The 273,063-nt window shown below is 44.9% G+C and overlaps 2 protein-coding genes across 3 annotated transcripts; one reads left to right on the top strand and one right to left on the bottom strand.

Moving 5' to 3' along the window:
- Window positions 1-61,727: 61,727 nt before the first annotated feature.
- Window positions 61,728-169,655, bottom strand: PALB2 (partner and localizer of BRCA2). Of its 2 annotated transcripts, none has more exons than XM_078664800.1 (14): window positions 169,460-169,655; window positions 150,406-150,591; window positions 149,292-149,351; window positions 144,587-144,686; window positions 134,712-136,517; window positions 128,529-130,177; window positions 124,797-124,889; window positions 120,106-120,270; window positions 119,937-120,022; window positions 111,941-112,102; window positions 78,174-78,290; window positions 76,021-76,108; window positions 71,642-71,790; window positions 61,728-62,957 (listed from the first exon to the last, which is right to left on the bottom strand). In XM_078664800.1, exons 2-14 carry the CDS (start codon window positions 150,451-150,453, stop codon window positions 62,726-62,728), a joined length of 4,755 nt encoding a protein of 1,584 aa, XP_078520926.1. In that variant the 5' UTR covers window positions 150,454-150,591; window positions 169,460-169,655; the 3' UTR covers window positions 61,728-62,725. The 2 variants fall into 2 exon arrangements, with proteins under 2 accessions (XP_078520926.1, XP_078520925.1); XM_078664799.1 differs by lacking the exon at window positions 169,460-169,655 and adding an exon at window positions 130,342-130,374 and having other exon boundaries at window positions 150,406-150,585.
- Window positions 169,656-169,794: 139 nt separating this feature from the next.
- On the top strand, window positions 169,795-236,697 carry DCTN5 (dynactin subunit 5). The gene is made up of 7 exons (XM_078664801.1): window positions 169,795-169,970; window positions 181,379-181,447; window positions 191,519-191,637; window positions 217,183-217,294; window positions 234,017-234,119; window positions 235,382-235,824; window positions 235,915-236,697. Exons 1-6 carry the CDS (start codon window positions 169,923-169,925, stop codon window positions 235,477-235,479), a joined length of 549 nt encoding a protein of 182 aa, XP_078520927.1. The 5' UTR covers window positions 169,795-169,922; the 3' UTR covers window positions 235,480-235,824; window positions 235,915-236,697.
- Window positions 236,698-273,063: the final 36,366 nt, after the last annotated feature.

The following is a 273,063-nucleotide window of genomic DNA, read 5'->3' as shown; positions in this document are numbered from 1 at the left end:
GTCTGTAATTATGGTCATCCGACTCTCCGATGCGTCTTATAGGAGTGCCCCTGGATTCAGAGGGGGGACGCAGCATAGGACAGGATTCCCTGGCGAGGAACTGGCTGTTGAGATGGTCCGGTGTTATCACAAGGCCTTATGTCCTCCGCATGCGCCATTTTAGAGTCAGGCGGCGCCGATTTCAGAGTTTAGGCTCAGTTAGTATAAAACATTGTCCTGCATGTCTCGCCCGTTTCTGTGCCCGCGCTGCTGCGGGAGGCGGGATGTGCTGCAGTGTCCACGTCCCCAGCTGGGCACCTCGTCATCCCGGCAGTGCCCATCCTGGTGCTGCTATGGCAGCGGCGTTCTCCAGCTCCAGGCTGGGGGTGAGAGGAGAGCTGGAGCCGGGTACTTGGTGTTTTCGCGCTAATTTCCGCAGATTTCCACACATCCTGAACTCTTTTTCGAAGGCAAATGTCGGCAGATATTCACTGCCGTGGTAAAATGTCGGAGGTGCAGGGTTAACCCCAGGACAGGCCAGTGGTTTCTTCAGCTCAGCTGCAGCATAGGCAGAGGGGCAGCAGCTCGTGGTAACAGATGCAGTATATGTTGTGGGAGAGGCAGTAAGCGCTGGGCCCAGGTCATCAATTAGAGGCGCCGATCGGCATTTACGGGTCACCTCCGGGTGCCATTTTAAAGTCAGGCAGGCGCGGGAGAACCGATTGCGGCGGGGCCATCTCCAGTGTGAAGCCGTTATCGAGGCCCCCGAGGTAGTGTTCCACTAGTGGCAGTTGCTGTGTTCCTCGAAATGCGCACTTTAGATATACCTCCTGCAGAGGGATGCAGCCATCGGCGCTCTCGGCAGGGCTCCGGTCGCCATTTTGGCCGCCGCCGTCGTCTCTCCGCACCACAAACAGTTTACAGTTACTGTGAAGGTCTACACAGCAATGGACCTGATCGCTTTACGTTTTGCAACTTCCTAAAAAACGTAAAAACATTTCTGAAATTGGCAAAGCATCAGTTCTTCTCTTAAAGGGATGTAACTGTATTATTTCCGTAAAAGAAACAAAAAGTGCCTCGTTTTCGAAAACGGTTTGCAAATTAACGGAAACACCCGTTAATTAAAATTGGAAGAAATCTGCATATACATTACTCGCAATTATATTGAGAATGCTGAACGTTTAAATCGATGAGCTGTCAGTAGATGCTACGAAATCGCCCTAAAAACGCGACTTCGCGCACATTGTATTTACTCTGGCATTTTTAACCCAAATCTTCTCTGTCGAAAGTTACATTGCTATACTGGAAACCATTCAAAAAATAATTTCAGAGCACTTTTATCAGCAAAACACCGTTGGGAGCTGCAGAACACTTGCCAACCTTACTGGATACGGTGGTAGGGTTTTGTAACACCTACTGATTTGTATTTCAGATCTAAAGCTTTTAACAAAGCTGTGGTAGAGCTCCATAATTCGAGTTTTTCTGCAATTAAAAATAAATAATCAGCTGACTTGGATAGTGAGGGGTTAAATGAGGTAATCCTAGAAAGGCTTCTGAAGCCTCATTCAAATAAAATTCAAGCAGACAGGAAAAGCCTAAGTAAAACAAGCATTTGCAATGCAATACGTCTCGCATTTACGAGTTTGAGCTATTGACATTGCAACTGACAATGCCTTTTATTTTTATTTTTAAAACATAACTAAAAGGCATTGTCATTTACAATGTCAATAGCTTAAACTCGTGTAAATGCGAGATATATTGCATTGCAAATGCTTGTTTCACTCAGCGAAAGGAAGTACAGCCCAACTGAAAGTCCTGCTCCATCCCTTAGACAAGGGCGCTAAGCATGACGGTACAAGCAGCTGAACTGCTTTTACACAGTCCGCAAGCAATATGAGGGGTCCTATTACAACTTATTGTGGTTATGATCGGATCAGAACTTGCTTTCACTTCAAGATAAACAAGAATACTGGCTTAAAACCTTGTTCTTTTTATAAACGCACATAAGTTGCTGTGAGGGTACAAAAGACGGGCCTTCAGGTTTCCTGCTAGGTTCCGACTTAGACTTCTCATCCCTTTGGAGCATGGATCTCTCTTTCACAAGCCCATACTATGAGAAATGGCAAGGGAGTGGCTGTGTATTCAGATGACTGAGGGTACCTCAATGCATTGCCAGGCCGGGCCACACCGGTCCAACTCAATAACTCACTGGTACTTCGCAAGTAGCAAATGAAAACTGTGGCAGCAAGTACCTTCGGCACAGAAATTTAGAAGTTCATAAACACAAAGGGTCTCTGCAAGGCAGAAAATCGATTTATGCGCAGCCTTCTCTGCCTGGGGCCAGGCACCCCAATGGATGTACTCGGGTTCAACTGGATATGAGGCCTATCAAACTACTTTTAGCTCTTGAACGTGTATTTATATTGGTTGCAGATATGGACAAAACCAGATCTGGCTATCAACCGAAAAGCCATATGTGAAATAGGGTTATGAAAATTAAGGTTTTCTACTTGTGTCAAGTGTGGCATTTGTTTCTCAGCGTGTTCACAACCTGTGCATATTGGCAGAGCGAGTTAATGGTCTGAGAGAGAAGAGTGTAGGCTGTAAAATAGTAAGCCCTTAACGCACCGGATGCCCAGGCTGCTGGCGCAGGACGCCTCTTAGTTCCCATCTTAAACAATTACCAAATAAAGAGACGGGCGCTGGAAGTAGGAAAACAAGAACAGAGTTTTATTTCTCATGAGGAGAGCCTGTCATTTCGGACACTCGCATAGTGTCTTCAGGAGGTGCTCTAACTAGCCTCTCTGAGGCCTGGTCTTTTATACACTGGTTTAAGACATGTGAACGCTCTTTATTACAATAAAGACATTGTGAAGTATGAAGATGACATCCCCGGCACCCCCCCAGTTCCGGCTCATTCCAACACGTGGCTACAGTAGAGGCCCTTACCCTCCATACAATAGGAGGGGGCTGTCACGCAGCTGAGTGTTCTGCTGATTCCTTTGGAATGTGTGCGCCTGATCGAATCCCAGGGGGTGGGAAGGTCATGATCAATAGTAGCTCCTTTGAAGAGGGGCGAGTGCATACAGTAGTGGGCAATAAACTGTATCCTCGGGCTAAGGGATGGCCAGCGGTCCGTGCAAACAATCAGGCTCAGAGGAAGGGGTCATCAAAGGAGAGATATTCATGAAAGGAAGGATCGGTGTGGACAATCGAGCGTAGAGGAAGGGTTTATCAAAAGAGGGGTATTCATGGAAGGAAAGGAGGTGTTGGTCAGGCGCGGGGTGTGATTCCCAGTGACAGCGTCATGCAGAAGGAGAAGGGTTCATGACTTGTGCATGTGAGAGTGGGGGCGGTCGGGGTGCATGGGGGAAGCTTGCAGGGTCAGGGAAGGGCGCTGATGATCGATCGCGAACAGGGAGACCATGGCACCTAAAATGGCTGTTGTATATATGTGTGCATGGGTCTATGCTGGCGGGATAACACAGTCAGTGTTTTGCAATATCCATTCTGCTTACGAAAAGAGGTACAGTGAACACAAACGAACGCCGCTTATGTGTATATACATTGCCAATTTCAACAGTCGCCGCTTTTTAACATACGCTAGTACATTTGTGTTTACCCCAACTGATGGAGTGTACATATAGTCATGTGTGGCCAATGAAATAACGTTCGTCAAATGCTAGCAAATTGCGTGTAACCATATGCAGTCGATACAATTTGGCGGAATGCGGTACATATGAATTTACATTTGTTGCGTTATTCATACAAATCTAGAGATCGGCATAATACTTAGTCGGGGTCAACCAAGGAATCAGGTTCTGACTTTTTCTCCGATGACATCAACATACAGTAAAAAGTGCTATATGAGACTTTTGGACTTGAGTGACCGATGAAACATTTTTGAAAGCAATAGAAAGTTCAGGAAGGGGGTCTTAGTGAAAATGTCTTTTCAACGATGAGCCACCACTGGTAGACTCTGGTAGTCCGTTTTCTTTTCGTTGGCGCTTTTGAGCACCGGCGGTGGAGCTATAAGTCCAGCTCGGAATCATCCTTACGCGTTGCAGGGTGCGATCAGTCCTCTGCTGTTAGATCACAGTCCTGTTCCCTAACTGATCTTCTTAGGGGTGCCTTATGCTGGGCACCTGCGTGTCTTTTCTTCTTCCGTGGCAAAACCTAATTCTATAGCCAAAAACTTATATGAAAGAGTTTGTTGAATAATCGAGGGAAGAGAGGGCGGAGTGGGGCCAGATCTTCGAACACACCAAGGGACCAAGGGAGCAAAGGACAACGAGCAGGCAGGCCCATCAGTCGGACTCAAAAGGGGACGGGGACTTCAGGCACGAGTGGGTCAGCAAGTCGAGGGCTTCAAGGCAGCCCTTCATTCCTTCATCTGCCGAGTTTGAGAGTTGTGCCTCGTCCCGCGTCTCGTTGCTCTGCGGCTCCACCTTTGGTTGCGGTCACATGTGCTTCATGATCTGTGGCCAGGCTGTGCGTCACGTCCAGCTCCTCTCCTCCGGTGATTGTATCTTTGAATGGGTACAAAACAAGTTTTTAGAAAAACTGGCAGGAGAAGACATTTATACATCTCAATTCCGTCCTCAACCCTAAGTAGGTAGGGAATAAGTTCATCGGTCACAGACAGAAGTCACCACTTATGGAGTATGTAGGAGGACATTTCTACTGAATTCGTACTTTCTATCTGGCGTTCATTCATGATGTACGCGGAGAGAAGTCGGATTCCCATCAACAGTGTATTCTATCAAACTCAAAATCGAGTCCTTAACCCAAGTACCAACGATCTTACATCTCCCTTCGGGGTCGGCTAACTCTCGCAAGCAGGAGGTGTTATCATCATGTGGGGGGGGGCAAAGACCAAACATGCTTTTCTTGGGGAGTGACGGTTAACCACTTGGCTGCTAAGGCACCTCTGGCCCCTCAATGTAATTTCCATTGAAATCAATGGAAACTCCATGACGAGTTACCCTTGTCATTAGCACTGAAGGGGTTAATCAAGGCTATTAATTGTGCTTCGGGGATAGCTGATATGGAGCCGGGGTCAATCGGGAGAAGCGAGGACGCTTTGGACATCCGCACTTAAGTGCAGAGGGGTGGGACAATCTGGGCATTGGGGATCACATTTCTGATGAACTGAAAAACAGAAGACCATTGACGTTATAGTCCCCCTATAAAAAGGCCAGATTAGGGGACATCAGTCGTCTGACCTGTCCTTTCCTTCATTACCAACTCGGGTTCTATCGTTTTGCAGAAAGGAGAGGTAGTAATATGGCAAGTTACAATCGTTTTAGTTCCTGTCAATTTTGCCGAACACCTTTGTGTTCGAAGAGACCCAATTAGGTTCGTGCCGGTGGGGCACAACGTTCTTGCACAAGGGGGGGGGGGACAGGGGGACCCTCAGAGAGAGAGAGAGAGTCGCCCACACTCTAAACGAACCATTTGGTACACGTATGACGTGGAGAGAGGGAGAGAGAGAGAGAGAGAGAGAGAGAGAGAGAGAGAGAGAGAGAGAAACGTGTACAATAATGGTCCATTCAGTGCGCACACAACACAGAACAGCAGGGGTTAAGTAATACGGAAACACAGGCAGAGGGATGACGTAGATCCATGCATCACGTATACACAAACTCAGACGGGGGAGACAGTACATGTATTATGTACAAAAATCCAAGACAAAACATAAAACAGTTATTGGCCAAAATTATCTTTTCCTGTATGCTGTGCATCCTTAGCATCCTAAGCTCTTTTTACCTTTTTCTTCTCTTTTAACCGTCGGCTGCCTTTACTGGTGGCTTTGATTGTACACACTTACGCCTTTGGCAATTGGTCATGAACTAACCTGGTCGGGCTAATGCTCACGGTGGTATTTCCGAGTCATTTTAGCAAATGTGTTTCCAGGCTGAGACAACAGTTGGTGTCAATTGGAGAATAATGGGGCAGCTTTGAGTTATATGTCTATGAGGATGCGAAAAAGGAGGTAGTAGGTTTTTAAATATTGGCAATATTCCTAGTCCTCCCGGCAGAGGATACTTGTGTAAACCTTACCTCGGAATATTCCTTAAACTTTCCCTATTTAGTTAGACGTAGGAATATATTCATTATTGTACGTCATTTTTGGTTGCATTATTCGGGGTACCAAGCGAAGTCATATTTTGTAGTTTCCGCTTCAGGCTGTCCTCCCAAGCGCTAAGTTCAGGGAGAAAAAATAGTCATGGTTTGCTTGTTGCGGTTAGGTACCATAATCAAACCCTCTTTCCCGTCTCTTCGTCCGCTAGATCACCATTTTCGTACATTAATCGACATTCCGATGTGACCTGCAGAGAGAGGAAAAAGAAGGGGGCAGGGGCTACATTGATAGACACATTAGCGCGCATAAACCCAGAAAGGCTTTTACTTACTGCATACTCGGCCTATCTCCACGGGATGCAGTCCCTGCCAACTGGGCGTTCAAGCCCAGGTGGACCGTTAGTGTGACTTTTCTTATACAGGTAGCATATAAAGTATAGGCTAAATACCAGGATCTTTAGCGGTTGCTTTTGGCTGTACAAAAGGGAAAAATACACAACTAAAACTTGGACCCTCCATATCTGCAATATCTCTATATATTATACCTTTTAACCCTTAACTAATCGAGCTGAGTCATTTCACCTGTATTTTAGTTATATCGGAAATAATGATCATTTATTTGAAACTTATCAATCTACGCGTGACAACTACGTTTGCTTTTTCCAAAAATCTTTAATAAGAATGTCGGTGCACAAATACGGCCCTACAACCCCGTGGGCCAGCCACGGAGCAGGCTGGAACTGTAGATGTGGGGATACTTTATTAGTGAAAAACCTAATGGAGTCGGGGGTTTTCTTATTTTATAATAAAAAGTACGACAAGTGCAATAAAAACATGTCGAGAATTCAGTGTGAGCGAGTATCATAAGTGTTGAAATTCGAACTTGCAATAATCATGAGGCGCCAAAACTTAACAACAATTCATTGTCCGAATGTTCAATCAGTACCCATCTGATGTCAATTCACTGTCTGAACACATAATCAGTACCCATCCTATATCAATTCATTGTCCGAACATATAACCAGTACCCATCCCATATCAATTCATTGTCCGAATTGACAGTACACATCCCATATCAATTTACTGTCCGAACATATAATCAGTACACGTCCTATATCAATCCATGTGTTTAAAAAAAAAAAAAAAAACTGCATACATATCTCATGACACCAGGGCTGAACAATCGGGGTACAACAAGGAGTTGAAAGTTTCATTTGCATCGGCGCCATTTTGGGTGCAGTCAGGCAGATCCAGGCATAGTCTAAACCTCCACTAACTCGTGGTTGGCCCAGAGCTTCTTTCGGCAGTCCAAAAGTTCCGTTAAAGGGCAAAAGAGAAAGGATCGGTGGTCTGAACCATCAGTCAAAGGGGGAGGGAGGCAACAATTTTCCTACCGGGTCATACTGGGTTTTCACCGGAACTGATCCGAACTGTAGTCTGCAGGATTCTAGTCATTCAAACTGAGGCTGGCGCCAGCATGGGAGCGCCAACGTCCCGCGGCTACAGTTTCATCGTTCCACGGGCAATCATGGCAGTCATTTCCCATCGGGGGTGTCTGCGGGGGTCGGGGACTCCCGCGGCTCCTCTAGAATCTCTTCGCCACAGCCCCAGGAACGGGTCCCTTGGTTCATCCTGGGGACAGACCTTGGCGCGTGGTGCCTCCTCCGGGCTATTCGCGTAGTGGCCTCTCCACGCCCAGGCCTCTTATGGAAGCTGGTCCAGACTGTCTGAGAGAGGGGGGTCGGGGGCATGGACATTCCCCCCTACAACTCTCCAGTGTTGTCGCAGCCGCCACCGCGGCCGGATCCCGTCGGCCTCGGCCTCTCCTCAGGCCCACCTCATGTGATGATCTCCGGCCGACGGCTGGCAGCAGGACCTGCCCTACATGCGTTGAAGATCTCGTCTTCCGGCTGGGCGTAGCCGCAAACCTGTTGCACTTTGGGAGTTTCCAGAATGGGGGCGGATGTCTGCTGACTTGTATCTTTCCCAGGTTGCCGTTATTGGGGCGTGGCAGGCGGTGGGACAGACACATTTGGAGCAGTGAGGGGCGATGAAGCCTCGTTGCCTCGTGGCCGTCGCAATGTCAAGCTTGGCTTCTCTTATCATTTTCATGTTTCTTATTACAGGCTTATTTCTAACGTTTCTTGTTTCTAGGACAATCATATGTTTTATCATTAAGTATTGTTATCGTTTCCTTATTCGTTATTTAATAAAAATTTCATCAGTGGCCTACTGATTTCGTTTTCCTATTCCTTTCTTTTTAGTTTGTTTCGTGTTAAAGTTTCTGTTAACAGGATATAGTGATCACTTTGTTATTATTGCATATGTCCTTTTCACTAGGGGTGCCCTCTGGTCTGGCCAGATGACCTACCTCTAGTAAATGGTCCGGGTGGAACTGGTTTATCAATCAGTGGGGAGTAGATAGGCATGACAGATTACAACGGGGGACAAAGGTCCGCATTACCTACCCTTCACTACTTGCAAAGACTAGACAGAGTATTTCTTTTCTATGTTATTTGCAAACAGAGAATACCTCCAAAAAGAACAAATTCCAAACAGTCAATGTTCGGACAACCAATCAAATCAATGAGGAACGAAATAGGCACGACGGGTTACAATGGGGGCAAAAGCCTGCGTTACCTACCCTTCACTATCTGCAAAGGGGGAGAGAATATTCCTATTCTTCCCCGTTTGTAGGCAGAGAAGATCCTTAAGAGAACCAACTTAGAACAATTCAATGCTCGATCAAACAATCAATCAATGGGGAGAAAAACAGGCATGACGGATTACAATAGGGGACAAATGTCTGCATTACCTATCCTTCACTATCTGCAAAGGGAGACAGAATATTCCTATTCTTCCCCGTTTGTAGACAGCGAATGTCTCAAAGAGCAACAGAGCAACCAATCAATCAGTGGGGAGAAAAATAGGCATGACGGATTACAATGGGGGACAAAAGTCCGCATTACCTATCCTTCACTATTTGCAAAGAGAGAGAGACGTTCCTATCTGTCGCTGTTTGCAAACAGAGAATGTCTCCAAGAGAACCAATACTTCAAGTAGCACTCAAGGCTAAATGAACCAATCAATGAACAATACCAGTATCTAAATACCATTTCCAATATCAACAATCAATCAATCAATCAGATGGATAAAGCCATCCTACCAATTAGACGTAAAGACGTCCTACTTAACCTTACCCGGACCGGACCGTGTGGACAGTTCTTCGTCTTCCTTTCTCCAGCGCCCGATCGTTCTCTTTTCTCCATGTTTTTACCGCAGCATTCCTGTGGGATTCCAGTCAGGACAGTAGGTCACTTGAGAGAGGTCCGTTCGGAATCGGTGAAGTTCATTCGATCGGCAGCCGGACGAGGGCCCTCTCAAGGCAGGTATACTCCAATCATTTAGATGTTCACCCCATCGTCTGGACCTCTCTTACCGGATCTTATGTCGCTGATGGGCCCCACGTTGGGCGCCAATTGTAAAATAGTAAGCCCTTAACGCACCGGATGCCCAGGCTGCTGGCGCAGGACGCCTCTTAGTTCCCATCTTAAACAATTACCAAATAAAGAGACGGGCGCTGGAAGTAGGAAAACAAGAACAGAGTTTTATTTCTCATGAGGAGAGCCTGTCATTTCGGACACTCGCATAGTGTCTTCAGGAGGTGCTCTAACTAGCCTCTCTGAGGCCTGGTCTTTTATACACTGGTTTAAGACATGTGAACGCTCTTTATTACAATAAAGACATTGTGAAGTATGAAGATGACATCCCCGGCACCCCCCCAGTTCCGGCTGATTCCAACACATGGCTACAGTAGAGGCCCTTACCCTCCATACAATAGGGGGGGGCTGTCACGCAGCTGAGTGTTCTGCTGATTCCTTTGGAATGTGTGCGCCTGATCGAATCCCAGGGGGTGGGAAGGTCATGATCAATAGTAGCTCCTTTGAAGAGGGGCGAGTGCATACAGTAGTGGGCAATAAACTGTATCCTCGGGCTAAGGGATGACCAGCGGTCCGTGCAAACAATCGGGCTCAGAGGAAGGGGTCATCAAAGGAGAGATATTCATGAAAGGAAGGATCGGTGTGGACAATCGAGCGTAGAGGAAGGGTTTATCAAAAGAGGGGTATTCATGGAAGGAAAGGAGGTGTTGGTCAGGCGCGGGGTGTGATTCCCAGTGACAGCGTCATGCAGAAGGAGAAGGGTTCATGACTTGTGCATGTGAGAGTAGGGGCGGTCGGGGTGCATGGGGGAAGCTTGCAGGGTCAGGGAAGGGCGCTGATGATCGATCGCGAACAGGGAGACCATGGCACCTAAAATGGCTGTTGTATATATGTGTGCATGGGTCTATGCTGGCGGGATAACACAGTCAGTGTTTTGCAATATCCATTCTGCTTACGAAAAGAGGTACAGTGAACACAAACGAACGCCGCTTATGTGTATATACATTGCCAATTTCAACAAGGCAACATATATTGTATCAGTATATCCGAGCACTTTGGGTGAAATGTGAGCTGGAGATCCGCCACAGCTTCCAGTCCTTTGCTCGGAAATGTCATGTCTTGGGAGGAAGATGAGAAGGAACAGAGCTCATAATAATGAGCCACTGCTCTGTGAGCAACTGCTTGCAGATCAAAAAGAAACTGGAACAAGCGCTGTGCGCGCACACTGCAAGGAATGTCAGGTATGCAGCTGGCACCCGCCGCGCTGCTGCTCGCTCCCTTGGCCAGGGGAGAGAGAAGGCGGGACATGCACCCGCCTTTGGCCAATTGAGTACTGTCTTTCTTAGAAAGAGGCAGGCAAAGGCCAATAGCATTAAGCAAAAAAAAAAAGCGCACGCACGAGCATGTGCTCAGAGTTAAAAGTCCTTACCTAGAAGCCTTGCGGAGCAGCGCATGCGCGCTGGCTCAGACGAGCCCTAAAAAAACCTCACCAGTGACATACAGGGCTGGGTGGACGGACATATTAATTTTACTAAAATCGTCACATTGGACAATAAGGATGCGTTTATCGGACATTCGATTTTTGGCCTTTCCTGCTCTTCATATGCATGAAAGTGATTTAGCAGATATTAATTTATTAAAGTGCTTGTCTAATAAGAACAATTTCACATTTAAACAAAAAACTGAATTTCCTGTTCTTGTTCTTCCTGTCTGTACTACTGTAGACCTATACATAGATTAAATGGAGTTACTGGCATTATATTTTTTATTTTTATTGATTTACTTTGGCAGTGGAGAGTTGTAAAGTACATTTTACAGAAAAAAATAAATGATAATAAAAAGAGGGTAGAACACAGTTTCTTAATGATGTTGCAAAAGAAAAAAAAAAGGGAAAAAAAGAAAAAAGACATTGCATTAAGTACAGCATAGCATTATACAGAAGAAAAGACAAATTCAGTTAGATCATAGTCATTTTTTTTATAAACTCTTTATTCACAGCTGTATCATCAGAACAATGACAGTGCAATAAACGTCTACATTACATCAGCTGGTATTTTTCATTCCCCCCCCCCCAACTACAACAACCCACTTTGTCTTGTGTATTCCCAAACGGGGAGCCATCAGCAATACAGTTGGTCTAATTACGGCGTGTGACACATCTCGTTCCCATGTCTGTATTCATTTGCTGTAATTTTGTGGGATCTAACAAGTGACCAACTCATCTTCCCTCCCCCTCCATCCCAACTCCCCCGTACATTCCCCTCCCTCCCCGTCTCCTGGTGATCCGTGCAACTCTCTATTCATCTGAACTCGGTTTGTACTGGCTTTCATGTAACATAATAAGTGTTGTATCCTGGCATGTCATACGACCCACGGGGGGCCATCAGATCCCACCTTTACAGTTCCCAACTCCCACCCCCTAACCCTGCGAGCCAAGTCCCGGTGCCGGGGCCAGGTCTACATCTTCGAGTGCTATGAGCATGACCTCCCAGTCTTGGGATATGGGGTATTTTCTGTGGCCCCGTATTTCCTCCTTCCTGAGGGCCGCCCCCTAAGCCCTGCCCCATTTCAATACCTCTGTTTGCCATATGTGTGTTCCCGGAGCCCTAGGGGATTTCCATCTCATTGTTAATGTCCGTATTGCCAGTAGTATAGCAAAGTCCAATAGTTTCAGTCGGGCTTTCTGCGGTTTAGGCCGTCTGCGCAGCTCCAGAAGACAGGGCAGTGCCTCGACTGGCACCGGTAGGTTTATGACCGTATGGAGCACCCGGCACACCTCTGACCAGTACTCCCGAAGTCTTGTGCAACTCCAGACCATATGGAGGAACCCAGCGTCATCCTCCCCACAGCGCGGGTATCTATGGTGTGCGTCCGGGAACATCAAGTGTAGTCTTTTAGGAGTTAGGTATGCCCTGTGCAAGATCATTACTTGTATGAACCTGAACCTAACGTTTCGCGATACCCTCCGGGGATGCTCCAGCACCATACACTACTCTTTCTCTGTCATTATCCTGTCCGTGTCCTGCTCCCAGGTGTGTTTTAGTGTTGTGGTCGGGATCGCGGCATGTGCCCTGATGCCAGTGTACAGCCAACGTACTAGGTGACCCCCTGTGCCCATGTAGTATAGCAGGTGAACTAGTTCATGTTGTGGGGGTTGGAGACGTTGCGGTGCCCATTTGGTGCGTATGAAATGTGCGACAGTGGCGTGAAGCAAATATAGCTGCGGGGGGGCACCAGTGGCCTGCCGGAAGGCGTCGTGATCCAACAAGTTGTCATCCCCGAAAAAATTACCCACCTCCACTACACCAGCCTCCTGCCAAGGGCGCATTGTTCTACCAGTGAGTTTACCCTGTGGCGTCGGGATTCCCAATAGAGGGATATTATCCACATACGCCACCGTTGGGGCTGTGTACGCCAGGGCCCTCCGCCAACATACTAAAACCGTGCGGAGGAGTGGATGGCAGTCCACGGGGATGCAGCTCCACGGGAGTAATAATGTGTGTAGTTCACCTCGGTTCAGCCTCTCAGGAGTGTAGCCTATTTCGTGTAGGTTCCGCCCTGCCGTCCAGTAGGAGAGCCATTGAAGTTGACTAGCCAGGTAATAACCTTTGAAATCTGGGGCCCCCAGCCCTCCGTCTTAGTCCCCAGCTGTAGTTTCCGGAGACCTATCCAGCGTCTTCCAGACCCCCATATTAAAGTGACTAGTAGCGTATTAAGGGTGTCAAAAATAGACTGAGGCAAGTTAACAGGGAGGTTAACAAAAAAAGTATAGTATTCGGGGAAGCATCACCATTTTGGAAATTGTGATCCGGCCTATTACCGATATTGGCAACGCAGTCCAGAACCCCACCGAGCTGCGGAGCCGTGTAATGGCCCGCTTGATGTTTCCGTCTATCTGGTCCTCAGGTGTCCTGTACACCGGTATCCCCAGGTACTTAAACGTAATTGGAGCTACTGGGATAAGATGGGCCCCAAAGGGAATGGGGCCAGGATTTGGGGTGTCCCAGAAGTAAAAGCCGTTAGACTTTTCCGGGTTAATGACCAGGCCTGAGACCCTGCAAAGTGCTCAAATATGTCATAAATGGCAGTGTGATCCGCCCCCAGGTCCCGTAGGTATAACAGAATATCATCAGCGTAGATCGATATTAGGTCGTATGTACCGTTATGCGGTATACCTCTTTGTCCTTCTTTCGTACGCAGGGCTATGGCCAGGGGTTCCAGAGCAAGAACAAATAGCATTGGGGACAGGGGGCATCCTTGTCTGGTGCCCCTGTGCACCGCATATGTGTCAGACACATGACGGCCGGTGCGTGCTCGTGCCGTAGGTGCCATGTAGAGTAGTCTGATCCACGCCAGGATGGAGTCTGGGACCCCAAACCTCTGCAAAGTTAGAAACATAAAGGCCCAGGACAAGGAATCAAAGGCCTGCCTAAGGTCCAGGGCTATGCAGCCTGCTCTAGGGAGGGTCTGTGGGGTTCTTGCCATGATAGCATGTAATCTTCTCGTGTTCATGGAGGTACTTCTACCTGGTAGAAAGCCGCACTGGTCTCTGTGGATTAAGGTAGGGAGGTGGGCCTGCAGCCTCTGGGCTATTGCTTTGCTAAGAATTTTGTACTCGATAGAGAGCATCGATAGGGGCCTGTAATTGGACATGTCGAGTTGATCCCTATCCGGCTTTGGCAATGAGACCACTAATGCTTGCATCGTGGAGTCAGGTAGGTGGCCTTTCTCCAACGCCGTCCGGTACACCTTTTCCAAGAGAGGCACCAGGGTGTCTGCGTAGGTCACGTAAAACTCCACAGGGAGCCCATCCATGCCCGGCGTTTTGCTACGGTTCAGGGACTTAATGGCAACACGCATCTCATGTTGTGTAATGGGTCCCTCAAGGTCCTTCTTAGCGTCTGCGGTCAGTGTCGGGAAAGGAAGGTCGGCCAGGAAGTCAGACATTTGGCCTGTGTCTTCCCGCTCAGGTTGTACATAAAGCGCTGTCAGATGAGCACAGAATGCCTGGTTGATATCATTCGGTGTGCTAACCAAGGCACCTTCTCGAGTTCAGATTTGAGTCACCACCGGGGTATCCGGGCGATCCCTTACCAAGCGAGCCTATAATGCCCCTGACCGATCCGCCTCTGTATGTTGTCGACGAAGGTATTCTTTGTGATCTATGACTAGATCATAGAGTCATAATAACCTGTTAAATCCAATTATAAATAGGTAACCATAATTTCTTACCAAACATCCTCTTCCGTCGGTCCTTAAGTTTATATACAGCACTTTCGAGCCGATAGACACTTAATAACTTTGACTGCCAATGATAGAAAGCTGGAGGATCCACATCAAGCCAACGAGAAGTTATGCAATATCTATACACTGACATGGCTATAAATAAGAAGCCTTCTTCTTCAACCGTTCTAATACCAATTTGGTCGGCTTGGATTCCCAATACCACTAATTCTGGTAATAATACCTGTGTTGACTCTACAATGCTATCTAAAAAACTTTGTACTTCTTGTATAAATTGATTCAGTTTTGGACATTGAACAAACATGTGGATTTAATCGGCAGCTGCAAACCCACAGCGACTACAATTCGTACCCCCTTTAGCTTTCCATAGTGCCAATTTCGATGGTGTATAGTATAAGTCGAAAATGGCCATAAAATGCTGGCTTTTACGTACCCATGTTGTAGGGTGCAGTACCATATGTGGCCAAAAGAGGTCCTGGGACCTTGTGATTAAAAATCTCCCTTGGGCATTTGTACTGAGAAAAGCCAACAGGGCAGCAGAATAGTTCCTCAGATATGAGCACTTACAAGGCACCATTTCCTTCCTCAGATTTGCTTATTCCAACCCCAAAGGACAAAGGATTCTCACAATTATCTGACAGCTACTTCAGGACCTAAACTGTGCTGGAAATTTGATGGCTGGGCCATTAGCAAGCAGCTGATAGGAAAGATGAACCTGATGGGTTAAATAAGCGGACCACTCACTGCGTCTCTTCAACATTCTCTGACTGGTGATTAGTCTCAATAGTTCTTCCAGGGAGAGGCCAAATTCTCCACTTGAGGCTTTTGCATTCTTGAATTAAATTTCTTTCCTCTAGCACAAATGTGAATCCACTTTAATTCATTCAGACTGGAAAATTAGCTAAATGTTTTCTAACATCTTGAGGGGATATCTAAAAATCTGTTTTGTCTTGCTTCAGTCTCCTTGTCAAATTTTAATTGGGGAGTGTCTGGACGGGGGGAGGTTACTCCCATGTGCTTTGTGCAGTTTCATGCCAGAGCGTGAGCCAACAGCTCCCAGAACTGGTTTGAACTGAACTATGCACAGGGATACCAAGTGTGCCCCTCATGCAGACTTTCTGGCGCTGACAAGCGCACCCACCCGGTCCCAAAACACTAAATCCTGTCTGGGAGGTGGTCACACCTCCCTGTGACAGGATGCCTATTGTTCCACCTTCTTCTGCTCAAGCTTGGCTCAGCAGCAGGAGGGCAGAAATGTGTCTCTGGTCGGCAGCAACCATTTTGTGCTGTCGGGTCTAGAAGGTAGGCACCGGGAACACAGAGCCTAACCGACTGCTCTTTCAGTGCTTGGAATCAACCAATTACCTTTCCAAAATGGCCATGTCGGCCAGTCATCGCTCCATTTATGCCATTTATAAACATGTGACCCACAGGTCTTTATTCTACTCTATTGTGTCGCCCCTGAGAGTGACCTAACACCGAGTACACTATCCTTTAACATTGCAACATTACCTTTCCAACATGGCCACGTCGTTTACACGTCCGTATCCCACCAGCTCTGTGCAATCCCATCATGCAAGGCGGGGGCTCCCGAGCAAAGCACTTCCGCCCCCACTCCCAGTACTCCCCCCCGCCAGCTGCACTACAGGACTATTTAAATGGAATAATGTGTCATTTCCATTTTTCCCTGCAGTCCACGAGCGGTCGGGGCAGGTAATAGGCTGCGTCGTGAAGCCATAACTGTGAGTATTTCTCTGCTGCTTTACACACAGTTTTGAGAGCATTTACAATGCTTCTCCCCCGACTATTTATTTATGAGACTAAGGAGTTAGGTCCTACAGGGAGTGGGCTGGACCCTTTTTAAACAGAAAAAATACACAAAATGCCCACACCACAATCGTTTTCCAATACTTGTTTTCAGAACAAAACCAAAAGAGTTAATTTTAGTTTGTCTGGGTATCTTTATTTATACCCCTATGATTTTTCAATTCTTTTTATGAACTCTTTTTATCAAATTTGTGAATGAAAAAGACCCATATATACATTCAATACTATTTACAACACATATACATATTACATGACATAACTATTAATGGAAAAATAAATACGACAAACATCCTACATACAAAACAAACAATACATCTCAATGTGTTGGTACTTAAATGAATTAATATACAACAATCAGTATTCAAAAGAATAGCTTTCAGAAAAAGTCAGAGAAGGAGACTATTTCACCAAAGGGTGACCAAATTTGTATATAACTAACAAAACGGTATCGGAGGGCTGAAGGGACATTTAAAGACCCGTCTAAGTTCTATCCCCTTGAAGGAACAACATGAACAACAAACAAACTTAAAGGTCTAAATCAGAAACCTGATCTGAATATCTTTCAGAATACCTTCATGTCTCAAAAGTTCATCAAGATAAAGAAGTGGCTAACAGTTATGAACAACAGACCAGATCGCCAAGAAAAGGGCCACCTGTAATTGCTAATCAAAACCCATTATGGATTCCCATCAATAACTTGTATGGATCAATGTTTTCATTTGGTAATCCTGCCAGGGTATTCTGTCTCTTGATCATTGAGACATACGGCATACCCCCATCTTTGGCATGGGGTAATGACCTACAATTACTAGATTAGACCAAATGATGATGATCTGATGGGAAAGTGCAGTGCAAAAAATATAAAGATGAATGTGATGGTTAAAACAGGATAGGGAGCTTTAACAAAAATTACTTTATTGGGCATAAGCCCCTTCCTTGTTAAAAACAAGAACAGTGCAACAACATAAACGCAGTTTAAACAAATAGTTGCGAGAGGACCAACATGTTTCAGCCTATTATGGGAAGAAACCCAAAGCTTTCGTCAGGGTCTCTGTTCTCAAAGAATGCTACTGCCAAATTAGTGAGAAACGTGTGAAAAAATTATAATAAAAAACACACAAGTGAATTAATAACAGTAAAGGATATATTTCTCCTACATCTGTTTCAATTCCTCCTTGGCACCTGGTGTGATCTATAACAACAAAAACATATGTGGACCCTTATTAGGTTCAAAGGTCTGTTAAAAACGGTAATCTATTCATTAGTGTTCAAGATTTTTCAAGTACTCACCCAGTGTGCCCGGGAAAAGGACCTCACCTCTTCCTGGACCTGGCTCAGGTTAATGAGAGACCCCGCTCTGTAAGGACAAGACAACCCCTACACTTAGTATAGATAGAGCGAGCCCTTTTTACCCTGCTCTGTCTATTAATAATGCTTGGGGTGCACCAATGTGTCTTGCACATAGAGCCTGACTTCCTGGTATAAACTTATCACCCAAGAGAGTCCTCCCACCCACTTACAACTCTCTAGCTAGACTTTACAAAAAATATTTTAGCATATGTAGTTTTAATAAACTCAAAAAATGATTGCCAATACAGCAAAAAGACCTTTTGTCCCCTATTCAAGGCTGACAGACAAAAGGGGCCAATCTTTTAAAGAGACAACCGTGAGGTAGTTGGCTTGTTTATCACTATTTAATGTTAACCAAGTCCTCATAAAACAAGTGGCAAAAAACAGCTCAGACTGATTCTAGATCCTACCTGTCCGTCGTTGTCCCAAACGATGACTGAGTCAGGGGGAGGCATTGGGCTGCTCGAAAGAGCCTCTATTTCATACGTTGAGCCCAGCTTAACTCGCGTACTCTCACGAGATTTGAACGGACTACAGAATGATGTCACCAGACCAGGAAGGAGTAGTTTTAACCAACCACAGCCGGATTGTATTTAAACATTGTGTTGGAAATAGCAAACAGAAAAGGGAAACATTTTGTAAGCTCTACAGGATGATGTCACCAAACCAGGAAGGAATAGTTCAAAGCAACCCCAGCTTAACTCGCGTACTCTCGCGAGATTTTGACGGACTACAAAATGATGTCACCAGACCAGGAAGGAGTAGTTTTAACCAACCACAGCCTGATTGTATTTAAACGTTGTGTTGGAAATAGCAAACAAAAAAGGGCAACATTTCATAAGCTCTACAGGAAGGATTTTGAGTACCAGGTCACGAAAAACTGATTGCGTATACCGAGATATAGTTGTTAAAGCAAACTGTGTTTACCGAGAACATCTTTAATCGGGTGCTCTCGCGAGATTTGAAACGGACTACAGGATGATGTCACCAAAACAGGAAGGAGTAGTTCTAAAGCAACCCCAGCTTAACTCGCGTACTCTCCCGGGATTTTGGACGGACTACAGGGTGATGTCACCAACCCAGGAAGGAGTAGTTCTAACCAACCACAGTATCAAGAATGGTACAAACCCCAGATCTTATGAAATAGGAACAAACTACAGAGTAATGTCCCTCAAATAACAGCTGTAGTTAAGCAGAAAATAAGCTCAGCTATATGCACTCAACAACTATCGTCTCTTGCATCTTCTGAAAGTTATAAAGACACTTAGTATGGTAGTCTTATAGGTATCATAGAATGCTGCAAACACGTTATAGTGATAAAATAACTCCAACTGTTAAGAACAACATGGAGTGGAATCACATCTTACTGACAGGGTGGTCATGATCATTGTAAATTGAGCCACGGAATATCATCGTTGAGCCCAATCCTGTCAGTATGTAATTTGAAGACCCATTTCTGTTCCTTATAAAATAGGAATTTTCATGTATCACTTATATGTGATGGAATAAACGGTTTCTCAAGAACAACCCACATAAAATCTGTTTCACTGTGGTTGTGTTGTAAAAAATGTTTAGTTAATCTTGAGACATCTTTTCTGCAACGAAACGTGCTTTTATGTTCTTGCATCCTCACTCGCACCTTCCTGGTGGTCATGCCTATATAGCGTAAATTACACGGGCATGTGATTTGGTAGATCAGGTTAGTGCTGTTACAGTTAGTGAAATGTCTCAACTGCCAAAGGTGGTCGGTGCCTATGTCGATGCTTGTTGTCTTGGTCGTTAAAGGACAGACCGAACATCCCCCACATGGATAGTGTCCCATTACGGGAGGTCTGGCTATAATAATCTGTCCAGAATGGAGAGACAAACTTTGAAAACATTAACTGAGGATTCCTCAGTAATTATCAAGCCTGCCGACAAAGGGGGATTGATTGTACTACAAGATGTGGAGACTTATAGGACTGAATGCCTTCGACAGCTGAGTAACACCAATGCATACCAGCCACTCACTATAGATCCTACCCCAAGACTAATGAATGAGATTAAATTCTTAACAGAGGAAGCCTTAACAGAAGGTTGGATAACTCCTTTAGAGTCCCAATTTTTACAGACACAACATCCCATTATGCCCTACTTCTACACCTTACCTAAGGTGCATAAACCTCAGAGACCACCACCAGGGAGGCCTATTATTTCTGGCCAAGGATCAGTTCTAGAGCCCCTTTCGGCTTTTGTAGATCACTTCCTCAGACCAATAGTGCACACTATGCCTACCTATCTGAAAGATACCACAGATGTCCTGAGGGTGATACCGGATATCCCTTTCAACCAGGAGACAGACTATCTAGTCTCCCTAGATGTCGAGTCCCTGTATACCTCGATCCCCCAGGATGAGACTTTGGAGACCATCAGATCCATCCTGGGTGACACTGAACTTGACTCTATCACCCCTGTACCTTTCATTATGTCTTTAGCCACCATAGCTATGAAAGAAATTTTTTTCAGGTACGAAGACACGGTATACCATCAAGTCTCAGGGACGAGCATGGGCAGCATTTTTGCTCCTTCGTTAGCAAACCTGTATGTCCATATGTTCGAACAGACAACAGTGTTATATCCAACTAACCCCTTTTTCTCGTCTATATTGTGGTGGAAACGCTATATAGATGATGTTCTAGTGGTGTGGAGAGGGGACATAGATTCAGTTACAAACTTCCATCGGTGGCTGAATAATCAGAACAATTTCTTGCGCTTTACCATCGAAACAAGCAAAGAGAAGGTTTCCTTTCTGGACCTCTCCATCTACACGACGGAGACAGGTCTCGAAAGATAATTGTATCGAAAACCAATGGCAAGAAATTCGCTACTTCTATACGAGAGTCAGCACCCCAAATCCCTACGCGATTATTTGCCTTTTGGGCAATTCCTCCGAGTTCGGCGGAATTGTTCAACTCCAGAAACCTTTGCACATCATGCAGAGGAATTATCGGAACAGCTAACCAGTAGACATTATCCTAGGAAACTCATCAAACAATCGTTGAAACGTGCAGCCAACAATCATCGTGAGGCACTCTTGAACCGAAAGGAGAGAAGACCAAACTGGATCGCCTGACTCTGGTTACTACCTATAATACAAAATCCAATTGTATCCAGAAAACCATTAGGCGTCGTTGGCGCATACTAAACAGTAGCAATGATAAGATTGAGTTTCCCCTTTTTGCATTTAAGAGGTCGGGCAATTTAAGGGACCGCCTGATACACACCCGTCCTCGAGAGACTTCTACCAGAGAGGTGGGCACCTTGTGGGACTTACCTCCCGTAATGGGACACCATCCATGTGGGGGATGTTCGGTCTGTCCTTTAACGACCAAGACAACAAGCATCGACATAGGCACCGACCACCCTTGGCAGTTGAGACATTTTACTAACTGTAACAGCACTAACCTGATCTACCAAATCACATGCCCGAGTAATTTACGCTATATAGGCATGACCACCAGGAAGGTGCAAGTGAGGATGCAAGAACATAAAAGCAAGTTTTGTTGCAGAAAAGATGTCTCAAGATTAACTAAACATTTTTTACAACACAACCACAGTGAAACAGATTTTATGTGGGTTGTTCTTGAGAAACAGTTTATTCCATCACATATAAGTGATATATCAAAATTCCTATTTTATAAGGAACAGAAATGGGTCTTCAAATTACACACTGACAGGATTGGGCTCAACGATGATATTCCGTGGTTCAATTTACAATGATCATGACCACCCTGTCAGTAAGATGTGTTCCACTCCATGTTGTTCTTAACAGTTGGAGTTATTTTATCACTATACCGTGTTTGCAGCATTCTATGATACCTATAAGACTACCATACTAAGTGTCTTTATAACTTTCAGAAGATGCAAGAGACGATAGTTGTTGAGTGCATATAGCTGAGCTTATTTTCTGCTTAACTACAGCTGTTATTTGCGGGACATTACTCTGTAGTTTGTTCCTATTTCATAGGATCTGGGGTTTGTACCATTCTTGATACTGTGGTTGGTTAGAACTACTCCTTCCTGGGTTGGTGACATCACCCTGTAGTCCGTCCAAAATCCCGCGAGAGTACGCGAGTTAAGCTGGGGTTGCTTTAGAACTACTCCTTCCTGTTTTGGTGACATCATCCTGTAGTCCGTTTCAAATCTCGCGAGAGCACGCGATTAAAGATGTTCTCGGTAAACACAGTTTGCTTTAACAACTATATCTCGGTATACGCCATCTGTTTTTCGTGACCTGGTACTCAAAATCCTTCCTGTAGAGCTTACGAAATGTTTCCCTTTTTTGTTTGCTATTTCCAACACAATGTTTAAATACAATCAGGCTGTGGTTGGTTAAAACTACTCCTTCCTGGTCTGGTGACATCATTTTGTAGTCCGTCAAAATCTCGCGAGAGTACGCGAGTTAAGCTGGGGTTGCTTTGAACTATTCCTTCCTGGTTTGGTGACATCATCCTGTAGAGCTTACAAAATGTTTCCCTTTTCTGTTTGCTATTTCCAACACAATGTTTAAATACAATCCGGCTGTGGTTGGTTAAAACTACTCCTTCCTGGTCTGGTGACATCATTCTGTAGTCCGTTCAAATCTCGTGAGAGTACGCGAGTTAAGCTGGGCTCAACGTATGAAATAGAGGCTCTTTCGAGCAGCCCAATGCCTCCCCCTGACTCAGTCATCGTTTGGGACAACGACGGACGGTATACAACCTTTACCACGCAACTTTTACAACGCAGGAACCTTGACCACGCATACCATTACAACGCTGGTATTTACAACGCAGGTACTTTTACAACGCATACCATTACAACGTAAGTATTGGTAAGTATATAATTTTATTTAAAATATTTTAGGTTTGGGTTTTGGGTAAATGGGTATTTTTAGGGTTCAGGGTCAGTTTTCAGTTTTTGGGTAAAGGGGTATTTTTAGGGTTCAGGGTCAGTTTTCAGTTTTTGGGTAAAGGGGTATTTTTAGGGTTCAGGGTCAGTTTTCAGTTTTTGGGTACAGGGGTATTTTTAGGGTTCGGGGTATTTTTAGGGTTCAGGGTCAGTTTTCAGTTTTTGGGGTACAGGGGTATTTTTAGGGTTCAGGGTCAGTTTTCAGTTTTTGGGGTACAGGGGTATTTTTAGGGTTCAGGGTCAGTTTTCAGTTTTTGGGGTGCAGGGGTATTTTTAGGGTTCAGGGTCAGTTTTCAGTTTTTGGGGTGCAGGGGTATTTTTAGGGTTCAGGGTCAGTTTTCAGTTTTTGGGGTACAGGGGTATTTTTAGGGTTCAGGGCTGGGTTTGGGTTTTGGGGTTCAGGGGTATTTTTAGGTTTTAGGGCTGGGTTTGGGTTTTGGGGTACAGGGGTATTTTTAACATATATATAAAAAAATTAATAATTAAATATTAATATAAATAATTAAAATATTAAATATTAAAATAATAATGTATTAATTAAAAAAAATATTATTAATAATTATTTTACCATATTATTTACTTACCTATACTTACGTTGTAATGGTATGCGTTGTAATAGTACCTGCGTTGTAAATACCAGCGTTGTAATGGTAAGCGTGGTAAAGGGTCCTGCGTTGTAAAAAATGCGTGGTAATGGTCTGCGTGGTAAAAGTCCGCGTTGTAACGTCATATATCCCGACGGACAGGTAGGATCTAGAATCAGTCTGAGCTGTTTTTTGCCACTTGTTTTATGAGGACTTGGTTAACATTAAATAGTGATAAACAAGCCAACTACCTCACGGTTGTCTCTTTAAAAGATTGGCCCCTTTTGTCTGTCAGCCTTGAATAGGGGACAAAAGGTCTTTTAACTGTATTGGCAATAATTTTTTGAGTTTATTAAAACTACATATGCTAAAATATTTTTTGTAAAGTCTAGCTAGAGAGTTGTAAGTGGGTGGGAGGACTCTCTTGGGTGATAAGTTTATACCAGGAAGTCAGGCTCTATGTGCAAGACACATTGGTGCACCCCAAGCATTATTAATAGACAGAGCAGGGTAAAAAGGGCTCGCTCTATCTATACTAAGTGTAGGGGTTGTCTTGTCCTTACAGAGCGGGGTCTCACATTTACCTGCACCAGGTCCAGGAAGAGGTGAGGTCCTTTCCCCGGGCACACTGGGTGAGTACTTGAAAAATCTTGAACACTAATGAATAGATTACCGTTTTTAACAGACCTTTGAACCTAATAAGGGTCCACATATGTTTTTGTTGTTATAGATCACACCAGGTGCCGAGGAGGAATTGAAACAGATGTAGGAGAAATATATCCTTTACTGTTTTTAATTCACTTGTGTGTTTTTTATTATAATTTTTTCACACGTTTCTCACTAATTTGGCAGTAGCATTCTTTGAGAACAGAGACCCTGACGAAAGCCTTGGGTTTCTTCCCATAATAGGCTGAAACATGTTGGTCCTCTCGCAGCTATTTGTTTAAACTGCGTTTATGTTGTTGCACTGTTCTTGTTTTTAACAAGGAAGGGGCTTATGCCCAATAAAGTAATTTTTAGGTCTCGCCTGTCGATGCGCATGCGCATCGAGCAAGTGAGACTATGGGGGCTTATCCACTCTTTGTCCAACTTGCAAGGAATCGTGGCGATTCCTTGCAGTGCCCGTGACTTTTAAGCTCAATGCGCATGCGCATTGAGCTTAAAAGCGCGTGCACATGCCCCCAGCCGCCTGCCTTGCCTACTCTCCCAGCTGGTGCCGCTCCACCCCCTGCGGCATCAAAGGCTTTCACGGCCGGCCGGCCATGCTTTCAGTTTCACGACCGGCCGGCCGTGTGAAGTGCATTTCAAAGCCCGCTCTCCCTGCTCCGCCCCCTGCTCCGGCCGAGACGCATTTCTCCTCCCTCCTCCCCCCTCCTGGGTCAGGTTACCCTGCTTTCTCTTTCGCTTTTTTTTCACTAGTGATTAACTTTTCATTCGCCTTGACGCCGGTGGATGCAGCGTTTACTCGCTCCTAGGTAGGTGTCTGGCTTTTGTGCAGTTGGAAGAGCTTCTCTGCAGCAGTTTTCTTTCGTTTCCTGTGTTTCTGTTGGCTCCTTTGAAGTTGGAATGTCATTGGAGTTGGGTGTTTGTGACTTTCTTCTCGGCTGGGCGGTGTTTTAATGCGGGAAAGGAATTGCGTGTTGTTTATTTTTATTTGTATAGCCCCATACTCTTTTCATGTTCGGTATGGTTACTTCTTGTTGGTCTCAAACTTACAGAAGTGTCTGTAAAGTGAAGTAGTTGTTCTAATGTAGCTGTTTGGATGGCATCGCGGTGCTAGGCGCAGGTGAATTCAAATCAAACCAAGTAATTAACCCAGTCGAAAAACATTTAGGGTACTTTGTATTTAAATGATTTATCAATGCGTTTTCTTTCAGATAACTGAAAGGTGCAACACAGCATTTTAATGATGTTTACATAATCAGAACTGCATGTATTACGAACAGTAAATGCTGTGTGTTGCAATTCAAGTTCCGCTAACAAAGGTGTGCTATATGCTTTAACAAGTACCGCGCTACATGAAAAGCTAACACAGCATGTGAAAATAACTTTACTTTTCAGGAGCACGTGAACAATAACAACGTGCTGATATCGAATTAGACATGCCTGTTGTTTGTCAAGAGAGTGGAAGTGAGAACTTGTTGTGAACACTGTTTTTAAGTTGTGGTGTTGTGTCTCACTGAGCAGCGCCACACATCACGCATTTGGCATGTGCCCGTTTCACAAAATATCAGCACATTTAGGGAATGTTCCTCAGAGCTCAGCGCGCGTGGTCGGTGCGATAAAAACTTCACTTGTTCATGCACACTAATTGCCTGCCAGCGCCGAGTTATTTGCAGACAGACTGTACACCGCACCGCAGCCGGGTGCTTCATGCCAAAGTGTGCTCTGCAGAGTTTAACATGCTCATTCTCGCGTGGTAGCATGTAGAGAAGGTGCTTCTTGTGTATGTTGTCATGTATTAACATTAATAATAAATCGTATTTCGGAGACTCCAGCATACCTGGTACACAGGTGATTTGCAAGACACGTTTTATTTCTCTCCCAAACACAAACGCATGCAGACAGACATGCTGTTGCTGCAGAGGTCGATGAAATCTCCATAAAATTATCGAAATTAAATATAATTCACTGTTCCTTTGGTTTATCAACTCCTTTACACTTTTGAGTTGCGAATGTGTACCATTAAAGAAAAGAAAATACATTTAAAAAAAGTTCAGAGTGCCTACTTTCTGAGAGGTGTGAGGGCTCCAACAAATAACTTGAAGTAGAAGCTGGTTTTCTGTGTGATCTTGTTTTTTCAAGTCGTTTTTAGGTCTCACCCTCACTCACCCTCACCCTCACTCACCCTTAACCCCTCACACTCACTCACCCTCACCCACCCTCAACCCCTCACCCTCACTTACCCTCACCCTCACTCACCCTCACCCTCACTCACCCTCACTCACCCTCAACCACTCACCCTCACTCACCCTCACTCTCACTCATCCTCACTCACCCTCAACCCCTCACCCTCTCACTCACTCTCAACACCTCACCCTAACTCACCCTCACCCTCACTCAACCCCTCACTCACCCTCACTCACCCTCAACTCCTCACCCTCACTCACCCTCAACACCTCACCCTCACCCTCACCACCCTCAACCCCTCACCCTCACCCTCACTCACCCTCACCCACCCTCACCCTCACTCAACCTCAACACCTCACTCACCCTCACCCTCACTCACCCTCAACCCCTCACCCTCACTCACCCTCAACCCCTCACCCATACCCATCCTCACCCTCACCCTCACTCACCCTCAACCCCTCACCCTCACACAGTGCAATAGGTCTCAGACCATTTCAGTTAGAGCTTTTAGAAAGGTTTATGGCTTTTTTTATTTGTAATTCTTTAGCATAGGCTACAGGAAACAAAAATGCTAAACATTTACAAAAAAAACCCATAAACAATTCTAAAAGCACTAACTCTAATGGTGCGAGACCTATTGCATTTCCAATGCTTGTTGTTAAAGCTCCCTATCCTGTTTTAACCATCACATTCATCTTTATATTTTTTGCACTGCACTTTCCCATCAGTTCATCATCATTCGGTCTAATCTAGTAATTGTAGGTCATTACCCCATGCCAAAGATGGGGGTATGCCGTATGTCTCAATGATCAAGAGACAGAATACCCTGGCAGGATTACCAAATGAAAACATTGATCCATACAAGTTATTGATGGGAATCCATAATGGGTTTTGATTAGCAATTACAGGTGGCCCTTTTCTTGGCGATCTGGTCTGTTGTTCATAACTGTTAGCCACTTCTTTATCTTGATGAACTTTTTAGACATGAAGGTATTCTGAAAGATATTCAGATCAGGTTTCTGATTTAGACCTCTAAGTTTGTTTGACCAAATTTGTACCCAGCCAGCGCTGGTTTACTCAATCAATGAGAGTTTTCGCTCCTTAGATTTTGCCGACGCGTTTCGAATCCAAGTGAACAAGTTCTTGGATTCTCATCAGGGCTCTGTCATTTATCTGCGTGATTTGGGATAACTGAGTAATCTTTGCAATCGAATCCGTCCAATGGCTGCTTGGTTGTATCAATTGTTCCTTATTTCTACGGAGAGTATCACAATGATTTCAAGGCAGATTGTATCATTCCTCACGTGCTCTATCTTAATTTCTTTTCCTTTATCTCAGCATCTCATGCCTCGGGCTGTTGATCGTGGCGAGCTCGCTGGTCGTGCTGTTCGACCGCTTCTCCTCCGAGACCCACTATGACCTCCGGTCACGTTTTTTAGCGGATTCCTCTTTCTCCCGCCAACAGCCGTCACTTTCCCGATTGTGTCCGCAGTGACACAATCCTTCGCCATCCGCCATTACCTAACCCTCTATATTGCGATTGTGCTTTTGTATCATAAGTATACAGTATATTATTCCACAGGAACCACTGTCTTTTCTATAGAACTATTACCCTGGTTCCTTAGTGAGTAGGGTTCCCCTGTTTCTTCTCGTAGGTTACTCAAGCAGCAATTCCATCACACAAGGGATCCCTCTTACAGACCCCTTTAGTTGATAGAGGAAGACAATCAGTTGTTACTTCTAAGAATTTAGGCGGATACACCCTTTTGCAGTAAAAGAATCCTGGTCCAGACCACACCATGTTAGATGTGGGTGAGGGCAACTCGCTTGAGAACCTTTCAGCAGTCGGATAAATGTATATATCAGGGAGAGTTAGATGGTGAGGTTTGGCTGTAGAGACTATTATGAAGGGAAGCGGTTTTGTTTCTTGCTTCAAGTGGCTCTCCCAGGCTTAGCATTACCGTAACAGGCCACCATGATTTTCAACACTCTGAAAGATCCTGCCTTGGAGACACTCTCTTTCATGCTCTTTTTTTCTACTATTTTCATTCGCCTTACCTCAATTGATGGACTTATCAAAGGGCACATTTGTCAGCAACTAGCCAGGTCATCTCCCACAAAGAACAGTAAGCCGTAAACCCATTTTCAGCGGCTGGGCAAATACAGACAGCTGCAGGCACGGGGAAGCATGATTACACTTAGAGATGACTTCCTTATCTGAGCCCCCTGGGTTCTCTGCTCTTCACAGTGACTCTGATGATGATAAACATACATTTACAGGCGTTGCCATGTTTGTCATTGCTATTGACATTCTAATCAACACCAAGAAGCCAATAAAAAGCCAGAACCATCTGCGTCTAAAACTGGACACAAACGTTTAATTTTCTAATTTAGGTCAAAACCTTTACTCCAAAAACCAGGTGAGTCCTTCATAAACCGGGACAGATAGTTACCCTAAGCCCCAGTAAGCAAACTTCGTGGGTTATTGCATCTACTGCAGAGACATGTTTGGAGCAGGCCAGTTATAGGTTCCAACTATAGTGAGGCAGATCACGGTTTTATTCTTTAGGTCACTGGTTTCAATCCATTGAATCTTATTATATCAGGCAGGATTTCTCGGACATGCACTGCATCTGCACACAGTTTTCTCCCATTTTCTCTCACCCGCTCCTTTTTTTGTTCTTTGCCCCACTCCTTTCCTAGTCTGTTTACATATGATGCTTCACCTCGCTGCCAGCTGAAAAGGACCAACTCAGTCAGAAGGCTCCTCCATTAATCCCTCTCCTCTGATACCAACTTTACTTCTGCCTGGTCCACCCTTTCCTCCACCTATCACATTACCCCCTCCCCCCAGCAGGTTTGAGTAGTTTTTCTGAAAAAAATTAACCAAGAGGAAATAGTCACAATTCAGTTCTAAGGCACACAATCCTTAGAGCCCTTAAACTGATGTGACACTACAGTTATGAAAGTGCTTTTGGACAGCACAAATCATGGTATTTTAAAATCAGAATCCCATGATCATGTAGGGCCTTCTTAGTGCACAGCTGTCCCCAAACTCGCCCTCGTCACCAGAACAGACTTGTTTCTTGTTACTGCAGGAGGTAAGATACAATTTGCACAGCGCTCAAAAGCCATCTTGGGTTATATGTGATTTCATAGAAAAACAATTTCATGGAATACCATTACTGAGAAACCATTTCACCTAAACTGTTTAATGGAAATTTTCAGAATGAATGGCATTACCATTTCTTAGAAACCAATTCATAGAATGTCTTTTTGTTCGAAATCAGCTTGTGCGTGCACATTTTATAAGGTAGAAATACCTGAACCCAAAAAGCTCTTTCTACCCCTACCCTTTAACCATTCCGAACCCTAAAACCACATTTGTTTATGCCGAATCCCCACCCGTCTCTGACTGCGTAAACCTTTTACCACACCCAAACCTCACCGTCCCTAAATCCAAAACAAAACCTCATCGCCATTAAACACCACCCATTCAGGACTCCTAAAACCCCTCATAACCCCTACACTCTACCCATTTCTTAACCCTAAAAACCCCTTTCTACATCTCAACTCCACCCATCACATAATATTTAAAATCCCTCACCACCCTACACCCACCAAATCCTACCCTAAACACTCTTCACAGCCTAACAGTTACCCATTACTAAACCTTAAAAACCCTCACCAGGCCTAAACTCCACCCATCCATAACCCTTAAACCTCTCAACACCCCTACACTCCACCCGACCCTGAGCCATGAAGACATCTCACACCCATAAACTCCACTCATACGTGAATAAAAGATCCCTCACCACCCTAACCACCACCCATTTCTGATACCTAAAAAAAAACGTCACCACCACTAAACTTCACCCATTGCTGAACCCAAAAAAGTCCCTTCTGTGCCTGAATGCCACCCATTCTTGACACCTAAAACCCCTGACCACCTCTAAACATTAGTCATCTCAGAACCCATACCCCCTCACTAGTACTAAACTCCATCCAAGTTTAATGTAATTTGGGCTTTTTCCTCAAAATTAGCTTTCGGTTAAAATATGTCCTTTAATTTTCGATTGATTTGTATTTCCTTTAAACTGTCTTTCCTTAAAATTATTTTTCCATGATATGCCTTCCCAGTTTTCCATTAATTCATATATCAGCCTGCTTCGTCTCTTAAATTGGAGCTCTATGCATTTGACTGTCAAGATTTCTTCTGTCTTTCGGATTTCTTGTTGACTCATGTTCCTGTTTATAGTCATATTTAAGGAATCTGGGCAAAGTGAATGAGACTTCAACAAGCTATTCTCATAATAATAGTATTGTTAATTTACTCCTAGTCTGCATCTTAGCCTTCTTCTTTGCAGTGAAAAGTCCACAAAATCGGCTCCAATGTTCTTCACAGAATATTTGTAACATCACTCCTGCTGCTGAGCTGCACCTAAAATCTAAAGGTTAACATACATGTCTGATGTGTCACAGTTTCCATCTATAATGAGATATTAAAAACAAATACAGTATTGGCAACTCAGTTTTCTCAACTTTTTAAGTTAAATCTGACACAATTCAAAGCAAGTGCGGGGTAACCCTGTAACAAGCATTAATCCTCAGAGACGTAAGTAAGAATTTATATTCTTATTTATTATAGATTGTAGTCCAAGCAACTGCTCTCTTGCTTTTCCCTTCACAACCGTCCTGTAATCCCTTGAACTAACCTTCCCTTTCCATCCTGGAACAGTCCTCCCTCCATCATGCTACATGACATCACAGTGCCACTTGCCACTACATTACATTAACACATTCCTCATTCCCCTCCCTCTCCCTCCCCCTTTTCTTTTCCTTTTCTTTTTTTAATAACAAACTATAGAACGATACAAGAGAGAATAGAAAGAAAGGCGAGAAAAGAAGAGAAAGGAAAATAATAGCAATGATCATATATCTTAGTTTAGCAATGTTCAATCAATCGATCAGGCTTTCTTGAAATTCTTTCTGATTTTCTGATCATTTGTTCGTCTCATTGAATGTTTTGCTGCATGTTTTCTCAACCATGGCATTACTTTAAGTTTTTGGAAAATCATTTTATTCCTTGTTATCACTCTGCTGTGATCTTTTGCAGTTAGTGCTGTTCCTTGAACATTAGTTATTTCCATAGGCACAGGATGAAATCTGCTTAGGGATTTCGGTATTTGTTATTGACGTACTAATACCAAATCACCTATTTGATATTCTTGATCTCGACGATTTCTACTTTCTGCATAATATTTCATTTTGTCCTTTGCTTCTTTATCTCTCTGCTTAATGTTTTCATGATCCTTTGACAGATCTGCTGGCAAATTTGGTAGACAAGTTTTTCTCGATTGCCCAAACATTAATACCGAAAGACATTTTCCAGTTGACACAGGAGGAGGAGCATTTCTGTAATCTCGCAAAACTTGACACAATGTTGGATTTATTGATATTTTTGAAAGTTTTCCCTTTGCACAGCTTTTTAAATTGTGGGCATTATTCTTTCAACAATTCCATTTGCCTGATGCCACATTGGAGTTATTCTTCTGAGAACTATTCCTAAATAGTTCATACAGTTTTAAAATTAATTTCCACTACATGGTAGTCCATTATCTGTTTTCAATGTATTAGGTATTCCCCATGTAGAAAAAAATCTCATCAAGAACAGGAAGTACCACTGATGTAGATGATGACAATACTACTTTCACAATAGGGAATCGAGAATATTAATCTATTATTGATAATAGATAATGTCCCGAGTCCAATGGTCCATAAAGATCTGATGCTACATTAGACCAAACAGCATTTGACAACTCAGACATATGCAATACTTCCATCCCTTTTTCCTTGGAAGTACATTAACAAAAATGACAAGATTGAACTACTACTTCCACTTGATTATCTAGTTTCAGAAACCATAGCTTTTCTCTCCAGAAATTTCTGGTAGCAGAAATACCACTATTACTCATGTGCCAAATCAATGACACGTTGTTGTAAACTTGCAGGAATAATTAACTTATTGTCGCCTAGAAGTAGCCCAGTAGAAGCTATAGATAGTTCAGATTGTATATTTTTAAACGCTAATATATCATGCTTTCTTATATTAGGTTGAAATCAAGTTGCACTGTTTATTAATCTCCAGTTATTTTTACGTATAATTCTTTTTACTTCTTGAATTGTTTGATCCTTTTGTGTTGCTTCAATTAGCTCTTTCCCCGCAACAATTCCTGGTATTGTAGATTTAATTATGAAATATATATATTCTTCGGCTTCCAACTGTTATTTTATCTCCTCTCTAAATGGATGTTGAGATAAGTAATCCGGCTGGTTTATGTTCTTTTCCTGGTTTGTGAACAATTTAAAAATTATAATCCATTAGTCTCATTCCCCACCTTTCAATCCTTGCGGGGCATTTTTGTTTTTGGGTTCCCAAAGATAGATGTGAGGGCTTGATGGTCTGTTATGATTACAAATGGTTTTCCATAAATAAAATCATTGTAGTGCTCACATGCCTAGACAATTGCCAAAAGTTCTTTTTCTGGCCTCAAGTATCTTTGTTCCACATCCAATAAACTTTTACTGGCATGAGAAATCGCATATCTAGGAATTTCCCTTCCAGGTATATGTTGTGCTAAGTATGCTCCCAGTCTCACAGGACTAGCATCCACCATTAACTCTGCACACAATTCCGAATCAAAGTACTTTAAATTGGCAGCAGTTGCTATCTCCTGCTTTATTCTTTAAATGCATGTTCACAGTCATTGTTCTAACAAATCTTCCGTCCTTTCTTCGTTAGTTCTTTGACTGGAGAACTTATGGTTACAACGTGTTTTACATAACACACACAATAACTAGCCATTCCTGGAAATGAGCGTAATTCTGACACATCTTTGGGTCCAAGTATTGCACTTAAAGCCACAAACTAAAATAGCATTGCTATAGTTCAAAATACTTTGTACTGGCATCATAATATTTTTTATAATGTCTTGAAAAATCTCAGCAGCTGAACATATTCCAAAATGTAACTTTTCATACCTAAATAATCCTAGATGTGTAAAGAATGTCGTAATATATCCTTTGCACAGGTCTAACTTTGGAAAAATGATCGCTCCATTAACATTACTAATCATGTAAATGAGAACCTGAATACCTCTTTCTTTCAATTATTGTATTGGAAACACTCATGTCAACACAAATTCTGATGCCCTCCATTTCTCTTTTTGGAATTGGTACAATGGGTAATACCCATGGCGTTGGACCTGTGACTTCTTCAATTATATCTTGTTAAAGCAATGATTTTATCAACTTATCTACTTTCTCTTGTAAATGTATTGGAATTATTCTGTGTGTCTACGCCACTGGCTTCAATGCTTCATTTATATGCAGGGTAATTGTTTTACCTTTTCATTTTCCTAAACCATTGAATACATCAGGGTATTTTCTTAGCACAGGATGATCTACTGTCAAATTATATGTTATTGCTAATAAACCCATGAGTTGAGCAGTGACATGTGCTTAATAAACATGGTCCAGGTACTTCACCTTTCAATATAAGTATTTCTTCTTTACTGGCTGTGTCTCCATATTGCAATGTTTCTTCAAATGTTCCTACACTCAACACAGGGCGTTTGGCTCCCCACTGAAAAATACTGACATTCAATGGACTTGAAATAGGTTGTTCTTGCATTTTAAAATATTCTGTTATGCACATTATATTGCATGTGACTCCACTATCTACAACAAATGGAACTTTCTGGAGGCCAACCATTAAATTCACAGATGTCGTTTTCTTTATATTTTCTCTATTTATCATATTGAGATCTTGAACTTCGTTTTCTTCACACATCATGTAAAGTCTTTCCGATTGATCAGATTCTTCTTCAGCGTCTTTTTCGACACCTTCCATCTGCCTAACACATTTACTATTTCCACTTTTCTTTTTAGTGTCCACAGTAGTGTTTATTCCAATTGTCATTTTTATTCCGTATTTCTTTTCTTTCTTTTTCAAACCTGCACACACTTGCAAACTGATTTTGCCTTCCACATTCTCTACATTGTTGTCCTATCACTGCACATGTTCTCTGATGTGGAAATTAAAATTCCCCCTTATAACATAGTCTTTTTCCTTTTATTTGTAATTGATTTTTTTCCGTATTACTATTTTTCTTTGACATCTGTCGTACTTGTTCTATGGTTTTCATTCTGCTTTCTTCCATATTTGTGGCCTTGCATTTCTGTTTTAGCCATACATAACATTTCTTCTAAATCATAAGTTTTCTCCAGAAGTTTTTTCCTAAATTTTAATGAGTTGCAACCCTGGATTATTCTTAACCTTATTGCTTCTTCATTGCTAAATATTTCCAATTCACAAAAAGTTACTAACCTTTTAAGCCTTGTGATATATTCATCAATTGTGTATGTAAACTAAAACTCCCAGGCATAAAATACAACAATAACGCAATAGAGTGAACAAACAAACTACTAGGGTATCAAAAAATATACATTTTTAATTCGAAATAAGATACAATTAATAACAATCAATACATTGGTAAAAGTTAATAAAAATGCTAAACTGATGTATAAGGATTCACAAAAAAATCAATTTAAAAATCAAATTTAGAGATCAAAGGAGGTAAGGTGGTATCCGGTCGACGCGTTTCAACATAAATTATGTCTTCATCAGGACATTTACCATCCAATTTCTAAAAACCGAATCATAAACTCTGTGTGCAGTTCCTCTGTGTTTCTAGCTGAGCCCTTTATCCACAGAGTCCAGAAGTCTTTAATATCAGTTATGTATCACAACTATAAAATCCTTTATTTCAATAAAAACCAAGCTCACAATAAGCCGATCATATCCGGTCGCTGTCTAACACCATAAACCCAGCGATAAATTATGATATTCTTCTGCTGTGTTCATACGTTCCTAATTATTTCCTTTTTCCGTACTTCTTCTTGTTCGCATTATTCCCAAATGCGTGCGTTTTGTCAGCCTTAAATCCGTCTGACTGTTCGTGTTAGATATCCTTATCGTATATTTTTTCAAAGCGAAAGTTTCGCTTTTGCATCGTGTAAACTCCAGGGTAGCGAGCGTGTTCTTAAGAAAAGTTCCCCGCCGCCGTACTCTTGAGACCGGATTAAGGCAGAGAAACGCATGCGTTTTACCGATCAGGGCTGCTTTCCGGTATATTCCTGACCAATTGGCAGGATTAAATGTCATTCCTTCTCTTCGGATAGATTGCAGGAGTGGCTTGTGCCTGCCATAAACAAAGAAAAAATATACGATAAGGATATCTAACACGAACAGTCAGACGGATTTAAGGCTGACAAAACGCACGCATTTGGGAATAATGCGAACAAGAAGAAGTACGGAAAAAGGAAATAATTAGGAACGTATGAACACAGCAGAAGAATATCATAATTTATCGCTGGGTTTATGGTGTTAGACAGCGACCGGATATGATCGGCTTATTGTGAGCTTGGTTTTTATTGAAATAAAGGATTTTATAGTTGTGATACATAACTGATATTAAAGACTTCTGGACTCTGTGGATAAAGGGCTCAGCTAGAAACACAGAGGAACTGCACACAGAGTTTATGATTCGGTTTTTAGAAATTGGATGGTAAATGTCCTGATGAAGACATAATTTATGTTGAAACGCGTCGACCGGATACCACCTTACCTCCTTTGATCTCTAAATTTGATTTTTAAATTGATTTTTTTGTGAATCCTTATACATCAGTTTAGCATTTTTATTAACTTTTACCAATGTATTGATTGTTATTAATTGTATCTTATTTCGAATTAAAAATGTATATTTTTTGATACCCTAGTAGTTTGTTTGTTCACTCTATTGCGTTATTGTTGTATTTTATGCCTGGGAGTTTTAGTTTACATACATTATTTACCCTGTCCCAGGATACGTATCTGTACCAGGGGGTCCTTGTTGCTCACATAATATTCATCAATTGTTCCATCTTCTTTTTGAAATGCAATTTTGAAATTATACCTTTCAAAATCTAAATTTATTTGAGGTTCAAACTTTTGATTTAAACATTTGATGAGACATTTAGATGTATATCGTTCTTGCTCAGGAAATGTAGTATATCAAGTCTTCCGCATCATCTCCCACTATTGATCCGTGTATCTTTTACATGTCGCTTTTAAAAAATGCACAAATCTTCTCCTCCATTTTCCCCATCTCTGTGCAATCTTCTTCTGATCTGATATGTCAACAGTAATGGTCTTCGAAAAATTGAACTTGAAACGCCTCCTATAGTCTGCTCCTCATTGTATATTTCTGAATCCATATTTACGATTGTTTCACTATTCCTTTCTTCACTCAACATTGCTTTATATTTTTATTTGGATGTATTATTGCAATTTATTGTTGAAATCAACAATAATTTGTCCCTTTTTACCTAATAATATGGTATTTTTTTCCCTGACTTTAAAATGGCATTGAAAAGTTTTCCATTATAATGTACCAATAATGCGCCTGGTTTCAAAATGGCCACCGAGATTTCGACAAACTCTCTTTCATTACTTTTAATAAATGCAGGTAAATAAATTGTTTTTATGTTCCGAGATTGTTTTTTGACCCAATTTAATGTCGATTTACTCTTTACTGAATTTTCACCAACCAAGCAGTTGGCAGAACTCGTGTTCCGATTTAAAGCATGGGAAGATACTTTTGAGACCATGACTTCTATAATTGAGTGGGCTTCAAACCTTTCAGAGCCTAACCCAGTCTCCGACATCACCCAATGCCCCAGCATAGGGGAGGAGAACATCAACACTGGTTTCCCAATACAAATTAGCAGTATTCAATCTTCTGACCGTCTCTTCTGGGTTACCTGGAAAAGTTGAATAAGATACAATATGCATGGTGGATTTTGTTTTCCTTTAGATGGTGAAAGATACCCGATCTGGGGTAACATCTTACCTGTCAAACCACTAAACTATCTTTTTCGCTCTCCTGCATAAAATGAAACACTGTAACATTAACAGCAACACAGAGATTTCTTTCCTTGATAAATCTCATTTAATGTCCAACTAGGGAACAGACAACACTTTGTTTTCAATTTAAAGCTAAACGTACCATAGTTTGGGATGAATGGTTAAAGTATACGCTTAAGCTATTTACAGATGACGAGGTGTACTGCCCATAGTGACCCATTAACAAATCTATGACTGCTGAAATGTCGCTCATGAAAAAAAGTGTCTAGTTGTTTATACCATGACCTCCCCTGGATCATCTGAAGGAGGCTTTATGATATTAATCATATACATTCCCATGGGATCAACAAGTCTCTCCAGACAGCAATTATGACATTGGTCCATAACGATAAATGCTATTTGTTGAAGCCCACCACCCATAATTTCTGTACTAAACAGGCAACCTTTCTCAAGAGGCCTTGGACCTGCCACTTTCAGGCAGAATCATCTGAAACTGGTTTAGAGAGAATGCAAATAATGTTCCATAGCCTAAAACTAAAAACATGTTATCTTCAAACTGGTGTCACAATTGTGATCTTCAAACTGGTGTCACAAATACTGTATTGTATTGCATTGTATTGTAATTGCATTTATATAGCTCTTACTACCCCTGATGAGGCGTCAAAGCGCTTTTTTGGCGAGAAGCACACTACTCCGTGACCCATAGAGGATTAGTGTTGAATTAGTATAGTGAAACATGCAAGTACATTTTAAGTGGTGGATAGGTTAGTCAGTTATTTGGATTCGGAAGGATAGAAGAGGAAAAAAAAGGTTTGTATTTATATAGCGCTTGTTACCCCTGATGGGGTGTTGAAGCACGCTACTTCGTCAACCCATAAAGGATTAGTGCTGAATTAGTATGGTGAAATATGAAAGTAATTTGAGTTGTGGATATTAGTCAGTTATTTGGAGTGAGAAGGGCAGTGGAGGGATTAAAGGGAAGTACGGTTTGCATTCATGTAGCACCTGTTACCCCTGATGGGTGTTGAAGCTCTTTTCTGGAGAGTAGGACGCTACTCCAGAACCCATAAAGGATTAGTGTTGAAAATTAGTATAGTGAAGTATGAAGTAATTTGAGTGGTGGATATGTTATTCAGTTATTTGGATAGAGAAGGGTAGGTTGCAGGATAGAAGAGGGAAAGAGGTTTGTATTTATAAAGCACTTGCTACCCCTTAATGGGGTTTTGAAGCCCTTTATTGGCGAGTAGCACCTTACTCTGGAAGCCATAAGGATTATCGTTGAATTAGTATGGCGAAAACATGAAAGTAATTGGAGTGGTGGATATGTTAGTTATTTGGATTGAGAAGGGCTGGGGACAGGTAGAAAAGGGAAATAGGTTTGCATTTATATAGCGCTGGTAACCCTGATGGGGTGTTGAAACGCTTCATTGGCGATTAGCACACTACTGTGGAACCCATAAAGGATTAGTGGTGAATTAGTTTAGTGGAATATGGAAATTGAGAAGTGAATATGTTAGTCTGTTATTTTGATTGAAAAGGATAGTAGGGGATGAAGAGTTTTTTTTTAAGTCATAGCAGTAGGAGGAAGCTTTTGGATGAGTAAAAGGGGGTTTTGAGGGGAAGAGTCAGAGGGGAGAGTTTATAAAGGTTTGTTTTGGTGGATCGGTATAGTAAAAAAAGAGGTGCCAGATGATGCAAGGAGAGGTAGAGTAGTAGAGAGTCTAGAAAGGGTTATTTTGGGGATCATAGTAGTGGTATGGGGTTTGGGATAAATGAGAGAGTGGATGTAGAGGATAATTGATCAATGTATATATAGGGTGAGAGATAGGGTAGTGCATTGGAAAGAGTAGTAGAAAGAAGTTTGAGATAAGTCAGAAGGTTGTGCCTGAGGCTATATTGAGAGAAGTATTTGCTGAGAAATAGGGTAGTGCATTTGAAATGCTAAATTAGAAGAAAGTGATAAATATATAGATCCATAAGTACATTGAAAGTATATAGAAGCATAAAGGAGGTAAGTATATATAGATTAAAGATATTGATAGAGGTTCTGGATGAGAAATATGGTAGTGCATTGGATATGCTTTTTCAGGAGAAAGGTAACAAACACACAGATCCAAGTCAATGGAAGGTACATAGATGCAAAATGAAAGTAAGTACATGTAGACCAAAGATGATGTTTAGTTATTTATTTATAGCAACAATTATTCTACATGTTTATACAAAGCAATACACAAAGATAGGTACATATCTATAGTGAAAATAAATGCTTATATACAGATGAATATGCTGTAAATTCCTGTTTGCGTGTGGTACTTATGTGGGGAAGAGCCAATTCTTGAGTAGTTTTCTGAAGATAAGGTTGTTTACAGTGGATCTTATGTTGGGGGGTAAAGAGTTCCATAGCTTGGCTGCTTGAACAGAGAAGGATGTGCCACCCATGGTTTCTTTCTTGTATCTTGGGATTTTGAGGCGAGATGCCCCTTTAGAGCGTAGGTTCCTTTGTTGAATGTGTTTGGTGATTTTATTCCTGATGAAGAGTGGTCCCATTCCATGTATTGCTTTGTGGGGGATACAAAGTAGCTTGAACGTGGATCTTCTGGCAACCGGTAACCAATGCAGGGCTTTCAAGGCAGGTGAGATGTGGTCTCGCGGTTTGATATGCAAGAGTAATCTGGCAGCCGAGTTCTGAATCCGTCGTAGTCTTTTCATGGTAGTTAAAGGTGATCCGTGGTAGAGGCTATTGGCGTAATCGAGCCTGGACAGAACAAGGGAGATGGTAGCTTGGACCTTGTGTGGAAATCCCAAATGAGGGAAAATTTGTCGCAGCGTTTTTTAGTGACAAAGCTTGATTTTGCTAGTTTGTCCACTTGGTCATTCATTGACAGCTTGGAGTCCATGGTCATTCCGAGGTTTCTTACTTCCTTCGATAATTTAGGTGGTGATCCCAGTTCATCAGGCCAGTCTGCAAGCGGGTCGTATGGTTTCCAATCGCCACACATGAGCATTTCCGGTTTTGAAGAATTCAATTTGAGATGGCGCCAAGTCATCCACTGATCCACGGCTCTGAGACAACTGAAAATTGGGGATTTTTCAATGTCTTTGGGCCATTCCAGTTGAAGGAGTATTTGCATGTCATCTGCATAGTTATAGCACGTGAGGTGAAATTGATTGATCAGTACCGGTAATGACTTCATGTAGATGTTGAAAAGCATGGACGAGATGATAGAACCTTGAGGGACCCCTGCTTTTGTGGAGTATGGTTTGGACGAGAAAGGTGGGGAATGGATGACATTAGTTCTGTTTCGAAGGCAACACGTGATCCAGTCTAGAAAAGTTCCCTTTATGCCGGCTTCTTAGAGTCTTTATTTCAGAGCTTCATGGTCAACTGTGTCAAAGGCAGCCGAGAGGTCCAAGAGGAGTAGCGCAGCAACATTTACACGAGTAATATGGTTTGGGCACATCCCTGTGTACACCGTACGTAAACCTATTATAATAAAGCATTTTTTTAACGTTGAGGTAGTAAAAATTCATACCGCCTTGCTTTTTTATGCAGATCACAAGGGTATGGTCAAACCACATTACAATCAACAGAGCTTAAGTGTGATCGAAAAGACTACTTTGCCAGTCGGACTTGAACACTTCTAGCACAAAGGTAGCATAGGTTATTTTCTATAAATCCCTCTGCAAGAAGGGACACCCAATTTGAAATTCCCAAAACTCCCCCGTAACAAGACTCACCAATGTGCCAACGTTCCTGTAGAAGGTCCTCCTAACATAGTACACAGCAACATGACCAAAAATGTCCATTCTTACCCAAATGGTTCAAACTGAAGCAGAGCGGCAGCCACCGGGCAAAGGTGTCCTTCAGCTCCTGCTCAGATTTCTCCATGATGGTGATCATGACTAGTGGAGAGAAGGCATAATTACCATCCTTTTCTCAATGTAGCAGGAAGGCATCCACCGCTGTGACCCCCCAGATCCGGACTCCAGCTGAAAAACGTTGAATGGTTCATGTTTAGGTTTAAGATGAACATATCAATGACATAAGGTCCCTGTCTGTGTATCAGGGCCGGAAAACATCTCTGTATCCAACTTCCAATTACTGTAATCATTCAAATACTGGGAGTTCTTCTCTGCTACCACACTGGTTTCCCCAGCAGGTACTCTGCCTAATAATAATAGTGGAGCTTGTAAGGCGCATAGCTATTTTAGAACCAAGTGTCTCAGCGCTGAGGCCCAAGATTCTGCGTGCTCCCCACTCGCAAAAACTAACAGATACATTCTATCTGAACAGCTATTTTTGTAAAAAAAAATTCTCTAAAAAGGAGTCCTGAAGGGGCCTGTTGGACAGCAAAAAGCAACAAATTCTACAGTTTTGAAGCTAGAAAGCTAAAAGAGCTGCCGCCAAGGTGCACTCTTTTTTTTTTTTTTTTAAAAGACGTTTATTAAATATTCAGTTATACACAGCGTCTTGCACACAACCCGGAGGCTGGCCGCTATTTACCATACGTACAGTATCACAACATTAATGCAATGTTAACGGCCATCCTCGCCAAGTCGTAAATCGTGTATTTATCAGCTGAATACATTCGAATAGTAGCGTTCACAGACCTAGTCCGTCTTATTTTATATTAAACAACCATAACTTGTCTCTATGAAAAGTAGGATTAAACCAGTCATTATCAACATCCTACAGGGTTACACATTACAAGCATTTTCAATTGGGTCCTAAGTACACTATCATACTATGGAAACAGTTCCCATCACAAGCCATACCACTAGTCTTGCCCGGCACTCTCTGCGCCTCCCCCCGTCTAGCACGACATACCTCGTAATTTGCAACTATGACCCCCCCTAGGCGCACTCCAAGTCCCACAGTACATATCGTTTTGTCTCAGACCACTTCTCAGCATATTTATTCCAAGGACATCCCCCTCCGTGCCCCAAAATATATAGAAGTCCATAATAGCGCGAAGACATTGTATTACTCCCTCTACGGGTCATCATCAGGTTCTAGCAGTTCCTCCGGGGGCTCACATAAATTCCCTCGATATTCGTTCCAATTATTCCATATTCTCGACCATTTCTTAGGGCACCCTCTATGCACATATACAGCCTTTTCTGCTACCATTGCTGAGTCCATATCATTACACCACCGAGTACATGAGGGTTTCACACCAGATCCCCATCTCCTAGCAATGTTACGCTTTGCAATGGCCATACCCAGTGTCGCCCAGAGTTGCAATCCCTTGTTCATATCAGTAGGCGACCAAATATTCAGTATACAACACTTAGGTTCATTCTGCAGCACAACCCCCGTCGCCTCCGAAATCTCAAACAAAACCTCCTCCCAATATGGTTGTATTTTGGGGCAATCCCATAATATATGATAGAAAGTCCCTGGGGATCCACAACCTCTGAGGCAAGTAGGTTCCGGGGTGCGCCCCAGCTTGTGCAGTAAAGTACGTGAATAGTACACTCTATGCAATATTTTTAATTGTACAAGTTTCAGTCGTGAAGGTATGGTGGTCTCTCTGGGCGATGCCAGTGCATGTAACCAGTCCTCATCAGCTATGTCTCCTAGATCCACCTCCCATCGACTGCGGAGGACTACCGTGGGGTCAGGGAGATTATTGACGAGCTTCCGATATGTAAGGGAGATCGCCTTCTTATCTAAGTGGTCAGTGAGGAGTCTATCCTCCAGGGGGGAGGATGCGGCAAGAATTGTACCAGATGGGATTGCCCCCTGCAAGGCATGTTTGATTTGTGCATATCGATAGTGTTCATTTTGTCCCATTCCATACTTCTCTTGTAGGGCTGGGAATGAAATAATCTCCCCCTTTATCCATAGGTCTCCGATTGTCGAGATGCCAATTAGATCCCATTGCCTGAAGCCTTTTGAATTCGACAGTGTGCCAAGTTTGGGGGTATCCCAGAGTGGTGTGGCTAGCGTAAGGACTCCCTCCCACCCTAGAGCTCTCTGTGCAGTGTGCCAGATCTTGATTGTGTGAGCCGTAGGGCCCGTGAGTGTGTGCCTGCGTTTGTCTGAGTATAGTGCCTTCATAAGTTTGTCTGGGGGGAGGACAGTCCTGTCAAGAGCGTAGGCCGGATCCTGTTGCGGGGCATGTAGCCATTGGTTCACCACCATAAGTTGTGCTGCCCAGTAGTATAGCTTGACGTTCGGCAAGGCAATGCCCCCATCATACCAACTACGTGACAATTTCGCCTGTGCAATACGGGCTGGTTTACCGTCCCATAAGAGCGCGGCGATCTCAGCATCAATCGACTTCAGATATGTGAGAGGGACCGGAAATGGGGTGTTTTGCAATGCATAGAGGAGTCTAGGAAGTGAGAGCATTTTAAAGAGGGCCGCCCTGCCCAGTAAAGTCAAAGGAAGGGAACGCCAGTGCTTCACATCCGACTTTAGCCTCTGTAGAGGTTTCAGTAGGTTTTCCTCCATAAAGACTGTATCCTGTGGGGTGACGTATATCCCGAGATATTTAAACCCTCTGGACACCGTTTGCAAGGTGCAGTCATGGGGTAGCACGGGCGTCTCACCGCGCAAGACATACAAGAGCGACTTGGCCCAGTTAATGGTATACCCCGAAACGTCTCCATAGGTCTTAAGTAAGGCCATTAGTGTCGCTAGGGACGGGGTTGGAGACATCAAATACAGCAGCACGTCATCAGCATAGAGGGAGATGCGGTCTTCCCAGCCCTCTCCCCACGAGATGCCTCGGATTTGTGGATCCATACGGATTTTCACCGCCAGCGGCTCCAGTATGAGGGCGAATAATAGCGGGGACAGGGGGCATCCCTGTCGGGTGCCGCGACCCAATGTGATCACGCGTGACGTGTGCCCATTCGCAATGATCTGTGCCAAGGGTGCTGTATAAAGGAGCCTAACCCAGCCACAAAATTTAGGGCCAAAGCCCATTTTCCTGAGCACCGCAAAAAGGAACGGCCACTCCACAAGATCGAACGCCATGGTTGCGTCTAATGAGAGAATTGCGGCATCCTCCCGGAGTGAGGGAATGCGGTGTAGTATTCCGTTTAGTCTCCGCAAATTAAGGGAGGTGTTTCGCCCAGGCATAAAGCCTGATTGGTCTGGGTGCACCAGTGTTGTGAGGTGAGGTTGTAGACGTAGAGCCAGGAGTTTCGCTAGCACTTTTGCATCTGCATTCATTAGCGAGATCGGCCGGTATGAGGATGTCAGGTCAGGTGGCTTACCAGGCTTGTGTATAGTGACAATAGTGGCTAACCTCTGATCTGGCGAGAGGGAGCCCCGTTCCAAGCAGTCAGCATACATGGGAAGCATATGTTGGGTAAGGGTCGGCGACATTGTCTTATATAGTTCGATTGGTAGGCTGTTGGGTCCCATTGCCTTTCCAGTGTGTAGGGCTGCCAGGGCCACCCCCAACTCCTCCCCCGTCAGGTCCTCCTCTAGTGACTGCGCATCTTCCTGCGAGAGTGTGGAGAGAGGAATGTCATGTAGGAATTGTGTGCAGTTGTCTTCCGACACTTCCGCACGTGCTGTATACACTGATTCATAGTAGGAAGCCAGTTCCTCCACTATTTCAGGGGGAGAGGTTGTGTGCGTACCGTCTGAGAGTGTTAATGCGGCTATCCATCTACTCGCCCTTTCTTTCCTTTCAATCCATGCAAGCATTTTCCCAGTGTTATCTCCTAATTCATAGACCCTGTGTAACGTATCAGTTAACCTTGTCTTTGTCATGGCCTCTGAGTATGCTCTGAATTCCTGAGAAGCTAACGTCAGCGTGTGTGCTGTGTCCTCCGTGGGGTCAGAGGCGTGTGCCAACTCCGCGGTCTGGACCGCTGTTTCGAGCGACTCTACGGTTGCCCTCTGTGCCTTTTTATGCCTAGTGATAGTGGAGATGGCTTGCCCCCTGATCACTGTTTTGTACGCCTCCCATAGTACCGACGGTGATTCGACCGAGCCCACATTGTCTTCGAAGTAATTCGTGGCAGCTGTTTTGAGCTCTTTAGCAATGGTACGATTTTTAAGATACCCAGGATAGACCGGATAAATCCGTTGTCGTCTGGTGGGGTGCACTGTGTAGGTGAGTAGCACTGGGGAATGGTCAGATATCCCCCGCGGTGTATGTTCTATGGATGCAATCTTTTCCGGGGGAACGGCTAGTGTCAGTAAGTAGTCTAACCGGGAAAGACTACCATGTACCCCCGAAAGAAATGTGTAATGTCGATCCCGGGGATGTTTGAGTCTCCATACCTCTAACAGTCCCAACGCATCTAAGAATTCTCGGAACAGGTGGTCTGCTCTGGTAGCCTCTCGAGGAGGCTGTCGATCCATGGCAGCGTCTGGCACCGCATTGAAGTCGCCTCCAATAATTAGTTCCCCCTCTGGGAGTCCAAGCAGTAAGTTACCTAGGTCTTGGAAGGCTCCTTGATGCAACGCAGGGGGGATGTATACTGTTAGTATATTATATGGCCGTCCCTCCCACTGGCAACTGATCGCTGCAAAGCGTCCCTGGTCGTCAGCCCATGTGTGCTTGATAAGTAGGGGTGCATTTTTGGAAACCAGGATACCAACCCCACGTGAACCAGAGGAGAATTCTGCATGTGTGACCATTTTAAACCCCCAACGGTTAAGGGCCTTACAGGCTGTTCCCACCAGATGTGTCTCCTGGAGCAATACTATTGTCGGTGCCTTTCTCTTAAGAAATTGGAGGACCAAACCCCGTTTAATTTTGTGGCCCAGCCCATTGACATTCCAGGAGATGATAGTAAGCGGGGCAGTAACCAGCGATTGTGAGTGGGGGTGGGACGTTAAAAGGTCTTGGTCAGCCATGACTGTAGGTGCTCTTGCGTGTCAGTGACTTTGAATATAGCATTCGGACCGGGGGCCAGCAACATGGAGTATGGGAAGCCTTGACTGTGGCGATGAAGAGTGCCTGGCCTTGTGTAGAGGCAATACAGAGAGTGTCCTGCGCCAGTGTGCAGAGTCAGCCTATACAGGAACCTGTGACTATTGGAACTTCGGGACCTAACTAAAGAGCAAACACTGTTTACTAAGTGCCGGGGCGTTAGTGTCCCCGAATAAGAAACTCGGACAGGGGTCCCGTACCATCTATCGTATCGAGTAGTGCCTAGAGCGGTTTCAAAACCCTCCCCCTGTCGAGCTAGGTGGCCTATAGAGAGTACTAGGCTTACCAGGAAGCCTCACCTGTGCTGGCGATGAAGATCCAGCAGTGTGTACTGGTTCCAGATTAAGTGTCCTGTGGTCGTGTGTACATATAACCCTAGGAAAAGCATGAGACCTAAAAGAGAACAATAGAACTTGGCAAACAATCCCCCCCGCCCATCCCCCCTCCCTGCCTCCCTGCTACACGGACATATAACCGCCCGCTTCCCCAACTTAGCAGAGTGCCTGCTCCCATTTCCCCCCAATGTACTTGCTTGCGGGGTAAGTGTTCCGTGGTACTAGTGACCCCATCAGTCACAGTCTGCTCTTCCCGTTTCTATTTCAGCGGCAGCCCTTGCATCTCTCGTGGCCACCCATGGATCTTACTGTGCCAGTAAGGGACTCATGTTTTAGGTCATTGTTCGTCGGTTTCCGGTCTCTCTTCCAGCTCCTTGTCAGGATTTTCCCCGGCCGATGCTGGTGTAGCTTCTGTATTCTCGAACCGTTGGTTTTGTTGGCCTCTGCCCGTGCGTCTAGTCTCTTCCACCCGTCGCCAACCGTCCAGCCAGTCCCACGCCGCCTCCGGGGTATCAAAAAACCAGGATTTATGATTATCCACGATCCTCAGTTTCGCCGGGAACAGCATCGAGTAGGGCAATTCCTTTGCTCTCAAGGCCTTTTTTACCTCCATGAAGGTTTTGCGGCGTCGGGCCACCTCGGCAGTATAGTCAGGGAAGAAGGCCAACGTAGAGTTTTGTATTTTGATGGGCGGGGCATTCCGGGCCGCTTGAAGTATGACATCCCTGTCCCGGAAATTAAATAGCCTGGCCAGTACAGGTCTTGGTGCTGCACCCGGTTTCGGAGTTCCACCTGGGACCCTGTGTGCTCTTTCCACTGAGAAGAAGTTCGATAGACCTTTTGGTCTCAGTTCGGTCTTGATAAGGTCTTCTATGTAAAGGTCCATCGCCCGTTTGCCTTCCGATTCTGGTATTCCTAGGATTCGGACATTGTTACGCCTAGCCCGCCCCTCCTGATCGTCCAGCTTGTCCTGCAGTTTCTTAGTGACCGCTTCCATCCGCTCCATGGCCAGCTGTAGTTCGGAGGTGTCCTCAACCAGGGATTTCGTGACCACCTCAACCTGTGCCACCCTCTCGGTCATCTTGTGAAGGTCCGCCCTCAGTAAGCCCACATCCGAGGAGATGGCCCCCACTGTAGTTTGGACATTAGTGAGCGTCCTCATTAAGTCCTCAAGTGTCACCTTCTTCCCTCCGTCACCTTCGGGGCTTTTGCCTGTGGACGTGCGCCCCTCCGGGTGTTGCGATGGGTTCTTCTCGAACGCGAATTTGTCCAGTCTTGACTGAGCAGCGTTGTGCCGCGTTCCTTTTCCCGCCATCCCGCCGTCCCTCCGTGGGCCGTTAGGCGTGTCAGCTCCGGCTAGAGCCCCGATAGCGTCTTGGCTCCCTGAGGTCCGGACGTGCAATTATGACGGGCCGTCGAGGAGGCAGGCCCGTTGAGGCGTCAGGGGTAGGCTCTGAGAATGGCGCAATGGGTGGGATCCCCCAATGCCGAGGCTGGCCAACGCAGTCAACAGAGACGATCAGGGGTGAGACGAGGCTCGGGCAGATGTGGATCCCAGTGCAGAGCGTCACGTGGTTTTTAGGCCTCTATGCGACAGCGTTCTCACTGTCACCCTGGGCGATCTATGTCCCTGGGGGATGAGGGTGTACGCAGTGGTCAGTACTTGAAGTCCACGTTGTGGGAAACCCTCACTGGTACAATGCACCCCTTCGAGGCTGCAGAGGGTCCGCAGTATGTGAAGGTGGCCGTGTCACAGACCCGACACGCCGGCGGCCCCTGTCCGGGGTTTATCGTCACCTGTCTGTCTCCGAGCACAAGCCCGGAAAGCCGTCACCTCACCAGCGCGGTCCCCAGTCGTGCAGCAGCGCAGGTGAGGTCGGCGATGAAGGAGGGGCGGTGCGTCTTGCAGCAAGTGTTCGGGTTCGCCCCGGCGCCGTGGTATTGGGTTTCTCCCCGCCCGCCGGTAGTATAGGTGACAGCAGGTGCGGCGGGGGGTGGATCAGGCGCAGCCTCCAAGCCACAGCGGCAGCCTCACCCGTCGCCACTGATGTCTCCGACCCCCCTGCCTCCGGGTGCCCCTCACCGGCTCCCTCGATATCAACCAGGCCAAGGGAGGGCGGGTGTGGGGGATCCACCGACCCACCTCAGAAGCGCGCCGCCACAGGTGTCCTTGGCCGTCGTCCGATGCAGGCTGTTTCTTCCGGGCGACGGTCAGAGGCGCGATGCGGGAACTTCCGGTTCGTTCTCCCGGCGGTCTTCCACTTCTGGCCGGATAGTGCTTCAGGCCAGGCCGGTGCGGCCACGATGTTAGTAGGCCGCAGGCAGGCACTCCACTGCGGGGCTGATGCCGGTGTCGGATCAACACCGGGGTTTCGGCGGGAGATGCCGCTTGGAGTCTCCTCGTAAAAGCAATCACCAGAGCAGCAGAGATAACGGATAAATGCGAGGATATAGAGATGGGGTCTCGTTCACCACGGAGCTCCTCTGCTAGGCAGCCATTCCAGTCGGCTGCTAGCCACGCCCCCCCCAAGGTGCACTCTTAACTTTCGGGATGCAGACACTCCTAGCCCTTGGTGATCTGACATTCCTCAGAGTGGTGTAGGGTTGAATAAAAGGCTGTACATACAGAGGGCCACTATTTGTCAAAGATTTATAGCAGTAGCACAAAACCTTGAATGAGATCCTCTGCTTCACAGGAAGCCAGTGTAGCATAACAAGTGAAGATTCCTTCATCATTAAGTAATCATCCAGGTAGTAATGCCAGCCACCGATGCCAGTTCTGACAAGAGCAAGAAACACGGACCTCATATGAACCTGATGATTGGAGTACATAACCACGGACATACTGTCCGTCTTCATCAGCTTGCAGCATCCTATGTTGTCCTTCAGGAGGCACCTAATTGAAGAAGAGCCTGCCAAGAGTTTTAAGCAAGTTCCACGTCTAAGTTCCGCCTGTTGTCAGCTGTAGACCTATTTGTGTCTGGTACCTGCATTTTCTGGCATCCTGCTCTAATATAATATCCAGCAACAATACGAAAATAGCCCCGCCAGTCCATACATGAATGTGATGTAACCACTACTAAATTTCTTGCCTGGATTCTTCTGACAAACTAACTATCTTAGTATAGCCCTAAGATTTGTGCAAATGTTGGAGCCTCAGCCACCGACCACTCTGTAATACAGAGAACCAGGAAAAATAGGCATGTTTAGAAGACGCTTATTGTCTCCCACACCTCACCAATTGATGGTAAAATATCAAATCTGCTTTCAAGACATTGCATAGTTCCTTTTTCCTGATCTTATTCTGAGGATGTTGGAGTCAGATATCAATTCCATCATAAACCCCACAAATGCCACTGTCTGCTTTGGGTCACCTTTGATTTGTCTCTACTCACAACAAGTCCAAGGCGTTGCAGGAGGTTGACTTCCGTCCTTGGATTAAGAAAGAAACTGTTAATCAATGACTTTAAAAATCTCATCATGAGTAAATTATTACCCGAGCCCACATCATCCCCCAGATGTTCCAAGGTCAGCTTCACTTGTAAATTTGCTCCTTTGAAACTAATTGCATGAACCGTCTGTGCTGCCAAAATCAATACCATCAGGTAGCTATCTTTCAAGGCCGTCCTTGCCAACCAGTCACCCTTTTAACAAAAGGATACCCTCATCATAAAGTGCCTATAAACCAGCCACACGTTTACCTATTTCAGCTTTTTCACTGTCCTTAACCATTTTCCCGTGTAATAGTAGACAAATATTGCTTAGAAAACTAGGTAGGTGTAAGACTGACTGCCAGGTAGCCCGTTTAGCTTTTGTTCTGCGCTATTTTGTTTTACATCAACAGACGCGTACCATAGTGGAAAAAAATACAATGGGCCTTGGCCTTGTACTCTGACCCAATCTTCCTAAAACTCACCATAGTGGAAAAAAATACAAAGGGCCTCGGCCTTGTACTCTGACCCAATCTTCCTAAAACTCTACCTGGAAATCTTAAACCATTTGTTAAGAGCCATGCAGTTTCTTACAGCCTCCGGCCATTCAATCCTCTTCTATCCTTGGAATTCAAGCATCTTACTCTGCTTGAGTTAGATTTAACCAATTCCTTTTGAATTTCCTGCCACTCCCCCTTTTAGGCCGAAGCCTACCAGACAGTGCAGCTGTCCGTTTTGCTTATTACTTCTTGGGGCATTCTGATAGCTTCCCTGGGAATGCATTTCACCTATTGTTTACTATTGGCTTTGTGGTTTGTAACTCACTTTTGCTTATTTTCTATTGGCTTTATTTACTTTAGTCTGTCCAGCTTGAGTGTGTCCCTCCTATGAGCATCCTTTGTTTACCTCTCAGAGTACTCGTTTTCTGTAAACAGGCCCTTAAATCTTGTTCTTATCTCGTCACATTTGCTGTGCATTCAAAGACGAAGGTCAAATGTCAGACTCTGTCTTGCAAGAGAGCTTGGTGTTTACTTTTCTTTCTCCGACTTAAAAGTAAAATACTTTATGTGACAGTCCTCCTGGGTACCGATGTGAGAGGAGAAAGTGCAGGATGTTATTTTATTTTCTAGCACACAACAAAAATGAATTGTGCTGATGTTTCAGAATATATTAGAATTAAGTTAAGTACAAATTAAGCACATTTAAATAAAATCCTAAGTGTGGTGAAAACAAATATTTGAATACGATCAAACATATCAATACACTAGGTGATAACATTTCCATATATTATCGTTTGTGCGCAGTAAAGCTGTATGTCAGTGCAAATGTATTGGTCATTTCAATTGAAAATATTTTGTCTGTGACTTGGAAGCAAAATGGCGGATTGAAGCCGCAGCAGCGAGGCTGCTCCACCGAGATCTCCCCTGAGATGTGAGGAGCGAACAAGAAAGATAACGACCTGTTAACCCGACTGCAGATTAATATAGAACAGGAGAAAGAAAGCGGTTAACTGCTAATGGTTTCTTGGCTTACGGCTAACGGCTGATGCAGAACCGGACGGAGACCCTTCGATTTACTTACCCGGACCGCTTGCTTGTTTGGTTCTCACAACTGCTTGACTCGGCTCGGCGTTGCTGAGCTCAGCTGGGCTCGGCTGGGCGGATTGCAGCGAGGGCAGTACCCAGGCGAGGCGAGGCGTGAGCGAGGAGCGGAGAGCAGCGGAGAACAAAGCCGCTCGGATTACTTCTGCTGCTCGGATTACTTTTGCTTCTGCTGCGGTTCCTTGCGGTCCCTGTGCGGGCTCGGGCATTTTCTTTTCTACAAAGTTTATTTCGACTTTTCACACAGTGCTGAATGCCCCCACAGTGAAAAGCTACTTCTACTCGGCTACTCAGCGAGAAATATAAATATAATAATAATAACTATATTAGGTCTACCGGGCCTTTCAATGATAATTGGTGGTGATGTAATACGAGGAGCACCGTCTTGCACCATTTGCATTTGCACCTACATTCTGCATTCTGCACTGACGAATCTTGCGGTACAGGCTTGGGCTGATCTACTGCCAACACATAGGATTAAACGGGCGTGAAGGACTATTCTTATGGCTCTTATGGCTCCCATGGCTCCCAAAAATACGAGGCATAATAAGGCTCTGCTGAAAGGCACCCCCTTGAAGGAAGGGCCAGAAGAGCAGAGGAGAGGAGCGGATGACGGGAAAATACAGCTGCTCAGACCTATCTCACCTGCAGTGGTCGCCCGAACGCCTCGCTTCAGCCAACCTGAGGATCAAGCCGGTAAGCCATAGCTTAATCTACCCCCTAATAATCAGTATGCAAAGGAGAAAGTACCTTTGTCGAAATTAAAAATTAAAATCAAATAAGATGACCTTTCTGCTGATAAGGTTGTTCATAAAAACAAGACCACTAACTCTACTAATAAAACTACTCTGCAAGGGGAACTAAATAATGATGTAACAACGAGTGGGGAGATAGACTTTAACTCACCCGCGGAGAACAATTCAAATAAAGGGGTGGACGCGGATGTGCGATCCACGCCGAACACTATAATTGAGCAGGCAGCTCCGAATAGAGGGGTTGAATCAGAGGTACAAACACAAGCTCAAGCCCAAGCTCTGGTGCCGCCATCGAATACAACTCTGGAAGAGATCGGTTCCGACATTGATATAGTGAACACTGAGGCTAACTTTGAGGCTAACTCATTACAGGAAGGAAACAACTTTAATGATGAGTACGAGGAATATGCGGAAGGAGTAGAGGAAGGGGAAGATAGATCTGAGATCGCCAGAGTTCAAACAAGAAGGGAGAAATCCTCTGCTGTCAAGAGAAGGGGGAAAGGAAAAGTTAGAGCTAAGAAGGGGAAGAGTAAAGACACAGTAACACTGCTTACAACTCTAATATCAACAGCTACAGGAGCTACAGGAGGGAACATAATAAGAGATCAAAGCCCCTTACTTAAGTGGATGCAGGTTAAGGGGGGTTCTCAAAAGCTGTCTATTGCTCTATCAAGAAACTACTCCCTAGAAGCTGACAATTTACAAGACTATACCTCAAAGACCTCTCCTAGCAAAGGGGGTGTACCAGGTTCAGATCTAACTCTGGGCCCAATATCCAACTCTGCTTCTATTACTGTGGTCTCACCGGATCTCACACCTGCTAGGCTCTACGTTGGATGAGACGGGTGTGCCACACCTAGCCAGAGAGACATTTTCTTTACATCTACTACCCCTTGTAAAGAGGCAATGGCACTACCGGACATATCATCGACAATGGCTACACCCGCTACATCTCTCATTTTCTCTCCTACCTCAACTGAAACTTCTTCTTCCTCTCTGGATCTAATCATGAAAACATTAATGGTACATCATGAAGAGTCTCAGCAACACTTCCGCCAACTAAAGGAAGACAACTGTAAGATACATAATTGTTTACAGGAAGTCACCAGTAAGTTAAGTGGAGTCACTAAAGATATTGAAGAGCTACAGAAAAGGGTAGTTGATGTTGAAGAAACATTGGCCACTACCACGGCCTCAACAGAAGAACATAAAGAAGATATAGAGACCTTGAAGAATAAAGTCGAGGATCTTGAAAACCGACAGCGGCGCCAGAATTTGAGAATTTTCGGAATCCCCGAAGGGTCTGAAGGCTCTGATGCAAGGGCCTATTTGGTCCGACTATTTCAAAAGGCTTTTCCGGACCTTGGGGATTGGGATTGGGACTGCCAGCTTCAACGGGTACAAAGACTACCGATCATTTCTAAAAATAGAGAGAGCAAATACCCACGACCTATTCTCGCTTATTTTGGCAACTACCTGCTAAGGCAGGCAATCTCAATTAAAGCTCGACCGAATACACCAGTGACCTGTGATAATGTAACTTTTTTTGCCAAATCAGATCTCAGTAAGGCTACCTTGAACAAAAGATGGGGGCTTCGGAAACTAATAGACTCTTTCAAGTCCAGGGGGGCCACAGTATATCTCCAAGAACCCGCCCGTCTCAAAGTTACAAATGCAGGACATACCTACTTTCTTAATAATGTTACCGAAGCAGAGCAACTTTTGGCGAAAATGGACTTTAAAACCTAGGTAGTTAACCCTATAGAAATCTAGAATTCGTATGTTATGAATAACTCTCCTTTTTCTTTTAGGCTAATTATAAAAGCTTATTATTTGGGTTGGGCCGGGTTGGGATCTTATATACAAGTTTAATACGGAGGGGGAGATCTCGGGGAGACCTCTCTGGCTAACTGCCCTTACAGCGGCATCAGAAGATAGAGGGAGGCTTCTGGGTAGGTACTTGGGGTGGGACCTCTAGAGCAGGGGGAGAAGCTCAAGGGGAAAGGTTGGGGTGGGAAGGGTAAGGGAAAATGAGGGAGAAACTGACAGCACAAGCATATGTACAGACTTACATAATGATTTTAAGAATAAACGTAATGAGTACTGTTTACAGAGTTTAAAATTGATTAAATGTATCAAATAAATTGCCTAAGGCTTAACAATAGAATCAAAAGACAACTAGTTTTCGAAGAGCTGAAAATGTATAACCCTCATTTTGCATTTTTAAATGAGACCCATATTAGTTTTCAGGACCGTAAAATGATGGAACAAAGGGGATTTGAACTAATTACTTGCACTGCCTTGAATGCACCAATTAGAGGGGTTGCTATTCTTAAGAGGAAAACTTTTAAGGTTGAGGTACTTAGAACTGCTGCAGACAGAGCCGGTAGATGGGCATTAGTACAAATTAATTTAACGAATTCAAAATATGTACTATGAGCCTTGTACGGATCAAACATCGACGATGCGGGGTTTTTTGACCGTCTTAATATTGAACTTTTGGATTGGGAAGGGGACATAATAATGATGGGTGACTTCAACTGTGTCATGAACTATGCCAAGGATACGACAAAGATGAGTCCTTTACAACGTATGCGTAAAACTAGGGCAGCTATTTTAGAGTTATCGCGCATTCATAACTTAAAAGATGTTTGGAGGAATCTATATCCGAAACTTGCAGGATATACATATTACTCTGCTCCCCACCAAATGTACTCCCGCATTGATATGGCATGGACAACAGATCGTGTCTTGGAGGGTAGCAAAATGGAGATTTGTCCAAAAATAACCTCGGACCACAATCCCATTATATTACGGTTTAATATTTTATCTACTAACCCGGCTGCTAGGTTATTTTCTTTTCCAAGATATTTGGTAACAGACACTTTATTTGTTTTTCAATTGAAGAAACATATCAAAGAATTCTTGGAATTTAACTTAGAATCAGCTCACCCCATTTATGTATGGGATGCATGCAAAGCTAGCATTAGAGGGTTCACACAGCAGTACATTATAAGACAAAACAAAGAACGAAAAAATTCGATTTTGGAAATGACTTCTAGAATACGGTCACTGGAGGAATATTTGGCTGAGGCTATGAGACAAGAAAACTTAGGGGGTGTATTTCAAAAAATAACCTTTACTGAAACTTAAATTGAACACCCTCCGATCCAAAACTAAAACATTTTTAAGAGAGAAAGTTAGTTTGAAATTACATAAATATAAACAGTCGCAATATGAAAGCGGCGACAGAGTTGGTAAGATTCTCGCTTATAAAGTTGCTGAAGATAAGGCCAATTCTTTGATTAAAAACATTACAGGAGCAGATGGGGTTAGCTATAACCAACCGGAACAGATATTACATCAATTTGTAACATACTATGGCAACCTTTATACACCCGAATCTACCCCTACCGAAGAAAACATGCAAAATTATATAATCAAGAATTGGACATTAGATAGGGAACCTGGTTTAATGGAACCACTTGAAAGACATTTTTCACTTTCCGAACTACAATTGGCTATATCTTCTCTCCCATCGGGGAAATCCGCTGGTGACGATACACTTCCAATTGAAATTTATAAATGTTGCAGTGAGGAACTATTACCTACACTTTGCTCAGTGATTAATCAAATTGGAGATACAGGCAAAACCCCCAACTCCTGGAAAACTGCCAAAATTATCTTTTTTCTAAAAAAGGATAAGTTACCTTCAGAGTGTGGGTCTTACAGGCCCATCTCATTGATAAACGCCGATGCCAAGGTTTACTCTAAGTTACTAGGCATGAGATTGGCCCCGCTAATGCCTAAATTAGTAAGTCAACACCAACACGGTTTTGTAACGGGCAGAGACACAACAGCACATGTTAATACTGCTATTACTGCATTTGACATCGCCACCACTAATTCCTCTCCACTCGGTATGGTGTTATTGGATGCAGAAAAAGCATTCGACCGAGTGGGGTGGGATTATCTTTGGGCTATATTAAGGAGGATGGGCTTTGGGAAACAGTTTTAAACCAGGATTCAAGCACTGTACGATTCCCCCAATGCAAAAATAGGATATGCCAACTTAATTTCTAACAATTTTCCGGCTTTAAGAGGTACACGCCAAGGGTGTCCCTTATCACCACTTTTGTTTGCTCTTTCAATGGAGCCTTTCATTAATGCGATACTGACTCAAGAATGTATTAAACCATTTATTTATGGCAATAACTCTCTTAAAATTACTGCGTACGCAGACGATCTGGCAATTTATTCAACTGACGTACCAGAAGCCATAGCTGGTATCATTAAGGAAGCTGATGAATTTGGCTCGGTTTCGGGATACAAACTAAATTTGAATAAAACGCAAATCATTGTTCACTACAAGTTGCCAGTCCCAGTCTCGGGGGTATGTCATACAGCAAACTACTTAGGTATTAAAATAACATCTAATTTAAAAGAAATGATGACTCTAAATTATGATACTTTATTGAAAGATACAAGAAGTCTTCTTAAAAAATGGCATAAGGTTCCTTTAAATCTGCTTGGCCGAATCAACCTTATAAAAATGAATATCCTGCCCAAATTTTTGTATTTATTTAGGTCCATCCCTCTTTTTTTATTAACAACTTATTCTTTAAAAAAACTGGATGGTATTCTAGGCAGCTATATTTGGGGCTATAAGAAAAACCGAAGAGCTCTTTCTTTTCTTAAATTAGCAGCAAGTAAGGGTGGCCTTGAATTCCCTTATTTAAAATTTTACTTTTACGCTTCTTTTTTGGGTCGGATACGTAGCCTTTTTTCTTCTAGCTATCCTTATTTTTTTCACCAATTTATGCTTGGGGCAAACTCCATACAATTTCTAGCTAGAAGCAACGACCCGAATTATTTCAAACAAGTCAAGTTCAAGACCGCTAAAGACGCGGTTCATATATGGAATACCATCATGGCTATCAACAAAACTACGTTCTTTCACCCTATGCTAAGCATGTGGAACAACCCGGGTTTACCTGAGATTTTTAGCGACCCAATAGTTAGAATATGGGCTAATCACGGTATAAATCATCTCCGTGACCTATACGGTGCATCAGGTTTTTTAACATTTGATACCCTAAGAATACTCATTAAACTCCCCGAAAATGCTCTATTTAAGTATATACAGATACGTGATTACTTCGTGAATAAAATGAAATTAAAGGAAATTTTAGATTCAGAAATATGGACCTGCATTTACGGGGAAACAAATAAAGATATAATTAGCTTAGGGTATAAATGTTTATGTCAACACAAACCTGATGACTGTATTAAACTTGCACAAAAATGGACTACTAATTTAGGTACGCTTATCTCTCCGCATAACATATCCACTTTTTTTCATAACAGTAATTATTTAACCCACTCTTCAAGCTTAACCCCTTCTACGCTCATGACGAGCTCAGCTCGTCATGGGCGTAACCTGCGCTACGCGGATGACGCGCTGACCTTGTCACGTAACGCGGGATTTTTAAAATCACAGCGCGCAGTGGGAAAACCGCTAGCGCGCATGCGGTTAAAACTCCAATCGTATAAAACAGTATGTCACTTATACTATACGCCACTTCACTTTTATAAATGGTCTGGGAATAACGCATCTTTTGAACGCACAAAATGCCCAAAATGTGACTTACTAGCTGCTGATTTAGTACATATAATTTTTTCATGCCTGGTGTTGCAAACATTTTGGGATGACGTAGAAAATGTGTTGAAATTGAAAAAAATGATCTTCGCTAAACTAACTAACGAGATGATATTTCTGGGAATACAACCAAATATCACCGCCCACAAAGACTTAATGTTTATTTTAATTTCCTGTGCTAGATTGATAACTGCTAGGGCTTGGATCTCAGATAAACCACCACTGGCAACTGAATGGTGGCTCTTGATAAATGAGATACACGATATGGAATTTTCCTCTGCAAAATTCCGTGGGAAACGATCCCTGAAGAAAGTGAACAAAATATGGGATATTTTGTTTCCTCCTACCGAATGAACGATTTTTCTTTGTTATACAAGATTTTGGAAAAGTTCCTATTTCTACATTTTATTATTTAAGGATTTGGACTTACATTCTTTTCGCGCAAGATTTTAATTGTCTGGCACTAAACTGATTATGTTGCTTAGTAAATCTGATGGATGATATCTGCCGACTAAGGTCTTTTCCCGGCTAGGAAAACAATGAACTTGGCTACTAATATTGGGGAACCCTTATTCAGCTGAATGACTTTTTGGTTTTGAAGCTAGCTGCGAGCACACTTGATGATTCTTTAAAATGAAAATGATGTATTTTTTTCTGACCTATTGTATATTCCTTGTCTATTGCTATTTGATTAAGTCTTTAAGGAATTGTATGTACTATAACTTTTTTGAAAGTGCTTTATTTCTGTAACAAATGATTGCTTGTGCTGTCAATAAAAATTTTTTTTTTAAAAAAGAAAATGTTTTGTCTGTAATGGAAGTGTGCTACCACACATGCATACTCCACAATACGACACTTCACTTTACAACACTTTACGTCATGCCACTCCATTCTACGACACTCCACTCCTCTCGACTCTACAACACGCCATGCCACTTTACTCCACTCACGCCATGGCACAACACCACTCTACGCCCCTCCACTCCACTTCCAATCTACCACAAACATTCCACTCCAATCTACCCCCTCCACTTCACAACAATCTACCCCACTCCATCCAACCTAATCCAATCTACCCCACCCCAATCTACCCCACCCCAATCCACTCCACCCCAGTCTACCCCACCACAATCTGCCCTACTCCATTCCACTCTACCCCAAACTAACCTGCTCCACTCCACTCCAATCCACTACGATCCAATCTACCCCTCTCCACACCACTACAATTTACTCCACTCCTCTACAATCTACCCAACTCAATTTAACCCAGTCTACACCACCCCACTCTACTGCACTCCACTCAAATCAACCTCACTCTGCTCCAATCTACCCAACTCCAATCCACACCAATCTACTCCACTCTAATCTACCTCAGTCTACTGCACTCCAATCAATCACAATCTACCTCACTCCAATCGACCACACTCTACTCCAATCTAACCATCTCCACTCCAATATACCCCACGCCACACTATCCTCATCTACCTCACTTCACTCTACCCCACTCCAGTCTACTCTGCTCCACCCCAATCTACAGCACTCCACTCCAATCTCACTCACTCCAGTCTACCACTCCATTCCAATCTAACCCACTCCAACCCAATCTACCCAACCCCAATCTGCCCCACTCCAAACTCCCACACCTCACCCCACTCTACCCCAATCTAACCTACTCGAATCTACCCCACCCCAATCTACCCCAATCCACTACACTACGATCCAATCTACCCCAATCTCCCCCGTCTCCACTCCAATCTTCCCACCGCACTCTACCCCAATCCACTCCCCACTCCACTCATATCTACCCCACTGAAATCAACCCCACTCATACCTATCCACCTCCAATCCGCCCGACACCCATATCTACCCCACTCCTCTCCTCCAATCCACCCACCTCCACTCTTCCCTAATCTACCCCACTCCGATCTACCCCACCCCAATTTACCACACTTCACCCTACCCCACTCTACCCCATTCCATTCCAATCCACACAATCTACCTCACTTCACTGCACCGTAATCTACTCCACCCCACTCCACTCTTCCCCAATCTACCCCACTCCAATTTACCCCAATCCACCATACTCCAATCTATCCCACCACACCTGACCCCAATCAATCTCACTCCACTCCAATCCACCCCAGTTTACTCCAGTCCAATCTACTACGCCAATATAACCCACTGTCTCACTCCAATCTACCCCAATCTGCCCTACTCAGCTTTAATCTACCCCATTCAACTCCACTCCACCACAATCTACCCCATTCCACTCTACCCATTCTACTCCACTACAATCTATCGCACATCACCCCACTGAACGCCACTAACTTTGACCAAGCTGAACGGCAACTACACTGGTGTACAACATGGCTAAAATACATTGCCAATAGCTCTTGGAAAGGCTAGACCCTTTAGCTTTGCCAGTGCTTGATTGAAATGGGCTATCTTATCCTTGTTCCTCTGGAGTAATGCTTCTCTACATCTTTTTTCTTTTGTTTCCTCAAAATTATTGAAACTCGGTGTGAGTAATACATGTTTGTCGTCAACCAGACACGTCTTAATTGTATCTAAATTCCTAATTTTATCCTCATTCTCTTTCAGTACACTATGTTACCCTTAGTCAGGCCAAGTATAATCTAAATCCTGATGATGATCCTTTACCCCTGAAGGATTGAAACCCTGTTGACTTTTTGGACTCACAAACCTTATTATTGTTATCTTGTTAGGGTTGTTTCTCACTGCGTGCCATGCACCAATTTCGCATCCCTTGTGTGTCACGTATGAGCAACAAACACATTTAAAAAAAAAATCTTACATACTGTTCAATATTGATTGTGGTTTGCTAATTATTCAGTAAATAAGCATTGACTGCTATTCTACTTCATTTTGGTTTTACTAATTTCAGATTAGGAGCAACTGTTGGGCTTCATAAAATGGCACATTGGAGCACAACTATGGGACTAGCCAGAGGACTGTGGACCAATGTGCACCAACCTTTGTGCAGCCCATCATAAACGATTGCACCTCTTTCCACCATAACTCAGTAAGACGATCAGTCAGGGTGCACAGCAGTCTCGGTCAAGCCTATAAATGACCAAAAGGTACCTTCTACAGGAACAAAAGCTTAACCCACAGCACCACAGTTTAGTCACACTATTAACTTGTCATTTCACTACCCCTGGCTTCTGGTGGTTTCACTAATCGTTGAGAACCATGTTGGGAATCAGAGGGGAAATGAAATGAAATGCCTTGAGAGCAAAGGACAAAGATACTCTAAACTCAAGCAAATACAGTTCTGAGTCCCCAAAAATAATATACTGATGAACAAATCATTTTTTAAATCTAGTTCTAGTGAATAAAAACTGCACTTATTTGGGTGGCTGAACAGCAAAGAAAGAAGCCTGGGGCGACTTGACGAGATTGAGGTTATGGAATTGGCTCATGGAAGTCCTGTTTGTACTTTCTAGCTCCCAAACATCACAGTACTGTACTGACTAATGTACATGTTTCATGGCTGCTAAAATGTTACAGTAGAGAAATTCAAGTATAATCCTCACCTCCTTTCCTGACAAAATCCACAGATCAACATCCTTAATAAAAGTATTGGTCCGATGTTTGTCTCCATGCAAATAAACGTCTCACACCTCAGTTACACAGTCATCAATGCTTTGTGAGATTGCCCAGTGAAAAACGAAGTATTTATATAATAGAAACCCAGGAATAATTTCCCCTTGAAAACACAAAAGTTCACTGCTTTTATAATATAAGAAACAAATCACTCAAAATGTATATACAAACATCTTTTATACATTATAACTTACTCCATAAACAACAATATACATGCAAATATTGCACATGGCAAGTGTGATGTAACTAGGCCATCACTCACATTATATAGTTCCGAAGGAACACTAAAGAGCTATTGGATTCACCAACAACATGAAGAAAGAAACTGTACACAAACATAGGAACAAGTGAATGCTGAAAGTGAGCCCATAATCCTATCAATTAATCTCTTCGTGCGATCTACAGAAAATAATATAGAAGGTTTCCTAAACAGATTATTATTAAAATTCCAATTTAAAGGTAGTAAGTTTAGAGTGTAGTGTAATAATTCTAGACATTCAAATAGTAGACAAAATGTTCATTAAAACCATGGAAAAGTGCTAAGAGGCACTTATTGGGTCTCAGTCTGGAGGATATAAACAGGGCTTGAAGAACATTTTATATCTAGCCAGACCCACTACTTTAAATTACAATAGCATATTGAACACTGTCATCTATCTGATTTGTACTCAGACCTATATTGGTGGCTTAGATGTGTTTATATGCAAGATACCCAGACTCCAGCCAGAAGACGTAGACATGAAACCCCCATACAAACAGGAAACTCTCCCTGCTGACATCTTGAAATTATGGGCTTATCAGGTTTCTTCAATGGCACTGGACACGTGTGGTGAAGACGGGCTGATTAAAACAAATATGATCACCAAGCACTACTTAAAATGACCACCTTTTACTCCACACCAAAACCACCTATATGTTCTGGAGTTGTTATGTGACAGTGAAAAAATGAGAGAGTAAGCTGCAGGATACTCTGTGTATGGTCTTGTGATAGAAGAAAGAACAGTAATCCCACTGCAACTGTGGAACTAAGGAAATATCGACCATGAAATCAACATTATTAACATAATGATTGTTCTACACCTTTGAATTTTTTCCCCAACAAGACTGTTCTTAGGTGGGATGAAATATAGAACTTTGGAGAGTGTGCCAGGGATCTGCTCACGTCTTCTCCTCACACGTTTCAGAGTACTTGTATACATACACGCTGCCATCTTTCTGTCCAGCGAACAGATGGGATTCCACCATGCACCACTTGACCAAAGACCACTTCCCCAGGGAGCTGGGCGGAAGCAGCACAGTGCAATGTCCCAGGTGTAGATCCCAGAGCGCAATACTTCCGGTCGTCAACACAGCGACTGCCATGTGGTCTTTCAGGTCTCCTTCTAGATATCTATAATCAATGCAAAACAATTTTAGAGAAGCCAGTGTTCTACAAAGAGGTCAGTTTTGTATGCACACATCCATAAAATATATATTTCAAGAAGCTGCAATTCAGCAGATAAATTTAACATGAAGAGGAACTGGAAAGATGGAAGATGCATTTTATAATAGCTACAAGTTGATAAAATTGAATGAATGAAAATGTTTTTATTCTGCGCATACTTTGCCCCATGGGCGTCAAGGCGCCTAACATCAAAACACAGCTTATCACTCCAGGGAACGTTCAGTTAGAGATAAGACTTCCTAAAGAACCATGTCTTTAGCTCCTTTTTGAACAACTCAATAGATGGCAACCTCTTAAGCTCAATGGGAATCGAATTCCAGAGCTGAGGGGCCACCACTGAAAAGGCCCTAGCTCCCCATCTTGCCAGCCTGACCCTAGGCACGACAAGTTGGAGCAATTCAGCGGATCGAAGGCCTCTAACTGGGACATAGCGAGCGAGCAAGGAACTAATCCCACTCATTGATCCCTCCGCCAATGCTCTGTAAGTCATGCAAAGAATTTTGAAAGAAATTCTGTGCTGCACTGGAAGCCTGCGAACAGTGCATCTTGCTACTTCTCAATATTTGAGAGTTTACTATTAGTTACTACTGCACAGCTGTTTCATAACACTTCAATTCATTCCTCATACATGCATCAAAGGGAATCAGGCACCACAGAAAAAGACTAAGGGCCGTATTTAGACCCCGATTAATGTTGAGAATGAGCCATTTGGGAGACCCAGATAAGGGGTTCTTTAACCGTGTCTTCAATGAGCAAGTCTGAAAAGCTATATTCAAAGGCGGTATTATGGCAACAGGTTTGGTCTATAGGTGCGTCATCAATGGGATATACAGGTCTTTCTAGTTAGCATCTGGATGCCTTAATGACTGGAGAATTCCAATACTCCCTTGGATAGAAAATGCTTCCTCCTAGGGTCTCTATTTGAGAAAAGTGTGATCAACAGGACTGAAGTCGTGAAAGTTCTGTGAGAAGCAGAGAGTATTAGTTCACCAACAGGTCGGCCTTACGAAAACCTAATTTGCCTGCCATAAAATGGTCGGAAAAATTTACCATTTTCAACATTTGATCCTCTGATCAGATTCTCTTTCTCGAAATTGAGTGAGATAATTTCTCGGTTAGTCTCTTCTTGCCCTGGCAGAATCATTAGGTGAAGTGAAGTATCTCCCCTTCCAGTCACTGAGGATGCAGTTACCATTATTCTGAAGCATTTCACATTTGGGGTTATGTTGAGGGAATCAAATGCATTATTTAACAGGGCGTCATCTACTAAGGCTTTCTTTCTCCCACAATGCCTTGCAACTTTCACAAGTGCTTTCTTAGGCTTCTCTGTTTTAGGAACAATATTACAATTATTTAAATGTAAAGATTATGCAGGATCTTCAACTCTCAAACAGGAGCACATAGCAGGCGGAATGGGTAGGGTGACATGTTTCAGCCTGTAGCCTGTGGAAATAACACATCCTCAGGCACCCTGTACAAACATAAGCTTTTTTATGTAATTAATATTTCCACATCCGAGCAACAGCCTAAGCTAATAGTCTAAAAAAGGTTGTAGTCTAAAGGGGATATGACCGACAGTCATTTGTCAGCTAATCTAAGAGACCTACTGGGTTGGTAGATACGGATTACATTGTCCAAATATTTCAGATAAATTTGCAATAAACACTTTTGAAGAAACTGGTGTGAACTTCCAAGACACTTCTGAACCAAGACAAAAGGACCTCCCATAGCTGCTACTTTGCCTAATTTGCTGTGCCTGGGATGGAATCTCGAATGGAGAATGATTCTGAAGTTAAGCAGTCAGAACTTTCTCCAATGCAGTACGTGCATGTTAGTTCGTGTCCTGGCTTTCTAAAGCGATGCTTTAATTTTGCCTCAATCAGAAGCTGCAATGAATATCACTCTCTGCTTAATGAAATACTGATGATGGCAAAGATCAGAGGTGAGTAGTGTAACATTTAACTTTAGTTCAGCCATGAGCAGTATCCTACATATGTTTGTTAGGTTTCACTGTTCGCAGCAATCCTGCAATTACTTCAATTGTTGCAATAGAGCATGAAAATATGGGCTGGGCGGTTGGTGATTGATACAAAAATATCTGCCGGATCTAGCTGCGTAATGAGTTTAAGGGGCTCAACATTAACCATCAACAGGCTTAGCAGGGCAATGGAGGTGGTCAAAGGATTATCAACTACGATCTCTTATTAATGAATCCATTGTGGTAAAAAAAAAAAAAATTATGCAATCCTCTCACAATCACCCTGAGAGAGTATATGCCACAGAGACATTTGCAGAACACATTAGCGTAGTAAGAATTTTGAATAATTCACCAAGACTCACCCACAGAGACAACTTTAATGTGTCAGGACAAGGTTTCAGCGGTCAAGATGGCTTCATGATCGATCAGTAAAATGGCCTACAAATTCTAAGTTTTTATTTCTAACACTACTTGGATTCTGGCGTTCACGTTTCTGTTTCAGCTTCTTCAGTTCTCAGGAACTGGATGGTTCATAGAGTCACAGGCTTGAATCATTCCCTGGTGTGAATCTGGGAGCAACTGTGGTGTTTAAAAGTAATAAGTGAATTCCCATAGAAAAATACAACAAAGTTTCCTTTTAATAACACAACTACCACAGTGATCGCCCATTCCGAGTCCCCATCGTCAGATTTCTACTACACATTGTATGGAAGTGTGTCCACATCTGAGATCTCCATTCTTGTGTTTTGTTTCTTCTGTTCCAAATTTCTACCATTTCTACAACACGCGTGAAAAGAGGACAAAAGGGTGAGTTATGCTGCAAAATAAGTTACTTTATTCCAGACATCCCAGCCACAGAAAATGTCCTTCTACTCTAACGAAACTTCGATTACGGATCTCCTTCACCACTTCAGTGAATTCTATTTTAAAACATGGAGCATAGCCTTTTAAATTAGAAGGGCTCATGGAAACTCTTTCTTGCTGAAGGGAAGCACATGCTAGACTTAGCATTTTTTCACCATTCCAGAGATTCTCACTATAAGCCTTCCCAAAACAATGATCAGTTCCCTCCTCCTACTTACTTTGGCATAGCAAAACCTGACCCATATTCAAATCTCAGCTGTCTTCAGTTTCTGCAGAATTCTTCTAAATCTTCACAACCCACAAGGGGTTTGGAATTTCAACCAGTTCACTGTCCTCACAGGGAGTCTTATTCTCATCCAAGTCTACCACACACACCACACATTTCACAGCATTTCTCTTCTTCTGTTAACCCAATTTCATTCTAAGTTCATCCTTCAAAGACAGTCCCTTTTTGCCATTCCATCCAACCTGGAACCAGCTCTGAATTAGGTTTACGTCCCCAGAACAACTCTAATTGTTTTTAACTCATCGTTGAACATTGTGACTAGCGGTAACCTATCAAATATTGAGGCCCTTCCACTTCCAAATCCGGCAACCAGAAATTCTACTCATCTCTTTTAGTTTTCACCATGCCCAAACGAATTTTCATAGGCTAGGCCAATCACGCATTTCCTAAGTGTAAGAAAGTAGATTATTATTTGGGGTGGCGGTCACCGACCCCAAGGAATATTAATAATAACTTGTCAGGGTAAACCCTAAAGTCACTAAATTAACCTGAGTTCAACCCCCGGGTGGTACAGTAGCTATGGCACAGAGAGGAGAGGCTTAACTTAGGGCAAAGTTAAAGTATTTATGCAGTGCCAAAATATTAATAGGGTCAAAACACCAAACAATAAAAAATATCAAACCGAATTAGAAAAAGGTATTACAATTTAACAAAATGACTTAAAACAACAAGAATCCAACAAGGGGAACATTAGATGTGAATTGTTAAAGTTCTGTGTAAAAAATGGCACTCCAGAATAACGACAGTCTAAGGAAGCGGTAGGCCGGGACCTAAGGGCGATTTCAGTCTGACCGCAATAGAGCATGGATCGGATACATCAAGCAGATTTGTCCCGGTCATACATTTTACCTAATAACTTATTCTTTTTATAGAGCTCGAAATTCTCCAGCGGGGCAAGCCTGAATCTATATCTAAGGAAGGTTCCCCTTTACTGCTCTGGAGGTCTCACAAGTCCAAATTTTTTCCACGTTCCCACTTTCCAGTGTTTCTGGAAAAAAGCCTCTAGGTCACTTCTAAGGCTCCCTTAAGCTCAGAGGCAGCTCTTGGGGGCCAGGAGTCACTCCAGCAGAGGGTACTGGCAAGGCACAGTCCGGGTTTAGATGGTACCGGTCCCTTCAGGAAATAAAAACGCCTCTTGCAGATTGTTGTATTCAGGTACTCACACAGGAGGCCTAACCAATTGACCCTTTGAGTCCACTTCTTTGTCCTGCGTACAAAGGGGAGCAGGTCCAGTCCTTCTGGGCTCCTCTCGGGTCACAGACAGCAGGTCCAGTCCTCTGAATGACAATTGTATACGCCTTAATGGCGATAAAACCGAGTTACTGGTGATTGGAAGAGCTCCCACAATCTGGTCATCAGCCTGGTGGCCATCTGAGTTGGGGCCCACACCCTCCCCCACAGAAACGGTGAAGAACCTCGGTGTCTTCTTGGACTCTAGCTTATCCTATGGACAGCACATTGGAAGGCTAGTGGGCAAATGCTATGGAGTCCTTAAAACCATACGTAAAGTACTCGACTATTTGCCCATTGACACCAGGAAATCTGTCATGCATGCACTAGTCACCCCCCACCTGGATTATGGGAACTCCCTGTTTATTGGCATGAGTAAGAAAGGGTTACAGCAGCTGCAATGCGTTCAAAACTCGGCTGCCAGATTGGTCCTGAAATTGTCCAGAAGAGCCTCAGGGAAACACGCTCTTAAGAACCTCCATTGGCTACCCATGCAGGAACGCATCCTATTCAAATCACTATGTATTACACATCGTGTAGCCCAGGGAAAAGGGCCAAGCTATCTTCAAAAGCTTCTTACGATCCATCGCCCAAAACGCAATTTGAGATCATCTGGGAGCATGCTGTTTCAGGTTCCTCGCATCTTAAAAAGCACGAATGGGAGGTCGCTCGTTCAGATACTTAGCTTGTAAGAGATGGAATGAGCTCCCTATGGAACCATCGGAAGGAAGATTCCGACTTAAATTGGAAACATACCTATTCCCTCAAACCTAAGCCCAGTATTTTTACCTCTTTCCCCCCTTGTGGTACCAAGTGCAGAAGGTCTTGCTTGCTGGACGGTTTTTTCTCCATAGCGCGGGGACACACTGTTATAGTGTAACCATGCGCTCTACAAATGGTTTTATTATTATTATTATTATTCTGATCATCCTAGGGGTTCAGAAAGAGTTCTGAGGCGGATTCCTTAGGATGCCACATTTATGGTTGAAACTAACCAGTGGGTTGGTTTAACTCCTAGTCGCACCGTAACTAATAGGGAAACCTTTCTCCCTTGTACAAAGCTTGTGTCCACCCAGAGGTATGGCCAGTGAAATCAGCAGTCCCTTCCTCAGTGTGCACTCCACAGTTCTGGGGGTAGGTCCACTCCCAATTGGTTTGGTACCAGCCTGGCTTGTGGGGGGTGGGTGACAAAGGTTTGCCTTCTACAGATCTCACCTTACATTTACAAGTTAATAAAGTTCCTGGGTCTAGCTTAACTGGCCTTCCTGCAAGGGAAAGAAAAACAGCTCCCTAGAACCAGGTCAGTTTTACTGCTGCAGTCAGGTTACAAAGGATAGGCCTGGAGCTTTGTTTACAGGCCCACTGTGGATAGCATAATTGGCGCTGCAGCCCACAGGTGGATTTAACTTCCAGTCCTTCACTACATAATAAGGACGTCTAGACACGCTAAATATGTCAGTCAGCTTTAAGCCAATTTACTCATGTTTAAAAGGGGATGTTGGCCCTGCATATTATAGTGGGCTCTTTTCTGCCTCTCTCGGACCCTCAAGGTCTTTGGGTGAACACTGAACAGGCGTCACAGTCCTCACTTCAGTGATCTACAGGCAGGCAGAGGTTGCAGACTGGACATTGATCCTTCTGAGCAAACTTGTGGTGGCAGTTTTTGCAAAACTGGAATGGTGTCTTCTCCATCCTCACGTGCATGTGCAATCTCTGGATCGGTCGATGAAAAACCTTTCACAAAAAACCCTCTCCGGTAGCTTCTTTAGGCGTGTCCTTCACTCCGGTCAATGTTCGGTGAACTTCTCATGATTTTTGGGAAATTTTCTTTCTTTCAATTGTTGGAGAGCCTTCAGCGTGCATCTAGACCCAACAGCGGAAATAAATCTGAAGATGGCGTAGGGTGTGTATGAGGGGCTGAACGTAATAGATGCAAGAGATTTTATTTTTTGGTGCTCCTTGAAAGAATTTGTAAAGACCTTATTTGTGAATTATTGAACATACCAAAGAACTTGACAGATGGCATACGTTTCTGATTTATGTTATGTTAGGCTTATTTGTAAAGCTCAACGTATACCCGGAGGTGTCTTGGCGCTGATCCTGTAAGCAACTGTGGGCAGAACAAAGGACCTACTGAATGAAAAGCCAGGTCTTCAAAAGTTTCCTGAACTGGGACAGGGAAGGAGCTAACATACGATTCAGTGGAAGGAGATTCCAGGATGTGGCTGCTCGAACCGTAAAGCTGCTACCCCCCCATTTAGATTTTTAAAATCTGATGGGATTTCTTCCGAAGGAGCCTGCAGATCTTAGGTTTCTTGTTGGAATGTACCATGATAGTGCTTTCTTTATAAAGGAAGGCCCTGAATTGTGGAGGGCTTTATAAGTAAGACAGAGGGCCTTAAACTTAATTCTGTTTTTGACTCTCGGCCAATGAAGATCTTTAAGAGCAGAGGAAACAGAATGGTGTCTAGGCAAATCCAGTAGGAGTCTGGCTGCAGAGTTTTGAAGGATTTGCACTTTGTTCAGATGTTGAGCTTGTAGGCAAACATGGAGGCTCTTGCAGTATTCGACATTGGACAATACCAAGGTGGAAATAACTTAATATTTTTTTAAGTATTCTCAATGTATTGTACGAGGAGGAGATCTCTGCATTGATTTGATTGCCTAGGAGTAGGTGATTGTCAATCATGATACCTGAACTCTTAGCTTTCCTGGTGGGAACAGGAATGGGGCCCAACTCACCTGGCCAGCAAGGAGCAGTCCAGACGAGGGGATTACTGCCAAATAAAATCACCTCGGTTTTTCCAGCATTGAGCTTAAGAGGGTGTTTGTTCATCCAGCCATACATAGATTTCATGCAATCGTGGATGCGAAGTCGCGTGTGGTTGACCTCATTGGAGGCTGCTAGTACAATTTGCGTATCATCCGCATAGGAGGTGAGAGAGAACCCGAAGGATTCAACCAATGAAGCCAGATCAGTGACGTATATAATAAAAAGTGTAGGGCTGAGAGAAGAACCCTGCGGAACCCCGCAGGGCAAGCGGAATGTGCTATAAGAGAAGGCATCAATGTTGATTGTGTTTTCTCTGTCAGATAGGAAGGATGAGACTAGTTTCAAGGCCAGATTTTTTATGCCTTTTGCTTCCAAACGGAGAATCAACGTAAAGTGATCTACCGGATCAAATGCAGCATGTGGGGGGTGGGTGACAAAGGATGAATTTAAGCTCATCAGTGGCCTTGATCAAGGTATTCTCTGTACTATGGTCAGATCTGAATCCGAATTGAGTGTGATCCAGGCAGTTAGAGTCTTTTAATGAAGTGATTTAGTTGAGTAGTCATCACCTTCTCAACTATTTTCGCAGGGAAGAGAAGTCTAGAGATGGGTCGATAATTGGTTGGGTCTTCGGGTCCAAATTAGTTTTTTTCAATAATGAAAGTATGGAGGCTCTTTTTCATTGGGATGGAAAGATGCCTGTTCTGAACATGTTATTGAACAGGTTTGAGAGATGGTCTGCAATGATGTCAGGAACCATCTTTATAATTGAGGGCGGCCAGGGATCGTCCGGGGAGCCAGACTTGGTGGTCAGGATAAGCTCTTTTATTTATTTCAAATCAAACTTGGAATAAAAGTGAAGTTTACCGAGATTATATTTTACCTTTTCAACAAACTACTTTGGATTGTTTTGCTGTACATTTTCTATCCTGAAAATGTATTTCTAATAGTAGTGGTACCTGATCAATTCTGCATAAAAGAAAAATTCTTATTTAACCCAATGTTATACATCTAAGAATCAAAACGTCTAGAATGTGTTGTAGTGAGCAGGCAAGTGGGAGACAGGCAGGTCCAGTCTTGCCAGAGTCTAAAGATCAGGATCCCTTCATTGGCAAGGAGATTTGTGCGACAATCCTCTAGTTTATCAGTAGAGTCGATCATAACCCAGTGGTCTAGAAGCTTTTTAAGGAAGGTTGCTTTTGATGTAATAACCATTGACAGAAAACAGGATCTGTAGAGAATAACTAAATGTTCCCAGCATGCAAGCTGTGGAATAGCAGAGACTGCTTATCTGAGTATTCACAACCCACATTTGCTACAGCATTATACAGACAGTGGGAAAGTGCTCCTTGATGCCAGGCACTGCTAAAACTTTCAGGGGACAGCTGGTTTTGTATAGAAGGGCTGTTTTGATGTTACAGACCTTCCCACAATAAGGAGGATACTGGTAAATGTTTTGCAAATAGGAAACACAATTTAGGAGCCATTGGAACACCTACCTTCCTGTGTACCCCTTGGGAAGTGCATACGACATCACATGAACACTCAGAGCTTGCTTGGGATTTGTAGCAATCAGACTCAACACGTGTCTCTGGGAGGATTCACTTTCGTGGGCATGAGGGTGACTTACAATCATAAATAGCAGGCCCTGGTTTAGAGAAGAGAAAAATGAACCATTTTAAACACATTAACAAAAATAAACACTTATTTCAATGCTTGAAGAGCAGGAAAAAAAGCCACTTCTTCAAGTCTACGGTTGCCAATAATGACCTTGTGATATAGGAGAAACCTTTCTGGTAATCAGCACATTGAACCATCATTAAAAGAACATAGATTAGGTGTGCAGCAAGAAGGACATACAGAGGTGATGGGATGACTCCAGATAAGACGGATGCCCACAACATAGCACCCATTCAATGGAAACATCCTTTTCCATAAATAGCTATATTTGTCGCTGCACAATCCAGGGATGTGACAGGATAGAGAGAAGACAGTGCAGACTTAGAGATCACCAAGCACTGTTCACGCCATCACGCATTGTTCACCATCTACCAACGAAAGGATAGAGCCTAGAATAGGAGTGGAGTGTTAAACAGTAGTGGGTACAGTGTTTGTGCCAGATACGAACCCAGTATAATGGAGATCCGCTAATGGAACATGGAAAATTTGATAAGAGGGAAGCAGCAAGAGGACCTATAAACGTAATGGAGTAGCGAAAGTAAAGCTGCAACCCTTAAAGCTAAATGGGTCTTAGTTTAAATAGCTTTGCAATTCACTGCACATTATATGGATGAAAAAGCATAGAAATAAATTGCAGACCTAAAGCTTTACAAGCAAGGCTCACCCTCCACCTGTGCTGGAGCCTGGTAAACGGTGTATAATGCTGGCAACATACATTCCTGGTATGATCTGACTGCCTTGCTGCTACTCTCTTTCAAAGGCATAACTGGACAACAGTAACCTCTAAACTAGACTTTAACAGCCTGTACTCCCCTCTACTAAACCAACTTCCTTGTAGCCCTGGCTTCTGCAGAGGGCAGACCCTCTTTATACCTCAATGTTTCAGAGCCACCTTCCTCTGAAGACCTTGCTTTTCTGGGGCCCTTCCCCTTTGTAGACTTGAAGCTTTCAAGTTCCTTCCCTCTGAAAACCTCACTGCACTTAAATGTCCCTTCTCTAAAGATCAATGTTATGTTATTTGAATTGGGTATTGTGGATTTGGGTGTTATGTTTTGGCATCGGCTCTGAATCTTTTCTTAATGTCTCCTCCAACAGTTCTGTGCCTAGAATGTTAGAATATGAAAGTTCCAAGAGTGGCTGTCGGAGTGGCGTGGGTAGAATCTCAGTGAACTAGGATGTTGATGAGCGCAGGCACTTTATTGTCAATTATTAAGCAACCTTACATGAGGGCTGAGTAAAGTGCCATGTTTACAACAGTAGAGACAAAGTTTATGTACTGAGAATTCACACCATTTCTGAAATTACTTTACATCTCTTCCCACCTCATAACAGGCTCATCTGAGGTGGTTAGTACAAGTGTGGTGAGGTGGACTGACCAGTGAATCTCACCCATCATCCTTCTTTGAGCCTTTATGCCACATCTCATTTTTTCCGACTGAAGCTTCAGGGGTGATTCGATGTTGTACATGCTACTTTTTCCTGACATCAAGCTTTAACTGCAACAGCAACACCATGTGTGGGCCTGCCTTTGGGCTGCTGTGCCACTGAGTGATCTTTCAATGCTGTCGGACATATTCTGACTGATCAAACTATGTGTTCTTCTCGAAAGAAACACGCCATACATGACACAAAGGAGAGCAGGACATGACTGGACATTTTCCTCAGCATTGTAACGTCCCACTCCATGCAGTATTCACCATTCACATGATTCTAGAATATGTACTGTTTTATTCAAAGTATGTGTATGTGTACAGTTCGGTACACAGAGATGAAACCATGGCTAATCACCAGGAGGCAAGCTGTGCTAGCATGCTTAACGCCTTAACCGCGGCGGTTTTTCCGGGAGGTAAATCCAGAAAAACACACAACTAAACTGCACATTGGTCAAATTCCTTATGATGGCTGAACAGAAAATGCCCAAGATTACAAAAATCTGAACCAGGCCTGGGCAGCACACGGATTAAAAGGGACATGTCCCTAATCAGTACATAAGAAGAACAAACTGTCAGAAGTAAAGGGATAACCCTCTAAACAAGTGGAGAAATCCTGACCAACATAACCACGATGACCTTTAAAAGAAACCCAGGGAACATGTGTCTGTAAAGTACAGCATCCAGCCATACAATGGACACATATTATGCCTATAACTAACTCTGTTTTTACGTTTGTAAAGATTCATCCAATATTCGGTTTTAAATTGGGTTTTAATCTGAACATTCCTGTGTATAAGCTAAAAAGAATAATATATGTAATTTTTTATTTTATGCAGCAATAATGTAAATGTAAATGTAAATGTAAATGTAACGTAAAATGTAAAAATATTGCAACGGTTTTAAGTAACTATGCAGGAAATAAAGAAACTGGATGGCTAATCAGGGACATGAGCTTGCTTAATTTCTTCTGCGATCACATGCATGCCAAACTCAGAGAACTTGCATTGCCATCAAAATCTAACTTGACCTATATCATGCACAAAGGTGTTGCAGAAGTGCTATTGGACAAGCTTAACCTTCCTTGCAGGAGATTAACTTGGAGTTTATTTTGATGATCTATTGTCTAATGCAGCCACAGCATTGTAGCCTATTATTAATGCAATCTATAAGTTCAGCATGGTAAGTGTCAAATAATAGGTGTGCAGATATCACTGAGATATTTCACTTAAGGTATTTGTGTTGCCTTACAACATTATACTTATTTGTTAACTCAGATCTTGCTCGCATGCAATTTGATCCATGGCAAACATTTTTTTTACAGTGCAAGGGTGATTATCCTATACCATTGAAAAGGTATAAAAGGGACTATCTTATATATATGGTGGTAACTGAAGAGTATAAAATGCTGGTTGATAGAAAAAAGCATTCTGTTCCATTGCTTGGGTTCTGAGGGTCAAGGCATTTTTTAGGACACTAGCTAAATGTATACTTGTGAAGGGTACTGGTAAAGTGACCTATTTTGATGAGGCTGTGGACAGACTTGAGAAATGTTTTAAACTTTAATGTAGTATAACATTAGATAGGCATAATTTCAGAAGCCATAGTGGGAGACCCAAAAAAACATTCGCGGAGTTTCTTACACCATTACGTCGTTTAGACAACTCCTATAATTTACAAGCAGCTGTGGATTAAATGATTAGGGCTGTCCCTCTATCCACACCATCCTTTATGTGTCATCTCGAGGTAGGACTGGATTTTACTGTGGATCGGATAAAACGAAGTCCCTTAGTTTGTGGACAAGATCATGGGGAATCCTGAGGCCCATTTTACAAAGGAAGTGCTGATGTATTGCCTGGCTTTAGACAATGCTACGGCAATTTCCTGGATTAGATACATTAAAAGTGATTTTTTTAGATCTGATTTAGTAGAGCTGTTTCACATCCGGGAGGTTATTGATGCAGGAACCAAGATGCAGGTGAAGGAAATATTCCTGGGAAGGCAAGCTAGACCTTACTATGAATGAGAAATCTGGCTAACTGCTTTCCAGCATTAACTACAGTCTAATTAAACAGTCTGTGTGCTGTGAGTTTTATCTGCTCAGTGTCCCAAATGTTAAGCATAGTTTGATCTTACGAGACTTCGTTTGAATGTTATCCATTTTTTTGTAGCATTTCCCAGACAGGGTGATTGGAATGCCCCATTGCCAAAGTGTCCTTGTGATAATGCGTCCCTTCAAAACAATATGCACTTTATGCTTTTTCGTCAGTTAAATTTCTCTCAATGCAAGTTTTATCTGATACCAATTTTGGCCACCACTAGCATCAGACATCACACTTGTTATCTTTATCTTGTCTTCCTTTGTTAAGGCGAGGGATCTGTTACATCAATGCAACTGGGTAGTGTGGATCTGGGGTTTTGCGTTTTATAAACTCTGAATCTTTTTCCTGTACCTTCTTCAGATGTCCTAATCCCCCCTGCCTTTCTGTAATCCCCATGGTAGCGCTTTCCTCTGATCTCGGTGCCTATGATTGGTTGGTCTGGATGATAGGTTGGTCTGAAAAAGTTCCAAGAGTGGCAGATGGTGTGCTATAGGTAGAATTTCAGTGAGATTGCCATTGATGTATGCAGACAGGTCTTCTTTTCAGGTATTAAATCTACTTTACACAAAGAATGAGTTAGGTTACATGTTTACAGCAATCACACTACAGTACGTCTGCTCCGCTTTGGCTTTTCCAATTTCCTCCTCAATAGTTCTATGGACTCACTAGTTCAGAATAGGCCTGGAGGCAAATAGAAGTCTCCTGAGGATGTCCAATGGGAATCTTTTTCAGAAGCTGCCCACTGCTAGCATTCCTGCGGGGAGGGAAAATGCACAATATTAGATATTTTTATTTCTAAATTTGTATTTTTACTTCAATCCTCCACTTCATTCTCTAGTGACAGATTCCTCTGCTCCTTCCAGGTTTTGCATGACCTGTGGCCTTTAGACAGAATTTGCATCTGAACAATTCTTCTGTCTCCAGAACACCCCAAACCACACCTCTAAAATCATAGTTTAGAACCCTAGCTTCTGCCTCGCAGGTAGACATCTAATACTTTTAAATAGGAAGGCTGAAAGAAATGCTGTCTTACGGATCTTCCTTGTAAACATCATTGTGGTCAAAGTGCTCATATCTTCAAGGCTGAACTATATTAACTTTTTCAAACTTACCAACCCATTATTTCCTGTGTATCTGCCTACAGTAAGACCTTGTAATGATCACATTACCCTGAAGCATGCCTCCTTCAACCGACTTCCCATTTCCAAGTGCATCCAGTTCAGGATGATCTGGTTACTATGCACTGTGCAGTAAGCTAGAATCAATAACCAACATCCCAATTTGGAAATTTAGGGAGTATTTATTAGTTACACCTGTGCAGTCTGTTCTATTAAAACCCTTAAAAATGCTCCACTACAGAAAGTGTTGGGCAGGTGGCATTGTCCATCCTTGCTTTTGTTCTCTGGATTAGTCCATATGCCATCAGTGACATCAAAGACAACCTGAGCTTCCTGGACCAGGATACTGTGATTCTATGCAATTGGCTTTCTATATTCCCACTCCCGATTCCTGTGTCCACCTTGTTTAATGCCAAAATACCACCACATGGTCTATGTTACACTTTATCAGTGTTTTCACTAAATTAATTTAACAGTGCTAGAGCACTGAGCAACCCAGCAAATCACGGCTGCATCAGCTGTAAACAAGGGGATGAAATGGCTTAACCACAGACATGATAGATTTGGAAATTCACTTATAATAGGTCCAAAAGTAATGCTTCAAGAGACGTACATTTGACTCATTGCACAAGGACTTATGAAGCAACAGTCTTCCACAAATTCATCTGAGAAAGGACAATTATGGCATATGGCAAAGTAACTATTTACATGAAAATGTACCTTGACAGAACCACTGACACATTGGCCTGATGAAAAATGGCAGAGGAAATACTACAGCATCCCATGCCGCCATATAATTACTTTCAATAGTGTAGGGTAAGGAAAGACTCTAGGGTGTGAAGAGCCCATAACTATTTGGAAAGTGATGTCTCATTTTCAGGATAATGATCTGTGGATTGGGGTGTTCGCCACTACATTGTGGAGCACAGCTTTGAAGGAACATCAGAGAAAACAAATTGCCGCACTGCTCTGAAATTTGTAAATATATACCAGCACCACTAAAGGTCCCTCCTAACCTGATGTTTCTATTATTTAGGAATCAACCATTTAAATAATTGAGTTTGCTGGAAAATCTTGGAAGATATTTGACATTTTTAAAGGCAATAGTAGTGCAGATGGTATTACATGGACACAAATAGTGAAAAGTGATATGCTGTTGTTGAACATCAAATTTCAGGTGACAACATAGTTTAATTTTCCATTTCTAATGGGACTGCCCTATGTGAGTATCAATAATCCCTTCTGGTTAGTCCAATTTAATTAAATCACAAATTGGTAATAATAAACCTGTGCAAACCAAGCAGTGGCAGAAAAAACTGCACAATGTCACCCTAAAGTAATAACCAATTGGCTTTTTAGATAGTCGTGAATGCACTGCTTGGAAGACCTTAGAATGGTTTCAGGAGGATACATGCTACAGTTTGGTAAAGCGAAGGTCCTCTTCGAGTAACTCTTTGTGGGAGTGATGGAGGCACATTCTCTAGAAAACATGATAGAAGCAGGCAAGGGTGAGGTTTCATCAGGGAACTCAGGGCAATGAGCATGGGAACAAGGAATCATGCGGTATCGCAGTACAGGCTGGCAGGGTGAAAATCTTCTCTCTTGACCAGGGGCCGGAAATGTCTCATGAGAGTGTACAACAAAATGGTGTCAAAGTGAACTACTAAGACCTGCAATCATAAATTGCAGCCTGCTTCTTACCAAATGACAGCATTGTTGGCTGCAGTTGTCCCAACTAAAGCATTTCTCTCTCCTTCCACCTCAGCAAAGGACAGGACAGTTTCCTCTGGAGAGCGCAGAACAAGAGTCTCTTGGCTCCTAGTTAGGAGGATGGGAGAGCGAGAGGTCAAAATAAAAGCAAAAATGACACAAGGTTTTCCATTACAAGGCTCTACTAACAATCAAGCAGGTCTGGGATAGTTTCCCGTCTGGCATCCAATAGAATGAGCACCAACAGAGGCAACCTTATTTATCAAGGCTTTGTCAAACCTTTACTATTCCTTGTACATTTCTTACAGACCACAATTTCTTACCTTTACTTCACTCAACAGGTTGGCTAGGTTCTTGTCAGATAGCCCTCAATTTGCTCGTGCTACACCCAAAACCATTTCTCCTCGGACATCTATAGAAGAGCTGGCTGCACTATCTCCACATTAACCCCACAAGGAGACCACCTAAGAGGTGTCAAACCACTCATGAGATGGTGATCATAGTACTGATAAATTAAACAAACTCCAATATATATAGTATAGAGTAACCTCTGCAAGTCATCGAGGAGTCTATGACTATATAGAGGAAAGAGGCCAAAGGCTGTCAAGATTCCTAAACTCAACTTTGAATAAAAAACTTTTTTGTCTAAAGAGTGAGTGTGGATGATATTTCAAAAGGCTTTAACATAATCACTGGCACTAATGTTAATCTGCTTAGTGTCCCCACTGATGGCTGAACTCAGCATGCTCCTGAGTCGTTTGATAAAAGAGGTAGCGTGATATGTCAGAAGCTTCATGCGGCCTTGAAACACTGCCCATATCCAGTGCCCTGAAAATGTTCCTACTTTTAGGAGTGCTTACAAAAAGGCAACAGCTAAATGTAAATATTTCACTGCTATTAGAAGCAGTGTCAGGGAGGTGTTCTTGAAGGTGGTGAATAGTCTGTGCAGTGGGCAGAACTCGTCCAAATATAGATCAGTAGCACATATCACAGCTAACTTGTGGGTTACGAATGTTCAATCCATTTATATTACTATTACTATCGATAGCTTCCTTCCTGATTATGCTTCTTTCTCCCCTGATAGATTTCAGAGCATGCAGAGGTTGTGTCTGGGCGTAGGTACAAACCCCCCCCCCATCAAGGCTCCTGGTCTAGACAGGCTGCCTGTGGATATTTTTTAACATAACATTTAACTGTGGTCACTGCTGATTATGAATGATCTAAAAACTGATGTTATATCTGCTATTACACCTGGTTGGTCACAATCAATTACGGTTCCAATTTAGAAAACGGGTGACAGAGGAAACCCTAGATGCTATCATTCTGTCTCTTTCAGAGATTCAATAGTGAAGGTGGTTGGAAGGATGTTAATGTGTAGACTTTAAGACTGGGCTTTTGGGCAGGCTTTGGTACAGTGGAACAATGTCTTAATCTGCATTTACTAATCAGCAAATATGTATCTTTCCTTGGTGGATCACCGTATCAGGAATTAATGGACCGTAGTTCAGCCTTTGACCAAGTCAATTAGTGAAAGTTTTTGTCCAGTCTTCCAGGTATGGGAGTGGATTCTAGTATCATTGACTCAGTGTGTTGTTTATTTTTTAATCTCACTGATGAGGTCAGATATGACAATGGGGCACGTGCTTGCAGAGCTTAAATCTGGCTCTTCCATTTACTACTTCTACAGAGAGATTTCAAGTAGAGCAGCAAGGACACCCATAGATTGGGCACCAAATGTCATTATATCGACTGCTGACGATGTAGTTATTAAGTCGAAGACTGCTAATGCTCTCAATTAATTGAGATCGGTCTAATCAACAAGCAGGAAAAAACAGATTTTGTAGGTGCTTGCTTAGTGTGCCTATGGGAACTTCTAATTGTATATGCCGCAAAGAACTTGGATTGAGTTACGTGACGGATATAGTCAAATTATCACCTAACCCATTGTGATCTCAGTGTAGTCTAGTGCAACGCCTGGCCTTTTTGTAAGAGATTATTTGTGCTTTTCTTAGCATAGATGCTCACCACAAGATAGCATGGTTAAATTACACCAGAGATGTCTGTTGTGACTTGGGTCACTCAGAGCTGCTTACCACACAGTGGAATGCTTCAAAGAAAGAAAAGACCAGAGTTAAATTGTTGTCGGGGGGCGCTGTCTAGGGAGGACATTGAATTAGATAAGCCATCAGTCAGTCAGATCTTTTATTGTTGAACAAAACTTCACCACGGCTGGAAGCTAAATTACGGCTTCTCAGTGGAGGGTAAGAACAGAATCTATTAACTAGATTTAGACTGAGCTTTGCACATCATCTTCTGTCCTGTCCAAAAGGCTGTCCATCATTGGGCATTTCTCAATACTGTACTGGATAGAATTTGTCAGCTCAAACTATAACACATTTTATGTTTTTTCTGAGAATTGTATTCAATGCTTAGAAAGATAGATCGTTTCCCCTTTTTGCAGCTGTTACTGCTGATGTAATTTCATTCGGTTTGTTGTATTGTGAGATGGTTTTTAGTGATGGCTCTAAAATCTACAGTTGATGATTAGGCATGATGAATTTGTTTTTTCAAATAACATGCTACTCAAGTTTCTTTCCTAGTACTATGCTAGATCATTTTAGGTTTCGACCTGGCGAGGGGCACGCAGTGCCCCTCCCAGATCGAAAACTATTGTCTACAGTAGGGATGTCGGCACCGCCTCTGCCTCTCATTGGCTAGCTCCATAAATGGAGGCTAGCCATTGGGAGACAGAGGCTGTCAATCGCGCTCTCTCTTGAAAACGCGATTCGGGGGCGTTTCTGGTGCTTTTTTTAAGCCCCGCCCCTTTGTCCCGGGCCGCGCTGCGATTGGCTGCCGGCCCGGGACACCCCCGTGACGTCATTGCCGGGCCGCGCTGTGATTGGCTGCCGGCCCGGGACACCCCCGTGACGTCAGCCAATCACAGCGCGGCCCGGGACCTGACTTGTTTCAGTTTCGTGTCATTTTTGCAGAGCCAGGTCTGGTGGCCACTGGCTTTTAGATGTTGCAGGATACGTGTATGTATGTCAGTGTTGTTCTGTTGCAGGGTTAACTGTCTATGATTGCAGAGCCCATCATGCTACATTTGCCCACTTCCCTCGAGGTTACTAGCTTAGGCTGTCCAATTTTAAGGGCGTATCGGTTTTTATAGAATGTGTACCTGTGAAACGAGACAGATCCCCGAATGCCTTGCCCCTGTCGGTTGGAGCAGTTGACGGCCGCGCAACAGATCACCATCTCCGTGAAGCTTGTGCAAGATTACCGGTGAGACACTAAAAAGGGACAACAGCTGGGTGGGAGCAGCAGCGTTGCTTTTCCGTACATCAAGGTAGAGCACCATTCATTTAAAACCTTTTCACGCCACCAAAATTGCGCCCTCAGCTGGCTTAATTTTGTCATCTCACGTAGCGCTCTACTTGACTCTGAAAAAAGAAGGGGGGAAAAAGCATTCTCTACAATACTACAACAAACAACTCGCCGTTATATAATTAGACTACAAATCCCATGAACAGACACTTGAGAAAGTGAGCGGAGCCTCATGGGAACTGTAGTCTTAAATCTGTTTTGAATTTCTTCCGGGACCTCGCGGCCTACTGTTGTTTCTGTGGTTACCTGATACCTGCTCAGCAGCGGAAGTGCGTTTCGGTGTCTAGCTTCCGGCGTGTGCGGCTGTCAGTTGAGCCGCGGCGGTAGAAACAGCGGCTGGTTTGAAATGCCCGGGAGTACCCGGAGCAATGAACTTCTCCGAGCTCTTCAAACTCTCTGGGCAGCTTGGAGCATTCTCCCCCAATGGGAAGTATCTGGTAAGCGGGGCGCACATCCTTCTATGGGTAGAAGGCAGTGTGCATACTTTACCATTAATAATGGAATGATTTCTGCGACCGCTGCCTCAATAGCAGTGCTTAGCAAAGAGGCAAGGGGAGGCAAACGACAAAGAGAGAAGAGTACCCCGACGAAGGAGCCGTACAAGGGCTAGTAAAAAAAAACCCAGCCTTCTAATGTCGCATATAGTTTACAAATCTTGAGGGCTCAATTAGTAGATGAAGATCATCATACCCGAGAATGGACTGGGGGATACCAGCAACGGATGGTGGGTTTTAGGGTGGCAGTGCAGGTGGCGTTTTTAGCTCGCCGAGGGAGAAGATGAAAAGGGGGAAGTAGTGCCCTGGAGAGAAAGGAACAGTGCCTGGTCTATTATGAGGATTTGGTGGCACAGGGGGGTTGGGGAGTACAGAAGAGGTGGAGCCTGCTTTATAGAAGTGTGTGTGTGTATCACGAGAGGAAACGAAGGTGAGAAAACCAAAAGCTCCGATTTACTGTCTGTGAACAGTGCGTCGACAGAAGTGGTCAGGACGTTTTGATAGCAAGTGACGTATTTGTACGCTAGGGCATAGCAATGTGCTACTTTCCCAACGGAGACTCCCAGATGTGGGACCGGGAAAAACCCAACTGCAATATTTACCGAGTGTAATCAAATGCGGCAGCATCGGTTCAGTCGTAGACTGCATTGTGCGTTGAGCTGCAATTACAATACAATAGGCAGCATTGGTCATGTAGTGTCATAGTCCATATCTTTGAGGAGACACTCGTATTTATGGAACAAATTATCTATATAACGTACTATTTGTATTCCTGCTTTATTTCAGACTTCACACTCTCAAAATAAATCATTAAAATCGTCCTTCTTGTTTCTAGTTTCGCCGTCAATATATTTTTTTCAATTCGGTATCGCACATACAATATCTTGAGCTAGCACGGGTTTATCTAAAGAAACTTTCGTTTTTAAGAGGCAGAATTCTGAGCCTAAACATATACAGTTTCCTAGAAACGAGAGCCTGGCTTTAATCCCGCAGCCACTGAAGCTCAAGGCACCTCTTCCAGGAGGAAACCACATGTTCACTACATCTGAAGAATGCATCGTGTGGGGCCCTCTTAGTGGATGTATCTGATGTTATAGGTACAGGGTTACCAAAGGAGGTTTACCAAGGATATTGCTGTTCTGCAGTAACTTACATATTTTTAAATTCCATTCATTGAGCAATAATATTTGACTACTGATAACCTCTTATGAATGCTTGACTAATTCCTGCAATGTTACCAGATATTTAGTTTATTTGTAAGTTAAGTATTTAAATAATTAAATAAATAAAAACATTAAACACACTAGGTAGGGCTTGTGTGTGTGTGTCAAGTTATAAGACCCCTTATTGGGCTGTTGTTGCAGATGACTGCCTACGAAGGTATAATTTTCTAGATAACCTTCCATTACAGAAATGTTATGCTTCTCTAGTTTTTCTTGGTGCCCTCCAGCAGAGCCTTCACAGAGTGACTAGGGAGTGCTAGGGAGTGCAGAGTGACTAGGGAGTGCAGAGTGACTAGGGAGTGCAGAGTGACTAGGGAGTGCAGAGTGACTAGGGAGTGCAGAGTGACTAGGGAGTGCAGAGTGACTAGGGAGTGCAGAGTGACTATGGAGTGCAGAGTGACTAGGGAGTGCTAGGGAGTGCAGAGTGACTAGGGAGTGCAGAGTGCTAGGGGGTGCGAGGGAGTGCAGAGTGACTAGGGAGTGCTAGGGAGTGCAGAGTGACTAGGGAGTGCTAGGGAGTGCAGAGTGACTAGGGAGTGCAAGGGAGTGCAGAGTGCTAGGGAGTGCAGAGTGCTAGGGAGTGCAGAGTGCTAGGGAGTGCAGAGTGCTAGGGAGTGCAGAGTGCTAGGGAGTGCAGAGTGCTAGGGAGTGCAGAGTGCTAGGGGGTGCGAGGGAGTGCAGAGTGACTAGGGAGTGCTAGGGAGTGCAGAGTGACTAGGGAGTGCTAGGGAGTGCAGAGTGCTAGGGAGTGCAGAGTGACTAGGGAGTGCTAGGGAGTGCAGAGTGACTGGGGAGTGCTAGGGAGTGCAGAGTGACTAGGGGGTGCAAGGGAGTGCAGAGTGACTAGGGAGTGCAGAGTGACTAGGGAGTGCAGAGTGACTCGGGAGTGCAGAGTGACTCGGGAGTGCAGAGTGACTCGGGAGTGCAGAGTGACTCGGGAGTGCAGAGTGACTCGGGAGTGCAGAGTGACTCGGGAGTGCAGAGTGACTCGGGAGTGCAGAGTGACTCGGGAGTGCAGAGTGACTCGGGAGTGCAGAGTGACTAGGGAGTGCAGAGTGACTAGGGAGTGCAGAGTGACTAGGGAGTGCAGAGTGACTAGGGAGTGCAGAGTGACTAGGGAGTGCTAGGGAGTGCAGAGTGACTAGGGAGTGCAGAGTGACTAGGGAGTGCAGAGTGCTGAGTGCTAGGGAGTGCAGAGTGCTGAGTACTAGGGAGTGCAGAATGACTAGGGAGGGCTAGGGAGTGCAGAGTGACTAGGGAGTGCAGAGTGACTAGGGAGTGCTGTGCAGTGCTAGGGACTGCAGAGTGACTGCAGAGATTAAGCTAATGGCAATGTAAATGACAATGCCATTTATTTATCTGTTTTCAAAACCAACACATAAATACAAATTTTGTCATTTACAATGCCAATAGCTCTAACTTTTCCAAAGGCGAAACCATTGCATTGTAAATGCTTGTTTAAGAGTTGTTTTTAACCGAAATGCATTTTCGACTGACTGACAAACTGGAGGCGTCATCAGGCATTGCAGAGAGCTGATTGAGTGTAAGCCTGTAACATACATTCTGAAGTTCAAGTCGGGAGGAAGGAAGAGGGAGTGGGGCATATGCGAGTGTTAATTAGTTACAGAAACCGGTCTGCTACTGTGGTTGATCTAACATTATTATGGGACTGGAAAGCTCTTCTTCTTGGGACGCTTTGTGCCACTAGTGTATGCACAAACTGATGAGACACTCAAAGACTGTACCAAAATAACCATACAACAGAATGGACCACATTACAAAAGAAACCAACATTTCACATTCTTCATAATTGTCCCAACTAAAATTACCTTACATTTTCCACAACACATTGGCAGTCGAACTGCTCAACTTTCTAAATACCACCATTTTGGAAACTGCAGACATTGATTCCCCTCTAGAAAGCACTCACTATCTAAGAAAAACATAGCTGTTCGACTCCTTCATGTCACCAAAGCTAGAACACTAAAGGGTTTATTCAACCTGGAGAACATCCTCGGACCATCTACCACTAAACACGACAAAATACTCCATAAGAAATAGATAGTGAGCTTTCACTTTATGAACCAACAAAGCAAATAGTTCCCCTATAACCTTGGATTACCACATCAAATGGAGATAAAACACTCATCTGTTTCAAATTCAACAATATTTCTAAAGTCAGTAAACAACTTTCAAAGTCACCACCATCTTTCACCATTAAGAACCAAAAGACAAGCTATAGCTTGCACCTCTTACAACGATCCCCTTCAACTCCAGTGAACTTACAGGTCTGTACAAATGGGCATGTTTTAATGGCACATTATGAACCTACAAAGGAAGCACTGTATCTACTATTCGAACAACTTTACCAATGTAAGTGATTACTTTACTAATCAATACCATTTCCTCCACATATTCTTTATTATTTATAAACTCCCCTGCAGTACACACAAAATGGGCAGAGTGCTGTAGGCAAGCAAGGATATAGGCTAAAGCTTGCTCTCCGGCACTTGGGTTCAGGCAATAAAGTTTCGCAAACATACAAAGTAAAGATCAAGTCATTGATTCTGAACTTTTCTCCCCATAGACGGATCATCTCGACACATTGCATGCCAAAACCTAGCTGACTGAGTAAGCAGACTGCAAAGTTTCATACAAACCCGTCCATCCGGTCAAAAGTTCTAGGCAACTCAAAAAATGACTTATCAATCGAAACATTGTCTTAACTAGAACTACAAAGTGACGACCACCAATGTGCAATATATTAATCAAAAAATCAAAGGGTTGCAGTGATATTATTGTTAAGTGTTGAAATGAGATAAGAACTAATGTTTAAAAACAGAATAACCACAGAAATTCGCTACTCAAAGTTTGGTGAACTATGTGAGGTCATGCACTGCTTATGACCGCACATAATATATCTATCATGACATGACTGATGGAAATTCAAATTACATCCTTGATGGCATCACTGATGAAATCATCCAGTCATTGTGACAGGCTCCCATAAGGGCTGTGAACTTGAAGAAATTCAAAGAACGGCACCTGTGCCCAATTTTATATAACCAATCAAGTGATAATGGACATAATCAATGACCACTTGTGGGGCACACATCATGAAGGTCAAATCACCAACAATTGGTAGGTGTTACTTACTGTATACCAGTTTTCACCCATCTAACAAAAAAATGCCTAAAAATGTATAGGGGGGTCACACCCTTGTTAAATAAAACCATGAAAACCCTTCAAAATTTAGTTTGTATTCACCTTGACAGGGTCACCCTATTAAACATTTCACATGACCTGTAATTTTAAGTTAAGAGGCTGCCGGGTGTGCATTTGCCTTCTGCAAGGTCTTATGGACAACCCTCAGTAGTTTGGTAAAATACACTACGTACATTCATGCCATGAGCCATGCTTATGACCCCAGTCTGGAGTTAAACCACCTCAAAAGGGGCTTCCTCTACATTATTTAATAAACTGCAATGCCTAAAAATCTTCAACAAAGTTCTGGAAATAAACATCTACAACTTATAAACTTCCTGGTTACATAGAATTTGTCTGTAGCACTGTTTACAACTATTTAACATAGGCAAGCATCAGGCATCTACTGGAGGATAATCTATTGTCAACAGTAGCTTAGGCTTTTTTCACAGATTTTTTGCAACAGACTTAGGCTTTAAGCCACAACCTACTTTGAAACATGCCTGTGCAATCCACATCAAGGGTGCTCAGCCTTTCCTTTGATTAACATCGAATACTCCGGCCACAATAAACAAAGTACCATATAACACTTTCACCATACACAACCACACTTGCCTCCAGGGCTTACGTAATTTCTATGCACCCACGCGTGCACACACAGTAACTACGCTGCACACAGCTATGGGCCCTTTATTACCAAGGTTCTTTCTTTGAATTATGTAATGGCGAAGGGTGTAATTTGAACAGCAGTATCAAAAATGATGTCATTTGAGATCCCATCAATAATGTCATTTAACATGTTAAGATTGATGTAATATGTATGTTTGTAAGCAGTGCATGATGGGGACGCAGGCTATCTTTATTTCACTAAACTATAACTGGTGAATTTCAGTTTTGTTTGGGTTTTAATCCTAAATTGTTAACACATTTCAGCACTTAACTATACCACTTAATCCTAGGTTTTTTCTGTGAATTTCAGTGAGGTTTTTACCATGAAGATCTCATTACAATACCCAACTATAACGTCACTTTTACATGAATTTCTGTAGGGTCTGGATCATATTCAGACCTAAGCATACACCCAGCCCTTTCTGGAATCCTGTAGCCAACTCTCCCCGTGGCCAGCGCAAAGGATGCCTGCAGGACTTGGCCTCCGCCCGGGTCCTGCACTCAACTTCAACTATTTTAGGAAAGTGGTTTATTAGTTGGGAAGGACGTGGGTCCTTCTCAAGCAATAAATCTGCATTCTTCAGTCTACTGGAAACCAAGAATCCTGTTGAAGCACTGGACTCTCTCAGCGTAGTGAGGCAGAGCAGTCCAAGGCATACTCAGGGTGGCGATGTGGGCTAGTACTCCAGTTTGAAGATAAGTAACAATACCCAATAAATCACTTACCAGTAAGTGCTTTTACTTATACAAAGGTCAAATACTTTAGTATATACACACACTACTTAATACTACACGTGAATATACAAGTATGTATAAGTAGGCAGGTGGAAATATCTACAGTGAGACCACCCTAACAGTCCTAATCCAAAGCAAGCCATGAACCCTAATACCATGAACATATCACATATACTGGACACAATATAGGGGTGTGTAAATATCAAAAGACAGTCCTACTCAATTTTGTCATGGTGTCACACACTCATAAAAGCAGAAATGTACCATGACAGACCAATGCAACACCATTAAAACATCTAGGGCAGGTAAAACCTTACTTGTGACATTCATGAGAACATTTAATGCCTCACTTTTAACATGATCATAATCAATAAAACATCCCTACAATTTTCACTAAGACATATAAAGTATCATTGACAATTATGGCATTGTTAATAACGCTATACAATTTCAATAATGAGTTAGCAGGAGTCTTTCTTCTACTTTCAAGATGCGGCAAGAGCAAACTCACAGCCCACTAACAGGGATTCCAAGCACTCCAGAGCTTCTGAGCAATAGAGTAAGCTCTTGTACTGTTTAAATCAGTCTGAAACTCTCCTGGGGGCACTAATTTAAGTGATAATGGATCATTTAAGTGATTAATAATATTAACCTTATAGGTAAGACAAGCTTACCTATAAAGTTGCTCTCAAATTGTTCTGGAAAAACAAACAAAAGCCTACCTGTTCGCAAAACAAACTGATGAAGCAGAAAACGCCCCACTAGAACAATTTTCAAAATTGTAAACTCCTTTCTGAATTCCATAGTAGTAAATTAATCCACCCAGTCATCACAGGAGTTTTTCAACATTCTGTTGGATTTTTTCAACGTTTTTAGTAATTAATCTAAATTTGAAAAAAAAACAACAAAAAAAGACAGCCCCATTTTGCTCCCACCTGAACCTCGGAGCAATATTCCACAACCAACTTCCTTTGAGAAGATTTCTCTGAAGAACTCTGAAACTTCTATTCTTAACCCCTTCGGGGCTGATGACGAGCTGGGCTTGTCATGGAGTAGGGCGCTCGCACGCTCATGACGAGCCCAGCTCGTCATGAGCCCCACCCTCGGGGGAAGCGCCAGCGCTCTCCCCGAGTCAGCCCGATTTCGTTCGTTTCTGCGGGGATGGCAGGGGAAGACCTTCCCCTGCCTCCCCCCGCCCGCGTCATCAATGACGTCAGCGCGCGAGGCGCGCTGACGTCACTGGGGGTTCCAGTTGTTTACCGACGCGCAGGGAAGCCATTTGCTTCCTGCGCGTCGGAGTACAAAGAGGTTCGTTTTGCGGCTGGGGCAGGGGGGAATTTTTTGAAAAGGAGATCGAGTGAAAGGAAAGGCTTTTCCTTTCACTCGTTGCAAGTTTGGAGCATTCTGCTGCACGATCGTGCGATCGTGCAGCTGGAATGGTAGGGGTTTTTTTTTCTTTTGCATTTGTGGACCATTTCGTTGTTCGGGGAGCGGCCCCTTGGGGAAGGGTCGCTCCCCTTTGTGGGGTAACATTACTTTGTACTTGTTTTCATGCCTCTGGTATGACAAAATGTTGATTTGTTGGAACAAAAAAAACAGATGGGGTCATTTCTAAAATGTGAATGTAGTGCTGATTTTATTGAAGGATGCAAGTGCCTCTGTCCTTCATCTCTTTTATTTTTTGTGTACCTGAAGTGGCTGAAAAACACACCTGTGCTGCCTAGGCAAAGCTCACTAGTGTTTTTGGGCTGATGAATGGTTTTTTTTGTGTGCTGCTTTTCAAACACATGCTTTGTCTCCAGTGACCATGTGTGTGTTACTATGCCATGTGCGAAGGGGTCCCTTGAGTGAGCTGTCCATCATAGTGGGAAGCTCACAAATGTTTTTGGGCTGTTGATTGTTTCCTGAATTTGTGCTGCAACTCTAGCGCCATCTTTGTCTCCATTGACCATGTGTGCGTTACTATGCAACTGCACAAATGTGCGCAGGGGTCCCTTGTGTGAGCTGTCCTTCATAGTGGAAAGGTCACAAATGTTTTTGGGCTGATGAATGATTTCCTGAATTTGTGCTGTAACTCGATCACCTGCTTTGTCTCCAGTGACCTTTGTGTGTGTTATTATGCCATTGCACCGATGTGCGAAGGGGTCCCTTGAGTGAGCTGTCCATCATAGTGGGAAGCTCACAAATGTTTTTGTGTTGATGATTGTTTTCCTGAGTTTGTGCCGCAACTCGAGCCATCTTTGTCTCCAGTGTCCATGTGTGCGTTACTATGCAATTGCACAGATGTGCGCAGGGGTCCCTTGTGTGAGCTGTCCATCATAGTGCTTGGGGTATGCACGAAACATGTCGACGATAGGAGTTGATAGGTACATCTGGACACATTACGTTTAGGGCAGCCTATCTTTCCACCCCGTTTTTAACATTACCACCTAGAGGCAAGAATAAAGTTTATTGCAAACCTACTGGGCAGGTATTTTTAACACACATCACATAGTCCACTCCTCAAATACACATGCACCACACATAGTCTAATAAAGTGCTCCTACGTAACTTTCGCAAGTCGCAGCACGCCCCAGCCCGTAGAGGACTGGGATGGCCCCAATGATGAAGCATGTCACCGTGGGGCAACCCTGGTGAGTGAGGGGACACCTAAAAGAGGAGCATTTCTCCCCTTTTTTGTACACAATACCATATTTTCACAATCGACCCCAGTGTGTGTTGGTTGTTATCTGAATAAACTAGCAAGGCTCTTAGGTATCTGGAAACAGAGACCATTTGTTGATCATAGTGGGAAGGTCACAAATGATTTTGGGCTGATGATTGCTTTCCTGAGTTTGTGCTGCAACTCAAGCGCCATCTTTGTCTCCAGTGTCCATGTGTGCGTTACTATGCAATCGCACAGATGTGCGCAGGGGTCCCTTGTGTGAGCTGTCCATCATAGTGGAAAGGTCACAAATGTTTTTGGGCTGATGAATGTTTTACTGAATTGGTGCTGCAACTCGATCACCTGCTTTGTCTCTAGTGACCTTTGTGTGTGTTATTATGCCATTGCACCGATGTGCGCAGGGGTCCCTTGAGTGAGCTGTCCATCATAGTGGGAAGTTCACAAATGTTTTTGGGCTGATGATTGCTTTCCTGAGTTTGTGCTGCAACTCGAGCCCCATCTTTGTCTCCAGTGTCCATGTGTGCGTTACTATGCAATTGCACAGATGTGCGCAGGGGTCCCTTGTGTGAGCTGTGAATCATAGTGGGAAGGTCACAAATGTTTTTGGGCTGATGAATGTTTTCCTGAATTTGTGCTGCAACTCGAGCGCTTGCTTTGTCTCCAGTGTCCGTGTGTGTTACTATGCCATCGCACCAATGTGTGCACAGGTCCCTTGAGTGAGTTGTCCATCATAGTGGGTAAATTTAGGACAGATGGTGCACTCCGCTAGTTGGTGGGCGTTGCCAAACGGGGATCTTCTGTGTGAGTTCACATGCCTCTTATGTGTATAAATGGTCAGAGACTGTTGAGAGCAGCAGATGGGGAGAAAGAAGCTCCTGGTCATAGGAACTGTTTTAGGATTGTGCTTGTGAAAATCAAGGATGCAAGTGCCTCTGTCCAGCATCGCAGTTAACCACAGTAATTCTGTTGTCCCCCTCCCCATAAGAATCCCTGATGACGTCAGCGCGCACAGCACGCGCCAACATCTTCAGGGATTCCCAGGCGGTCGGGAAGCCATTTGCTTCCTGCGCCTGGAGGTGTTAGGTTGGTTTTGAGATATTTGGGGGGGTTTGCAAAGAGGCATCAGGGGAGAGGTAAGTGATTTTCCTCTCTTCTGATGTCTCTTTGCAGGGCATTTCTGGCTCACGGTCGCGCACAGCATTGCGATTGTGCGGTGGAAATTCCCCCACTAGCACCAGGGATTTTATTTTAGATTGTAGGAAGTGACCCATTGGGCAAGGGTCGCTTTCAGGTGGGTCGGATTTTAAATTTAGATTTTCTGGCCTCCCCCCCCCGGTGGGCAAATCAACCCGTACTTTTGTCAGTTTTGCCCTTTTTGATGGCCCATCTGTGTGGATGTGATTTTGGGGGTAAATTTGTGTATTGTTTATTCATTTGTTATGTTGTTTGTGAAATGTAGTATTAAATTATTTTTTTTCTTCTTTGTTTTTGATCCAGGCTTTTGCTGTTTGTATTGGTGTAGGTTGTGGTTCGGTTAATGCTGGTTTTGCAGCTTGTGTAGTTGCATGTGCTTGGTAAGTAAATGTTTTTTGTACTATTTTTCCTAGATAAATGTGTTGTTATGAAAAGTGAAGTTATTGCTGTTTGTGTGGCTTTGTGTTTCTTGATTGTTAACTTTTTTTTTGTATTGCTGCTTGATGTGTACTTTGTCTAATCTATACTTTTTTTTTCTTTCCAGTGGGATTTCCTTTCTTTTTGCTGTGTTTCAGCAGAGTAGGTGCTGGTGAGTCTTCTTATATTTGGTTAGATTTGAATTGTTTTTGAGTGTATTGATTTTTGTGTGAAGACTCTACCTTGTTTACTTCTTCCTTTGCACAGTGTAGGTTGTTGTTCACTTGTGTGTGTAGTCTTCTTGATTTGTTAGGATAATGGCTGCTCGCAGGATTACTGCTAAGCAGGTTGTTAGTTTGCTTTTTGAGTCTTCCTCTGACCATGGTCCAGACACTGACTCCGATTCGGAGCATGAGGTAGGTGCAGAAGATTCAGGCAGTGAGCTTTCTCTTCGCATGGTATCATCGGATGATGATTCTTCTTCTAGTGCTGATGAAGTGCCTGTGGTAGAGAGGGACATTGATGTGCCGGTAGAGAGGCAAGAGCCATGTGAGCGGCAGCCTAGGTCCTCAAGGTTTCCCTTTTTTTCTCGTCGGGAACAGGCAAGTGTGGTAAAGGCTGCGCCCAAAAGGTTTCACATTGCTGTGGTGCGCCAAAGGTTATCTGGTGCTGCTAGTCTTCCTGTTGTAGAGCAGCATGAGGCATCTGGTGCTGCTAGTCTTTCTGTTGTTGTTGAGCAGCAAGTGGCATCTGGGGATGCGAGTTCTTCTGTTGATGTTGAGATGCAAGAGGCAGCTGGGGATGTGAGTTCTCCTGTTGGTGCAGAGATGCAAAATGTATCTGGGGATGCTAGTATTCCTGTTGGTGTAGTGATGCAAGAGGCACCTGGGGATGCTAGTGTTCCCGTTGATGTAGTGCAGCAAGAGGCATCTGGCCTGCAGGCTAGGGTGGCTTCTTCTCCTCATGTTAGTGATGACGTCTGGGTTGCCCCTGGCATGGTGCAGCCGGAATTGCCAGACTTCACTGGTGTTCCAGGGTGTAGAGTGAATACTGACAATTTTTTGCCAATTCAATTTTTTCAGTTGTTTTTTGACGATGAGTTTTTGCAGGAGATTGTGGAGCAAACTAATTTGTATGCAGAGCAGTATTTGAGGGACCACAGTGCCAGCCTTAAGCCCCATTCCAGAGCTACCCATTGGTCTCCCACATATGTTGAAGAGATGAAGAAGTTTTTGGGATTAACTTTTTTGATGGGCTTGCTAAGGAAGCCATCAATGTCTTCTTATTGGTCCACTAGTCCCTTGATGGCAACATCTATATTTCCAGCAGTTATGACTCGTGATCGATATATGCTTCTTCTTATGATGCATTTTGTTGATAATGATTTAGCGTTGCCACGCGATCACCCTGATTGTGACCGTCTTTTTAAGATTCGGCCTGTCCTTGATCACTTTGTTGATCGTTTTCCTGAGATGTTTGCACCTGGAAGAGAAATAGCTGTGGACGAGTCTTTGGTATTGTTCAAGGGCCGCTTGGTTTTTAGGCAATACATTCCTAGTAAGAGGGCACGCTATGGCATCAAACTGTATATGCTGTGTGACAGTGAGACTGGATATGTTTATAATTTCAGGGTGTACACCGGTAAGGATTCCAGCATTAACACTTCTGCTTGTCCGTCCACTTTTGGAGTGACTGAGAAAATTGTGTGGGAACTAGGTAGACGATTATTTAACAAAGGCCACCATTTATATGTAGATAACTTCTACACTAGTGTGCGTTTGTTCAAGGAGTTGGCCAAAGTGGGCACTGTTGCATGTGGCACGATGCGCAGTAACCGGAAAGGTTTCCCAATAGAACTTGTTTGCAAAAGGCTTGTGCGGGGACAGTCTACTGCATTGCGATGTGGGAAGCTTCTAGCTGTGAAGTTTTCAGACAGGAGAGATGTTTACATGCTGACTACTATCCATGACGAAAGCACTGAAGCTCTGCCAGTTCGGGGTGAGACTGCTGAAGTGCGTAAACCTGTGTGCATTTTAGACTATAATAGGCACATGGGTGGTGTTGACAGAGTAGATCAGAGGTTGGAACCTTATGCTGCTCTTCGAAAGGCTTACGTTTGGTACAAGAAGTTGGCTATCCATCTTTTCCACTTGGCATCCTTTAATGCTTTTGTTGTTTTCCAGAAATCTTGTCCTGAGTCAAAGATGCCTTTTGTTAAGTTTCAAGAGACTATAATAGGCAGCCTTGTACTAGTGGAACAGGCAAGTGTGCCAAGATTTGGAGTGGTGGATGAAGTGGCTAGACTGAAAGATCGCCACTTTCCAGAATACATTCCTCCCACAACTGCAAAAGACAATCCCACTAAAAGATGTAGAGTCTGTTGGCGAAGAGAAGTGCGGAGGGAGTCTCGTATGCACTGTCCTGACTGTCCTTCAAATCCTGGATTGTGTGTGCCAGCTTGTTTTAAATCGTACCACACACAAAAGAAGTTTTGGGAGTTTCATTGAGCTTGTAAGTGTACTGTCTGGTCTGTTTTCTGTAATATTTTTTAGTTTGCTTTTAGGTTTGCATTAGTGCAAAGCATTTAGTTTTTGAATTTGTGTTAGCAGATTTGTAGGTTTCTACATTTGATTTGTGGTATTTCTTTAAAAAATTCTAATTTCGATGTTGGTGTGTGCAGAATTGTGCTTGGATTGTTGGTGTGCGTGGACTGGCGCTTGGCTGGTGGTGTGCGTGGTCTGGTGCTTGGCTGGCATAGTGCATGGATTGGAGTTGTGCTGGGGGGGTGAGTGGATTTTTGCTTGGCTGGCGGAGTGCATGGTTAGGTGCTTGGCTGGTGGTGTGAGTGGATGGCGCTTGGCTGGTGGTGTGCGTGGTCTGGTGCTTGGCTGGCATAGTGCATGGATTGGAGTTGTGCTGGGGGGGTGAGTGGATTTTTGCTTGGCTGGCGGAGTGCATGGTTAGGTGCTTGGCTGGTGGTGTGAGTGGATGGCGCTTGGCTGGTGGTGTGCGTGGTCTGGTGCTTGGCTGGCATAGTGCATGGATTGGAGTTGTGCTGGGGGGGTGAGTGGATTTTTGCTTGGCTGGCGGAGTGCATGGTTAGGTGCTTGGCTGGTGGTGTGAGTGGATGGCGCTTGGCTGGTGGTGTGCGTGGTCTGGTGCTTGGCTGGCATAGTGCATGGATTGGAGTTGTGCTGGGGGGGTGAGTGGATTTTTGCTTGGCTGGCGGAGTGCATGGTTAGGTGCTTGGCTGGTGGTGTGAGTGGATGGCGCTTGGCTGGTGGTGTGCGTGGTCTGGTGCTTGGCTGGCATAGTGCATGGATTGGAGTTGTGCTGGGGGGGTGAGTGGATTTTTGCTTGGCTGGCGGAGTGCATGGTTAGATGCTTGGCTGGTGGTGTGAGTGGATGGCGCTTGGCTGGTGGTGTGCGTGGTCTGGTGCTTGGCTGGCATAGTGCATGGATTGGAGTTGTGCTGGGAGGGTGCGTGAATTTTTGCTTGGCTGGCGGAGTGTATGGTTAGGTGCTTGGCTGGCGGTGTGAGTGGAGTGGTGCTTGGCTGGCGGTGTATGTGGAGTGGAGCTTGGCTGGCGGCGTGTGTGGAGTGGTGCTTGGATGGTGGTGTGGGTGGACTGGCGCTCGGCAGGCGGTGTGTGAGTAGTTACTTTCTGTTGGTCAATACACACACTGCTAGTTGAGTGACATTCCACACAGTCCATCATTTTGTGTAGTTGCAGTGTCAGAAATGTGGGCGTGTGAAAGTGATGGGCCCTTGAATGGCGCTGTTTGCTGGTGTGAGTGTTGAAATGTGATGGGTCCGCGGCTGGCGGTGTGAATGTTTTGTATGTGTCACGCGTACGAAAGGTGTATGAATGGCCTGTAAAGAGGTTGGTGCCTTGACGTGGCTTTACAGCTCACGAGCTGTGAGTCAGTGGTTCAGTTTATCATACTTTCAATTATACGCAGTGTATTTCATTTTTGATGAAATTACTTGCGTATCCAATTGTATGTACTGAATCATCACTCACCCTCGTGCCAAATCCAACCAGTATGTGTGTGTGCTTGCGGATTAGATGGGTGTGCAGTAATAATTGTTTTTTTTCTCTTTCTGCAGTAGGGTGTACCTTGCCCCTTATTGTGATTGTTGTTATGTGTTGCTTTTCCATTCGGATGGTGTCAATGGTCTGGTTTGTATCAGGTATGAAAGGTGCGTGGATGGCCTGTAAAATGGTTGGTGCCTTGTCGTGGCTTTACAGCTCACGAGTTGCGAGTCACTGGTTCGGTTTTTATGCATTTATTTATTGACAGACCATTTCATTTTTTTGAAATATCTTGTTAATAAAATTTTATGTACTGAACCATCACTCGCCCTCGTGCCAAATCCAACCTGTATGTGTGTGTCTTTGAGGAACAATGGTGAAAATGTTAAGTTCACCAGCTTTTGCTAGAGGGGTTACCTGGGTTTTTGGCCCCGTGCGAGACAGCCATCTAGGGAAACCTACCAAACCCACACATTTCTGAAAAGGAGACACCCGGGGGCTTCCAAGGAGGTATGGCTTGCGTGGATCCTCCAACGTTCCTTTACCCAGAATCCCTTGCAAACCTCATTTTGTGCTTGGAAAAATCAGTTTTTTCACACGTTTTAGTGTGGGAAAGCGTGGCATCACTAGGCTCACACAAATTACCACCCACCCAGCGTTTCCCAAGGTCTCCCGATAAAAATGGTACCTCACTTGCCTGGGTAGGCATAGTGGCTGCTTTAGGAAAAGGCCCAATTCATACTGTGGCGACCAAAACATTACCTTTAGCCAAATAATCTTATTTTTTGAGGGGGTCACCTGAGCTTTTGGCCCGGGGCTTGGCGGGCATCTTTGGAAACTACCAAACCCAAACAGTTCTGAAAACTAGACACCCGGGGAAGTCCAGGGAGGTATGGCATGCGTGGGTCCCCCAATGTTTTCCTACCCAGAAACCCCTGCAAACCTGAAATTTTGGTCCAAAAACCCACTTTTCCATACTTTTTTGGGTGGGATCTCGCTGCCGGAACAAATGTCCTACCACCCAGCGTTTCCCTTGTTCTCCCGAGTAAAATGATACCTCACTTGTGTCGGTGGGCCAAAGGCATGTGACTCGGGCTGGGGTGCTTAATTTGTAAAACTTAAATATGACTAAAAACTACTTTTTTCAAAATTCATTTTTGGCGTGTTCTGCTTTGGGGCACCCACAAAAGTGAGGTATCCTTTTACTCGGGAGAACAAGGGGAACGCAGGGTGGTAGGACTTTTTTGCCGGCACGGCGATCCCACGCCAAAATGTTTGGAAAAGTGCTATTTTTACCTATTTTTAAGGTTTGCAAAGAGTTCTGGGTAGGAAAACATTGGGGGACCCACGCATGCCATACCTCCCTGGACTCCCCCGGGTGTCTAGTTTTCAGAACTGTTTGGGTTTGCTACTTTGCAAAGAATACCACCGAGCCCCGGGCCACAAACTCAGATGCCCCCCCCAAAATCAAGGTAGTTTTGCAATGAGGTAATGTAAATTCACCACCGTACGATTTGAACCGTTTCCTGTTGCAGCCACTATGTCTATCCACGCAAGTGAGGTACCATTTTTTTCGGGAGACCTGGGGGCACGCTGGGTGAGTGGAAATTTGTTGATCCGCGCAGATTCCAGAACTTTCCACCACAGAAATGTGAGGAAAATGTGTTTTTTTGGTCAAATTTTTATGTTTGCAAGGGATTCTGGGTAACAAAACCTGGGGGTAGGCAGACGAGTCACCCCATCCTGAATTGCCCTGGGTGTCTAGTTTTCAAAAATGTATAGGTTTGCTAGGTTTCCCTAGGTGCTGGCAGAGCTACGGCGCAAAAACAAAAGGTAGTCTTTTTGTCCGAATCGTGCTAAATTTCACTGGGAAATTGAGGTGCGACCATGCTGCGTTTTTCGCTGTTTCATGTCGCAGCCACTATGCCTACCCACGCAAGTGAGGTGCCATTTTTTTCGGGAGACCTGGGGGCACGCTGGGTGGGTGGAAATTTGTTGATCCACGCAGATTCCAGAACTTTCCACCACAGAAATGTGAGGAAAATGTGTTTTTTTGGTCAAATTTTTATGTTTGCAAGGGATTCTGGGTAACAAAACCTGGGGGTAGGCAGACGAGTCACCCCATCCTGAATTGCCCTGGGTGTCTAGTTTTCAAAAATGTATAGGTTTGCTAGGTTTCCCTAGGTGCTGGCAGAGCTACGGCGCAAAAACAAAAGGTAGTCCTTTTGTCCGAATCGTGCTAAATTTCACTGGGAAATTGAGGTGCGACCATGCTGCGTTTTTCGCTGTTTCATGTCGCAGCCACTATGCCTACCCACGCAAGTGAGGTACCATTTTTTCGGGAGACCTGGGGGCACGCTGGGTGGGTGGAAATTTTTTGATCCACGCAGATTCCAGAACTTTCCACCAAAGAAATGTGAGGAAAATGTGTTTTTTTGGTCAAATGTTTATGTTTGCAAGGGATTCTGGGTAACAAAACCTGGGGGTAGGCAGACGAGTCACCCCATCCTGAATTGCCCTGGGTGTCTAGTTTTCAAAAATGTATAGGTTTGCTAGGTTTCCCTAGGTGCTGGCAGAGCTACGGCGCAAAAACAAAAGGTAGTCTTTTTGTCCGAATCGTGCTAAATTTCACTGGGAAATTGAGGTGCGACCATGCTGCGTTTTTCGCTGTTTCATGTCGCAGCCACTATGCCTACCCACGCAAGTGAGGTACCATTTTTTTCGGGAGACCTGGGGGCACGCTGGGTGGGTGGAAATTTGTTGATCCACGCAGATTCCAGAACTTTCCACCACAGAAATGTGAGGAAAATGTGTTTTTTTTGTCAAATTTTTATGTTTGCAAGGGATTCTGGGTAACAAAACCTGGGGGTAGGCAGACGAGTCACCCCATCCTGAATTGCCCTGGGTGTCTAGTTTTCAAAAATGTATAGGTTTGCTAGGTTTCCCTAGGTGCTGGCAGAGCTACGGCGCAAAAACAAAAGGTAGTCTTTTTGTCCGAATCGTGCTAAATTTCACTGGGAAATTGAGGTGCGACCATGCTGCGTTTTTCGCTGTTTCATGTCGCAGCCACTATGCCTACCCACGCAAGTGAGGTACCATTTTTTTCGGGAGACCTGGGGGCACGCTGGGTGGGTGGAAATTTGTTGATCCACGCAGATTCCAGAACTTTCCACCACAGAAATGTGAGGAAAATGTGTTTTTTTGGTCAAATTTTTATGTTTGCAAGGGATTCTGGGTAACAAAACCTGGGGGTAGGCAGACGAGTCACCCCATCCTGAATTCCCCTGGGTGTCTAGTTTTCAAAAATGTATAGGTTTGCTAGGTTTCCCTAGGTGCTGGCAGAGCTACGGCTCAAAAACAAAAGGTAGTCTCTTTGTCCAAAGAACGTAAAATTTCACTGGGAAATTGAGGTGCGACCACGTTGCATTTTGTGCCGTTTCCTGTCATAGGCACAAGGCCGACCCACACAAGTGAGGTACTGTTTTTATCGGGAGACCTGGGGGAACGCTGGGTGGGTGAAAATTTGTTGATCCAGGCAGATTCCAGAACTTTCCACCACAGAAATGTGAGGAAAATGAGTTTATTTTGTCAAAATCTTAGCTTTGCAAGGGATTCTGGGTAACAACACCTGGTGGTAGGCAGTCGAGTCACCCCATCCTGAATTCCCCTGGGTGTCTACTTTTCAAAAATGTATAGGTTTACTAGGTTTCCCTAGGTGCCGGCAGAGCTAGGGTGCAAAAACTACAGGTAGGCACTTTGACAAAAAAGGGTCAATTTGTAACTGCTAAATTTAGGTGTGACCACGTTGCATTTTGCGCCGTTTCCTGTCGCAGGCACAAGGCCGACCCACACAAGTGAGGTACCGTTTTTATCGGGACACTTGGGGTAATTCAGATTTGTAAATCAACTGTTATTACCAATTGAGCTTTCATGCATTTCTCCCTTTGAATGAAAGACATTGTGTAAAAAAAAAATCTTTATGAAAAATGACCAATAATTCTCATGCTAGTATGAGTATTCCCAACTTTGAAAATGTGCAATTATATACTGTTTCTGAAGTCTATAATTTGTACCCAATTCAGAAATACATTGGTGTCTTTCATACAGATTATTCCATGTATACATTTTCCAAGACAAAGTGCACTATACCCAGTAAATGAAAAAATACCATTGCAAGTTGCTGCTCAGTTTTTGGATCTGGGTTCGTCGGGTTCTTGGTGAAACTACAAGTCCTATATATCCCCACAACCAGGAAGGTCTAACAAATGTAACGGTATATTGCTTTCCAAGAGCTGTCAAAATTAGAAAAAGTTATAGGTGAAAACGTTGAGACAAAAGGCTATTTTTTTCAACAAAATTTCAAATATTCCAATATCTAACTGTTAGTTTCTATAACGAAACCTTCATGGATTTAGACAAATGACCCCTTTCTGAATTCAGAATTTTGTCTACTTTTCGAAAATGTAAAGCTTTCCAGGATCCATTATTGCTTTCAAACTCATTTCTACCATTAACTGGAAGGAGGTGGAAAGCTCTAAAAATAGCAAAAATAGGCTATGTCCCAGAAAAATGCCAAAACTGAGTGAACAATTTCGGTTCTCTGACAAAAGTCTGTCATTCCCTGACAGCTGAGAAAATGGAGATTTCAGCCCCACAAACCCTTTTGTGATACCATTTTCAGGGAAAAACCCAGAGGCTTTCATTTGCAGCCCGTTTTACCCATTTTTCTGAAAAAAACAAAAAAATCACTATATTTTGGTTAATTTCTGGGACCCCTCCAAGGGAATCCACAAACCCTGGGCGCCTTTAGAATCCACATGATGTTGGAAGAAAAGGACGCAAATTTGGCGTGGATACCTTATGTGGTCAAAAAGTTACAAGGGCCTAAGCGCGCTCTACTCCAAAACGCCAAAAAAAGCCTCAGCACAGGAGGGGAAAAGGCCTAGCAGCGAAGGGGTTAAAGCATAATCTGGCTCCACACTGGACGCATGCCCGCTGCACATTCTCATGTGGGCAGTCCATTCCATAAACCAGCAGATCAATTCCCAATTCAACCTCTCTTTTTATTCTGGCTCGGTCTCCACATGTTGGAAAAAGGCATTAGTGCTTTCTCTCACAAAGAAACCCAACAATGATCCGTTCTTTATTCCCAGGCAACTACAAAACAATCTCTTTATACCCCGTTTAGGGAAGATGCTTTAATCTCTGGTCAACTGCCAGATTACCAGGTTTCTTGAGTAGACTAACGTTTTACATCTCTTGCAGTCCGGTTTCCATGCTGGTTTTAGCACTGAGTCAGCGCTCATAGAAGTGACTGATTAAATTAAAACTCGACTTGACTTAGGAACAAAATTGATAGTAATTTTTTTTTACTTCTTTGACGCAATGGATTAAATGTCTCATGGCATCTCATTATAGCAGCTGATAGTCTTGAAATGGCTGAAATCCTTCCTCCCCAACAGAAGGCAAGCAGTTCATTTATCCCCCTATACCTCAGGCTACCAAGAGGTCAAATGTAGAATGCCGCAGGGATCGGCTCTTAGCCCCATTTTAATTAACATATATATGCCCTTCCTTGCTTCCATTGTACATTCATGGGGTTTCAATGTGGTGTCCTCTGGAGATAACACTCAGCTGATGTAGGTTTTCTACCATTTGGACAATTCGGTCATAGAAAACTTCTTGGGCTGCCTATCGGCAGTAGATGAATGGATGCACAACAGTTGCCTCTGCCTTAAAAAAATCAATATTTCTAGTTTTTAGCACATCTTCTACAGGCGACTTGAACATAACGTGGCTTACAGAATTAGGTACATACAATGAGAGGGGCCCCACAGACCAAAGGGATAAGGCTCCATGAAAGACTATCAAGTCAAAAATAATTCCTATTGGAACTACTGGTCATTCACCAGCTCAACACACAGAAGCCCACACAGCAAACACTCCTAATCCAAATCCTGAATGAGCCAAATCCTACAAGGTTAACTAAATATTTATATCACAAACTTTTTAATAAAAATAATCCATACATCAAATATCATTATAGACTTTCAAAAGTTTAAAATCCATACAATAAAAAGGGCTACACAGTAATTCTTTAAAAATTACATAACAATGCACACAATCAACAATTTAGAAGATAGAAAACATACAAGAAAATTTCATGTGTTGTTGATTTGAGCTTGCTTGTAGGAAGCAATCAAAACAACACATGATGACAAACAATTCCTTTTCTAATGTGTTCATCTGTTCCTCAAACTCGGCCCAACATATGCGCCAGCGCGTTTCGGTGGAAAATATAATTTGTGATCACTTTCTTTAAGACAAAAAGTATATATTTCCCTCATATAAATGTAAATAAGATAAAAATCCTACATAAAAGACATCAAAACATACAAGTATATGAAAATAATACCATAGAACATCAATCGTCAATTAAATTACAAAATAGAGTCTGTGGTGTCGTCCAGGTGGAAGCTGAGGTCTCAGAGAAAGACGTGGTGCTTGGATTCAATGGCGAGTGGGACATTGAAGTCTGTGAGGCTCGTTTCAAGGTCCAGGTAGTCTGTAGGTGAGGGTGCCTTCGATGGTTGTTTTGTCGCCTGTGTGGAGTTGGAAATTCAAGTGTTCTAAGATCGGTGTGGTTTCCTCTTCTGTGGTGGTGCAGCGGATTTGATTCTATATGTATGATGGCAATGCCACCTCTGTGTTTGTTGGTGCGGTCACAGTGTTGCACCTGGTTGACACTGGAAGTTGCAGTGGCGATGTTGGGGACCGACATGGGGGTGATCCATGTCTCTGTGATGAAGGCCATGTCGGGGCGAGGGTGGAGATGGTGACCCAGACTTCGGTGGCATTGATCAGGAGGCATCGAAGTGGTTAGAAGGTGGTGTCGGCCGGCAGGGTGGGTGTGGCGGGGATTTCTACGAGGGCAGGAGCTCCTAGGTTGCAGATGAACTGTCATCGGTGGTAGGTGAACTGTCCTGCTGTGGAGCGAGGGGATGCTAGGCAGCAGTTGTTGTGGCATGCTGGGTCCAAGGCAGAGATCTGCAGTGGAGTACCTCTGGGTGTCCAGATGGCCAGGGTTCCTGGCGCGGTAAAGGTGCAGATTGGTTTGCCTTCGGTACACCCGCTGTGCGGTCTCCATTAAGTACGTCTGGAAGGGGCGATGGGGAGGTGGGAGCGAGAAAAGCAGGAAAACGGCATGGGAGAAAATAGCAAGAGGCACTGGTCCTGGAGCGGAGGGCACAGGAAACTCGGACACTGAGCCTAGGGTACAGGAACCTAGGCAGGCTGCCAAGGCAAGCTGGTGAGGCTGACTTTGGGCAGGAGCAGCCTGACAATAGTGGGAGACGATCATCGGCAAGAATAGCTGGTGAGGACCTGCTCAATGGGGCTGTGCTGTGGCCTCCATTAATTAGGTCCTGGGAAGGGGCACTGGGGAGGTGGGAGCGGGAAAACAGCATGGGAGAAAAAAATGAGAGGCACTGGTCCTGGAGTCTAGAGCACAAGAACTTAGGTGGGCTGCCAAGGCAGGCCGTCAATCCGACTTCAGGCAGGAGCAGCCTGGCAGCAGTGGGAGGAAGGAGAAGACTGGCGGCAAGGAGAACAGGTGAGTATCTGCACCAACTTATTAAACCTTGAAACTGTTCAATAAAAGTGTTTGGTCATTACCTTAATGAGATGTACCTGTTAAATACCTCATCTGACTTCGAATCTTAAGTGAATGGCTTCATATCTATATATTAGCCAGTGATAAGACGTGCACAAACAGGCCCTTTACGAAACCTTCTCTTGGATGTAAAAGTTCCCTACAGACATTCCTAAAATGAGCAGAGTAGTGTTTACTTGTTTCAGAAAGCTAACAATCTTACTGCAACTTCAATTGTCTGTAAGATTAAAGATTCTCAACAACAACGTATAATGGCTTCTACAAACCCATAAAATTTGAGGTGCAGTAGTACTCTATTTTAAACAAGGTAGAAGCTGAGCACACCTGACGTAAAGTAATAATTTACTGCCAGGCATAGCTAGCCCAACCCCTCCTGCCCACAGGCAGCCATCTCCTTGGGGGCAGCTTCCCCCACTATAGACAACCCTCAAGAGTGAGACAGCAGAATGTAAAAAAGCCCCCTCAGCCTATCAGATCACTCCATTACTTGAAGTTGAATGCCCATGGGAGTCTCCCTAGAGCAGTGAAGTCAACGATCCAGATATTGAATATGCTACTTACCAGTATGCATCTGTTCTTGGCATGTAGGGCTGCTGACATTCATATCTATAGCATAGATCGCCGCCTAGTGTTGGGTCCGGATGATTGCACATTGTTGTCCTGGAAGAGTCTTCGAAGTATCACGAGATAGGTGGCTCCTCCCCTGGACTACAGTGCGCATGGGCATCGACTCCATCCCCAGATTGTTTTTAGCCATTGTGGTGAAGATGGAGTGTAACAGTGTGAGCGATGACCATGCTAACAGTAAGTTTGAATTCGGCAGCTGCTACAGGCGCCGGGGAGGAGGGCGGGCGATATGAATGTCAGCAGCCCTACATGCCAAGAACAGATGCATACTGGTAAGTAGCATATTCAGTTTGAGGCATGTGGGCTGCTGAATTCATATCTATAGCATAGAATATATAGCAGTCCCTCCATTAACGGCGGCCGCCCGAGCCAGCTGCAGACGTTTAAAAAAGTGTCTTAAGAACAGCCTGCCCTACAGCTGCTTGGAGTGCACATCTACACAGTAGTGTTTAGTAAATGTGTGTGGTGTAGACCATGTGGCTGCTCTACAAATGTCTTCCAAAGGGATATTACCAAGGAAAGCCATGGAGGCCCCCAACTTGCGGATGGAGTGGGCTCTGGGGGGGACCGTTAAAGTGCGCTTAGCCTTGTGATAGCAAATTTGAATACACTTAACAATCCACCTGGCTATACCTGCTTTGGAAATGGGGTTGCCTTTGTGCTGGGCCGAAAAGGCAACAAAGAGTTGTTGTGTCTTCCTAAAATCCTTGGTCCTATCGATGTAGTACATCAAAGCTCGTTTGACGTCAAGAGTGTGGAGCATTCTTTCGGCTACGGTCTCTAGGTTTTGAAAGAACGCGGGCAGTTCAATGGTCTGATTGACATGGAACTGTGAAACCACCTTAGGAAGAAATTTAGGGTTAGTGCGCAGCACCACCCTGTTCGAGTGAATTTGTATGAATGGCTCTTGTACAGTGAGCGCCTGGAGCTCACTAACACGTCGCCGAGACGTAATGGCTATTAGAAAAGCCACTTTCCATGTTAAAAACTGAACCTCGCATGAATGCAGAGGCTCAAAAGGTGGGCCCATCAGCCTGGTGAGGACCACATTATGGTTCCATACAGGAGCTGGCGGGGTTCTGGGAGGGATGACCCGTTTCAGTCCTTCTAGGAAGGCTTTAATGGCAGGCACTCTGAAAACAGAGAGATGCTGCCTGTTTTGGAGATAAGCTGCTATGGCGGATAAGTGTATCCGAATGGAAGCATATGCCAGCTTGCATTTGTAAAGATCTAACAAATAACAGATGATGTTGTGAGTGGATGCATCTAGCGGGTTGATGTTGTGTTCTGTACAGTAAATGACAAACTGCTTCCATTTTGCTGCATAGCAAGCTCTGGTGGTGGGCTTTCTTGCCTCCCGTATGATATCCATGCAGTCGGGAGGCGAGTTAAGGTGGCCAAATTCTAAGACTTCAGGAGCCAGATCGCCAGGTTGAGCGGTTGCGGGTCTGGGTGCGGAATGTCGCCATGGCTCTGCGTCAAAAGCCTGGGTGTGAGGTGCAGCCTTTGAAGCGGTACCACGGAGAGTTCTAGAAACGTGGTGTACCATGGTTGGCGTGCCCACGTTGGAGCAACCAGGATGAGTGTCATCGAGTGTTGCTTTAGCTTTCGTGCCACCAGCGGTATGAGAGGTGCTGGGGGAAAAGCATACGCAAATCTGCCTGACCAGTTCATCCATATCGCACGCATTGCCCTGCGACTGTGGGTGAGGGAACCTGGCGGCAAAGTGTTGGCATTTTGCGTTTTCCCTTGTGGCAAACAGGTCTATCTCTGGATGACCCCACTGCTGGAAGTACGGGTGGAGTACTGATGGATGTATCTCCCACTCGTGCATTTGGTGGCTGTACCTGCTGAGCAGATCCGCCATCTGATTGTCCTTGCCCGGGAGGTGTTCCGCATTGAGGAAGATGTTCCTCTGAATGGCCCACTTCCACATGCTCTGAGCCAGATGAGACAACTGTGGAGAGTGCGTACCTCCCTGCTTTTGAATGTAGTACATGGCTGTCATGTTGTCCGTCCGGATCAACACTACTTTGTTGCACAGATGTACTTTGAATGCCTTCATCGCCATGAAGATTGCCATCAGTTCTAGGTAGTTGATGTGCATCTTCTTTTGCTGCGTTGTCCATAGTCCCTGCACCGTGTATTGGAGTACATGAGCTCCCCAACCCTGGAGAGATGCGTCCGTCGTCAGGATAATTTGTGGCACAGGCTACTGGAACTGTCGGCCCTTGCAAAGGTTGTGTGGATTCCACCAATGCAGAGAGTCGTATGCCCGACCGGTCACCAACACTAGGTCTTTTAGCTGTCCGTGAGCCTGATTCCACTGACGTGCCAAGCACTCTTGAAGCGGACGCATATGTAGCCTCGCGTGCGGGACTATGAAGATGCAGGAGGCCATCATGCCTATCAACTGCATGAACACTCTTGCTGGAAGCGAGTGTTGCGGTCTGAACTTCTGGATGAGCGACTGAATGCTGTCGATCCTCACAGAATTTGGCTGAGCCGTGGCTGCCAGAGTATCTATTGTCGCGCCCAGATACTGCCGCACATGGGCTGGCTGAAGGTGCGATTTGGGATAATTTATTGAGAATCCCAGACTGTGAAGAAGGTGAATGGTGTGGGACATGTTTGCGGCATACAGCTGGGCCGACTTTGCCTGGACTAGCCAGTCGTCCAGATAAGGGTAAACGTGAACGTTCTGCCTCCTGAGGTGTGCAGCCACTGTCGAAAGGCATTTCGTGAACACCCTGGGCGCCGTGTTCACCCCGAAAGGTAGGACCATGAACTGATAATGCCGACTCTGAATGGTGAATCTGAGGTATTTTCCGTGTGATGGATGTAGTGGAATGTGAAAATATGCATCCTTGAGATCCAAGGTTGCGAGGAAGCCTCCCTGGTTGAGCAACGGAAGAACTTGCTGCCGCGTCAGCATATGAAAGTGTTCTGAGAGAATATACTGGTTTAGGGGTCTGAGGTCCAGTATGGGTCTGAGGGACCCGTCCTTCTTTGGGATTAAGAAGTACAGGGAGTACACTCCTGTGCCTTCTTCCTCCACCGGCACGAGCTCGATTGCCCCTTTTTGCAGCATGACAAGTACCTCCTGCTGCAATAAGTGCAAATGCTCTGTGGACATAGGACGGTGTTTTGGTGGCATGTTGGGTGGAGTGGATGTTAACTCCAGACAATAACCGAACTGGATAAGTTTCCTGACCCACCTGTCTGTGGTGATGGATTTCCAGACTGGCAGGAACTGCTGGAGTCTCCCCCGACAGGTGTGGTATGGTCGGGGGCAGCGGCAGGGCGTCACTGTTTGTTGGTGGCAGAGGAACGGGAGTTGTTATCTCCACGGCCTCTGCCCTTGGCACTGTTGCCCCGATAGCCGCCTCTACTCTGCTTGGTGTAAGAGGATTGCGCCCCACCTTTAGTGTATTGCGTTTGCTGGGACATCTGGCCTCTGGAAACACCTCTATTGCCTGAGCGACGAAAAGTACTGCCCCTAAACTGTTGGGACTGGAGAGCTCCCATGGACTTTGCAGTCTCGGTATCCTTCTTTATTTTTTCCAGAGTGGTATCCACCTCAGGACCAAATAACCTATCAGGGTTTACCGGCTGATTGAGGATGGTGGTTTGTATCTCTGGCTTGAAACCGGAGATCCTGAGCCATGCCTGACGTCTCAACATCACACTGGTGTTAACGGCCCTGGCCGCGGTGTCCGCCACGTCCAGTGCACATTTAATAGAAGCGTTGGAGAGGAGCTTCCCTTCCTGAATGAGCATTTCTGCTGCCTCTTTATACTGATCTGGTAGATGTTGCAACAGGGTCTCTAGTGTATCATAGTGTGCCCTGTCATATCTGGCTAAGAGTGCCTGAGTGTTTGAGATACGCCAGATATTGGCTGCTTGAGCCGCCACCTTCTTCCCCGATGCCTCCAGCACTTTAGATTCCTTGTCAGGGGGAGGAGCAGCACCAGTGGTTTGCGAATTCGCCCTCTTCCGGGCATTAGAAACGACCAGAGAGTCCAATGGCAACTGGCCCTTGATGTAGGTAGGGTCGCCAGGTGCCGGCTTATATTTCTTTTCAATTCTAGGGTTGATCACCCTGGCACGTGTGGGTTCCTTAAAAATGTCTGCAGCATGTTTGAGAACCCCTTTCAACATTGGGAGAGTTTTGACAGTCTTTTCTGCCGTGGAAAAGGTATCAAAGAGGAAGTCCACGTCAATAGGGTCAGCGTGCAGCTCCACATTGTGGTTTTTAGCCGCCCTCTCAATAAGAGCATTAAATGCCGCAGAATCCTCAGTAGGAGAGGGTTTGATATTGTACACCTGAGTGTCCGGGGCAGTTTGCGGATCCCCCGGGTCCCCTGCATCTGCCCAAGAGTCCTGGTGATCCTCAGGATCAGTGTTGGCAGGAAAGTTATACTCCTCGTCATCAACTTCCCCAGCCTCCACATCTGAATAAGTGGGTGAGGGTGTAGCAACTCTTGGAGTACGTGGAGCAAGTGGCTCAACCAGAACCGGGGAATCTGTAGAAGGCTTCTTGCGCTTCAAAGGAATCGTGTAGGACTCCAAAGGCTGTGTCGCTGTGATCTTTCTCTTGTAGAGGGTAAGTTTACCGGTGTCGGCGTCGATAAAGTGTTCCGACTGCTCCTCCATCAAGGGTTGTCGATGCTTCAAGCTTCCAAGCTGCTGAGAAGGCTTCGACCCTGCAGACCCTTGCACGGGGGCTGTGGCGACCGACCTTGGTGCGAAGGCCTTCGGTGCCACCTTCGGCGGCAACGTAAACAGGAGTGGCGTCGAAGACTTTGGCGTTTTGGCAGCCTGCTTCGTTGTTGTGGCATCCTTTCGATCGACCGCGGAAGCCTTGTTCCTGATGCGTTGCAGTGAGTCCGACACCTGCTTCGTAAAGGAAGCGGACGGTTTCGTCGACCCGACAGACGTCCTCGGTCCACCAGTGTGTGAAGACTCGAGCGTCGATGTCTTGGTCTTTTCCGGCCGAGGTACAGGATCAGCCCTCTTAGGTGCGCCGTGTCCTCCTTCCGCGTCGACGGCCTTCGGCGCCGACGACTTCGGGTCGGCGGCCTTGACTCCCGTGTTTGGGGCCCCAGTCTTCGGCTCGACAGCCTTGATCGATTTTGGATCGACGGCCTTGACCGACTTTGGTTCGACGCCTTTCTTCACCGGGTCGACAGTCTTCTTCGGCTTCGGCTGCCCCGACGTATCGGAAGACGAGGGGGCGGCCAGAGGGACAGACGTCTTCTGTTTCGACGGCGTCTCCATCACTTTTGTTTTCGTCGACACCGAAGGTTTCACTTTCGGTTTCGTTTTGACTAACGGCGGCTCCGCAGAAGTGTCCGTAGCCGGGCCCGTAGGCGAGGCCGTGGATCTGGGTGCAAGGTCTTGGGTAAGGCCGTGTGGCGATCCCGCGACCTGAGCCTTAGTGATCGTTCGAACGGGGCATAGCTCTTCGCCTGAGCTATCTTCCATGGCCCCATAGGCTTCATTGTCGTCTCCTACCTCGTCGACGACTTCTCGAGCGCTTCAACGTCCGCGTCGTAGTCGTAGTCGATCACCTCCGCCAGAGGTGAAATCTGCAAATGAACTTTTTGTTCGTCTGCTTCTTCTCTCTCGAAGATGTCCACCGGTGCCGGGGCCGACTGCTGGGCCTCTAGGCGCGCCACGCGCCGAAGTCGAATCATCTTCTTCGATCGAAACCGGGAACAAGCCATACAGTTGGCTTCATCGTGGTCCGGCGACAGGCACTTGTTGCACACCGGGTGGACGTCGATGTGGGGATACTTCGATCCACACACGGGACATTTCTTGAACGGGCTCCGTTCCATGATGTGTCGTCGAAAGTCTTGCTGCGTCGACTGGGCCTCAAGCACCGAAGAGCCACGCGACTCCTCGGGATGTCCGACTCGGGAACTGAGCCAGAGCTGGGCATCGAGCGCAAAACAATACCGACGGTATATGAAAAAGGCCTTCAGGCCTTAAGAAAAGTCTATATCGATTCTGAACTGGAGATAACGAATATACATCCGAACCCAATGGTGGAAAAAAACAATCTGGGGATGGGTCAATGCCCATGCGCACTGTAGTCCAGGGGAGGAGCCACCTATCTCGTGATACTTCGAAGACTCTTCCAGGATAACAATGTGCAATCATCCGGACCCAACACTAGGCGGCGATCTATGCTATAGATATGAATTCAGCAGCCCACATGCCTCGAACACATACATTTTGTACCTTAATTTCTCAAAAACTCCTCAACGTTTTAACACCAAATCACTAAAAGCATGCTTTCAAGTTAAAGATCTAGCTTTCTGCCAAGATCACCCTGTTAAAACAATTAACATTACACACAATTTTAAGTCAAGAAGCTGATAGATGTGCATTTGCAGCTGATAAGATAACTTCAACTGGCTCTATGGATAACCTTCCACAGTGTGGTAAAATGCACCACACACATTCCTGAGATGAGCACAATGGCTCAAAATCTTTTGGCCCTGCTAAGAGCCTCAATGTGAGTAAAACCTCCCCTAAGTGGGTCACCCCTATATTACACTACACTATTCAGCAATTTGCAATGCCTTAAAATCTTCATCAACTTTTCTGAAATAAACATCGACAGTTTATAAACGTCTTTGTTACATAAAATGTTTCTATAGCACTGTACTACAAATATTTAACATGGGCAGGTGTCCAGACATACATTGCTGGATAATCTATTGTCAACACAAGCTTTGGTTTTTCACACAGATTTTTTGCAACAGGCTTTGGCCTTAAGCCAGAACTTACTTTGAAACATACTTCTGCAATACACTTAAGGTGTGCTCAGCCTTTACCTTGTTTAAAATGGAGTACTGTTTGCACCTCAAATTTTATGGGTTTGTAAATGTGCACCATACAACTTTCAACATCTACACTCACACTTACCTCTGAGGTTTACACTGTTTTCATTCTATGCATCCACACGTGAAAACACAGTAATTCTATGTAGTAGATAACTATAGGCCCTTTACCAACAACTTTCTTTTTTTTAAATGACAGAAGGGTTTATGGAGTGATACTGATAGCAGTATAACGGATGATATAATTTGAGATGTCATCAGTAATATAATAACTTTCGTCATTTAGGATGGAATGAGTGATGTAATTTGTGATGTCATAAGCAGTGCATGATGGGTGCGCAAGTTAATAGTTAGTTCAACTATAGCTGGTGAATTCAGTTTTTTTATTTTTAACATTAGCATCTCGGCACTTTACTACAAACGTCACTTTAAGCCTTGTTTATTTCAGTGAATAAATATATGTTGTAATTGGTCTAGCAGGCTAACATTGTACTTTTACCTATATCCAACAAACACAACTGCTTATGTGATATGCAGCCAAAACTATTATGTGACCATAAAAGTGCAAGGCTCATTTCCTCACCTTCCCATTTCCGAAAGAAACATAACTTCCACATATTGATCAGGATGTATCCCACTGCTGCTGACCACTCTTCGCCTGGAGAGGCCACGCACTGTTAAAATAGGTCCACTCTTCACCTTCAACGCCGACAGACCAGAGACATCAGAGGAACAGAACAAGACCCTAAAAAAAAAAAAAACAGATGTCTGCATTGGTGGAACATGTTATTTATTTATTCAAAAGTTTTATATAGGGCTAGCTAGACCCGGCGGTATCAGAGTGCTTTACATGAGGATGAGCATTGTTACAGAGCATAGTTACACGTTACATAGTTACAAGTTTCAGAGCATCGTTACAAGTTGCTGGAGCGTGGTTACATGCGTTAAAACCTATACATAAGTGAAAAAGCAGGCATGGGGAGAGATTCAGTGGAGAGGGGATCGGAACAGGGGGTAGACAAAGAATGAAAGAGGGAAAGAGGTGGGGGAGGGTGAAAGAAACAAACCGGGAGGCGAGGAAAAAGAATGTCCAACGTTCGGTGTGCTGTGATCCCAGTGGAAATTGTGTTATTCCCACATCTCCGCTGTATGTGGCTCCCTTAACGCTGTGGACTCTCTCAGAGGGGTCTCTGAGACTCCATTTACATGAAGTGTTATGTGTACCTGCTGTTTGATTAAAACCCAGCACACAAGTGCTTGATGGAGAGAACTTGCAAACACTTTGGCTTGAAATGTTCATAACAAATCCGCTCTAAACTGAGCTAGTTGCAAAATAATGCCAGATGCATCTACTTTACTCATAATCAAAGAGTAGGATCTCTGACACAAATTCTAGATAAGGTCCCCATTTCTAGTGTCATGCTCTTTCCTTACAGAATATGTTCAGTTCAACGCAAAGAACGTGCCAGCCACAAAACCAATAAACTTCGACCCACATAAAGTAGCATGCTTAGAATGATGGGACTGATAGTACTGCCAGTCAACTGTGGGTTCTTTGTTGAAAAAAAGTGATGAAACTAGACATTAATGGTCAATATAGATAAATATGCAGCCATGAGTAAAGATTAAAAGGGATTTTAACCAAAACTGTCAAACATGCCCTAAAAAATGAATGGATCCAGCCTTCAGATTTTAAATGGTTAATAAAAAGGTACACACTCTAGAGACTGTTTTGAAAAATGGGATGGGCATATACATAGGTAAAAAAAGTGATTTGACTTTTTTATTTCTATACTAAGCCAAAAATCAACAAAACAAAGTAGGAGGATGAACTCAGTACAGGCAGAGAAGACATGAAAAAAGGCAGTAGGAAGGAAGTGGAAAAAAGGGGAGAAGAAAAGGGAAGGGTAAAGAGATGAGAAGTAGGGAGTAAAACAAAGAAGCAGTGCTGAACAGGCTTGAAGTGGTAACCGGAGAGGATAAGAATGAAGATGGAATAAAAATAAGCAGGTGCACAGGTGTGTCCTGGGAATAAGACGGATAGCATGTGGGGGTTTATACGCTGAGTGTGGATTTGTAATACGAGGTACAGGTGATCGGAGCAGAAACAAAGCATGCAGGCAGTACCTTCCACCCCATAAAGAAATAAACAAGCATTTACAATGCAATGGTTTCGCCTTTGGAAAAGTTAGAGCTATTGGCATTGTAAATGACAAAATTTGTATTTATATGTTGGTTTTGAAAACAGATAAATAAATGGCATTGTCATTTACATTGCCATTAGCTTAATCTCGGCAGTCACTCTGCACTCCCTAGTCACTCTGCACTCCCTAGCACTCCCTAGTCACTCTGCACTCCCTAGCACTCCCTAGTCACTCTGCACTCCCTAGCACTCCCTAGTCACTCTGCACTCCCTAGCACTCCCTAGTCACTCTGCACTCCCTAGTCACTCTGCACTCCCTCTGCACTCCCTAGTCACTCTACACTCCCTAGTCACTCTACACTCCCTAGTCACTCTACACTCCCTCGTCACTCTGCACTCCCTCGTCACTCTGCACTCCCTAGTCACTCTGCACTCCCTAGTCACTCTGCACTCCCTAGTCACTCTGCACTCCCTAGTCACTCTGCACTCCCTAGTCACTCTGCACTCCCTAGTCACTCTGCACTCCCTAGTCACTCTGCACTCCCTAGTCACTCTGCACTCCCTAGTCACTCTGCACTCCCTAGTCACTCTGCACTCCCTAGTCACTCTGCACTCCCTAGTCACTCTGCACTCCCTAGTCACTCTGCACTCCCTAGTCACTCTGCACTCCCTAGTCACTCTGCACTCCCTAGTCACTCTGCACTCCCTAGTCACTCTGCACTCCCTAGTCACTCTGCACTCTCCAGCACTCCCTAGTCACTCTGCACTCTCTAGCACTCCGCACTCACTACTCTGCACACTCACTACTCTGCACACTCACTACTCTGCACTCTACACAAAGATCTGTTACAATTAGAATAAAATAAAACGAGGTGTAAAAAATGATATGAAGTAATATTCCTCGAGTTTTTCTAGCACCCGATTCTCTCCCTTCCTTCCCCCTTCTAGCTCCCCATCTCACCATCTGCCATCCACGTTTTCAGATTATGCTGTGAATGGGTGCAAGTATTTATTTTACTTAATGCAGTTTTATATAGCGTAAACTTTTCTAGCATCCGATTCTCTCCCTTCCTCCCCCCTTCTTGCTCCCCACCTCACCTTCTTCCCACACTTTTTTCAGATTATGCTGTGAATAGGGGATGGCGGGCAAAAAGATGGGGTGAAGGAGGGACGAGGGGGTCGTAGGGAGGGGCGCCAAGGACGGGTGGTGGACGTGGTATACAAGGACGAGGAGGGATAGAGTTATTGGGTGTAGGGATAGGGAGGGTCGTAGGAAGTGGGTACGAAGGGAAGGGGCCGGAATGGAAGGGGGGAGACGAGGGAGGAGATGAAGAGAAGAAACGTCAGGAGAGCTGAAGGAAGGGGGCCGGACAAGCTGGCTGCAGAGGGAAGAATGGCTGAGTGAAACCGGGTAGTGGAGAGAAGGAGGGACGAAGTGAAGGAGATGTGAGAAGGATAGGATGAGAGGGTTGGAAGGGAGCCTGGCTGAGGCTCGGCAGACGGGATGCAGCGGGGGGTCTGTGTGGAGTGATGGAGGGGTAGGGTCAGTGTCTTTCACTCCAGTTGCCACTAAAGTCTCCGAGAAGGACCAGTAGAACAATTATGTACCTAGAAGAAATAATAATGCATTTTGTATAGCACCAAACGCTACTATTCTGCTGTTTCTAAACACTGTAAAACATGGACTTACCACCTCTCGGAGGAATGAAAGACTGGGTCTGCCTTATTCGGATTTGAACTCATGACTTTTTCCAATAACTGAAGATAGGAGAAGATGTGGCATAATGGCAAGAGCTAGTGACTTTGGAGTTGGTGAACTAGGTTCGAATTTCACGTGGGCTCAACATCCTGTGATTCTGGGCAAATCACCTCCGGCCCCAGGCGAAACCTAAAAAGGTTTGCCGCCACTCGCTGAGCTGGGATGGCATTTCCCTTTCATGACACGGAACAATGTGCAGTGTGAGAGGCATCTGCTGCTGGGAACACCAACCAGGCGGTGGTCTGTGCGGGCGTGTGCTGCTGCCTTCAGCTGCTCGGAGGGCAACTTCTGCGGGCTCCCTCAGCCTCCTCCTCACTTCTGCTCCACGCAGATGCTGCTTTTGATTTGTCTTGCCCTCCGTAGTGAAAAGAAGTGACGCGGGAGCGCACAGGACCGCAGTGGGAAGTAAGTCATGCCGTCGACTTATCAATCAGCGGGCGGCGGGCGGCTGGGACGCCGCTCCAGGGAGCTTCCAAAACCGCCTTATTTTTAGACAGTTACACTGATAGGGGAGAATGGCACCATTGTGTCTCTGTTAGTCTGTTGTGGGGTGGGTACTAAGCTGAGCTGGAAGCAGCCGTGCCAATAACCCAGTTTAATTGACGGAAAGCTTACGAAATGTGTTGTGATCGGCAGAGGGCACGGAGACACATGCTCGGGGGCACAGCGTGAGCATCACCTGGCGCTGCAGAGCCCAGGCGAAGCTGGAGCTCCCTCCTGCCACCGCTGGATCCAGGGCACAGCAGTCTGGGCTCCGGCTGCACACCGCCTTCAAGACACTTGTTTGCATATTTCATGCTCGGGGAGACGAATGCCTCGGAATCCACAGTTGTTCCCCTGAGCACTCTTCGGGGAGTTTCACGACTTGTCTGCCTAGGACTAACTGCGCAGGAAAGCCATTCGAGAAAGGCTCTAATGTGCCACTAAATTTAATGTCCCGGTTTCCCTTCGTGTATTTGCATGTCTGCGTGTTTATGTGCGAGGCGAGGCGGTGGCGGAGTGAAGGGGGGTGTGGGTTGGGCAGGGGTGGGGGAGCTGCAACGGCCTCAGCTGCGAGGGGCTCTTATCAGAGTGACAGATCGCTGTATTGTGCCTGCTCGCTGCCTCAACCCCATGATGGCGCTAACGTGCTGCCATCATCCAATGGGAGCAAACTCAGTCGCCAACTAGAAAGGAATTGAATTGTAGACTGACCTGGTTAACCATACGAAGAAAGAATGTTTTGTTGAGTATTAGTCAACATGTTGGAGCGGGAATAGCTCGGAGTCTCCAGTATTGACGACCTAATGTGGGCGGATTCAGTAGGCACACGGACAGCGGGAGGGGGGCGGAACGGACAGCGGGAGGGGGGGGAACGGGCACACGGTCAGCGAGAGGGGGGGGCGGGAACGGGCACTCACCTGGACTTCTTCCGGCGGCCGCGGTCGGCATAATGACGAAAACAAACACTTAAAAAAAAAACGAAACTCCGCCCACCGCCCGATGACGATGCAATAAGGGTGGAGAGGGAAAAAATCTCGGGAACGCCCATGAATCTGGTCCAGCCTTGACGGACAGATCCGACTTCCAATGGCTAGCCTCCATTTATGGAGCTAGCCAATGGAAGAAGGGGCGGATTCAAGTCCCCCATACTGCAAAACAAAAGATTTCTCCTGGGCGGAGCTAGGAGCTCCGGCCCCAGGCGAAACCTAAAAAGGGCATGTGAAAAACAAAATTGATGAATTCTTGAAAAAAAAGATCTTTTTCAGGTTGGATTCACTGCTGTTATCCTCGTAGCTTTCACCATTCACTAACCACGTGTAAGAAGGCGAAAGCTATGCGGAAAAAAACAGCAGAGAATCCGCGGAAGGAGATCCTTTGCCCCATTTACCTAAACCAAATATAATTCTTTTACAAAAGGCTTAGTTTTATAGCACAGAATGCATCAGGATATGGGTAGCACGAGGTGAACACAGTTCAGGGCAAAATGAATAATGAAAAAAAATGGAATTGACTGAAGTATGTATCAATAAAGGAATAAAATAATTTATCATAAGCTGAGAAAGAAATAAGTAATCATTAAAGAAATTTAAAAAGTAATGAAGCATTGATGAACTATGAAGTACATTAGTGCTGCAGAAGGTCGGAAGACACTAGGCCCAGGGTGGAAAAGTGCAAAACAAAATTTGTATACATCCCCCAGTGATCAGAGGGGCGCACCAAATAGCTAAACATTCAAAAATCATAATCATGACCTAAAGAAAAACACATAATGAGCAGAAGAATGAGAAAAACAAGCATTGGCAAAACCAATAGGTCTTGTCTCTGCGAGAGCTTTTGGTTTAGTTTTTTTTAGCTGTGTTGTACAGCACTGTGGTTGTACAGTAGGTTTAACATTTATTCTAAATTGCTATGAAACTGCTAATATTGTTTTGTTAGTTATTAATGTGGGAGGGATGGTATGAGCTTTGAAGTGGAATATGAAATGGAAGGGAATTAGCAACTTGCACCTACCCCCCTCCGAGAATCCTTGGACTAGTCGACCCACGCTACCACAGAAAGTCAGGTACCCTAGTAGGTCAGGCCCGGGACATTGAGAGTACAAAGCCTTTAACCCACATGGTTGGGCACAGTAGCTCATGCCTGCCCCATGGTCCTCTGAAAGGGGTTCTTACAAGGCTCTAGAGCCAGAATAGTCCTTGACCCCGGCAGCTCCTACGATAGAGGCTGCAAGGAAGGAGTGACCTTCACCAGTTCTGGTTTGAAGACAATGCCTCAGCACGTGTAGTACAGGTGTGGTGTCATCTCCTCTATTTATTTGAAGACTTCATGAAAGGAGCAGATCTGGATTGAGACCTAGATCTGTAGCGAGCCCGATGCACATCGTGGAAGCAGGCCATGAAATGCTGTGCCTAGTGGATCATGGTGTGACACATCTTGCTCTACCTCAAGTCATGCCTTGACCTCAAGCACCACAGGCAAACTTCATGGGGTCAGATGTGGACATTTGCTTTCACAATCACGACAGGCTTTAACCTTGGAACTTGAGGGGATGAGAAGAGAAAGCTCTGGATCTGCGTTGAAGGTTAGAGAAAAAGGGCAATGGACATTAGTGTGCTGTAGTGGGCACTCTGTGGGCTACGGTGATGTCATCCTCAGCGCAGGGAGATCACCTATCAGCGTAGGGAGAGCTATGGAAAAAGTATGTCACATGGGGATATGCAAAAGGTGAGGAATATCCAGGTAGAAGTTTCCATCATAAATAGACTTTAAAGGATTATGACTTTACCAAATTACGTAAGAGGAGTCGTAAGACGTAATCTACTTTTCAGTCATAATTTCTCATTCTTGTGGAATTATTTAAACACTCTTCCTTATCATTCAGAGATGGATGAATCGCCCATCAAGTTGGCCTGGGTTAACCAACCACTTAAATGAATCACTGTCCAGGAGTGCGGAACCACTCATGATCAAGACTGCTGACAAATATTTGGTTAATGATCCATGTTTCCGGGGGTATTATTTTGTCTGTGATTGTGCTCCAAGTCAAATTTTGAGGCTTTTCCACTGAAGAGACAGGTGACATCAAAGTCTTACCTCTGCAATCAAGTATCACCAGCCAGGAGTCAGGTTATCAGAAGCCACACGGTGGGCCAAAAGAAATGTGGACTTGGAGGCACCTTTGAGATCTCCTTAGGTAATTTAGGATGAAGGAGTACCTTGCATAATTTTACAATTAGAATTGCTCACAGCCACTTCATGATATCTCATGTAGGCTTTTGTAAATTTAGGTCAAAAGGCTGCCCAGAACAAGTGTTATAAGAACTTTATGCCTACAAGTCTCCTTGGTGGTTGTACCCATAGATTTAGGCATTGAAGGTACCTTGGAGCTGATTCCGGTCTTAGGCATGTGCCACACATATGAATGTTTCCTTCGGTACGAGAGCAGATACGGAATGACTTATGCCACAAAAGGGTCCTCCTTGATTCTTATGACAAACTATGGAGAGAAAAAAATTACCCAGTTTGAGTGGAAGGCTGTGAAAACGAAGGTCCACTGGCATGAGGATGCTGGGGTCTCCTCTGCTTCTGGCCATAAATGTATGTGCACTCTGCAAGGTGGTCAACTAGAAAAAGAACAGCTTCAAGGTAGACTGTTGGTCAAGCTCTATAAGGAAAGTAGGTGGCAAAGTGCGGAATTTGCAGTAAATGAGACCTGTTCTTATAACATGACTCTGGATGCTACAAGCCAGACCTGCGAGACGTTCATGACAAGGCATAAGGAGGAAGTGGCTGTAAAATAAATGCACAGAGGATCATGTGCTGTGCTCAAAGACTAAATTACCTGATGCCAGATAAAAGGCCTTAAATTGAATGGAGAAGAGCCTGAGGCAGCACATGCAGCTTAGTTTCCACTCACCTTTTAATTTCTTTGACCCAGTGCCATGGAAAAGGCCTGTATAGCCAAAGAGTCTGGAGGAAGGTGGGACAGACATGTCACATCAGCAATATCTCTTCAGACTGAAACGCTAGTGGGCAAAATGAAGCAACACTAGATTTGGGCACTGCAACAGGGATTAGTAGGAAGGAAATTAAGTGCAGAATTCAACAGAAAGCAGCCAGAATAATAAATGTAAGCACTTTGAATGGGAAATCCCTTCTCTGATCAAACTGTGACACAAGACAACACAAGCTTACCAGATTTCCTCAATATCCAGGTGCCCCAAAGCGACACACAAGACATTATGCTGGTCAGGTAGTGGGATGAGCTGCACGATGGGAACCTGCAAGTGCAAATAGGGTCGATATTATGAGAACTAAAAAGGCAGAGTACGTAGAGTAGATTTCCTGAAAAGATTTTGCATACCTCAGGAGAATTCCAGGTGTAAACAACTTCCCACTGGCAGCCATTGAGGGGTTTCCAGACTGAAACAGAGGATTTGCTTGCTGTCACCATGCACAGTGCCCTACAGTCAACGCTGTCCCACCAGACTGTGCTTAAGTCAACTGCACAGGTGTCGCTTGCTGGAGGCTGTCGAAAGAGGGCAGACTTACGTATTGTTCAGAAGGGCAGCACATATTACTGGAAGTGTTCAAAGATGGCAATAGTCGCAAAACAAAACAGCAGACCAGTGTGGGAGGCTAATCGTGCTTAAATGTTAAAACATAGGAGCTCTGGGTGTATTCACGAACTGAGGGAAGCTCTGTGTGGTCCTATTACTGGAACAACAGGCCCAATGCAGATCCGGAACATGCAAGGTTTGTGGATAACTTAAATGGGAAAAACAGGGGGTGGAGGGGTTGCTCAAATCACAAGTTAAATTTATTGACAGGTCTACAGTTTCAATTATTGTAAAAGCATCAGTGGCGTCAGCAGGTCATTACTCAAGGGCATTAGCAGAGTCCCCAACTCTGCTAATAAAAGGGTGCTGCACGTTAGCTTTTGGTGGAATGGGTGAGCTGGGTTTACAGACTAGTTGATGTCCGTGTTATAGCAAAGGATCTATGACAGTCACCAAAACCAATATAGCTAGGAGCTCTAATGTCTTGAGCATTCAACAACCCAGAAACAGTATTGACTCACAACTAACTATACTCTAGAGAGTTGTAACGCTTAAACTGAAACTGTGTGTAAATTTCAGTAGCAGGCACGATAAAAACCATTGCAAGCCTGCAGTTTGATGTACATGACCAGCATGTGAACTGCAGGGCTGTGATTAGTCATACAGTTTTGACTCGGAGAAGCACTGAAAAATACAGATGTGTGCAAACCATGATTGGTGGCGCGTTGCCAGCAGGGACTAGGGCACAGGAATGGCACAGATGGTGTACAGAAGGTTCAAAAGCTGAGTTACACTTATGTCTTATGTAACAAAATTAGGAGTGGGGGCATTGGCAGCATAGGTGTGGATCTCCGTACTACTGTATTTTAAGACTGAGGAGCAATGCAGAGGTGAATGGATGAGGTTTAGTACAGCGACAGACTTTTTGAATCAGTAGCAGACTTTTCAAGTCAGTTGTGAAACATGCTAGAAGTCTCTTGATGCCTGCAACAAAATAACTTGGAGCCAGGGGAGCACTGTAAGACAAGACAGAAGTAAATTTGTAAAGTTGTTGTGAGAAAGTGTCATCTTTCTTGCATTAGTATGCCCCCACTTTTTTGCTGAACTGCTGATGTGCTTTGACTAAGTGTGCCCTGGGCTCCTGCCAACCAGGTACCCAGGGCCTGTGTTCCTTCCCTAAAGCTGTATTGAAACAAAACCCAATTAGCATCTCTGGTCACCTATCAGCGCCTAGTAAATGGTACCCTAGGTACTCAGGGCATGGTGACCAGAGAAGAACCCTAAGGGCTGCAGCACTTATTGTGCCGCCCTTAGGGGCTCTGTACCCTGACGCCCACACACTGCCTTTGCAGGCTGAGTGTCTAAGTACAGAACTAAACAGAGAGTCGACATGGCCCACATCCCTGTGTGCTATGCCCACAAACCCCACTGCCCCGGCATACATCAGTCACCCCTCTAGCTGGGTGCCCTATGCCAGTGGTGTGGGCACAGGTGCAGGAGCCCAGGGGCCCCTACAGTACCCAGGGCCATTCCTGGGCACTGTAAGTGCAGTGCTGCCATTTAAGAGTATATGGTGCTGGGAGGTCGCCATTACGAACTCCACAGCACCATGATGGCTTCACTGAAGACTGAGAAGTTTAGTATCAAACTGCTCAGCACAATAAACTGATGCCAGTGTGAGGTTTAATGTAAAATGCACCAGAGGACATCTTAGAGATGCCCCCTGAAACCTAAACCTACAATCCACGTCTGGACTGAGAGGCTGCCTTGGCTGCCACATAGCAGACATGTTGCTGGACCCCTGGGTGGAGAGCCCCCCGCTCTCCTGGGCCTGCAACAATGCACATCCTGGGCAAGGTGCTAGGTCTCCTCCCCCAGGATGGGCAGGGGGAAGCTTCAAAGGCATGCAGCCTCGGTGAGCTTCTCCAGACCATTTGCTGTACTCAGCAACTGGCCCCCATCAGTTCTGTCCCCCACTCTGGCGGGAAGACTGGCGGGAAACCCTACGTCAGGAAGGGGGGGGTGCCAACCCCACCCCTCAGGTGGGGAAGGCGAGGTGAAGCACTACCCAAGGCATCTTGAAGATTGGGAGTCCTATCCAATCCCAGCTAGGTTCCTGCCCCCCTCCCACCGGAGAGGAGCTGGCTAGGGGGTGTTCCCACCCTAGGACAGGGACATATTGGTCCCTGCCCTTACCCCACCTGTAACGCCCCTAAATTCAGTATTCAAGGGCTCCCTGAACCTTCCTTGCTCAGATCCCGTTAAGAAAAGAAGAAAGAAGATCAAGAAGAAGAAGACCCGCCGTGCAGCTGCTAACAGCAGGACAACACCAACTGACTTGGCCCCAGCCCTACCGGCCTGTCGATCCTGGAACCTGCTCCTGTCTAAACCCGGCGACTCCTGCAGACAGCAACCTTGGAGCACCCGGATGACCTGCCTGCCTTGACCCTCTTGAAGACTGAGACTCCCATAAGCAGAGGCTCTGCTCAACAACCCTAACCTTGGTGCCAGCCAGGAAGTTCCAGACCAACCCACTCTGCACCCGCCAAGCCCGGCCCGTGCGATCCGAGAACACAAGGACGTCCCCCCGGCGACTGGGAAGCAAAGTCCAGTGCCCAAAGACCCTCCTAGTCGAACCAGACGACGCCTGCAGCCTCAGAACCAGGGACCCCCCAACCGCGACCAGCCGTGGGTAAGATTTCCCGACGCCCAAAGACACCCCTGCACCCCGCGCCCTGCGACTCCCTGTGCCTTCCTTTGGGGTACCTACCTCTGCTCCAAGATCCCAACTTACCTCTCGAAGTGGTAGTCGCACCTGAAGAATCACCGTCCCTGAGCCTGCAGCCTTTGTTCCCTTTTTACTTTTCCCATTGAATAACATTGAGCGCCCGACGGCTCATAAGCACCCTGCACCCAACCGCCGAGTGCCTCTGGCTGTGCAACCTTTGTCCTATCCTACTTCCCCCTTTGCCCTGAGCAAGTGACCAGGAGCCCAGCTCCCACAGCCGCGTGGCTTGCTAGCCAGCAGCCATCAACCGGAGGCCCCCTGCCCCTCGCCCCTCATTGGATAACATTGGGCCGAACTACCTCTGCACCCGGCTGTCCCTGTGCCGCTGAGGGTGACCTACTATACCTACCTCAAAAAATCTTCTAAGTGTGAAGTTTTGAAAACTTAAAATATTCCCATAAAATCAACGGAATTCCGAAGTACTCACCTGTGAGCAGGAGAGAAGCCAGTACTGCATCTTGTAACAGTACTGAACCTCATAAGTAATCCTAGCCGGGTTTACTAGTAACTTGAATTTTCTCCATAGGAATCCATTGTGTGCTTTTCTGTGAAATTTCTTCTAAATGTCTACTTTTGAAAACTTTAAATATTCTTTAAAAATCATACGAAATACTGAACGTAATTACTTACCTGTTTTAAGTTGAGACCCCAGTACTGGATTACAAAAGTAATGAGATCGTACTTTAACTGCAACCTAAATTTTCTCCCATTGGATAACATTGCCATATTTTCATTGAAAAGTTTCTAGTGTGAACTTTTAAAGTAGCTTTATATTCCTTAAAAATCACTGCAATAACTAAAACGTTTTTACTAAACTGTTTTCAGCTTAGACCCCAGGACTGAATCTTGGATCTAGTCCTGGAACTACCAAAGTAATCTACAAAGTAATTGGCTGTATTTATATAGAAAAACCCATTGAGCTCAATGCTAAACTGTGTTTAGAATGGTGTTGCCTACTGCAACCCCTGTACCTATTGTGTTTACAAAGTGTATTACCTATCTGCAAAGTACTCATCTGAGACCTTTCATATTGAGAACAGTATATGTGGATACCTGTTGGTTATAAAACTAAAACAACTATATCTTTGATATAAAAACAATTGGCCTGGAGTTCAGTTCTTGAGTGGGTGAAACCTTTTGCTGACTGGGTGTGTACAACAAATGCTTTACACTGTCCTCTGGTACTGCCTTACTGCTCGACCAAGCTACCACTTTAGAGAGTAAGGTCACACCTGGCTTTAACCTCCGTTATACCTCTGGGGATTGTGGACTCTATACACACTGCACCTTATCTCTTCCAGTGTATATAGAGCCACTTTCTCACAGTTGTGTACTGGTCATGCTGTAGGTCTGAAATGGGGTGCTGTGGCTAAGCCAACTGTGGATGTTAGTACTGGAATACAATACGTGTTGGTATTTATATGTGCTCCCTTGCCCCTTTTAAAGGTCAACACTCTTTCTTGGTGCCGTGTTAAGTAGTTACTCTGTACATTTATACAGCATTGTGCAGCACGTCAGATCTAAGCTATGATGGCAGACCTGTGCATGATCCTTATTAAGTACATTTTCCGACAAGCGGGAGGCTCCATTTATGCGCAGTGTTGAGCGGTGAGTGAGTCCCTGTTGTAGAAATCAGAGTGGTACTGTCTATTCACGGAATCAAAGAATCAGAGACTCCTGGCTGTATAGGTGCCACACTTTTCTCACCTGTATCTGGGAGAGAAGCTGAAGGTCTACTTTCAGTGTCCTTTCTCTTCCAGCACCCCACACACAAGATGCAGACTCCTTCACAGGCTCATTCTTTAAAGACAAAAGGTTAGAATATGTTATTTGTCTGTGATGCCCCGAGCTATACGTGATCCGCAAGTGTGTGAGGTGTGAAATAGACACAAGATATCTTTACAAAACAAAACGCCACTTGGTCATTATGTCAAGCACATAAGCACATAAACCTTGAGTTACCTAATTAACTGGACCCTAAACATAAGAGCAATCTCAAAGGACAACAAGAACAATTTAAAATGCTTGGTTGTGACTTCTAATTATTGGCGTTACTAAGTTGATGTTTTAGAAAACTATCACACGGGCAGAAGACTTCTGTGGTGAAGGCAGAGCAAGATTCTGAAATAGGTGCAACAACAGTGAAATGGAGCAACAAGGGAACACCTCAAGACAGGCATCAATGGCTGCTGAAATTGCAAGTCGAAAGGAAGAGAAAAATATATGTAAGGGCAACAGAATGGATTGTGAGGGAGAGCACACAGGGGAGAAGATAATAATCCTGTCGGCACAGGCAAATGGCAAGGAAGAATTATAAAGGGGGTGGAACACAGTAGAGGTAGCAAGTGGAAAGAGGAGCAAAGCCATGGAAAAGAGGGAGAAAAAGTAGTGGGACACAGAAAAGTGAGTGTAAACTTAGCTGGGGTCCAGGTGGGGAACAGGAGTCAAAGGATGTGAGAAAACAAAGTAATCCGAGAAAGAGTTAGAAGACAGGGTGTAATGGCGAAGCCATCCTGATTCTACATTTTAACTGGCAGCAGGAAGAACTATTAAAGAGCTTGATGCATAGGTAAACAAAAGAGCAGGGGAATGCCAAATAGAAACTCTGACAGTCAATGTTATTTGAGAGCATAACATACGTCTAAGGCAATGTGTTTGCTTCCTAACCCAAGTGAACCATTAGTATTGACAACTGATCTTGTTTATTGATCGCATAGACCATGTGGTTTGAATAATTAAGACAAATGGTTCGACAGAGTGGTATCAAGGCTTCTCCTTGCCAGCACAAAGTCATCCAATCTGGCTACATACAATAGATGCTCCCTCTTATCTGCTTTATTTAAAGTATCAAATGGTTGTCTTCATGTCTAAGGCATTCAGTGGAAATGGTGTTCTCAAATGCAGGCATTGGTGACGTAAAGAGTAAATTGCTGGTATTGCCATTGGGCCACTCTTTGCCATTTTACATGCTAGAATGTATCACAGTTCAGAGCCGGTGATCTGCGGAGCTTCTTACTATCCCTCACAGGAGATTATTACGATATAAATATTCTGCATTAATAAACGACATGAGCACCAAAGCAGTGCACCTATCAATGATTTTTGCTCAAGACTCTGGCAGAGGCACACCCGCTGATGCTTACTTCATGGACCACAATGCTTTGGGGCAACACGCTGGTAGGACAAGCAGTGTGCGACCAATTGGACTTTCTTTTATATTCAAGCTCAAATGCATAATTTCACACTAAAATACAGCGCCAAATTCCGTTTTTGCAAATTACTTGAAAGTTGCATGTACCTAGTTTTGAGAAGGCAGGTAATTGTTACTGTGTTGATCTGTTTTGACATCTGCAGTTTTTGAAGTTGGTGATGAAATGCACCTAAATTCTCGGAAATCAGGCATGATATTCAGTAAATCATTGGCACGGTCTTCGCTTCTGCCTCTGAATCATCATAATCTTCATAGGAATGACAACCAAGCCTTACAAGTTATGCATTGTTGTAGGTCATCTGCTCTACTGGGGAGCCCTTGCTCCATCTCCACACCATTCACTTAGTAAGCAGGTGGCTAGCATCACAGGAAGACAGCCATTTTTGAAGGGCCATTTAAGAAGATCATAAAATTGGGAACCACGTTTCCCATTGAAAGTGTACCTCATCAGCCATATTCTTGCTTTGACAATAATGGCTTATAATACTTTCGGCAGATACTCCGGAGGTTCTAAAAGTAATGATTACTTCCCAACCCCATCCACAATACCTGGCATTAAAGAGCAGGTTTTCTCCGGGACATTTACCTTGGCTGCTGGTGAAAGTGATATTAGTGTGTGAATCGGTCTAGGGTTCAAGTGGTGGGGATATGATATGATGCAAACCTGAGAAGTAGATGTAGGGCTGGTCATAGTGGGGATGTTGATGTCGGTGATCTTATTGAGGGTATGTCTGAGCTTTGTAGAAAAGCACCAACATGGAGTACAAAATGGAAATAGTGCTACTAGGAAAGATCATTATTTTTACTTTTTTTTAAAATCGAAATCTAATGAAACAACAATTTTAAATGCTACAACGTGGAAGTCAGAATGGTTACAATGGGCATTCTGTTTTTGTTTTACAAATAACTATAGTTTTAAGTAATCCAAGTTAAGTACAAAATAGAATTTGCTAACAATATAATTACACTACATAGCCTATAACATCAGCCAAATGAAATGAACAAGACAATGAAAACCCAAGAATTTCAGGAACAAATTGCATAATATATCTTCTTACAAAACACAAAGTGATACATTCTAGATGTACATTATGCAGAGTCACTTTTAGTACACACAGACAAATGTTGGTATTTTATGGCTATGTAAAGCGCTATGAGGGTGGCAATAGTGTTTCCATCTTGTAATGCCTTACTCTAGATCCATCATCGGAATTGATGGTTAAAAGCCCATTCAAAATCATCAATTGCTCAGATAAGACATTGTCTCAAAAGATCAATAGCCATTTGTTACTTATTAATGAAGATTCAAGATAATCCATTTACTCAATTTATCATGTCTAGCCATGGACTATACCCCCTTTATTAGACTAAACCTAACTAAGATCATTGCAAGGAAAGTTACGCGACCCACACACTCAAAGATGAGTTTTCACTTTAATTTTTTTAATGTTTCAGAAACCTCTAGGATGCAGAGGTAAAAACTAGTGAAGCATCATTGCTTAGGTTTAATGTATACACTTAATTGATCTGATTCTGCCACTTGAAATTTCGAACTAACAATTTTTTACTATCGTGGGAGGACTGAGTGCAGTGATGTGACAGTGAGAATATAAAACATTCAGATTGGGATTAAAGAAATGCCTAGCAGTACAGGTGACAAAGCAAGCGAGATTGATATGAATCTTTGCACAATTGGGAACAATGTCAAAGATTGGCTGTACTACTTTGCTCTTTTTAATTAATAATAGGATGCATTAGTCGCAGTTTTCAAGAGTCAGGAGAGTTTAGAATCTTAAACGCTGTTGAGATATGCGGAATGGAATCCGGAATCGCTTCATGTCAGTTTCCAAACTACTGTTTAAAAAATGTATCTTATTCCCCTGAACAATAGGTTCAACCGCCGTTAAGTAGCTAATGGAATGAGTAGGTGGGGAACTTGTTACTGTGTTCCACCTCAGCAATTAGGTTCCTCTATGCTAGTAAGGCCCGCTCACTTCTCCAGACATTTGCGCTAGGCAAGCAGGTGAGCCGCAACATCACAAGCCAAAAAACATAAAGAACCTTAAACTTCATAAACCTGTGGAGCACAACATCTTTACAAAGTAGAAACTGGATGCGCCTCAAAACAGTACATAATCAAAATGTAAAAATGACAAAGTTGTGTCTCACAAACTATGTAAAACACCAGCATTTCCCAATTTGAGCTCTTGCATGTACGGATTACTAACCTGTTCCGCACCTCCGTAGCAGCTGGTCTTCAAATCGCTTTCTGGAAGTCTCCCCTCTCCAACAGCTTCATTAAGGATTGGAAAAATAACATTAGGCTCACTATGTCTTTCCTGTGCAATCTTCAACGTTGTGCGGCTGTTTTCACACAGGTTTTGCTGCTCCAAAAATAACGTTTTCTTGGACGGTGCATGGTCAGCCTCAGTCTGCCAAGCCTCACATGTGAGAGGAATGTTCTCCGAGTGATGCAAACTCATTTCACACTGCTCTGACTTTGACATAATAGCTCTGCTTTGAGAATGTAGCACATTGGTCTCACAATAGCCTGCATCTGATCCAACAGGTCTCATGTCAGTGTATGGCTCACTGGTTTCATATTGTGTCTGTGATCTAAGGAGCCATGTCTCCGACTGTAGCTCAGTGGTTGGACACAGTCGCTTCTGCAAGGTGATAGGATTTCTTAGATAGCCTTTGACATCTGTTGTGCAGTGTGTGAAATCACTGTCCTGTTTGCTAAAGTTAACATTGGTTGTTTCACTGCAGAAAATCCTTGTAGTCTGTGACTCTGGTTTACAGGGAACACTAGAGGGGAGCTCACTGATGAGTGAAGTACAAGGAGCTGGTGTTGGGCCGAAAGTGGGGAAAAAAGGTGTGCTTGTTGGGACTCCAGTATGGCTGGCTGTATCAGGTGGGTCAGTTCCAACAGGGGTCATCAGCAGGAAGCTGGCAGTTGATTCAGACCCATCTGGCTGATGTGAAACAGATCCTTGCAATTCCAAGGTAGACAATTCAGCCATAGGGTCCCCAGAAAGAGCAAGATCATCAACATGAATTATATCGTTCGTTCTCCGTTGTTTAAACATTGTCTCCTTATTTTGAGATTGGTAACCAATAAGTGCAGCACCGGTGTATAGCTGATGACTGGAATCTAGCTCACTGGAGCATTCTGTAAGGAGATTGTCACTCTGGTGAGTTTGGTCAATGCATTCATTCTCCGCATTAGGTTCTTTAGTGGGGCACCCAAATTCATAAAACTGTGTTTCCAACGTAAGCACATCAGAATGTTTATATTTGTCAACAAGATGCTTACTAGTGGAAGAAAAGTCTCCTGACTGCCTTGATGGAGTTCGTTCTTGTATGTCTTGCTTAGTGGTGCAGTACTGGTCGCTTGGTTCCCTTAAAACAGTTTGGTCTTGAAGTACTCCTTCAACGGAGTATGCCTGATCTTCCTGCTCCCTCAGAGCTCTCTCTTTAATGACAGCTGCACTAGTAAAAACTTGTTGTTCAGATGCAGTTCCTGAATGATCCCTTTCTAACAACCCTGCACTTTGCATTTCAGTGTCTATATCGGTCACACAAGCTTGATCTGTATCTTGACCACCATTGATTCCAAACCGTTCATCTGGAAATTGACACACAAATGATTCTAGAGGTGGAATACAAGATGATTTTAACTTTTCCAATTTAAGGAGACCATACTCTTCGTCTGGCAAATGAAAATCTTGGACGTCCAAGGTGACGGGAGGCATTTTCAAATTAAGTAGATCTTCTGGTGTATGAAAGAGAGAGTTCCTCCCCTTCAGGGGCAATTCCACTGATTCACGACTGTCCAATACTTCTGTAGTCTCATTCAGACTGCAGCCTCTTTGATCTGCAAATAAGGAATAATGCATGAAATGGACTTATATTTTTGTCATAAATTCCTGAATTCAACATCTGTATCCATCAAAGTCAACTTCTGCTAATATTTTTTAATAGATCATGCAGTTACTGACTCATCCTTAACACTAAGCAACACAACACACAACTACTGACCTTCCACTCTGCATGCAACATCACTGGTGACATCTAGGGAAGGAATTAGAGACATACATTTTTGAAAAAGAGCAAACATTTAGATTCTGGGGCACAAGAACATCCTATTGAAATTCAAATAAAAGTATGCTCCTCACTTTGGGCAACACATTTTGTCACTTTGTTTTAATCGAATTTATGTGCCCAACTCATGCAATAAAAAAAAGTTATCTCAGAAAAATGGGACATATGATCACATTCCCAGAAGAGGGCTTCCTTTTTTCCATCAGAGTTTTTCCCTACTTATTTAAATTCTATTTCAATTTTTATGGTGATGCAACCAACCTATCTTGGATACTACTGTATTATTAGCATCACATCCACATACAGATTTAAGACTGTCCATGTGGCCTATCAAAGACACACAACATTAGAGCATTGGAGTTCATTTGTAATTCCACTTTTTTTCCAGCACATTTTGTAACTACACTCGCAGTGGCTAAAATGGCCCTTATTTCTTTCATTTTCTCTCGCACCATATTCACTTTATGACACACTAAACTACTTTCATGCTTGTCGTGGCTGTTTTGTGCCAAACACAACAATGTAGATTTGCCACAAGCATGCTTGTCATTATCAATGCTCATTCCATGAATGTAAGCAAAATCAACAAGCATTGGCATAGCAAATAGGTCTCGCATTTGGGACCTTATAAGTGTTTAGTTATCTAGCACAATATCCTTGGTGCAACAACACCAAGTGTTGCATGGCTAAACACTTATAAGGTCTCAAAGGCGAGACCTATTGGCTATACCAATGCTTGTTAACACAGCGAGTGGTTTCAGAGGAGGAAATTTGCCATGCCATAGATTGAGAATGGAAGGCAATGGGAAACATGGATGGATGGATGCCTGCAACTCCTGGATTTTCATGTCTGAATTCCAGGCAACTCCTTTCTGAAATGCACAGGGACTGCACAGTGTGCGTGTGTGCCTGGGTGAGAGTTTAGGAAAGGAAGCATGTTGCAGAACCCATAAGCTTGCTACATGTATTTAACAACATCTGGGCCATGGTAGATTATTTTACTTTACAATCCCCATAAAACAATAACAGACTCTTAATAATTTTGCAGTACTCCAAAGCCCCATACATTTGAAGCATTCCCTGATATAAGTGTTCAAGACTTGCCAAGTGCTACATTCCGGGCTGCATGCATTGCACTGGTTAATGGCTTCAGCTCGCTTCAGTCACTGTTAGCTTTGAGCCAATCTTATGGAATCAGATGGTAGATGATGCAATATTATGAGCACGGCTGTTTTTGCTTGCACCAGTTTACTTCAAATTAGAAGCCTGTTCCCGGTTTGTAGTTTCTATTTTCTAGCTAGCTCTACCTGGAGAACCACTGGCCCACACGGAGTTCCTCAACTGGCCTATTATGCACTTGTTAAAAGGCCTGTAAGACTGGGCCAGAGTCATTCGCCATTTGGGAACGTCTAGAACTTCTCATTACTTCTCTCTGCAGGTAACAGGCTTCAACAACATACGAATTACAGATACAGTAGTCGCATAGCAGGAGAGCTGGGACAGGTCTTCAGAGAGATTCACCAACACCCTGTGTTTAGTATTTGCTGAATGCATGCAGGCCTGCACATCTTTGACTGTGTACCCACAGATCCAAAGCATCACATGCACCAATTCCTCACACGCGTGCAGTTCTGCACATCAATCACTTCGTAATCAGAGCAGTTCTGTACATCGATAGCCTTGTGTGCGCTCAGAATGAATGTGATTTTTGGAATGAGATATGCCTGCTGGAAAACGTGCTTTGGAAAGACATATGCCTGCTGTTCACAGAGAAGACTGCTGGATGAGATAGAAAAGAGTGCAGAGCTAAAGTCATCCCTGAATGATGGCCTCAGTGATACTGGATAACCCGACTGTCTGATTCTGCCCCATTGCCAGCACTGGGAGGCAGATGAAGTGAGCTCATGGTCGCAGAGCGAGGGTTCACAGTAGCTCACAGCCAGCATTTGTAATTAGAAAGAAGCTGATGTGATCAGATATACTGCATGCGTCAGTGCTCATTGAAGCATGTCCAGTGTATTTGTTTACAGCATGTGACTGGTGTCACATAAGATGCCAGTCACATGCACACTGATTAGCGCTTCTGTCCTTCTCCTCCCCCATAGAGGTGTATTCTGAGACCGCCGTCTGACACCCTCGCTGATTGACACATAGCCTTGGGCAGCACAGGGCTTAAGGCTAATGCATCCTGGCAGTGTTCAATTAGTGAGACATGTCTTTCGTCACACATCGCGTTTCCCCCATTCCTGCCAAGAGTTAATATTCTGTTCCAGCTGCACGTGCAGAGCATAGCAGAGCAGACCTGGGAACATCTCTGGCAGGTTACAGCAGGAGGGGGGCGGGAGCCTGGTGAACATGGATAATGGGAGGGTGGGGGGCTTACCTTCAAGTGTCACAACTCATCCAGCTGAGAGAGAGGGGGCGGGCCAGAGTGCACCGACCAAAGGCGTCTCAGATGCTGCGGGTTGTGCAGGCCCTCCTATTGGCTGGGTGAACTGTAGTCTTTAGCTAGACTCCGAGTTAGTGAGAAACGAAAAAAAGGAATTCAAGGAATGCAGCGTCTCGCAAGTGGTGCGGGTGAGCAAGCACCAGGACATGTGTTTTGCATTATCACGCAAACGTATGGGCACGATAATTCATAACAGATGGTGCCTGTGCGGGTAACCGCAAGCAATAGGCCACACCCACGAGCGTGTGGTGAGCATTTTGAAGCTCCCTTACTATAAGTCTCGACAGAGCAGCGCATGCGTGCTGCGCTGGGCTCAACCTAAAAATGGCATCCATTCAGATTTGATTTAAGACACACACAAATCCATAACACGCACAAAGACTTGAGTACAACTGGAAAGGTATTTCTATAATGGTATCCACCACAGTCTGCTGATTTCAACTGCATATTCTATTATTTTAATGTCAAATATGCTTGCTTTCCACTACATTTCTATCTCTAAATATTTACAGAAGTTACTTCAAATTACCTGGGACCCACTAATAAACTTTTGACTCACTAATTTCACTGATGAAAATGATACTTCTGGGAACTGCAAATTTTTAAACATCATTTCTGTATTTGTTGTCTTGCACAATAACTTTTATGTGATATAATGAAAACAAGAGTATGATGTTCGTGTAGGATAGCCATCATTCACACAGCGTTTCTGTTAGTCACGTAGGAGAGATCCTGTCTTTAGCATGCAGTGAAAGTCATGGCACGGCCAAGCATTTTAAAAAGTTCTCTCAGTATGACCGTCTTTGCCCATAAAGCATTGCCACACTTCGCCTATATATTAAGATGTGCACACTCTAAGCACATGGGAAGACACAAGGATCATTGCATGACCCAGTGATGTAAGCACAGTTATCATAGCAGTCATGCAGTGCACTATTTCCCTCTGCATGCTTTGTTATAATGTGCATAAAGCAGAATGTTCCTCTATACTTTTATCAAAAATGCGTATAGCTTTGACTGTTTTGCGGTAAAATAATTACCCTCTAACAAACATTTACTACAAGTTATCATTAGTAAGAACTTGCCAACAAATTTGATGATCATTTGTTTTACCAACACTTTGATCAATATGTACAGGACTCAGTTCCTCGAGACGGCCAAAATAATCACAATTTTACTCATGTGATCACAGCTACTCAGTTGAATATCCCCGGAAACTGATGCTGTTTTAGTTTCCTTTTTCGTCCTTATAATGCCACTTCTAGTAGACTGAGAACGTTCTGTCACCATCATAATCTGAGCAAAACATACACCTGTACATATTAACTTTTAGTCAGGGGGCTCATTTGATTGGACCTCACAAATATTAAAGTGTAAAAGAACCAAGATCACAGCCCGTATTATGTTTACATTTATTTCTCTCATTACACAGTGGAGAGTGTTTCAGGTCCTTTTTATACAGTATCTAGTTCAAGAGGGGCTCACCCAGCCTGGCAGAAGTACATCATAACAATCAAATTACAATACTATATTGTCAGTTCCATCCTATTTGATGTCCAAACACCCTCTCAGTTATCTACCCGAAGCGCTTTTCTTCGCTACCACAAAATCTTCAACTTCAACACACATGTTTTTAACATCATAGGAACCATCCCAACATTAGCATCAGTCATGCAAGCACTCATTGTAAAACTGAGCCATGTGTCGGCTACTGTTCCTGTGTTGGGGTTTTATTCTAATATAAAGCATAACAAACAGATGTACAGTATTCTGTTAAAAAATACTCAATAGAACAAACACAAAATTCAAACAGAAGTGATCATCCCCTAATCTGAACATTCCCTTTTACCACTCTCACCTTTTCCTCTCTTTCGATGCAGATCGGATAGTAGGGGGCTTTGTCGAGGGGAAGGCTCTACAGCAATCGAATTCTCGTCTGTCGCACCAAGAGGTGTTCCCGGAGCCTTTGTGCGGATCCAGGTACACCTCGCTCTTTGCTTTGGAGTTCGTCGAACATTAAATCCCAATTCAAAATCATTCATATCATCAGTGGGAATCTCCATATTAGTGGGGGAGTTCCTTTTTATTACAGGCTTGGTCCTCTCCTTAGTATTGCCACTGCCATCTGCAGGTGGTACAGCTACCATCTCCCGGTCTGTCTCCACTCTGTCAGCGAGTAGTGTACAGCTCTGATGCAGCAAGTCAGTATTCTTGTTTGGTATATGCTCCTTCTGGCTTGGAGAGTCTGCAGAGCTGCTGACCGATGAGTGGCAGTGTGAATCTGAATTGTCATTTTCACCAGGCCCATACCTCCCATCCAATTGAGATTTCCTAGTAAACCTGGCTTTCTTTCTTCCTCGCCCTGAGGTCCTTCGCTTCACCTTTCTTTCACGGTTAAAATTGTTAATTTTGGTCATGGACACACTGGATGTGGGAGTCCCTTGGCTGGGTGTTTTAGAACAAGTCCCAGCAGTGGTTTCAGTACCAACATTATCCTCAAAAGTCTCTGGAATCAACAATTTGGAACATTTTAATGGCCTTTTTTGGTTCAAGGAAACAGAATCTACTTTCTCTGCATCAGCAATGACCTGCTTCACCTTTTTACGAGAACCTTTCCTGTTTGTACCTAAATGGCTCTGGATCACAGCATCCAGGTCTACCTTCCGCTGGCAGCTGGACATGCGGCGTGTTGTCCTGACATAGTATTCCACAGGAAATAATAGACCCTCGACCAATGTACAGGAATTGAGTGGGCTGTCTACTGTGACAGATGGGAACGCACAATCTGGCATGACAGTGAGAGCCGTAGTCTCATCTCCTGCGTGCTTTGGGGATTGTTCTGCAACAGGGCTACTGATTAAAGTTCTTCTGGGCTCGGTAATGGTGGGTTTGTACTGTGTATTGAACACGTTCACATTAGAGTTGGGACTTCCAATAGCAGTACCTTTCACCGACTTGCCTGAGATGCAAAAATAAGAACCCAGCTCCACATATGACCCTTTGCCTTGAAGGTTCTCTCCCTCTGGAAATGCAGGCACTTCTGATTCCCCTCTATTAACTGGTGAACCTGGAGTCGGGCTAATGTAAAGAGATGGTGTGGATTCCAGACTTTCAGTACTCAAGTCGAGAGGTGATAAGGGATGCAACTCTGCTCCATCGGTGTCATTTTTTGGAGGTCTGCGGACACCTTCCTTTGCAGGTGGAACATCTGATGTGAGGATGTTCATGTCATGCCTCTGCCCTGGAGGAAAAGTCTCTCCCACTGCAATCTCATCACATGTGGCTCTTGTGGAGCTACCTTGAAAACTGACATTGCCCAGGGCCATCAGATCTGCCTCTTGATCACTTGAGCTCTTCTGTAAAGTGGTACTTGGTAATGACACCTCAAAGGAGGGAGGCGCAGAGCCCATGTCAGTCTTTTTCCATGTGGATATAACCCTCCTCAATTTCAGGCGACTCCTTGGGGTGGTTTCTGGAGTTTTATTACTGAGTTCAAAGGGTTGCTGGTCATCTTTATTTTCAGGAAGATGGCTTGTGCTTGTGACTTCCCCAATGCAGAAGACTTCAGGCTCCAGATTGAAGGTCACAGAGGACTTTCTCTGTGTCTCACCTTCGGAGCCACTAGCAGTGGCCGTCAACGCAGACATTACTCCACGTTCTGGATCTAAGGAGAAAAAGTAAGTGGTGAGTGTAAGCATTCTGAAAATATGACAATTGCCATTGTGTGAAATCCAGTGTAAAAATGTTCTCACTAAATATTTAGTATTCACATTTATCGTCAAACAAACTTTTGTCTATTCATTCAGGTGCTGCAGGTCAATATGCCTTTGGGAGGCAAGTACAACAGCACTGCAGAATCCAATCGACAACCCCCACTGGAGCACTGTGTTTATATTGTGCAAAGCAAGATTAGCACAACACATACTCCCAGATCAAAATGACTGACCAGGTGAATGCACTAGTACCTTAAAATTGGGAGGCTCTCACTGCTACCAGCAGGGGAGGAAAATAAGTCAGTCAGGGTCAGAGCCTTGAATAGCGCCATAAAGCTATTAACATTTGTATGTCTGAAAGTGTAATCTTTCTTCAGAAGAAACTAAACTATGACCCTTACCAGAAGTGCATCAAATGGCTCACTTTATATCATGGCTTTTCAATGAGAAGGAGAAACTCCAGTGAGGTTACACAAGGTTTTCTGGAGAAATGACACACATTTTCAACATATGGAGGCTGGCAAATTCAATCCATTATTCATTAATTTCTCTTATTTGTAAAAACGTTCGAATGTGTCAATGAGAGGAGCATACGCATTTTTACACACCCAACTAGAGACATCCCGAACTATTTACGAACCCCATCAATAACCACAATGCTGTTTGAAACAGGGCTAGAACTCCAAGACTGAAACAATAGTAGTATTAAGAAAAGGAGTTAAAACAAATTCTATTGTAACATCACTGAAAAGTAAATAAAAAGAACATTAAAACACTTCTCATTTTCATATAGCAATTTGACAAAAATAAGATAAGATGTAAAAAAAGTTTAAGAGTTGCTAATGGGATTTGGGGTTGGAGGGAGAAGTATACAGAGAAAATTCAAAGTTGGCATAAGGGTAGGTTTTTGGGTTAGATTTCGGATAAGAAATACAATTAGGGTGGAGATAAGCATGAGTCAAAGTGTCAAAAGCATTATAATGATATAGGAACTTGCTACAGAATTATACACTAGAAGGCATTTTAATACATATTGAATCTTGGAGTATTTTTTTTAGGGGTGATTCATACATTTTCTTTTCATTCCAATAAAGATCATACCATGTGACTGAATTCACCCTGCATACATAGGTCTCATATCCAGGTATTATAAATAACAAGAATCTGTCAATGAGGTATTTAATTAACACAAATAAAGACTGTCTTCAATTGTAATGGTATCTTTAAAAACATATAATCAACTAATTCTGTACACAACATGGCTTATAAACTGTAGTTATGCCAGTTCATTGAGAAATAGCTCCATCAATCATTAACAAATACGACTGTAAAAAGGAACAAAAAAGCTCAGTACAAAAAGTGGCCACACAGTGAAAGTGATATAGACAAACGTTGCTGTGGATAAGAAAAAAGTCAGCAACAGACTTTGAACAAATTTGCAGAGTAAGAAATGTTCAATGTCCATCAGTATATCTATACAAGCACATCACATTAAGTTTTGTTTAGTCTAGATTGTAGAGACAGTTTGACTCTTTCATAAGATATGGCCCATCATCAGTTCGATGACGTACAAGTCTGAGCACAAGTTCGAACAAGTACCATGAGCTTTTGGAAAAGGGTGAAATCAAACCTCAAAGGCTTTTTTCCCAGTAGGTGGTCCATCCATTTGAGGATGTCTTAATCCCCAATCCAAGATGTTGCTGTCTTTTCTTGTGATTACAGTTCCTGATTGAAGCACATGTATACGACGTTCTATGAGAGGGTGATGAATCCCAACAAACTTGGTACCTGATTTTCCGTAGTGCTCTTTACTCCTTGCTACTATTTTTTCTCAGATTTTTGCTTCAAAGTATTTAGTATTAATTACCTTCTTGAATCTACTCCTTTCTCCTTCCTGATATTAGGAGGAATTTGGTGTCTTGCTGATAGCTCCAGCATGACTCGGCTTCTATCAAGGATTACAAGCTTGCCAAAGGATGATTTCCTCTTTATGGGTTTCCCTCCTTTGACCATCTAAAGGAGACAATTGACCTCTTTCAAGTATATTATTTTGAGCAGGCTGGCACCGTGGTTAATGAAAGGAGTATCTCTTTCCTTGGCCAATCTAGCAGGGCACTCAACTAACCTTCTTAACATCCAGACTTTGACAAATATGATTATTCCCTATTTTGGTTATAACTATGTGCAAACTATCCAATTATCGTACTTTAAATGAACCGTTTTAAATCCTGTGTCACCTTATTTTTGCCGCCTTTATGTGAAGTACCCATCTTTATAAAAAAAAGCAAGGTAAATATGCAACTGTCATTAAGTTTGCTAAGCTCGCAACTCAAATTCATAAAGTGTGAGGAATCAAAGTCCTGCAAAGCACCATATCTATGTCCCTCTTCCATTAAGTTTGCCCAGTGTTATCCCTTCCTCTCTCTAACCTTTAGAGCACACCTACTTAGTCTTGCACAACATCCACTAAAAAATCTTGACCAGAGTATTTCCCCTGATATCTCCCAAACTGATGAGTTTTCCAAATTTCTATCCAGAACACAGCCAAGAAATGGGTTTTCTAGATCCTCTGGCGCCAAGGACAGAGTAAATATGCCAGCCTGAGACATGACCCAGTAGACTGCAACCACCTCTCAAAACACTGAGCATTACTAGAGAGAGGTGCTTCCTAGCTAATGATTTGTCTTTCATGATACAATATATGGGAGACTGGAAGGCTCTGGGTTCCTTTAGGAGACCCAAAGCTCACTAGAAGAGCATGGGGGCAGTAGAGAATTCCCTCTAAACAGATGTGTGTATTGATACATTCCTGAGAGATGGTGGGACACACACTGGAGGAAGAAAGCGCCAGGCTCTTCAGTACAATTCTAAGGGATCTTTTCGATTTTGAGAGAGGCCACCTGAAAGGGGCCTGGGCACATCCCAAGGAAGGAGTTGGGGGCTGAGAAGAGAATCAAAGTATGGCTGGGGCCCGTTGATAACCCTTATATGCACATATCCCTGAGGCGGTCATCCAGGTGTGAACCTCTAGTCACTCCCATGGCCAGTGTTGTAGGGCTATAATGATCAAACAGTACCTCTTGTCTGACCTATATCTCTTTAGAAGTGGCCTACTATGGCCTCATGACAGATACCTAGCACAGACCTAAACAACAACAAATTCTTCAAAAATACATGTATTTAATAAATATCATTTTTTTAAGTCATTTTAAGATTCATTTGATATTTTCTTTTTAATTAGTCATACCAATTTATTGTTAACCGAATTTTAACATTTTATTCACAATTTATATATACAAAGGATAAGCCATGTGCCATTGTACAAATGCAATACAATCAATATCTGTGTGAAGTACATCCTATAGAAAAAGACAAATCATACAAAAATCAAGAATTCTTATAATAAAATGTAAACATAACCCCAATCTTAACCATCAAACAATCATTCACACCAGTCAAAACAATCACATACACACAAAACACTCACGCACAGAAACATGGGATAACGTGGGAAACTCCTCTAATTTACAGATGACATACACTTTTTTTCACAATTATGTGGCTTGATTTAATTCAAAAACTGTCCACTCAAGTGTTGTCTTTAAAGGGTTTCCCATATAGACGGTCGCGGTCAACGCACGTTTCGGTGGATAGGCTTTGTAACCACCTTCATCAGGACCATAGTAATTGTAAAATAAATCTCATGTGTGGACGGGGTTATCTGTGAAATAACAAAAAAAGGGTGTTGGTTTTCTAATTTTGCTGCGCTAGGGGATTCTCTGAGACTAGACTAAGTAAAAACAGCCAAGCAATTAGGAGGAAATTGGCATACCTAAGCTCAAACCAGTGATGCACGCACACACTGCAGTCTTTAAAGTGATCATCAAGTTTGTGAGTCCAGTGCAGCTGCAAGGACTAAAAGCATGTTCCATGTTGTGCCTGAGCATTTGGGATCTCGTTATAGCGAAACCCCAAAACTTAGAAAAAGAAAATACAGAACCTCTCAACTAAATTAAGAAAAGAAAGAAAAAAGATACTCGTAGATACCCATATGTGAGAAAATCTGATCATGCGAGGTAGAACACAACATCTTTCATAGTACACCTTATATACTGAGAGATACATCATCCATCTCAGTATCATTCTGTATTTTTTTCTGGGCAGACAAGATAGCATGCGATATAGAGTGTGAGCACTCTCACAGCATCTGAGAACTACTACGATATTTGGCTCTGCAATGTAACAAAATTAGAGTGAGCGAGGTTTCATAGCTCTATATTTGGCTATGACTAGGATATAAGGCTATATTTTATTTATGATCTTACCCTATAAATGGCATGCAGAGTAAGAGCTCCGTCTCTTGCTCTGTGATATTACATTGTCAATCCAGCTCTAGCAACATAATGGGGTAGGATATAATTTCTGTGAATAGAAAAGTGCAAAATGAGGTGAGTATCTGTAAATCCAATGGCCCATGTAAACATAGTCATTGGGTCTTGTCCGATATACAATATTACGTATTGTGACTAAGGACTCAGTCTTATCACATTTTTACCAACTACTATGCTTGAGCGTATTTCATGGTATAATAGTACCAATAGTGGCTCTTATAGCATAGGCATTGCAGTCTGAAACAGCATAGAAACACTGATAGTAGTGCTTTTCTCAGTGCCATTAATAATATGGTGCTGAAGCCTTTGTTGCTATATGCTTTAGACTATTGACTGGCATTATCAATTAAAGGTAATTTAAAGAAAAGAAGAGAAATATGGACAAAATGTCAACTCTTCTCCATATGGGAGAGCACACTCCTTTATAGATCTATCTGACTCTGCTCAACCCGCAGTATCTATATACTTACCTTACCCGAGTGCTAAGTGCACTAACTACTGCTATGATATTTTACAATAGCGTCCAACCCGACACATGATCCCAGTCCTTACCATAATCGCTGATGATTCGCAAAGTGCTACCTACGTTGTCGCGTGTACCACATTTCTCTAACCTGCTCTGCTAGAAACAGGTTTGGGTACCGGAGAGTGCTCATATATTGAGCACGCAAACTGATGAATAATTGTCTTCACCTGGGTCAACGTTCACGCCAGCTGGCGTGATGACGTTTTCATCGTAGAGGGAGATGGAAACACCATCTCAGAATGATTTAAAATGCTAACATCGTGGGGAAAAAAGAGAAGCGCCATCTTGGAGTGATATAACGCCCAAAAGTACACATGAATACGGGTAGGGGTGTAATGTGGTAATTTTTTCCAATAATGAAGGATATGATTTAAAACATTAACAGAATGTTATCAAGAGGTATAAAGCAATCTGTCATCATTCAAAGTAATATTAAAATATATAGCTTGTTGTTTTGAATACTAAATATCTACCCCTAATGTTTATCTCTAAAGTGTGCGCCATGTTGGGACGGCTAGTTGTCAATTTAAGGATAAAATGCGACATTAGATTACAGATGGCTGCTCTATCCTGATAATATGTGCATACCTCTATGAAAGGCAAATCCTAGACAATATATTCTTAGTAAATGCCTTACAAACCTTATAAATAATAGGTGAAGTGGGTTCATGTTGTATGTTTTCAAGGGGGGTATTTAAGTGATTATCAGATTTGAAGTTGAGCCTGGTGTGACAGACTACTTTCTGGAGTAAGGGCAGGGTAGAGAAATGGGCATTTCAAAAGGAGACGGACCCCCCCCAGCACAGATGTCAAAGACTCAGACCCTAAATCAAATTTTTGTGTCTGGAAATGGACTATAAGAAGGGGAGCTAGAGGGCCTCAATATTGCCAAGCAGCAAAGTGGGCTGTATGTCGAGGAAGAGAAGTTCTGCAAGACTTCTACCAGTGACAAGGACTGAGGACTACAGTCTGCTAGTCTCCCAGCTGGGCGAGGAGACATCATCCAGGGCAATCCAAGACCACCTGCCCTGGACCTTGGAGCACCAGTACCAGCCAGCTTGCCAAGACCAGTGTGCCCTGTGAGGAAGTGGAGAGCACTTGGAGGGAGCTAGTGGATGATCCTAGCGAGTAAATCTCCCTAGCTAGGTGTGTGGAAGCAGTTGCTTCACAGATAAGGTCATTGCCCGTGTGCAGACTCAAGTCGACAATGCAGGATATCGGAGGGGGGCCGCCGTGAAGTTAGCGGTTGTTGCAGCAATCAGGCCAATGCCCGTGTGCAGGTTAAAGTATGCAATCCTGGATGCTGAGAAAGGAAGCAGGAGCAGCAAAGGTCATCACTTAGTTTCGCTGATGACGGAAGACTGCTGTGGTGACCAGTGTATGCCTGAGCCCCAAATGAAGCAAGCATCGGTACTTGAGTGATCATTGCCCTACGTGCGAGAGAAAGAGAGCAGAGAAAAATACTGTGTCTTCGGAGGAGCACTGCGAACAACTAGCTGTTGCCCCTGCAAAGCTGAGAGTGTTACTCACTGCCAGCAGCCACTGCGGACCTCCATGATGCCCGAGCGTGAAATGCTCCTGAGGACTTCGGTAGAGCAACCCCAGCAGGACAGGGTAAGACAGATCATAGGGCTGAAGGGCCCAGGAGAATGTGTTCCGCCTCTTAGCACCAAAGGTTCTGGGGCACTTTTGTCTTTAGAAGAGGCAAAGTGGGACTTCTAAGCCTCAGAATTTTAATGGGGCATAAGCTGAATTGCGCCTACTGTGAATATGCAATAACCGCTACCAAGAGAAAGATGTAAATGTGATTTAGGACCATCCCTATCTAACTCAAGAGTACTGACTGCAGGAGTACTGTGCGTATAACTTTTGTATGCAGAATATTTTACTTTGTGATTATATATAACTACTTCTTTTTGAAAAAGAAAGTATTTGACTGGACAATCATTTATTGCTGCTATTGAACGTGTTGTGAGCCTTTGTTCACCCCTACATCTACACCCCCACCCTCAGCCCATCCACCCCCAACCCCTGCGAAGCCTTGGACTATTACTGAGATTCAAATACTGAAGGTGTATTTGGCCCAGTCAGGACCCATAGTAAGTCAGGCTCTTGAACATTAAGTCAGGCTATGGAATATTGGGGAAAAAGGCCTCAACTCCCACAGTTTGGCCCAGTAGCTCTTGCTTGCCCTGTGACCTTCTGAAAGGGTTTCACCCAGCCTGATGATTTCCAAATCAATCCTAATAAAAAATATATACACCCAGGGGCTTTCACTCAGCCTCCTTCATCCAGTAGTCTTTTTAAGGGGTTATCCACATTTTGCTTCCAGCCACCCCGGCATATAATATGGCACAAAGATTCAGCCCAGTTCATCCATTGGTTGTCTTGCACTGGGAGTGACAGCATTTTCACTGCTCACATGTGCACGGTTGCCTGAAAAGAATTCCAGTTCACTGAAAGAATTAAAATACCTGGACTGCTGGTCCACTCTTTTTTTTTTACATTTGTTATCTGTTTTCTAAAAGTTTTCGCATACTGGAACTATATGTAAAAAAGGTTTTAAAAATTGCACCCTTGCCAAAACTTTGCCAAAGCATGTTAAATAAAGTCTTGACTATATGTCAAGCCTGCTCTAGTTACCAGTACAAAACCAACACATTTGTAAGCCCATGCATTTCCAGATATTGATAGACATATATTCTTTGCAAATTAATTGTAATTTATTTTCAAGAAAACCCAGAAACAACTCCACAGACTTTCGGATTAGAGCACGTCAGAGAGCACTGCCTGGGAAACATATTTCATGACAGTCGGTGATTGGTGAAGTTCGGTGATTGGTAAGGGTCTGTTCTGAAATGGTCCTATTAACTCCATTAGCCACAACTGTATCCTTGTCAGAGAGATTTAGTGGCTACGGTAAATATTGTGGGGACTGATGCCACTAAGGGTGAATTTGGAGTATCCTTGGGCTTTTGGTCTGTTTGCAGCATTTAATCTTTTATGGGTTTGCTTCCAACGTTTGACAGCATGATTTTGGACCTGGTGGGACTTGTATGAAATTGCTCTTACATTCTCTATGAGATGAGATCTAAAAACCTACCTGTGAGGCCCATTTCAGCTTCTGGTTGGCTGAGGATTCGGTTTTGCTCCTCTATTGTTTTCTTTACATGTGTTTTAACCCGCTCTGCTTTCTGTGATCTCTGTGTAAAAACAATAAAAAACCTTTTTTTTTTTTTTTTTTTTATAAACACAACCAATCATCAGTGTAGCTCAAACAAAAGTGATTTTTCACACTGCAAGTTCTCAACTTAAAATGAAGCCTTACACCTCTGAACTTATGCAGAGACAACAGTAGGGAGTGGGAGAGGAAGTGAGCAGTGGCATTGTCTTTGGATTTATACTTGTCCCACTATAGTCTATGCTGGAAACCAAGAAATTATTCTCCTAGATTTGATCCCATATTAACGTAGTTCATTTTTAAATGTCTAGATGATAGACTACATTTTTGTCTATTAGCACAGCATTTAATTAGACACTACATATCCCCAACAATCACCACCACTCACTTTATATCGTATTGAAAAACAAAGCAAACAAAAAATGTTACACATAAAAAAGTACATAAAAGTGCCATGGAGAACAAATCATAAATGCTAGTAGCTGCCATCGCTTAAGTCTCACCTTATCCATCGACCGTACTTTGACTGAATTCAAAGACACGTTTAATTAAACTAACCCACGTTCAGTGATCTCAAAAATAGCGCTGATGGCATTTGGACAAGGGAAAGACTGCTTTCAATTTTAATGTGCGAGTTCCTCATTTGCCGCCAAATTAGATACAGCACAAAATATAAAATACAGTAATACTAACTTTAACAATGCAGGTAAGCAACTTGTTAAATTCCATACCACTGGAATATCAAATCCTACAACTTAGATTTCGTACATGTATCAAAGCTGAAGTCTTAAAATGTTACCAATGTAATTTAGCAAGACAATTTGCCTAAACTGGCTTCAGCTATGGTACCAGATTCTAGAAAGTAAAACTGCATAATGAAGGGAATAGAAGAATACTTTAGCACTCTGAATATCCCAAACATAGAAATGTCACTCCAGGCATTCAGTTTACTCTTTCTTGCATCCACACAGTGCCTGTCAAGCCCAAAGCTATCAGCTATACAATGGCACAAAAAAAACAAATCCCAGATGCATCAATTCTCACAGGTGTAGCATTCAGAAACCAGCTGTGTGTATTTATTCAGAAGTCTCATTAACGTCATGGGGCAGCGTTACATGACATCAGATGACTTTCGGACATGTATGACATCACAGGAGGGGCCATCAATGACATACTACAGTACATTTTTAAAACAATTGAGAACTGGAGGCTGCAGCCTGTTTATGGTTAATGGAAACAAGAACAAAACACACACAACTGCCAACGCTAACAGAATTTATACTTATAAAATGGTAGCAACCATATTTTAAATAACACGGGTATTTTAAATTGCACGCAACTCATAGTTTGGCATGTAAAGTTAGAGCTAAACATGATTTCTGACAAAGTTGGAGATTCTTTTTTTGTTTTTTTAGAAGACATTGTATTAAAAAACATACAAATAAAAATAATCAAGAAATATGGAAGTTTAGCCAAAAAAAGATAACTGGTTCCTATACAAGCAGCAGACTTCTCATTATTCTGTCCATGTGAAGGCAAAAAGAAACTGTAGGACATGGTCGGTGGGAGGGAATACAAAGCAACACAGACCATACAGGAACAAAGCATTTCCATCATTACATTGCAGAGGGGGTGAGGCAGTAGGGATGAATGTTTACAGAGGGGGAGAGAGCAACAGTGAGGCTTTGGAAAGGTTGTGGTCATGAGGAAGGACAGAGCTGGGGAAGATTTGTTTTAATGAAGGAGGGGAAGAGCATGACAGCCAGGTGCTTACACCTGCTCTTGATTTGCCACGTTGGAAGCTTCTAATGTTGGCAGCTCATGCACACTTTGAGATCATTACAATTTCACCCTCCCAAGGGATGAGACGGGTTTACTTTTGGAGATATCTGCATTGGTGTGTGTTTCTTCCTTATTTCTTTCCTCACCTGGTTCCATTTCCTGTGCGAAAATTGAGACAGAGAGCCCTACCCTCTCCAGCCACCAGAACAACTAACACTTTCACTTCAAGCAGGGAGGAACGTGATCTGTGCGCAATATGTGCACAGATCGGTGGTATTTGTGCGGTGGTATTTGTGCGCTATACAAGTGTTATCAACATAACACAACATGTTCACACAGACAAGCAAAGGTTTGACCAACAATGGATATGGCTCTTTCTTGTCTTCTAATCAATCTCATCAGCCAAAAGCCCTACTTGGCATTGACCTTCATTCCTGCATATTGCCCCTCCATCCATGCATCACATGGAAAAAATGTATGTAGTGCCAGCTCACTGTACTATCAACACTGAACACTGCCAACTCACATAGTATTACAGGAGTCGGAGTAGAAAAGTGTGAGATGGCCCCTTAGTAGATCTTAACATTACCATCTGGTAGAAGCCGGAGTGTCTTTCCAAAAGGTGACAGCGGCACACATTCCCAGCTTCCCACGCATTCCCATTCAAAACATTGCAGATGTTATTGACAACTTCTCAAAAGTGTCAGCATGAAATATACTCTGCATTAGCTTATCTTCCCATAATTCATGCCTGCAAGCAACTATACGAAGCAAGACTGCATGGCCATGGACAGCATTGAACACGTTACTTGCCCATTCCAGACTGGGAAGAGTAGAGGTATTCAGGTGTGAGGAGAACTGTATATGATGTTATAAAGCAGGAGCCATAATGCAGGCTTCCTCTTGGAGTTTCTTTTTCGAGCTGCCTACCCATACCACCCTCTTTCCAGGGAACCTGTTTCCAGAGAAAACAATCACAGAGGTCTTTACTAGGCAGCTACAACAAAAAACCCTATGTGAAATCCAAACCGGAAACCCACACATTCCATATTACATACTCAGCCACAGAAAAATAGCTGCAAAATGACAGGGGATACCAGATAGTTTTGTGGCTTTTCCTAGACTCGTTTAGGCTGGCTGTTTCAAGGACTCCCCTCGCTTTTGTTTTACCCACCCACTTTGGTTTCTATTTAGCTTCTGTACTCCATTCCAGGAAGGTAGTGGAGGCATGCAATCCACTTTCTGGGTGAACTACAGCCCACCGCATTTACAGCTCTTACCTGTCTGGAGGGGATTTCTGCGCCTTCAGGGGAGCCAATGAGACTGCTGCTCCTCTGAGGGCACTGTAGGTTTTCTGAGTGACTGCCATGTCTTATGCGGCTGCTCAGCAAAAAATGTTATTTTTAAAAACAAACTCCCAAAGCGGAATGTGGTTTTTGAAAAATAAAAAACACCTAACGGCCCAGTTACCCTGCAAGTTTTCACCTAATTTGCGGAAGAGAAACCGGTCTGTCAAACTCTAAATAACTCTCAAGTTCCTTTTGTGTAACTCCTGTACAACATAATGCAACTTCACATTCGTATTGAACTGTACACCCACCTCAATGCAGGTCGGTCAGTCCCTAATGGACATAGTAGAATCTTCTGACACTCTAGTGTGCTACACTGAGCATGCTCTGTAGAATATATCTAATTCAACAAAGTGCAAAAATGGCTTTCCCCCTATTCAATGTTAATTATCCCCTGTGGTGATGCTGGGGATCACAATTATTTACTTATTACTACACCACAAAGTCACCCAAGTGCATAGAGTGACGTTAAGTGAGACTCATAGGCTATAACAGAGTGGGGTTGAAGAGGCACCCTGGACAAGGAAACCCACTGCTAGTCCCAGCTGCTAAGACCCATGTTGCTTTATACCCATCCAAAGCTGCTTCCTATGGTATGACCTTATTTCCCTCGCGTAGAGCCTTGTTCAGGCGTGCACGTTCCACTTCTTGTTCAACGGAAAGGAATCTGAAGTTGTGGGGGATCATTTTCAGTGAATGGCCGGGCAAAAACTTGCCAAATGTTCACGCAATAAGTATCCCAAGAATGCATGGTGTTTTACCCAGAAAACTCTCATTTCAAGTTACCTTCCTGACATTAAGAAATACACAACCAAGCTGACAAGTCTGGAAAAATCCAAGAGAGTAGAAATAAAATGCAAAAATTTAAGAAAAAATCTGGGTGGCATGCATTGACGATCGAGTTAGATGAATTAGCGACAGAACTAGACCACTCAGTTAGTGCACTTCGTGTTATTCCTTTGACCATTCTGAAACATACTGGCTTTTTGCTGATCCCTCACCCTTCCCTGGGCAAAAGCACACTTTCTAAAATGTATTCTTACCGTACTCCGTTTTATCCCTACCTAGACACAGACTATTTACCAAGAACGTATCACATTTTCCGATTTACAATACCCATGTTATTTATTATATGACCAGTGCAACACTTTGTCACACATACTTTCTGACCGTATTAAAGTCTCTCTGAGATGGGAACCATCTCTTATCCCTTGTGTAACTGGGTCCAGGGCCCCAGATTTAGTCAACATACCAAAGATGCCTAAACTGCAACTGAGAAGTGGAGCACAGAGATCACAGTCTGCCTGCTGAGGACTCTTTCTTTCACAGTAGTATAGCCCTGCTCTATGACAAAGGGCTTTACCGTGGCATCTGTGGCAAATCACAAACAAGAGAAACACAAGTTGTTTTAGATTTTTGTTGTTCTAATTTGGACAGAGCACAGCCATATTATGGGAGGAAAAGGAGCTTTCAGCACTCTGGTAAGTCTTACATACCTGCAGCCGGCGAAATGTTTGATGATATTCTTTTTTAAGGGAGGCCAGCTTCTCTTTAACCTGTAAAAAGAAAATGGGATTGTTAAAGATGCATACCAGGATGAAACAGGAAAGGTGTCTGCACAATGTGTAGCAGTACAGAAGCTCAAGATAAGTATGGTCTAGTTGGTTTACTAAAAAGGACAAGGGGTATCACCCTGAACTTTTCTGGAGAATTGCAAAGCAGCGCTCTGCTCATGATTTCTATGTGGGAGATAAATGGCGAGTCTCACGATTGCTCTCCGAGAAGTGACTAGTATGTGCACTGGTTTCACTATAGCAGAGATCTTGATCTTTCAATGAGAGACTCACTTCAGAATGCTTTGTAATTGAAGGATAATCCCCAGTCTCTGAAAATACACTATATGCTCTATACATGACTTCTAGGTGAGGGATCTATCCCACTTTACACTGAGTGATGGCAATCAATGATTTATGGCTGGGAAGTCTTTTCTCCAATTAGTGTGTTTGAAGCATAATGAAGGTTCCCAATTTCTCAGTTGAAGGTGTGATTACATTGCTGGTTTCTACCTTGGTATTGCTGGCTGTTGGGTGTTAAAATGTTTATCTTATCCCCACTTTATATATTACTCCATATGCATTAAGCCTTTTGTCCTTCAAGTTATCATTTATTGGTTTTATATAGTGCTTTTACCTTAGTTTTGCCGTCTATCAGCACTGCAGATATTTGACCTTGAAAGGATTGCAGGCTAAGTTGACCAATGTGTGTATTACACCGACTGATCAAAGGAACAAATGTAATCAGGTAATCTGCCCCACGTCTCTTGTCCTTCACATAGAAGTAAAGAAGATAAAGAAGATAAAGAAGTATATACAGACAGCAGCAATCATACTTCTAACACAATGGATGCACATTGGGATCTGAAATCCACATGCATACTAATAGTAGCTCTGTGGAGTAATTGGTAGCTGGTCCATGTTCTGCAAGAAATGCTGAGATTAATTCGGTCTACCCCAGAATGTTCTCTAAGATACTTTAAGTCTGGTCTGCTGTCAAACCAATTTCTCTGGAAATATTCGAGACTCACTAATTGAACACTCAATAGCACCTTACCTTTTCTCTTTCTTCCCATGTTAGCGTTTTACCCATTGGTTCATCCATGGTTATCTGTGCCTTCCAATATTAACTGGTTAATTGTTCTCATGCAAGTTGGTGACCTTCAGAAACAGAGGTCCTTGTTCACCAGATCCACCTCCTAGGAGAAGCATTGCCAGGTACAAACGGTCAGCCGTGGAACATCTGTGAAGGAGGAAAGCAGAATTAAAAATAACCTGACTTCACTAAACCTCAATGCAAGGGTCCACCAGTGAACTTCCTTTCATCTTATTTCTCAATTTAATAATTTCCTTTATGGTCACCTAGGAACCCTGTAGTTTTCCACATCCAGGAGTTTTCCTGACCTTTCGTCACTTAGCAGATATTAGTCACTGTACAGCCATCAGCGGCAATCCTAACCACACAAAGATAGAGCAATGACATGTCTGCACTGTAAGGAATGCTTTGGTACCCCAGGAACCAGTTATTTAATGATGAGAACGATTCACCACATGGATATCCACATCATTCAACTTCACACAAGTTTTAATAATATTATATTGTATTGTAATTGCATTTATATAGCGCTTACTACCACTGACAAGGCGTCGAAGCGCTTTTTCGGCAAGTGGCACGCTACCCCAGAACCCATAAAGGATTAGTGGTGAATTTGTATAGTGAAATATGGAAGTAATTAGAGTGGTGGATATTTAAATCTGTTATTTCTATTTAGATGGATAGTGCAGGGATAGAAGAGGAAAAGGTTAGCATTTATATAGCGCTTGCTACCCCTGATGGGGTGTTGAAGCACTTTTTGGTGAGTAGCATGCTACTCCAGAACCCAAACAGGATTAGTGAGGAATTAGTATAAGAAAATATGAGAATAATTTGAGTGGTGGACATGTCCGTCTTATTTGGATTGAAAAGGAATAGTGGAGGAATAGTAGTGGGATGGGCCTAGAATAATTTTTTTCTTCTTTTTTTGAGTTCATGGTAGTGGGAGGGGGTTTGGGATGAGTAAAGGGGAGGTGGAGTTATGCACATTAACAGGTAAGTACACGACTTACAATCCCAGTCTTTAGGGGTTTGGACAACACAGGGCAAGGCTCAAGTGGGCATCACTAGCAGCACAGGGGCAGCCGGGTGCAGAGGTCAAAGGTGGTGCCCAGAGCCCAGTGTTGGTCTATGGAGACTGGGGGTGGTTGGAGATGTATGTTTTGCAAGTCAGTACTTGCGGTTTCAGGTCACAAGCTCTGGAGGTTTAAGCAAGCACAAGGGGGGCACAATACAGCACCAGGTGTATACCACCAGTGGCACAGGGGCGGCTAGGTGCAGGGTGTAAAGACTGCATCGGGCATCCAATGCAAGCGGATCGAGAAACTTGGTTTCAGAAAGAGGCTGCAGGCTTGGACCAGGAGGCTGGACGAAGGTGACCAATGACTGGGCAAATAAGTTAAGATGTTGGTGGACATTGGTGGACGCTGGGGCACTGTTGGCTGGGCACTCCAAGGTCGGGGACTAAGGATGCAGGGGTGCCTTTACTGGAGCCGGTTGTGGTCAGGTGGACCCTTTGTGTAGAAGTTGCAGGCATCTTCATGAAGGCCAGGAGAGGTCAGCCACTGGTGGTTTGGAGGTGAGGATCACTGGGGAGACTTCACTGGACCGGCGGGTCACTCAGGATCGGGCCGTGGGGGGCGGGTGCCGAGTGGACAGAACATGCGGATCCAAAAGGCAAGGGAGTCCTGGGTGTTAATTTCTGTGTAGACAGGACCACTGTTCTCTGGAGTTCTTGGTCTTTAGGAAAGGCAGGCAGTCCTCCCAGGGTTGTGGAGGTCACTGGGCCTGCAGGACAAGTTGCTTCTTCTAGCAGGTTTATTAGCGGGCTGCAGACAGGCCGGCATATTGAGCCATGTTAGTGGTCATCTGAAATCCGAAAATCAAGGTTCTGGGGGTCACCCAAAATAATCAATTTAGGGTGTTGCAGGTACTGGCAGGTAGTAGCCAGTGGGCAACTTACCTTAGGGTGACTACACCCTTTGGATGACCCCCACCTTTGGGGAGAGGGCTTCCCCTAATCCTAGTTGCTAAAATCTTTCCATCCACCATAGAGGGGGTCACTTCAGATCGGGCACCTTAGGGGTGGTCCTGGCAGAGAGGGGACACATCTCTTCAGATTACTAATATTCCCACCGACCTTGCCACCAAAAGTGGGGCTTGGTCAGGGAGACGGCCATCTCCACTAGCTGGAGAGGCCCAGCTGGCATCACTAAGGGCTGGAACCTTTTGAGGCTCACAGCCCTGAATGCTGTTCCTGCTGGAGGGTAGGTGAAAAGCGAACTACACCCCAAGCAGGCTTTGTGTCTGACACAGGAGAGCACAAGCCTCCCACCTCAGGGGGTCAGAAACATGTCTGAAAGTGGCAAGCTGGTGCAGACTGTAGGAGAGTGGGGTCTGCAATCCTATGGTCACCCCAGATTTTTGCTTTTTGCTTCACTGGTTTACGACTTTCCCTGGCTGTGGGCCTGCTAATCAGACCCACAGCCTAGCTGTTCTCTCTCTAAATTGACAACCATGTACCTTAGGTGCATTTACCAATTGGTACTGGGCCACCTTATCAGTCCCTGTACAGTATACCTTAGGTATCCAGGGCATAGGTGTACCCAGGGCCTACCAGGGGCTGAAGCATGTATTATGCCACCCCTGGCTGGCCATCTAAACAGACACAACTGGCTGCACGACAGCTGGGGCAAGGTGGTGTAATCACCCTCTGCTTTAGATATAGTTCCCTATATCTAAACCTAAAATGGACACATATATTCCTATCAGTCACTCCTATGGAAGGCCTTATCAATCCTGAAGGCAGAGTGCTTGGAATTATGTGAGATGGTGCTCTGGCATGAGCTGAGCCCGTTTGCAGCTTGCGGAACCAAGTCCTAATAGCTGTTCCATGATAACGCTATACCATATACTCTTAAGTGCATTATAATCCTCGCGGTTAAATGCTAACTCTGGTATAACATTATCAAAACATGTCGAGTAAGGTGTCATACGAATTTGAATACTACCCCCTCGCCAATTCTGGCGACGGGGGTAGCATTCCACCCTTCTAGAGGGACACAACATGTATGTAACTGAGAACCCCGGTTAAAGTTAACTCGAGCCTTGGCATCACAAAATGGATGCTGCCACCACAGACACAAGTCTGACCTCCTGCTGCTGGGAGTCCTTCCAGCGAGGACGGCTTGGACAAAGGGTTTCCTGCCTCGGGAGGTGGTAGCACCACCCCAGACAGGATTTTGTGTATTGGGTAGGATAGGCTTGAAAGGAATGAGACATGCCTGGGGCACACAAGGTGCCCTGTGCATACACCGGTTCAAACCAGTTGCTGGGGCACTCCAGCCCCAGCTCTAGCAGGAAACCGGACAAAGGATAGGGGGTGTAACCACCCCCCTTCCGGGTCCCACCCAGGGGAGGGACCTAGTCAGTAGTGCAGCCCCGTTTAGCAGGATAAAGGTAGGAGCTGGTCCCATTCCAAATTAGATTATCCTGAACATATTCTACAAGAAGAAACTCTGGACTTCGACGTTCTGCTCCACAGAAGACTGAAGAATCTCCCTTGTGGGCAAGGAGTATCCACCCTGCACAAGCAGGCACCATCAAGCGTCCAGCGGCTTCCCTTTGTCGTCTTCCTTCCAGGATCCAGACTTCAGAGCCCGACGAGACCCGGATTCCCAGACCTCTCCGACCTCAACCCACATCTGCAGCAAAGCTGAGACCCGTGGGTGCGATGAGACACGTGGGACCGGCCATCTTGGAAGAAACTGCACTTCGCTTCCAGCACGACTCCCGAGGTAAACTCGACCAAGTGCTCTGGGGACTGAGAAGCCCCAACCCCGAGCAGCTCCTGCACCGAAGATCAGCCCTCCAGCATCCACGAGATCTGCGTGGGGCCCTTCTGCTTTGTTGCTGCTCGACGCGTTGTCTGGTCACTTGCCGGCTGGCTAGTGGCCTCCCAGACAACGAACCTTTGAATCTTTGCTGCTGGTCTGGTTGCTCCAGACTGGCCCTTGCTCCCTTCCAAAAGAGGGGCACCCCGGACTCTCCTAGTCCGCACCAGACGCTTTCTCCACTCACCGCGTGGGTTGCCTTTGCCAAGGCCTGTTGACGCCGATTCCGGATCCAACACCGCCGACAGCGAGAGCCTGCGTGGGACAGCTTGTGCCTCCATCCTGGTCGTCGAAGACACCTCCTGGTCCACGTGGCTGCAGAGTCAAGCGTCCACTCTTCACCTGATCGCGACAACAACATCTGGTTCCTTCCTGGTTCCACTCCAGTCACTGGCTAGTGACTGTGAACATTGTCCCCTCTGCTTTCAGGTCTTCTTCTTCACCAATCCACCCTTGGATTGCACCGGACATCTTCCTCCTGGTCGCCTGCAGCATCTTTTCTTTCAGGCTCCATTGACTTCAACGCGAGAACCCGACGCACTTTGACACCTATGCACCCGCGGCCCGTGGGTGAGGTAACAAGGGCACTTCGGTGCTCCAGGGTAGTTTAACTGTCCTAGTGTCTAGTTCCACAGTCGTTTTAGTCCTACCTAGTCAGGATTGTCCGTACTCACCTTTAACTTGAACTGTACTGTCCATAGACGTTGTTACGTATCTCGCGTGTGAGTTAACACTCTGCACACGCGTTCCGTGGGCCTCCTATTACTTACCTAGTGTTAGTGTAGCGTGGTCCCATCGATCCTACAGCCTCTGGACAGCTCCATTTCTTCTATTGACTTTCACATTCCACTTACTTAGTATATGGTTTGTCGTGCCCCTAGGGCACCATTGTAATTCGTGCAACTTAAACGTATTTTTCCTAAGAGTTTGTCATGTGCTTAGCCCTCTGACCTCATAAAGAGTTCAGAGGTGTTGGTATTAATAAATATACTGTTTATTTTCATAAAAACCTGTGTGGTGTCCTTTCATCTGGTATTCAAGGGGTTATATTGTGGTAAAACAGCTGGCTTCACATGCCAAAAGAGTTTAGCCTAAAGACTGCTTTGTCCATGCTACCATTAGGATAGCTGGTCTATAAGGTTGACTTACAACCAATCACCATAAGGGTTGTTTGGCCTGATACAAGGTGATCACTAGAACTAGTGAGCATCATATATCAGGCCAACTTCTCACACAGACCAGTCAGCTGCACACCAGAGTTGGCTGTTTTTGAGGGGGCATCTCTAAGATGCCCTATGAGTGCATTTTACAATAAATCCAACACTGGCATCAGTGTGTGTTTATTATGCTCAGTAGTTTGATATCAAACTTCTTAGCATTCAGTAAAGGCATCATGGAGCTGTGGAGTTCGTAATGACAAACTCCCAGCCCACGAACACTCAATAAGGCTTCACAACACTTACAATATCTAAGAACAGACTTAGACACTGTAGGGGTATATTGCTCTTGCAGCTGTGCCTTCACCGGTTATATACTGCACCCTACCTTAGGGCTGTGAGGCCTGCTAGAGGGGTGACTTACCCATGCCACGGGCAGTGGTTTGTAGAAATGGCACACAGAGATGTGGACCATGTTGACTCTTCAGTTTTTGCTGCACCAAAACACACAGTCTGCAACAGCAGTGGGTGTGTGTTTGGGCACGGCAGCGCGACCCGGGGGCAACTGTGAACCAGCGGCGGGGAGATGTGACCCCTTCGACCGCTGCAGCCGCATTTGAGCGAGACCCGGAAAACGTGGCGACTTGGGACCCGAGTTGCGGTCTGTACAGTGCCCTACTCTTGCACCCGGAGGCCGCGACTGTGGGCGGACCGTCTCCCACCGCCCTGCACGCTGACATGCCGCGGCGGGGCTCCCCCCTCCCCCCCGCTCCTGGACAACAACATCTGCCATCCACGCAGCAGGAGACTGGCACGCTGTTGGAGCAACGCGGAGGCAACACCAGATGGACCCTACCGATCGATAAGGCAGTGGAAGCTGTGGAGGCCTTAGGCAAACCCCACCGAAGCTACGCCACTGCACAGGCACTGGACTAGCGCCTGGAGGTACCAGGGGGAGATACGACGCGCTATTGGGCCCAGCGAGACCTGCGCCCGGGAGTGGCTGCCTCCTTGCTGCCACGCTGCAATCCTGCGTGCCTAGCTCTGGGGACCGTGGAGCGCTGCACGTGTGACGATCACCTGCCTGTGAACTACCGGTGGGACGATCCCCTATGAGGTGAGGAGCCTGGGCTGACTGGGAGGATTGACTGGTGAGCGAGGGCTGCTGGTGGCCTCCCCAAGACATTGACACCACTGAGGAGAGCCGCAACCCTGACGAGGGTGCTCTCCCTTGCAGCACACCTGTGCTATAACCCCAGTCGCTGCCAGACAGTCGCTGACATTGCCCACTGCCCACAGCAGAACGCCACGCGGGGAGACGGAGAGACACTGTTGCCACTTCAAATACTAGGTGCGGCACACTGCCGCCGGGGGTCCTACCGCCATGAGGCTGCGAAATGTGCGACTCTGACACCCTACACCCTGCACCGCGCTGCCGGCCGCGGTGACACCGCACCCTTTGGACATTCTTCCCGCATACCCTATCCCATTGACTTTGTTTGGGCAGAACACCACCACTAACTAGAACCCCCCTGGAGTGGGGACGAGTGAGCGCCCTGCCGACGCTCCCCCTGTGGCTGGAGCAGACCCCTCCAGTCGCTTGGAGACTGGGGACCTGGTGACCTACTTGCCCCAGCACCGTTGCGGGGGCTCTCCTTTGGGACCTGCCTTCTCTGTGGACCGTGACCACTCACACACGTCGCTTTGCCCATGTCTGGAGGGGTGAGGACGCGCACTGGAACCGGCGGTATATCTACAAAAGGGAAACAGGCCAAATCGCCGCCCACAATGGATACCGATGTGAAATCCAAACTGGATAGTGTGTTAACTGTGATGGAACGCCTGGAAGAGTCCCTCCAACAGACTCGCACCTCCCTAGAAAATAAGATCAACAGAGTAGCGATTGATATGACCCATCTCAAGGCCGACCACAAGAAATTACAAGATTGCACCACCACGCTGGAAACCACGGTGACTGATCTGGGACCCCGAGTGAATCAAACAGACAAACATACGTGACCTCCTCAACAGGGTTGAATTCCTGGAGGAACGTGCTGAGGACGCGGAAGGACGGGCGCGAAGAAACAACATCAGACTGGTTGGCATACCGGAAAAAGGGGAGGGGACGGACCCTACGCGCCACGTGGAGGACTGGCTGAGTGACCTCTTGCCGGAGGGAACACTATCGCAGCATTTTGTGGTGGAGCGAGCCCACAGGGTGCCCACGAGATCCCTCCCCCCGGGGAACTACAGAGACCGCGACGCCATCCTGCGCGAGTCCAGGAAATTAGGAGACGTTCGAATAGACAATGCCACAGTAATGTTTTTCCCAGATTACACCGTTCAGGTGCAGCGGCAGAGACATTCCTTTCTAGCGGTGAAGCGCAGGCTGCGACAAGCGGGTCTCAAATACTCGCTCCTCTTCCCGGCGCGTCTACGAGTGGTGGCGCAGGATAAGACACACTTCTTCACCAGCCCCGAAGAGGTTGAAGCCAGGCTGGATGGTGGGGTGGAGGAGGCACCTCGTCGGGCGCAGGGCACTGCTACGATGACGCGCTCCCGGGGGTCAAGACGGCGACGCAGGCGCAAATCACCTACACCTCACAGGAAACGGCGACCCGCTCCCCGCCAGCAGATCTAGTCTTGCAGGAACAACAGGATGCGCTACGCAGGGTTACGGAAATCAGTAGCTCTCCTGCGCCGTCCTCTGCCCCACATGCCAGTCCGCGCACTTTCCCCACGACGAGGCAATCTACGGCATACCGGACTCTCAACAGTCTGCAGACCCACCTGAAGTCACACCGCAAACAGTGGATTTACTCGGCTGAGGGGAGGCCCCCTTGAGATTTTCAGAACATTCACGCAGCGGTGACCGTTACGCATTCGCATCCCCTGCTCGTCATGGGGTGCGGGTTATTTGGCGGCGATGGCCGAGGGGCCCCCCTTGCTCCGTATGGGGTGGAATCGGCGACACACAGTGAGTAATACTTTACAGACATTGCAAATGCTTGAACTATGTCATTGCGACGCCTTCCCACCCCCTACCGTACTTGCTGCTGGTCTGGCGGTCCCCGACCCGACCTTGCCGGAGGTGTGCGCCCTCGCACAGACTTTCCCTCCAATCATTGCAACAAACGGACACTCTCCCACTACATTACATTTGCTGATGCCCGGTAAAGTCTGTTAGATATGGCCCACATTCTTCTTCCGGCCCGGGATGGGACACTACCCCCCTTGAGAACACTACTGTTGTGTCGCCACTGTGCCAATTGCTTACCACCCCCTAGAACTGTATAGTTAGAAGTTTACTTCAGCTCACTTGAGTGTTTGGACGGCAGCATGTTGCGCAGCCGACCTTTTGGTATTTCTTACTGTATTGCCTCTTCTAGGCTCCATGTTTTCCCTTTTACCCTCACCCCTTGGGAACTGCCTGGGTCGTTCCTTAATATGTTTGCAGCTGTGTTTGGTCTGGAGATGGGGAGGGTGCCGGGAGGTCAGTGGGGGGCCACACCCAGAAAATTGGGGCTGGTTGACAAAGGTGGATCTTGCACAAGTGACGATAATGGCTGAAATTAGGATATGTACATGGAATGTCAGGGGCATGCATACACCAGCGAGACAATACCAGATTTACTCTTATTTGAAGCGCCATAAGTTTCATGTAGCGCTTTTACAGGAAACACATTTGAACAAGGCGGAGGTGTGTGCTCTGCACCGCAGATGGCGTGGGCAACTCTATGCCACTGAGTATTTCTCCTTCGCACGCGGAGCGCTCCTGTGGGTCCGTCCTGGAACCCCATGGGCGGTCATGGACACACATGGGACCCGGACGGCAGGTCCGTGATAGCCCGGGGTAGGCTAGATGGACAGCCAATAGTACTGGCCTCTCTGTACTCACCAAACACTGACCAGGGTAGTTTCTTTACCCGCCTCTCGACGGTACTGGTGACCTGGCATGGGGTCCCGTGGATCCTAGGGGGTAACTACAACTGCGTCTTAGACGCGACTCTAGACCGCTCTTCCCCACCCCCGACTGGTGCACAGACACACGTCGCCACGAAAGCATTGATCAGCTGGGCTACACAGTGGGACCTACATGACGCATGGCGGACACGTAACCCAACGACACGGACATATTCCTACTGGTCGGGCGCGCATGATCTACATGTACGCCTGGACAGGTTTATGGTGACCACTGACCTCCTCCGGTATTTATTTATTTCCGGTATTTATAAGCGCGACACTCATCCCAAGGGATATCACGCGCTATGAACCAAGAGGGACTACTGAGGTATTGCTGGGGGGTAATGTTTTAGGGAAGGGTTATGTTTTAGGGAAAAGGTGGGTTTTCAGTTTTTGTCGAAACTGAAGATAGTTTGTGGTGTGTCTAAGGTCGGAAGGTAGGTCATTCCATCTTTTGGCTGCCAGGTAGGAAAAGGCGCGGCCACCTGTTCTGACTTTGTAGATACGCTTAGGTTTGGCCAGAGCTGATTGACTTGATCGTAGATTCCTGTTGGGAACGTAGAAGTCGATCCTCCCTTGGAGAATCGTGGGGCCAGTTTTGTGAAGAGCTCTGTGCGTGTGGCTTAGGAGTTTAAAGTCAGCTCTCTGGCGCATCGGTAGCCAATGAAGTTTCTTTAGGCATTCCGATGCAGAGTCTCGCTTGCCTTTATTACAGACCAGTTTGGCCGCCTGGTTTTGCAAGACCTGAAGGCGGGAGAAGAGTTGTTCGTTCATCCCTTCGAATAATGCGTTGCCATAGTCCAGGCGGCTAACCAGTAGGGCTTGGGTGACTGAGCGTCTGCAATCCAGGGGTATCCAGGGGAATATCTTTGAGAGAAGTTTGAGTATGGCAAAACCCTTGCCCCAGAGTGATCGGAGGTGGTCCTTCATGGACAGGGCGTCGTCCATGATGATCCCCAAGTTTCTCGCATGTTGTTTTGGAGTGGGGGCTAGTCCTAGTGTGGGTGGCCACCATGTGGCGTCCCATATAAGTTTGGCTCCACCAAACAGCAGAATCTCCGATTTACCGGCGTTTAATTTTAGGCAGTGGTTGTGCATCCATTGGGCCATCTCGGAGAGACAGTCGTGAAGCTTTTTCTTTGTTGTCTCAGGCCCTTCATCCATTGCCACCATCAGCGGTGTATCATCAGCATAAGAGCATATGCCAATGCCCCACTTCCTTCCAATGTCGGCCAGTGATGAAATATAGACATTGAAAAGAGTGGGGCTCAATGAGGCCCCCTGGGGGACCCCACAGCCGATGGTGTTGGGTTTTGAGTGGAACTGACCCATATGCACTGCCTGGGTACGATTACTCAGGAAGGATCGAATCCAGTTCAGTGCTGTTGATTGCACTCCTTTACTCAGGAGTGTGTTTAGCAGACAGTCGTGGGAAACCGTATCAAACGCCGCTGACAGGTCAAGCAGTATCAGCGCCACCGATCCCCCTTGATCAGTGGAGCATCTGATACTGTCCGACACTGCCAGCAACGTTGCCTCGGTGCTATTGTTAGCTCTAAAGCCGGTTTGAGATGGATCCAGGAGAGAGTTATCTTCTAGATACCGGGTCAGTTGTATATTGACTGACTTCTCCAAGGCTTTGGATATATAGGGGAGCTGGGAGATAGGTCTGTAGTTCTCTGGATTAGAAATGTCGGATCCTGCTTTCTTTAAGAGGGGGGTCACGGAGGCCAGTTTCCAGGCTCCAGGGAGAGTAGCGGTGGTTAGCGACTTGTTGAAGAGTTGAGTGACAAGGGGGCAGAGCGTGGGTGCGATTTTGGAAAACACGAAGTGGGGGCAGGGGTCCGAGGGGGATCCGGATTTGACTGTGCTCAGTAGAGCTAATACCTCCTCTTCAGAGAGTGGTTGAAAACTAGTTAGACGAGGTGTATTGACTGAGTCTGATTGGTCGTTGTGTCTTTCTGATGTCATTATCTGCTCGCCAGGGTTGTCCGGCTTGCTAGGGGTATTTAGGGGAGTGAAGGTGGAGTATATTCTATTGATTTTATCGGAGAAGAAAGTGCTGATGCGCTCACAAGCCTCGGTTGAGGGGGTGAGGGTTTGTGAGGTGCTGGGTGGTTTGCTAAGCTCCTTCACTATTCTGAACAGTTCTTTTGCTGAGTTGCTGTTCTCATGAATGCGTTGAGTGAAATGCGCCTTTTTTGCATCTTTAATGGCCGAGATGTATTGTTTCCATTTGGTAATATAGTTTGCTCTCGCTTCACTATCTTTCATCTGTCTCCATAGATGTTCGTTTTTTTGGCATTCCTTTTTGAGTTTCTTGAGGTGAGGGGTGTACCATTTCTCGTTTGTGGTTTTTTTTCCTCGATTCCCGCATGGGAGCTAGTTTGTCTAACGTTTGCCGGATTCCGGCATCTAATAGAGCGGCGTCTTTACAGACGGGAGAATCGTCCGCAGGTGTGGTGGCTGTCTCAAGAAAATGGTTTTGAAAGTTTGATTCATTAATTAGCCTCCAGGCCCTGCTGGCCATGGGCGGGGTAGTTCTGGGCTTCAGAGGTTTTTCCGGGAAGTTTAAATGAGAAGGATACCATGGAGTGGTCAGACCAGGATAGGGGTAGGATTTCTTTAATATCGGTCGACTCAATGGTGGTGAATAGTAGGTCTAAGGTATGGCCGGCTGAATGTGTGGGGCCAACTATCCACTGCTTCAGTTGTAGAATTCCCATGTCATATTCCAGTTGGGAAGATCCAGGGGCATCCGCTTTTTCATAATGGATGTTGAAATCGCCGACTACCATATAGTTTCTGTTTTTCAGGCAAAGTGGTAGCAGTTGGTTCAGTAGTTTGGCGCTTAAGCTAGCCTGTTGCCCTGGGGGGTTATATATGACTGCTCCGGCTATAATGGTAAGGCCTTCAAAAAGTACTTTGAAAGGTAGGGTCTGATGTTCGGTATAGACAGTTGTAGGTTCGGCGAGGCACATCAGGTGATCCCTGAAGATCACCGCGACTCCGCCACCTTTTTTTTTGCCCGGTCTATCTTGTGTAATAATTTTGTAATTAGGAGGAAGGGCATTTGCTAGGTCTGGAGCACTGGTTTCAGATAGCCAGGTTTCGGTAATAAAAACCAGGTCTGGGGCCTTGGATATCAATAGATCCCAGATGTCCAGGGCGTGTTTAGGTAGGGATCTGGCGTTAAAATATAGACATTTCAGTGCCAGATGGTTTTGGTTTTTCCCGATGATTGTGGGGTGGTCTGTTGGGGTTTGACCCATGCTCGACCAACGGCAGGCGAGGCAGGAAATGGGTCCATAGGATGAGCCAGGGCCGGTTTGGGTGCACAGATGAGTTTTTGTATTCGTATTGACTTTGTTAATGGCTAGCAGCTCACTGCGCGAGTAACGAATAGGTATGGGCAGAGTTGGGGTAGAACCGATAGGGGGTATAGCCCCTAGTCCCGGTCGGTCGCGGACGGGCGCAGACGGGCTTGCCTTAGGCGCGCCTTCGGCGCGCAAACGTCACGCCCGCTGCGCGAGCGGAATATGCACATGATTTATACCACTGCGGTGAGGTGGATCGGCTAGGGGGCATGGCCTAAAAAGGGGGCGTGGCCTCTGCTCGTGGCGAGGGCGCGAAGGAGAATTGGAGTCTAGCGTGCAGCGTCAGCGCTGGCTCCGCTGTGACTGACTGCTAGTTCCAAGTAAGTAATTATTTACAAAGCACAAGTAATCTGTGACATCCATTGGTTGCAGACACACAATACATGGGCCGTACACACTCGGACCATAATCCACACACTCTGGCCATTGCATGGGAGCGTCCACACCCGCCCATCCCCACCTGGCGACTCCAGCCAGACCTCTTACTAGACGCGGCTTTCCGCGACTCCCTTCTCACGCAAGCTGCCCAATACTTTGAAGACAACACTGATACGGCGTCCTCCCCCCAGATCGAGTGGGACGCCTTCAAGGTGGTGATTCGAGGACACTGCTTGGGTACACAGGGCCACATGCGGAGACAGCTGGAGGGTGACCTGACACGATTAGAAACCGAACTACCTGACCACAAACGGGACGCGGTGGGTGGCGCAGGCGACCCCCTGACGGAAGCAAAAACAGAGCATGTACGCCTCCTGGAACGTTTGCGCAGTCTAAACTTTGCTGCACACTCCGCCCGCACGCATCGCCAAGGCGATAGATCTGGCAAACTGCTGGCCTGGCTGATTGCACGGGAAGACCGCGCGACCCCAATATCGGCGATACGTGTAGAAGGGAGGGGGCTACTCTACACACAACGCCACATACACGAGGCATTCATAACCCACTACGCAGACTTAGATCGCTCCCGGCTCCGCGACCCGCAGCCTGACATCGCAGAATATCTCTTACCCCTGCAGCTACCTCATATGACGGCCGTACAGCAGGACGACCTCGGGGCACCACTCGCTCCTGAGGAACTCCGTGAAGCCATCTTCAACCTGTCAAACGGCAAATCTCCTGGCCCAGACGGCTTACCCGCCGAATTTCACAAGGCTGGCTCGGATATACTCATCCCCCAGCTTTTAAAGATGCATGCTGCAGCTGCGGAAGACTCCTCCCTCCCCCCCACGCTCAATGAAGCTAACCTCATTTCCTTACTTAAGACCGGCAGGGATGGCGAGCAATTGGGCTCTTACCGCCCCCTGGCCCTCCTCAACACAGATTATAAAATCCTTGCTTCCACCCTGGCCCGGAGACTGGCCCCCCTGGTCCCAACCCTGGTGCATCATGATCAAAATGGCTTTGTACCAACACGCCACACCTCCTATAACATCCGCCGCCTATTTCGTATACAGGAGTACGCAACACACCACTGGCCACACGCCGGGTGCCTGGTGTTGCGACCTCGAGAAAGCATTCGACTCGGTGGAATGGCCATACCTACGGGCGGTCATGAAGAAATTTGAACTGGGGGATGGCTACAAGACCATGGTTGACTTATTGTACCATAGACCCACAGTTCAGGTCCGCACTGGTACATTACTTTCTGATGCTATCCGCGTACGGAGAGGCACCAGGCAGGGCTGCCCCCTGTCACCCCTACTGTTTTCCTTGGCCATGGGACCCCTAGCCACGATCCTCTTGACCCGGGGTGAGGAGTGGGGAATACCGATGGCGGCTGGACTCCACGTGATATCGTTATACGCAGATGATCTCCTCCTCTATGTCAGAGACTTGACTAATGTCCCGGGATCCCTCGCTGACATTTTCCACACCTTCGAGGAGATGTCGGGCTTGAGAGTCAACTGGGCTAAGTCTGGAGCCTATTCCTTTGACCCGGGCACACCCGAGAGCGACGTTTACATCGGTGGTGAGAGGCTGCAATGGTATCCCACAAAGTTCAGGTACCTAGGAATCCACATTTACCGTAACCCTACGGATATCTTGGAGGGGAACCTGATGCGAGCGCTCGCCTCCATTCGAACACAAATTGGATTTTGGAGGACTTTACCCCTGAATGTGCCCAGCCGCGTAGCACTGGCCAAGATGATAGTCCTACCGAGACTCTTGTATTACTTTGCCAACATCCCGTCCTATGTCCCCAACAGGGTATTCCGAGACCTCGAGGTCCTACTCCGGGGCCTAATCTGGAACGCAGGCCGACTACGTGTGGCGTTGACAAAGTTGTACATGCCCACTGACTCGGGGGGTCTGGCAGTCCCCAACATGGAATTGTATTATCTAGCGGCGCAGATGCAGTGGGTGTCGGGATGGCTAAGTGGTAAAAACCTAGGGGACACTGCCACGGACGTCACCACCTGGTCTCAGTTACAAGTATGCACTCTATTTCATCCGCTGACCCGGGCTCCTCGTCCACCGCATCTGTACCTAGCAATGGCACGCAGGTGTTTTCTGCGATGCCTGCGACTCACCCGAGCGACGGTACCGTATGCCCCGATAATCCCTCTGCTGGGTACCCCCAGGATGACTGGAGTACTAACGGACGCTATGCTGGAGAGCTGGTCCAATGCGGGCGTGGACACGCTAGGAGACCTATACACTGACTGTACCCTTCTCTCTTTTGCGGACCTCACGGAAGGCACAGCCCTCCCGAATGGACAATTCCTATTGCACGCGTCCCTCGTCCGCACGCTGACTGCCGCCTGGGGCGACATGTCCGAGGAGCTACCGACACACTACTTTATGCAATACCTCCATGTTATGGGCATGATTCATACACAACCCTCCACCTCGCAGTTGAGAGAGAAATGGGCGACGGACAGAGGGAGAGATTGGACAGACAAGGAGTGGGCGATGGTGCTGGCTGGGCCGGTTAACATCCCGCGCAACCCCCGCTTCAAGGTCATACAATTCTGCATATTGCACTGTGCCTACCTCACGCCTGATAAGATAAACAGATACTTTTCGGTCACCGATACTGCCTGCAGACGTTGCTCCCTGGTGGGTGCAGACCTCTTGCACATGCTTTGGCTGTGCCCCAATGTCCAGCAATATTGGGATGAGGTAACAGCGCTGCTTACGCACTGCACCAACGAACAGGTGCCGAAAACGTGGGAGGCCTGCATCCTAGGACTATATAACCGCACAAAACTGAATAAGGTGCCGGTTCGGTTCTGGGATCTAGGGCTGATCACGGCCAAACGCCTGCTCACCAAATGGTGGAAGGCCAACGCACCCCCACATATGCGGCACTGGTACATGTCCCTCACCAACTGGGCACGAGCGGAAAGCACTGTTCTACGGCGGGAAGAGACGACGGGACTTAGAAAATTCCCCCTTGCACAGCACTGGGATGACATCCTTCAGTCCTTTCAGCAGAAATGCCTGGAACAGGGAATCACTTGAGGGGTCCGTATCTGAACCTCACACATACACAAGGAACACGGCGGGGCGCGCCTGCGCCCACTGCCCCCCCCATCCACTCCCCCCCCCCTTTGGCAGGGTAACTCAAGTCGGGACCTACGCCTCCACATCTCCAACATACTCCGAACAATACACTGCGCCTCGCCTGCGAACCTCCCATGCTCCAAAATGTCTACGACGCTTGCCCTGCTGTCGGCGGTGAAGCGCTTTTCGCCCTATCTCCTCTTCCACATATCAGGCTCTCACCATGCGCCCTGGCCGTGGCCACCGCACTGGCTGCACTCTGAAGACGTTATCCATGCACTCCTGTGATGGAACCCCCCCTACGCCAACAAGCTAATTACATGATGCATCCCATTTCCCGACCGCCGGACCTACACTGACGCTGCAACACTACCTTCCTTTCCCTCAAGCACATAGATACATCTACCCACACTTTGTCCCCCTTTGCACATACTCCCATGTTATGCTTCACGTGTTTATTGACATGCTGGTCCTGTTCACTGACCAGGCTTCTTAGGTTTTGTTAACGAAGACATTGTATGCATTGCGCAAGAGACTTTAGACACCATATTCTGGCTGACATGTCAACCCCCCCCCCTTCTAAGTGCCAATACGATACGACAACATAAAAACACGACCTGAGGGGAATGACTGCTACACACGTTACTTGAAGACGGGCAGATAGATCCGGGTTATGTTTCACAATACCGGCCATCGCGCTTGCACCACCGTTGATGAGAGACGCCACATGTCCAAGACTAAAAAATAAAAAAAAAATAACGGCCGTGGCGGTTCCTACCGGACGCCGCCGCCAACACGAGCCTCTCCTTCTAGGTATAGTGAGCTGCATCGACACACGCCTATTAACGCACTTGCGATATCACATGGGACTGCTTTTCAACATCTATGCTCCACGTTCCCATAGAGAAACTTACTGATACAACCACCTGCAATATTTACTCATGGGAGCGGGCTGTTACCCATATGATGAAGATGACAAAACACCACTGTTGTTCTACAAACAGACAAAATCTTACAGGCCTGTTTACTTATTGAGATGTGTGGTTTACTGATTATGTGTACCACTAAAACATTTCGCCGCCGGACCCCAGGGTTGTCGGCCATATGGCTGTGTTTATTTGGCAATATTTTATATAACTATTGATCCACGTGGCTGGCCCCCAGAGGTTGTAAGCTAGAAGCTGTGTATAACGCATTTTGTACAATAAAGGTCTTTTAAAAAAAAAAAAAAAATTGTGTAAAATAGAGAGAAATACAAAGTCAGTATTTAAAAAGTAATGCAGTGGTTGGGGTTGTTTGTACTAATCAGACTTTATTACTCACCAAAAAAAACCTTTTAGCAACCTAAGAATGTCAGATTGAGAAAAAAACACAGCAAGGTTCTAAACCAATGCCTTACACTTCGCATACAGCTCATTGATGCGGTTCATAGCTCTCTCTGATATATTAGAATTATTGTACCTTATCAACTGCGAGCAGGAAAAGAATATGTCAAAAGTAGTAATACACTTACTTATCTGCAAAAAATAACATGTGTTCTGCATGTTACACGATATACTTTGCAGCAAGCATATTAACCCACTATGCCGCTTTATCAGTCAAGACTAACCAGACAAAACACAGATTGTTCCAGCAAGTACGTAAATGGCTAGAGTTATCTTACCATAATTATCCCCTCAAAAATGCTTAGCACACGAAGACCTGTGCTGCATGTGCCTTAACCCCATAAGTATGTCTCTTCTTATTGCAAATTATTTTGTGGCAGTTTTAAAAAAAATCAATGCTGAGTTGACTGGCAGACTCTGCTTATCATGACTCGCCCCACGTGATTGCATCGCCTTTTCGCCGCCACACCCTGACCCAAAATTAATTGATTCCAGAAGAAGGGTTTCCACATGGCCTATTTTATATCGGAATGATCTGTATTTTAACGTCTATACCAGTACAAAAATGTTTTAAATCATCTAAAATCGTCATTTTCCCCCTTATCAGTAAATACTGTAAATAGCAAATGTAAGATTAAAACACTTTAACGTGTTCTACAGCGGACTTAATGACCAGGACTGATAAGTAAAGTAAACAAAGACAGAAAGGCCATGTTAAATATGAATGCTGACGATCTCATATTAAGTTTAATTGGAGTATCACATCTGGACATTTACAGAATCTTAAAATGTGAACAGATGGCTGGTATTTTTATTTGGGAAAGGTGGTAACCCTGGTCCTCCTTTTCCCAATTGCCGTAAAACATTTCTTCTTACCTTGCATGCATTTCAGTTGCATTTTATAGATATGGCTCGCAAGTTCACCATCTTCCTTAAAATGACATGAACACATACATGCCAACCCTCCCAATTCAGGCAGATTACCGATTTCAAGGCTACGCTCCTGTCGCCTCCATGCAAAAACCTGTTTCCTAGGCAGGCTTAAGATAGCAAGTGCTGGTCTGGTGTGATTCGGATTATGCACTGCCACGCAGTGCTTAATTTGTAAACTAAACAGTGCTAGGGCCCTGACCAGGAGGCCACTGCAGCTTGCACCACCTATCGCCCAGTCTTTGCTGCCAAAACAACTGCTAGCCCTCTCTCTTGCCTGCAAGTGCGACAGTTCAGATTATTCCAGGTCCCCAAAGCTAAAAAAATGGCTGGGGTAGCAGGTATTATTAATTTTATAATGTATATTCTATTCATAAACAACTGTTGTTCTGCTCATCTCTGAATTAGATGAGCAGCGCCACCACGTGGCAGACTGTCCTAGTGCGGTGTTGTCAAATAAGTGCTGGTGCTGAGCACCAGAAACCACTGGCTCAAATTAAGCACTGAATACCGGAAAACCTGCTCCTGCAAGAAAGTGCACAACATTTTTGTCACACTTTCTCTGCCTACCATAGCGGTTTTTCTCTGCTCCTGACAGGTATGGAAAAAACTTATATTTGAATTTCTGATTTCCAATCCTGCAGCACTTGTAAGTCCCATGCACGCCGATAGACACGTTGCAGGGCATAATAGAAGTAAATAGGATACATACATTGTGCCGGTTATTATTAATATTTTTTTAATCTCCCACTTTCCTCTTCCAAAATGTTTGCAGGTATGTTAACATTGTTTTTGAATTAACGCACCTGCGTAGGAAGACTAAAGACAACAAAGGCTGGTTGGAGAGCTGTCCTCTGACAGGGCCATGTTGAGAGCACCGCAACGAGTCCCGTTTTGTAAGGGAAGCTGCTCACTCGGTAAAACCGGCCACACTTCAGGCCTTCTGCTCAAGGCATCTCCTCAGATAGGTACATCTGAAAGTTTAGTTTCCCCGCTTCCTGCTCTGACTCCTCCCTCGGCCCCGCCCCCGCCTCGCTCTTTGGATGGGCACGCGCATTCCGGACCGCCTCCGACAAGATGGCCGCCGCTGGGGGGAAAGGTTACTGTACCGGGGCGAAGCTATTGAAGGATGTGACAGAGGGCGGAGCTCACAGACAGTAGTCCATCTTCTGTGTTGTTGACCCCGGAAGTGAAACCCTTGTGGACAAAAATCAGTTTAGCATCAGCAGAGCAGGTTTTGGCTGTACCCGTATTGACAATTGAGTCGCAATGGAGCTTGGAGAGATGTTGTACAACAAAAGCGAGTACATCGAGACGGTGAGTCGGCAGAAGACGTGGTGGGTGTGGCAGGGGTCCATGTAGCCCTTGCAGGATATTGAGAATCATCCCTAATGCAAAGTCTGCGTCTCAGACCCCCACAACGTTACTGTGAAGCTTCCTCCTGGATGCCACTACAAAAACCCTCCGGCAGAAAGCGAATGTCTTCTTAACAGTTGTGCATTTCTTCCCCTCACCGTCAGTATGCCTGTATAGCAGAGTACTGGTTTATTGGTATTGCTCCACCAGATGTTTTAACATATTTAGAGTGCCCCTTGGTTCGTCCCCAGGGGGGGAGGGGGATAGTGGCTGGACCAGGGGTCTCAGTGGAGACCACCCCCAGGGAGCAGAGCCCGAACACCAAGGTACAGGATTGATTAGAGATAAGGGAAGGAAGAGAAGGAAAGAGCGGGACCACCAAGTAATAGGGCTGGGCCATCTCAGCCGTAAATCTAGGGTTCGGAATGTGGTAGGAAGGAAGGAGTATTTAAAGGTGGGCACCGGGCACAAGGCCCTCTTTCTCCGGGGAATTTTATCAGGAGAAGAAACGCTCACCCACCCGCTCAGGAACAAGATTTGAGGGGGTGGGTTGGACAAGGGGGGTACATTTGTCATAGAGGCATAGCGGACTTGCAAAAGGTCCTTTGGTGTCTGAAGAAGGGACAGCAAAGGATCTGAAAAAATACAAAGCGATCCAAGAGGAATACAAAAAAGCAGGTTGCGAAGCAGGCACACACCGCAAACAGGGCAGTCAGGACCCAGGGGGCACTGGCAAGCTCCCCAAGGCCCTTTGTTCAGGTGAACCGGAAGTAAACAATTAATTACACAACTGAAGGCCGAGCCTGTGGCATGGAGGAAGTTGGGTACCGGTTACCGGGTCACCTTCGCAGAGATGGGTGGGGGAAAAGTCAACCAGGTTTGGCGGGCAGGAAGCACATCGCTTGCCCAGGTAACAAAGAGGGTACACACTAGAAATGAAGAGGCACCTGGTTGGAGTGGGAACAAACGCTTACCCGGAAGGAAATGTGTCGACACCGGAAGCGAAAGAGTCACCCGGTTGCGTTCAAGCAGATGCTTACCCAAGGAGTGTGTGGCAACCGGAAGTAAGAGGTTACCCGGTCGGGCAGGAAGCAGAAGCTTGCCGGGAGTGAAAGGGAAGGGTTGTGTCCCCAGGTGATAGGTTACCAGGGCAAAGAGAGCTGCACTGAATGTAAGGCACAGTGCAGAGCATATGGGGTAAGGACACAGGCTCGCCGGACAAAATAATGGTGTGTAACGGATCGCTTGTAAGGTAGAAATGCCTAATAAACTGCGGCCTCAATTCTTCCATAAAACAGAAACTTGTTGTGGTCTGAATTTATTGGGATTCGGGTGGGTCGACCATGTGGGGGGGTGCCTCTGCTGATGAAATTGGGAGATAAAAAAAAATCTTGAGACTATTTCTCTCAATGATTACTATTGAAGCAGAGGGAATTTCAGGCGGGAGACAGCCAAATATTGACATTTTTTGCTTCCAAAATCAGGAGCCTCCCACCTGGTCTATTGACGTGTATGCTCCACAGTCAACTATATCTGCAGATATTGCTGTGTCCCCCACCCCTGATCATCGAGCTCAGTTTCTTACTCTCTGTGCACTCATTTGTTTTTCTTTTTCTAACATATGTTCTCGGAAAGCCGTGGTGGTAAGAAGGCCTATGGACTGTCGCCTGTTCTATGCACCGTGCAGTGCTTTATGCAATTATGTAGTGTATTTATAAGACTTCTGTGTTACTTGAGAATATTACATATACAACAGATTTGCTTTAAAAGTGCATGATCTTTCTCGGATTCCGGAGCTATAAGCTGTGTGGGGCCCTACGGGTCTCAGTCCCATCAGCAATTCAAAACTGACATTGAAACCGATCCCTATCGTTCTCTATGTTCATGTTCTTAACGGAACAGGCAAAAACATTGTTTGATTTCTCAACAATGACTGTAAAAAACGTTAACGTAATCCAGGTCAGCGGTGCAGTTTACATCTAGCTTGTATTTCTCAACCTTGCATTCCCTGAGAGTGTATTATTTTCCATGCATTTCCGTGTTTTTCCATTTCAGTCAAATCACCGAAAATGAAGCTGTGGCTTCTATAATGTAATATTTGTATTCCTCTGAGGAAGCAACGCTTAGGTTGCCTGGTGACGTTCTGTGTGTCATTCATTTTTTGTTTACATTTTTTTATTAACTTTTGACACTTTAGATACAATGAAGCATAGAAAAGTGTTCCAATTTCGAGTTACATGCATAGATAGACAAAGACAATTTAGGCACTTGAGTGTACATTCGTAATTGCTATCCTTCTTAGCTGCCATTATGTGTTATCACAATCCCGGTATTGCACATGTGTTGAGGCTATTTGTGGCAGACTTATGAGTCCTCGGATGTCTCTATGTGTCTATAGTTTTGTTATGGGGCTACACCTACCCATGGTTCTTGTGGGAATTTTAGCATTCCCCTGAAGTGAGTGGGCGACGGTCCCTGTCCCCTGTTGACGTTATCTGAACTGCTGGTTTGTATCTTGAACTGAAAAAACTGGGTGTTGAAGTGGGGTACTCGTTTGGGGTCAGCGGGGAGGGAGGGTGTGTGTGCAGACGGGAGGGGAGTAAGTAGGTCCTCTCTGTAGGTGTGTGGGGCTACTCTGGTGGCTGGCGACTGTTGGTACGGGAGGAAGTAGGGGGGACGTGGCTAATTCCACTGTCAGGTTCTTGGGCTTTGCCCTACGGTGTGGACTGTTAGGGGGACTCTGCAGCAGGTGTGTGCTCTGGCTCTTTACGTCAGCCAACTGGTTCTGTCAGTGTGGTGGATGCAGTCTGGGAATGGGGACTTCGGCTAGCTCTGCTCGTGTGGTTTGCTGACTGAACTGGAATAGGAGTTGCGCCCATTCCATGGATATGTGGTGTTTGAGCGTTCCCTTCGCTTCCTCCTCCTGGATCGCGTCTTCCTCCGCAGCGCTCCACTTTTTGACTGCTCCCACCCAAGCCTTCACCGGGGGTCCCCCCGGAGCTTGCCAGTGCATGGCTATAGCTCTCTTTGCCAAGAGTAATAGAAGGGACGTGAAGCGCACCTGTACTTTATCAGTTCTTCATCTTCGGAACACCCCTAGCGTGCATGCCTCCCATGTATTAATCCCGAGCATGTTTTGAGGTTGCTCGGAGTGTTTCATGGATGTAGTTCCAGTATTGCTGCAATGTGTGGCACCCCCAGAACATGTGTTGTAAGTCCCCAGCAGGGCCTTGGCATCTGGGGCAGAGAAACCGTATCTGGGTAGTTTCTGTCTATGTCATTCATTTGCTGAACAAACCACTGTATTGCTCTGTTTAATATAATGTCTGTTTTTCCATAATTGGCTATGCATAGCCTAACCGATGGCATGCATTATGAAGTACGTGTCTCTAGAAGTATCTTGTTTACCAGAATATTGATTGGTTTACATTTTTCCAATGATCCTGGTGCAACTGTGGTATGTCATGCCATATAATATACACTGAAAAACCCTTCGGTCTGAATTAGCAAACAGAGGAAAGAAACCAGAGATTATCTGTTAGAGCTTGTGGGGAGATCCCTTTGTTAGGACGAAATCCCTCACCCACTGTAGGTGGCATGCTTCATCATTGGGATTCTCCACGTGACCAGAAAACCTAGTCCCGCCACTGGCTACAACCCCCTCCCTGAGAGGGAGGAGCTCAGGGATGTTTTATTCCTAGTTTTAAGATATACTAAAGCCTACAAGAAGAAGAGAGATATCAGGTTGGGTAGAGGGCGCAGCACAAAATAATATAAACTGTGATGATAGTGTTAGTAAAACTAGCTATCAGGTACGAAAAAAATGACTTTATTAGCTCCTGGGGCCAGGATTAAAAACAGAGCACCGGCAGGGATAATCTATAACTGCAGGTATTAGACAAAGACTGGTCTACATGTTTCAGCCTGTAGACCGACAAAGGTATCGCAGCTATTGCCAGGACCTGAATTTGCTATTGCGTTTCACAATATTTAACAAACGGTGAAGTGTATAAAGTAATAGTGGGACCAAGAAAAATAGAAATTAATACACCAGTGATCTTACTGATTGCATAGATGATTCACTGGTCGTAAACGATTGAAAGCTTTGGAGCTGATGTTGAAGACTGTGCAAGTATTTCACAGTCCCTATCAGCGGCTATAAAGCAGCCCAGAATACATTCTCCTCCAATCCTCAGCCTCTGTGGAGTGCACACAGCAATAGTCATATGTACCAATTGTAAAAGTCGAAAGTGTGTGAATCACATGCACCTCTGCTGAAATAATGACCGACGGAAAGTTAAACGAAATAGCAGGTGAGTAGTTGTGTGTATGAGATGGAGAAGGGAGGGATGCAAGGAATATATGCAGGAGGACTAAAAATGTGCTGAAAAGGAAAGAGATGAGGTGTGAGATACGCAGAAGGAGGATTTAAAAAAGATATATGGAGAAAAATTGCGTAGTTGCCTAACACACAGAGACTAGAGGAACGTGTTGTGAAGGAAAGAACGGATGTGATTGAGACTTTAAAATTCACAGTCTCATATTTTCAGAATTGAAACATTTTGCGGTACAACAAAATAATTAGTAATCGTTTATTTTATATAGCTAATAAACATTGGTAGAGCCAATAGTTTCAGCTTGCTTAAGGCATGTATTTGTTCTTGTGCTATATAACTGCATTACAGAGAGACACCGCACAGGTAGCACTCTATGGAAAGCACAGGATTTTAGTTTCAAAATTTATAAGCCACACCCTTAATGACATAGGTCACACCCTTTTCAGAGATACCTCACTTTTTCTCATAACACTTGGAGCCCTGTGAGATTCCATTTTAATTTTTGTATAGGTTGGGCAGGTCATTTTTATCACCGATTCCTGCAGTTTAGGTGTCAGTTTTGGTTAGCGGCGCCATGAATAACAATTTGACGCCTTTCTAGGCCTTGTCTGCTCTATATGAAGTGCAAAAAATAAAACAAAAATTAACTAAGTATTCCATCCCCTCCTGCAAACACTATGGGAACCTGTCCATTCAAAGCACAAATGCTGCACATCCATCAACTAACCATCATAGTACCCTACCTTCATAACAGTGTTGCAGCAAACTCTCCTTCATAAAGCTACTGGTCCTTCCTGCAAAATATGTGTTGGCCCTTGTGATGTTCTGGTATGCAATTGCTCTGTCTGAGTCTGTAGTGTCACTGCCAGGTGATGTAGTGAAATGTTGAAAGTATAATGTACTAAGTGTTCCATGTAGAAATGCTAACAATTTGGTTCTGACGGTTAATACAATTTCTGAGCAATCTAAGGGTGCCCGGTATTGTTTTAATATTGTGGTATGTGGGGATTTTATCACTGCTCTAAACATGAATAGTCACTATATATACACACCCCATTAAAGGTTGTGTGCCAACACCCTCTTTCCCCATGACTAACTTTAGGAGGAACAAACTTGCGAAATGGGTCTTGGAGAGGAATCTGATTAATATTCACAAACACCTTTCAAGCTACACACTTTGTGTGGCAACTTTTTTTGGCAGGGGTTATTCTATCATTACCGATTATATCTTTCTGTCTAGACCTATTGTCAACTAGGTTTTAACATGTGATATTCTACATCTGATGATTGATTAACATAATCCGCTAAATCTCACTCTTGAATTTTTCGGGGGTCAGCCGGTAGGTTGGTCCTGTGCCTCTGTACCCTTGTCCACCAATAATCGAGCTCCTCTGATGTTTTGGAAACTTTATTGTTCACAAACATTTCTCACTATGCTTATCAAGCATAATTTGAGATTATTTTGCAGCTTCCTAAGCAAGGATAAGGATAAAACAATAGTAGGAGAGGTTTTCATGGACATTTGAATTAAAGTACATACTATGCTCCCCAACCTATGTGTCAGTCGAATAACTGCACTTCCAGGTGGTTTGACGCAGCCTGCTCACAAGCAAATATTTTTGGAGGCAAGCACTGGGATGCAACACAGGGCTCAGTTGAAATAAAGAGGTGTAGGGTTTTTATAACAGAACCCTGTGGCAAAGAAAGCAGGAGATTATGGATTCCAATCTCCCAGCATTGATGGCAGCTGGTAAGACTAAAGGCACAAGGTGTTTCTGTCTTACAGTCAACCGTATTAGGAATGATGATTTTAGTAAGTCTCCTCTTCTCTTACACCCCCCTGCCCGATGACTGAGTTTCCCATCTTTTACGGTTTCCACTGCAGCCCATTTCATAGGAGAAGTTTCTGTTTTAAACCTTATGTTGGATGTAGAAGAAGTTGTTAAAGCTCTCAAGGTACCCACTGTTTTTATTTAAGAGCAATTCTGACCGATGCATACAAACGTTCATAATGAATTGAAAGTGGCCTCCCTTCCTCCTTCCTGGGCTTGCTCTATAATTGTTCCTATTTTTAAAAAGTGTTACCGCATTGATCCACGCTGCTATCGACCAATGTCGCTCATTGATTTCTCCTCTAAAATCTTGGGGGGAGTTCTATAACTGCATCAGAATTTGGCCAAATGCCAACAACATCTTGAGCTTTTGCCAGCACGTCTTCAGGGAGGGACTGGGAACCGTAGAGCAGTGCCTACATTTACATCTTATCTTAGGCAAGTATGTGTCTGCCAGACACTGCCTACTGTACCTTGGTTTCATGAAATGTCTAGCGTATTTTATTTTGTGAAAAGGTCCAAGCTATGGTCCATGTTGCTCGACCTGGGTCTTGATGCCACCCTGGGACGTTTTTTTCCATGTGAATTTATCTGCCAGAGTTAGACATGCCCAGAATGGGGAGTGTACTGAACCAGTTGGTTTCTGTAGAGGGATGCAGCAGGATGCATTCTATCACCCATTCTATTCAATTTTTTTACATCAACAAATTGAATGACCGTTTGTTAGAGAGCAGATGGATTTGACTATTTTACGCTGATGATACTGTTTGTTTAGCCCTTACACCCAAAAGTTTTTCATCCCTAATATTGTCCTTTTCATTTTTTATGACATCACTGAATGTGGGCATTAATTACTCCAAGTCTCACATGAGGGTGTTTGGTGCCACACACAGCAATATGAGACTAATTCATTTTAATTCCAAAATGCTGTCAGCAGTTTCTAAGTTTCCATACTCGGGGATTTGTTTTAATCACAAAGGTTCTTGGTCTGCCAATGCAGCCATAAGATGTCTTAAATTTTCAGTCTGTGGGTGCCCTTTTTAGGTCTCGCCTGGCGACGCAGCGCGATAGCGCTGTCGCAAGCGAGATCTATTGTCACTGACTTGCCTCTCAAGGGAGACAAGAGATGGGCACGTGCAGGACAGACTGGAAATGTGCACGCCCGCGTGATCAAGCACGTACAGTCACGCGATGTGCCGATTTCCTGTCCCCCTTCCGTCCTCGCAAGCCAAGCAATTTTTCAGACTTGGTTTTGGAGATGTTACACACATGGAGACACTTTCCGCCAACACACACCAGCCAGCAGGAAATAAAATCTGTCCAAAGCACTTGGAAAGTTAACAAGCACACAAAGCTCGGCGTACTGGATTGCAGGTTTCACCTATCAACAGGCCGCTTGCAGGGCCGTTACCCTCCGAAGTGGCAGCCTTCCGACTGATCTGCTCTCCGCTGTTCTATGAAGAAGTGGAAAAGGTGTTTAGCGAGAGGCCCGGCCCAGCCGAGTAAGCGTGCAGTGCCACAAGTGGGCAGATACATATCCGCGTGTGCATGTGCGAGACGGACCCAGAGCCGTCCGTGCCCCTCCCAGCCCAGGCTCTCCACGAGGAATGGCTGAGGTGTGTCGCCGAAAGCAGCTTTCATGGTATGCTGGGACTGGGAGCACTTGCGGCTCTCCGCTGTTCTACGAAGAAGTGGAAAAGGTGTTTAGCGTGAGGCCCGGCCCAGCCCAGCTCTGCCGAGGAAGCCTGCAGTGACACAAGTGGGCGGATACATATCTAAACCCCGCTCTGCTGGAAAATGTAAATCGTGACCTTTAAACTCCTGTAACTTAAAAACCTAACTCTAATAACATCTATCTAAAATCCTACAGCATCACTTTTAATCGTTCCTTCCTCCTCCAGGTATCCACCCTCTGCACATTATCGTGATTCGCCTATGTTAAAAACAATAAACTTTAACTAAAGAACATGCAATGTATAGGCCAAACGCCCTACGCCTGCTTCCAGCGGCAACCTACATACAAGAACAAACCCCAAACCTTGCGCACCTGTATCCAACAAAACCCCCCTGCAGAAAACGGGGTCTCCGAATGTCAAATAAATGAAATCAACGGGTATTGGGGAACATATTACGCCTAAATACTGATCTTCCAGCCACCGTGTCACCTCTCAATAAAAAACAATAAAATGGTGGCTGGGAGGGAGGGATTAGGGAACAATCTTCGCATATAAATACTTGGTCTATATGTGCGCCTTACACATAGCCCAAAAATAGCCCACTTAAGGCCTGGACCGTACCACCTCCCCCAATCATCCCGGGGTCAGGGAGAGGGGGCCACTTCCATGGGTCTTCCATGGGTCGTCCTCCCCCCACAAACCCCATTGTCACCACAGTACGTCAGCAAGTTGTTTTCATGGCTGACATGTGTGAGCCCATTGCGAGCTTCCACTCCTTCTCGCGCACCAATAGTCGGTTTGGGAACACAGAAAACCGACCTCTTCGTGAATAAAATTTCCTCAGATCCTTACACGGATGCCAATCACAGGTGGCCAGACAACACTGTCATTGCTGGTGAAAACTTCCGGCTTTTGCAGAATCCTTCAGAGGAGATGAGTCTGAGGTAACACGGCCGCAGAGGATGAAAGCTGCCTGGTGGTGCAAGCTGTCCGCCTACTCGTTGCTGTGATTGTAAAGTGGGATGCACACAGTAGAGTTGGTTTTAAGTCCTTATTTCAATATGCAACTAAAAGAACAATCCAACACAGCAACTACCCTTTCCTAGCCTTTTACATATCCATCCTTATCTGATCGTAGCGAGGTTCATAGCTCTACGCCAATTACAAGAAAAAATATTTTCGAAGTATTTGATCCATATTAGCAATTGGTAAATAATTAAAGCAAAAGCAAACAGGAACATATTTGCCATGATAAAAAAGAAATAGAGAGAATTTTGCAATGAGTCGAGTTCAAGCGCCAGCTGCTGAATCTTCCCGAATGTCAAAACATTTTGTGTGTGTTTTTGTTTGAGAAAAGCCTAGTAGGAAAAATGAAAGTGAAGCCCTCTGTTCGATGCGGGCATACATCTGCTAGGGAGCAAGAAAACAGGGTGAGTGGTAGACCACACTTACCTGCTACCAAATTTGTATCCTCTGAAATAAAAGCTTCGGTCTAGGCATGATGCTAACAAAGCAGGGTTAGAGATGAGCAGAATGGGACCCGCATTTTTATGCCCCTGGTGAAATAATATTGCCGACTTTTTCCTATGCCACGGGCAGCTCTTCTGGTAGCAGCTGGGCAGCTGCAGAGAACTGCCTTGCCACAGCAGTCGTTCCGGCCCAAGGTCTATAAAAAGTCTGGAGAGATTCCCCGGTCTTCAAAAAACGTAGGCTTCTAGAATAACAAAGCAGAGATATTGGGACCCTGGGTTTTTAAGGAACAAGCCAGTTTAACCTTTATCCAAAGAAGGAGGGCTGAGCAGACTCAACATTGCATCTGCAATTGCCGCATCAGGAAAGGCACTTGGTTGTCATGGACGGACTCGCCATTTGGACATTTTGGCATTTCCTGTTGGCAGGCTGAAACAAGCATTTGCAATGCAATAGGTCTCGCATTTACACGAGTTTGAGCTATTGACATTGCAAATAAAAATGCCTTTTATTTTTGTTTTCAAAATGTAAATAAAAGGCATTGTCATTTACAATGTCAATAGCTTAAACTTGCGTAAATGCGAGACCTATTGCATTGCAAATGCTTGTTGGTGTAGCTTCTAAGGTTGGGGAATACCCATGGCTCTTTTTATAAAAAATTAAAGCAAGTAATGTGTTTCAGACAATCTACGAACAGGCGTTTGGTGATATGCACCAGCCCCAAGCCTGCAAACGAAGAGCATCTTTTCCGCCGTAGATCGTTATCACAATCTCTTGGTTGTCCATACTTTGCATACCAGGAAGAATTGGGCCTCCCTCACACATTTATTGAGGACTACATTAAACGTACCCCCATACCCAGACACATTTATGGCTGGTGGTTTGGAACAATCTTAATGCATTATTTAACCAGCAATTAATCGTAGACTGCATTAAATGTTATTAGAGGATGAATATCCTGTGGTTGTCCTACATCAAAGAATGCTTCACGTCTTTGGCTAGATCCTCCCTGTTCTCTAAACCTACCAGCACAAACAAGTCCGATAAGAGGTGGCTGAATTACACTTTTCTAGAGAACAGGTGGTCAAAGAGGGATTCAGCTTAACTCAAGAAGCCCACAAACAGGCAATTCATTTCATTACAAATTAGTGCTGCAATCGCGCCCTGTCTGCGATATACAGTTAACCACTGTGAAAAATAACTTCCATTTCAGATAAAACTGAGCAAATACTTTACGGTATCAGACCGAAATCGAAACAATAAAGAGCACTCCCAGCTACTTTAAACACGCCATATATAATCAGTAGTACTGTCAGATTCACACAGATTTAGGAACTTAACAATAGTTATCTGTTTCACCAAAAGCTTTACCTGCTGAGTTTCCTCAGGGTTATAAAAAGCACTCACCACACTCTTTCTATTCGATTTATAGCAAGTTAATGGGTCCATCAAAAACAGTTCCATCCAAATTTTACTATATACAGCTTTAATGTACGTGATCCAAGGGTTCTCTAACCCCAGTCTAAGGAGAGGATCAGCTAATATATCTCTCCTTAATACAGCCTCATTGTTTTTCCAGATTGAGAGCCATAGTAGGGCGGGCATGACCATAATCTTGTCTTCTGTAAATGTGAGCCCAAGTTCCCTATGACAAATAAAATTGCTTCATTTTATCTTTTTCTGTTTATATTATGTTACATGCAATAGGTGTTTTTTATAACCTATATAGAAAACCCATAATCTATTCTTGTGCAGACCGGCCTTTGTTTTTCTTCGGACATTGCAAGATTCGTCTATTTGTGTTGCTGTGGGATCCTTTTTGAAATGTGTTGTATGTAGTCGAACTATTCCGGACTTTTAATGTGAAATGAATGTTACTGTATGTTTTAACTGTGAACTCTTATGATTATTTTTAATTGAATCAAGTATTGTTGGAGTTGACAGTTTGAATCAGAGTGTTCTTTGCAAGAACTCTCTCAAATTCTTGAGCCTTGGGGTGTCTTAATCATCTGAAGCCTTTCAGAAATAACTAACTGTGCGTTCTTTTCCTTTAGGCATCAGGAAATAAAGTCAGTAGGCAGTCTGTACTATGTGGAAGTCAGAATATCGTTCTCAATGGAAAGGTAATGGATTTTTTTTCTCTCTTGCTCTTTTTTTCTTTGAACGCCTTTTAGAAAGATAGGTGTAGCCCAGTGATGTGCCATTGCATTTACACAGTTAACAGATGCTTATTATTTACGTGCGGTGCTAACTTGTGTCTGCCGCCCATCAACATTTTACAATTTGGAGTTGGAGAGTTGAGCAAACATTGCTCACAGTCGCACTTGGTTGCTAAAAACTATTGACTTCCGTATTCACACAACTCTCCTAGTCAATTATCCAGTTCAGCTTGATGTTCACAATAGTGTTGCCAATTTGGCAGTCTTTGGTATGTGATCGCAATATTTGAAAGGTTCGATTATTGGTGCTTAGCTTGAACTAGGTTGGATTTGGGTTCAAAGTAGGGCTAGTTATTGCATTAGTATTGCTACAGCGACATAAATATATGAGGTATGTTATATTTTCCTACACACATTTAGGAATGTCTGCATGCCAGAGTGCTTCTCGGAATGAGCATTGCACACGTAATCTTTTTTCATGCACATTCAAGTAATCCCACTTATGTTGTTTGATTAATTCAGAATGGGTTTTTGGGCAGGACAGTGACTGAAGTACATAACTAAAAGTATGGGAACTGTGACCCTGAGTGCTATTGGGACAGGGGTCTGTGAGTGTAGGACAGAGTAGAGGTCTGGCTAAAGGAGCAACGTATCCTGCAACTATTTTGTGACCTTTCACTTTTATGCAATTGTGTATAAACAATATGTTGTCCAACTGCTCACTTAAGGACGTGTGCTTGGTTCACGTAGTCCGTAGCTAGCTGGATCCACCTAGTGAGACTGCGATCCTTTCTACTCAAATATCACTATCATTCTTGTGCAGTATCACAGTGATTATCGCCATCTGATCTACTCTAATATTTGAAGGCTTCCACTGGCCCGCAGCCAAAACGTAGCACATGTTACCACATAGGTAACCTTCAGTAGCCACCTGAAGCTACTGGAGGCATATGGGGCCAGGCCAAAAGCTGTACAGTGCCTAATCGATGTTAAGTAAGGGATGCACGCAAAAGTGATTCAGATCCAAAGCTCATGCTTCTGTTATCAGCGGACACAGTCTCTTATTTAGCCAGTCTCATTGAAACGCAACCGCATTGATTGAGAAGATGCACAACTCCTAAAGTACCATTCGAGGCCCGACATGTCCTAATACCTCATGTTAACATTTTCTGAAACCAGAATTTTCCTTCGGAGTGTTGTAATAAACGTTCAGTACAATCTGGATTTTCTTTTAAAAATGTGTTCAAGGTTTTACCTGCAGAATGTTATCAGATGAAACAGTGCTGTTACAAAGACTGTATTTTTCATTTGGCTACTGCAGCCAGGATCCACACACTAACTATCCAGATCCTTCCTCACAAGATATGTTGACTTTTTTGGGGATGATATTAATAAAAGATTGATATATTTGGACAATTTTAGCTCTAGTTTGACACCGACGCTCTCTGCAGACCCATAGTTATAAATACTTGAAAACCTACATTGAGTGGACTTTCACTCCACCCGATGAGTATCGCTGTCTCACATTATGCTATTGGCTATTTCAAACATCACTTCACCATCTATGGAGTGCTGAAATGCACAAGGGACATTTTACAACGAAAAAGTACACCTGATCAGCACATTTTAAATTATATACCTCAGGTGCATTTTATACAGAAAGCAGTAGTTTAGTTTTTTGTTGTATTTTTTTTACTTCAATCGGCATTTTAAAATATTTTACCCAGGACTCAAAATACCACCTACCCTGTTAGCCCTAACAATGCATATTTATTTTGCAACTGCTACAACAGTATTTGCCCTCTTGTAGCTTTTTATGGAACTGGTCCTGCTACTGCCTAACTTACTAGTGTTCTTTATCAATTTCAGAAGGATGAACTGTGTTGACCTTTGGTAAATTAAATCTTGTAAATTCAAAATCCCTTGTAGATGTTTGCATGTAACTTACTGAGCCGTCTTGCCCCCTGATCGCGCAGATGAGTTGCCTTGTGGCACATGCTACATATGACCTCAAAATTCACATGTTAGCATCCATGTGCAGGAGGTGGTCATCTGCCATTCCATTACCCACAATTTTTGCCCCAATATTTTACCAGGGTTATCATTCCTCCCCCTTTTATATTGTTGGGAAAATTGTCTTGCTTTTGAGGGGTAACAGGAGTAACAGGGTGCACCTCAGTGTCATTCGATTGATATTATAACTTAATTGTGTGGTGTGTTCTATGCCAATGCACTATATTCTTAAAATAGCAAGGCTGTCCGATCCACTTACTGCCAAGATCTTTGTGTAACCTGAATGTCACAGGTTCTAATTCCTGGGCGTCAGTTTACCAATTCTTCTTTTTGAGGTTGAGAAAATTAGTATCCTAAAGTTTGGTAAAAGTAACACTTATTCTTAGCAGTGATCTACACTATGTAGTGTGTTTTTCATTGCTAGTTTTTCAGCAGTTGGGCACAACCTAAATTATGAAATGTTGTACCCATAACTGTATAACAAATGAGTGATCCTGTTCTTATTTAAGGTAAGTGCTCTGAGCTGGTCCTAGTGGATGTCTCCATGTTTACTAAACTTTCTGTAATCAGATAAAGCAGCAGCCATTCCATTTCTCATATGATGTGATTGGTGGATAGATTTGTGATTCCACATCTAGGCACTTACTCGCAGTAGAGGAGGTGGCACAGTGTTGTGCACAGATTGGTCTGAGACTTTATTGCAGGGCACTTGAGTTCACAAACACCGTACCCAATTGAAATAATTCCCAAATGACCACAGCACATGCTAAGATGTTTCTGTAACAAAACAAATAAAATGCATAGTAACTAATGCTACATTTTACTAATAAATGTGACTGCTTGTGAACCAGTGTTGTGCATTGTTGCTTTGACCAAAATTGTCAACCATATAAAATGACATGCATTTACATAATTCTATGTCCAGACTGGAGGCGAGGATTATCCATACTCTCTTCACTTTAATTGGAATAGTAGCTATTTTTTATCAGCATACAGAAAAATGTCTATTCCTATGATGCATTGGGAATATTGAGACAGTTCGCAAAGAACATCAACCAATGAGAAACCAGAAACAGCCAATCAGGACTCCTCCAACAGCAACTCAGTCCTTAAATTATGTCCCCATATCCTCTTTCTTTGCTGCTCGCAGCCGCGTTAAGTGCTTTTTCCCTTGCCTCAACGATCATGTTCTGTGGTACTGATTATGCTGTTTCTTTATAATTGTACTTCACATGTTGTTTGTGCTAGGTTTTCCTTATACGGCTACGCCTTAGCCGTGCCGCAGGACCACTTTGCCCTCCCTTTGTGGCTTTCTGTTTGTGCGGCTCCTAGGTGCATTCCTCTATTTGTTAGGTGGCACCAGAGTTGCGCCCTGTTCAGCGGCACGTGATTCTCAAATTCCTTCAGATAGGGTTTGAGATCACATGCCGCGTCTGAAGCCATTAGCCTGGAGATTTACGCCCTGTTGAGAAAAGAGGTCTGTAGCCTGTGTTAGCCTCTGCTTGTTTTCCTTTGTACACCTTGCATTGCAGGGTCAGTGTTCACTCCATGCACAGGCGCGTGCTGCCTCCAGGAAGCTCCATATTTCCCCCCAGTCAGTTTGGCCTCCCGGCCTACAGTGTAATTGACTCGCCAGGGTCACACGGCCCGATAACCCAGCACTGTTTGCAGGGACACCATCTCCAAGTCTTGATTTCCCCAGTTATCAGTGAAGCACCAAGGGAGTGTGCCCCAGGGCTTGGACCCACCGAAGTGAGTCTCTGCCAGCCATACATTGTTGGCTGTCCCCCAGCCCCGGTTACTGCAGTGCTTGGCCTGCTCGCCCCATGCCTGAGTGTGTTCTTTGACATTGCCTGCCGAAAAAGGGTACATCCATTTCTGTCATAGTGGTAATGGAGGGGTTTGAAGAGATGGAAGCGGAGTAGAGCCCCCTAGATTGTCTTCAATTTGACTATGACTTTTGAGGCAGTCGATGCCACAATATACAGAGCAGTGGTGGAGGATATTGCTTCTATGGAGCAACACCTCTCTGAGCAGATCACATTTGCAAAAAATGGCGAACGCCGCCCCTACAGCCCCAGACTTGCCAGGCCCTTCCCACCTCTCAGCCCGCGATGAGACCCCGGCATAACGCTGCCACCAGGAAGGAGTGGTTTGCAACGCTTTTAAGCATCTTAAGCATGTTTTTTTTTAAACCAGGATCCTGTCCGTAGTGCCCCAAGTGAATCCCCTGCCCCACACCAGCCCCCAACATCCCCTCCCCTATCCCCAGACGACCCTTGCATGGGGATACTGACGAGAACCAAGATCCATTGAGGCCCTGGCTCCCCTCCTCCAACCCCTTCAGGCACATACACACCTTTTAGTACAAAGGAAGGAACCAGTGTGGACAGTTTTTTACGGGGTCCAGAGTATATGTCCAGATAACTTGTAACCAAAAAAGGATACTGAGTTCCCCGGGGATCAAAAGGAGGTATGGGAAAATGGAGACAAAACTAAACTATAGTCAGGGAACTGGGTGTTCCCTAGTTGGAACTAAGGGACCTCACACACCCAGAAATCTAGGTGTCATGCTTCATCATTGGTCCCCTGCTCCTCGTCAGACTGGCGCTGCAATGTCTGACGGGCGCCGTAGGCGCTCTTTGTTGGAGATCTTTTGTTCCAGCCAATAGTTTGTATGCGTGTGAGGGGTCTGGTGGTGGTGTAGTCGTGAAGGGAAAGTGAGGTTTAAAAGGAGGTGAGTCAGTCCACAAGGGATTTTATTCGGGTGGCTGACTCCCTTATTAAAAGGGTGGGAGGGGAGAAAGAAACTGTTTGATTGACAGCGGACTGACTCAACCCTCTAAAAGGTCGACATGTTTCATGCCTGTCTGGCAATTCTTCAGGACCTCAAAACAAATGTACTACACAGTGAAAAGTAATAAGGTAAAAAGTTAAAAGGATACAACCTCACTGGGTCTATCAGGGAGCAAGCCAACAGGTCCTACTCTAAGGGGGAACCCTACAATATAACCCTGGAGGGCCCCGCAGTCTGTTCCCGTGGGGTTGTTCGAGGAGGTTAATACCTTGGCATCAAACAGCAAAGGTGGAAAGACCTACCCCCCACGCACGGCGCTCCGACCGGTAGCGCGAAACAGCTTTCCCAGTGTCAGATATCCTTGATCCAGACGATCTCATTCACCCCCAGTCGGCGGAATGGACACCAGCCGAAAAGGTTGCTTCCTATGTGGCAGCAAGAATTAGGAAAACCCTTTAAAAGAAGGGCTGTAGTTGCCTCCGGGCTGAATGCCCCTGCCCATCTCTTGACGGTAAGGTATCTTTTACCGCCTCAGCTGGACCCCACCATGGCCACCTTCTTAGCCAAGCTTATGAAGGATCCCAAAAAGGGATTGACACGTCCTAGCGAGCTTGCCAGGACAAGCATGTGAGTGCCCTTGGCCCCCGAACACATTTTTTTGACATGGCCGAAGATGCTGGGTCTTCAGGCTCTATCATTTCTCCAGATATACTTTCCGTTTGGGCACACGAGCCATTATATTTCTGGGAAAAACGAATTGTGCGCTGTCGACTGAGTGCAGATGCTCATTCCTTATCAAGGTGGACCCTAAATTAGGTGATCTCGCGGTCTTGGAAGTTGGCGCAGTCGCCCAAGTAAGCCTCTTTGATAGGCCTTTATTTTTGTATTTTTTTTAAAAACTTTATTTTTGTCATTTCACAGAAGAAACATAAAACAACCCCCCCCCCCCCCCCCCCCCTCAGCGGCATGAAAACAGCACATATGCACATTGACAGACTCATTAAGGCACGGCCGGGCGAACCGCGGTCACACTGAGTTACACAGGCTTCAATAACACAGTACAAATATTAAATAGCAGCCAGCAATTTGCGAGCGTCCGGACCAGGACCCACTCCTCACTGCACCTCCTCCCCGGCTCCGGGAATTTGATAGGCCTTTATAAAGGAACTTGGAAAGTTGGTAGACACATTTACGTCATTCGAAAAAGCGTAGACCACCGTTAGGCAAGTCTTTTTACCATTGTGTTATCCACGGGCAAGGCAGGGGCCACTGGTCCATCCAGGCAGCTGCCCTGTACCATAGTGGCCAAGGCTCTAAGCCCGGCGCCTGCCAGTACCACTCCCAATATACTACGTTCTACCCGACCAGACAGTATTTCAGAGGCAAAGGATTCAATACTGCTGCCAGTTCCGATAAGTGTCATCACTTCTTCCTTTCTAAGGTTAGGGGGTTGGCTGGCAGGTTTCATTCATGTCTGGCACGCTATCACCCCAGAAGGGTTTCACATAGAGTTCTACGGCTCTCCCAGGCAAGAAGAACCCCTGAGACCCATTTATCCCTCTTGCGAAAAGATGCGAACTTCCTCTCGGAACCCCGTTCACGAGGCTTTATCAGCAATATTTTTCTCATTGACAAGGCAGATGGGGGTCACAAGCCTTTCATCAATCTTCACAAATTCAATGAGTGGCTTGTCTATCACCATTTCAAGATGGAGGGTATCTATCTGCTGTGTGAGCTCCTGCGCCCCTCCCACTGGATGGTTCAGCTAGATTTGAAGGACACCTACCTCTCGATTCCGATATTCCCTCCTCACAGGCGGTTCCTTCCGTTTTTCTAGCATCAACACACAAATGAATTTGGGGCTTTCCGTGGCACCTTGGTGCTTCACGAACGTTCTCAAACCGGTGGTGGAGTAGCTTCGGGCCAGAGGAGTGCACCTCATCATTTACCTCGACTATATGCTCCTTTTGGCAAAGTGTCCACACCAACTATCACTGCAGCTCCAGCTTGTGGTGACCTTGCTGCGAAAGCTTGGTTTTGTCATCCATGACAAGAAGTCTCTTTTAGTTTCCTCCCAGTCAGTCATTTTTCTAGGCTTCATGATTGACTCGACCAAGGCTTCTTTGAGCCTCTCGGTTCGCAAGCTTACCAAAATCAGGCACGAACGACGCAAAACCATAGCGAGATATCACGTTTCCTTCATCAATACAAGCGATCTTCCCAACTCTTGCATTATCAGGCTTTTCAGCGCCTCAAGGCTGAGGAGGAGTCTCACCTACTCAAAGAAAGTGGTCCTTTCGAAGGATATGATTGGTTGGTGGCTCACTCACATGGATGCTTGGAATGGGAGGACCATTTTCGGTTCGGCGCCAGACCTAGTCATGGAGTCAGAGGCCAGCAGATCAGGGTGGGGCACTCGCTGTGGAGAATTTTCCACATGAGGGGTATGGTCCATGCAGGAACAAGAATTACACATCAACTGTCTCAAACGTTTGGCAGGCTCCTTTGTAGTCCAGTGCTTGACCAGAGACGAGTTTCAATTTTGTGTCCTTCTGAAGATGGACAACATCTCGGCAGTGAGATATATCAATCACTTGTGGGGGGTACGCGCTAAAAGACGCTTTTGGACTTTGCGGCAGCTTCTGGCAGTAGTGCCTCAGTCATAAGGTTTTAGTCACAGCAGAATACCTGCCAGGGCAGGAGAATAAGGTGGTGGACTAGTGTTCTCTAAATTTCCAGTACTCCAGTCTTTGGAAGCTACATCCGGATATCTTTGCCTTAATCCAGAACTCTTAGGGATATTTTTCAATCGATCTTTTCTCTTCCGCCTGGACAGTCAGTTGGAGGCCGGACTATCTGGCGGTCGCCACGGATGCATTCCTCCAAGATTGGAGTCAGGAGAGGGGTTAAGCCTTCCCACCATTTGCGATGATCGCCTGGGCCTCGGCCCAAGTCCTGCGACAGCAAGCAAAGCGAGTGTTGGTCAATTTGGAAGTCTCAAGCATGGTTTCCAGTTCTACTGTAACTTTCTGGTCCATCATTGCTCCTCAATCCAGAACAGACTCCACATCAAATTGTTCTGGACGGATCCCTCTCACTGATGGCGTTGTAGGGCACAGGGGCAGATGGTCCGTCCTGGGCCTTTCACAAGAAGCTGTGGTCCTCCTCTCCAAAGCTGGGTGGAGAGCACGGTTAAACAATACAAGTCTGCCTGGGCGACATGGTTCAGTTAGTGTCTTGAGATATTCCAAGTACTTAATTTTTTGTCTACATTGGCCACAGAGGGCTTAGCCTATTGTTCCATCAATACATTCCGATTGGCGATTTCTGCAGGGCACGTGCAGGTAGAGGGATCTCCTATTGGGGATCATCCCTTTGTATGCCCGCCTACTGAGAGGCATCAGGCTCTCCTTTCCTCCGAAGCCTAGGCACTTGGCTCTCTGGGGTGTCAATAAGGTCCTCAACCTTTTTTTCTCTTGGCAGATTAATCAGTTTCTGTCACGTAAGGAGCTGTCCGCGAAGCTGGCGATGCTCCTCTGCTTGGTCTCTTGTAGGCGGGTGTCTGATGTCCGGGCCCGGGAGATCACAGGCAGGATTTGTCCCCCTGGAGTATCTTCCACAGTCACCAGGAAGACAAAATGTCACAGCAGAGTTATTTCTTAGCTTGCCTTTGCTGATGTCCCGAATTTGTGTGTGGTGCTGTGCTTTAAGGTCTATGAGGAAATGTCAGAGGAGTTCCGCTCTCCAGGTGAATGCCAATTTTTGATTGCCCTCAGAAAGCCATATAAGGCTGTCTCATCTCCTACTATTGCTTGGGGGATAAGGTGGGTAATGCAGGAAGCTGGCATTGATTTGAAGCTCTTTGAGGCACACTCGGCCCGCGGACCTATGACTTCAAAGGCCTTCAGTCTTGACATGCGTTTAGAAGATATTATGAACTTGGCGAACTGGTCTTCTGATTCCACCTTTTAGACGTTTTACTTCAAGCCTGTGCTTGACATGGCTCAATTGGTGGTAGATAAGCTGTGAACGTGCATAATCCTCGCCTCCGGTCCTAACATAGAATGGAAAATTTCTTAGCTATCGTAACAGAAAGTTTCACTCCTATTAAGGACTCCGAGGCGAGGATTATCACTCCCTCGGATTATGATCTGACTCTCACCCCGTGACTAGTAAGTACGATGCATTTGTGTATTACATTGTGAATCTACCTAAATCGTTGCTTTCTGAATGTACCTAGTTTGTTCCGATGAGTCTTTGGTACCCTGAATATAACAGTTACATGCCATTGCATTCTTGCTACTGCCTTTTGTAGTTGTTTACTGTGTTGGGTAGAATTTGAGTGACTACTATTTGTTTTGTATCCCAGGGACAGAGGCTAATAAACCAGAGTCTTGTTTGCGGGATGTCAGCTTGGCTCACGTGACAAAAGAGGATGTGGGGCTATAAGTAAAGGACTATGTTGCCGTTGGAGAAGTGCTGATTGGCTGTTGCTTGGGCTTATTTCACAATGGTTGATGTTCTTTGTGAACTGTTTCAATATTCAATATTCCCAAGGCATCAGTAGTTTTTCTGTATGTTGTTAGAAATTGCTGCTATGCTGATTAAAGTGAAGAGAGTATGCATAATCCAAGTCCTTAAAAGAGTGGACATTTTCCGTTACGATAGTTAGGAAATTTTACATTCCGGCATGCGTGTTTCATGCGCTCTAGCAATACATTATTTTGTGCGCTTTTTTATTAGTCATTTCTAAGTAACGTTTATTGTGTTGCAGTGTAATTTATACATTTTCTGAAACAAGAATTTTCATTTGCGGGTTTGTAATAAACAGTCTTTCGCTGCCACATGGAAATGGCAGATCATTTGAAATTTTCAATTTGGATTTCCTTAAAGGTTTTACATGCACAATGTTATCAGAAAAAAAAATAAAGCATTCTTGTGTTAAACTCTTTAAGTGCACCCCAAACATATGAACACCATTTAGGGCAAATAAAAAGAAGTTAACTGTTATATAGGTTTTTCATTAAGTTTTATTCCATCCCTCACCCGAGTGTTAGCTTGACATTTCTAATTGTATATTTTTAGAACTGTGTTTTTCAATTCACCAGGTCAACAGCGTCTGTGTTTGTTTGCCTAATTGAAAGCCCAGAGATTGCATGTAAGAATGGTTGGGAGATCTGATAACTCATTGATGCCATTGGTTAACTGTTTCTTTTGTACCCTAGACAATCGTAATGAATGACTGTATCATCAGGGGTGACCTTGCCAATGTACGAGTCGGGCGTCACTGCGTTATCAAAAGCCGAAGTGTTGTGCGACCGCCATTTAAGAAGTTCAGCAAGGGGTAAGCTTCTCTCTGCCTTCTGCACTGTACACAACACTTTAATAAGAATTGTGTTTGGTAGAACATGATTCCAGAAACTGTGTTTGTAGCGAATTCCACACTACTTTCCAAATTTAGTACACGAGGGGTAGGAACAAGACAATTTAGTTTGGGTCTTGCCATGCAGGTTACAGAGTTCTAAAATGGAGGTTGAACATGTAAAGAAACCGATGATGTTCAAAAGTATTTCACATTTTATCACTGATGTTGTAGAACTCTTTCAGCAGGGTTGTAGACCGGAAGGCAAAACATTTTTTTGCTTCCCTTACCATCAGCATTATTACCCGTATTGCCCATCAGCCACATGTAATTTGTATGAACTTCCTTTGGTGGCTTTGAGCGTTAATAGGTGGAAGGGGGGTGTTGGGATGAAATCGGCTATCTGACCACTTTCCTCATGTACAGGGCAAGCATTGTGATGCCTAGAAAATGTCCCTCTCAATTTGTGCTTTTTAGAAAAAGTAACTTTGGTATATAAGTGAGTGTCTTTTTTAATTTTAAATATTAGCCTTGTAAAGGCACGTTAGTTGGATTGCATGGCTCTGAAATTGACAGTAAGAGTTGGCATGGGATGGAGGTTGAAATTACTGGGTGGACTTTGGGTTGTTTTAGCATAATATTTTGGATGATGACAGAAAAAATGTATTGAAACCAAAATATTAGCCTTGAACAGGCCAGATTCACTTTCCTTTATTTAATATATTTAGAGCACATCTTTGCAGGGGATCAAGGGTGTGAGTATTTTTATTTTAGCACCATTGACATTGGTCAACTGTGTTTGACTGATGTAAGGGAGGGGCAGAGGTATATATCTGGATGTCACTGACTGCAAAGATTTCGGCCTCAATTTATTGCCATGAGTAAACCGTACAAGTATTGCAAAACCGAGTTGTACATGGTATTCTATTGAGACATTCACAAGACCAAAGGTGCATGCGGCTTGTGAGTCTCACTATGTCACGGGCTCTACACTGGACACTTTACTCTGTCTCCACTTCTCTCCTGGCCATTGCTGCCCCCATCCAGATGAATGCTTAGCAAGGACTGAACGCTACTCTGGTCAAGCTAACAAATAATTATTCTGCAGGTGTCACCCACATTTGCAAGCTCTCTGTACAATTTCAAATGTATGTTTTCACCCACATTTGACAGTTTGCAGTCTCTAATGCTATGGCCAGATGTGGCACTGATTCATTGCTAAGGTATTTGATTGGGCAGCTCCTGGGAGCTGGTCATGCCTCTTGAAGGCTCCCTTCCTCCTGTACCTTCAAAGAGTCCCGCCTTCTATGCTGCCACCGGGCAGCTGTCATGAACATGGGAAGGCATTTTAAGGGAGGCCCCTTCAGTCTACTGTCTCTGTGTAGGGACACCTGCCCTGGAGCGGAGTCTGTTGAATGACCATTTCACTTACCCCCAACATTCACCTGACAATGCCACCACTTCTGTCCTTCCTTGTTTTTCCTCACATCACCCCTCCCTCTCTCACTCTGTGTCCTTTCTTATAATCACTTACCTTTTCTATCCCTTCCTCTTCTCACACCCACTCCCCCAGATCTGTCCTGGTCTCTTAACAGCATGCTTGCCCCATATTTTCCCTCCCTCTTCAATTTTTATTCTCAACCTCTCCTCTCCTCTCCTCCCTTAGTTCACCATTGCTTTTTATTTTTTTTATTTTATGTAAGAGGTTTTATATAGCGCTGGCTGGACCCAGGAGTATCGGAGCGCTTTACAAGGTGTTTCAATACAGGTACAGTGTGTATAAGCACAGACAATGGATTAATAAAAGAGCAAGTCCACATAGGATACATGACATCTAGATAAAATAAAGTAAAAACAATTGCTAGACACTATGAGTACAATATAGCGGTCACAGTTTGGTGGGAAGCCTCACCTAAGTATACAAAAACATGCAAGAAAAACTGAGGGTCATAAGGAGGGGAGGTAAGGTGAACAGATTGAAGGAAAGGGGGTTGGGCAGGCGGGTGGTCACTAGTCATATGCGGAGCAGCTAGGTGGGGTGATGCAGAGGGACGAGGCTACCAGGGAGGGATTACAAACCCCAGTATTTATTAAGGAGAAGAAGTTTGAGTTCTTTTTTGAAGCTGGGGTAGGACTAGTTACAATGGAGGTCTTTTGGGAGGGCATTACAAATAAGTGGGGCATTGCCTGAAAAGGAGCGTGACTGAGTGGAATTCTTTTTCTGAAGGGGGGGGGGGATAAGTAGGAGGGTGTTGGAGCTTCTCAGTGATCGCGTGCAGCCTGCTTTGGTCAGTTTGTTGGAGAGGTATGTCGGTGTGTTTTGGTGGAGGATTTTGTGCGTAATGCAGGCGGTTTTTTATATGTGGATCTACCTTCAATGGGGAGCCATTTGAGGGATTTGAGGGCGGGAGAGATGTGGTCAAATCGTTTGCAGTCCGTGATAAGCCTAGCCGCGAGGTTGAGCACTGATTTAAGAGGTGCCAGGTGGGTTTTGGGAATTCCGGTATGGATGGCATTGCCGTAATCAATTCGCGATGGAGCAAGAGATTGGACTGCCAGTATAAAGTCATCAATTTGGATGAAGGGCTTAATTTTCCTAAGGTTACGGAGGGTAAAGAGGGCTCCTTTGGCAGAGTTATTGATGTGTACGTTGAGAGTTAGGCGGTTTTCAAGGGAGATGCCCAAGGATTTGACTGAGGTGGCTAGGGACAAGGAGCAGTTGAGGGCGTTAAGGTCTGTGATCCACTTTTGAATGGGGAGCTGGTTGTTTTTTGGAGAGAAAAGAATAATTTCAGTTATTTTTGGGTTAAGTTTGAGATGGTTCGAGTGGAACCAGGCTTGAATTTTGATGAGGGTGTTGTTGAGGTGGAGGATGTCAGCATGGGTTTTTATCTTATGGTAGAGTTGTGTATCGTTAGCGTAGAGGTGATAGTTAATCCCGGCTTGTTTGAGAATGAGGGTGAGGGGTTCCACGAAGAGGTTAAAGAGAGAGGGAGATAGTATGGATCCTTGCGGAACTCCTAGAGAGATGGGGGAGGGGTTCGAAAGGCAATTGTGGATTTTAATTTGCTGAGCACGGTGTTGCAGGTATGAGACAAACCAATTATGAGTCATGCCATTATGGCCGAATCGTTCTTTAAGGACTTTGAGAAGAACAGAATGGTTAACTGTATCGAACGCTGCGGAGAGATCGAGGAGGATCATTAGGCTTGATTCGCTATTGTCGAGGGAGTGGTGAATGTCATCTATAATGTTAAGCATGGCGGTTTCAGTGCTGCAGCCTTTCCTGAAGCCCGATTTGAAGGGGGTCAAGTAAGTTAAAAGGTTCTGTCAAGCTGAAGAAGGACACATTTTTCAAGGGCTTTCGAGAAGAGGGGCAAGTTGGAGGTAGGACGGAGGTTGTTGAGGTCATTAGGGTCAGCCGTAGGGTTTTTAAGAATGGGGGTGATTTGTCCCAGTTGAAGGGAGGTGGGGACACAGCCGGTGCAAGGGAGGTGTTATTGATCGAGGTCCAGGCAGGGGTGATGACATGTTTGAGGTTTTGAACGAGTTTAGAAGGGAGGGGGTCTTTAGTGTGGGAGGAAGGTTTAAGTTTTGCAATGATGTCAAAGACATCTCTTTCAGTGACTGGCTGGAAATTACGCCAAGCGGCGTTATTTTTAAGGCGAGTGTTAGGGGGATTAGAATCATGGAGGGTGGAGGGAAAGGAGGGGGGCGTGAGATCAGTATTATGGAGGGTCGTGGGGGGGTATGGGCGGGAAGGTATGGGCGGGAAGCAGGTGCGGTAGGGGAGATGTACAGCATGGAGGTAGGGGTCAGAGTCGGCAGGAAGGATTGCTCTATTTTCGCAATTTTTTCAGAGAAAAAGAGGGCTATTTCTTCGCATCTGGTCGTCGAGGCCATAAGTACAGGAGGAGCGGCTGAGGTTTGATTGCGAACAATGTTGAACAGTTCTCTGGGTCTGTTTTTGGCTTGGTCAAGTTGTGCTCCGAAAAAGGATGCTTTTTGTTTAAAGATGTGTTTTTTGTAAGAAGATCTTGCAAGTCTGAGGCGAGCTAGGTGCAATGGGGTAGGGTGCAGTCTCCATGTTCTTTCCGTCTGTCTCAGTGAGCGTCTTTCATTGTTTAGCTCAGTATTAAACCATGATTTGGAAGGAACGGTTCTTTGGTTTTTAAGCTTAAGCGGGGCCAGGAGGTCCAGGGTTTCGACAACTGCTTTGTTGTAGTGTTCTGTAAGCTCATTTGCGTTAAGTGAGGGCAGGATGGCGAGAAGTTGGGCATGGAGTTTGGATTCCAGTACATCCTAGGGGATATTATTCAAATTTCTGGTCAGTTTCATGGGTTTAATGATTTTCGTGGGAGGGGGAGTGGCAGAGACCGCTATAGAGAGCAGTATGAGATGGTGGTCGGACCAGTCAATGGGAACAATGTTGGAAGGGAGGGCTAGATCTTTGCTTGTAATTATGGCATCTAGGATAGCTCCTTTGGAATGGGTCGGGAGTGACAGAGTTGCTCTAGGTCATAGATCTCGAGAAGGTTGGAAAGGAGGGCGATAGAGGGGTCGTTGGGCTCATTCCAGTGGAGGTTGAGGTCTCCCAGGAAAATGTTGAGGGAGTTGGAAAGTGAAGATTGTGTAAGAAGGTTGGATAGCTCATCAATTAAGGGATGAGTATTGCCGGGAGGGTATATATGTTGTGAAGGTGAATTAGTTGGGAGCCGTGAATTTTGAGTTCAGCTTCAAGGTATTCAAGGGCGGAGTAATTAGTATTATTGACAAGGGAAATTTGTAGTTCCTCTTTGAAGATGATGGCAACACCACCGCCAATTCAGATGGGCCGGTCTTTCCTGAGAATAGAATAGCCCGGAGGTGCGAGGAGGTCCAGGATGCTTGTCGAGTGGTTTTTGAGCCAGGTTTCCGTTATGTCGATGGATTCACTAAGGATAGTTTCTGAGATTTCAGTGGCATGTCGCACAGCGGACCGACAATTAACAAGCATGCAGTAAAGAGGTTTCGGGGGAGTTTTGGGGAGTGGAAGGGAGTAGATGGCTGTGAGTTGGGGAGGAGGCCTAGATGAGCGGGGAGTTCGGCTACTCCCCAATATGACAGGAATGCTGGTGGCCGGGGGGGGGCTGGATATTAGTGGATGAGCGGTGAGGGTAGGATTTGCAGAGGTCGAGGATCTCCATGGGGGAGAGGGGGCAGGAGGTGCGGAGAGGTCTGTGTGTACGGCAGTGTAGAGGAGTCGTGCAAAACGGTTTGGGGGTAGCAGGATTCATATGTCTAGTACGAGCGCAGTTTATCCGAAGTGGGAGGGCTCCGTTTTTGAGGGAATAGAAATCAGATCTAAGATTAGCGAGATCAGTCATTTTTATTTCCCTAGATCTGATGTTCCCCAGCCTGGGGTCTGTCTGCTCACTCATATACGAGACCCATATTAGTGAATAGTGAGGGAAGAAAGAGGTCTGGTCATCACCATTATACTTTCCAATAAAATATGTACATCATACCTCTCAACCTCTCCTCTCCTTCTTTAGTTCACCATTGCTTTCTTATCTCCATCCTTATCTCATTATCTTCCTCTCCATCACCAAATGCTTCGATCTAACCTATTGTCTCTTACCTTGGTTCTCCCATTTTTTTGCCATTTCTGTTTACCTCTGTGGCTTCCCCCTCTTCTGTTTCACTCCTTTACTCATTTTTTTTGTTATCTCCCTGCTTGGTCGTGTTTTCTCAACTTCTTCTTTTTTCATCTACTTTTCCTCTCCACTTTTGTTGCCTCCTTCTCCTTGCCCCTGTTCTCCTCCATCATTCCTTCTCTTCCATTTTATATTCTCTGCTATCCATTATGTTTATCTACAAATATCTCCTCTCTCCTTTCTTGACCCACATACACCCCCACCACAACCTTTCAAAGAACCCCTCAGTCATTTTTATTTCCCTAGATCTGATGTTCCCCAGCCTGGGGTCTGTCTGCTCACTCATATAGGAGACCCACATTAGTGGATAGTGAGGTGAGAAAGAGGTCCGGTCATCACAAATTATACTTTCTAATAAAATATATACATCATACCACCTGAAATAATCACTTGTCCAGTGAGACCAACAATATACTTAAGTTATCTGTACCTCGTAGTAGCACACATTTTCCTTATTCTGCACAACCATGCCTACAAGTGAATTGCCTTCATTTTCAAACACTCTGGTAGTGACACTAAGCATCTAACTCTAAATGTCCGACGTTCTGAGTGGTCGCGTATCTGGCGAATTCTGTGAGTGCGCGTGCTGGAATGTTGCGGAGCGTGCTTGATTGTTGGGTGAGAAGTTTTACTTCTAGATGCATTAAAACCTGTTCATGTCACTCTAGTGCTTTTGTTTCAGTTCATCTGAAAGAAGGATTGGTTTTGACACTGTGAGTACCTGCCTCATGCTGCTTGGATTGTGGGGCGTTTAATCATTGAGCTCCATCCTCATCAGCAGGAGAGCTGCTGAGGTTCTGGCATGGTATGTCTTTTGTGCCTAAGAGGCAAGACCGAGTTTTTAAATAACTGGAAGAAGTGGCATGTTCTTAAAAGGTCACAGGAGTTGAAAGTGTATAAATGCATATATGGCATCTATTTTTAATATGCCAGAGGTTGATCCAGGAAAACTAAAGAGAGAGTTTTGTGCAATTGTTTTCTGTTACTTCCATACTTTGGCCATGTGTCCCCTATATGTGATTGCCAAATGATGGAACAGACTTTGTTTTCATTTTGTACGAATCCCACTGGTTTAATTCCCAATCCAGAATTTTAGGATACACATTAATTAAATGGAAGATGTGCCTTAACAAATGGCTTAATCATTATGAAGCAAAGGGTATTTTAGAACAGGAGCACGGAGAGAAAACAACTTTTAAGGGATAGCTATTTGAGAAGTCTCAGTTCTGTAAGTTTTGTTTGTAAAAACAAAAAACACACACATCATTATAAAAACGGCAACAAACGCATTATTCCTGATTTTCTTAGGCAGAAGATGATCTGTTTTCAAAGAATTCTACAATTTGAATAACTACTTAATTGTAAAGTAAAAGAAACACCCATAAAATAAGTGTACATTAAAATGAATGGAAGGGAGCATCGCCATCAAGCAGGAAAATGTTACACTCTTTTTCCTCTCTGACTCGATAAATCATTCCTTAATAGAGTATTCAAAAACGTCAAATTATTCTCATTCACAAAAATAAAAAAATAGACTTTTGAAAACTTCAATGAAAACACTTTGCAATTTTGTACCTCAGTAAAAAACTGCTGTGTGATTGTCGTGAATACCTACTTGTCAAAAAAATCCCACCGAATGATGCGCACATCAAATGAAACAGCCATTTATCTATATAAAAATGAAATTCAGTGCAAAAACTAAAGTTGAAATTAATTTAAGGTTGAAATGGTGGCTACAACACAAAACCTAAAAATATCCTTCAGTAATGCAAAATGTCAATGAGATGACATCCTGATAGCTTTCATATCTAGAATTGGGAGAGGTTGGATTTTTAGTTCAAATGAACCATACATTTCTGAAGAATTTTTATTTAGTTCTTTTTTGGTTTTATATAGCGTGTTTTAGAGCGGCTCTGTAGCTTCTGAGCAGCTTACATATAAACTATCCACGCTTCTACAAATTCTGAAAACTAGTAAAAAAGAAAATGCATAGATACTTACAGCAGGGGCTAGTAGGGATCGGGTTGAAAGCAGTCATAGGTTCTAGGCTCGGGAGCAGGCAGTAAGCTTCGAGGCAGCTCTGAATCTGGTTGATGGTGACGCATATATATTCTATTGTGGAGTTCCAATTGTGGGGGTTTAAGAAATGACAGGTTTGAAAATGAGATGCAGCGCAGGGAGATATACCAACAAACAGAAGGTGTTGTTTTCATAATGTAGTGTTCTCTTCTAGCCAAAACAGGGGTAGGGAATGTCAACAAGGGAGAATGAATCTGTTCCATGAATAGCTACAAGACCAGGCTGAGAAGTGTAAACCTAGCCCTTCGATTGGCAGATTCCCACATAGACTGGTGTCTACGATAAGCAGTAGAGCAGCAGTTTAACTGTGGTAAAATATGTGAATTCATTAGTTTTGGTGGTTTGAAATGATTTGTACAGATGTGTCTTTGCTGTTGCAACAATGTGACATATAAACCGCTACAGTCTGAGGCTAGAATTTGAGTGAGTGGCCTAGTACCTGCTTGGTTTCTTCTGTCCATGTCTTGATGGAGGGCCGTTCATGGAGCAGGAAGCAGAGGGGCGTACGCTCGCACTCCATATACCTCATCCACAGCTAGAGGTCTCTATGCATCTAAAGACTGGCTGGTGGGGGAGGTGTGCACCTCTAGGCTCTGCTTAAGTTGTCCGTACCCTGGTGCAAGAGCTTTAAGCTGGCTACATCTCATATTAACATGTAGGATTTGACTCTCTTTCCCTGGGAGAAGTTATCCTTCAAATTATGGAACGCGTGTGGTGGAGTGGGGCTCTATGATATGGTTTGGTCCACTTTGACCCGTTTTTGTGCTGTCAAAGGTGTGTTGTGTGTCGGAGGTCAGGATCAGGAGATTTATTGTGTGTCTTGATTGGAATCTCCAGTTGAGTGATTATTCTTCTGTTTTGCTGATGGTAAAAAGTCTGCCATTAGCATCTAAAGCAGGGGTCTTCAACCTCTTCTTTAGTAAGAGCTTTTTATGTTCAATGAAAATTATCCTGAGCTACTAATCTTACTAGTGCTGCAATAGTGATCACATCAGACACGATTGCATTACTGGCCACCATATGCAAAATTACCAGCGGTGATCACCTCAGTGCATCAAACCCAGTTGCCCGAGCTAATGTAAAAACAACAAAAAGGCTTTGTCAATTTTTAATGCCTCTACATGGGTAATGCATAACTGCCATAGCTACAATCCCCCTTGCACCAAGGCAACAATATTAGAAATGATTCTCCCCAACGCTGCATAATTTATCTCTCAAACATCAATTTTCAAATATTTTGGAAACTCAATCACTTTTTCTCCAAACATCAGCTTATGCATTCTGAAAATCCACATATTTTCATCTTAAATTCTCGCTCTTCAGTTTTAGTATACGCATATTCAACCAAGCAAAAGCTTCAAGCTTAGTAAGATTGGCTGCACACAGGAGAGCTACTTACAGGGGGGCTGAAGAGCTACCAGTAGCTCACGAGGTCCTCATTGGAGAAAAGCCTGGTCTAAAGAGTGTTCATTTGTGAAGAGGACAGGCAGCATTGTTAATCAAAAGTCATCATTCAATCATTGTACAAACTGACTGGAGGCTTGAGAGTATTAAAGCTAGTCTAATTGTGTCAGAGTGTCTGTGCTGAGTGGCGTGATTGGATGGTGTTGGAATACAGTCTTACTCCGTGTGCTGCCCGCAGATGTTTCTTGCTAATTCATGTTTAGAATCCAAACGCGCGCGCGTGTGTGTGTGTGTGTGTCAGCAGGGGGCTGTGTGGAGGTGGGGTCGGAAAGATGAAGCATTCTGCAAAGTGTTGTGGATGCTCTGAGGCTCAGAGGGAGTCTGCTTTCAAAGGCAGGCTCAGTGACCGCAAGGTAGTAAGAAAACTTGCCTTAAGGTAGATAATCTTATGCATGAGTCTTGAGGAACATTGCAGCAGTGTGGAAGGGGAGAGATCTGTAACTGGTCCTTAAGAAGATGCAGGGAGACAGCCAGTTACTTCTAAGAGAATACAAAAAAGGAGAGAAGGCAGAGATTTTTTAATGAGGTGTTCTGTTAGTTTGTCTGGTGGGAAAACGAAATGGCATGCAGTCGAGCGTGTTACCTTTACGCAGATAAGAAAGTGGGGCAGTAGTTGGAATGCTTGTAAGGTGTCTGACTTTAGTCCTAGGGAGCACTTCTTGCACCTCTTCTTGCTTCAGTTTACACACACCATCACTTCTTACCTTTTGTAGCATGATTTGGACAGTCTAGTAAATGTAGCAGATGAACAGCTTTGTGACTGTTTTTGGCAATAACGCGTGTTCTCACTAGATGGCAGCAAAACACCAAAGAGGCTTTGCTATGAAGCACCCTCGGCCAGAGACGATGAGCCACATGTATCAAGCATTGTTGTGTGCTCAAACGTTTGAGAAAACAAAAAATGCTTTCACCTGTATCGCACCCTATTTTGCAATTCGATAACCTGTTACCCAATCGCAAAATGTGTTTGCGATCTGCTATTTGGAAGGGGCTTGTTTCAGGCGTCCCTTCCAAATAGCGAATCCTAATGATATGTATGAATGTTTTGTGACCGTGAATGCGGTCGCAAAACATTCACATTTATACCACCTACTTCAAGGAGGTGTTAAACCATTCGCAAATGAGAAGGGGCCCCTAAAGGGACCCCTTTTCCTTTGGGAATGGCAGCTATTTTTTTTCTTCTTCAGAGAAGGTAGTGGACCACTCACTGCCTGCTCTTAGAAAATAAAAAGAAAACTTTTCATTTATTAAAATGTTTGCTTTATTTAAATGCAATCACAGACATGGTGGTCTGCTGACTCCAGCAGGCCACCATCCCCGTAATGTTAGCGATTCCTTGGGGGTCGCAAATTGCGACCTACCTCATTAATATTCATGAGGTAGGTCATTTGCAACCCCCTAGGAATCGTAGAAAGTGTTCAACACACTTTCATACATGGTGTTTTGCGATTTCCTAATTGTGAATCGCAAGGATTCAGAATTAGGGAATATTGAAAAACTAATCCTACATACATCTGGCCCAATGTTCCCATCTGATTCGTTGTATTTTGCTGTGTTGGTTTGTGACTACGCCTGATCAGCAGAAAGTAGTCTGGTATTGGCAGAAGGACCATGTTAATGATAGTTGGCCCTCTAAGCTTCAGACTTTGGCTTCTTTCTTGTTAAATCACTGTAAGGAGTGATACAAATGTCACTTTTGTGCACTTTGAACCGCATGCCGCCATGAAAAAATAACCTGGAGTTGATTGTATTTATGTTAGTTATGTGATTTTATATAGCGCGGACATGGCCCGTAGGCATCAGAGAACTTTACAATAAAGCAGAACTTATCAGTAACAAATGGAAAATATACATGTAACAATCAAGGGGGCGGAGGAGGCCAGGTTAGCCTTCCTATGAGATGGAGCGTTTCATACACATTCATATAAAGCATAGCAGTGACAGGCAGGTGGTACAGTAACACAAGCTGGACAACAATTGTTCTGCACTTGACTGGAGCGTCAAGGGGTAGACGCAGGTTAGCAAGTTATTGTTCAAACAGAAGAGCATGTGGTCAAGTGGCGGGTTGGCTGAAGAGGGTTACAATTTCATGTATTGCTCGTGCTTAAAGATGCGGGGTTCCAGGAGAGCAGTTCAGCGTTTCATGAGTTTCGACCATCACCTGAGATTCTCAGTTTCTTGGAGACGTACTAGAATAAAGAGGAGTTCAGAGCTTTATGAGTGATGCAGGCAGTTTTAAATTGAGCCCTCGCTTCTATGGGAAGCCACTGAAGGGAGCATAGAATGGGGGAGATTTGGTTTAATTTCTTGTGTCCTGTCACAAAGGGGGCTTCCGCATGTAGCCGACCTAGGTGAACTTTGGGAATGCCGGAAAGGAGTGAAATTCCGTAGTCTGGAGAGCACAAGTGCCTGGACCACAGATTTGAAGTCTGCTGCAGGTATACAGTTCCTGATTCCTCAAAGAAGCCCTAGCTGTAAGCAGGCACTCTTAGCCATGGAGGAGATCTGGTTCTGACATCTGTTGAGATTTAAAGGTGCCTTTAAATCCTGTTATCTTGTCACATTTGCTGTGTTCAAAGACCAAGGTCAAATGTCAGCTTATGTCTTACAAATTGCTGCTTATTGTATCCTGGAGATTAGAGTTTACAAAGTCTTTTAACTTGCAGTCAAGTAAAGAAACGTAAAGTGAGCTATCTGACAATCATGTTGGAGTACAGGCAGTGTAAAATGAAGGGTTGTGAGATTTTTTTCCTAAATTGCAACATTTATAGAGCTTGTAAATGAACTGAACAAATATTTCTAAATGTATTTCAGTAGTTGTAAAGCACTTTTTTGTAATTCTCTTATGTGATGGAATCAAAGATTTTATTAGGATCAAAATAAATTAAAACACTTTACTTGGCGATGTGAAAGTGATGCACATTTGCTGAAACCCCGTTTACACACATTGTTTGAATGCTATATAGTTTTATCAATAAAACTGCATGTCAGTGGAGAAGTTTGTGGCCATGACAATGGAAATGCGCTGTCTGGAAATGAGAGTGCATTATCACAACCTTCTTTAGTAATATACTTATTAAAAGTGAGAGTTTTAAACATGATCTGAGAAACTTTCCTGTACCCCGATGACAATGCGATAGTGAATTAAGGGGTACGTCTGGGTCTATGTGTAACCTATATGTGGGCTACATTCCTAGAATACATGGAGCAAAAGTTTAGTTTATTAAATCAAACAGATGTTTTTGTACAGCGGACATGCTGAACTCCAGATTTAAGGCATTCTCATATAAATAAATCCGGTTTTGTAAAGTGCAAATTACTCACCCATACGGGTCTCAAGGCACTGGGGGCTGTGGTGGAAATTCAGTGAGCTATTGCCCAGAGTCACATGGTGCTGGGCTGATCTGCCGCCGGAGCTGGGGATCGAACTGTGAGCCCTGTGCCCCAAAGTCAGCTGCCCTGGCCGCTGCACCACACCTCTCCAAATGTGATAATAAAGAAAAAGGAAACATGATATTACATAAAATATTTGCCTAGGATCACACAATTTGAGATCAGTTTATGGGGCAAGCCCATTCCAGCTAGGTCAAGTAGATTATTCAAGTCACTAGGCCTGCAGTTCTGATAACATTTTCATGATTTACAAGTCCTGGTTATGTTCTTGTGCACCCGAAAAGACTGCCCCATGACGCAGTTGAACCTCTTTGCCAGACAAAAGGAAATTATATTGCCAAGTATGAGGAAAAAAAACACCCTCCTGAGAGAACCACCTAACCTCTGCTCCAACCTTTAACCCCAGTGAGCACCCACTTGCAAAAATAACCCACCAGCCCCCAGGTCCTGCAAAAAGAAAGCAATGCCACAGCCTGTCTGCCCCTTTCTCCCTGTAGGTGCCAAATGCCACAACCTAGCTGCCACCTCTGGCTTTCCTCCCTCCCACATCATGAGACTCCAATCCGACCCATCCAAACTCATCCCGGCCCCTTGAGAGCTGCAAATTTCACAATAAACCCATCCGATCCATCCATGCTCCTGTGTCACTGGTGTGTCTCCCACACCCCTAGCCTCCAAAAAGGATCTGCCCTTGGATCCAACCTGCACCAGTTTCTTAGCTTTACACATTCTACCAACCTCTGGGAAGTCCAAAAAATTGAGGCAGGCCAGAGCAACAGTTGGTGTAGTGTTGGCAATTCTGGGCAACTTTTAGGCATCCATGACATCATGTCCTGACCCTGATAAAATGCTGTCCTGACATAATTGTGGCATTATGTGACATATGGCCAGCCACAGTGCTACTGGTGGAAATTTGGGGAATATTTATGGCATAAGTTAGGATCATATCATCCTTGGGCAAATTCTGACCTTGACATAATGCTGGCAATTCCTGGCATAGTGTGGAAGATCATGGTAAGATAGTGCCTATCTTAGCCCCTAAGAGAGTGGTTGTATTTTTTGGCACATTGTAAGTACCCATGAAAATGGTACCCAGCGGTGTCATGATGAAAATCATGGCAGTATGTTGGTATTATTGACAGATTATAGGCATCTGTGTCAGAATGGTGCCCCTGCATAATGGCATGCACCGTATGCAGACCTGGATGTCCAGGTGAAGCTTAACCTCACCAAAATAGAATTCATGGTATTCTCCAAAGACCAACAAGCAACATCTAGTCCAAACTTCAAGGACATTAACCCATATGGATTTGAGGAAAACTCCCCCTAGGGCCCAGTGTCACTCTGTTTCATCTTGGAAATTGGCCCTAAACTAGGAATATATAGCCAAGAAAACCAAGATGGCCTGAACCCAGCTCTCTCTGCTAAAGAAAGTGAAGCCATTCTTTCAAGAAAACCACTTCAGAGCTACCTTTCAAGCTGTCATACTCTTGTATCTGAATGTTGACAATACCCTGCTCCACGACCTCCAACACTCCACACTGACCTTCATAGAAAGCATCTCACATACACTGTATCAATAGCCTTAAGAAATATGACCTCACTCTCACCCGTATAGACTCAAAAGGAGTCACAATCTTGAAAACTAGATGCATCATCTACACCGCACTGGGACTTGCACCCCTGCCTATCTAGCTGACTTCTCACTTTCTTCATGGCAGTCGGACACACACAGCCGGGACACAATCAGGCTGGAAAAGAAGTGCAGAAAAAGAAGGTAAAAGGTATTCTCCCTCTTTATACGCCGCACCATATCCATCAGATGTGCCCCACCCCTGGTCGAATTTAGGAAGGAGCTTAAGACAAACCTCTTTAAACACAACATCAAAATGCACAGTCCAATGTTATTCTTCATAACCAACTACCACTTCATTCTGTTGTTGACCGTATCTTGCGTTTGAACACTGTTCACATTCGTCTGCTTCTAGCTTGGATTGTGCTGTACAGAAAATATACACGTGGGCCTTGCCTGGTATAATGGTGTCATACGCAGCTTAATGCTGTCCTTGACTTAATGGTGGTAATTCCTGCTATATAATTGATCAGCCAAGCAATGATGGTGCCAAGGCCGGCCGGAATGTAGATAGTTTTGAATACAGCGCCTCCAGACACTTACGGGTGATTTGCTGTGCTTTACAAATACTGATTGATTATTATAGTTGAAGCAATTTCAAAGAAAAGGAGACCAGCGCAGGCCATACTGCGGGATGACTGCTTTCGGTGGCAACTTTATTCTGTTCGAGTGCTGCATACAATTGTTTTATCTCTTCCCCTGTGGGGTATACCTTCTACCTGCCCTTCCAGATAAGGTCAGTTCAGTCTCCATAACTGGGGTCCTTTACCTGGGCCATTTTTTGCTGATAGGTTTTGTGTATGTGAGCTGCATTAGGTCAGTCTGAAGGTCTTACACCCTGGAAATGTCCAAACTCCCCCACATACATGGGTCATATGTTAAATGAGTGGCATGCTGCAAGGACCTTGTGCTTTGTGAGTGACATTATACATCGATTCAGTAATGCTGACTCGGACGCCTTTTCGCTGAGGCAGCTGTGCGCTATATAAAAGATTTTAACATAACATAGCATAACTCAGTGATCTGCAAGTTTCATGACGTGGAGTATGGTGACCTGTGAGTGGCACGACACACAGACCCACTGCTCTCTGATTGGTTTGTCACGTGTATCCAGTGCCCTCCGAGTGGCATAGCACGTGGACGAATGATGTATATTTGACTCCACACAAACATCTGTTGCCATTTGAGTGGTACAGCATTTACATCGTCTGCAGTGTAATTGGCCAAGTGAACCCATTGCCATGTGACTGGCAAGTTACACTGGTCTGCTGCTAAGTAATTGGCTTGACGCTTGGACCCACTGCCACCTGAACATGTCGCACGTGTATTCTGGGCTGTGCCGACACCCACCACGTGCCATGAAGACACATGGCTAAATGTTTCCGGTTAGTGTGTTGATTATTAATGTGACACACTTTCTTTTTATGGACAAGGCATGATGCTTCGATTCCAAAGACATTTTAGGTGACATGTATTTATCCCACTTCTAAATGTAGGTTTTCCTGCTAAAGAAAAGACCGTGCAGCGCGCTGCCCCTTAAATGCAGCGAACGTGAGTACTGAAGGAGTACCATGGCTCCAACCTACATTTCCCTATTGTGCACAAATTCAGCTAATTAAACAGGAGGTTATTCAAGTAATTAGCAGGCGTTTTTCACTGCGTAGAAAAGTCACTTAATCAGCTATTCCGCCTCGCAGCAAACGCGCTGCAGACCAATAATGGTACAAAGAACATAGGCCCTTTTGAAATGGAATAATTTTGTTTCTGAGCACTATTTCGTATTGCCTGACCAACTGGTTCTTGGTGATGCAGCAGCAACTCTCCTAATGTACTGGCACCTTCTACACAATATGAGGATTTAAAACTAGGACACACTGATTGTGTTCCTCATTTGTGATCAGCCTTCGTAGGTCTTCTGGGTCCAGGTGAGGTTTTTAATTTTTTATTTTATTTAGTTTGCTACTTTACAACTTTAGGCGTATGCACACTTAAGAACAACTTCAGTAACCATTGTCTCGTCTTACAAGTAAGACACAACAAAACTTGAATTATATCAAAAAGTGTCATATGTTTGTAATTGTAATCGTGAGATATGTAAGTAAGGGAAGTGGGTTGGAAATGGAGTAGGTGAGAGACGGTTAGGTTTGAGAAGGGAGGGAACAACACATAAACTAGTTTTAAGGTCTGATATGCTCATTTAATAGTAAACATTTCCATTTTGGGCGAAATAGGGCTGATAAGCTTGCTTAATTGAAAAAAAATCCTTTTTTTGGTGAAATAGTTTTTTCTTGAGATAGTTTTCTTTTCTGCAAGAGATTTCAAAAGCTTGATGCTGCTCCTAAGATGGAGCATAGCAACTAGTGATCCGATGTAAAGTGTTGGAAGTGAAACAATTTTCAATCGTGTGTGGGCACTTCTGTCATTTTAATGCTGTAGAAGTAGGGTGGGTAGAAGTGGATACCCACCCTACTTGCACTGCAAAGATCACATGGGCATAAGGCTATCAAGAAAATTGGACATATCTTCATTTGGCTACTAACAGGTAGACAGATAGAATTGGGGCATAGTAGAGACGCCTATCAGTGCATCTGCAGAACTACGGGTAGCTACGGCCCGACGTGCAGTTGTTGGTTATCAAGTTGCCAAAATGGTAGGGGCTTCTCATGACCAAATTTAGTTACTATTTTATGTAGCTGCTCCTCAGTAATTAAGGATGACAAAATATCAGCATATCTTTGCACACTAACTACTGATCACACAGGTATGTTGATTCACCATGCTGGGAAAATCACTACATGATGAAGGCCCTACATATCTGAACTCTAGTGTTTAATGGCACTTCTTGAGAAGACAGATGTGCTCTAATGGAGAGTCTGGAAGGTCACTTACTCAAACTGCAGAACATTTGAAGTGTATGGACCATATATGGGAATAGTTTGCTAGGGAAATGGGTGAGTAGCAACACTTTCTGTCTTAGACAGGTGATAAAACTAGTTTCAGTAAGAGATTTTAGTAATCTCATAATATCAAGTGTGAAATTGTCTCTTGTGATGTATATATCTACAGTGCTGCAAGTCTTTTGCGGTACAGCTCTCTGAAAATTATATCTGGGTTCTATGTAATCATAGTTTTTATCTTACAGCCAAAGTGCAAAACACACAGTGTAATAAGAGGATGCTTGCAATAAGCCTAACCGCTGGCAATTGCTCAGATATCATTCCAGCCTGTTGTTCTTTTGCCCACCATGCTGTCTCAGTGGGAACCCAGCCACACGCACAGCATTCTTGACCATACTTAAATTAAGAACTGCCAGGCTCCCTGAAACGGAACAGATGCAACCCAGGACCTGTTTTGGCCCTAATGGGGCTGTTCAGTTAGGTGTAACTTTAAGCGTCAACACTCTTTATTGATATCAGCATTTGAGTGCATATTAGACCAATTCTCATCTTTTACCTGCAGGTGTTGAATTCGCTCGGTTGCAAATAAATGCCTCTTTCTTCGCCTTTCCCTGTGCCACGGCTCAGCATTATGTGGGAATGTTTCCTCTTATATTTGACTGCCTCAACAAAGTAGATGGAGTCAGGAGAGACTCCTCTCTTCCCATCTCCCACATCAACGTTTGTAATCTTCCCACGTCTGCCACTTTACACTGTGTTCCCATGTGCCCCATGTCTTCCTGCTATGCCACACGGTTTCATGCCTCATCACACAACCACACAGTAAAAAGGCACACCCACACATTGAGCTGGAAACTCTTGCACATAAGGGGTTTGCAGCTCAGGAGGGAATGCTCTGCACTGCAGGGCTCCACTGAAAACTTCCCCAGGCCATGGGGATTGGTGCCAGATGAGCTCCTTATGATTGTGGGGAGACAGTCAGTGGCTATTATGGCAGAGCATGGGGTCCAAAGCCCTGTTTGGCATGACCTCGTCTCCCTTTTCCCTGTAAACTCACGCAGTGAAAACTTATTCTTAGTTTGGCAGGTCTGTCCCTGGCAGAGGCACAGGATTCAATATAATTTTTGAACCAGCTCTTCTATTGCTCAGAGAGTATACCTTAATAGAGGCTGCAATATGTGACTGTAAAGGACACTGTTCTGTCCACTCTACACTGAGGCCAGAAATGTGTGTAAAGCATTAGCCTCCTATCTGTTCAAGAGTAATACCTTATCGAGATTCTCTGATTAAATGGTCATGACCTTCCGTCTATAATGATCATGAGAAATGAGGTCCAGAGAGGATCGTAATATGGTTAACAACCCTTTACCATGTGTGGCCAACACTACAGCAGAGCACTTTGCTTTGTTTCACGAGGGGATAAGATTGTTACTTGTCCTTTCCTTGTTGTCGCTCACAATGTGTTGGTGAAACAGTAAATGAAGAATTTGGCTGATGTGCATTTGCACAGTGAGTTATAAGAAACAAGGGAACCCAAAGGTAGTACACTAGGGACCTTGGGCGTTAACTTATTACAAACAAGCATTAGAAATGCAATCGGGCTCGGATTTATTTGAGTTTGAGCTAATGGCATTGTAAATGACAATGTATTGTTGCTATGTGTTATGGAGTGTGTTCATGTGGTGTGTACTGCCAGTGATCTCCTTGTGAGTGTGCGAATATTGCACCGTTACTGCCTGTGATGTCCTTCTTGTGAGTGTGAGAAGCTTGCACCTCTGCTGCCTGTGGTCTCCTTGTGAGTGTAAGAAGCTTGCACAGCTGCTGCCTGTGATGTCCTACTCACTACTCTACTCTACTCACTACTCTACTCTACTCACTACTCTACTCTACTCACTACTCTACTCTACTCACTACTCTACTCACTACTCACTACTCTACTCACTACTCTGCACTCACTACTCACTACTCTACTCACTACTCTACTCACTACTCTACTCACTACTCACTACTCTACTCTCTACTCTCTACTCTCTACTCACTACTCTACTCACTACTCACTACTCTGCACTCACTACTCTACTCACTACTATACTCTGCACTCACTACTCACTACTCTACTCTACTCACTACTCTACTCACTACTCTACTCTACTCTACTCACTACTCTACTCACTACTCAACTCACTACTTTCTACTCACTACTCTACTCACTACTCAACTCACTACTCACTTCTCTACTCACTACTCTGCACTCACTACTCACTACTCTACTCACTACTCACTACTCTGCACTCACTACTCACTACTCTACTCACTACTCTACTCACTACTCAACTCACTACTCAACTCACTACTCACTTCTCTACTCACTACTCTGCACTCACTACTTTAGTCACCTCACTACTCTACTCACCTCACTACTCTACTCACTACTCTACTCACTACTCACTACTCTACTCACTACTCACTACTCTGCACTCACTACTCACTACTCTGCACTCACTACTCACTACTCTGCACTCACTACTCACTACTCTGCACTCACTACTCACTACTCACCCTACACACTCACACACTGCTCACCCTACACACTCACACACTGTTAACCCTGCATACTGCTCACCCTGCACGCTCACACACTGCTCACCCTGCAAAGTCACACACTGCTCACCCTGCACACTCACACACTGCTGGCGCTGGACACCAACGTACTGCTCACCCTGCATGCTCACACACTGCTGACCCTGCACACACACACACTCCTGGCCCTGGACACCCACATACTGATCACCCTGCATACTTACATACTGATCACCCTGCATACTCACACTCTGCTCACCCTGCATACTCACACTCTGCTCACCCTGCATACTCACACTCTGCTCACCCTGCATACTCGCACTCTGCTCACCCTGCATACTCGCACTCTGCTCACCCTGCATACTCGCACTCTGCTCACCCTGCATACTCGCACTCTGCTCACCCTGCATACTCGCACTCTGCTCACCCTGCATACTCGCACTCTGCTCACCCTGCATACTCGCACTCTGCTCACCCTGCATACTCGCACTCTGCTCACCCTGCATACTCGCACTCTGCTCACCCTGCATACTCGCACTCTGCTCACCCTGCATACTCGCACTCTGCTCACCCTGCATACTCGCACTCTGCTCACCCTGCATACTCGCACTCTGCTCACCCTGCATACTCGCACTCTGCTCACCCTGCATACTCACACACTGCTGACCCTGCACACTGACACACTGCTGGCCCTGGACACCCGTATACTGATCACCCTGTATACTCGTATACTGATCACCCTGCATACTCAAACACTGCTCACCCTGCATACTCACACACTGCTGACCCTGCACACTGACACACTGCCGGCCCTGGACACCAACGTACTGCTCACCCTGCATGCTCACACACTGCTGACCCTGCACACTCACACACTCCTGGCCCTGGACACCCACATACTGATCACCCTGCATACTTACATACTGATCACCCTGCATACTCACACTCTGCTCACCCTGCATACTCACACTCTGCTCACCCTGCATACTCGCACTCTGCTCACCCTGCATACTCGCACTCTGCTCACCCTGCATACTCGCACTCTGCTCACCCTGCATACTCGCACTCTGCTCACCCTGCATACTCGCACTCTGCTCACCCTGCATACTCGCACTCTGCTCACCCTGCATACTCGCACTCTGCTCACCCTGCATACTCGCACTCTGCTCACCCTGCATACTCGCACTCTGCTCACCCTGCATACTCGCACTCTGCTCACCCTGCATACTCGCACTCTGCTCACCCTGCATACTCGCACTCTGCTCACCCTGCATACTCGCACTCTGCTCACCCTGCATGCTCACACACTGCTGACCCTGCACACTCACACACTCCTGACCCTGCACACTCACACACTGCTGGCCCTGGACACCCACATACTGATCACCCTGTATACTCGCATACTGATCACCCTGCATACTCACACTCTGCTCACCCTGCATACTCACACTCTGCTCACCCTGCATACTCACACTCTGCTCACCCTGCATACTCACACACTGCTGACCCTGCACACTGACACACTGCTGGCCCTGGACACCAACGTACTGCTCACCCTGCATGCTCACACACTGCTGACCCTGCACACTCACACACTCCTGACCCTGCACACTCACACACTCCTGACCCTGCACACTCACACACTCCTGGCCCTGGACACCCACATACTGATCACCCTGTATACTCACATACTGATCACCCTGCATACTCACACTCTGCTCACCCTGCATACTCACACTCTGCTCACCCTGCATACTCACACTCTGCTCACCCTGCATACTCGCACTCTGCTCACTCTGCATACTCACACTCTGCATACTCACACTCTGCTCACTCTGCATACTCACACTCTGCTCACCCTGCACACACACACTGCTGGCCCTGGACACCCTGCTACAATACTTAATTGTGGATGCGTTAACAATTGATGTGTGCACTGATGGCTGGTGGTGCGTGTGTTCGTAGAAATTGTGCACTGATGGCTGGTGGTGTGTGTGCCTGGTGGAAGCATGCACTGCTGGCTGGAGGTGTGTGTGCCTGGTGGAAGCATGCACTGTGATGGCTGGTGGTGTGTGTGTGCCTGGTAAAAGTGTGCACAGATGGCTGATGGTGTGTGTGCTTGGTGAAAGCGTGCACTGACGGCTGGTGGTGTGTGTGTGTGTGTTTGTTGAAAGTGTGCACTGACGTCTGGTGGTGTGTACCTGGTGGAAGCCTGCACTGACGGCTGGTGGTGTTTGTGCCCGATACAATGCCAAAATATAAATAGGTCGACAATTGTTTTAACCATTTTCCAGTTGGGGATTAAAGTGCATGGTTCTCACTCTGCAGTCACTAAAGGAAGGAAATACACGAATCGTTCTTTTTCTGGGGTGTCCGTGTGTGGTGTGTTTACAGAATAACACGTTTCTTTTAACACCAGAGAGCCCCCCCCTCCCAAAGTACCTGCACAGTCGATTATATGCGACGCCCCAGAGAAGGGCACCGCCCAACACGTGTCGGCAGAGGGCACGCTGTGATCCTACAATGGCCCTGCAAAGGCATTAAGGTGTGCCCCCGTCCCATTCTCCTGCCCCGTGCTCGGTTTAAAGCAGCCCCCCCCTACAACGAGATGACCCAGTCAAATAGTGCTTCCTTGCCCCTCTTGCACTGCCCACTGTGTTTACTACAATAGCTCCTCCCTATCCATTGCTGTTCTCTTTAAGCTTCTGTTGTTCTCTTTAAACAGTTTCAAAAGTCGACCAACATTGAGTCAGAGGGAACACTTCAAGTGCTGCTAACAATCAATTCGAGGAACTATAGTTTTAAGTATGTGCGGGAATGGCAATGAGGTGCTGGGGTCGATCCCAAATTCCCTCTCATTCCCACCGCTGGGGTATACTCTGTCGCCGCCCCACAAAGTACTTTCTTTAAGGTGAAATAGAACGTAAATAGCAGCACGTGCTTGCGACAAAAAAATGGAAATACGTGGCCCCCAGAAGTGTAAAATTGCAATTGTGCATTTGGACTTTCCTCTCGGTTAATAACGCATTAGGGTAACTGAAAGGGCCGCAGAAGGAGGCAGCATCTCTTGAAATAGGTCTCTGGGTGTCCTGTTGAGATAATAGATTATGGAGAATTCTATTACAGGGCGCCTGCTTTGCAAATCCCACCTGACCTCTTTCAGTGAGTTATCACTGTTTCCATCTGCAGAAGCAGCCCCCCACTCCCTTTTATCTCCGAGTCTGCCAGGCTTTTCAAGACCACCATAAACAGTGCAGCCTCAAACACGTGCTTTGGGATTAAAATAAATAATAAAACTAGACCTGGTAAGAAATATAAACATATGTCAGCAAGGGGGGAATCACGTTAAAGGGGCTATAAGAAGCGGGACTGAAAACGATCTGGGGCTGCTCAGGTGACGGACCCATAGAAAGTGACCCTATGACCCTGGATGCAAGCACTGCCACGGGTGCAGAAACGAGTTACACTATGCACATCCTTGGGCGGGTAGCCCTGTTCGCGCTGTGCACAGCTTCCACCAGCACAACTCGCCAAGCAGCACGCGTTCCTAAATCTCAAAGAATATATTCTATGCACGCATGTGAGGTGACTTCACTCTAGCCGTCTAGTTCACTTTGTGTGCCCATACCATGTCCGCCGCTCACCCTCCTCCACTGTCACACTCACGGCCATTGCCGTTCCTTGTTGCCTTGCCGGTCTTTCAGTTAATAGGCGCTTCCAACTTTTTCCCTCAGCGAACTAGCATCCACCTGGAAACCTTTCCAGAGAGGCCATGGACTGTATGGGCTTGGAACCATTTGGCGGTTATACAGCAGCGAGGGAAACTGTGCCTGTTCTGTTATGTATTAGTGAAGTGGCTGCATCAGACAGGGTTCAGAAAGTTCAAAATGCCTAAAGTTCATTAGAAATTACGGAAGTCTGGGAATGTGCATCAGTCTTGCAGTCAACAGCCTGTTCTAGAAACTGTGGGGCAGTGAAGTTTTTAAAAATCTGATTACGTAGACAACGTCTCTCTCCTCCGTGTTCTAGATCATTGAACTGAAACCTACACACATTCAAACAACGGACGGACACACTCCCCTTCCCAGACCCTAAAAATAAACAGTCAGCACACCATCGCTCATTATTCTTACAGACTGTCACGCAGAGGCAGAAAAAAGACACCCCGTAGCAACTTAAAACAAGAACTACAGTGTGGACGAGCATGTATGAGTCATCTTCTGTGAGCGTCGCCTGCTGCCTCTCGTCATTTAACATTGAACGCGCTCACCGCTGTGAACGCGTTCACATCATCTGGCTTGCATTACACGGGCACTCTGACTGCTCGTAATTCAGATTAATCACTCTGCCATGCTCGCTCTCGCACACAAAATGCCACATCGGGCACGCGTACATTACTTACAGCCTATCACTTCAAGGCTACTACATACACAGCACAGGGAAGACGAATCACTGACCAGATGCCAGAAAACGCTAAGGAATGTCTGGAATTTCTCTCTCCAAGGCCCTCTTCTTCTTCTTTTTTTTCTCCTTTAACATTAGTTCTCTAACTCCTCCCCCAGGGGGAGGAGTCCGAGCCCTAAAAACAGTGGACCCTAGTAGTTTGGAGGATCAAGATAAGAATAGACATAAACTTGAATAGTATTTATGTCCTTTGTCCAGCTGGACAGGAATTTATTTGGCGATGTACAAAACCAGAAAGTAATGTCAAGGGGGCACAGCCCGTGACCTACAGTGAACAAGACAAAACAACAAGTATAGGCAAGAGCGAGCAAATCGGTCTGTATACTTATAATCAGTGAACAGGCTTGATTGTAATTTGAGTGAACATTGTACATAGCATTCACAAGCATATTCAAATTCATATTCGAAAAACAAGATAAATGGCATCATCTTCAGGACAAATATATAAATCATGTTTGTCTTGGAATTATAAACCGTTGCCTTTCATGCAAGGCTGATCCTTAAGGCGGGGAAGGTAGTTCAGGTTGGGAGGAGTGGTGCGATTAAGACCATCGGTAGCGCGTTAGTGTCAGGATAGCCCGCGTTTAAGGCAAGGAGACCGTCCAGATCAATGCTCGAGTTGTGCCGGTTGCAGGATCGCAGGACGCGGCGTCTCTGGCGGGGATTACTCAGTGATCCCCGCCTTAAGGATCAGCCTTGCATGAAAGGCAACTGTTTATAATTCCAAGACAAACATGATTTATATATTTGTCCTGAAGATGGGTCATCGACACAATAGGATCATATGTACTGAATGTGCTTGTGAATGCTATGTACAATGTTCACTCAAACTACAATCAAGTCTGTTCACTGATTATAAGTATACAGACCGATTTGCTCGCTCTTGCCTATACTTGTTGTTTTGTCTTGTTCACTGTAGGTCACGGGCTGTGCCCCCTGTACATTTGCACAGCACATTGTGATACCTATCCGCAATCCTTGCTGGAAGCAGCCAGTGTAGGAGATATAACACTCTAAGCAACACTTCACCGTGGCAACGAACAGAAGAAACTGTTCTTTATTGACCTCTCCATTCCGATTTCTAGGTTGATATCTTGACTGATGCGGACCCCTTACCTTTTTCCCCTTACATAAGAAAAGGTGAATACAAACTGACATATTATTACCTGGTCACACGTGTCATCCTGCAAGACCAGCTGTGGACTTATCAATCTACCTGTACTAAAGTCTAGTATTAATTCAAGCATCCATTCTGTCACTTTGTTGTTCATTGAATAACATTATTGCTATAGTCTCATACTTTTGTTTTGTTTTGCTTCAGGGTGGCATTCTTCCCGCTGCATATTGGGGACCATGTTTTTATTGAAGAAGACTGCGTTGTGAATGCTGCACAGATTGGTTCCTACGTCCACATCGGAAAGAACTGTGTCATTGTAAGTAATGTTTTTTGCCCCGTCGTAGGTTTTGGGATACCACAATGTCCTTTCTCCATGGGTGGTTTACTTAAACTGAGTATTATCTTTAGAAGTCATACTGTTGCATATGTTACATTCAAATCTGTCCACCATTTTAGACACCCTAGAGCTCAAGCTCTTAAAAAAAGAAAAAAGCAATTATATTACACTAGGACGCATTTTTAGGTCTTGGTTAGACAGTGTATGTGCTCTCTGTTCGCACCCCTGTGTGCTTTGAGTTCATTGTCCCACCCTCCTGACACACAGAAAGTTCTATGGCAGGCACTGACTGTCCTAGTTGTTCTTTCAGTGGCTTTCAGCCGTGCTGAGCGGCAGATGTGCTGCTAGACAACATAGGTAAAAGGCATTCACATTGACAAGGCCAATAGCTCGGGCATTGCTGAGACCTAATGGCTTTGCCCATGCTTTTGTTTTTTCTTTGAGGCCTCATATTTCCTAAAGTGGTAGTTTGTAGATTGAAGCAAAAACAACCACAGGTCTCAATGCTAGTACAATATCATAACTATTTTTAGATAGTGCAAATCATGTAATAATCAGGATGAAGGATATTTAAGCCATGCTAAAATTCACGTTATCATTAGCACAATACACTGTCTGATGAAGTTCTACATGGTACTGGATCCCAAGTTGTCAGTCAATCAATCAGCATTTGTAGAGCGCAGCACTGTCACTCCTCAGGGTAGCTGGGCACTGGGTGGGAGGTTCCGTTAAAAAGCCAGTTCTTGAAGAAACGGCAGGAAGAGGGAAGAAATAGCAGGAAAAGGCAACACAGAAAGCAGAAAAACAAACATGCAGAAACGGCAAAACAGAGGGCTGAAAAACTAGCAGAAAAGGCAAAACAGAGGGCAGAAAAACAAACGTGCAGGAACGGCAAAACAGAGGGCTAAAAAACTAGCAGAAAAGGCAAAACAGAGGGCAGAAAAACGAGCAGAAAGGCGAAACGGAGAGCAGAGCAAAAACAGAAAGCAAAATGGGACAGAAAAACAAGCAGCAAAGGCAAAACTGGGTGCAGAAAAATGATCAGAAAAGGCAAAACAAATCAGGAAACGAGCAGGGAAGGCACAAACAGTGCAGCAGGTAGACTGGCAGCAGAGGGTAGCAAACTGTGGGCAAGCTGGACAGGAGAACTGTCGCAGGGTGAGTTGGCTTGCGGGCCTGCATCCTGAACGTCTTGATGGTTTATCCTAAAAGATTCTGCTTTACTCAGATTTTTTTCCAGAAACCTACTTTTAGAAGTTTTTTTCTCCTTTTTAAAATACATGGGTGTTGTGAAGTTTTTTTTCAAAAATCTTTTCAACGTTGCGGAGGAAAACCTTTGCAGCTCACCCGACTACGTGCCATTGCATTGGTTTCAAAGCGGGCCCGTGTCACCATCATTCTCCTGTCTAGAAGCTCAAAAGCCATCACTAGAGGGTGATCCTTCCTGAAATGGATTGACACTAACAAGTCTGCCTAGAAAAAAATCCATCCAAACTTGAAGAAATAACCTATCAAGCACTCTTATTCTGAGTTACCCCTACAACGTAATGTGCCGTCCATTCTTTGAGTATCTGAATACTCTGTAGATAATAGGCTGTTACAGGCCTATAACATGGCGTATAGTCAGCGTCGCTCTATGGTCTTTTCCATAAAAGCACTCCTCATTTCCAGTGGAAGGACACTAGATGGCGCTGCTGTAGCAAAGTCTACGGACCACTGAGCTGTAGCCAAGAAGTTGAAGCTCTACTGACCTTGGATGTTTGAAGCAAGCTTCCAGAATGTTATGTTGAATTTTAAGCACCAGTTTATATTCAATACAGTTATTGCTCAAATCTTGGCAGTATGAAAGTAATTTTAAAAATGGAATGTTTCAATACACATAGCTAATTGCAATGGGTGCCACCTTAGGTTCAGTTAGTGTGAACGATGAGTCGTCTTCTGCAAGGCCAGTATCATATGGGGGGCATTGATGTGCAAAGTGCATTTAAAGTGAGGAGTGCAGTAAGAACTCGCGTGTCCGCAAGAGAACCCTGCCTGAGAAGCATGTTTAGAAAGTGGGAGATTGCAGGAGATGTTGGCTTGGGAGAAGGCGGTCTCCGTCCCCTTGTCTTCTTCTGCCATCAGTAAATCGAGCACTGTGCTGCCCCAGACGAGCTCCAGGGCATGTTGGTTTTATAGCAGCTTGTCCAGTAAAATATTTAGCAAGTTGGCCATTACATTGTTCATAATGTATCCACCTGCTTCTTGCCCTTTTCAAGTACTGGGTGGGTCGGAAATGTTGAGTTGCAGCCGGAAGTGCAGTCTGACTTGGGATAAAGAGTCCGTGAATCAATGCACCCGAGCTGACCCGAGCCACTGGACGGCGGGAGGACCCTGCCACGTGCTGCAGGTGGATCCGAAGAGTGATTCGCGATCTTTGATGAAGAAGTGGTCATGTCCTAGAGAATTATGTCAGAAGTAGGGAATCGCAGATCAAAAATATGGTCTACTGATGTGTGGATTCATTGGCACAGTAATAAAGTTCAAGAGAGTTGAGATGATCCCTTGAGAATAGTGATACTGATTGGTGCTGGGTGGTTGGTATGTACATTAAAATCACCTTGCATGGAAATTTATCACAGGTAAGCAGAGCAGAAGAAGCAAAGATAAGGAAACACTTGGTAAAGGAAGAGGGCAGTTCATTAGCATTAGCATCAGCAACTGTGAATGGTGTTGGAAAGAGAAATGGTGTTAGAAAGAGGAATTCAGATGCAATTGAAGGCGCCGGGTGTTTTCAAAGATATATCGAGTGCCTCATTAGGCAGCATTCAACGATGCTGCTTGACTGATTACTGCTGCTAAACGAACTGATCATATTGCACCATTTCTCCAAGAAGCATTTACAGATTGGTCTGTTTTGGGTTAGCAGTCTTGAATTCTGTTACCATGAAATATGTGCCTCAATACCAATGCGTCTCTTAGGGCTGTGCTCGTTCACCGTCAGATTCAGTCCACTAGAAACACATGTCCTTGCAAATATCAAGCCCGACCCCTCTGACTGCATTCAACATTTAGATTAGATGTCTCCATCTCCAGATCTGAGCTTCTTCTGGTACACCAAATGTGAACATCTCCTGGTACTCGTCACCTGACCTCCTGCTGGTGCACGTCACCTGACCTCATGCTGGTACACGTCACCTGACCTCCTGCTGGTACACGTCACCTGACCTCCTGCTGGTACACGTCACCTGACCTCCTGCTGGTACACGTCACCTGACCTCCTGCTGGTACACGTCACCTGACCTCCTGCTGGTACACGTCACCTGACCTCCTGCTGGTACACGTCACCTGACCTCCTGCTGGTACACGTCACCTGACCTCCTGCTGGTACACGTCACCTGACCTCCTGCTGGTACACGTCACCTGACCTCCTGCTGGTACACGTCACCTGAGCTCCTGCTGGTACACGTCGCCTGAGCTCCTGCTGGTACACGTCGCCTGAGCTCCTGCTGGTACACGTCGCCTGACCTCCTGCTGGTACACGTCACCTGACCTCCTGCTGGTACACGTCACCTGACCTCCTGCTGGTACACGTCACCTGACCTCCTGCTGGTACACGTCACCTGAGCTCCTGCTGGTACACGTCACCTGAGCTCCTGCTGGTACACGTCGCCTGAGCTCCTGCTGGTACACGTCGCCTGAGCTCCTGCTGGTACACGTCGCCTGACCTCCTGCCGGTACACGTCGCCTGACCTCCTGACGGTACACGTCGCCTGACCTCCTGCCGGTACACGGCACCTGACCTCCTGCCGGTACACGTCACCTGACCTCCTGCCGGTACACGTCACCTGACCTCCTGCTGGTACACGTCACCTGACCTCCTGCTGGTACACGTCACCTGAGCTCCTGCTGGTACACGTCGCCTGAGCTCCTGCTGGTACACGTCGCCTGAGCTCCTGCTGGTACACGTCGCCTGACCTCCTGCTGGTACACGTCACCTGACCTCCTGCTGGTACACGTCACCTGACCTCCTGCTGGTACACGTCACCTGACCTCCTGCTGGTACACGTCACCTGAGCTCCTGCTGGTACACGTCACCTGAGCTCCTGCTGGTACACGTCGCCTGAGCTCCTGCTGGTACACGTCGCCTGAGCTCCTGCTGGTACACGTCGCCTGACCTCCTGCTGGTACACGTCACCTGAGCTCCTGCTGGTACACGTCGCCTGACCTCCTGCTGGTACACGTCCCCTGACCTCCTGCTGGTTACACGTCACCTGACCTCCTGCTGGTTACACGTCACCTGACCTCCTGCTGGTTACACGTCACCTGACCTCCTGCTGGTACACGTCACCTGAGCTCCTGCTGGTACACGTCACCTGAGCTCCTGCTGGTACACGTCGCCTGAGCTCCTGCTGGTACACGTCACCTGAGCTCCTGCTGGTTACACGTCACCTGACCTGCTACTGGTACACGTCACCTGACCTGCTACTGGTACACGTCACCTGACCTGCTACTGGTACACATCACCTGACCTGCTGCTGGTACACATCACCTGACCTGCTGCTGGTACACCACATTTGGCCTGGTACTGGTACACCCTATCTGACCTACTAGTGCACCCCAGCTGACCAACTACTGATACACCACATGTAACCTCATACTGGTACACCACATCTGACCTCCCGCTGGTACCCTGCATCTGACCTCCCGCTGGTACCCTGCATCTCACCTCCCGCTGGTACCCTGCATCCGACCTCCCGCTGGTACCCTGCATCTGACCTCCCGCTGGTACCCTTCATCTGACCTCCCGCTGCTACCCCGCATTTGACCTCCCGCTGGTACCCCGCATTTGACCTCCCGCTGGCACACCACATCTGAGCCTCATACTGGCACACCACATCTGAGCCTCATACTGGCACACCACATCTGAGCCTCATACTGGCACACCACATCTGAGCCTCATACTGGCACACCACATCTGAGCCTCATACTGGCACACCACATCTGAGCCTCATACTGGCACACCGCATCGGAGCCTCATACTGGCACACCACATCTGAGCCTCATACTGGCACACGACATCGGAGCCTCATACTGGCACACCGCATCTGAGCCTCATACTGGCACACCACATCGGAGCCTCATACTGGCACACCACATCGGACCCTCATACTGGCACACCACATCTGAGCCTCATACTGGCACACCACATCTGAGCCTCATACTGGCACACCACATCTGAACCTCATACTGGCACACCACATCGGAGCCTCATACTGGCACACCACATCTGAGCCTCATACTGGCACACCACATCTGAGCCTCATACTGGCACACCGCATCTGAGCCTCATACTGGCACACCACATCGGAGCCTCATACTGGCACACCACATCTGAGCCTCATACTGGCACACCACATCTGAGCCTCATACTGGCACACCACATCTGAGCCTCATACTGGCACACCACATCTGAGCCTCATACTGGCACACCACATCTGAGCCTCATACTGGCACACCACATCTGAGCCTCATACTGGCACACCACATCTGAGCCTCATACTGGCACACCACATCTGAGCCTCATACTGGCACACCACATCTGAGCCTCATACTGGTACACCACATCTGAGCCTCATACTGGTACACAGATGAATGGAACTGTGAACCCCCACCTTCTTTATTTTTGATTATTCAATATCTGGGTACTATGAAAACACATCTTCCCCATGATCCTTCTGTGTGTGTGTGTGTGTGTGTGTGTGTGTTTATATACCCTAATTAGTCAATTTGTTATCTCCTTCTTTTGATCTTAATATATTACAGATTTGATTGTCCCTCTCCCTAATATTGTCATTAGATTACATAAAACCGTTCTTCTATTCTGGTTTGTAATATCTCGATTTCCAAGACTGCTCTGATGCAGTTTGGTTCTAAGTCGCATGTATTAAACCACAAAATAAACACATCAGCATTGCTCAGCTGTTGAATGATCCACTAGTCACTCTGCCTCCCACATGTTTCCTGGGACTGCCATCTGAGTCTGCCATTAACCGCCCTCTAGCTTGGAGTCTCAGGTCTGTTCTGCATGGCTGGGAGCTTCTCACGTTAAGGTGCCTCGATCACACCTGCCAGTGTTTGAGCTGGTTTCACAACCAGCTGATAGCATTCAGTATCAATTATGCAAGGACTTGGCACTCTTTGAGTTTCAGGCCTGGTATCTGCCTCACTTAGATATCACAGGAACAAGTCTGCTCCCAGTTGAGTAATTGCTACTGTGCCAGCACTTTGGTCAATACACTTCTCTTGCCAGACGACCTTCTGATGCCACTGCAGTCATATCTAGCCTTTCATCAAATATTGCAGAACTTCTAGTTTATTCTATGCAGCCGTTCTTTGCTGGACAAAGACATTTTCAACACTCTGCCCTTTGCATTTCGTGTTCTGCCCTCGTCCCACCATCCTCTTAGCAGAGCCTGGCCGTGCCTTGTATAGAGGTCTTCACATGCATGAGGTTGAAGAATGTCTGTAACATCCATGTGTGGTTCAATACTGTCTGTGTTGGTGTTGAAGTGACACTATATGTTGGCAGTATTGAATTTTAGGGAGATGTCCCTAGCAATACGTTCAAAAAATTAATGTAAAAGAACATCAGACCTACTAACCACATCGCCCGCATTCAGGAGGAAGAATAAAGAACCATTTGCACTCCAATAGTTGTATTGCATTGGCCCACAGTCCTGTTCTGCTGCTTTAAACTCCATTTGTGTGTTTTAAGTTTCCCAGAGCGTTCCTCTGACTTCACATTTCTGTTTTCACTCTGATTAATTCTTCTTGCTTGAAACTTCTTCAAGGGCTGCTGCATAGTGTAGAAAGTTGCAAAAAACACAGTTGATGGACAGAATGTAGAACAATGTCATACATTCACCCCAGTACAAGGATCTGGGCCTAAATCCATCGTTTTTTTGCACTCCACACCACCCTGGGTTAGACACTGGCTATATGCAAATCAGCTCTGACCCTGTGCCTCATGGGAACAGTCCAGTCCGAACTACCAAGCCATGTCTTTCCCAGACCGGAATCAAGCATCCAAGGACCGGTTTCTGGCTATCAGCCTTCATTCAGCCTGGATAGCTTGACTCCAGTGGTGTGGAGAGCCTGGGACTCACGTCTGAGCATACCCAGCACACTCGGGGTGAAAATTGCAAAAAACACAGTTGATGGACAGAATGTGGAACAATGTCATACATTCACCCCAGTACAAGGATCTGGGCCTAAATCCATTGTTTTTTTTCTGCACTCCACCCCACCCTGGGTTAGACACTGGCTATATGCAAATCAGCTCTGACCCTGTGCCTCATGGGAACGGTCCAGTCCGAACTACCAAGCCATGTCTTTCCCAGACCGGAATCAAGCATCCAAGGACCGGTTTCTGGCTATCAGCCTTCATTCAGCCTGGATAGCTTGACTCCAGTGGTGTGGAGAGCCTGGGACTCACACCTGAGCATACCCAGCCCACTCGGGGTGAAAATTGCAAAAAACACAGTTGAGGGACAGAATGTAGAACAATGTCATACATTCACCCCAGTACAAGGATCTGGGCCTAAATCCATCGTTTTTTTGCACTCCACACCACCCTGGGTTAGACACTGGCTATATGCAAATCAGCTCTGACCCTGTGCCTCATGGGAACAGTCCAGTCCGAACTACCTAGCCATGTCTTTCCCAGACTGGAATCAAGCATCCAAGGACCGGTTTCTGGCTATCAGCCTTCATTCAGCCTGGATAGCTTGACTCCAGTGGTGTGGAGAGCCTGGGACTCACGTCTGAGCATTGGCAGTTCGGGCTGGACTGTTCCCATGAGGCACAGGGTCAGACTGATTTGCATATAGCCATGTCTGAACTGGGGTGGCCGAGTGAGCTAAAGAATGGTGATGGATTAAACCCAGATCAGTTGACTGGGGGTGAGTGTTTGATTTGCTCAAACGCTCCGTCAATCATCCCCTTTTGTATCGCTTTGTTCGCCCTAAGTGTGGCAGGGTATGCTCAGACGTGAGTCCCTTGCTCACTTGGCCACTGGATTCAAGATAGCCTGGCTGATGAGGATTATGAATCCGAATCCGGTCCCAGGATGCTTGTTTCCGGTCCAGGGAAGACATGGCTTGGCAGTTCGGGCTGGACTGTTCCCATGAGGCACAGGGTCAGACTGATTTGCATATAGCCATGTCTGAACTGGGGTGGCCAAGTGAGCTAAAGAATGGTGATGGATTAAACCCAGATCAGTTGACTGGGGGTGAGTGTTTGATTTGCTCAAACGCTCCGTCCATCATCCCCTTTTGTATCGCTTTCTTTGCCCTAAGTGTGGCAGGGTATGCTCAGACGTGAGTCCCTTGCTCACTTGGCCACTGGATTCAAGATAGCCTGGCTGATGAGGATTATGAATCCGAAACCGGTCCCAGGATGCTTGTTTCCGGTCCAGGGAAGACATGGCTTGGCAGTTCGGGCTGGACTTTTTCCATGAGGCACAGGGTCAGACTGATTTGCATATAGCCATGGCTGAACTGGGGTGGCCGAGTGAGCTAAAGAATGGTGATGGATTAAACCCAGATCAGTTGACTGGGGGTGAGTGTTTGATTTGCTCAAACGCTCCGTCCATCATCCCCTTTTGTATCGCTTTGTTCGCCCTAAGTGTGGCAGAGTATGCTCAGACGTGAGTCCCTTGCTCACTTGGCCACTGGATTCAAGATAGCCTGGCTGATGAGGATTATGAATCCGAAACCGGTCCCAGGATGCTTGTTTCCGGTCCAGGGAAGACATGGCTTGGCAGTTCGGGCTGGACTGTTCCCATGAGGCACAGGGTCAGACTGATTTGCATATAGCCATTTCTGAACTGGGGTGGCAGAGTGAGCTAAAGAATGGTGATGGATTAAACCCAGATCAGTTGACTGGGGGTGAGTGTTTGTTTTGGTCAAACGCTCCGTCCATCATCCCCTTTTGTATCCCTTGGTTCGCCCTAAGTGTGGCAGGGTGTGCTCAGACGTGAGTCCCTTGCTCACTTGGCCACTGGATTCAAGATAGCCTGGCTGATGAGGATTATGAATCCGAAACCGGTCCCAGGATGCTTGTTTCCGGTCCAGGGAAGACATGGCTTGGCAGTTCGGGCTGGACTGTTCCCATGAGGCACAGGGTCAGACTGATTTGCATATAGCCATGTCTGAACTGGGGTGGCCGAGTGAGCTAAAGAATGGTGATGGATTAAACCCAGATCAGTTGACTGGGGGTGAGTGTTTGATTTGCTCAAACGCTCCGTCCATCATCCCCTTTTGTATCGCATAGTGTAGAAAGACATCACCGCGTACACTCACACCTCTCTGGTGGCCAGGCTCTCCATTTCTAGGGGCTTGTAGCATGTACAGCTCAGAATGCCTCAAGAATTGAGACAGTTGGGTGAAAAAAGAAAAAACAGTTCTTCTCCATGCATACACCCAGGATCTGGAACAACATCAGGCCCTCCTAACCTCAGGAAAAAGCTTAAGATGCACCTCTTCAGAACACTACATCTCTGTGCCTTGGAACTCAGAATGCCATCTACCCTCCACTGTGGTATCAGTCACCTATTGTACCCTTACCCTTGGGGTACTGTACACACTCTGTTGCCCTTGGAAGGTTGGCAGTATGTAAAGGTGCCACCATAAGCCTATATTTCAGGTCTGGATAGAGGTTGAGTAGCATGCACACAGCTGGGGCATGAGGCAGTGGTCATTGGGGTCTTTAGTCACTACTGAGGGAAAGCCAGTCTACCTCTCTACTTGTATAGCAAAAACATAGCTAGGAAGCAATGGAGCGCCTCGTTAGCACAAGCACATGTTAAGGGCCAGCATATAGAGCGCCTCATACTAAAGAGAACAGCTTAGAGAAACCCACCAACTTTTTGTATTGGCTTCAGAGTTTCCCTGTATTGAGGAATCCGCACAGCCTGCATTAAGGTCAGCTCTGTATTAAGCCTGTGTGTTAATTACAGGCAGTACAACTGGCACTGTAAGAGCCTTTTAAACAGTCTGTTTATTAAGGACTTACAGTAGTCTGTATGGCGCACAGGCCACCCTGTTTATGTACTAACCAGTTGACACAGCTCAGCCTGTTTAATAGGTACCTGTGCTGTGGTCTGTATGAAGGTGACACAACCTGTTTTAAGGACACCCCTTGGTACTTTATCGATCAGACAGGTGGGATATGTGGACAACCTTTGGATCAAAGATATGGGGAATAATATGCACCAGAAAAGTTAACACAGGAGAGAGTGCATGGTATATTATAAAAGATGGTGAATGTGGAAATAAGAAGAGCAGAGAAGTCCCTGTTTCCAATGAGTGGATACATGCTCTCTGAATTTAGGAAGCTCTTAGATATCCTCCTCCTGCCTCCTTCCTGTTATGCACTCCTCAATGGTAAAACCAGAGGATATTGTCTGCGTATGAAAACTTCACCCCGCAGACTGGGAAACAGTTTGGTCTGTGTGGGAATGTGCAGCGTAGCCCAAGAGGGGTTTAAGAGACTAGACTTCACTTGTAGATAGCAGGATCTTTGTGAAAACTACTGGCTGGGTCCATATACAAGCAGGCAAGCAAGGCAGCCTTGAGGGCATAAGCAGCCGTATAGGACAACACAACCATTTCACCTCCAGATCTCCAGTTCAAGCAGCGAATGTTGTGTTGGGCGGTGAAAGCTGCTACAAGTACTTGGAGGGAGTACACATGCCTTCCGTTCACTTGTTAATCCATTCTATGAGCTGGAGGACGTGTCTCTCGAAGATGACTGCAATGGACTATGGTAAGGAAGAGCATATGGTGTTTTGTGTGGTTCAATTATGAGCTAGGTGGACCAGGAAACTGGAGTTCTTCTGGCATTTCCCATAACCAGATTGTGATCCTGAGCTGATCACATTATCACCATGTGACAAAAATCCGGTGCATACAAAATTTGAAAACAATTATATATACAGCCCATTTAATAAGAGTTATATTACTAATGAGCTTTTAATTAGCTCACTGTTTTAGCCTGGTTACAGACCCTCCAGTTGTACCATGGGCAAGAATCATGCTTTTGTAAGGCATTGTGAAGGGTAACAATGCACCGAAAATAAAAGGAGAGTGCAGAAAACTGATATCCATACTCCATCCTTCACAGGCTTTAGATCTTTTTGCTTAACATATGCATTTGCCTTCAACCCCACCTGTAACTTGCTTATCCATCCTTTGGTAACCTTCCTTTTAATTGATTAGTCACCACACAAGCACAAACATGCTGCTACTTCTAATGGGTTAACTAGCTGCATTAGTGTGCCTATCCTGAGTACATACATGTTTAAAACCACAAGGACAACATTGTGTTTAAAATAAATCCCAGATAAATGAATGGAATCATTTCACGTACAATGTACTTAGTCTGAAGGCATATAAGGACATGATAATATGACTCTTCACAAAATAAAACAATTGTCAATGACTGACCCAATTCTATGGGATGCATCAAAGCCAATAATCTAGCGTTGGATTCCAGCCATTTAGCTTTGGCAGTGCTTGTTTTGTTTTGTCATGGATTTTGTAAAATGTTATTGTTGGCTGAGCTGCTGGGCCCTCGCCTGGTATATATAAAAAATAATACTGGCTAAAATCAAAACGATTGTTTTGTTCTCAAAAAGTAGACTTTCCCGTAATGGTCTCAGGCACTTAATGGAATTGCCTTGTGTCTGGATGTGCCCCTTGTGAAAGAGCAGAATGCCTTCACTCTGCTCTGAGTTAGCCAATAGCTGAAGTGGGCTGAACCGTGCGAAATGCTATAGTGGGCAGAAGAAAATGTGAATGACACCACAACAGACCAATGGGAGACGACGACTGGCAGAAAGCTCCTAAAAGTATATTATAAATACAGTTTTACTAAAAATCAAAAGGTCTTGGCTAACGCCATACCTAAACATATACAATGCAAAATGAATAATTGAATAAAAGAAGTGCCTTGAATGTAAGGAACAACTGAAGCTGTAAGTTACACACTGCACAGTGGGAGTGCATACCTGCCACTGAAGCTGAGTAGCAATCTCATACTACAGGGCTGTCTGTTGCAGTGGTACCAACCGTAAGCCTCGGCACCACCTTCTGGCGCAACATATTGTCACTCGGCTCTTCTGGTGAGTCTAAATAGAATCTGCTTTTTAAGCTCAGTCATTGGCAAAGAGGCTTTAAGAGTTGACCAAATCTGTGTTTAAACCCAAAAGCTGGCAAGAAAACATGTACATGCTGTTAGCAAGAGTGATCCTGCATCCCTGTTCATCCCAGGAGACACTATAGTTGACTGGGTTGAAATCGTGACCAAAGGAAACCTTGGACTACAAATTTGTCTGAATAAAATAATTGAGGGTTAAGGTTGCTGCCAGTGAAGACTGAAACAGTTGAAAAAATGATGAGTATGTAAACATTAAAGCTGCATTTAGCACCACGAGGGGATGGCGTGTAATAAGGGCAATAAGTTGTAGTTGCTTAAGAGCTAATTGAATATTATCACACCAGACCACACAGATTATATACTGGTTTATTTTATTGGCATTTGTTACCTAGTTTTATTTCACTTTTATTGTGTCTTGGTATCTGGGCAGAGCACATTTTTGTGGCAACCAATACAGATTAATGCTAAAGAAGTTGATATGCCTTGGTTTAATTACTTGTTCTCAGCCGATTGCTTGGTTTCTAGCATTGCAGTCCACTTCTCTAGCTTCTGTGATGTAATACAGTGAGATAAATAGTTTAGTTCATTTTCTGTTCGTCAATCTGCTAGCAGATGGTATCACTGAATAAGGAGCTAGTGCCTTTATGGTGGTGAACTTTATTTTGATGTTAGTCGATGGCTGCAACATGTTTTGGAAAGATATCCTGAAAAAAATAGTTGCCTGGTTTCACAGTAGTATGAACTCCTGTGCTGGTTATAAAATGCATAATTAGCAAATTAATGTGTTACTAGAATGGTGGTGCATCAGAAAAAAGAGAAAGGGTGTAATAGTCACTGGCAATACTTACCCAGCTGAGGACAGATTACAGGCCTGCCATGTGGGAGAATGTTTCACATCTGGGTGAGACGTGCCTCCGTGTAGAATGCCCTTATGTGGTGCCAGTGGTGAGTCTGGGAGGCAATAGAGTAGGTTGTTACCCCCATGCAGGTGCAAGAGTATGAGGGCTTGAAAGCAGTTCTGAATTCGCTTTCTGTAAGAAATGTTTTAACTTTCCTAAGAAAAGAGAGCTGATACCAGCCTGTCTTTATTTTATTCCATTGTGTTCCTTGAATGCTGTTTCGTTATTTTCAGGCTACACCAATTGCAGGATTTCATGTGAATTCCTTGACAAACAATGTTTTGCATGAGCACTGAAGCATGTTAGGAAGTGGCACTAAATAATTTAGGTTTATTCCTTTCTTAGATTAGGTCTACTCACTGGTCCTGATGTATGCCACTGATGCAAGAAAAATGTCGACCTACTCAAGCAACTCTACGGATGATTATGTTCCGCGAGTCCACTAGTACTTTTAACATTATCATGGATTTCATTAAATATTGCTAGTAAATCTTTCCGATTTAGGGCATACTTAGATAATTAAAAAAAAAATTGACCCATCTAGACTCACTAGCTTACTTCATGCAACTTCAGTAACAAACACAGATCTTCTCCCTGAATGTCCTACTTGATTTGTATGCTTCCAAGTTCGAGAGTGAGTATGATGGACAAACCCCCCCCCCCCCCCACCTTCCTCCCCCCGCTCCTAAGTGGGGAGAGGGGCAGCAGCAACTTGGGCTGGCTCTTGGTTGTGTCTAATGATTGCCCTAGATTTGACTAGTTTGTTGGCCTGGCAAGAGCTGCTGTGGCCAGGTTGAAGTGAGTAGGGAGATGCCAATCCCCACGACCCAGTGGCTTCTCTGTCTGATGAGGCTGTTGCATCTTTGGCCACAGACCAGATGCACAGAGCAAAGAATTATGCATGATTATGTATTATTATTTTTAGTGGCAAGCGAAATAAAAAATGTGGTCCACTGGTAACATCATAAGGGTGAATATTGAGGAACCTCAGAACAACATCAACTTAACCGGTAATTAGTAACCGTGTAAATAACTGTCCAGCAGCTCTATTGGAAATTATTTTCTATCTTAGCCAGCATGTAATATTGTTTGATACATTTTCATGTCTAGAAATGTGTTTTTGTATTGTGTTCTGTTGTATAAACAGGTCACATGTACTGAAAATAATGTATGGAGCTGGCCAAGAAGCTTGGTGGGAAAACAAATTGAATGAGGAAAATGAACAAAGTTACACCCATATATCAAAATGACCAAAAGACTCAGGCCTTCTGCCATTCCACCCATATATCAAAATTACCAAAAGACCCAGGCCTTCTGCCATTCCACCCATATATCAAAATTACCAAAAGACCCAGGCCTTCTGCCATTCCACCCATATATCAAAATTACCAAAAGACCCAGGCCTTCTGCCATTCCACCCATATATCAAAATTACCAAAAGACCCAGGCCTTCTGCAAATCCACCCATATATCAAAATTACCAAAAGACCCAGGCCTTCTGCCGTCCCACCCATATCTCAAAATTACCAAAAGACCCAGGCCTTCTGCCAATCCACCCATATATCAAAATTACCAAAAGACCCAGGCCTTCTGCCATTCCACCCATATATCAAAATTACCAAAAGACCCCTTCTGCCATTCCACCCATATATCAAAATTACCGAAAGACCCAGGCTTTCTGCCATTCCACCCATATATCAAAATTACCAAAAGACCCAGGCCTTCTGCCATTCCACCCATATATCAAAATTACCAAAAGACCCAGGCCTTCTGCCATTCCACCCATATATCAAAATTACCAAAAGACCCCTTCTGCCATTCCACCCATATATCAAAATTACCAAAAGACCCAGGCCTTCTGCCATTCCACCCATATATCAAAATTACCAAAAGACCCAGGCCTTCTGCCATTCCACCCATATATCAAAATTACCAAAAGACCCAGGCCTTCTGCCAGTCCTAACCCATGGGTTTCCCTTCATCCAAAAAGATTGGGAGGGGGCAGGGGGCGAGGAGACATGGACGTTCAGCTACTGCTTCTCAAAGTTGTTCTTTAGAACTATGCACAGCATTTAGACATCTAGTCTTCAGTGACATGCCCTGGTCTTTTTCATTACTTATAGAGAACTTTTTGTTATAATATACAGAGTCTGTGGGGAAGGTGAGAGGATTACCAAAGAGCGAGGTTTGATTGGTCACGAAGAGATTAAACTGGGGGACCCCCAATCTCTAAGACGTGGTTGCGGACTGCCTGGGTGTTTTATGCAATTTTTAGTAATGCCGGAGGACCCCTGCCAGTGTTTGCACAAAATAGTGAAAAAACACATAAGACATGGATTTTACTTTTTTCAAACTTCTGTTCCTATAGGGCCTATTACTGTTAACGGTTTACCATTTGAGACAGATTTACGTGAATAGTAAGTGGGTGATTGCACACATAGCACCATGGCAAATGTAATGCTCTTCCTCTTGAAATGTTCCATTCCTCTGTATGAGTCCGCCAAGCTCTCTGTGGCCATCGTTATACAGCTGAGATGCAGTGCCTAGATGAAGCCACTCTTGTCGCATGAGGTTTGAATTGTCAGACCTGGTCCCACGTTTTGCAGGCATGTTTAAATTGGTTTAAACAAGGGCGTAGCCAGCCTTCTGCCAAAAATAGCCATAGTCCTGATCTTTTTGCATAACTAGAAAAACAGAGGAATCCGGTTTGTTCAGGACACCTAAAGTAGCCGTCCATCCACCAAAATATGTGGAGAACACACAGGGTGGCCAGTAAGGCTTACATTAGGCTCTGCAGTGTGATCCAGGCCCACACTGTACACTAGGAGTGAAGAGGGGTGCAGAGCACTTGAGTACCAGAGACAGCAGGTGTTTGTCACGTTAACAGAAAGAAGTGACTGCCTAGTCTGGACATGTTTTCCAGCAGCTGAGGCCTCACAACAAATTAGCCCGTGACAAAGTAAAATTACAGAGATTTCCATGACCCACAGAAAGGTGAAAGCACCATTGAATAGACGACACAGGATCTGTGCAAAATAAAGGGAACGTTTGTGGTATAGATTGAGACTTTCGCAGTCTCTGTGGTAGCCAAGATAGACCACACTCAGGAATCTATTACTGTAGGCCATAGTCAAAGTCTGTATGAAAACTAGATAGCATTTTTGATTGGGTCAGCTCTACCTCAGCTAGAGGGGAAAGGTGTCCTAGAGTCCAAAGTGGAAGAAGTTGTTTAATAGCAAGAGAAACAGGGCCTCAAAATATCCAGTCTGTGTGGACCAGTATTGGGGATCATCAAGGAAAACCAAGCCTCAGTCTACAGGACAAAGATTTTGGGAAATGTTTCCTCATGCATCAGCCAGGGCTGTTACTGAAGTGTATTTATAAGATCTGCATCCCTCTCTCCTGTTTTTTCTCCTTACTTTCTTTTGTTTTTGGCCTTTTCATTGCAGAGAACTGACTCTTCCTATTGCAGTTAACGGGTTCTAGTGCCTCTTGTCTGTAGGGATTGGGAGACCGGTATTGGCTTGTATTGTTTTTTTCTCGAGTCATTTGTTATGCCTCTTCTGTCGCCATTAACAGTGTGCTTTGCCTTTCTTTCCAGGGCCGTAGGTGCGTCTTAAAAGACTGCTGTAAGATTCTAGACAACACTGTGCTTCCGCCGGAAACTGTGGTCCCTCCATTCACTGTTTTTTCAGGATGCCCAGGTACGTGAGACCTTTAGGTCTTTCAGGTGTGTTTGTGTGTGGGGGCAAAGGCTATCCCTGTGGGTGCAGAATATTGCTGTAGGGTCAGAGAATAGCACAAGATTGAACCCTCACAAGGGTATAGGAACACAAAATGCTACTCCTGCAGACATTGAGCACCCCTGAAAGGTTAAGGCAGCGGAGGGCGTGGCCTCTGGCAGTGGTAGTGTAGCATGAGGCCTGCTCCTGCAGATGAACATGCCTGGAGGGTTAGAGCAATACAAGGGGTTGGCCATTGGCAAAGGTACAGCAGCGCATGGCCTGCTCCTGCAGGCATAGACCACCCCTTGTGGGTTAGAGCAATGCAAGGGCGTGGTCTCTGGCAAGGGTAGATGGTAGAGCAACTCGAGGCCTGCCCCTGGAAATATTGAGCACCTCCGGAGGGTTAGAGCAGTCCAAGGACGTGGCCATTGTCAATGGTAGAACAGCGCGTGGTCTGCTCCTGCAGACGAACACGTCTGGAGGGATAGAACTGTACAAGGGCATGGCCTCTGGCAATGGTAGAGCAGCTTGAGGCCTGCTGCTCCTATAGACGTAGACGACTCCTGGAAAGTTAAAGCAATACAAGGGTGTGGTCTATGGGAAAGCTAGTGCAGCCTGTTTCTGCAGACTTAGATCAAGCCCATAACGCGAGACATAGTTCAGGGAGGCTGGGGGGGCTGCATGAGAGCTTCCCGTGCAACTGTAGAAACAGTGAACAAAGAGTAGCCCAGTGGGGAAGAGCACCAGGAGGTCAACCCCTCTGGCCAATGGAGGGGGAGAACAGTTTCAAGGTTGGCTCTGCTGGAGCAGAGAAGTGTGGACTAGCATCACAGAGCAGCAGCTTGGGCTGCCCAGATTGAGGCAGATCAACACAAGTCATGCAACGTCTGAGAAGTAATTAGGGCTGCTTTGCAGGGGCAGAACAGCAATATGACTAGCCTGGCAGTGACAAGAGCACAAAAGCGAGCATTAAGGGGCACTTCAGCTCTGAGGCTCAGTAGCGCACAGTTAAATGCCGTCTTTTTTTTGGCTAAGAGCACTCCATTGTAAGGTGAACCAAGCATAGCAAGAGATGTGGTTGGTGGCATCTGTGAGATCCCTGTGTGGGCCTGGTTAGCAGCTTGCATCCAATACAAATCTGAAAGAGCAAGAGTGAGAGAAGGGTTGGGATGTATGAGATACGATTGCCTATAATGTGACTGCTCCTCCTCTGACCTTGGAATGTCCGTGCTTTTTTCCAGGTCTCTTCACCACTGAACTCCCTGAGTGCACCCAAGAGCTGATGGTGGATGTCACAAAGAGCTACTACCAGAAGTTTCTTCCCCTCACACAAATTTAGTTGCCATTGTGACCATCTAAGCTTAAAGAAGAGATTGAATCCGATCAGGCGCACACATTCCGCTTCCTGGTCCAACCTGTACTTTTCCTGACCCGACTGAGCACCAGAGCAGATCTGAGCCCACCACTGCAGACTGATCTTATAAAAGTACTCTGCGTGACTGATCCTGCGTGTGGTCCCATTGCCTCTCCTGAGTGATCCAGTGTGGTCCTTTCTCCTGAGTATTCAAACCTGTGGAGGGGAGGCGGGGTCCTGGATCATACTCTGGAAGGCTGTAAGACACTATATCAAGGTTAGATAATGTCGACTTACAAAAATATTGCATGCATTGTCTACCACTCCATCGTGATGGGAAGTATATATATTTACTATTCTTAGCTCATCTGCCGCTCTCGACTTACATTGCGATGCAGTGGTGACATCTATGTAACAAAGGCGATATTTTTGTAACTCGTGCTATATTGTGGTAGTATACCCACCATACTCCTCCTGATAGTGCAAACACCCTGCCCCATCTTTTCAATCACCTTCCACATCAGACACAACTCGAAGACTTCCTACCATTGTGAGTATAAGGAACTCACAGACTGACCCCATTCCTTCTGGAAGAAGAAATCTGTCTGCTTCGTTGGCTCCTGCGACCTTTCTCTTCTAAGTCTTCTTCCACAAGAACCTCAAGAACTTAACTAAAATAACGATGTCCCTTCCTCCCACCCTGTTGTGTTTACATGTTTTATATTTATTACAGTTTTCAGGCAGAGACGCTGCACTTTTTGTTTTAATTGAAGTTGGTCCCAGTCATTGTTTGATTTTCTTAAAGCTCTGTTGGATTGTTGTTTGTATCTGCTCTAGAGTCTATTCACAGTTTCTCTGTTTACCACCTCTTCGCTGCTTGTTCTCAGTGAAAACCCTGGGAGGATGTTATGTAGATGGATGTTATGTATGTGTGCTATATCCCTCCAGCCAGGAGGAAAAGGAACAGCATTGATGGGAATATAGTGCCCACACCAAGAAGTAACCCTTCTGCCCTCTGACAAAGAAAGATTGTCCAATGACTGAATTGATTACTTTATCATTAGTCTGTCAAAATATCCGCACCAAACCTCAGAAAAGTAGCAAACAGATGCTGCTCCCATCACTGCCACTTCCGAATACGTTACGTCAGGGCATCAAACATGAATCTGGCCAAGTATTTAATTAAAGCAATTTTACATCCTTGTCTGGTGCGGTTATTGCCCTATCGTTTAGGTATTGAGCCCTGTCGATATTATGTACCAAGAATACACTCAGTCTGTGGGGCTTGGACTGCAATTTTGCCTCATGGCTCAACTCTCCCGGCCTGTGATTGGCTTGAATCTCCTGCTCTGAGGGTCCGAACGGTTTTGCAGACAAGCCATGCATGATGTGTCAACAGTGGCCAGAAGCTGCAGTGGTAGGTTTGCACTGATCGCCACAACTTCCAATTAAATTTTTGTGTGCAAATAGGATAAATATAATCAGAAGGTGTGTTGTACAGTCTCACACTGTACATTAGTTCTACTGCAGTGCATTATGATAGTAGCAATTCACTTTTGTTTTTTTAAACAAACTTTATTTCATTTTCATTATTAAGAAAAACACATACAGACAACCTCCTCAGTTTAGAAGAATCCTCATGCCATCATATCCGTTATCACGATAACATTCGTGCAATTCAGTCTACTCACAATTCAATTCCCTCTTCAGTTCAGTTTACTCACAATTCAATTCCATCTTCAGTTCAGTTCACTTATATTTCAGTTCCACCCCCCGTTAACCACTTGCTCAACGAATACTGCAAATCCCAACACAATATTCTTGATTTTCGCCTTTCATCAGAATAGAGCATCTTGCCATCCTAGGGGTATTTGCTGCAGCCAGATATCATGGAAAGTGTGTCTCCATCCGCACCACTGACATCTTACAGATATGCCAGCAGCTGGAACAGAGCCTGGGACGGATTATTTTGCCATGAAGCAGCACTTCAGGGCAGACTTGTACATCGCCGCTACTATTGAAAGAGCCAGATGCCTCGATAAATCGATTGCTTCATACAGCGTGACTTTTAAGTAAAACACACAGTAGTTATTCATGTTCTCTAAATACTCCAATCCGGATGTGGAATTGTTTTTTCTTTCTTTCTTTTACAGGCTCTTGGGTCTGCCCCTGCATTTCAAATATATATTTGGTCTTAGACAAATATTGGCATCCAGGAAACCTCTAACAGCACACCTGTAGTATCCACAGGGTACAAAAACTTGGCTGCCCACCTCTATAGACCATCTACCAGATGTCCCAATATTATAGACATTTATTTACATTACAGAGGCAAGACGAGCGAAGAGTATAGAGGAGACCCTGATAAGAAAATCAATCAAGTGCACAATAATGATCAGGCAGTTTTCTTTATCCTTTATATTCTTATTCTTCAATGTATGCAAAAGCCCAGCCAACGAGTTCCGCCCATTCACAAGCATCCTCCAGGCATAATCCATTTCAATTAACGTCCAAATGGGATTAGTGTCATAAGTTCTTGTAAGAATAGGAACCATCCAAGCCACACTTATTTGAGATAAGGATCTCAAATTGTAATGAATGTAAAGGTGATGTTCGCAGTAATGGAGCTCAGTACGTCAAGGCAAGTAGTCCAGTAGTGCAAGGCAAGTTTAGGGTGGGTAAGGCTATTTTCGTGGCAAGGCTATTTTAGTGTTTAGTGTTGGTAATGGTGTTTGGGTGGCAAGGGTATTTTTACAGTTTAGGATGATTAAGGGTATTTGGATGGCTAGGGTATTTTTAGAGTTTGGGGTGGCAAGGGTGTTTTTTAGGGTTTTCGGTGGGTTGAGGTATTGGGTGGTAAGAGTCTATTTAGAGTTTAGGGTTGGTGTCAATAGTGTAATATATATCCATATTTGCTGCCACAATCCAATGTTAATCATACGCCGGGAATCACAAAGCGCACTCACAGGAATTTAATCCATATGTCTATTGCCAAGACAAACACTAGACAGACGTGTTTCAGCACACTGCCCTTTTCAATGTCCGTGTTTCCAGTGACATTTCCACATTTAACTACTAGTGATACAATTGGTCAGACAGACTTCATAAACATAAAAGACAATCACTGCCAATCTACTTACAAAAGGCGAAAAATGCGATGGCCATTTTAGCATTGTCCAGCACTATTACCTGTTATTGTGTGCGATCATCCCTCGATCTGTTTCATGATATACACTCATATAATCGTGCCTAAATAACTGCAATGTGTTACTACCATAGATTACAATCAATGAGAATTCATTATCATAATAGCAATCAACTCAAAGAAGACCTGTATGGTCTTACTATCATCAGATTTTTTCACTTTTATGTATATGTACACACTTAAGATGCAATCAATGAAAATTCATTATGATTATAAATCGAGAGACATTCCCGCACATGTCATGATTTTCAAACGGTGTCTGTGGCCACCAAATAGGTCTTGCATGGGTTTAAGACTCACAGCCACAATTGTGAAAGCAAGTGCCTTGTCCCGCTGCCCATTTTCACCTGGAGATATGATTAAACAAACCCCAGACACTTAGACATATGGTCAAAACCAACATTTAAATTGAATCCCTACACAATTCAATTTCATTAATACATGGTCAAAAGCAATTCCATGTCATAATCCTTATGAAAACTTACTCATGATACTCAGTGTCTGTAGTTATCTCTCAAAAGACAAAGCCTGCCTGTCTTAGCTTAATATCCTCCACTTCTCATCATATGTGTGTTCATAACTCGTCATCACTGCTTAACCCCCTTGGTGACTTGGTGTGTAACTCTATAATGTACCTCAATTTCAGTGCCCGGAGCTTCCAAGTTCTGTCTTCCCCTCTCTCATCTTTATAGACCTGATCTTGGCAAAATACCATAAGTAGGTTCTGATTGCTGTTATGTTCAATCTCAAAAATGCCAAGCAGCTGGGTAAGACTGGTCTCTGTTCGCGATTGCTCACATACATTCGAGCAATCGTTTCTTCACCGGATGTGTAGTGCTCTCCACATACGTATCACAGGGACAGATCAGGCAGTACACTACAAATTCTGAATTGCACTTAAGCAATTTGGTAATCATTTTCGTTTTCTTTATTCCTGGAATTTTGTAGACCCTCACTTTACCACTTTGTTCACATGCCTTACATCACATGCAGGAGAAAAACTCTGTTACCAAACTGCTCTTTATGGGGATACTTCTTAAGTGGCAACGCACCAAAAAATCCTTCAATGAGGAAATCCTCCTGTATGTTACCTCTGGTGCAAATGCCAATCATGGACTATGAACATGGTCATTTTGCATTATTTTCCAATGTTGTTTAAATATTTGATAAACTTTGGAAGAACTGGAGGAAATGTTTATGATCCTCACTACATCCTCCTCCTGCCTCTGCTTCTGTTTCCTGTGTCAATCAGTAGTTGTTGTCTCTGTGTGCTTTGTACCTTGGTTGCTGCCTTTTTGGTTTTTTTTTAAACTACCTGTGAGTATCCTCTTGTTTGAAACCTACCCAGGGTTTCTGTCTCTGCCTTCATGTAATCACTTGGTGTCGAACAATTGAGCTTAACTTGCATTATTCCCTGTATGGTAAGTTGTTAATGAGACTATGTTGGTGATGGCTACAAGCATGTAAAATGGAATGTCGTGCGGTAGGTTTGCAGTTCAATGTAGTCCGCAGCAGGTTGTCTTTAACGTAAAACATTAAATCCAAAAAGGGTGCGTTGGTTTAACTTATACAACTGGTAAAATGGAGATTCTGAGAGTTGCAGTTAGAACCTCAATGTACATCTCGGCAGACTCGTGTGGACCTCTCCAAACAATAAACAATCATCAATATAGTGTGCCCATAAGGCTATGCTTTCGACCCAAAGGTCATGCTCCTCTTTCCAGGCCATGTGCTTCTCCCACCAGCCTATGAAAAGGTAGGCATAACTGGGGGCAAAGTGCGTGCCCATTGGAATCCCTTGCTTCTGTGTATTGAACTGGCCTGCAAACACATTTTTTTTATTGTTAAGACAAGAGATAGATATGAGTCGGAAAATCATATGGGTATGTTCCTGAAACTTTAGAGCTCTGCTCTTTAAAAATTATTGCACTGCTTTTAGACCTGCTTCATGAGATATGCATGTGTACAGCCTTTTGTTCAGTGTTATCAATAACACATTCTCTTTCCACTCTATTCATTCGATTGCCCTTAAAAAATTATTTATGTCTTTTATATAGGAACTCGAGTCCCTCACAAATGGGAATTGATAAGAGTCCACATATATAGAGGCGTTCTCTAAGAGGCTATCCTTAGAGGACACTATGGGGTGTCCTAGTAGTGATCTTGCATCTTTGTAAATCTTCGGTATATGTTAAAATGTTGTAATTTGTGGGTGCTCACACCGAAGGAGCTGATACTCCTCATAATCCAGGATACCTTTATTTCTCTACAGTTCCAATAAATCAGCTAAGGCTTTAACACTTTGTGAGTATTCTTCTCTAGTGACAGGTTAATAACAATCTCTCCCTGGCAATTGCCTATGTGCTTCCTTGTGGTACTGCTCCATGCTCTATAGCATCACATTGGCTACTTTGTCAGATGGCTTTATGATTATAGTCTCATCATTTTTTAACCTTAAAATCACTTTCCATTGACCTTTTGTGATATTGCTATCCTTCATATCATGGTCATAATAACTAGTCAATTGCAAATGCTCTAAATCTTTCATTACTGCCTCCTGGAAAACGTCAATGGCATTGTGTGGCGTTTGAGGGATAAACCGTGATTTTACCTTCACTTTACTTCCTCTACTTTGCTGCATTATCCCAGCTAACTGCAACATATTTGTTATAAAGTCTGGTTAACTGTTATTTTCCCTGAATTCTGAAGTCTCAAGTTCCTGTAGTGCGAGGAGTGCTTCAAGATCTTCTCCTGTTAAGATATCAGTGGGCCTGGTAACATCCATATTAGTAGGCCTGATTTTCTTGGGATTGAGAATGTGAATCTTCATGAGTTTCAGTTTCCTAATATACTTGTACAGATCTATGTGTGTCTGCGCATAGTCAAAGTGGGAATTCAGGCAGAAGTTTAGGTGCAAATTTAGAACTGCCATTGCATCGCTGGTTAAGACTGTTCGTCAGATTCACCACTATGCGTTCAATCTCTTTAACTACCACATTCCTCCCACCTTTCTTTTTGTTATGCATTGGGGCATACAATCTGCCATGTTCTTTCTACCCCCTTCTGGTTTTATTCCTGCCTGGTCTGGAGGATGGCTGTTTTGGAGGGTCTCTGCCGGATTTGCCTGATTAACTGATATTCCTGAAAAAATGTTGTTCTGTTGGTCCCGTCACATGTCCCCGGTGAGCTGGATGTGTTCTCTCCCTCTGAGAAATCTGTATCAACTTCAGATTCCGAGTGTGTCCCTGCTAAACGCCATATTAAGATTCGTTACTTGGTTTAGTTACCTTCTCGGGATGTCAAACTTCTTAGCAAACATGAGAATCCGTCCAGATTCGTTGTTGTGCTGGTCTCTTGCAAATTTGCTTTGCTTTCACTGCTTGATTGTATTCTCATACTCCAGTAATAATATTTTAATTTGTAGTAAATCTTCACTAGTTTGTACATCTTTATCCAGTGATATTTCTCTTCAGTCATTTATATTTCGTCCAATAATTTAGCTCGGTCAGTCCATGCATTTTTAATAAGGACTTCCAACATTTCTTTTGCTGACTGGTAAATTCTGCACATTCCTGCAATAGTAGGGGGTCTTAGTTTTCATAGAATTGAATAGTAGATATGTGAAGTCCGCGAGGTATATGTGCCACATCCAAATACTTTTTAAGGGCAGTAGCTTCCCACCACTTCATGATCTCTTTCTTGTACATTTTCTCCAAATACTGGTAAAGTCCTCTTAAACTGCTTTGGAGTGTTTTGCTGCCTTTTGCATCTCTCGACTCATTGTTGACACCTTGTGATACATTTTCAAAGATTTTGGCTGCATCTTCCTGGCTCTCGGTGTTACTAAACTTATCCAGATTGTCTTTTGGCAAACTGTAAGATTGTTAGGCAATGTTAGTGAATTCCCTGGCTGATGCCTTGTCTTGTTATATAACCGTTCTTAAAGAGGCACTCTCCCTTGTAGTTGATCCAGTCAGCATGGGTCCTCCTACTCAATGTTTCTGGATGCTCTTCCATTCGGCTGTTGTCTCCTCGACTCAATACACATCACCACTTTTCTGACTCTTGGGTCTGGTTATAACCTTACACAGTGGGGCAGGCGGCATCAAGCACCGTCCTTCCTCCCAAACCACCACTCGCAGCCGGTGCCAATTCAATGTGAGAGTGGTCTCACGTAATTCCCGTTGCCAAGACAAACTCTGTACAGACTCGTTTCAGCACACTGCCTTCCTCCATGTCAGTGTTTTCGATGCCATTTCCACATTTAAATATTAGTGATTCTATTGACCAAACAGACTTCATAAACATAGCAAGCATTCGCAATGCAATAGGTCTTGCATTACTGAAAGTTTGAGCTATTGGTGTGGCAAAAAAGAATGCAACGGAATAAAAACATAAGCATTCGCAATGCAATAGGTCTCGCATTACTGAAAGTTTGAGCTATCGGCATAGCAAAAAATAATGCAAAGAAAAAAAAACTTTTGAAAGTAGATTTTGGAGGAGCATCACGGGTGATGCTGGAAGCAACAAGGTGATGAGGGGTGGAAGCAACTGGGGGCAAGGGTGAAGGGGGAAATGACACAGGGGAGTAAGCAATAATGGGGGCTTGGATGTGGTGCGGAAAGCAACATGGGGAGAAGGGGCAAACCAACATAGAGGACGTGAATGTGATGGAATGAAAATGGGGACGTGATAGGGAGGGTCCCTTGGCTGTCCCTGCCGTCAATATACACCGATTGTAGGTGAATGTAATTTTACTGAAAAAATGAAGACTCGTCCACCAAAAACTGAAACATTATCAGAAGCACTAGCCTGCATGAGATTTCCACATCTTCTACACGAAGCTAAAAAGCTCCATGACTGAAGTAGTAAAGCGTTATGTAATAAAACAATTATCATACACAGTGCTTAGTTTGTAAAATAATGTGCCAGGGCTCTAATCAGGAGGCAACTGCATCTTGCACCACCCATTGCCCCTGACACCATTGCCAATGACACAACTTCAGACTATTTCAGGCCCCCAAAGCTATATTAAGGGCTCGGACGGCAGGTATGTCATTTTAACGTGTATGAAAATAAACAACTTTTGCTGTACTGATCTGAACTAGAGAAATAGCACCACCATTTGGCACTCTACCGTAAGTGCCTGTGTTGACAATTAGGTGCTGGTGCCTAGCACTGGAAACCACTGTCTCAAATTAAGCACTGAACAACTATTCTGAGGTTTACTGAAGTGCAATGGCGCCATGTGTCAGACTTTGACTGGCAGCAGAGTCTGCGTGCAAGGTGCTGTGTTTTCTTTTAAAACCTTTTGTCTCCTGGTACAGTGGTGGCTTTAGGGTATCTGATACGAATAACTGACCACTTAAAATCCTCATTTCAGTGTAAAAAACATGTTCTTTAAAAATAAAACCGCATTGACTTCAACCCACAAATGAAGTGTAAAGTAAGCAGGCCTGTCTTTAATGATACTGTTTCTTACACGCAGAGAACAGGCAAGCAAACATAAAAGAACTGCAATTCCATCTGCAATCTTTGTGAACCCTCTTGTACCCTTAATGTGGTCAGCGGAATCAACACTTTCCTGCTGTCATCTACTAGCATTGTCATCCGATCTCATAGAATGAAGAGGAAATTTCTTAAAGTTAAAATATGATCCTCACAACTTTTTTTGGCAAAGCTGAAGGAAGCCACTATATTACTGAAAACTCCATTTATCACTCAAATTTACACGATAAACAAGCGGCTCTTCACAATAATCATAGGGACGAATTTTACACAATACACTTTCTGGACAGTGTCCAGGCACAATGTAAAACACACCTAGGTAATACTGAGATGGGGACTATTCCCCCCATCCTCTGAATACCCAGCTGCCTTTGCTAGGGTACCTGCCTGTAAGAAGTGAAAACAGGTGCCCATAGGAATGTTTTGCGCATTGGGCGGTCTGCATTTTTCTGCTTCTTTTTGTGACAAAGACAGTCTGAATCAGTTGAAACCCCAAAGGTGGTAGGGGAAAGCTGAGGGGAGGGGTGTGACGGGAAAGGGTCCATTCCTAGAAAAGACACAAAAGAAAAAGCATTGGAAATGCAATAGGTCTCACATTTGTTGGAGTCAGAGTTAATGATTTTTACCTACCCATGTTGCAGGATTCAGTACCAAATGTTGCCAAAAGGCCACATAGGGTACTGAACCCTGCAGCAGGGCTAGGCAAAGGATATGGCTTAGTGGTCAGAGCTGCCGACTGGTAAGCTGGGGATCCCTATTCGAGTCTGCTGTTAGGCTCAACATCTGTGATATGAGCTGATTGTTTAATTTCCCCGAGCACATGACTAAGTGCTATATAAATAAAAGTGTAAAGTATCAAAAGCACGAGCAAAAACAGCAGTGGCGTAGGATGGTTGCTGGGGGCCTGCCAGCAGTGTTCGGGGAGGCACAGGGGGATTAAGGGATATGAAGCAACAAAAGCAGTCTTGTGGGAGACGTGAGGGGGAGGCAGGGGAGATAAAGGGATGGCAGGGACGGCACACAAATGATGCAACAGAAGGTTCACTGCACAAGTAAATAGAACAGTTAAGGAGCAAAGAGGCAGGCCAACTAAAAAAAGAGTTCTCGCTAAGTATAAATAACCTGAACAGTAAGAACACATGTAAGAGGGGCAGTCCTCATGGGATGATACAAAATTCCAAAAGGAGGGACTACTAAGTCTATTCAGCAAGAAAAGCCAGCATTTCTAAAGGACAGCAACAGGAACCAGCAAAAAAATGGGCATTTTTTCAAATCCATATCCTAGATACAGCATGTCTCGAAGAGACAGCACAGGCGCTGCCTAGACGAGACCTAAAAAACGGTCACTGACAATCTATTTACAAAAGGCGAAAAATGCAGCAGCCATCTTAGCATTGTCCGGTAGTATTACTTGAATTGATTATATTAAGATCCAACAAAGCTCAAATCTAAAAATTCATACGCTGCGGATCAAACATTGTGTTAGTATATGGGATCAACACTCGGTGTATTTCATGATAAACGCTCAAGTTTGTAAATAACTGCAATGTGGAACTAGCATAGATTACCATCATCACATTTATTTAAACAGCATTCATGTGTTTGTACACACTTGCAAAACAATCAATGAGAATTCATTATCATATTGGCAGTCAACTTAATGAAGCCCTGTATGGGTTTACTACCATCCCGTTTTTCGACTTATTATGTATATGTACCCACTCAAAATGTGATAAATGAAATTTCATTTTGATTATTATTGAGAAACATCCCTGCACATGTCTTGATTTTCCAACCCTGTTTGTTCCCTTGTGTAACAATCAATAAACCAAATAGGACCTGCATGGGCTTAAGACTCACAGACACATTTTGGAAGCGAGTTCCTTGTCCCCCCCCCCCCATTTTCACATAGAGATATGATTAAACAAACCCCCAGACACTCAGACATATGTTCAAAATTAAACCCTCACGCAATTCAAATTCATGAATGCAAGTCCATGTCATAATCGTTATGGAACCATACTCATGATACCCGATGTCTGTGGTTATCTCCCAAAAGACAAATGCCTGTCGTAGCCTGTTATCCTATACGTCTCAACCTATGTGTGTTCATAACTCTTTATCATTGTTTAACGCCCTCGGTGTGTAGCTCTATAGTGTACCTGGATTCTAGGGCCCGCAACTCCTGAGTTCTGTCTCCCCCTCTCTTTTCTTTAAGACCTGATCTGGGCAAAAGAACCTAACTAGATTTCAATTACTGTTATGTTCAATGTCGAAATGCCTAGCAACTGGATAAGGCGGGTCTCTGTTCGCAATTGCTCAAATATGTTTGAGCACTCACTTCTTTGCCAGACGTGTAGTGCTCCCACATACTTCTTATCACAAGGACAGATCAGACAATACACTTCGAATTTCGAATTGTGATTAAGCAGTCTGGTAATCATTTTCTTCTTCATTCCTGGAATTTCATAGTACCTGACTTCACCCTTTTGTTTATATGCTTTACATTGCATCCAGGGGAGAAACCCTGTTACCAAACCTCTCTTCATGGGGGTACGTCTGTAGTGGCTATGCACCAAAAATCCATCAATGATGAACCCTTCCTGTATGTGCCTATGCTACAGATGCCAATTGTGGACCAATTACATGGTCAGATTGCAGTATTTTCCATTTTCGTTTATATATTTAATAAAATTTGGATGAACTGGAGGAAAAGTTTATGATCCCCACTACATTCTCTTCCTGCCTCTCGCTTCTTCTGTTTCCTGTGTCAATCAGTAATTGTCTCTGTGTATTTTATGCCTTGTTTACTGCCTTTTTGAAAACTCCCTGTGAGTATACTTGTATTTGAAACTTAACCAGGGTTTCGGTCTCTGCTTTTATGCAATCACTTGATGTCAAACAATTGCGCCTAACCCGCAATAGTTGCATTACGGTATGTTGTTAATGGCTACAAGCAAGTACAACTGATTTTCCCACAGTAGGTTTGTAGTAAAATGTAGCCTGCAGCTGGTTGTCTTTAATGTAAACCATTAAATCCAAAAAGGATATATTGATTTTACTTATGCAACTGATAAAATGGAGATTCAGAGAGTTGCAGTTAAGAACCTCTCGGCAAACTCTTGTTGGCCTCTCCAAACAATAAAAAGATCATGCCCATAAGGCTATACTGTAAACCCAAAAGTCATTCTCCTCTGCCCAGACCATGTGTTTCTTCCATCGGACTACGAAAAGGTCTGCAAAACTGGGGGCAAAGCATGTGCCCTTAGCAGTCCCTTGCTTCTGTTCATACATATGGCCTGCAAACAAAAAATATAACTTATGACAAAAAGATATGACTTGTAAAATCACATTGTTATGTTCCTTAAAACTTCAAAAATGGCTCCACTGCATATAGGCCTGCTTTATGTGAAATGCATGTGTACAAGCTTGGTATGTCCACTGTTATCAATAACAAATTCTCTTCTCATTCTATTCCTTCGATTACCCTTAAAAAATCCTTTGGGTCCTTTATTGTAGGAACTCAAGTCCCTCACGAATGAGAATAGAAAATAGTCCACATATATGAGGCGTGTAAGGAGGTTATTCTACTATGGGGTGTCCTGGTGGTGATCTTGCATCTTTGTGAATCTACGGTATTTAATAAAATGTTGGAATTTATGGGTGCTCTCACTGGAGACACAGATCCCCCTCACATTCCATGACACCTTTATTTTTCCAGAGTTCCAGTAAATCATAGACAGTTTGAACACTTTGCAAGTATTCGTCTCTAGTAACAGGTTAACATTCTTGCACTTACAATTGTCTAAGTTCTTCTTTGTGGTACTACTCCTTGCTCTATATCACCACATTGGCTCCTTTGTAATATGGATTTATGATCATAGTCTCATAATTTTTTAACCTCAAAATCACCTTATATTGACCATGTGTGATATTATGATCCTTCATATCTTGGTCATAGTGGCTAGTCACTAGCAGCTGCTCCATATCTTTAATTACTACCTCCTGGAGGAAATCATTGGCATTGTGTGGCGTTACAGGGATAAACCGTGATTTTACCTTCACTTTACTTCCACTACTTTGCTGTGATATCCCAGCCAACTCCAACATATTTGCTGTATTTTTCGGGTTTAGGATGGGTAAGGGTATTTGTATGGTAAGGGTATTTTTAGGGGTTAAGGTGGGTGAGGGTATTTGTGTGGTAATGGTGTTTTGTAGGGTTAAGGGTGGGTTGGGGTACTGGGTGGTAAGGGTATATTTTGTGTTTTGGGGTGGTTGAGTTTAGGTTTGGGGTCAATAAGGTTATTTATATATATATATATATACATGCAGATATATGTATGTGTGTGTATATACATACATACACATACGAAATGATTAAATTTTCATTGTAAAGGCATGCATGGTAATGGACGCCTGATAAAGGCATGCATGGTTCAGAGGGAAAGATCATATCAATTGTTGCCGGCATTACGATTGTCTAGGATGCTGCAGACAGAGTCCTCAGGCAAATTGAGACAAGCATCCAGCTGTGTTGTCATGCATTGAACAGGAACTCCAGCTTGTGGCCAGAGGTTCCCTAACCTCTCAATTCTCTTAAAAGTGTACCTTTTTATTGGCAGCATCCTTTCGGAGTTAAAGTGCATGAGAAGTAATTGAAAAAAAGGATGCCTACACAGTCCAAAATATGGGGCTACTCCAACATAAATAGCAAGATGGCGTTTTGGTGGAAACAAAGTAGAACAGCACCTAAAGTCAGGGCCTGCACTCCAAGGCAACGGTACAAGTCACAGCAGTCTTATGAAGAAAGCCAGCAGGAGATTAGGCCGGGACACTATTCCTAAGGGCCTTTCTTCAGCAATTGCCATTTCCCAGGCCAGAGGTGCCCAAGGAAGAGGCACCTCTTCCACCGAATAACAACCTTCCCCTCAACACCCCTGATCACCCAACACATGTCTGAGAAGATTGAGGTTATACCTATCACAGTTGTAGGCTGTGACCTTTTGATCAGTGGATGCTCTTCACCATTGCCCTGAATTATTGTCTGAAATTTCACATCACCCATATAAATCGACAGCTCCGCTTTCACAAAATCAATGAGTCAATGCAAACTCTTGTTGAAGGTGCACACACTCCTTTTCAAGGGAACAATGGAAATAATAGCAGTACACCTGCATGTACAAGGGGCATACTCTTTGTACTTTTTAATCTGGAAAAAGGATGAATCATTGCACCCAATCATCGATATGAGAGAACTCGGCTGCTACATCACATGCAACCATTTCAAAATGGCAGCTCTTTAGGATGTCATACACTCTTGTTCCCAACACAGGAATATAGGGTATCTGAAAGAGACATGTTAGTGATAGATTTCTTACCTTAGAATATTCCCAGGCGTCAGACTGGATCCGGAACGTTTTTCGTCAGCAGTACTCCTGCGCATCGGTCGGTGGCGTCGTGCGGCTCCGCGTCCGTCGCTGGTGTCGTAGGTGCCGAGATGACGTCACGGAGACTACTTAGGCACCACCCATGCGTGCTGACGTCAGTTTTTTCTTTTGAAACGCAGATCCGGTTAGAGCACGTACCCTAGTCACTTTTTGACTTACAATCAGTGTAAAAAAAGACCCAGCTATCCCTGGGAGCCAAATTCAATGCAGCAATAAAAAGCTTACCCCAGCACCAAGAGAGTAATGAGTTTGCATAGGCTGCTTCCCTTTTACCAGATGTCTTGTCTACTGACAAGAAGAATATTGAAGCTGTTGTGAATGAAGGAGTTAGGAATTGCTCTAGTACCAAATGCATAGTTAACACATGCATCCTCGTTTGGAATGTCTTGCGAGACTGGGATTACAGGCGACTGGGGATTCAGAGGATCTAGAGCTGGTGAATCCCAGCATTCAGCACACCACTTGTGGAGTAAGGACAAATTGATGGTGGGCAGATAATGTCTTGACTCACAGTCACTGGTGACCATCATCACAGACATATCCCTCACGGGTTGGGGAACTCACACGGGTGACCTCGCTTTTCGCGGTCAGTGGTCTGCAGAAATTCACATTAGTGTGCAGGAGCTCATGGTGGTGCATTTACATCTTTGCTCCTTTCAGGTCAGATTTCACAACAAAGTGGTCCTGATCCAAACTGACAGCATAACTATCATGTATTACATACAAAAACAGGAGTGCACCCTTCTCCACACTTGTCCAAGCTGGGCCAAGTAATGCGGCTTGGGCGCGCAACAAATTAACTTGTCGACGGAGCATCTCACAGGAATGAAACATGACTTTGCCAATCTCCGCAGAAGGCGCCAGGAGGCTCCTGAATGGGAGATAAACTCCCAATTTGTCAACCAATATTGAAGTGTTGGTGAACCACAACAGTGTATCTTTTGCCACCCACAAGTACACAACATGCCTACATCTTAACTTCAGGTCCCCACACTACTGGTCCCTGGGCAATACCCTGTGGATAGACTGATCATTGGTATTTCCTTATGTGTTTCCCCTGCTGCTAAAGATCCCTTAGATGCAAAAAATGCACACGGGTTCAATGACACTGATTCTCATTGTCCTGACATGGGCACAGCAGCTGTGGTACTCTCTCCTGTTAAAGATGTTATTCACCTGTACGAAAATCTAAAGCTTCATTCATACTTGCTCAATCAGCATCAAGTTCACTTAGTGCACCCCATCTTCAAGACGCTGAACCTTACGGTTTGCCACCTGAGGTCTTCGAATCTGGGTATTTACCTCTCCCTAAAAGGATGCATTAAATTTCGAAGTAGCAGCTAGGACAGGTGCATGTTGTGCAGCTAAATGGAAGGGCTTTGTCATTTGCTGTTCCAGTCATGCCATTCATATCATAACCGTTGCAACGCATTATCTGCAACGCAGCGCATTATCTGCTACCAGCCTCGCCATTTCGAAGAAGAGCTAACCTACAATTTCATAGGGGTAGTGGTGGCAGTACCTGCAAAATACAGAAAATACTTCTCACTAAGGGCTATTTGGAAAGTTTTAAAAGTGGAATCCCTTCTAGATTACTTCATTCGTTTCCTGGTTCTGTAATATTGTCTAAACTAGTTTTATCGGGTCTCCCATTGAGCCACTCCATTCATTTCACCATAAGTTCTGCTCCTGAAAGATAATTTTTGTTTGATTATCACCTTTATTTGGAGAGCAAGTGAACTTCAGATTTTGCCAGTCAAAGAACCCTTTATGTAGGCACACAAACACTGCCACATGACAAGCAAAACATTGCCAAAAGTAATAGTCACTTGAAGTGAACTAAACCATAAATTTATAGTCCTTTCTCCCCAGTGCTAGCTGAAAAAAGCACTACACGCTTCAGATGTGCCAAGAGCCATCATGTACTATGTAAATCATGTGCGGTCCATCAGGAAAGCCAAACAACTTGTTGCTATTGCATAAGCTCACCTTGGCAATCCTTCCTCAGAGGCAGGACTTGATAGGTGGCTCATTAGAAGCATTCAACCTTGTTATGCATAGGCCAAATACACTCTACATTCCATCTGTAGGAAAGTGCCCTTTTTTGTCCTAGTCACCCCCACTTTTTGCCCTATGTAATGTAATGTATTGCGACTTATATAGCGCACGTATCACCCGAAGGCATCAAGGCGCTTGCTTAGGGAACCCGTCCTGGTATTCCCCTGTGAGATACCCCAGCAGGGTATCCACAAGGTGAAAGCCAGGCATCCCACCGCGAGGGGCCGTAGTGGAGATTAAGCAAGCTATTGCCCAGAGTCGCAGAGTGTGACCCCGTGAGTCGAGTAGGCACCGGAACGAGAATTGTCGAGTCCGTGGAATTTTTGAGCCCGAGACCCGCCGAGGCGGGGAATCGAACCCTGGTCCACGGCCGATCTCAGCTTCCGGGTCTGCCGCCTCTAACCACTGAGCCACGCTTCCCCCCTAGTACTGATGCTTTATGACTGAAGTTGCACTGGGTCCTTGCTACGAGGCCCCAGTGCCAGTGCTCTAGTCTGAACAGAGGTAATGTACTTCTCCAGAGACCCTCTTTCCATTAATAATATGGAACTGGCAGAAGTATCCATCGCACCCCTACAAAAGATGGAATGCCCTACACATTATGTGAGTGCCAATTGTGTGGACCTGCAGTGGTTCCTACAAAAGGGCTTGTGCGAGCATTTGTGGCCTTTTCTGTAATAGGGAAGTACCCCAAAGGTAGGTACAAAAGACTTCTGAACTGACCTCATTTTTCAAGATGGATGTCATAGGTGTTGCCTTTACACCAAGAATTTCATTGGCTTTACATCAGACACAGTCGAATCTGCTGTAAAAATGTTGAAGCTCAGAGTAAACATCTAGAGTGTTGAGAGCACAGCAGCAGCGCAGGCGTTGATTCCGTGTTCAATAGTTTTGTTGAGCGCTACAAATTGTCATCAGCAACTGGTCGATGGGGTAGATGATCCTCAATAAGAAGTCTGGCCTGAGTGGGCAGTGACCACAGAATAGTGTGTCCTTAGTTCTCCCTCAGAAAGAGGTATGAGTGAGGAAATGTCCCCGGGAGATGTTGGAAGCAGGTTGATAACCATTATAAGAACTATTCAAAAGCCGGGCGCTGACCGCCTTTTCAGCAGACCGGAAGAAGATGTGTAGATCTTTTCTCCCTGCTGCTTGTCCAAAGGCTGTCTATGGGGCTCAAAAGATAGTAACAGAAACCTGGTTGCCCACTTCCTGGCACATAAAGCCAACTAATGTAAACTTTCTATAGAAGTTTAAGTTTAAGTTTAAAATATTTATTGAGCGCAACATACACCTAGGCGGTTTCTTGGCGCTAAAGTAGAGGGCGACTTACTGAGCGAGGACAGCAACTAAAAACAGCAACTGGGGAATAGGCAGTTTGCTAAGGAAGAGCCTGAGGAAATAAAAAGGTCTTCAAAGCTTTGCGGAAGACGGAATAGTCAGTGAGAGACCTAAGGTCAAAAGGGAGAGAGTTCCAGAACATGGGGGCAAGAAAGGAGAATTTTGAGCACCCCTGTCTTTTCTTCCGATAACGGGGCACGGTCAAGAGGAGTTGTGCCGAAGAGCGGAGGTCTCTGCCAGGAACATAAGCCTTGATGGCTGAAGAAATAAATAAGGGGGCCAGGCCAGACCTGGCCTGGAACACCACACAGCCTAATTTAAACAAGGCGCGTTCCCGCACCGGGAGCCAGTGAAGGGTTTTCAGTAGGGGGGAGGAATGGTGGAATTTAGGCAGACCAAAGGCAAGACGGGCAGCCTGGTTTTGCACTAATTGCAATTTACGGAGGCTGTACTGGGGGATACCATTGTACAGGATGTTCCCGTAGTCCCGGCGGGACAGGACCAGTGCGGACATAATTAGCTTGAGTGCAGGGAAAGAAAAGAAACGTGAAATAGAACGGATAGTGCGGAGAGTAAGAAAGCAAGAAGAAACCACAGAGCCAATCTGGGAGTGCATAGTAAGTTGATTGTTTAACTTAATACCAAGAGTCTTAACAGAGGAAACAGGAGTAGGAGGAGAACCAAAAGAGGGAGGCCAAAAGAGAGAGTTCCAGGGACTGGAGCAACCACCCGTCACCACAAGTTCCGTTTTATCGGGATTGAGTTTCAGGTGGTTGGAGTTCATCCAGTCCCTGATGAAAAATAGAGTAGATTGGAAATTGGAGATGGAGTCAGGAGAGGAAGAAAGGTCGAAAATGAGCTGGAGGTCATCGGCATAGTTATATACCGAGACCTCCAGTTGCTGTAGGGCAAAGATGAGCGGAGCGATATACAGATTAAAGAGTAAAGGAGAGAGAGAAGAACCCTGGGGAACACCGCACTGGACCTGGCAGGGGGTAGCTGAAAACTCCCCAAGATGGACCGCCTGGGTCCGGTCCTTCAAAAAGGATGAAAGCCAGATAAGGGCTGATCCTCCTATGCCCGCCGCCTTGACACGGGAAAGCAAGATGGAATGGTCCACCGTGTCAAAAGCGGCAGACAAGTCAAGAAGGACCAGCGCCTGAGGTCTACCGGAGTCCAAACCCTCTCTGAGGGTGTCTGATACTGACACCACCACTGACTCTGTCGAGTGCCTTGGGCGAAATCCCGCCTGACATGGGGCCAACCTCCCATTCTCCTCGGCAAAGGAGCTGAGTGCAGATGTAACATGCCGCTCCAGCACCTTCGCCAGAAAAGGGAGAAGGGAGATGGGGCGATAGTTAGCCATCACAGAGGGGTCGGCTCCCGGCTTCTTCAGGATGGGGACGATAGACGCGGCTTTTAACGCTGGAGTAACAACCCCTCGGGCCAATGAATCGTTGAGGAAGCCCAGAGGGGGCAACGGGCAGACCGCATAAATCTGCCGTAAGATGTGGGCCGGGCATATATCAGATGGGGAACCGGACTTAATTTTAGGGAGGAGGGACAAAAAAAGTTCTTCAGAGAGGGGGGGAAAGGAATTAAAAGAAGCTGGAACTGGGTGAGGGAGAGAGTCAACGAAAGAAGGGGAGGGGGGGGGGATGTTAGATTTGATTGTCCTGATTTTGTCAAAAAAATAAAAATTCAGTGAGTCACAAAGTTTCTGGGAGGGAGGGGGCTTGAGTGTGGTCCGATCAGAGAACGCCAGCTCATGGGTGATGGTAAAGATCTCCTTTGGCTGATTCTCGGCAGCTAAGATTTTCGCCGAGAAATATGCTTTCTTGGCCTCAGTAATCTTTTGCTTGTAAGTCCCCAGGAGGAGGACGTAGCGGGTCCTGGTATTCGGGGAGTAATCCAGTCTCCACTTGCGTTCAGCTCTTCGAACTGTAAGCTTGAATTCCTTCAGCTCGGTGTTGAACCACCGGTTGGCGTCTTTAGGGCGCCTAATCGAGGTACGCCGGAGAGGAGCTAAACAATCGCTTCCTTCCGTGAGCCATGAATCAATGGCTTTGGCTTGGGCTGTGGAATCAAGTCCCGATAGAGGGGGAGGGAGGCCCGGAGTGCAATCGAGAGATCGGACAAGTTGACCTTGCCCCAGTTGCGGGCCCATGAGTTCTTGATGTGAGCAGGGGTCTTGACCAATGAGAGACTAAGGGAAAACGAAATTATAAAGTGATCGGACCAAGTGCAAGGGACAACCGCCAGCGTGGAAAGGGTACAATTAAGGGACCAGACCTGGTCAAGGATGTGCCCGTGAATATGAGTAGGGGTGTGAACAGAAGAAATAAAATTAAGAGAGAGAAGGGTTTCTGAGAATTCCTTAGATGACACACACTCCCTAGGGTCCGAAGGCCAATAATTAAAGTCGCCGAGGACCAAAGCCGAGGCATAGTTGACAGCCAGGGTGCCAAGTAGGTCTTGAAAGGCCGGGAGAAAGGAGGGGGTGGGTTGAGGAGGGCGATAAACGAGTGCTATGGCTAGATGGGGGGAAAGGGAGGAAGAGCGGACCACCAGATAGTCGATTCCGCCCAGGGGAGGAGAAGGGAGGACTTGAAACTGGAGCTCAGAGTGGGCAATAAGAGCGACGCCTCCACCCGCTTTCCCGCCAGGGCGATCTGAGCGGATGGCATAATAGGTCGAGGGAAGGGTAGCCAGGAGGGAGGGGAGGGAGGCTTCAGTGAACCACGTTTCTGTCAACAATAAAAGATCGGGTTTGTCAGTGTCTAAAAGAGTAAAAAGTTCGTGGTGATGTTTAACAGCCGATCTGGTGTTGAGTAAAATGATAGATAGAGGGGGAGAATTTGAATCACAGCTGGTAAGTGAAGCAGGGGGGGGCGGTGACACGTGAAGGAGAGGGCAACCAGAAGGGCAGACCTGACAGGTGGAGTAGCAGCCCAGTAGTGCGGTCCGGTGGATGGAACGAGGATCGAGGGGCCAGTGGCCCTGCAGTTGGATCAGAGCCGCGGAAGAGTATTGGATGCGAGAGCCAGGGGTAGAGGCCCCATGCCCCGGTCTGCCGCGGACGGGCGCAGACGGGCTTAACTCTGGCGCAACTCCGGCGCGCCTACGTCGCGCCCGCTGCGCTCGTCCGCTGCGCTGACGCATGAGGAACGTCTAAATAGGTAGTGACGCGGTGGGGGAGGAGTCGGGAAGGCGGGGTGGGGTGAAGTTAAAAACCAAAATGCCGTTCGCCGCTCTTAATCAGCGGGACGGTGAAGGAGTTGCCAGGTAAGCTGCTAGCAGTCAGCAGAGTCAAAGTTAAAATAGCCAAAAGTATAATGCCTGCGCTCAGCGCGAAGCCCTCCGCCCTCTGCCACAGGGCTTGGACAGCGCGCGAGGTGAGGAGGCGGAGCCTAAATAGGCAGTGACGCGGTGGGGGAGGAGTCGGGAAGGCGGGGTGGGGTGAAGTTAAAAACCAAAATGCCGTTCGCCGCTCTTAATCAGCGGGACGGTGAAGGAGTTGCCAGGTAGAAGGTGGGTCATGTTGTCCTAGCGATACTCTCAGACGAGGTGAGTCTTAGACTGGGGGCTTGGAGTGTGGTGCCCTGAAGGTTGCAGTCCTTGAGTTCTGCTAGACACCTTCTGTGAGTGTTTGTGATGCAGTTAAAGCCAGTTGCTTCTCAGGCTGGTTTTATGCGCTTCTGGGAGCTATGTTGATGGCCCATCCTGGTCTGTTGTGCCTTTATGGGAGACTAAAGTCTTATCATCTCTAAATTCCAGACGCAGCTACAGCTAATAGTAGGATGTAAATGTAAATGTACAGGAATTTATATAGCGCAAATCACCGAGCGGTTTCTAAGCGCTTGCTTAGGGAACCCGTCCTGGTATTCCCCTGTGAGATAGCCCCGGCAGTGTATCCGCAAGGTGAAAGCCAGGCATCCCACCGCGAGGGGCCGTTGTGGAGATTAAGCAAGCTATTGCCCAGAGTCGCAGAGTGTGAACCCGTGAATCGAGCAGGCACCAGAGCGAGAATTGTCGAGTCCATGGACATTTTAGGACTCAAGACCGGGCCAAGCCGGGAATTGAACCCTGGTCCCGGGCTGACCTCTGCTTCCAGGTCTGCCTCCTCTAACCAGTGAGCCACACTTCTCCACAGGATATGGTCTGATGTTCCAGTAACTTTTGGCTTTGTAGAGATGGTGGTTGCTCTACTCTGTTCTCACTCAGTTCTGGGTTTACCAGCACCAGCGGTGTCACTGCATAGGATTGTGTGATGCAGGTGTTTTTTTTCTTCTAAGTGAGAGTGTGGCCCATGAGTGGTCTGTAGTCTTCTGTTTTGGGGGGGGATTTGGGTGTGTATGTGTGTGTGTGTTTGAGAGAGAGAAAAGAGACCGGTTTGAGACATAATTAATCAATACAATGTTCATTAAATTAAAGAAAGCTTAATTAAGACAAAGGTAACTTCTTTATAATGTATTTTACCCTTCAGTCTTCCAGGGTTAACTCTCTAACTAAGAAACATGAAGGACGCTTTGTTGGAACCATGAGTGCATTCTCTTGCTGATCCGCTGCTCATAAGTGAAAGTGCTGTGTATGACTAGAATCGCATTGTTTATTTTCTCCCATTGGCATTACTGTTCAGCATCCCAAGGATGAAGAACACTCCATTCATGCTCCGAAACCGGGGGCATGTGTACCATCTCACGACCTGTTTTCCACCAGGCCATGTATGAGGTTGCCGCGTCTTGTAGCTATTATTTGCGTACTTCACATTGCCCACAATAACTAATTTCACTTAAGCTAGATAATATATAACCTTCCTTTTAGTTATGTACAACTAGTTGACAACAATGCCTCTGCAATGTCTGACATTAAAAATTTACTATCCAGCAAATACAGCAGCACACCTTTGTTGGCCACTGGAAGCAGCAAGTTGGTAGGGCCGAATGCACCCAAAGCCCATGCCACTTCATCGCAAGGTTTAGTTTTCATGAAGTCTTTTGAGTTGACCTGTGTGCCTATGCCTCCCACCATGTAAATCTAAAAATGAGCTCAGAGCACAATATTACTTCCTGACCATGCAGTGGTCTCCACCACCAATTTAGTTATTTTGTTGTTGCTTTGATGAACCATTATTATGTCTGTCCTGGCTCTTTGATAAAGTAACTGGGTAACCATTGGAACAAAACGTTCCCATCTCATCCTAGGCACTCCACTGTCACCTGCAGGAGTCCACGGGCCTGATCTATGAAAGGGTTTTACCCATACGGTCTCTAATAGTAAAATGCATTGATACAGAAGGTCCCAAGTCCCCTGCCTCTCTCCCCCTGCCTTGCTTGGCAACATAGGTTTGGTTGAAGAGGCAAAGTAACTCCTTCTTGTATTTCCTGATTCTGTAAATAAAAAAGGACATAATGTTAATTGTCGGAACCTTCACCGTTTTCATGTGCTTCACACTTTTAATGTAAGGCTTATGCTATTTGGCCTTCCTCATGATGTTCAGCAACTGTTGCCACTGGTTGTTATAGATTACAGTTTCAGGCCATTAAAAATACCAGTTGGCTGCCACCAGTGGACACCTTTAACTCCTGAGGGCCACTCACCTCCTATATTATTTATGTTTTACATAAGTCTTTTTCAAACGCTTGGCCCCGTGTAGACTTTCTCCGTCGCAATCTACAGCGGGGACGCAGCTAGAAAGAGGAAAGTAAGTAAAACATGAATATGGAGACTTCTGACCCATTGAGTTGGTTAAGCCTCAAGCCCTCGTTAGCCCGCTACAGTGGTAGGCTCTTCACTCTTTCTGTACATATTATTAGGTCCGGCCTAGAAGAAGATTGCTAGCATCATGTATTAAAAACACATCAAAAGTTTAAACAAATACGTACATAGATAGAGGTTCAACCCCCTTCATTCATTGGTATGTTCACCTGTCATTTACATTTTCCTTACGAACACTTGCATGAGACAATTGGTCGGCCCTCTTCAGCCAATTTTGCCTGTAATGCCCATGCCTGCGTGGAAGAATTTGTAGTATTGATATGATGTTTATTTTTTCTAAACATAAACAATTTATTATGAGCACATGGCCATTACTTGTAGGTGGCAGCAATAAAATTAAGTGAAAAAGAACGTGACACTGCGAGCAGATAAATTGCAAAAAGGACAGACGGAGTAATCTCGAATAGCCAGAAGTGTTTGACAAATATAAAAATGGTAGCGAGTTGCTACGAAATTTACAGACACAAGCATCAACAAGTGGCAGCAGCCCCAAACAATCAATGAGGGATTTGGAACAAGCATGTACAATGGAAATTAACAAATGGTGGGAGAGTGACACTCTTAAGAAGTATGTTAAATGTGGCCGGATTCCAAGAGGTTTAAGGATTTTTGTTTTACCAACACTTAGTGATATGGATCCTGATCTACTTAAACAGTGGCAGACGACCACCATGGACTGCTCAATTAAATTAATCAATACCCTCATTATTCATGCTGAACGGAGATTATCAGCAGCAATTGAGAAGATCAAGGATCTAGAAAAAAACCTTGGAGAAATATCAAGAAATAGAAGAGGCCGGGTAGATAAGCCTTTGAGGAACTAGAGAACAAATTAGAGAAACATGAAAAAGAAGTAGAACTTAAAAAAGATTTAAAAGGGGCAGAACAGATTACGACAATGGAAGACGCTATACCTTTGCTAGAAGATTTGATGGAATTTATAGCAGACAAGCATTGGATCAAATGCCGGATAGAACGAGATCTCTGTCGTGCTATAAAGCTCTGAAGTTAGCTCGGGGTACGAAAGGACCAGTTACAATTCGGTAGAAATTGGATTTTTCTGGAGAAATGTGCCTCTTTCAAATGACAACTCGAGGCAGAGGAGCCCCGACTACAGGAAACCAAAAAGAAGAAGGCGGTACCAGAAAAGGCAAAAGTGGCAGAGGCGCAAGAAATTATGAGTGGAAACACATTAAGTCCAGAGAATGATTTGGTAATTAACTTATCACCAATCATTTTGAATAATAAGCATAGAAGCCTGCCAAATAAAGGTCTGATTTGTTGTCCCAGAACTGGAATGAATTTAGCCAAGGCAAGAGTGGGTTTATATAGTTTTTGCAGAAAACTAAATAAAAATAAAAATTTGCTACAAAAACATACATTAGCAGGAGGTCCAGTGCTCCTCAAATATTTACAACTTTGACGGCGGACGATGTTACCCCTATGAAAGTGTTCTCCAGCCTAGAAATGGAAACAAGTACATAACAAAAATCTGGAAGAAACATTGGATCAGGAGTATTGTCAAATAATGGGCATAGGAACCAACAAATCTATCATTAGTAGATGCAAACCAAAATCAAGGTTCTGCCCACAACTCCCGCCAGGAAATAAAGAAGAGGTTTTTGATGGCAGAGGAATTAGGAGATGTATCTCTAAAAGAGAGAAATAACTGTTGCCATCAACGGAGAAATATGACTACAGAAGACTAGTGGGCATTAAAAGATCTACAAAAATACAAAAGTATTGTCATAAAAGCCCTCAATAAGGGAGGGGACATAGTGGTTATGGATCATGTTAAATGGTATCAGGAAGCAAAAAGACAGCCTAATGATCCTAACTACTATGAAAGACTGAAAGAGGATCTGACGAATAAAATCATGATAGAATTCCATAAAAAATTGCAAGAGTGACATAAGGGGGCTGCTTGAAGATAAGGAATTACAGTATTTGAAAAATATTCACCCCACAACACCAACGATGTATGTATTACCAAAGGTACATAAGAGCTTAAAGATCCCCAAGACGGCCAATCGCGAGCTCCTGTGATTCTTTATTAGAAAATGCATCCAGATTTGTTGATATCTTTTTGTTCCATATATGGCAAACTTCCCATCTTACATCAGGGACTAAGTGGACTTTTTAAGTTGCATTAATGTCATATCGTGGAAGACAGAATACATAATGACCACAGTAGATGTCGTATCCCTTTACACATTGATAGTACATGAGGATGGCCTTAAAGCATGTGTTTTTTTTAGCTTCAAGATCATTAGGTTTACTAGAACATAAGTGCATGCTAATGGAGATCATGCAATTCTGCCTTATTAACAATGTCTTTCTCTTTGATGGAAAGTTTTAAATACAGAGAAAGGGTACAGCAATGGCATATCCTTTTGCTCCAACGTATGCCAGTCTAACAAAGCGACATTGGGAAGCTGAACATGTGTGGACTGAGGAAAACAGTGATCTATTAATTAAAGCAATTTTATAGATCCATTTTATCGACAATCTGTTCTTAATTTGGGAAGGAGAGAAGGGTGAAATGGAACATTGTCTTCAATCTTTAAATAAAAATCGCCAAAAGCTATACTTTATGTATGAAATCAGCAATGAAACAATTGATTTACATGGATATTCAAGTACCCATTGAAAATGAAAAGATGTGTTCCAAACTGTATTGTAAACCAACTAGCTGCAACAGTATCTTGTTTGCAAACAGTGTACACCCAAAGGCACTGAAATGGAGTGTGCCCTATGGAGAATTTTTTAGAGATAGAAGGAATAGCTCTGAGGAGCAGGAATTTGAAACCCAGGGAACAGAGATGTGTGCAAGATTTAAAAGACCATGCTATCCTATGTTGGTTTAGAATATGTATTGAATAGAGCAAAAGTACAAAACAGAGGATTTATAGGTGTTCAAGACTATCAAAAAAGAAAAAACAACAAAATATATTATGGATTTTAACCTCTCAGATAAAAATGTCAAAGAAGCATTGCGAAATCACTGAAGTATCATAAAAAAGGATGAGGATTTAAAAGAACTGATAGCAGAACCTCCAAATATCACATATAGGAAAACATCCTCTCTAGGAGATATGTTGACTCAAAGCTATCTTTCAGCTTGAGACGCAGATAGAGGCAATTGGCTCATAAAACCTGGCTTTTTCACAAGTTAAAAATGTAAAGCCTGCCAATATGGACATAACAAGATAGACTTTGAATCTTTTGATAGCACGATCAGGAAAATTGAAGATCGAAAACTTTGTGAAACAACACGTTGTGTACATAATGGAGTGTAGTTGTGGTAAAAAGTATGTTAAAAGTACAGTGAATAAACTTAAATTGTCCTTACTTCAACATGTAAGGGCAATTTCCAACAGAGCCTACACCTATGTGATGGCTAAACATATCTGGGAGGAACACAATAACTATCTAAATTGATTGTGCTATTATGGAATACAGCATATTCAGATAATGCCAAGAAGAGGGGTGAATTGGCACTGAGAAGAGCTGAGTCGAGATGGGTTGGGACTGAAACACCATGGGGTTTAAATACAGATGCTGAATTATATGTACATTTATTAATTCACAGTGTTTCATTCCCCCTTTCCCCTCTCATTAGATGGTGATAGATATGGAAATCCGATTTAAGCTTTTTTCAACATATAGTGTTTTATCTAATTATTGGAAATATCAGATTCTTTTAGGTCTTTTTAAATTATTCTCTGTAGTATGAATGTATACTTCAAAAAAAGTCTTAGTATTTTTACATATGTCTATTTTTGGATATGAGGTAGACTTGTCAGGAAAATATTTGCATCCTTAATGTCTCCCTAATTAATTGATGCTTCTAACATCTATTTTTAAGGGACTTTAGAATTAATGGGGTACTCGGGGAAATAGCAGCACTTTAAGACAGAGCACCCTACCATCTATTACTGTATGTTGTATTAGTAATTTGTCTTTTTGCGGTACCACAGTGTTTTTAAAGTGTTTTTAAAGTAAATTGCACTTTAGATGAATTGTGGAGTTCTAAGAATGAACAGACCGTATAAAAAGGAATCTAGCTTGCATGCATTTTCTGCTAGGCACTTTAACAAATTAGCACTTTATCAATAGCACTTTACATTCTGATATTGTAATGATGGAAGTATAGCACTTTAAGTTAAGCATGTTGCATTTTTAATGAACTTTGAAGATGCAGGAGTGAAAAAACCAGGGAACAAGGAACCTAGACCCGCCTAAGTACTTTACACTGTGGCAATAGAATGTCTGCTGCTAATATATTCCAGTGAGTTATAAGTTACTTGAATAGGGAGTCTTGTTTACAAGATTGAGTAAAGGAACCTTTAACTCTTTATCACTAGAGACCTACCTTTGTACACATTGGAGATGTGGGGTATATTAGTTAGTTGCCTGCAAAATCCTGATGAACTATAGAACTGAGCAAATAAATATAGGAACATTATATGATTAATGAAAGGGTACTTCACTAGAATTAGTTAAATCATATCATTATGGAAATGTGCCCATTGGGAGGAAATTGGCAAGAGATAAGAGGAAGAGATAAGGATAGAGGTAATAGAATGAATGAGAATATCGTGAATGACTCATCACTCGATATAACTGAGAATGAGTAGGTAGAAGATACAGTGACAATAACAATTTAATTGTAAGTGAGCATTTTATTTTTAAAGTATGCTCCTTTACCACAAGAACTTTCTTCATCGCTGAAGGTTGAGAATTATTAGGCACAAATGGAAAAGTGAATTTTGTTTTGTATCGCTGAAAATATTACAAACCAATCTCATGTATATTACTTGGGACACATTGCACGCAGTGTTCACCGACGTCAAAACAGGAAATAAAATATGCGGTCTAATGCTAATTTTAAGGGAGGTGGAGGGAATAAGGGATATTGCCCTTCAAATAGACACTCTAGATATCACCACTCTATGGGCCAGTTGAAGGCTCCAGTCGAAATGTGCAGGCTTTAGTTGTCACACACTATACACTTGGCTAAAAAATATATATATATATTTTTGAAGATCAATTGTGTGCCATTTTCCTGTTTCACCTGGAATTGTGAGCATCGGATTGCAGGTTTGGTGCTTCAGGAACAAGTATCCCAGAAATATATAAATATATTTATAATATATAGATTTACAAAAAATAAATAAACATCACACACACAAATATATAGATATATGTATGTGATGTTCAATAATTTTTTGCAAATGTAAACATTTTATTACAATCATATGGCAAATATTACGTGTAGGTGGCAGCATGTTTTCTTTTTGTTTGTGGCATATACATGCAAAACAAAAAAAGACCAGGACTGTTTTATCAATACTTGAATTTTTTTTAATCATGTTCTTTGTCTAATTGCTTCCATGGAAACATACCCCGGAACCATCAGGGACAGAGGTGACAACCTTAGTTTATGCGCCTGATTCTTAGTTGGCTTTGTTTAGTCATTTGTGCCAGTATGTTTGTCATTGTTCGTGGTTAGTGGTTGAGGTAGACCACATGGTGAGCTAAGAATAAAAAATGCATCCGTTTCCATCAGGGCCTGGCAGGTAGAGAGCATTCTTGTCCTTCAGTGCACAAGGCATTAGTAACAACTTCCTTCCCTCTCGTTTGCTTGGTATCACTACCTTCTGGTCCTCGCCTTCTGCCCACCGGGATGTTTTCTCCGTCTGTGTTGAGACGACGAGTGTGGTGGTGACACACTACACCAGTGTACGAAAACAAACAAACGTGAGGTGCTTCCACCCTAAAGGGAGCTCAGGTGAGGATAAAAAGGGCAGAGCCTGCCTTGTTTTTCTCAGCCATCCATGCCAACCTGTTATCTTTGGTAAAGGTCAAGCGGCAGTCTGCCAGAAGTCCCTGTTTATGTGCTGTGGGACACAAACCACTCATCTGTGTGCTAGGAAGTCATGGTTCCATGTCTAATAGCTTTTGTCTGAAGAACCTTCTCCTTTCCAGGAGCTCTATTTATTTTGTTGTGAACAATGCTTTATTGATGTTTCCTACACAGGGAAATATGAATTAGCAACATAAATATTTACAAATGGGATTGGTAGAAAAATAATTTATAAATAGGCAGGTGATAAGGGGGAAATAAGCTAAGTTTAGAAAATGCACATCAATAACATATTCTCTCTGCCTTAAAGGAACAACTCCCTTTTAACTTGCACTTCTGAAAGTCTTTCTGAGCCTGATATACTAGTATTTCTTTTGCAAAAAGTGCACGGACAGGCAGAAGGATGTCAAACAATGGGTACTTCTTGTGTTTGTCAATGCAATACTCCTGAAGAAGGTATGTATAGCTATAAGGCCTTCATCTGCAGCACATCTATGAAGGAAGGTTATCCACCTCAGAAGTCCTTCAGCTCCAGAACATATATGAAGGAAGGGTATCAGCCTCAGAAGGCCTTCATCTCCAGCACATATGTAAGTTAAGGAAGGTTATCCGCCTCAAAAGGCCTTCATTTCCAGCACATATGTAAAGGAAGGAAGGTTATCCGCTTTAGAAGGCCTTCATTTCCAGCACATATGTAAATGAAGGAAGGATGTCCGCCTCGGTAGGCCTTCATTTCTAGCACATATGTAAAGGAAGGAAGGTTCTGTAGTAGGGGATCTCTGTGTATAGTCATAATCTAGTGAATAGTCCCGCCCATGTGCGTGGACCCCGGAGCAATCAAAAATAATCTCTTACAGTGTCGAAAAATGCAGAACTGCACAGACACTTAAGAGAGAATTTAAAGACAGATAATGCAGCCTAAAAAAGGCTACACTGTCCAGTACTTCAACTAGAAATTCCACCACAAAATCCACAAAACAGCAAAGCCTGTACAGATTTCCCTTGCTTTACAGCAAAGTCCCTCAGGAATGATAGAGAGAAGAACCTGGACAGACACGCCCCATAGGCTGCCATTATGTGGCTCAGAACAGGATACTGTGCCTTTAAGAGAACTTTCCAGAACTTCACAGTATCCCAGAATGCCCTGCAGGTCCCAGTTACTTCCAGTTCTTTTTTCCGGCTCCTGCAAGCAGGACCCTGGAGCATTGAGCTCTCCCTTTTTCAAGGGTTAATTGGTGTTTTTTCACTGTAATTTCGTTTTGAGTGCTTCTAAAGTTCTTTTGTGCTGTTCTTCTTGGTTTTTGCTCCTATTTGGTGTCAAATATGCCTGCATTATTTGACAAATGCCCGGAGTGCTCCAGGAAGAAGGCAAAATCAGACTCCCATGAGGTGTGTATCCTCTGCCTGCCCTCTTCCCATGTTCCAGAGGAGTGTGAGATCTGTCAAGGCTTCTCTGGCAGGACCCTGAAGGAAAGAAAGAAGATCAGGCTTCAGGGCCTCGAGGAAAGAAGGCTGAAGGCGCAAGGTGGGTCTGGAGGGGCTTCATCTGCCCATGCTGAGGCCTCTGGGGGGCTCCCCAGGGGCAGGAAGTCCAGCAAACGTCCACTGTCTCCGTCTGGCTCGGTAGCCCCGACCACGACGTCGAGAGGAAGGTCCATGGCCAGCTCTGGTCTCCCCAGGGCTCTGGGTCGAGAAAACGTCGCCCGTCGAAGTCGAGGACCTTACACAGGCCGCCGTCGAACCCAGTGACTATTTCGTCGTCGTCGTCTTCGGCGTCGACGTCGAGTGATCGGCGTCGACGGACCCGGCGTCGGCGCTCGCCGTCGAGACGACACCGCCGATCGCCGTCGACGAGCAGGTCGTCGTCGAGGGGATCCTCGTCGTCGAGGCCGCCGTCGAAGCGGAAGAGGTCGCCGTCAGGCGGAAGAGATCTCCGGCAAAGAAGAAGTCGTGGTCGAGGCGGTCGAGGTCGCCGTCGAGGCGGACAAGGTCGCCGTCGAGGAGATCGAAGAGGTCGATGTCGAGGCGGTCGAGGTCGCCGTCGAGGCGCGACAGATCGCCGTCGAGACATAAGGGATCGTCGTCAAGATGGTCTGGCTCGACGTCGAGGCATAGAAGCCGTTCGACGCCGAAGCATGGAAGGCGGTCGACGCCGAAGGGGCGCTCGACGTCGAGGGATCCACGTTCGACGCCTAGTCACCGTTCTTCGGCGTCGAGGGGTCGTGATGACAGGCCTAGGACTGTGGGGGGCTCCCCTCAGTCCGGAAAGGATGGCGGGTCGCCGGGATCGGCGCACTCAGAGGTGTATACCCCGAAGAAGGCTGTTCCACCTCCTCCTCCGTTGCCAAGAGGTTTGCCTCCGAGGGCTCCACCTAAATCTAAGGAACCACCCAAGCCCAAGACGTCCGCCCCGGGGAAACCGGCAGAACGTCCCAGGCCTAGGAGGTCAAGGTCGCGTTCCAGACGGAGAGACAGGTCGAGGAGCAGACACAGGTCCTCCACCAGATCTAGACATCGCCACAGGAGGCATAGGTCCAGATCCCGTACGACATCATCTAGGACCCGTTCCTATTCACCTACTCTATTGGATTCTCCGGAGACTAGGGTGTCCCCGGTTGACGACATTGGCACGTTCCAGGAGGTGCTCCTGAGGGGGGCTGCGAAGTTGGGTATCACGGTGACGGCTCCTACACCTACGACGTCCGTGATATTCGAGACGCTTCACAAGAAGCATCTGTCTCGCCCTCTTCTGCCGTTGGTCCCAGGACTGGTCGAACCGGCGGAAGTGCTGTTCCTTACACCGGCGGTGGTGAAGGCTGCTCCTTCGAGACTCCTGAAGAAGTACCGCGCTCCTGACTCGGACCCGGCCTTCTTACGTGTGGACCCGGTGCCCGACTCGGTGATAGAGACGGCGGCCAGGAAGTTGCATTCTACCTCCCCATCCTCCACAGTGCCACCGGATAAAGAGAGCCGCTGGATTGATTCGGCTGGTAGGAAAGCCTGTGGGACTTCTTCCACCACTATGAAAGCCTCCAGCGATTCGGCTTTATTGGGGCGGTACAACCGTGCGCTGTGGGACTCCATGGAACGGTTCGCGGACTTGGTTCCGCGCGACAGGAAGGAGGACTTCATGGAAGTTGTCTCGGAAGGGATGCTGGTTTCCAACCAGGCCATCAGTGCCTCTGCGGACATAGCACTGTTGGCCGCACATGGCTACTGTCACGGGGTCAACCAGCGCCGCCATGCTTGGCTCAGGCTTACGTCACTCAAGCCTGAGGCGCAACAGCGGGTGGCCAATCTGCCGTTTTCCGGTGACACACTCTTCGGGAAACATGCCGACGACGAAATGGCCCGGATGAAGGCCGAGGCTGAAACCCTGATGGCTGTGGGTCTGGAGAAACCCAAGGACAAAAAGCCCTACCGCCAGTTCCAACGGCGGTTTGGCTCGCAGGGGAAAGGAAGAGGACAGTCTTCTGGGCAACAGCCGCAGCAACAACAGCAGCAGTTCCGAAGACCCTTCCAAAAACGCCAGAGGGGTAGAGGTGGACAGCAGTCCTCTACCGCGAACAAGGGCCCGGCCGGGTCTCGACCCTGAGCGGTTACTTCCCCTTCGTCCGTTACCCGCTCCGGTGGGGGGAAGCGTTCAATTTTTTCTGGCAGAGTGGAGAAAAATTACTCAGGACAAGTGGGTGCTGAATATTGTTTGCAATGGATACAGTCTTCGGTTCACCAGCCCGCCTCCATCGATTCCTCCGGTCAGCTCGCAGTATCAGCTGCGCGAGCTCCAGGCGGAGGCCGATATCCTGTTAAGGAAAAGGGCGATAGAAGATGTACCTCTGTCTCAAGAGGAAGAGGTCTGTACTCCAGGTTCTTTCTGGTCCGCAAGAAGGACAAGAACGAGTTCAGGCCCATTCTGGACTTGCGACAGGCAAACAAGTGGATTCGCAGAGAAAAATTTCGCATGCTGTCGTTGCATCAGATTTATCCTCAACTGCAACAGGGGGACTGGCTTTGCGCCATAGACCTACAGGATGCATACTTCCATGTACCCATTGCACACAAACACAGGAAGTTCCTGCGATTCCAAGTCGGCGCCAATCACTATCAGTACACGGTACTTCCGTTCGGGCTGAAGTCTGCGCCCAGGACGTTTTCGAAGTGCATGGCAGTGGTAGCGGCACACCTGAGGAAGAACAAGGTGTTTGTCTACCCGTACCTGGACGATTGGTTGATCAAGGCCTCCTCCTTCTCGGAAGCTCAAGCACACTTCCAGAAGACGTGCGTTCTCTTGAACAAGCTGGGGTTGCACATCAACATGTCCAAGTCTGTCCCGACTCCGGTCCAGTGCATCCAGTACTTGGGAGCCTCCATCAATACGCTGTCGGCAAGCGTGTCTCCTTCGGAGGAACGACGATTATCACTCCTCCGAAAGGCTCAGGCTCTCATGTCCACTCCATCTACGACAGTGAGGACGGTGTCTTCTCTACTGGGATCGATGGCCTCCTGTATCTTCCTGACGCCACATGCGCGGCTGCACATGAGACCGCTGCAGGAGTGCTTGGAAGATCAGTGGGACCAGAGGAGAGGATCTTGATGGGGAGCGCACTCCGGAGACCTACAGATTCAAGGGACGTGGTCCCCGACGGAGTCCACGTACCACATCAATTTCCTGGAACTCAGAGCTGTTCACTTGGCACTGAATGCCTTTCATCCCTCCTTTCAGACCAACTCTCTGCTTGTACAGACGGACAATACGACCACGATGTATTACCTCAACAAGCAGGGGGGCTCGAGATCACGCACCTTGTCACAGGAGGCGCAGGCGATCTGGCGCTGGCTTCTGGCTCGAGGACTGACGATAACGGCCACCCATCTGCCAGGTGTGCAGAATGTTCAGGCAGACGCACTGAGCAGACTGATTCAGGAAAACCACGAATGGGTCATAAACGACGAAGTACTAGGAGAAGTCTTCGCAAGGTGGGGAACTCCAGACGTAGATCTGTTCGCCACCGCAGAAAACAGCAAATGCAGAGACTTCGCCTCCAGGTACTACCAGCCGGGGACGCTGGGGAATGCGTTGTGGATCGACTGGTCGGAGAGCTTTCTGTACGCTTTTCCTCCCATTCCCCTGATTCCGACGGTTCTCATCAAGCTGTCCCAGTCCAGGGCGCGGATGATACTGATTGCCCCGGAATGGTCCAGACAGTGGTGGTTCACGGACCTGCTTCACCGGTCTCTCCTTCCTCACATGAAGCTGCCGTGCAGGCCGGACCTTCTCACGAAGTTCGGGGGGCGGATGTTGCACCCCAACCTATTGTCTTTGAGTTTGGCGGCATGGCTCCTGAAATAGTGCAATATGGCCATCTGAATCTCCCAGATGATTGCATGGACATACTGAAGGAGGCTAAGCGACCTTCCACTAGGACTTCCTATGCTTACAAGTGGAAGAGGTTTTGCATCTGGTGCAAGTCCAAGAACTATGACCCGACGACATGCAAGGAGGATGTCATCCTTCCATATCTACTTCATCTGGCGCAGTCTGGCCTTAATGTCCATTCCATTAAGGTTCATCTGGCTGCTTTGACTGCCTACAGGAAATGCCCTTCACAGACTTCCTTCTTCCAGATCCCTGTGATCAAAGACTTTTTGGAAGGCTTGAAGAAAGTTTTCCCTCCTGTCAGGCTTCCTTCGCCTTCCTGGGAATTGAACGTGGTGCTGTGGAGATTGATGAAGGAGCCTTTTGAACCTATTCATAAGGCTTCGTTGCAGCACCTGTCCTGGAAGGCGGCGTTCCTCGTGGCCATTACATCGGCCCGTAGGGTGAGTGAAATTCAGGCGTTGTGTTGCCAAGAACCTTATACTGTATTTCATGCTGCTAAGGTTGTTATGCATACTCACCCTAAATTTCTTCCCAAGGTTATTTCTGATTTTCATGTCAACCAGACTATAACTTTGCCTACGTTTTTTCAGAATCCTTCATCTCCAGCGGAAAGGTCTTTACATTCCCTGGATGTTAGGAGGGTGCTGAAATTTTATCTGGATAAAACCAAGGATATTCGTAGGTCAGACCAATTGTTTATCAATTATGGATCAGTCAGGACAGGCCTTGCTACCTCTAAACAGTCCATCTCCAGGTGGATTGTGTCCTGCATACAATTGTGTTACCAAAAAGCTAATAAGACCTTAGGGGGTAAACCTAAGGCTCATTCCACCAGGGGCAAAGCTGCCACGACAGCTTTGCTTCGTAATGTTCCCATTGCAGAAATCTGCAAGGCGGCCACTTGGAGGTCGGTCCATACCTTTGTTAAGCATTACTGCCTGGACACTGATGCCAGGGCAGATGCTCAGGTTGGGAAGGCTTCGCTGCGAAATCTGTTCGCACAATAGTGGTGTTATTTCTCGTTTCTCCACCACCGCTTTGGTGTGGGGATGGGCTTGCCATTCTATTCACTAGATTATGACTATACACAGAGATCCCCTACTACAGAAGGAGTAGTTTCTGTCCTGTAACTCCAGTTCTGTAGTAGGGGTATCTCTGTTATAGTCATAAGCGCCCGCCCTCCTCCCCGGTGGAGAGAGAGAGATATTCAGGTTCGGAATGCTACAGGTCAGGCGTGTTACGCCTTCAAAAAGAACTGAAAGTAACTGGGACCTGCAGGGCATTCTGGGATACTGTGAAGTTCTGGAAAGTTCTCTTAAAGGCACAGTATCCTGTTCTGAGCCACATAATGGCAGCCTATGGGGCTTGTCTGTCCAGGTTCTTCTCTCTATCATTCCTGAGGGACTTTGCTGTAAAGCAAGGGAAATCTGTACAGGCTTTGCTGTTTTGTGGATTTTGTGGTGGAATTTCTAGTTGAAGTACTGGACAGTGTAGCCTTTTTTAGGCTGCATTATCTGTCTTTAAATTCTCTCTTAAGTGTCTGTGCAGTTCTGCATTTTTCAACACTGTAAGAGATTATTTTTGATTGCTCCGGGGTCCACGCACATGGGCGGGACTATTCACTAGATTATGACTATAACAGAGATACCCCTACTACAGAACTGGAGTTACAGGACAGAAACTACTCCTTATCCGCCTCAGAAGGCCTTCATTTCTAGCACATATGTAAAGGAAGGAAGGTTATCTGCCTCAGAAGGCCTTCATTTTCAGCACATATGTAAAGGAAGGAAGGTTATCCGCCTCAGAAGGCCTTCATTTTCAGCACATATGTGAAGGAAGGAAGGTTATCCGCCTCGGTAGGCCTTCATTTCTGGCACATATGTAAAGGAAGGAAGGTTATCCGCCTCAGAAGGCCTTCATTTTCAGCACATATGTGAAGGAAGGAAGGTTATCCGCATATCTCCAGCACATCTGTGAAGGAAGGAAGGATAACCGCCTCGGTAGGCCTTCATTTCTAGCACATATGTAAAGGAAGGAAGGTTATCCGCCTCAGAAGGCCTTCATTTCTGTCACATATGTAAAGGAAGGAAGGTTATCCGCCTCAGAAGGCCTTCATTTTCAGCACATATGTAAAGGAAGGAAGGTTATCCGCCTCAGAAGGCCTTCATTTTCAGCACATATGTGAAGGAAGGAAGGTTATCCGCCTCGGTAGGCCTTCATTTCTGGCACATATGTAAAGGAAGGAAGGTTATCCGCCTCAGAAGGCCTTCATTTTCAGCACATATGTGAAGGAAGGAAGGTTATCCGCATATCTCCAGCACATCTGTGAAGGAAGGAAGGATAACCGCCTCGGTAGGCCTTCATTTCTAGCACATATGTAAAGGAAGGAAGGTTATCCGCCTCAGAAGGCCTTCATTTCTGTCACATATGTAAAGGAAGGAAGGTTATCCGCCTCAGAAGGCCTTCATTTTCAGCACATATGTAAAGGAAGGAAGGAAATCCGCCTCAGAAGGCCTTCATTTCTGGCACATATGTAAAGGAAGGAAGGTTATCCGCCTCGGTAGGCCTTCATTTCTAGCACATATGTAAAGGAAGGAAGGTTATCCGCCTCGGTAGGCCTTCATTTCTAGCACATATGTAAAGGAAGGAAGGTTATCCGCCTCAAAAGGCCTTCATTTCTGGCACATATGTAAAGGAAGGAAGGTTATCCGCCTCAGAAGGCCTTCATTTTCAGCACATATGTAAAGGAAGGAAGGAAATCCGCCTCAGAAGGCCTTCATTTCTGGCACATATGTAAAGGAAGGAAGGTTATCCGCCTCGGTAGGCCTTCATTTCTAGCACATATGTAAAGGAAGGAAGGTTATCCGCCTCGGTAGGCCTTCATTTCCAGCACATATGTAAAGGAAGGAAGGTTATCCGCCTCGGTAGGCTTTCATTTCAGGCACATCTGTGAAGGAAGAAAGGAAGGTTATCTGCCTCAGAAGGC

Source organism: Lissotriton helveticus, chromosome 10 (assembly GCF_964261635.1).
Source record: "Lissotriton helveticus chromosome 10, aLisHel1.1, whole genome shotgun sequence".
In the NCBI taxonomy this organism is placed as follows: Eukaryota; Metazoa; Chordata; class Amphibia; order Caudata; family Salamandridae; genus Lissotriton; species Lissotriton helveticus.
This window is presented reverse-complemented; position numbering and strand designations above follow the sequence as displayed.

Coding starts and splice junctions, on each gene's coding strand:
- PALB2 (XM_078664799.1), bottom strand. CDS start 150,453: ATGGATGAACCAATGGGTAAAACGCTAACATGGGAAGAAAGAGAAAAG. Junction 130,178..130,341: donor TGTTGCATGCAGAGTGGAAG/GTCAGTAGTTGT, acceptor CCTTATTTGCAG/ATCAAAGAGGCTGCAGTCTG. Junction 120,271..124,796: donor AGCTTCTCTCCCAGATACAG/GTGAGAAAAGTG, acceptor CTCTTTCGACAG/CCTCCAGCAAGCGACACCTG.
- DCTN5 (XM_078664801.1), top strand. CDS start 169,923: ATGGAGCTTGGAGAGATGTTGTACAACAAAAGCGAGTACATCGAGACG. Junction 181,448..191,518: donor ATATCGTTCTCAATGGAAAG/GTAATGGATTTT, acceptor TTTGTACCCTAG/ACAATCGTAATGAATGACTG. Junction 217,295..234,016: donor TCGGAAAGAACTGTGTCATT/GTAAGTAATGTT, acceptor CTTTCTTTCCAG/GGCCGTAGGTGCGTCTTAAA.